Below are 288,358 nucleotides of genomic sequence, written 5' to 3'. Positions count from 1 at the left end.
CCAGGTTTTGCACGCTTCCGTTTTAGTAAATCAACCCCTCTGGAGAGGCCAGGACAGCCATGGAGTCCACTGGATCATCTAATGAATTTTTAAATTTCTGGTTGCGAGGTCTTTCATTTTGGGTGACACTGTCAGAATACAGTGGGGTAGATTCAGGTAGGGAGCGCGTATTTGTGTGCGGGCGTAGCGTATCCTATTTACGCTACGCCTCCGCAACTTTGACAGGCAAGTGCAGTATTCACAAAGCACTTGCTCCGTAAGTTGCGGCGGCGTAGCGTAAATAGGCCGGCGTAAGCACGCCGAATTCAAATGTGGAAGATGTGGGCGTGTTGTATGTAAATGTATTGTGACTCCACGTAAATTACGCTTTTTCCGTCCGTGAAAGTATCCCAGTGCGCATGCTCCAAATGACGCCGCAAAGACTCATTTATTTCGACGTGAACGCAACTTACGCCCAGCCCCATTCACGGACGACTTACGCAAACGACGTAAAACCTGAAAAATTTGACGCGGTCCCGACGTCCATACTTAACATTGGCTGCGCCTCCAATAGCAGGGGTAACTATGCGCCGGAAAAAGCCTAACGTAAGCGACGTAAAAAAATGCGCCGGGTAAACGTACGTTTCTGAATCGGCGTATCTACCTAATTTGCATATCCGACACGTAAATATACGGAAGCGCCACCTAGCGGCCAGAGTAAAATTGCAACTAAAATATGACGGCGTAAGAGACTTATGCCGGTCGTATCTTAGTCAAATCTATGCGTAACTGATTCTAAGAATCAGGCGCATAGATACGACGCCGCACACTCAGAGATACAACGGCGTATCTGGAGATACGCCGTTGTATCTCCTACCTGAATCTGGCCCAGTGTCTCTGTGGGAGCTGGCCTCTTTTGTGTGGATGGAGGAATCTAACTATGTATGGTAAGATTTAAAGAGTGAATCTCCTTAAGAGCCACTTGGTTCGGAACGCGTAGAAAAACTAAATCAATTTGACAAACTGATTTGCTTTGACTGGCTGTCACAGTGGTCACATGATCGGGAGACCCGCAGCTCAGTCTCTGTGCTAAGCGCGCGTGGAGACCCAGTGGACGCAAGGGAGGGGGTGTAGGCATTGCCGTCTTTAATATGGTTTGGGCCCTGGGCAAACTTTTTTTGGGCCTGGCTGGTTCACATGTGTTTTTTTTGGCGGCCCTCATTTGCGCAGACACAGCAGCCCATTCATTTGAATGGCCATGCCATGCCTTTGCTTCCTGCAGAAAAAAAGATGCATGCAGCATTTTAAAAATGCAGTTACTTAAAAATGCAACTTACCTGCAGTTCCTGCACACACAAACGCGCACTGTGTTTTTAAAAGCGTGACCTAAACATCTAAAAATGCAGCAAGTTTGCCGGTGCAGGAACTGCAGATAAGCAGCTCGCTTTCTCACAACAGTCTTGGTCCAAAGGTATATAGACAGGCCAAAGTGGTATATAGACAGGCCAGGGTGGTATATGGACAGGCCAAGATGGTATATGGGCAGGCCAAGATGGTATATGGGCAGGCCAGGGTGGTATATGGGCAGGCCAGGGTGGTATATGGGCAGGCCAGGGTGGTATATGGGCAGGCCAGGGTTGATTTATCTACATTTTGGCTGTTGCCAGCCCTGAACTGTTCCCTGGGTCATTCTGTGCTCCAGAGATGTAGTTCCATCTTTGGATGACAGGTGGCGCCAGAGAGGTCCAGGCGGAGGCGCCCTTTTGCCCAGCAGCCAATCAGAGGAGTGTTTCCCTCGCGGGGCATGCTGAGGGAGGGTATTTCTGTGGCAGACGCCATTTTTCGGGGTTTTTCGCGGGTTCCTGGTTTCCGGGTGCGGCACCCACCTTTGGTGTGCGTGCGCCCCGACGATATGGCCTGCCGTGAGTTCCTGACTCTGGGCCCTTGTGGCCCGGAGCGACTGATGCTGCCGGGGGCCCCAGTGACTTACTGGGTTCCCCATCTCTATTAAGAAGATCGCAGGCGAGTTGTGCTGTTCGGTGGGGAGTCGGTCTAGGGAGAACCCAGAGGCAGGTGATCCATTAGGGCTTAGACCATCCATCGGGGATCTGGGTGACCGGACACTGACAGGTTGTATGCTGCAAACTGTCAGTCGGTAGCCCCAAGCTATCAAGTCTACCTGAGGAGGATTCAGGCAAAAGTGTGTTTACTGGGAGGATTAGCTCTATCATCCACGTTCACAAGTACTGGGCCTGTGGCAGAGGTCTCACTACAATAGTCTAAATCTTACTAGAGCCAAGTCGGTGGCAGGGACTTGTTCCTTCCCAGCAGTTCTGAGTGACGCCCTGGCTGCCGGGCCTGTGGGGGGGACCTGTCCGGGGGCACTTAACCCACTCCGGCTGGAGTGGCGACTAAGCAAGATTAATCATTGGAGGCGGGACTGCTTCTTTCTGTCCATGGCCTGAGTCTGCAGAGTTCTCTCCTTTTCACCGGCCTATCCTATCTACCTCAAGTTGACTGTTGGTCATATTTGACCCAAAATAAAAGCACAGAGGACGTCAGCTGATTGTTTGGACATTCCGTCATTGCTCTCATCATTGTCGTCACCCCTGGACACATCACAGAGGTAGCACAGCTATGCCAATCTGACCGGCGGCTCCTGAGGGGGTGGCGCTGCACGAGCAATAACTTACAAAGCCATCCACAATTTAGCCCCAATTTTGCCCCAGCTACATTACTAGTCTAATTTCAAAATACCAACCCAATCGTTCTCTTTATTCCTCTCAAGACCTCCTACTCTCTATCTTCCTTGTCCTCCACCTTTGCTTGCCTCCAGGACTTTTCCAGAGCCTCTCCAATTCTATGAAACTCCTTACCCCAACCTGTCTGATTATCTCCTACTCAATTAGATTTTAGACAATCCCTGAAAAGCCTGCTCTTCGGAGAACCCTATCCTACCCACACCTAAAAACAGTATTTTCATTTCCCCCATCAGTTCACCCCCCACAGTTATTACCTTTTGTTTCACTGGACCCTCCCTTCTAGATGGTAAACTCTAACAAGCAGGGCTCTCTGATCCCTTCTGTATAGAATTGTATTGTAACTGAACTGTCTACCCTCATGTTGTAAAGCCCTGTGAAAACTGTCGGCACTATATAAATCCTGTATAAAAATAATAATAATAGTAATAAAAATAATAATAATGCTTTTAAAAGCGGAGGTCCCACTTAAGAAATATTAAAAGGCAGCAGCTGACTGTTAATATACGGACACTTACCTGTCCATGGTGCCCGTGATGTCGACAGCCGAGGCCGAGCAATTGTTCGGCTCTCGGCTGCCCCCACTGCCATCCTCGGTGAGGGAATCAGGAAATTAAGCATTGCAGCTTCACTTCCCGGTTCCCTCCTGCACATGCGCTAGTAGCGCTGGGCGTCTTCACTGGTCCCCGCTATGTTCTGGGAGCTGTGTGTCTCCCAGAATTCAGCGGGGGTACAGAGTAGGATGACCACATTTCCAAACTGCCATTCAGGGACACACCCCCTCTCTCACCTTCCCCAAAAAAAGATGAGGGGGCGGGGCGGGGAATGTAGTCTCGGGGTTGGGCCACTTGCCACCAGATGCAGTGCCGCTTGCCACCCATAGCCTGCCACCAGATCCAGTGTGGCTTGCCACCCATAGCCTGCCACCAGATGCAGTGCCGCTTGCCACCCATAGCCTGCCACCAGATGCAGTGCGGCTTGCCACCCATAGCTTGCTACCAGATGCAGTGTGGCTTGCCACCCATAGCCTGCCACCAGATGCAGTGCGGCTTGCCACTCATAGCCTGCCACCAGATGCAGTGCGGCTGTCACTCCCTCTGCATGAGCCCCGTGCATAGAAGGAAAGGAGCGGCGTCACTATCTGGAGAGTGAAGATCACACCAGTCCCTGCTGCTTGCCGCTGGGTGCCGGAGAAGGAGGAGGTTTCGAGTTGGGCGGCGACAGCAGTGTTGCACTAGGCGCAGGCCTTGCTCCCGGTCTCATTGTCTGAGAGTAAATTGTCACTGGTTGTAAGACGCCAGGCAGCGCCGGCCCTAGCAACCAGTTCCGGAAATGTAGTAATTCATTAGTAGTGGGTGGCTGTGTCCTCTATTTCATTCCGGAACATTGTATTGTCCCGGAATGAAGGTGCCCGGGTAGGGTTGCCACCTTTTCCTCAAGCCAAACCCGAACACTTTGGGTGCCCCAAGAAGAGTAGTAATGCGCAGGGCTGTCTTAATGAGAGGGCACACCTGGGCACTGCCCGGGGGCCCCTGCACTTTCCCCAAAGCAGCTGGTCCATGAGCCCACGCATCCCCGAAATTGGGGGCCCCATGATGGCACTTAGAGTAATAGATGGAAAGGGAAGGCAGTCTGCCTCCTACCTACTTAATGTCTGTTTACCTGCACTGTCATCATTGTAGGGGCCCCAGAGCATTACTTTGCCCAGGGGCCCATGATGCTATTAAGACGGCCCTGGTAATGCAGTGCGAAAATAGCCTGCCGCAGCAAAATGTGGGTGTGGCCAAAATGCTTTTACTGACATCACCCTGCCCACCAGTGATGCAAAACCTGCCGCCCGCAGCTCCCGAATGGCAACAGATTTGTGTGTGACTATCTTGGTTACTTGGGGAGCGACAGCCTAGTCTGAATAATGTGTCCGGTTTCAGACCACCTGAAACCCGGACACGTGATTCAAAACCTGGACTGTCTGGGTGATTCCTGGACAGGTGGCAACCCTATGCCCGGGACAGACATGTCAATTGCGGGACAGTCCCGGGACACGTGGGCACCCTAGTACAGAGGTGATCTATGCCAGGAAGTGGGAGCAAATACCTGTATTAGACAGGTATCTGCTCCCCCTCCCCCCCTGAAAGGTGCCAAATGTGAAACCGGAGGGGGGGAGGGTTCCAAAAAGTGGAAGTTCCATTTTTGGGTGGAACTTCACTTTAATTCCCCCCATTGTGGTACAAGCACAAAATTAAACATATTTTTATTTAAGATAGATTTCCTTTAAAATCAAGACCTTTCAATCCTAGAGCAGCAGCAGGGAAATAAATAGCTGGCAGGTATGTAACCTATTCAGGGTAAGGTAACAATGATCTTCTTGTATTTACTTGCCCTTCTTCACAGTGTGACGTTTGCACAGCCTGTAAGTAAAGCTGAACCCTTTGTCATCCTTGTTCCAGTGACACAGTTCATGTGTGGGTGGTTTTCAGGACTAGTAAGCTGAATTAACCCAGTGCGGTCCTCACATTGCAGGCTGAGGCCTCCAGCACTAAGTTTCATGGTTTATGAAGCTAGGGATAGGTTAACGAGGAGTGTGGAGCAGTGAGTCACTTCCTGAACACAGCACACACACCAAGAATGTATGGAGTCATAGCTACACCTCCCCTGGGAGAGCTGTGTCTACAGGGGTCCACCGGGCCCTGCAACTCCTCACAGAACACAATCATAGGTATAATGTAACACAAATACAACCACTTTCACTCAGTCAGACCACAGCAAATTCCCCAAACAGGATTCTGCAAACAAGAACCAGACCGCGCTGTGAGAGATCTGTGTGTGTATTTTTAGAAAACCAAATCTTCAGAGTTTGCGACAATGTCTGTAAATGCTTAAAATGCCACAAAATTCTTAAAGCTGAATTCCAGGAATAGATTTGATTGCATTGATATAGCTTGAACCAATGTAAATATGCACATTTCATATCTGCGGGATCACTGGAAGCTGGAAATCGCTGTAGTAGTTGTTGTTACTACAGCGATTGCTGCTAGACACGTGCACAACGGTTTACTTTCAGTCAATAAGTTAAAGCGGTTGTAAAGGAAACATTTTCATAATAAGCATCCTTTACCTGCAGACATTCCTCTTTTCACTTCCTCATTTTTGCTCAGAAGTTGCTCTATTTCTTCTCTGTTCTGTTCACTTCCTGCTTGTCTGATTTTACTGACCACTGTGAAGGGAGGCTTTACTGCGGTGGTCAGTAACGTGCTCGCCCCCTCCTGGGAACTACATCTGTGTGGCAGGACGCTCTCTATGTGTTAGAGACTTCAAGGAGGTGTGAATTACTGGGTGTGCTGCAATGCATACTGGGAAATGTAGTTCTTACATGAACGAGCGATGCAAACCAGGAAGTGAATGAAAGAACAGAAACTAGAATGCCGGAGGTGATATAGATGAAGGAATGTAATAGGTATTTACTTGTTTTTTTAACAGAATCATTACACTATTCTGTCTGTCTACCTTGCAAACTATTAGGTAGATTCAGGTAGAGTTAGGCCGCCGTATCAGTAGATACGCCAACCTTACTCAGAATCTGCGCCGACCTATGTTTAAGTGTATTCTCAAACAGAGATACGCTTAAACATATCTAAGATACGACGGCTTGCGCCGTCCTATCTTAGGTTGCAATATTTCGGCTGGCCGCTAGGTGGCGCTTCCATTGCGGTCGGCGTAGAATATGTAAATCAGTAGATACGCCTATTCACGAACGTACGCCCGGCCGCCGCAGTACATTTATGCCGTTTACGTAAGAGATAGGCCGCCTAAAGTGAAAGCTGCCCCCTAAGTGGCGTAGACAATGTTAAAGTATGGCCGCCGTTCCCGCTTCAAAATTCGAAAATTTTACGTCGTTTGCGTAAGTCGTCCGTGAATAGGGATTTACGTCGTTTACGCCCACGTCGAAATCAATAGGCCCGTGCGGCGGACTTAGCCGCAATGCACACTGGGAAATGTAGGCGCCCGGCGCATGCGCAGTTAAGAGAAAATGTCAATCACGTCGGGTCAAACCTCATTAGCATAAAACACGCCCCCTCAGACAAATTTGAATTAGGCGCCCTTACGCCCGCCCGCTTTAGGCTACGCCGCCGTAACTTAGCAGGCAAGTACTTTGAGAATCAAGTACTTGCCTCGCTAACTTACGGCGGCGTAGCCTAAACACGCTAAGCTACGCCGCGGCAAAGTTGCGGCAATCTCTCTGAATCTACCTAATTAATTTTAGGCAAAAAAAATTTTTCCTTTACAACTCCTTTAAAGCATGCTATCCAACGTTTGTTGTCGGAGAATCCGACAACAATTGTCTAATTGAGCATACAAATGGAAGGATTATCCGACAACAGCCTGTCATCACACATCCGATCGTGTGTGCGAGGCTTTTTGGAACGATTGGTTATATATTGATTCTACCGAATCGATTTGTATTTTTGGAAGTTCTGACAATTCTTTTGTTATTTCATGAGATTGTCTATATTTGTTTTAATGTGTTAATGCACTACTTCGGGAGATTAGTCATTCGTATATATAACAAAATTATTCATGATCATATATCTGAATTCAGATGAAGCATTAATGCCACCAGGCCCTGAATTTTTCAAGCCTAGGCTACTTTCACACTGAAAGCACCAGGCGTTGGCGGTAAAGCGTCGCTAGTTTTAGCAGCGATTTACCGTTATTTTAGTGTCGCTTTTCTGCCGCTAGTGGGGTGCTTTTAACCCCCTGCTAGTGGCCGAAGAAAGGGTTAAAAGTGCCTGTGTTGCGGAACTGCCGAATCGCATTGCAGGCACTTCAGCAGCGCTGCCCATTCATTTCAACGGGCGGGGCATTTTTGGAGCGGTATATACACCACTCCCAAGCCGCCCCAAAGATGCTTCTTGCAGGACTTTTCAGAACGTCCCGCAAGCGCACCTCCCCAGTGTGAAAGCACTCCGGCTTTCACACTGGGGAGACATGAGAGGCGTTTTTCAGGATTGCATTAGGTCGTGGAACTGACTGACAATTAAAAAATTCGCTTTGAGGACCAGTTCACACCATGCATGCACAGGTGGGCTAGATTCAGGTAGGGGCGCGCATTGTTACGGCGGCGCAGCGTATCGTATTTACGCTACGCCGCCGTAAGTTAGAGAGGCAAGTGCTGTATTCACAAAGCACTTGCCTTCTAAGTTACAGCGGCGTAGCGTAAATGGGGCCGGCGTAAGCGCGCCAAATTCAAATGTGGATGAGGGGGCGTGTTTTATGTTAATTCTTGGCTGACCCGACATGATTGACGTTTTTCCCGAACGGCGCATGCGCCGTCCGTGGAATTTCCCAGTGTGCATTGCTCCAAAGTACGCCGCAAGGACGTCATTGGTTTTGACGTGAACGTAAATTATGTCCAGCCCTATTCGCGAACGACCTACGCAAACGACGTAAAAAATTCAAATTTCGACGTGGGAACGACGTCCATACTTAACATTGAGTGCGCCTCCTAATAGCAGGAGTAACCTTACGCTGAAAAAGACTAACGTAAACGTAAAAATAGCACCGGGCGTACGTAAATTTGTGAATCGGCGTATCTTGCTCATTTGCATATTCTATCCTGAAAACGACGGAAGCGCCACCTAGCGGCCAGCGTAAATATGCACCCTAAGATACGACGGTGTAAGAGACTTACGCCAGTCGGATCTTAGGCTAATGTCGGCGTATCTTGCTTTCTGAATACAGAAAAAAGATATGCCGGCGCAGCTTTGAATTTACGCGGCGTATCTATAGATACGCCGTCGTAATTCATTGCTGAATCTAGCCCAGTGTGTTCTTGTGCGATTCACATACTGTTCTGTGCAGTGGGATTTCAGCCCATTCGTTTTGAATAGGATAAAATCACAACACACCAACAGGAATGCATGCACTATGTTTTAGAAATGCACAGCATTACATTGTACCATGTGATCCGGTGTGGACACTGTGCCTTTGTGATGTCATTAACTTATTGACACATGCTGGGATCCGGCCCTAAATCACAAATTTACTTTATTGAACAAGCAGTGCAGCCAATCTGGCAGCTCTACCAGAATGCGTCACTCCTGCACAATATATATAATCCCAATCGTTTGCCCATTCCCAACAGATTTTGTATGTTGGGCCGCACACATACAATTTTTATAAATAGTCTCAACCTAATAAAAAAATAATCTTATTAGAATATTCACGCTGCGCTCAATAGAAAAAAAGTTGATCGGAATCAATTTGGATCATTTGTTATATACCGTATTTATCGGGGTATACCGCGCCCCGGCGTATAACGCGCACCCCAAGCTCAGCAAGTAAAAAAGGAAAAAAAAGAAATTAAATTTTTGCCCTGCGTCCATCGGCGGCCTTGTCCGGCGTCCGTCTGCGGCCTTGTGGGTGTCCGTCTGCGGCTTCCTTGCGCGGGTCCGTCTGCGGCTTTGGCGGTGTCTGTCTGCGGCCTCCATCCAGGTGTCCGTCTCGTCCAGTGTGTCCATCTGCAGCCTCCATCCAGGTGTCCGTCTTGTCCAGCGTGTCCGTCTGCGACCTCCATCCAGGTGTTCGTCTCGTCCAGCGTGTCCGTCTGCGACCTCCATCCAGGTGTCCGTCTCGTCCAGCGTGTCCGTCTGCGGCCTCCATCCAGGTGTCCGTCTCGTCCAGTGTGTCCGTCTGCAGCCTCCATCCAGGTGTCCGTCTTGTCCAGCGTGTCCGTCTGCGGCCTCCATCCAGGTGTCCGTCTCGTCCAGTGTGTCCGTCTGCGGCCTCCATCCAGGTGTCCGTCTCGTCCAGTGTGTCCGTCTGCAGCCTCCATCCAGGTGTCCGTCTTGTCCAGCGTGTCCGTCTGCGGCCTCCATCCAGGTGTCCGTCTCGTCCAGTGTGTCCGTCTGCGGCCTCCATCCAGGTGTCCGTCTCGTCCAGTGTGTCCGTCTGCAGCCTCCATCCAGGTGTCCGTCTTGTCCAGCATTGTCTTCAAACATTAACAAAAGGCCCAAACTATGTCATTCAAATGAAACAAATTAATACAAATGAATTCATTGTTTTCGTTATAATTTATTTTGAATTAGTTGAAATTCGTTACTACTTTGATTTGGAATCAGCCAAATCACTGAAATTTTGTCTGAATTTTGACTCATAACTAAACAAATCAATCGCACATGTCTAATTGCCGATATGTTCCTGGGTCCGGAGTAGCTGCTCTGCCGCTTACCGACCACTGGGGGTCGCTCCATCAGAAAAGCCATCATTCACAGAACGCCTTGCATTTGTCTAAATTAATTCAAGGCATTCTCAGACTGGATAAGGTAGAGAGTTGAAGTCAAGTTTTGATTATTTCTACATCATACAGGTTTACTTTAAACATTTATCTTATTTAGTAACCCTGGTTTACACCTGAGCAACCCAACCCAATTTTCTCACAGTGCTTCAACACGTAACAGGATTCCCATTGTATCTCATTCTGCCTGTTCACACCTGAGTGTTGTATCCCTGGCAGTGGTGGCCGCTCATGCAGGGTGCAGGGGTGCCACCCCCTAATCCATCTAGCCCCTAATCCACATGCAGGCCACTGGACGCATGAGTTCCAATGGGGTTATTTTTACTTTTAGAAGCACATTAATAGAGCCAGAGACTCTAATTGGCTACAAAAGGGGTGGGCTCTGGGCGCAGAGCACTGCTCCCCGAACCCACCAAGTTGTGTGACATTAGCAAATTAGCAAATTACAAATTAGTATTCGCTAATGTCTTCCTGTTTCTCCTCCCAGGCCAATCAGGAGGTGGGAGTCCTAAGACCAGATTGGCCACAGGTCCTAAGTCCTGATTGGCCGGGAGGAGAAGCGACCACCAGGACTGGGGGGGGGGGGGCCCGCGACCTGGATGGGGTAAGGGCCGGGGCTTGACGGGCGAGCGATGTGGCGATCGAGTGATGGGGGGGAGGAACCGTGGTTGATAGAGCAAGGGGAGGTGATGGGTGCTTTTTTTGGCTGGCTGGCTGGGTAGGCCGCGGGCTGCCCCCCAAGAAAATTGAGCACCAGCTGATCCCTGGTAGCTTGAGGCTTGAAAAAGTACAGTATATGAGCCTCTGTGGAACAGAGTGCCATATTTTTGGTCCCTATAGAATTCAATAGGAATGCTTTATAATTGCCTGAAAATGCACAAAACACCTATATTTTGCCTCTCCCTTTACTATTTATTTTTTTACAGCTTTCCATTGGCTAAAACAAAAATGTTCCAGCCTGAAATCACCTGAATACCACATGCATTAAAAAAGCGCTCCACAAATGCTTAAAGAGACTCAAATGTGAACCTAACCTTAGTGTTCAGGGTTCTAATATAGTCAATTAATCACGAAAAAACAAAAAAATGGAAACAATTAGGGACTTTTTGTTACAACAAGCTGTGAGCAACAGCTTCCAGGGAAAACATTCTTAGCATTTGCTACAAGGTGCATGTGATTCATTCCAAGAGCAGAATATACAAATTATGTTTTGCATGCAAATGGTGGATGGAGGTGAGATAGAAACATTTAGACCCCTTTCACACTGGGGCGCTTTCAGGGCTGGACTGGGACAAAAATTTGGCCCTGGACTTCATCCAGACTGGCCCACTTTGACAGGTCTCTCCCATGGCGGCCGGACATCTCCCGCCCCCTAAGCCCCTTCACTAGTCACTAGCCGTTCTACTTTATTAGAGTAGAACGGCTGGTACTCTTATAGGCAGTACCAGTGGGGAAGCTAGACGTTATTTCACCCGGGGCAAAGAATCAGTTCGGTGCCCCCCCTTATGGGACAAGATTAGGCAGAAGTGAGAAACTCTCAGGCCATAGCTGTTGAGTCAGCTGTCTGTCCCCTCCCCTGTGCTCCTTCTGGTCCCCCCATGCTCCTCTATCGCCCCCTGCTCCTCTGGTCCTCCTCCCCCTGCTTCTCTGTTCCCCCCCAGGTGAGCGCTGCGGGGAGGGAGAGAAGGTGAGAGCTGCGGGGAGGGAGAGACAGAGGAGCGGAGGGGGGCGGCGGTCCGCTGTTACTGAAGCTGGCCCACTGAGCCATCAGCCCACTGGGAAACTCCAGGTAGTCCCAATGGCCAGTCCATCCCTGGGCGTTTTTCATGCGTTTTAGAGCTAAAAATAGCGCCTGTAAAGCGCCTCTCAAGCCACCCCAGTTTGAAAGCCCAAGTGCTTTCACACTGGGGCGGTGCGCTTGCAGGACGGGAAAAGTCCTGCAAGCAGCATCTATGGGGCGATGGGGGAGCAGTGTATACACCACTCCCGCACTGCCCCTGCCCATTAAAATGAATGGGCAGCGTTGCCGAAGCGCCACAAAACAAGTGCTATTAACCCCTTCTTTGGCCCCTAGCGGAGGTTAAAAGTGCCCTCCTAGCGGACGAAAAGCGCTGCTATAACAGCAGAAAATCACCACTAAAACTAGCTGCACTTTACCGCTAACAGACCCGACGCCCCAGTATGAAAGGGGTCTTAAAGTAGTATTAGGCCTCGTTCACACAGGGAGTTTTTGCAGTTTCTCAACCTCGGTCTGCCTGGCTGCCTGTGTGATTAAATCAGACCTATCCTTAGCAATCGGGTTTGCTTTAAGGTAACCTGTGATTAGATGAAGCCTGTAATGAAGGAAATATGTGACCTGTTACATCGTTTTAGCAATTTGTTTTTAGATCCCGATCGCAGTGCAATATATATATATATATATATATATAATATTCCTAATTTACTGACAGGCAGGCAAGTGATTGTGCTAGCTGCAGTATTCTCACGTGGTGTACTGTCTGTGTCCTCTGCAGTGTGCACCTAAAGCTACGTGGTGTGTGTACTGTCTGTGTCCTCTGCACATTGTGCACCTAAAGCTACATAAAGCTGGTGTTTCTCATATTTATTCCTAGAGTCAGGGATCTGCTCATATTAATACTACAGGCAGAGGATATTTCTGCAAGTACTTTCATGTGGTGTACTGTCCGTGTCCTCTGCAGTGTGCACCTAAAGCTATGTGGAGCATGCCACGTTAAAAAAAAAACGTCATCTATGTTGGGCCAAGTAAGTTGGCCCACATCTTTAACATTTTAATTCAGCGCCCTTACGCCGGCAGATTTACGCTACGCCGCCGTAACTTTAGAGGCAAGTGCTTTGTGAATACAGCACTTGCCTCTCCAAGTTGCGGCGGCATAGCGTTACTAGGATACGCTACGCCGGACTAAAATTACGATCCGTTACGTGGATCTGGCCCCTAATCTGCACCTGTGGCTTGAGGATCAGCTTCTCTGATGTTTTACCTCTGGCTTTCAGCCTCCTATGTTGGTCATCCAGATATTGGCCATCCCTGCTGTCCAGTGCTTTTTTGGCCCTCTTTTGGGGTCTTATGCCGCGTACACACGATCATTTTTCAGCATGAAAAAAACATCGTTTTTAAAAAACTTCATTTAAAATGATCGTGTGTGGGCTACACATCGTTTTTCAGGTTCTGAAAAACGACAATTTTTTTTTCGAACATGCTGCATTTTTTAATGTCGTTTTTTCGGGTTGTAAAAAATTATCGTGTGTGGGCTAAAACAACGTAAAAAACCTGTGCATGCTCAGAAGCAAGTTATGAGATGGGAGCGCTCGTTCTGGTAAAACTACCGTTCATAATGGAGTAAGCACATTCATCACGCTGTAACAGACACAAAAGCGCGAATCGTCTTTTACTAACACGGAATCAGCTAAAGCAGTCCAAAGGTGAATGAAACTTCCCCTTTATAGTGTTGTCGTACGTGTTGTACGTCACCGCGCTTTGCTAGATCATTTTTTTTAAACGATGGCGTGTGGGCAACGTCGTTTTAATGATGAAGTTGGGAAAACGTCGGTTTTTAGACATGCTGAAAAATGATCGTGTGCATTACACATTCCATCTTTGCCTTCAACCAGGCTCACATCGCACACTGGCCGTCAGGTGGCTTGCCTACATGCATCTTGCTCCGGCTCGCCATCACTCAGCCAGCTGTCTCCCCCTGATCTGTGCTGTGACAGTCTGGGAATTCCCCTGCATACCGTGGTCCAAGACATCCATGTAAACTTTAGCTAATGCTTAAAAAATAAACTTTTAGAATTCATGGTCCAGCACCTTGGTCACTTGTTTGTAACACTGGGATGGATGACAGCATGGAAACTTTGTTAAGCTTGACAAAGGGGACAGAGCCCCTGAAACATGTTGCAGTCTGCCCACTTTTCTGATCCTGATGCTGTGTTGTCTGGCTCTGAGATGCATGTAGAGTGGCCATAGATGCTGTCGCATCTCTTCTTTTTTTTTAGCGGGTTCGGCTCCACTGTATGGAGGCTTAACATTACATCTGTGTTGCTGTCATCTGTCCACGTGTTACATACTGCATCTCCTCTGCTCTCCGGGCTGTTTACAGCCAATTACATGTAAGTGCACTATGCTTTCATCCAATAAATGATATCACTTCACTGATCCTGCACCTCCGCTGCTTTGCTCTTTTCCATGTTTATGGATGGATTAATCCATCATCTACAAGAGGAGCTGCAGGACATCTGTGCTTCCATTTGGCCATCATCTATAGCAGTGATTCTCAACCTCAGTCCTTAATTACCCCCAACGGGCCATGTTTTCAAGTTTTCCTTTACTTTGCACAGCTGTTTTCAATCAATATCAATGACTTGGTATTGATAAGACCTTTTTTTATCTAAGGGAAGTTCCCAAAACATGCCCCAATGGGGGTACTTGAGGACTGAGGTAGAGAACCACTGACCTATAGGACAATTTGGACTCTATAACCAGAGCTGTCACTCAAAGCACAGCACGTGTTTGTGTGCATTTTGTTTATAAAGATTTTCATGGAACCCTACAGTTCCTCCCAGGGATGGACGGGCCGATGGCTTAGTGGGTCGGCTTCAGTGACAGCGGACTGCCGCCCCCCTCCGCTCCTCTGTCTCTCCCTCCCCACAGCGCTCACCTCCTCTCCCTCCCCGCAGCGCTCACCTGTAGGGAACAGAGAAGCAGGGGGAGGACCAGAGGAGCAGGGGGCGACAGAGGAGCATGGGGGGACCAGAAGGAGCACGGGGGAGGGGACAGACAGCTGACTAGGGGTGCAACGGATCAAAAAACTCACGGTTCGGATCGTTCCTCGGATCAGGAGTCACGGATCGGATCATTTTTCGGATCGGCAAAAAAAAAAAAAATTCTCCCCCACTGGGGGGAACAAAGAAGCAGGGAGAGGACCAGAGGAGCAGGGGGGACAGGGGACAGACAGCTATGGCCTGGGAATTTCTCACTTCTGCCTAATCTTGTCCCATAAGGGGGGGCACCGAACTGATTCTTTGCCCCGGGTGAAATAATGTCTAGCTTCCCCACTGGTACTGCCTATAAGAGTACCAGTACCAGCCATTCTACTCCAATAAAATAGAACGGCTAGTGGCTAGTGAAGGGGGAGAGGGGGCTTGGGTGGCCAGGGGGGTGCGGGAGTTGTCGGCCACCATGGGAGAGACCTGTCAAAGTGGGCCAGTCTGGATGAAGTCCAGGGCCAAATTTCTGTCCCAGTCCAGCCCTGGTTCCTCCAGAGGTTACCAAGGGGTTCTCTGAGAAATGGACATTGCCAGATTGATCTCCCACTTACAAACAATTGCCACCAATGTAAGTGGGGAAGTTTTCCGCTGACATCCAATGTAATATCCACACTGATCACCACTATAAAGGGGATTTTGTTTTCTACCAAACATCAGTGGAAAGCAACATTTCTCCAGTGACCACCAATGTAAGAGGGCACTTCTCTATTGACCACAAGTAAAAGGGGACACTTTTCTATTGAATGACTATTGTAAGGGAGAACTTTAGATTTCAGATTTTTTGTAAAATAATCTGCTCTGGGTGTCAACAATCTTGGTATGCCATATTTAAAACTTTCAAGACACTTATGCCGCATACACACGATCATTTTTCGGTATGAAAAAAAACGTTGTTTTTAAAAAATTTCATTTAAAATGATCGTGTGTGGGCTTCACATCGTTTTTCAGGTTCTGAAATTCGAACATGCTGCATTTTTTATTGTCGTTTTTTGGGTTGTAAAAAATTATCGTGTGTGGGCTAAAACGACATGAAAAACCCACGCATGCTCAGAAGCAAGTTATGAGACGGGAGCGCTCGTTCTAGTAAAACTACTGTTCATAATGGAGTAAGCACATTCATCACGCTGTAACAGACAGAAAAGCGCAAAACGGAATCAGCTAAAGCAGCCCCAAGGGTGGCGTCATCCACATGGAACTTCCCCTTTATAGTGCCGTTGTACGTGTTGTACGTCACCGCGCTTTGCTAGAGCATTTTTAAAAAACTATGGTGTGTGGGCAATGTCGTTTTAATGATGAAGTTGGAAAAACGTCATTTTTTCTACATGCCGAAAAACATAGTTTTTTTTTCATGACAAAAAATGATCGTGTGTACGCGGCATTAGGCCCCTTTCACACTGGGGCAGGACGTGCGGTGGCGGTATAGGGGCGCTAAAATTAGCGGCGCTATACCATCGGAATTGCCGTGGAATTGCGCGGTATTCGGCCGCTAGCTGTGCAGTATTAACCCCCGCTAGCGTCCGAAAAAGGGTTAATGCCAGCTATAAATCAGTGGATATTTTACCTTTGTTGTGGTTTACATCACTTATTTTAAGCGCTTATCATTTATCTCTTTTCATTTATATGTTTTGTGTATTGTGAACACTTTAGATATAGCTGCCTCAGATTCACTGTTATTTATCTAGTTACTTTATCTGTATACTCACAGTAGCGCATTAGATTTCATTACATATAAATCAGTGGGTTTAGTTCCGCTTTAACAGTCTTTTTGAAGTAACTAAACTTAATTTGTAAAAACTACGAGCAGGCAGCTTTTTATTTCAGAAATTACACGTGATGTCTCTTCTGTAATAACACATACTTGCCTGCCTGCAGTCTTCTATTGGATGTACACTGAGCTGTGCATGCACAGCTCATCCTGGCTCACTTTTGCTGTACTGACAGTGGCGGTTGGTGCAACACCCCCCACGCGGTCGGTGGATCAGTCGCACATCCCCCGTCGCTCGATCGTCAGCCCATCCAGCCCCATACTTACCCTATCTAGGTCGCGGGCAGCACTTCCTCCTCTTTAGCATCACCCAGTGTCTCCTCCTCCTTGGCTTCACGGCAGCTTCCCCTGCGTCTTCTGCTCCTTGGCGGCCAATGCGATCACTTATCCTCTTGGCCAATCGGGTCTTAGGACCTGCTTCCTGATTGGCCAGGAGGAGAATCATGAAGACAATAGGGTGGTCTTAGGGCGCTGTGCTCTGCACTAGTGGGACCACATTTCCAAACTACCATTCAGGGACACCCTCCCTTCCCAAAAGTCAGCTTGTGCTGTAACGAATCACAGCACAGTGATTGGACACAAGAGGCGGGATTTATCATTTCTCCAATCACAAGCAGGGGGCGGGATTGTGCTCCCCCAGGCATTTCCGGCTTGGACAAGTACTGTCATGGATGTGGCGACCTTTTTTGGGGGCATCAGATTGGCCCTGGGGGGTGGCTGTGTCAGTTTAATTCCGGGACACTGTATTGTCCTGGAATGAATGTGTGCGGAACAGACCTGCAATCCGGGACACGTGGTCACCCTACTCTGCACCCAAGCCCACCCCTTTTTTAAGCTAACTGGAGCCCCTGGCTTTAATCACGTGCTCCAAAAAAAAAAAAAAAAACCCCATCGGAATCCATGTATCTGGCATCCTGCATGTAGATTAGGGGCCGAATATATGAATTAGGGGGGTGGCGCCCCTGCGTCCCATATGGACGGGCAGCCACAGTACCGAAACTACTGACTCCGCAGAAAACCTGGCACACAAAAGTAGCTTGGGAGAAGTGGCTGGTGAGGGGTGTAACCACTACATCTCTGGAAGCTGGAGGTAAGTGTTTTTGAAAATGTAGTTCCACTTGAAAGGATTTTGGTTGGTGTCCTTGAGCCCTGCACCTTGTCATCCCTGCTTTTGCACTGCTTGTATGAGAATGTGTGCAAGCTGCAGTATTACACCGTTTGGATGTTTTATGTCACGTTCCAGAGGGATCCATTTTTCATAAGTGTCCTGCTGTACTAACAGACAGATCAGCCCACCTTATATGGAGCCAGCTGTGTGCAGAAGCAGCCGCACACTTCCCAGGGTAGGCTAGACGTAAGATAGAAGACTTGAAAAGTGGAATCTGAAGTCACTCATTCATTTGTCTAAAAATCATGTGTAGTTTTAGTAAAGTGATCCTAACAGACAGACAGAGGCAGAGCAGTCCGTCTGTGGGACTGGAGGATAGTCTGTTGTAGGAATGATATTTTTCCATGTCTATAGTACCAAAAAGTTTTCCTCAAAGAAGTGGGACTTTAAATAGATTTGCACTCCATTTACTATGGTTTCCTATGGAACACGTTCTGTAGTGCAAATCTGCTACATGCAAAAAGCACATATAGGTAGATTCAGTAAGAGTTAGGCCGACTTATCAGTAGATAAGCCGGCCTAACTCAGAATCTACGCCGACCTATGTTTAAGTGTATGCTCAAACAGAGATACGCTTAAACATATCTAAGATAGGACGGCTTATCCAATAAAGCAAATTAAATTAATTTAAAAAACTGATTTAGGGTGCGGCGGGAGGGTGGAGGGGTGGGTGAGGGGTGGAGGGGTGGGGAGGGTAGATATAAGGGAAGTAAATTTGGAATTCAGGAGGCTTTTTCTACTTAAAGCGGGAGTTCACCCATTTGTAAAAAAAAAAAAATTCTCCCCTTAGCTTCCTGCTCGTTTTGTCTAGGGGAATCGGCTATTTGTATTAAAATATGAGCAGTACTTACCCGTTTTCGAGCTGCATCTTCTTCCGTCGCTTCCGGGTATGGGTCTTCGGGAGCGGGCGTTCCTTCTTGATTGACAGCCTTCCGACGGTCGCATCCATCGCGTCACTCGTAGCCGAAAGAAGCCGAACGTCGGTGCGGCTCTATACTGCGCCTGCGCACCGACGTTCGGCTTCTTTCAGAAAATCGTGACGCGATGGATGCGACCGTCGGAAGCCTCTCGGAAGCCTGTCAATCAAGAAGGAACGCCCATTCCCGAAGCCCATACCCGGAAGCGACGGAGAAGATGCATCTCGTAAACGGGTAAGTACTGCACATATTTTAAAATAAATAGCCGATTCCCCTAGTAAAAACGAGCAGGAATCTAAGGGGGAAAAGTGCCCTCTAAGGGTGAACCCCCGCTTTAACTACAACGACTCAGGGGTAGGGGGAGGGCTTGGGGTAAAAGGCTTGCTTGTGTATGTATTATGTTAAGTGTTCGCACGCTGGTGCATTAATTTATGTAATTTATACATGCAAACAATAATAAAATGTTATAATTTGTGCTTCAAAACTTAGAAAAAGTTGGGTCATAAAGTATAACGAAGCAGAGGGGAAAACAAACTATAAAGTCGATTAAAGAGAAGGAATTCTTTGTTTTAGAATAGCCATGTTCTGACATCAATCCTATTAAATGTAAAATGTTTTGAACTGAATTATGACATTGTAATAAAATTTAACTAAGATAGGACGGCTTGCGCCGTCCTATCTTAGATTGCAATTTTTCGGATGGCCGCTAGGTGGCGCTTCCATTGCGGTCGGCGTAGATTATGTAAATGAGTTTGTACGCCGATTCACGAACGTACGCCCGGCCGCCGCAGTCGAATTACGCCGTTTCCGTAAGGCCTTAGTAGGCCTAAAGTTATTCCACCTATTAGGTGGAATAACAATGTTAAAGTATGGCCGCCGTTCCCGCCGCGAGGTTCACATTTTTAACGTCGTTTGCGTAAGTCGTCCGCGAATCGGGAGTTACGTAGTTTACGTCCACGTCGAAATCAATAGGCCCGTACGGCGTACTTAGCCGCAATGTGCACTGGGAAATGTAGGCGCCCGGCGGATGCGCAGTAGCCAAAAAACGTCAAAAACGTGCGGTCAAGCCTCATTGCCATTAAACACGCCCCCCTCCAACCCATTTGAATTAGGCGCCCTTACGCCCGCCGCGTTTACACTACACCGCCCTAAGTAAGGAGGCAAGTGCTTTGAGAATCTTGTACTTGCCTCTCTTACTTAAGGCGGCGTAGTGTAAACACGCTAGGCTACGCCGACCTAGTTTTGCGCGCCCCTACCTGAATCTACCCATAAAACTGCATAGGTGTGAATCCAGCCTAAGAACCAGAGCCCAGAAGCTGTCAAGATGACAGACCATCCAAGGATGGTTTTTAATTTTATGTTTTTCACTCATATGTTTTGGTTTTATCCCATGTTTTGTATCAAGCCTTTCATCATGATGCGTCCATTCATGTAATAAAATTCACTATATTTTTTCACACACCTTCTGTCTGTAATCCATTTAAAGTCCCACTTCTTTGAGGAAAACTTTTTGGTACTATACGTATATGGGGATGGGATCAACAGACAGCACTGTCGGCTAACAAAGGCAAATCCTTCCCTTTTTCATATCTATTTAGTGCACCCAAAAATCACCCAACAGACCTTCACCCAAAAATCAAGGAGCGGTGCAGGCGACCTGGCCATTGAGTAGCTGCAGGGATTGGACATCAAGGAGCGGTGTGGGGATTCGGGCATCAGGCAGCTGCAGTGATTGGACATCAAGGAGTGTAGCAGGTGTCTGGGCATTGGGCAGCTGCAGTGATTGGACATCAAGGAGCGGCACAGGGATCTGAGCATTGGGCAGCTGCAGGGATTGGAAATCAAAGAGCGGCGTGGGGATTCGGGCATTGGGCAGCTGCAGGGATTGGACATCAAGGAGCGAAGCAGGGATCTGGGCATCGGGCAACTGCAGGGATTGGACATCAAGGAACGGAGCAGGGATCTGGGCATCGGGCAACTGCAGAGATTGGACATCAAGGAGCGGTGCGGGAAACCTGGCCGTAGGGCAGCTGCAGGGATTGGACATCAAGGAGCGGCGCAGGGATCTGAGCATTGGGCAGCTGCAGGGATTGGAAATCAAGGAGCGGCGTGGGGATTCAGGCATTGGGCAGCTTCAGGGATTGGACATCAAGGAGCGGAGCAGGGATCTGGGCATCGGGCAACTGCAGGGATTGGATGAAGGAGCGGTGCGGTGGACCTGGCGGTAGGGCAGCTGCAGGGATTGGACATCAAGGAGCGGCACAGGGATCAGAGCATTGGGCAGCTGCAGGGATTGGAAATCAAGGAACGGCGTGAGGATTTGGGCATCGAGCAGCTGCAGGGATTGGACATCAAAGAGCGGCATGGGGATCCAGGCAATGGGCAGTTGCAGGAATTGGACATCAAGAAGTGGTGCGGGGGGGATCTGGGCATTAAGCAGCTGCAGGGATTGGACATCAAGGACGGGGATCCGGCATTGCATGGGCGTCTGCTGAAATTTTTTCAGGGGGGGGGGGCCCTTCGGCAGCGGCGATACACATTTAACCCTTTCTTCAAGGGCTAGCAGGGGTTAAAAGCGCCCCGCTAGTGGCCGAATAGCGCAGCTAAAACGATGGTAAGACTTTTTAGCGACGCTTTACCGATAACGCGGCCAGTTGGCAGTGGAAATAGCTCTTGAGATAATTCAGCTTCACTCCATGCCCATATAAATATAGCCTAGAGAATGTACAGACCACCCTTCAGCACAGACCCCCCCCCCATTAGCACAGACCCCTCCATTCAGCACAGATGGACCCCCCCTTCAGCACAGACCCCCCATTCTGCACAGATCACCCCTTCAGCGCAGACCCCCCCTTCAGCACAGACGGACCTCCCCTCCCCCCATCCCATTCAGTATCTCAGATCAGCCGCCTGTGTACACATAAACACTGGAGGGGGAGGCGGCTTCACTCTGCTCGCTGTGTCTGTGTGACATCCGGCCCGGGACCGATCAGACAGCCCGCGGCCACGAGACTCTTCAACACCTTCTCGATTTTCCAGGGGGGGTCAATTGCCCCCCCTTGCCCTATGGAGCGGACGCCCATGCGGCATTGGACATCAAGGCGCAGTGCGGGGATCCAGGCATCGGGCAACTGCAGGGATCGGACATCAAGGAGCATAGGCTGAAATAAATAGGCTGCCGTACGCACAACGCACAGGAACGTGCTCATGCTTGTTTGCATCTGTGTGTATGAAGCCCTTACCCTTGATTTACACTACTGTGTGCAATGTGTGCATTTCCGTGCGTTTTTATGTGTGTGGCATGTAGGGCATTCATTTCAATGACCATCCTATGTGTAAAAAGCGCAGAGAAGAAGTCCCTGACTCCATTCCAAAAAATGCATGGCACCATGAAGTTTGGTGTGTGTGTGAAAATGTGCGCATTAACAATTTATTACACGTTTGGTAAAGAGCACAAATGCAACGCACATATGTGAACCCAGCCTTCACTTGTGCGACTTGAACGTTGTGCGATTTTGCTGCGACTTGAAGCAATGCCTGTGTAAGTAGCGCAGGGACTACTCTGAAGTCGCACAGATATGAACGGTACTCATTGGAAATTATGGGGTACGACTTGTCATGCGACTTTGCAGCCCCAAGTTGCACAAATGTCAAAGGGGACAATGTGTGATAAGAACGAATGTCTCTTGTGGTTTGATTGGCCGCTGATGTGAATGACCCCCAATAAAGGGACAGCCTATCAGAATACAGTGGCCCAGATTCTCAAAGGGCTTACGACGGCGCAACGCAATGTACGCCGCCGTAAGTCCTAATCTGGGCCGTTGTATCTATGCGACTGATTCTTAGAATCAGTTACGCATAGATATCCATTAGATCCGACAGGCGTAAGTCTCTTAAGCCGTCGGATCTTAAATGCAATTTTTTTTTTGCCCGCTAGGTGTCGCCTCCGTCGTTTTCCCCGTCGAGTATGCAAATTAGCAAAATACGCAAATTCCCAAACGTACGCGCGGTCGACGCAGTGAAGTTAGGACGTTTACGTTAAATTTGCGCCGCGTAAAGTTGCTCCTGCTATATGAGGGGCAACCAATGTTAAGTATGGCCGTCGTTCCCGCATCGAAATTTTAAAATTACGTTGTTTGCGTAAGTCGTCCGTGAATGGGGCTGGACGCCATTTACGTTCACGTCGAAACCAATGACTTCCTTGCGACGTCATTTGGAGCAATGCACCCTGGGATATGTTCCGGACGGCGCATGCGCAGTATGTTCGGCGCGGGAACGTGCCTAATTTAAATGCTCTGCGCCCCCTACCCGCCGAATTTGAATTAGGCGGGCTTGCGCGGGGGGATTTACGCTACGCCGCCGCAACTTTACAGGCAAGTTCTTTGTGAATAAAGCACTTGCCTGTTAGGCTGCATTCACACCTTGGCGTACAAAATCGCGGTGTTTTGTCCCGCGAATTGCGGCGACAAATTGCGGCGTTTTGTACCGTGATTTGCGGCGACAAAACGCCGCAATTGTGAATGCAGCTGTACCCCCCTCTATGGAGATGGTTTACATCTCCTATGCCGAACGCCGAAAGCCGCCTGAAAAAAAGGTCCGGGACTTGTTTTCAGGCGGCAGGCGTACGGCGTTCGGCGTGGAGATGTGAACCATCTCCATAGAGGGCAATGTGAAATCATCCCTCCAGCGTCTCAGGGGCGGCTGCGGCGTCGCACTACAGGCGTATATACGCCTAGGTGTGAACAGAGCCTAAAACTTGCGGCGGCGTAACGTAAACCAGACAAGTTACGCCCGCACAGTTTTACGCCCATATACGAGAATGTGGGCCAGTGTGTCTATAAGGACTTAGGACCGCTCGGATACCCCCGGTGACCGCCTCGCATCCCCTCACCAAATAGGGAAGAGTGTGTGCAGAGGCCCGGGCACCTCTCCTCATTAATATTTATGACTCGGCCCCGCCCCCGAGGCGGAGCTCAGGATAGGGCAGGGCCGCCATTTTTTTGCAGGGACGGACTGTACGGAAAGTTTGTGAGGTGAAAGTTCTCCGTTCTGTGATTTCTGTATTCCCGGGACCGAGCACCGAGCACACCACACACCGAGCGACTATGAGCGCCAAGGAGTCGTCCGCCCCGGTGGAGAAGTACAAGCTGGTGGTGGTGGGGGGAGGAGGAGTGGGCAAGAGCGCCCTCACCATCCAATTCATCCAGGTAAGAGACCCCGAGGATGCCAGCTCCACCCCGGGGCCCCTCATCTCCCACCCCGGGGCCCCTCATCTCCACTCCGACAAGTGAGGAGCAGGGAGGGGTCCGTCTACCTCAGGAGATCACTCCGCTCCATTCTTCTCTATGGGAGATTAAAGGGACGGGAGCTGGAAAGAGTCCATAGAGGGAGATCATGTCCCACCCAGACCGGGCACCGCCACACTGCTTTCTATGGGAAGAACAAACCCAACATGAGATCTACATAACAATAATATTTACATTAGACGTGTAATCATGGCAATATACTATGTCTTTATGTGCGGGTACATTATGTATAGTTATATTTCTTATGTATATGTTTAAATATGTTGAGGGGGATTTTTTATTTATTTTTTAATAATAATAATAATAATAATAAAATTCTCAATATATTATTTAAACCTATACATAAGAAGAATAACACTAGAATATATACATATTTTACATGACTAACATAATGATCCCTTACTATAATTGCATAATAAAAAAAAAAATATATATATATATATAATTTTATTATGCATAAATAGAGTGTGTGTGTATATATACACACACTTCACATATTACACAATATAGATAGACTTGAGTGTTTTTTTTTTTTTTTAAATAATAATTCAATTGAATATATATATATATATATATATATATATATATATATATATATATATATATATATATATATATATATATATATATATATATATATATATATATATATATATATATATATATATATTCTCAATTGAATTATTATTATTAAAAAAAAAAAAAAAAACACTCACACAAGTCTATCTATATTGTGTAATATGTGAAGTGTGTGTGTGTATATATATATATATATATATATATATATATATATATATATATATACACTCACACACTCTATTTTATTTATGTAGTTATAATTCTTAGGTAGATGTTTTATGTTGATCAGATACTGTGAGAGAGAGAATTTTTTTTCCCTTTCTCTTTATATTAATACCTGATCAACATAAAACATCTACATAAGAATTATAACTACATAAATAAAATAGTGTGTGTGTGTGTGTACTTCACATATTATAACTACATAATACACAATATAGATAGGTGTGTGTGTGTGGGGGGCTGCTACTAACGATTATTTTCATAATCGATTAGTTGACTGATTTTTTTTTTTTTTTTCAAGAAGTAATTTTCACTGCGTTTTTTGCTTTTTTTTTTATTTATTTTTTGCTTTTTTTATTTATTTATTTTTTTATTTTATTTTTTACATTTTTTTTTCGCCAATTTTGTTGTTGGGCAGATTAAAAACACAAATTGCCGCAAGAAGGCATTAAAAGCACAGTGGTGTGACCCAGGCCTGAGATGTTTAGTAACATAATGGAGTTAATGTATTTATTCACGTGTTTATTTAAGTATTTTTTTCTCTTTTGTATATTCATTGACCTATTACATTTAATAGATAGTTCTCTGAAGCGGAACAAAAAAAAAAACCATAATGGAGTTAAAGTGGGAGTTCACCCGAAATTTTTTTTTTTCTAATTAGATTGATGCTCATTTTGTCAAGAGGAATCAGGTATTTTTTCTTTTTTTAATCAAAGCAGTACTTACCGTTTTAGAGAGCGATCTTCTCCGCCGCTTCCGGGAATGGTCTTCGGGACTGGGCGTTCCTATTTGATCGACAGGCTTCCGACGGTCGCATACATCGCGTCACGAGTAGCCAAAAGAAGCCGAACGTCGGTGCGGCTCTATACGGCGCCTGCGCACCGACGTTCGGCTACTTTCGGAAAATCGTGATGCGCTGTATGCGACCGTCGGAGGCCTGTCAATCAAATGGGAACGCCCAGTCCCGAAGACCATACCCGGAAGCGGCGGAGAAGATCGCTCTTTAAAACGGTAAGTACTGCTTGGATTTAAAAAAAAATACCCGATTCCCCTTGACAAAATGAGCCTCAATCTAATGTTAAAAATTAACTTTTCGGGTGAACCTCCACTTTAAAAAAACTAATATTAGTACAAAAAGAAAATAATTGATACTGTAAGGGGTTAATTTTTTACTGTGGGACAGTGAAAGTAATATTTACAGTAGAGATTTGCTATTGTTGTACTATAAAGGGGTAATTTTTTATTTTTTTTCCTCTATTATGTTACTGGCTGATCAATTCTGAAAATGGTAATCGATTAATTTCATAATCGATTAGTTTCAGCCCTAGTAAAATAACATATTTAAATTATTGTTAAAAAAAGACATATAGTATAAGATATATATTTATGTAATAAGAAACTTTATCAACACTCTCATGGTTCTGATTTCTTGGCTGAATTGGTCGGTTTTTGCGGTTGGAAGTTTGCCGTGTGTATGAATGGTCTGCACTGACATTGGTGTGAGAGATATCTACCTCTATATATCTATATCTCCTATTAGTGTGTACGGTTGGCTAACTTTTTACAGCCTAAGCGAAGAAGAGAGTGCACAGCTGGCCACACACACTGGCAGATTTCTGAATAATAAAAAGTTCTCTGTACATCCAATGACTTGACGAATACCATCAAAGTTATTTTTTTTTGCCTTTTTTTTGGAGTGAATGAATTTTCCCAAATGAAAACTGCATTTACTATTAGAAATGCCAACAATTTTCTATCCCGCACAAGTTTTCTCGTCGATACCGTAGAAAATGACGGTTGATTTGAAACCACTAATTGATTAGAAAATTTAAACAAACTTTCATAAAATGAAAAATTGTGAACCAAGGGCCAAATCCACAGCCCCGCAGCGCAACGTAACTTAAGTGATTTAAGTTACACTGCCGCAAATTTCCTAAGTTAGGTATAGATCCACAACACACTTACCTGGAAATTTGCGGCGGTGTAACTCAAATCCGTCCGGCGCAAGGCGTGCCGAATCTAATGGGGCGAGTCCCATTTAAATTGGGCGCGCTCCCGCGCCGGACGTACTGCGCATGCTCCGTCGGGTAACTTACCCGACGTGCATTGCGCTAACTGACGTCGCTCCGACGTCATTTGCTTAGACGTTAACGTAAATGGTGTCCAACGACGTAGAGTTTAAAATTTTGACGCGGGAACGACGGCCATACTTAATAGGGCTTAGTCAAATAGGACTCAGCCCTATTTTTACGCGGCGTAACTCGACGTAAACGATGTAGATTTAGCGCAACGGGCCCGTCGGAAAGTTTGTGGATCACCGTAAGTGTTCATTTGCATATTCTAGGCCGGCCGCAATGGCCTCGCCACCTAGCGGCCGGCCTAGAATTGCATCCTTAAGATCCGACAGTGTAATTCAATTACACATGTCGGATCTTCTGCCTATCTATGGTAAACTGATTCTGTGGATCAGTTCCAAAGATAGAAACAGGGATAAGACGGCGTATACCTTTTGTGGATTACCCCCCAAATTCTTCTAGTGTATGGTCAGCCTAACAGATTTCCCTCCTTCACACTGGAATGCATGGATGGACGATTCCCCCTGCTGGGCTCTTGTATGCAGGCAGTGATTGGACAGATTTTCACCCAGCTTCATTGATGGGTTTTATTTTTTTGTTTAGTCGAAGGCTGTTGGGCAGTAGGGCTATCTACAAAACAAATTTTGCCTGATTTTACAGGAATCGGGTGAAATTCACACTCTGTATGGATGGCTGAATGCTGATGAGCGTTCTGCTACTGGAGACAAGTCGCCATCGGGGATCCCTTAGTAAAAGGCTGCCTGTGAATGACTTCCTCTGTAACCAGATGCAGTGAGATGTCTCTGGCCCAAGTGCTGATGATGGGAGCGACATCTTGCAGCATCTGTCTACAGAGGGATCGATTTCCATAGGGACAAACAATCGGCCTCTTTAGTGATCCTGACAAGTTTGACAAATATGCAGCAGCGGGATTGCTAGGGGCAGAGTCGCATGTCTGACCAAGAAGGGGGGGGGAAAGTTTGCTACAAATACATCACCGGTCTGACACCAGCCTTAGGAATACTATTGGGTAAATGTCAGATGGGCTACTCTGCCACTGGCAATTTGTCAGGATCACTAAGAGGATGCCTTTCTGTCACTATGGAATCGTTGTCACTGTAGCTGAACCTGTGAGATGTCCCTCTCATCGCTAGCAGTCAGGATTCAGCAGAGTTTAGGCCAGGATAGAGAGCCATATCACTGCATCTAACTACAGAGGGAGCAAATCCATAGGGACAGGCGGTCTGCCTTTTAGGGATCCTGCGACTGGAAATTTGTCTCTAGCAGCAGAATCGCTCATCTGACATCAGGTTTAGATTGCATTCACACCTCTGCTTTATGGTGTGATATTTAAAGCTGAATTCCAGGAACTGAGCCACTTTGTATACAGTGAAGGCACACTATGAGTTAAAGCGGGGGTTCACCCCCATTTTTTTTTTTTTTTTTTTTTTTTTTAATATTACACTCAGGCGAGTTGTTAGAATGACAATCGGCTGTTTTTTTTAAGATTCTTGTTGTGTGTGTATATGTGTGTGTGTGTGTGTGTGTGTGTGTGTGTGTGTGTGTATATATATATATATATATATATATATATATATATATATATATATATATATATATATATATATATATATATATATATATATATATATATATAATATATATATATAGAATATGATTCGGACCGGCGCATACAGCGTGTCACGAGTTGCCGAAAGAAGCCGGACTGGGAGTCCGCTCTATACGGCGCCTGCTCACCGACGTTCGGCTTCTTTCGGCAACTTGTGACGCGCTGTATGTGCCAGTCGGAATCATGTCAATCAATTAGGAACGCTCAGTCCCACAGATTATACCCGGAAGCCGCAGTGTGTGTGAGTCCCAAGAGGTGCATGCCATCTCCTGAACTTATCTCTATTTGTATCTGACGGGTTTATGGCTCGGTAGAGTAACTATGCCCGCCCCTCCCCTCTGCTGCCCATTCAGAGAATCCTTAGAATTTTGTGAACAACAGTCAACAGTCACATCTCCATGATACACATGTGACTTGTGCAATCCATTTTGTTTTTGTTTGGTTTATTCGTTTTCTAATGAATTTTTAATTTTTTGAAATAAAGGAATTCGAATCAGTCTAAAAATGTATCGACCACTCCAAATTCTGTGTGATGGAATAACTGGTTGGTTGTTAAGGAGTGGACCAACTGCCGTGTCCTTAACAACCGTTTACTTGTCAGCTGCCGTTGGGTTTCCCCACTGACAGCTGAAAGAAACAAAAGAATGCTGGAAATGGTATGGATTTTAAGAAAAACCATGCCGAAAAAAAAAAAAAACTGTTGGTGGATCCCCTTCCAAAATTCATACCAGACCCTTATCCAAGAATGCAGCGTGACAGGTCAGGAAAGACCTCCTGAACCATACCAGTCCACAATGACAGTAGGCAGTTTTTCACAATTCCTTTTAAAAATAAAATATTCCCTGGTGTAGATCCATCGCCAATCACGATGTCCGCCTCCAACCCCCTGAAAAACCTCTGGTTCCGACGAAGACACCAGCCATCTGACAGCTCTTAACTAACCCCCGTAACGTCACTGAGTGGCACCGGCCCTTTGTTACGTCTCTAGCCCAGTATGCCCTCAGTCAACGTCACAAGGGGATGATGCCACCAGATGGTCCCGCCCCCTTAATTTTTTAAGAGCTGTCAGACGGCAGAGCTGGGACCGGAGGGTTCTCATGTTTCTTTTTTGGGGTTGGTGACGGGCCTCATAACAATGAATATATATCTATAATAATATACACTTTTTGGTGAAGTTAGGGGTACTATATGTACCTCTACTCGCCCACATGGGGGGGGATTTGGGGACCCCCTTGTTAAAGGGGCTTCCAGATTCTGATAAGTCCCCCACAATTACCGGCCAGGGTTGTTGGAAACAACCTTGTCTACCTGGTATGGATTTTGGGGGGAACCCTAAGCATATATTTTTTTATTTTTTTTTGTATGGAGTTCTTTTTAACCAGCTGACAGCTCATGAGTCATCGGTTGTTAAAGACGCAGTGGTCAGCTTCCAAACCAGCTATTCTTTACACAGATTTTGAATCGGTTTATCGCTTTTCAATCGGTCCAAATTCTAACCCCTCTGAAACAAATTTTTCAGTTCTGCAGTTGCTGTAATTCTGCTCTGATCTCCACACTTCCTGCTTGTCTGGCTCCTTATGAAAAATCTCATGGCAGCTTTTCACTGTGGTCCAAGCTGTGTTTCTAAAACTCCTCAGAACCAATCGGATTCATTTTAAAAACAAAACACTGCCCTGGATTTGGACAGGATGGCCTGGATTTGTCATAAGTTTGGGAGGTGGTGGGTGGGGGCAAAGAGATTCTTTCTGACATGTTAATGAGCGATATGATATCCAAGCATTAAAAAATCCTTTACATACCCTTTAAGCTTTGACAATAAGCCCTGGATCACAGATCATGCGTTGTGACATGTCAAATTGGCGGCAATTGCTGGCAATGGAATCAGCCTAATCAGTGCAATGCTGCATCTACAGCGCTGCACCGATTTCAAAAAGTAGTTTCTGTATTAATTTTTGCCATTTTGGCCCGCTCCCGAAATCGGGAGTGAAACTGAACTTGCACGGCTTCATTTCCACAGCCCAGTGTAAACCTGGGCTAAAACCTGGCAGCTGATTGGTTTCTATGCAGATCTACATCAGATTTTGCACTATAGCTTTAGTAAACCTCCACCCCATGAGAGCTAGTTTATCAAAACTGGAGCAGCCGTGCATGGTAACGAATCTGCTTCTAGGCTCAATGGCCCGGGTTCAGAAAGGAGTTACGTCGGCGTATCTCCAGATACGCCGTCGTAACTCCGAATATTTACGCTGACCGCTAGGGGCGCTTCCGAAGACTTCCGTGTCGAATATGCAAATTGGGTAGATATGCCGATTCAGAAACTTACGCCCAGGGCATTTTTTTTTACGTAAGGCTTTTTCCAGCGTAACGTTAGCCCTGCTATGAGGCGTACGCAATGTTAAGTATGGACGTCGGGCCAGCGTAACATTTTCTGTTGATTACATCGTTTGCGTAAGTCGTTAGCAAATAGGGCTGTATGTAAGTTACGTTCACGTCGAAAGCATTGACTATTTGCGGCGTAATTTGGAGCATGCGCACTGGGATACGTTCACGGACGGCGTATGCGCCGTAAGTCAAAAACGTCATTTACGTGGGGTCAGCCTTGATTGACATACAACACGCCCACTGCATGGATAATTTGTATTACGCGTGCTTACGCCGGACCACATGCGCTACGCCGCCGTAACTTAGGGTGCAGGTTCTTTCTGAATACAGAACCTGCCTCACTAGGTTACGGCGGCATATCGTAACGCTGGGCTTTCTGAATCCGGCCCTATGTGTTCAGTTGAAGCTAAGTCAAAATCTAAGGCGAAGCCTACTCCGACCCCCCCGTTCTAAGACTATTCTGTCTACCTTGTGGAAAAAAAAAGTCTATACTTGCCTTATCGGGTGGGTACCAGTGCCGGCTTCAGTAGTCCACTTTAAAGTGGAGTTCCGGCCACAATTTCACTTTTTATATATAAATACCCCTGTGATACACAAGCTTAATGTATTCTAGTAAAGTTAGTCTGTAAACTAAGGTCCGTTTTGTTAGGTTGTTACAGCATTTAGACACTTTATAAAATAGAAATTGACTGGGGCCATCTTAAGTGTGTGCATCATGAAGCCAGACTGTATGACTTCCTGGATTTCAGCTTTGCAGATCTCGCACATGCTCAGTGCTGCACAAGCAGTGTCAGATCAGGTTTCAGCGCCTGTACTGTCCAAGTCACATGATTCTTTGAGACTGGGGAGTGCACAGACTCCTGGAAAGTTACACCCACTACATTCCCAGGAGTCTGTGCAGTGTAGGTTAGGAAGCATTAAGCACCTAGGTGCAGGAAGTGGGAAGATTAACTATTCTGCCTAGCAACAACACTTTGAAGGCATCTAAAAAAAAATTGTAAAGGACTAATGACATTTTTTTAAAACTACTGATGTAATGTTATATTTATGGGTGGAACTCCACTTTAAGCTTTAAAAATGAAAGCTAGAGGCTGGTTTCTCCGGATTCTGTTGGCTCCAATCTTGGTAAATGCGCCTCCATGAATGTAGATGCTGAAAACGTTTAGCTGTTCATTCATACAGGTAGACGTGAATTGACCATAGACGGCCATTTTGGGTACATATGGGGGATATAAGACTTTTTCTGGAATAGAAAACACTAATGACAGATATCTATGCATTCACAAACTGGGGACGTCATCCCGTCTGGAGTTGTGTTTTAGATGTTTCCACCTTACCTGTTGAAAAATATCCTATGCGACCTGCTTGACGTATGCACCTGTTTTAATTCAATCATTTGGTTGAGTGGTGTGAGGATAGCGACGAGTCTTAGTCATTGGAGACAGATTGATGTTTGCTTGTTCTTGGGGAGACATCTGCCCCTTTCTGTAGCCAACATTGGGGAAGAGATGGACAGAGATTGTTAAACTGGAATTAAACACCTCAATTTAACGGTTTTGAAAAAAACTTTCTATTCCCGGCATGCCGGGATTGTTAACCGTCACATTTGCTTGTGATCTCAACCAAACTGTCAAACCATCCAATGGCTGGTGTCATAACTGATCACATGTGCAGCACCATGGCAGTTGCAAATCAAAGCTAAGATGGCGGCTTCCTTGGCTAAAAAAGGATATGACGGTTGCGTTCCTCTTTAACACATTTCTTGTTTATAAATAGATGAAAAAATCTGCCAACCATCTCCCCTAAAAGGAGTTTGTACTACTGGCACGTGTTTTGTAATGTTTTTAGAAAAATCGAGAACATGGTGTATGAAATTTAAACAGGATCATATCGTGCTGGGTTCACTTGCATTTGTTATTTCCTTTGGCGTGCATCACATTGTGTTGCATTCTTAGAAGTGTAGTGTTTCCTAGTAGTGTAGTGTTTCCTAGTATGTGTGTCTGGACAATTTTTTTTAATTTTTTTTTTATGAGAAGACAGTGTGAATGAGGTAAATGCATCTCCCTGAAAGTGCCTCTAAGCATGCGTTGGCTGCATTTGGCTTCCTTCTGGGTTCGATGCCCGTGTAGACAAGCCCTTTTATGGGTATAATGCTGAAAGATCATTTCCATGTGTTTTGGGTTCCTTTTGAGTTCTCTATTCTCTAAAATAACACTAGCCCAGCTTCATCCTGGCATGTTCACTTTACCTCCGTGTCCTCCGATTCTGTAAATGCAGGGAGCGCGCTCCGCCTTGTTGCCGACGGGGACTTTATGTATACTGTGATTCACTTTCAGTGTAATTTAGTTATTGCTCAAGTCTTCTGCTGCCATAGGGCACATCTGCACATTGTTGATTAATGCTGTTTTCAACATTGTATTGTAACCCTTGCAGGCCTGTTTAATAAAGCAGCGTTCAGAACCATCAATGTACAAAGGGCAGATATCCATAGCAGCCAGTAGGATTTCAAACAGAAGGGCACAGCCTTTTGAAAAATATTGGCACGTTTTTCACTAAAGTCACTAAAGGAAAATTTTTTTTTAGCTGAAATGACTGTTTACAGGGCATAGAGACATAATAGTTAACTGATTCCTTTGAAAAATGATTAAAAATTGATAAAAAAACAATCATATAATGTGCCTGCAGTGTAGTTTCGTTTTTGCTGTTGTTTGCTGGTTCTCTGATGTACAGAGAGCCACTAGAGGGCAGTCAGCCAATAGAGAGCAGTGATACTTTGTCTAAAACTCCTCAGCACCAATCCAGTTTAGTTTTACTCACACCTCCTTGATTAGTGACCACCGTGAGAAATCTCCCAGTACTGTGGTTATCAGGAAACAGGCAACCAGGAAGTGTCCAAAACAGAGAGGATTTACAGCAACATCAAAGCAAAAACGAACAATGAGGACATGAAACCAGGACTGCAGCAAGGTAAAGGAAGCTATTTAGCTAAAAAAAAAAATTCCTTTAGTGTCCCTTTAAAGTTGCAGCTAGTTGATGAAATTTTTTCTTTAAAGCTAAGTTTTTCACTCAAAGGTTGGAACTTCCGCTCATTTGTCTCCTCCACCCCCCCCCCCCCCCTCCCTACTAAGGTGCACCTCTCAGGTCTCTCTGGCAGTTGTCTCGTCATGGTGCGCTTGCTTGCTGGGAGTAGATTGTGGAAGCAGGTGGCTCCCAGTGAAAAACCTGAAGTTGGTTCACGAGGGTAAACGTCCCTGACACACATTATTTATTTTTCGTCGGACAAAGATGTGCAGTACTTGGGGCCGAAACAACTAATCGATTACAATTTTCATAATCGATTAATCGGCCAGTAACATAATGGGGTTAAAAAAACTAAAATTAGCCCTTTATAGTACAAAAATACAAATCGCTACTGTAAATATTACTTTCACTGTCCAAAAGTAAAATTAGTAGCGATTATTTGCTCTTTTTGTACTTATTTTTGTTTTTTTTTAACCCCATTATGTTAGTAAACATCTCAGGCCTGGGTCACACACTACAGTTCAGTTACATGTTTTCCAATTGGACACGTTCACATTCATGATTGTTTTTTCAGCTCCTGCATATTTGGAAAGGGCGAGGACTTTTTAACGCAAAACTGTGCTATTTTGTCTGTTTTTTTGGTTCAATATACTTCAATGGAGAAGCTGCATAAAAGCATGTAATATGTTTTTGCGGCAATTTGTGTTTTGTAATCTGCCCAACAACAAATTGGCCCAAAAAAAATCAATATTTTTTAAAAAATTTTAAGGCTATTATCCGATTAATCGAAACACCAATCGGCCACGAAAATAATCGTTAGTTGCAGCCCTAGTTTTGATCACTGTAAAAATGCCACGACGAACCTAAGGTGACGGCCGCTAATCTTCCTTTCTTTGTAATGAAGGGTGTACATATGTTCATGCACCAATTGTAAAACTGCGTACCCACTATACAAATTTCTTTGGGTTTATGAGAAATCTGCATCAAATGATCTGCTTGGGTGTCCCTGACATCCTTCAAGAGGAGTTTTACAAATTTTTGTGTTTGTTAGAAGTCGGCAACTACAAAAAGTGTAGCTGCTGACCTTTTTTTAATAAACACACTCGACTATTTCAGGATCCAGCGATGTGGTCGCTAGAAGCCTCGTCTCCTCTCCCCGGCATTTCAACTGTGGGCACCCAGCTTGCAGCTTCACAGCCGGCTGCACACGTGCAAGTCGCACTGCGCCTGCTGAATGGTCCGGCAGTCTACTGGGACATGTCCCAGAAGACTTCAGAGAGGAGAACTTCAGCCTAGGTGATCCAAGCAGAAGTGGGAATGGGTGCCTGTCTAAACTTATAAGTAAAAGTATAGCCAAAGATTGTTGGGCTATACTTAGCGAGCTGCTGAGAGCCTGAGATGCCCACTCCGCCCCGTCCACAGCTCAGCACTCCAATAAGAGGTGGAGGAGCAGAGCTCTCTGCTCACGGAGGTCTGAAGCAAGCCTAAACCAAGCGATTGGTGGTGTTCGATCGCTCGGTTCTCAGTGTAGTGGTGCCGGGGGACAGATGCAGCATCCACCAAGGCGCAAGTATGATTCAGGAAAAAGGGAACCCCCCCACCAGCTAAAAAAATAAAAATGGAAGGAGCCAATTGTAATACAGTTGCTGTTTGGGTATTCTAACAGGAGACGGTGGCAGCTGTCAGAATACATTGGCTGCAGAAGATTATCCCATCTGCACTGTATAGCTTGGATGGGGGTATCGGATCCTTTTAGCACAGCCTGCAGATAAATATCCCATGGCGTTGATTTACTTCAACTGGAGAGTGAAAAATCGGTGCAGCTCTGCATAACAGATTCTGGCCCAGATTCACAAAGCACTTGCGCCGACATATCTCCAGATACGCCGCTTAAGTGCAAATATGCGCCGTCGTATCTGTGCGCCGGACCCACATACTAAGATATGCCTAAAAACAGGCTTCATCCCACCGACGTAACTTGCCGGCGTAGAGTGGGCGCATATTTACGCTGGACGGATGTGGCGCTCCCATTGATTTTCTATTCAAATATGCAAATGAGGGAGATACAGCGATTCACAAACGTACATGCGCCCGACGCAAGTGCGCGTAAGTTATACGTACGTCGTAAAGTTATGCCCCATAAAGGAGGTGTAACTAAGCAGCATTCATGTAAAGGGCTGCACCAGGGAGCACAAGCCGGCGAATTTTACGTACTTTACGTTGGACGTGAATAGGGCTGGGCGTAGGTTACGTTCACGCCGTAGGCAGTGATCCGACGTATCTTAGGGAGTAGTTCCGACGTGATTCTGAGCATGTGCACTGGGATGCGTCCACGGGACGGCGCATGTGCCGTTCATTATACGTATCTGTCTGGCGCTCGGCCCATCATTTGCATGGGTCACCCCGACTTCCACCTATGCCGGCTTGCGCCTAGGAAACCCAGCACAGTTTTGGGAGCACTGGCTTTGTGAATTCAGTGCTTGCCTCTCTGCGCTGCGTCGCCGTAGCGTATCTTATTTGCGCTACGGTGGCGTAATGTGCGGCCGCTCTCTGTGAATCCTGTCCTCTGAGTTTTGTTATCAAAACTTAGGCAGGCCATACACGGTTTGAATCTCGGCCCGTTCAGCAGGAAGCAGCTGAGATTTGAACTGTGTATGGGCGGGCCAAAATGTACCAAATTGACTAATCAACTTGGGTACAATCGGCATGCCAGGTTTTATCTGCGATTATCACTAGCAGCTGCTAGCAATATTCACTGTTTTCTCCTAGCGGGGATGGCTTCCTACACCCCCCCTCTCCGGGAGACGATCATGGCTGGGCAGGAAGGATTCTGGCAACAACACTGTGGTGATGGGGAACTTGAGCGAATTACTTTCCAACCCCTGATTGCAGGAAAGACTTTTGCTCTGTGTACGGCGGTTCAAAATTGAACAAGCAGAAGTTAGAAGTGGATTTCCTACCACCATGTACAGCTGCACCAGATTTTGCACTCTCCAGTTTTAGCAAATCCTCCCCAATGTGTGCAGCCGCCTAACACTGTTTCATACTGTGGATTCAGTTAACATTCCAGCCTGTGTTGGAGGATTATGCTGAGACTTCTGTGTTTGTATTGAGGACAGATTCCTGACATGAGTTGTCTACTGTTTGATCTAGTTTGCCCCACCCTGCTCTGATCTATTACCTTAGGGCATTTATTCTGAGTTCTGTCTCTTTTCTAATGCAGGTAAAAGTTTTTTATATACTTTTAGCAATTTTATCCCCCCCCCCCCCCCCCCCCGTAGGTTTATCCAATAGCATTTTGAAGGAATTTACATTTATCTAAACCTACAGCAAAAATGTAATCTATTAGTAATATATTTAGTGTTAAAGTGGGAGTTCACCCGAATTTTTTTTTTTAAGATTAGATTGATGCTCATTTTGTCAAGGGGAATCGGGTAGTTTTTTTTAAAATCCGAGCAGTACGTACCGTTTTAGAGAGCGATCTTCTCCGCCGCTTCCGGGTATGGTCTTCGGGACTGGGCGTTCCTATTTGATTGACAGGCTTTCGACGGTCGCATACATCCGCGTCACGAGTAGCCGAAAGAAGCCGAACGTCGGTGCGGCTCTATACGGCGCCTGCGCACCGACGTTCGGCTACTTTCGGAAAATCGTGACGCGATGTATGCGACCGTCGGAAGCCTGTCAATCAAGTAGGAATGCCCAGTCCCGCAGCCCATACCCGGAAGCGGCGGAGAAGATGCATCTCTAAAACGGTAAGTACTGCTTCGATTGTAAAAAAACACCCGATTCCCCTTGACAAAACGAGCCTAAATCTAATGTTGAAAAAAAAGGTTTTTGGGTGAACCTCCACTTTAAAGTGGTTATAAGGCCTAATGTATTTGTTTTTGCTGCCCCTGAACACTTTTTGTTGTCTTATCAGTACACAAGGTCATTTCCAGGCAGTTGTGTTTTGCAGCATTTTTTGGGAAACGCCAAATGCTTGTAAACGCTGCTTAACGTGGTAAATCGCGTTTTAGCAGCGTTTCGTTTACAGACGTTTTTTCATTTTAACCAAAAATATTTTAAAAACGCTCCTAAACGTAAACACAACTAAATAGATGTTTCTAAACATCGGATTCTATCTGTCGAATTAAATCGTTCACGTGAGGTTAAACAACAAGTTTAAACAACATTCCGTGTACACGAAGCCTAAACGTGTCCATCACTGCTCTGTTCAATGGTTTTGCACAGAGCAGCCCTGGTCATCTTCTTTTGGTAGGTGCCCCCATGCAAAGCTGCAGTGGGACAACACTGGATCTGTTGGACATGTGATTGTGTAAAACCAGGCTGATAATGCATAACAGGTAGGCTTATTAAAAATATCAGGGGGAGTAAGATTATTTGCTGTTATAGTTTCCCTCTTCCTTCCCCACTTTACGGAATCGGACAACTGAGGCCTTACGAAGTCTTTTATGCTAGGTTCACACAATGAATTGCCTTATGCATTCCTGTACATTTTACATGCGATTTTTGCCCATTGATTTGAACTATTTTACCATGCAGTCTGTTGCAGGCAAACGCACTGAGTTTGCGGTATCATTAAAATGGTACTGACCCCCTACTGCAGTTCGCAGGGGCAGTGCATTATGAATGTGGTGTGGGAAACATGCATGGATTGTGTGTTTCCTGCACAACATTCTAGTTATGAACCAAGGGTTTACATTGGCCATGCCTGTGTAACGGAATCGAATAAGCCAGTTTCCTGATATAAGAGGTGCTTTGAAGACAGCCCTGAAGACGTAGATGGGGTCCCACTGTGCCAGTATGGCCAGGGGAAAAGATTTTTACAAAAGGCAATGAATATTCCTGGGGGCTGGAGTTGTCCAATTACAGTTTAAAATGCGACTCCAGGATATCACCTAACCGACCCCCCCCCCCCCCCCCCCCAACTACTGGTATAGAAAAAAGGAATCTCTTCAAATGCCAATTTTTACTTGCCTGAAGCCATGGTGGCGTAACAATCATTCTGTTTTACTTCCTGTGGTCACTCTTCGGGTGTCCACATCTCTCCCTCACAATGTGGATATCTATTGGTAAATGTGACACTTACAGCTGCAGTGTCCTGTCTCATAGGGTCCAGGGGCATGAGAACTCGTAGGGGGTGGGGTTGCCCAAAAAGATGACAAGCAGGGAAAATATTCCTGGTCCTCAGGGCAAGCTATTGGCATTGCTCATAGAGGAAACTTTGATCCATTACACTGCAGGGTGACTTAGAAGAGGTTTTTGCAATCAAGAGGAGTAATGTATTTTATTTTGTATTTACATTTTTTTATCTTTTTTTTTTTTTTTTTTTTTTTTTTTTTTTTACTTGGAATTGGGCTTTAAGTGTAATACAGTAAAACCTTGGATTGCGAGCATAATTTGTTCTGGAAACATGCTTGTAATCCAAAACGTGTGTGTGTGTGTGTGTGTGTGTGTGTAAAAAAAAAAAAAAAAAAAAGTATATATAATTTCCTAATAAGAAATAACAAAAACTCCAGATGGTTTGTTCCACAAACAAAAGGTGTCACTAGGTAATGCATAAAGCCGAATTCGGCAGGAGATACAGGGTATGAAAGAGAGGCGACCCTAAGACCCGGTCTACACTGGGGCGACATAACAGGCGGCTCAGCCGCCTGACGTGTCGCGTCCCATTCAATGCAATGGAACTGTTCTAATTGGAGCGACGCAAGTCGCTCCGACTTGGAAAAAGGTTCCTGTACGACTTCGGGGGCGGCTCGGGGCGACCTGCATTGACTAAGTGTAGCAATACGGTTACATAATGAAGGTTCAACATTTTAACAAATCAATAATCGATAATGTAAATGGGCACATCTAGGTATGCTGTCCTCATAGACCATCTTCCACACTGCCAGCTCTCACCACTGTCATTCCTTCCACGCTGCGCTCCACGACCGCCTTTCAGATCGCTCTACTGCAGAGTTGTCTTCCCGGTCAGGATTGCAGACTGACCGCGGTGAAAGCCAGCAGTGCTGAGGACGGTCTATGTGGACAGCTTTACCCCAGATGCCTGCATACTTGGATGTTTTAATCATCAACCATGTGAGTTGCTAAATGTTGTTGTACCTCCATTAAATGTAATAATATTGCTACACTTAGGGGCGCCTCTCTTCTACTCAGTTTCTGCTTGTATTGCAAGACCTCACTCGTTTATCAAGCTAAAATCTATAAAAAAAAAATATTGTTCGCAGGCAAAGTTACTCGCAATCCAAGATTTTACTGTACCTGGTTTAATAAAAAAAGCATAAACATGTGGCGCTTGCTAGATAATAGATATTAGTAAATAATCAATAATGAACAAATCTGAAGTGCATTTTGTATAAGGCCCCATTCACACCTAGGCGTTTTTACGCCTGAAGCGCACTGCTCACAAACGCCAGAGGGGAGAATTAACATTATTCCCTATGGTGACTGTTCACACCTGAACGCCCAAACGCCTGTCGCGCGAAGCTCCAACAAGTCCCGGACCTTTCGACAGCGGCGTTTGAGCGTTTTTTTTCCCCCATAGAAAGTAATGGGAAACGCGCGGATTGAGCGACAACGGGCGTTTGCTATGGGCGTTTCGTCGCTTTAATCAATAGAACTTGCCGCCCATGCAGAAGATTAAAAAAAATCTACCAACATAGCAACAAGTGATGAAAAGATGATAATTTTTCCTATTGGCTAAAATAAGAAACGCCGAAGTACAAAAACGTTGCACGACGCTGTATGCAAACGCGCAAATAAGCATGAATACGCGCGAAAAAAAACGCCCGAAAAAACGACCGAACGCCCTACGCTCAGGTGTGAATGCAGCCTAAGGAAGCAAATCTTCAACAAACATGCAAAAACACGGTAATGTGCAAAAAAGCAGTTCAGTATGTGCAGGAAAAATAATTTTCAAAGATAAAGTGATAATTAGTGCAAAAATTATAATGTCCAATCAGAAAAAACAGTTTGTCGAAATAAAGTGCATGTGCATTAAGCAATGGAATCCAGTTCATCACAGAAATTCCACCATCTGCGGTGTGATAATGGCTTGCCCCCAGACTCTCACCTCATTCAAAGACAAAGACCCCTACAGGTCAAGCCTCAAAAGCATTCAATTGGCATCCAGGGGTACCCAAGACCAGATAAGGTTGACTCTGAGATAAGTTTCCAAACCCAGTTAAAATTTAAATAAATGTCCTCATTTCTTCTGAGAAATCCTCACTTCCTGTTCTTCTGTCTGTAACTCCACACAGTAATGTGAGGCTTTCTCCCTGGTGTGGAGTGTCGTGCTCGCCCCTCCCTTGGACTCCAGGAGAGTCAGGACACTCTCTAGGTTGCAGATAGAGAAAGGAGCTGTGTTAGTGGGCGTCCTGACTCTCCTGTAGTCCAAGGGAGGGGGCGAACACGACACTCCACACCAGGGAGAAAGCCTTGCATTACTGTGTGGAGTTACAGACAGAAGAACAGGAAGTGAGGATTTCTCAGAAGAAATATGGACATTTAAAAACAAAACCCCTTTTAAAGTGGAGCTTCAGTAATTTTTGTGTTTATTCAAAGTCAGCAGCTCCAAAAACTGGAGCTGCTCACATTTAATAAACGCACACTTGCCTGTCCCAGTGCCGGCATTCCAACTGTGGGCACCCAGCTGTGGCAGCTTGTGGCCTCACGGCTGGGTACAAGTCCTGCTGCACCTCCTGAATGGTCCAAAAATTACCTTCCAAATGTGGCGGGGGAGGAATGCTTAAAGTGGAGTAACGCAAAGAGAATTTTTTTTTAGCCCAAAAATCCCCCCAAATTTTTTTTTTATATACTCACCCGAAATACCTGTTGCTATGCGGAAGTCCGTAATCTGCCTCTTCCGTAAACGCGGTCCATCTTCTTCATCTTTTTCTAGTGAATGGGGCGCACTGCTTTCTGGAAACTGTGTGTAATCCCAGAGAGCAGCCACCCATTCACAAGGCTTCACTGCCTGTTTCCCTTAATGTGAATGGCAGCACGGGATCTGCACTGATCGAGCGATCGGCATCGGAGGGGGCCATCAGCGCGGGCAAGAAGGACAGGTAAGTGTTCTTATTAAAAGTCAGCATACACTACAGTAGCTGCTGACTTTAAAAAAAAAAAAAAACTGCGGGTGGAATCCCGCTTTAAAGCTAAACTTCCCCTTTTGTATGGAGCTCCGCTTTAAATTTTCCAATACCAAGTGACTCCCCCATAGACTCCTTCACTACCACCACCCTTAAAATGTATGCCTCTTACTGAATCCAGAGACCCTTTAATTATGGAGGTCATAAGTGCTCATTCACAATATTAAGCAGATGGTAGCAGGCAAGGGAATCGCTCCAACAGCCTCGGGTTGTTCCACTTCTGGGAATGTTCATGTTATATGTATCCCATCAAAGAAAAGGTCATACATAGCATAACCCCGTAAAATTAGTCAAAATTTATTAACATAATGTACTCACAAAGCCGCAAAAGTAATAGAGCTTATCACAGATCACATGCCTCGCGCATGGTTTTTCAGAATTGGGAAAGCTTCCTAAACATTCTGGGCCAGATTCAGGTACGATTGCGGCGGTCTAACGTATCCCATTTACGTTACACCGCCGCAAGTTTTAAGCCAGGTGCTTGATTCACAAAGCACTTGCCTGTAAACTTGCGGCGGCGTAGCGTAAATGCGTTCGGCGCAAGCCCGCCTAATTCAAATGGGGCGTGTATCATTTAAATTAGACGCGTTCCCGCGCCGAACATACTGCGCATGCTCCGTTTTGAAATTTCCCGCCGTGCTTTGCGCGAAATGACGTCACACCAACGTAATCTTTTGAACGGCGACGTGCGTTGCATCCATTCCTATTCACGGACGACTTGCGCAAAAAAAAAAAAATTTGACGCGGGAACGACGGCCATACTTTAACATTGGCAGTCTAAATATAAGACATGAAATGGCAGCCGTAGCTATCCGCTGGGAAAAGCCGACTAACGACGACGTAAGAGAATGCGACGAACGCGCGTACCTTCGTGGATCGCCGCAAACTGCTAATTGGCATACACGACGCAGAAAACGACTCGAACTCCACCCAGCGGGCGCCGAAGTATTACACCTACGATCCGAAGGCGTACGAAGCCGTACGCCTGTCGGATCGAAGCCTAAAGCCGTTGTATCTTGGTTTGAGAATTCAAACTAAAGATACGACGCGGCAAATTTGAAAATACGCCGGAGTATCAGTAGATACGCCGGCAGATTTCTACTGTGAATCTGGCCCTCTATTTTTGGTGTGTGTGTGTGTGTGTGTGTGTGTGTGTGTGGGTGTGGGTGTGTGTGTGTGTAAAAATAAATAAGAAATAGTCCCCGGGTTACAAACAAGATGGGGTCTGTAGGTTTGTTCTTAAAGCAGAGTTCCACCCTAAAGTGGAACTTCTGCTCATCTGTCTGGCTTTCTGGGGGGCTGCACTGATAATCAAAGTGATATCACACACACTGGCTGTAAGATTCATTCCTATGTTCTTTTCGTGCGGATGCATTGTGTGTGAAATGCGTCCCCTGTAGGCACGTTCTCAGACACATTGGAATTTAAGTGAACATGCTACAAGTTACTGATACTGCATGTGTGCAGAGAGCTACAGATTGTACAGAAGGATAAAGTTGATCGTTTACTGCAAAGAGAAAATAGGAAAATGACAGAGTTAATAAAACGTGGATCATATACTTCTGGAGACAATGAGTAGGTGATAATTTAAACCATCTCACAATGTATGCTGACTCATTCATCTCCAGGCTTATTATGATGTCACTGTCTAATATTTCACGGCCTGCGGTAAGGTAAGATTGTTGGAATGCGGCCAATACATTCCTAACAATGCAGGACTGAACTGTTTTATGGGGGGGGGGGGGGGGTTGTGTGACAAGCTCTAAATATGTTAGAATGTAGCTGCCAGCATTTAACAATTTCCTAAGAAAACACTAAGGTAGCTAAATTATGTTCCGTACAGTAGTGCTGAAGAACCGTGAAATTCTATATATCCGAGAACTTTCTTTGCATGTAAACATTTAAAGGATAACTTCAGGTTCTGCACACATTTTCTATTGTCCAGGTAGCCCCTTGGCTAATGCCATTCGATATGCAGGTATTGAATTTCAAATCTCAGTAAGGGTCCATTCACATGGGCTTTCTGCCCGGCGGGCTCCGTTTTTTCACAGCGTGGGATCGATCTGCTAAGCGGGCAGATGACAGGTCTGTCTCCGCTCACGGTGTCCTCTATGGGGAGATCGGATAAAAACTGACCGCCTGTCCATTTTTTTTTTTTATACAATCTGATCCACCAGATGAATGGAAAATGGGGCTTCCATCCGTCTGGCTTTCACGGACAGGATCGGATAGTAGCAGGTGTCGGTGGACATGTCACATAGGGCTGAATGGAGCATCCCATCAGGTCTGCTTGAAAAACTGACAGGCAGACCTGATCAGAAAGCCTGTGTGAAAGGGGCCTAAGTCAGGGCTCTGATGCTGTTAATTATGCTCAGAGCACCTGGTTGGGGATTGTAAAATGTGCATATTTAGTGCCCTGGTTACACTGGAAGGTAGAAAAATGTTTAAGTAATGCCTGGTTTAAAAACAAACTTGTCTAGTTCAAAATATGGGAGTTGCTTTTGTAGCGCTTTAGACCCCTTTCACACTGGAGTTTTTCAGGCGGTACATTGCTAAAAATAGCGCTGCTATACCGCCTGAAAAACACCTGCACTGCATACTCAATGTGAAAGCCCGAGTCTTCAGGCAGGTAAGCCCTTGGTTGGGATTCAAACTGGTGACCCTAGTGCTGCTACACCATGGGTGCCCAACCTGTGGCTCACCTGCTGTTGTGGAACTACAAGTCGCATCATGCATCATGCATCTGTCTTTGGGAGTCATGCTTGTAAAGGTCAGCGGCTTGCAAAGCCTCATGGGACTTGTAGTTCCGCAACAGCTGGAGGGCCGCAGATTGAGCACCCTTGTGCTACACAGAAGTGCTAACCACTTAGCCATATTTTCTGTGTCTATGTACAGTAGCAAGGAACGCACAAGTCTGTCTCTATATATTTGAGTTAACGTGCATTAAAGTGGCGCTCCACCCAAAAGGAGGAAGCTCTGCTTGTTTGCCCCCCCCCCCCCCTTTTCGCTGCCACATTTGGCACCTTTCCGTGAGGGAGGGGGGAGTGAGTATCTAGTTTTGACAGCAGCAAAGTCACCTAAAAATTTAGCCCCCTCCTCCTTCCCCCGCCGCCGGGCCATTCACAAAGTGCAATGCGCTTTGTATGTGTAGTAGGGAACCGGCTGTGAAGCCGCAAGGCTTTTCTGCCGTATTCCCTTATAAGAAATGGTGGCGGCAGCACCCGAGAGCTGATTGGCTGGTGTGAAGACACTGCTGGATTCCAGGACATTGAAGTGTCCTTATATTAAATGTCAGCAGCTACAATATTTGCTGAAATTTTTCTGAAGGAGCCTGTCCCCCCAGTTTTTTAGTGTGTGTGTTTCCTGACTAGGGGTCGACCGATATTTCGCTTTTTTTAAAGAAATTGGCATCAGCCGATTGAGTGAAAACACGCCAATTGTGAGGGATTAGAAGCAGGGGCGTGCTGGGTGGCCGCCCACCGTCTATTCTAAACGGCTATCGCGGCCGCTTTTTGCTGATTTTTTTTTTTTTTCCCCCAGTGGAGGAAGTCTGGCCGCACTGCATTCTGGGGTTTGTAGTGTGGAGGCAGAGGCTGGAGCGCAGCACGTCGGGGGACAAATGGAGTAGGCGAGGGGCCGGAACTGAGCCGAGCGCTCTGCTGGTGGGCACTGACATTATTAATGACCTTCTTGAGATGTACTGGTGGGCACGGAGGAGCTCTGTACTGGTGGGCACGGAGGAGCTGGCACTGCCTCCTCCCCACCTCTCCACCCTAGATTTGCTGAGATGAAGGGGGAAAAAAATTGGAAAAAATTGGAAAAAAATTGGCCGCAAAAATCGGCAACATATAACGGCCATCGGCTGCCCCTATTTCTAACTATCGGCATCGGCCAGAGAAAAACCCATATCGGTCGACCTCTATTCCTGACACCATACACTTTCCTTGACGCATGCTGGGGCACACTGTGACGTGCTACAATTAATTTTCCCAGTGCATATAAACTGCATATAAACCGGTTCTTTTGGAAATTGTGGATTTCTGTTTCTATCATTTTTAGCTGGAGCCGTGCACCCCAATGTAAGTGGCTTTCCAATGATGCGGACTCTGGATTCAGTTTGCATTCAGTTGGTTGACTTTAGCATTTATTTGTGGTGTAAATGTTTGTGTGTGTGTGTGTGTGTGTGTGTGTGTGTGTTTTTTTTTTCTCCCCTCCTTTACACCGACACCGTAAAACCTCAGTCTACCATCCATAGTAAAAATAAATAACTTGCTGCATCCATTAGAATCTTTTTTTTCCTTATTTATGAAACTCTGACTCATCAATCCGACTTCTTTAAAAGCCGCCTCTTCAAACAAAAGCTTTACCACTCTCAAAGATACCAAGTGACTGTGAGAGTGATTTGTACAAATGAAAGGCATGCTGATGAAATGATTTTCAGAGAAGGAAGTAGTAGAGGAGCGAGTAAAAGGGGATCCCTTTAATCATCTTGGCATAAAGTATGCCGTCTCTTCTATATAAACAATAGAAAGCTTTTTTTTTTTTTCCCTGCTTGACATTTACTATAGGTCAGCTGTGCTTTATTGGCAGAACTGCGGTCAGGACTAACCTCACCAATGAACTTGTGTAATATTGGGTTATGTGTGTTTGTTTGCTTTTTCTTGTGATGTGCATTGTTGCAGAACCAGATACACCAACAATAAATGGTAAGCAAGTATGCACTGTGTTAAAGGATTTGTAAAGGGAAAAATGTTTAAAAAAATAAATAACAAACATGTTCTACTTGCCTCCACTGTGCAGCTCGTTTTTCACAGAGTGGCCCCGATCCTCGTCTTCTGGGGTCCCTCGGCGGCTGACTCTGATCCTCCCGGCAAGAACTCCACACATTCATGCGAGAGAGCTTGCATGGTGTGGAGTCCTTGCGGGCGCGCTCCCATGATACAGCTTACTGTATCACTCGGCCCCACCCCCGGCGCACAGTGTCATTGGTTGTGATTGACAGCAGAGCGAGCCAATGGCTGCGCTGCTTTAATCGACCAATGAATGAGCCGGGAACGCGTTCACGCCACGGGACTTTCGAGGGGTCAGGTAAGTAAATGGGGGAGCTGGGGAGGCCGGTATTCTCTGAAGTTTTCACCTTAATGCATAGAATGCGTTAGGGTGAAAACTCTTACCTTTACAACCCCTTAAGGTGTGTGTGGGACAGGAAGTGAGGGGAAATCTCTCTGGGCTTAGCAATAAAACACAACAAGAGTTCTAACCCTTTCCTATTCTATCCAAAACTGGAAAAAAGTTTTGGCTTGATGCACATTTTAAAGCTGAGTTCCACCTGCGCATTCTGATTGGTCCCTGCTGCCTTCTGAGACCTGTGTGTCTCCCAGAAGATGGGGGGGTGGCGGTGGGTTAGGAGGATTAGCCGGACTGTGTGGTGATCTACGCAATGTGTGGCAATTTTTATTTATTTTTTCCCCGGAAGTGGGAGCAAATACCTGGATTTGACAGGTATCTGCTGCCCCCCTTCTCCCCCCTGAAAGGTGCCAAATGTTTCACCAGAGGGGGGAGGAATCCTAACGGTTCCATTTCTGGGTGAACTCCACTTTAAGGTCTTTGTATCTTATACATGTGGTTTGAAAGGCAGAGTACACTGCTTAGCAGAGACTTGACTTGGCCGAAACCCGCTGTGGGCCGGCTCTTCCTTGCAGCGATCTGTAAAAATAAACCATTGCTGTCTGTTAATAAACAGGAAATGGAGAGAATGTCTTTTTTTTTTTCTTTGGCGCGCATCTCTAAATCCAACCCATGTAAGAAGGGAGACCATACTACAGAGAGACTTGCGTTGGCCGTTGATGTCATGGTATTAGTTCAGCAGCCCTTTGTTGTAAGGGCCAGCTATTAGCCAAATACTAATTAAAACTGCCTGACAGGGGATGTTCTAACCTATACAAATCAAAACATTTGGAACTCGCATGGTGTGGATGGATGTTCTGGTTTTATAGTTTGCTTTTAAAGCAGATCTATCCTCATGTAGACTTGTTGAATTCCATTTTCATCCCTTATCCTAAAATGAAAACAATCAAGAGAGCTCAAAATGGTACTTTATAACATTAGGCATACTTTGGGCATGCCAAGTAAAGTATACCAAGTGTTAACTTCTATGTGGACGGGGAAAGATAGAGAATTTTATTTCCACATCTACAGGTACAGAATACAAAATGAAGCATTTCATGACCTGTGCAACTAGGTATATTGTGTACCTGATTACCTGCCCTTGTGGAAAACAGTATGTGTGACGCACCATCCGGACTTTTTCCACAAAGGTACATTTAACCAGTATCAAAAAAGGAAAAACTAATCCGTGTCCCGAGGCACTACTTTGAGTTCATAAAGACCCCAATGGTACGAAATTTCAAATCGTAGACAAGTTCGTCCCAAATTGGAGGGGCAAATCGTTCCTTAAGGGGATCTCTAGGTTAGAAACTTACTGGATCTACCAGCTCAAAAGTTATAGGCCTCATGGCCTTTACATAGATTGGGACATAAATGCCTTTATTAATCAAGCTTAATTACCGTCTGCCATTTATTCCTTTTTGACATTGATGGTTGTAATCACCTTGACATGGTTGTTAGATTAGGAATTTATCCAATTCAGATTTAGAGTAGGTTTATTGAATTGTCTTTCTCATTAGGATATATACCATGGGGATTATTCTAATACCCCCCCCTTTTCTATAGGGTGGAAGTTGTGCCTATTGGGTAATATTTTATATTATTAGAGGAGTATTTTTATCATCCGTATGACAACAAGAGGTCTACACCTACAACATTTTATCACATGCTCTTTACACCTAATTTTAAATGTTATCTTGTTTCTGTTGTGATATTTGATTATTTACTGACTGTATCCTTGTAAATTGCTGAGATGTATATGTTTTTGTTGATGTGCAGTTTGCATGTGTGGGGCACACTGTCCTTGTTGCGTTTTGGGATCTATGTCTTTAAATTGAGATGCACCACCATGCAATCATACTGTGCAACTCTTCCACATCATGATAATCACTTCACTATGTGGAGCATTACATTGTGATTTTTGTCACGATGCTGGTAGACTTGGTTCCAGGTTTTCAGCTGTTCGACATACCAGGGAACTACGTGCCCCAGCATGCCTTGCTCCCTTCCCTTTTGTGACTCTGGAGGGTCAACGTGGAACGTATGATCTATGTTGGCACGCTGGATGGTAGAGCTCCGGGATTTTTAGCCTGTGCGGCATATCCCGGGACTACGCGTCCCAGCCTGCACTGTGGGAGTCACGTGTTGTGGATTTGAAGTGTTGATTTGCTACTGTGATGGAGGTGGGATCTGCAATGCTGCGTAGCTCAAGCAATGATGACGCATGTAAAAAACATGTTTTTCTTTTCCATTAAGCAAAAGATGAGCGGATTGGTTGAAACGCACATATGACCAACGTAGCACGCCATTAGACTTCTAATATGACGCTATGATCCCGGAAGCGCGATTTGCGGTGGGAAGCGCATGCTGCTTGTACACAAATTTAGTTCTAATCTCTCTCCCTATATAAGTGTGGGGGTAGCAGGCTGGCGTGTACCCCAAGTTGAAGTCTTTTTTAGACGAAATGTGTCGGGTTTACACGCCAGCTCTAACTGCCCACACCGCGCTTTGTGATTGCATATTCGGAATTGTAATTATTTGTTCAGTTGTTGAAATTCCAAAACCATTTGGATTTATACTATGTGGAGGATTTCCCTTTTTTCATGCATTTCATGTCTGGTAAAGTGATCCACCACCATACGGTGAGCTGGGTCCATATTGGAGGGTAAGAGTATTCACTTCTCTCCCCACTGCCCAAAGGTGAAGGCACTCCCGGGTGATATTTCCAGCTACATACCACATTTGCCTATAAAGACTGTTTTGAGTCATCTGTTACCGTAGTGTGTTGACCTTTTGTGAACTGGTGCCCAAAGTATTCACAATATGTCTTTGGAGTGTGAGAGGAAACCAGAGTACCTAGGGGAATCCCACAGGGAGAACATGCAAACTGCCAGCAGGTATTGCCGTGTTTGGGATTCAAACCGACGACCCTAGTGCTGCTAGGCAGAAGTGCTAACCACTTGGTCAATTAGTGCCATGGGTGGCTGTATTAGCACCACCTGGCTCGACAAAACCAAGTCTTGCATTTTTGAGTTTGAAGGAGCCGGTTGGAAATTGTCAAACAATGACTGCATACAGTGTTTGCATTCAGGGCATGTTGCCTTAAATTAGGGTTATACCGATACCGATACTAGTACTAGTATCGGGACCGATACAGAGCATTTGTGCGAGTACTTGTACTCGCACAAATGCTCCCGATGCCTGACCCGATACCTGGTCAGCGGGCGGAGGTTTTGAGCAGAGAGGGCAGGCAGTGTTTGCGAGCGGAGAGGGCGGGTGTATGCTGCTCTCCCCCTCCGTGTGTGTCCCCTTCCGTGATGCTGCTGTCCGCGCTCACTGTTACCCGATGCCTGTGTCCTCCGTGCTGCTGCTCTCCCCCCGAGGGATGTGCTGTCAGCGCACCATGCTGCTTGTCCCGTGTCCCCCCTCTTGCTGCTGTCCCCCTCTGTGCTCTGTTTCCCCTCCATGTCCTCCTCCACTCCCTCTGTCCTCGTCAGGATGGAGAGCGGACGTACCTGTTCTGAATGAACAGAGTCGGTGATCACTGACTGTTCATTCATATAACTGAAACATCATAACCTGTGTTTACGATGCTTCAGTTTATGAATGGAGAGGAGCCTCTGTCTCCTGTCCATTCATTTTAGCTGAGACTGCAGAGAAAGGGACTGGGGAATCTGTATCCCTAGTCCCTTTCTCCGTCTTAAAGGTGAGATGTCAGGTCTGTTAAGACCCCTGATATTTCTCCAAAGACCCCCAACAGGGCTGATTTAAAAAAAAAAAAAAAAATTGCAATAATAAAAAATAATGTAAATAATAATAATAAAAAAAACACACACTGATATTCCCCCCCCCCCTAAAAAAAAAAAGATCACTGTAAAAAATAAAAATTGTAAAAAAAAAAAAAAAAAAAATGCCACTGTCACATGACATTAAACAAAAAAGTATCGGTACTTGTACTCGGTCTCAAAAAAGTGGTATCGGGACAACCCTACCTTAAATGCAAGCATCACTGAGAACAGAGTGCTGTCATTGCATATTTCAGCCTCTCATTGATTTTGACAGTCTATTGATCAAGCTTGGCTCGATGCAAGAATAATCTTAATTTGGGGGGGGGGGGGGCAGCTGGAGATGCTTTAAATTGCTAGTATTTGGCACTACTTTTGGTGATGGCCAAGATCTTCTGGGTGCTGCTTCAGTGGCTCTGCACATTGAACACAGAGGGTTGCTTATTTGGCACCACCGACATTCATGGAGCACCTTGTATTTTTTTTTCTTCAGTACGTAAAAGGCATTCTGACTGGATGAGGTGGTGAGGTGGATATTGTGATGGTCTTTCACCCCCCCCCCTCCATCCTGTATTGATTGAAAAAAAAAAAATCCAAGGCATTCTGTGAATGGCAGCAATGCCAAGAAAGGGACCGCTTGCGTTCAGTGTACAGAGGGGAAGCCACTCGGAGAACCCGTAAGATCACGACTATTGTTTTAAGAAGTGCGGACTACTATAGTTCTTTTCGGCATCCCCAGTGGCCCTACAGATTTGGATACTTGCATTGAGCCAAGCTGGGCCAGTGTAAATGAGCAATAAATATATTTCTGGAGTTTCACTGGTCATGAATACACAGCAAGTTCAGTCAAATTACTGCATTTTTTGCAAAGGCAAAGACATCGGTCTGCTACTGGAAGAGGGAAGACTTTCCTGTCTGCGCTCATCCAGTGATTAGACTGCAAAATGGTACCTTTTTGTAGCAGTCGCAAGGTAAGGGTTGCGGCAACTCTATTGTCTATGGCACTCAAGTCTCATGAAAGCTGCATCAAAGTAGTGCGGAAACCTTTTTCAAATTCACTGAGTAGCATTGATTTGAACAGCTGCATTCGAAATGTCTTTTCAGTTGTAATGCGACTTTGACGCAATTTGCATGCAAAGTTGCAACAACATAGGTGGAGGCAAGGGTGTGATGTGCAAGACTTTTGTGAACGTTGCCAGGAATAGCATAGACTCATGCCGCATACACACGATCATTTTTCAGCATGAAAAAAAGGTTGTTTTTAAAAAAAACGTCATTTTAAAATGATCGTGTGTGGGCTGCACATGGTTTTTCAGGTTGTAAAAAATGATCGTGTGTGGGCTAAAACTACGTAAAAAAACAGCGCATGCTCAGAAGCAAGTTATGAGACAGGAGCGCTCGTTCTGGTAAAACTACCGTTCATAATTGAGTAAGCACATTCATCACGCTGTAACAGAGAGAAAAGCGCGAATCGTCTTTTACTAACACAGAATCGGCTAAAGCAGCCCAAGGGCGAATGGAACTTCCCCTTTAAAGTGCCGTTGTACGTCACCGCGCTTTGCTAGATAATTTTTTAAAAACTATGGTGTGTAGGCAACATCGTTTTAATGATGAAGTTGGGAAAACTTCGTTTTTTTTCTTTCATGCTGAAAAATGATCGTGTGTACGCGGCATCAGGGTTTACATATCCATAGTAGATGATGATGGCTTTGGATGATGACTAAACAAAAGTGTCTCCGTCCTTCTGGGGAGAAAAATGGATGAAGTTGTTAGGGGGAGTGCTGTAATCTATGTGGGAAGTAATAAATACAAGTGTTACTTATGCATTACATATTATATATGCAGGTTTAACATGAAATAAAAAATATATGATGCAAGGTCTATGATAAATAAGCCGCCTGGTGAGGAGGTTTCAAAGTACCAGTCACCTCTCCAATTCAACTTTTTTTTTTTTTTTTTTTATCCAGCTTTTGTGTTCGGAGCATCAGACATGCTTTATAGCTGATAGGCCTTCTCTGTGTGTTTTGAGGGTTTAAGTACTCCTTGCTCTTGTCCAAAGGCTTGCATGCCAGCCAAATATATTGTTTCCTTTTGCTATTTTTGTTGCTGCGCTCCCAGTGCCACAGACACGGAATAAAGGAAGTGGGAGAAATCTTCCTGTAGACGTACACAGTTTTCCCATGTCTGCCTGTAGAGATGAGACTGTCAGATACAGGAAATCTGACATTTCTTGCTGTAGAATACCATTGCTGATTGCAGGAACAAGTCCGATTGGCTGCCAACTGTTGCTGCTATCCAGGAAACACTAGCTGCTAGCTATGAAAGAAATGCAAAAAACATTGTCCGAATGCGAAAGTGGTAAAGTCAATTTAAAGTGGATGTAAACGCAATTCATGAAATTTGAGCTGGGCTTGTATATCTGTTGTTGCAGTGCGAGTTAAATGGTTCTGTGCTATTTTCTGTCCTGTTCAGGTGCGTTTTTTTTTTTTTTAAAGTCAAATTTGCAGTTGAATCACTGAATGGAAACGGCACTGGACTCTGCAAAGAAACCAGCTCTGCATATATGTGAACCCAGCCTTGGTAATTTTCAGTATTCTTATATCTGCAGCTTTCATTGCAGTGTATGTAAACCCCTCAGATCACGCCATCAGTCTCCTTGCTCATCACTAATTTACTAACGGACATATCAGTCTGGATGTCACACAATTTCCACAAACTCAGCCTATCCCAAACTGATCTCCTAATAATTCCTCCCTCACGCTCCCCTTCCTTTGACTTCTATGTCAAGAGCAATGGCACAACCATCCGCAACATTCCTCCCAGGACCTCCTGCTCTTTCTCCCTCATCACCTCCTCCCATACTCTCCTCCGGACTTTTTCAGAGCCTCTCCCATCCTTTGGCATTCCCCACCCCAATCTGTCCAACTATCGCGGCGATCCTTGAAAACCCTTCTCTTCAGAGAACATTTTCCTGCCTCCCCCTAACAACTGTACTTTTATTCATCAACTCCATTTTAGATTGTAGGTTCTAACGAGCAGGGCCCTCTGTGTATCCTTCTGTATTCTATTGTACTTCAACTGTGCTGTTTGCCCTAACGTAAAGTGATACGCAAACTGTTTGGTGCTATATAAATCCTGTATAATAGTAATAAACCCTAGCAGTGAACTTCAGTCTTTTTTTGTTCCCTTTTTGTTCTGCTAAACAGGTATTTTCATAACCAATACATCAGAACAGAGCAGCGTATTGAATACTTTTACGTTCTTCGAAATGCCCTTTTTTATTAAATTTGTGAGATCAAAACCCTACTAGTTTAAATACTTTCAACTGTTAAATATACATGAGTATTTGTGGCTCCCGATCTATGCCTGAGACGAGAGCCTTGAATGGGTCATGTTTACTTGGTGACCTAAGGGAAAGAGTTTTGTCTTGCAGCACAGTAGTAGTAGTAGTAGTTGATTGTGGGTGGTCAACGCTTAACATTCTGCAACTCTAAGAAACTTGAGAAGACTTGGGACAGCATCCAACCGGAAACCCAACTCCCTTATTGGTAAGTCAAGGTCCATTGGCATCCTGCTTCCAGACAGTTTGATTTATGGCCCATACAAATAGCCGGATGTTTGAGTTGTAGACTAGATAAAGTTATTTACTGCCTGGTAACCACATACTACGCCCTTCTCAGGTGTGACTCGGGACCAGCTTGAGGTCACAGAGCCAGCACTTACATGGCACAGCTGGGCCCATGGAGATAAAGGGATGGTGTTCATGGTTCTATTCAACCTTCAAGAGGAAAGCCCTTTTTTTTTTTTTTTTTTTTAGATTTGTGAATAAAGTTAGGACATAACTTTAAATCATTATATTGAGGACACTAATTCTGGTGGCCTGAGGGTCACCAAGGGATTCTCTTAATTTGCAGGGATTTCTCTCACTTCCTTTTTGGCTATGGGACAGGAAGTGAAGGGTAATCTACCAAATGCGTCACAGATGGCAAAAAATTAACCAAAGGGTTATAACCCTTCCTTACTTTATCCAAAATGGGCAAAACTTTTTTTTTTTTCTTGCTCATCGTTCTACTTTAAAGTGGAGGTTCACCCTATAAAACATTTCTAACACTACATCCAGCACCGTGCTGCATATAAAATGACACTGACCTTTATTTATTTTTTGCCGTAGATATCGTTTAGCCGTGGAATTCACCGCGGCTTCCAGGTAGGGAATCCCGCGGGAGTGGGCGTTCCTATTGTCATGCCAATTGATTGACATGCTAAACGACGGCACACACAGTGCGTCACAACTTCCCGAAGGAAAGTCGGCTCGGCTCTATTCGGCGCCTGCACACCGGCGCCGAATAGAGCCGAGCTTCTTTTGGGAAGTCGTGACGCGCTGTGTGCGCCGTCGTTTAGCATGTCAATCAATTGGCATGACAATAGGAACGCCCAATCCCGCGGGATTCCCTACCCGGAAGCCGCGGTGAATTCCACGGCTAAACGATATCTACGGCAAAAATAAAATAAAGGTCAGTGTCATTTTATATGCAGCACGGTGCTGGATGTAGTGTAAGACATTTTTTATAGGGTGAACCTCCACTTTAAGGCTGGGATTACACCTATGTGAATTGATTTGTCGGTTTCCCCGCATCCAATTCACATAGCAGGAGAATGTGACCGGCTCTCTCTGGATCTGGTTCACGTATCTCTGGGGCGGCAGCCAAGTGCACGGCACAGAAACGTGTGTCTAGCTCAGTTTCGGGGGCAAATTCAGGCAAAGATTCGTCCCTGAACCGGAGAATGGGGGGACACAGCGTTCCGGCGTGACCTGCAGCTGTTTTAAGTGTGAGCCGAGCCTAAATATTATTTTTGGAAGGGATTTTGCAAAACGGTCTAATCTACACAGGTGACTTGTCTTCAGCGTTCTTGGGGATTACCTACATTTTTCCATTGCTGATGTGAATCCTAATACATTTTTATAAACTTGCAGACCATTTATCCCAACACACTTTTAAGCCCAGCAATGGAGATTTTCTATCTATCTATCTATCTATCTATCTATCTATCTATCTATCTATCTATCTATCTATCTATCTATCTATCTATCTCTTTTCATGGAATCCCAGACCTTTAGAGCGTGTGCGCCGATAACCTTACCGGCAGCATCCAGTGTGAATATCTCCTAAATGGTGCCCGTATAGGAGATATTACCTGTAGGTAAAAATTGCAAAGCTGACTTTACTACCGCTTTTAAGTTTTTTTTATGGTTTTTGTCATTTCCCTCTTTGGAGATAAGAAAGCAAATGATCCATTATAAAAGAACATTATTTCCTGTTTGTACAGTCAAGTTGATTCTAGTGAACAACAATAATTTTTTATTGTTTTGATCTCACTGTGGTGTCATCATGGATCTGTATCAAAATACTGGTAGAATAGTTTCCTGGGTGTCTGTTATGCAACAAGCATTTAAAAAAAAAAAAAAAATGAATGTGTATCTGTCAAGTTCAACCTAATGGGAACCACAGGAATATGTGCAATTAATTCACTTGCGGTTAGTGAGAAGGGGTAGAACCTGCAACCTATTGATTTTCCTATCCCGTTAAAGAGACCCTGCTGTGGAACCAAACCACATCTCAGATTATTTTTCTTTGTCTTCATAAAAAAAGGACACCGTAACATTTTTCAGTATGAATTTATTTTTTTTTTTTTATAGCGCAGAGAGAGATTAGAAGGCATGTCTGTTTTTATCGCGGTCTGTGCCCCCGTTGGGGAGACTCCCTCTCTGTCTACCCTGTTTGTTGTTCTCATTGAAAGTGAAAGAATATCGCAAATTTTGGATTGTCTCCGGAATAGAAATAGAGGGGAAATCTTCCAATGGGGACACACTAGTTATGTTGGCCTGGGGGTTCCCCAAGGGATTATCTTAATTTGCAGGGATTTCCTCTCGCTTCCTGTTTCAATATAGTACAGGAAATAAAGGTAAATCTCTGCAATGGTTATAACCCCCTTTTTGTGTTCTTCAAAATGAGTGTTTTGCCTATAGTAATACTTAAAGCGGAATTCTGATTAATAATCGGACACTCACCTGTCCCATGGTCCAGCAATGTGGGCGTATTAAGCCCCGCTCCTCTCCACGGCGCTGTCTTTCTTACTGTGGGTGCCTGGCTGTGGCTTCATAGTGAACATGCACTGTGCATGGCAATCTTCTGGGACCTGTGATGTGTCCCAGAAGATTGCAGGGAGGAGGAAGACGTGAACTTCCTTTGGGCGCTGCGGAGTCCCCTTGGGATGAAGTGAGAGCTTGATGCCTCTAAATCTAGGGTATCTGCTCCCCCCCCCCTTTCCCCCCAAAATGACATGCCAAACGCCAGGGTGTCGCCATCACTTGAAGCGAAAGTTCAATTTTTGGTGTGCTTTTTTTTTTCTCTTACATTTGGAAGGCCAGTACATTCTAGCAGCTGTAAAGCTGGTCATACACTAAGGAATTTTGTTTTTCGGGTCAGATTGTTGGATTTTCTAATTTTATTAGTGTAAAATGCAGTGATGGGAAAATTTAAAAGGGCAGAATGGAAAACGTTTAATTCCGAACAGTGAATGCGGCCTTCGTTTGAGGAATTGCATTAATTCAACATTCAAATGTTAAAGCAAAATGTATTTTGCAGTACTTTGGAACGACATTTGGCACTGCATAATGTGCTGTGAGAATTATCTTTCAAATGTTATATGAATGTTCGTTCAGAAATCTACTAGTGTATGGCCAGCTTAAGGCAATCTCATAAATCAATAAACTCTTAAGATTCCCCATGAATTCCTTAGCAGACCGTCCACAGGGTAAGCTGAATATTATGTTGTCACACTATTTATTTAATAGGGCAGCTTTGCTCTGCGCTGATATAGCGTATGGCTATGACTTGTTCTGTTTGGTTGTGTCACGATGTGAACAAAGTCCAAGGTAGTTATTTCTGTCGGCACCTTGTTTGCTGCTGTCTGGCAGCCTGTGGTGTCCCTGAGAGGCCTGCTGTGTTATAGCCGTCTGCCTCCTTCAGCGAATGCTTGTAAATGAGATCTTACATTTAACAAGCGGTGGTCTTCAGACTGGAGCCTGTGTAGGTCTAATGCATTCTGGATGCATCTACTTTCCCATCCCCCCCCCCCCCAAAAAAAAAAGTTCAGGAAGTTATGATTGTAGCAACAAGCTTGGGTGAGATGGTAGTTGGTATCTAGAATAAATAACTTGGTTGGTAATTTGGCTTGCAGCACTGTCATGCAGCCCTGGGGAACAAAACCATCTCCTGCGCTTGGATGTTTAGCTATACACAGGTGGTGTGATCCACTCTTTGGGTTAAAGCGGTGGTTCACCCTAATAAATTTTTTTTTTTTTCTATCATTAAATTAGGCATAGTAGCGCGAGCTACAGTATGCCTGTATTTATTTTTTTAGCTCGGTACTCACTGTGCAATCCTAGCGAGACGATTCCGACTCCCCGCGGGGAATGGGCGTTCCTATCCAGAGGCAGCATGATTGATGGCCGGCTATGGCGCGTCACGCTTCTCCGGAAATAGCCGAAATAGGACTTGGCGCTTCACGGCGCCTGCGCATAGTCTGTGCGCAGGCGCCGTGAAGAGCCGAGACCTACTCCGGCTATCTTCGGGGAGCGTGACGTGACATAGCCGGCCGTCAATCATGCTCCCTCTGGATAGGAACGCCCATTCCCCGCGGGGAGTCGGAATCGTCTCGCTAGGATTGCACAGTGAGTATAGGGCTAAAAAAATAAATACAGGCATACTGTAGCTCGCGCTACTATGCTTAATTTAATGATGGAAAGTTGTCAATAAGGGTGAACCACCGCTTTAAGGCAAAGCCTATAGTCTTGCAGCCCTCCTCAGAACAGTGGGTATTCTTGAAACTGGAAATAAAGGAGAGGAGGAGGGCGCACCGACCTTGTGCATTACCAATGGTAAAATATATTTTATCAAAAGCGATATTTATACTCGCAAACGAGCATGTAAAAAGGCTTGTCAATTAATCGGACTTGGTCCCTTGACACCTGCAGACAGGACTTGATATGGTGGGGAATCAGATGGTTCCCCCAAATGTCTGATGTGTTTCAAGGGCATACCCTTTTCTTCAGAGCCTAAATGGTCAACACTGGGGTCCTAGGTTTGATCACCAAAAGAAGCACTATCTGCATGGCATTTAAATGTTCTTCCAGTGTTTTGGTAGATAAGGACGTGTGTATTAAAGCCCATCTCCGTTCAGAAGAGACGTTTTGCCACGCAGTGGGGCTGTGCATGCACTGCATGGGTCAACTGCTCATTTTGGTGTATGGGGATTGTAGAACAGATATAATTGCCTAATCCTCCTTGCACAAGACTGGTCCCTGTGGCTCCTGCCCCCCACAGTTCTTGTGCAGTGGACTGTTCCTGATGTCGTCAAGCCCATAGACCTGCTCTGAGCGTGAAGACATTAGGAACGGTGTGCTGCTGGATTGTGGGGAAGCACTTGTTGCTGGTGGAGCAGAGGTTCCGGTGAGTATACAGATTTCTCTCCTTTGGACAAAACCAGTAATTGACCCATGCAGTGCGGGCACAACCCCCAAACTTTTAATTTTTTTCATGTGCCTGGAGTTGGGCTTTTAAGAGTATGTTGACCCAGCATTACGTATGTGTCTGTTGCACCATGTTCTTTTGTTAAGTATCCTGGTCTCTTTTTGTATTTCCTTCTTTGTGTGAAATACCTGGTGACCCTGCTTGCCTATTTCAAGCTGGGCATGAGAACACAGCGTGGTCAGTTTTATGGCTATGCTGGTAGAACAGCCTGTCTGTCCTCCAATTGCCTAAACTTCTGCTGACATACCATCCCCCCCCCCCCCACAGATGTGTACTGCTTCCTCCTTGTCTCTTGCTGACCCCCCCCCCCCCCCCATTTTACAGTTTTCACCTCCACCTCTCTGAGCCCCTTTATGCAGATAAGTGTGTGAGATAGAGATAATATATTATCTCTATCTCGCACACTTTGCCTTCCATTTTTTTTTTTTTGTATATTTAATTCGAGAGACAAGTCCCACAGGATCAACACTTTGAAAATACAGAATCAAAACCATATTGCATGAACATAGGTGGTATTGCACCACAGTGACTTCCATTTCTGTTTTAAACTGAACGAGTTCCTTCAGAAGGTGAGGGTTCACAAATTAAGTTTATCAAGTGTTTAACTAGATATTTAATGTCATTTGCCTTAATGATGGGCTTATATGTTGGGCTGTACCTCGTAGTGTCCTAGTTTATCAATTCTCTATGTCCATGCATTGCAACAGCTATCCTGTCCCTATTCCCCACAGGGACAGAGCGGCTTCATTTCCCAGGCTGCATAGAATCCAATGCATGCATTGCCATCTGCCCAGCATTGCATCACAAATATGGGAGTGCTAATGTAAAAAATGACATTGGTGAGCTTTCTGTGTGTCTGCAAATTCTCTAGGCAGTGTCATTTGCAAATATTGACTTCCTAAATGGAGTTGCCCTAATATGTTGGTCTACAACAGGGGTCTCCAAACTTTTCAAGCAAAGGGCCAGTTTATTGTCCTTCAGACTTGAGGTGGGCCAGATTGTGGCCAGCAGGGGCAGAAAATGTCACATGCCTGGCATGAGTGAGAATTAATATGGCCTTAGGGTTGGTGGTCAATAGGAGTAGTGTCCCTATTAGTAAGAGGAATAGTGTCCTATCATTGGTATCGTGGAAGAAAGGGTGCCCCATTGTTGGTGTCAGTGGGAGGAAAATTCCCCAAATGGCCGGATAAAGGCTAGCAAAGGGCCACATCTGGCCCTCGGGCCGCAGTTTGGAGACTCTTGGTCTACAACATACTAATGTACATAACATGCATTAATGTGCATTGCCGTAATGTGCGCCTTGTTGCACACATTCTTGTTAAGTGTGTAGATCATGGGTCTTCAAACTACGGCCCTCCAGTTGTTCAGGAACTACAATTCCCATCATGTCTGTGAATGTCAGAGTTTTACAATGCCTCATGAGATGTGTAGTTCCGCAACAGCTAGAGGGCCGTAATTTGAGGATCCCTGGTTTAGATGCTTGAATGTCCATAAGCTGCCCACGAGTTCACTTTAATGGTATCTAAAGTCAAAACGTTTTTGGTTTGAGTAGTAAAGTATTAGAACCGCCCCCCCCCCCTTCAGTTTATCCTCTTTGATATGGTGACCAGGACTGGAAATTGGGAATGAACAGAAGCGGGAAGTGTTCTCTGCCCTTGGAAATCATCCTTTCCAGAGGTGTTTCCCTCGCTTCCTCTTGTGTCTTCATGAAATAAAGTAAAGAAAAATCTTTCCAGTGGGACACAGATGGCAAACAATCCATCCATCAATGCTCACCTTACTGCTGGAGTTAACCCTGAGTTGTCTCTGGTGTTGGAGCCTGCCATTTTTATGATGTCATTTCCTCCCCACAGTGGCTGCATTTGGTTGCCAACAGTAATGGGCCTGGAGATGGGTCATTCAGGACCAAACATTGTCACATACTGGAAGCTCTGCTCCGGAGCACAGATGGGTTTCTTGCTGGGGAAGCCATGAATTAGCAGTGGAAATGTTTCCAAGTAAAACCTGTTTAGCAATTGTCTGTATTTGATCTCGGGGAATTATTATTCCAACACGACAATTAAAGTGGAGGTTCACCCGGAAATGTTAATTTTTAACATTAGATTCATGCTCATTTTGTCTAGGGGAATCGGGTATTTTTAAAAAAAATGAAGCCGTACTTACCGTTTTAGAGAGCGGTCTTCTCCGCCGCTTCCGGGTATGGTCTGCGGGACTGGGCGTTCCTATTTGATTGACAGGCTTCCGACGGTCGCATCTATCGCGTCACGATTTTCCGAAAGTAGCCGAACGTCTGTGCGCAGGCGCTGTATAGAGCCGCACCGACATTCGGCTTCTTTCGGCTACTTCTGATGCGATGTATGCGACCGTCGGAAGACTGTCAATCAAAGAGGAACGCCCAGTTCCGAAGACCATACCCGGAAGCGGCGGAGAAGATCGCTCTCTAAAACGGTAAGTACTGCTTCGTTTTTAAAAAAACTACCCGATTCCCCTTTACAAAATGAGCATCAATCTAATGTTAAAAAAAAAAAAATTTCGGGTGAACTCCCGCTTTAAGACATTTGAGGGCTTTACATTATAGCTTATTGTTGGTAGACTATAGCAGTGTTGGTTGATTCACACTAAAAAGTTGTATTTTTTTTTTATCTTTGTTTCTCCAGTCATACTTCGTTTCCGATTATGATCCAACCATTGAGGATTCCTACACAAAGATATGCAGCATTGATGGAAAGCAGACGCGATTGGACAGTAAGTAGTTTCCCTGATTCCCATGATGGCAGCAAAAGATAACAATACACATGTAGATATTGTTGCACAGTATTGCCTTTATTCATCGGCGTGCAGACTGTTCTCACAAGTGATAATACAGATTGTGTGTGTGTGTTTTTTTTTTTTTTTTTTTTTCTGTCCTCTTTGACAAAGATGTGCTGGTTTTCTCCAGATCGCCATGTATATGTAAACCTAAACATCTCTTCTTAACCCCCATTTGGCTTGTAAAATATAACAAAATGCTTTCAATGGCAGATTTACAAGTGTAGCACTACCCGCGAAGGAGCTGCTGGTTATAGATTTTCGGTTTGCGCGTTACCTTTTGTAGCGTCGGTGTCAGGGTGGGAAAGTCCATAAGAAATGCAATGTCCAGACGGATGTAAAACCTTCAACAGTCGGGCTTTATTTTTACTGAATGGTAACTTGAAGTAGAGAAAGTAGAAGGAAGGAGAAGAGCAGGGGAAGGTTCAGGCACACGGTACAGAATGTTCAAAATATTCAATCGGTCTCCACTCTCAGCTATTGAGTGGGTATTGCTCACCCGGATAGTCCCCTCTCACATGGCCTAGCAGATGATGCACACAAACTAATGTCCAGACGGTCTCTGCCACAGACCTTTAAATGTATGTGGATGCGTCCAGAAATCCTCTGCCACAGGATTTTAAAGTCGTGAACCTCCAGCCGTGCAGCAAAAGAGCCTCTTAGCCGATACCGGCAGACTGCAGGGCTTTCAGTATAGTGGATACCTCCTTAATTCGGTCACCAGAGACGCTAGCACTTTGCCGGTCTCCTCCAGGGCAGTTCCTCCCTCGGTTTCCTTCATTAAGACGGCATTAAGACAGGATTGTAGGCCCCAGCCAGCATAACTGGGCCTACTAAACAGTGAAGTAACTCCGGGCCAACGTGGCCCCGAAGTCGGGCTCACACGCACACCTCGCGCCAGGAGGGCAACGAGGCGAAGACCCCAGAAAATGGTGTCTGCCCCTTAAGTATCCTTCCCCAGCATGCACAGCGGGGTCACCACTACTGCCGAGAAAGGACACCCAATACACGGTACACCTGTGTTAACAACATAAGGCCAGGATGGCAACACCACCTACAGGCAACAAGGGAACGTACCAAGTGGTACCGCAGCCAGAACAGAGGCAAATTTGTGTTAATCAACAGGTGTGGGCCCAAATACTGGCCCAGACTTCCCCTAGATTTGGGGTGGGTGCTACACAAGTGTAAAAAGGACCTGATGTTCTGGTCAGAAATTCTGAGCTACCCTGTGTCCTGAGCTTTCTAGTCTGTTATCTCAAAATTATTTTGCCCCAAATGTTACATTTCTGATATGAGTTTTTATTCAGCAATGGCTTTATAAAGAAAATGACAAATGCATATCTTGTATGTTGGCGAGATCTATCTATTTATCTATCTATCCATGTTCTCGAAAAAATGCAGTTTAATCCCAATGTTAAGTGAATGTCCAACTGGAAGACCCTTATAGAAAAGGGATTGAAGTAAACCTGGTGTATAAATTCAGTGTCCCTTCAAATAGCGTGAATATCCCATCGCCATATGTATGCGCCTCTTACCGACATGAGTGGATCTCAGATTATAGAGATCTTCAACACCAAACACAATCCAGATAAGCTGGGCTGTCACAGCGGCTCCAGTAATCTCAGGAACCTCTGTATTGATGGATATACCGACATCCAAAGGAAGGGCTCAAATCATGTGTGGGGAGAAGAGGGAAGCCTCTTATTTTGTTTTTTGTGGTTGAACTGGATGGACTTGTGTCTTTTTTCAACCTGACTAACTATGTAACTATGTAACTATGTAGTGCAGTAGGTTTTAACAAGGGATTTATTTAAAACATGCTTGCATCAAAGAACCGAAAAATTGGCAAAAAAGCAACAAGCAGAGCAGCGGTCTACACCAGCCGCTCTAACAGAATAACGTCTCACAATGGGCTCCACCAAACGCATTTCCTGTAATGGGTTTCAGCTAGTAAAGCAGACTCTGAAGAAGTCTACACCTTGACGATACGCGTATAGGGGACGGAGCCCATGTGCTGATGTCACACCGAGGCTGTCCAATTTAATTTGTATCTATGCATCTACAGCTAGCACAGCTTATAGTGACTTACTTGTGAGTATGTTTGACTCGTCGTTTTTTTTTTTTTATGGAAATAAATTTGGTTTTTTAAACGCCAAGCACTAGATCTCGCTATTGTGTTTTTATATACCTGTGCTGATCGTTGCACACCCGGAGAGCTCGTCAACCACTTGGAGGAAGTGTATCAAATTGAGGACTTCCCGCGTCGGCTTTACACCAGTTCCTTGTGATATCCCCAGAGGGGAACTGCTTTATTTGACCCACTGGTAAAACGGGTCAAATTGTGAGGTGAGCAATCTAATACACAGGTGGAGGAGAGCACAGGCACAGTTTATTTGGATCATCTTACACGAATGGTGGATTGTTTTCCGTCACCTGTTTTACTCATCCTTTTGTCACGGACTGGAATCTTTAGTTAATGTCTTAATTGTATTCACATTGTATATTTAGTAGCGCAGCACTAACAACAAAGACATTCACAAATATCACTTATCCGTCGCTTAGGAAAATATTCTAATGTAATAAAGCAGCTGTTATATAAACAAACCTTTCAAAAAGGGAAGCAATCAAAAACGAATAAGTAGTCCTTCAAACTTCAGCAGCGATATGAACATTACATTTTTGAATAAAAGGGTAATGATCTGTGCAGCCAAGTGGGACCAAAGTTCAAAAAAATGCATGTAGCAGTTCATATGAGACACATCAGCTGTTTTAGATGTTCGACCATCACTACACCTAGGAATTGCACTCACCCGATTCCCAATAAACAATAGCCTCTGTATGTGTAAAAAAATAAATAAAATATATATAAATATATATATATATATATATTATAAACACTTTTTTGGTAAGGTGCCTTGGATCACTGCCAAACTAACATCCGTCCGACCCTCAGAAAAAACGATCAGCCAGAAGGGAATCTCACACTTTCGTCCTCTGATTCACCAGGATACAACCAACAGAGTTTTTCATAATATACCTATCGGAGAGCTGTGATTGTATGCGGTGGTTCCCGGGAAGAAGCCAGAGCCGATGACCAATGCAGCAAGCCGTGTAGTACACCTAGATGTGTTAAGTGAATCCGTCTTTAGCATAGACGGATTCACGAAACGCGTCTTGGTGTACTACACGGCTTACTGCATTGGTCATCTGCTCTTGATTACACCCAAAACGATAAAATCCAAACACCATGGTATAATCAGACCAGATGAAGGGTGGTTTCACACTGCCACATGGTGGTTTAGCTGCTGAGAGGGTGTAGTGTAAATAGTTTTTTTGTGTGGGGTACCTGTGGTTTGTAATGGACTTCTATTGGATTGTGTGTTTTTCCTGCGTTTTCTAAAAGCCCAGCAAGGATGCAACATGCAGGACTTCTAATGCGCTTTCAGAAAATGTACTAAAAACTTGCAATCTAATAGTCTTTGGGAAACTTTGCATGAATTGAATTGTGCTGCTTTAGCCCTGGTTCACACTGGGTAAGTTTTGCTTCGATTTGAGATGCGATTTCACATGTGAAATCGCATCTCAAATCGGCGGCAATTGTCAGCAATGACACCGTCCTAATCGGTGCGACGCCGCATCTGCGGCGCTGCACCGATTTCAAAAAGTAGTCCCTGTACTACTTTTTGCGATTTCTGGCCGCGATTTACATTGACATCTGTGCAGAAACCGGCACAGATGTCTCTTAAATCGCGGCCGAAATCGAGACTGCCGGCGGGAGTGAAATCGTGCGAGTTCAGCTGAACTCGCACGGCTTCACTCCCGCAGCCCAGTGTGAACCGGGGCTTAGACCCAACTTTACTGTCTTGGTTGTAATCTCTAAACATGGAAAAGATTTTGCTAAGGCAACAGATTTGTTTGATTTGTATTCCAATCTGTTCCTCGCCCTGGACACATACAAGGGAAACATGCAGTTAATCTCTTTTAAATCTTGATTGAGGAGATACTGTGTATTGTTGGACCTCCCTAGCATAGTTTTTCAGTGATCTACATTTTGAAGGATCTCCTCTTCATAGGGTGGTGTAATCACAAAGTGCTTGAGGGAGAGGCATTCCAGGGAGGAAGATGGTGGGGCCTGTAGGCTCTAGGCTCCTAAAATGGCCCTGGGGGAGTTTTCCTGGAATGTCAGGAATCTGACATAATGATCTCTGCAAATAAGTTCTTCTAAGGAAGCTAGATAAGAAGACATTCCCGACCTGAGGGAATTCTTCCAGGCAGAGCTGTGTTATCTCCAGTGAATAGGAAGGAGAGGCAGTATTTCTCTGCAAGCACCTCGTAAAGAGCTGTTGTGATTTATGGGTTTTGTTTTATCTTTCAAAGGATTATGTTCAAGTTACTGCGAACAATTGTAGTGTCCATCATACTTTTATTTGCACAAACAGTTAACTTTACAGGACAAGCTTTCGGGATGTTCCTTTTTCAGTGCTTGGACCGTGAAGGGAACACACCGAAAAAGTGTGTGCGCTAATGTGCAAGTAAAAGGTATTGTGTACTCCTATTCTTGTTGAAAGCTCACCAATGTGGCTATATTCACCTAAAACAGTGGTTCTCAACCCTGTCCTCAAGTAACCCCCAACAGGCCATGTTTTGGGAATTTCTCTTGCATTAAAATGGCTGTTCAAAATACCAAGCTATTGACTCTGATTTAAAGTACCTGTGCAAGATAAAAGGAAACCTGCAAACATGGTCAGTTGGGGGTACTTGAGGACAGGGTTGAGAACCACTGACCTAAACCATCACATTTACCCCAAACCAACGTGAGAAGTATTACTCCCCATGTTATTACTAGGTTTTTAAGTCCTGCAGGGGCAGCTGCAAAGAGCGATGTTTGTAATGATGTAGGCAAACCCCCAGAACTACATTTCCAAAGAACCCTTTCCCTACATAGTGTGCAGGTAAGCCTTTGGCTGTCGAGTCAACAACTGCTTGGAATGAAATTCATGTATGCATATGGAACAAACAGAGGGGTAGGGGATGGGTGGAGTACAGCAGGGTTCCGCACACACTGCGCAGAAAATACTTTTTGTCAGCCTGTACACGTTAAATCGGTATTTAACGCTGTTGTTGTTGTTATATTTTTAACCAGCCCCTTGCAGGTTTTTGTCATAGTGTGCCATGCTTTACACCTGTCAAAAGGATGCCCTCCGGCATTGTGGGGTCACTAGGATGCTTCCACCTTTTACCCCGTCTTACTTCCATGTTCATTCCATTCGACCACTTGAATAGCTGGAAATGGATAATGTCATTACCACTGGGACCGAAACAACTAATCGATTTATGAAAATAGTTGTCAACCATTTTTCATAATCGGTCAGTTGATTAGTTGACCTGCATGCAGAATGCATTATTTCTTTACATATCAGGAAATACAGTGCAGCACACATACAGCCCAGTACACCATCCATATATCAGTAAGTGCCTGAACTTGTGAATGTGTGAGGAGCAATTCCTCATGGGACATGTAGTCCTAGACAGGAAGTGAGTGTCTCTAAAGGCAGCCTTGTGTTTTTTTTTTTTTTTACTTTACTATCAGGGCACTCTATACTATACTTTGCAGCTTGCTATAGGGGCACTATGAAGGCAGGAGGAACCAGAAGGTCCGGTGGGGGACACCAGAAGAGGAGAATCAGGGCTGCTCTGTGCATAACCATTACACAGAGCAAGAAAATATAACATGTTCGTTTTAAAAAAAATAAAATCACTTTAACCACTTCAGTTCAAGAAGATTTCGCTGCTCAATGACGTCAAACGCTGATAAACGTTCACAAACGCGGCTCACCAGCGTTTTTTTAATTTTTTAATCCATTGAAATAAAAATGAAAGCTAAACGTTAACGCGGAAAAACGCTATTGCAAAAACTTTGAAATACTCACTGCAAAGGTACTGGCGTTTTTTATAACGTTATTTTGATGTCCAGTTTTCATGAGGCCTTAAAGTAAACTTTTAACAGTATTATGCATGCATGTCTAAAATTATTAAAAAGAGATCTCTCCCTCTCCTTCTCCCTCTCCCTTTATAGATGGATATTTAAAGCGGTGGTTCACCCTAAATAACATTCTACTATAAAATACAGCATACTAGCGTGAGCTACAGTATGCCTTTATTTTTATTTTTGGCGCCGTACTCAGTTTAATCCCATAGTGAAGTTTCAGACTCCCCACGGGGAATGGGCATTCCTATGGAGAGGGAAGATGATTGACGGCCGGCTATGGCGTGTCACGATTCCCGAAAATAGCCGGAGTAGGTCTCGGCTCTTCACGGCGCTATGCGGCGCCTGCGTACAGACTAGGCGCAGGCGCCGTGAAGAGCCAAGTCCTATTTCGGAGAAGCGTGACGCGCCATAGCTGGCCGTCAATCATCCCCTCTAGTCTGAAACTTCACTACGGCATTAAACTGTGAGTACGGGGCCAAAAAATAAAATAAAGGCATACTCTAGCTCGCGCTAGTATGCTTGATGGCATGCCAAAAAAAAATTCTTAGGGTGAACCCCCGCTTTAAGAATAAATTGCTCTTAACATATTAACTAAATTATACACCCCACTTTTTTAAGGTTATTTATCAAATTATTTAAAACAATCGGCCAACTAATCGATTATGAAAAGAATCATTAGTTGCAGCCCTAATTACCACACATGCACACGAAATGCACATTCCAGTAGCACAGAGTGGGTGCCTTAAATGTATTCCTGAGCTACGCATGCGCGGCTCGCTGTACATTACCACTGACAGGGAAGCATTTGACAGAAAAGACCATTAGGGTCATAAAAACCCTGCCTGTCGGTGTGTTTTAACCCTTTGTTTTAAACGCGTCTTGTAAACGCAGCAAAACTGACATTTTAAACATGAGTTACTATCTGTCAAGTTAAATCGTTCAGGAGCAGTTGTAAAAACATCCGTGTACATGAAGCCTAACACTAAAATCTCAACATCTAAAGACCTTCACAATTTTAACACTAACCTATCTAGCCCTGTAAAGAAGGAATCGATATACATGCCTTTTTTGAAGCCTGTCTCACCCGATCCCACGCTTCGCTGTGAAGGCGGGCGCAGAGGACACCGCCGACAACGGAAGCCTCATAGTAAGTCTGTTGGTGACGTCCCTCCCCATTCATTTCACAGCAGTTGTCTGCTGTGTCCTCCACCTTTTGAGTGAAGAAAGTTGTTATTTTGGAATTCTTGGCCCTGAAGCGTTTGGCCCTGTTGCTGACAATGACATGGTAGATTATGTTACAATCTTCTCTTTGTTTACAGTCATGTCATGTTCGTCTCTACAGATGGTTGATTGCGGTGCACATGTCTTTACTTAACTTCAGTTTCGATGAGCTTAATTAAAACCAAGAGTTTCAACCTTTTCTCACTCTGAAGCTGGCAGTAAACTTTCAGTAGAAGTCATGGGTGATAAAACATTAACATATATAGTTCTAAATGTCCCTATAAAGTAGATCCCTATCGGAGTCCATTTTCAAAACCTCATACTAGAGAATTGCCCAAATGAAATCCACTGCTCCCCATTGTTCCTTTTTTGGGATATAAATACATTTTTTCCTTTCACATTTGTCCCTCTGTAATGTTTGTTGTATGGGTCTATTTGGTTGTGTTTTTTTACTTTCCGAAAGCATTTGTTATCTATCTTGGACCCCTTACCTTATTTAAACTAACTTTGATCGGCTCCACCTAAATGGAAGAGGATGGAGTGACAGGAACAATACATTTCAACTTGCTGTATGTTTCTCAACCTTTTCACTCTGGAAAAACTCTTGATATTTTCCAGGTCTTGGAGAGCCCTAGCCGAAACTTTTGTCTACAGTTTGCAGTACCTTGGCATGGTCATCAAACTGTAGTATAAATAGAAGAATGAACTGGTATGTCTAGCATGTCTAAAACCCTGGGCAGATTATTGTATACTTTCTCCTGCTCTGTATCCCATTTTTAGTAATCCTTGAATAATAACTGAAAAGAAAAATGGACAGAATAAAAAATGTCCCCTAATATTGGAGGCCAGTGTAGAAGTGCCCCCATTGTTGGTCAGTGTAGGTAGGGGATCAATTTGCTATTACTCACCACTCACAGAACCCTTAGCAACCCAAGAAGGGACCTTGAGGTTCTAAGCAGCCTTGGTTGACAACGACTGATCTATAGCCAGCTCCCTACCCCATTTATACTTGCCTTCCTCCTCACCTATTGCTCCATTGCAGTGCAGTCCTAACCATGTGGGTAGGATAGTGTTTAAGCCTACACAGTGTTGGCAGTCTGCCACCCAGGTCGGAGCACTGCAGCATGGGAGGTGGTCACATTTTGCTCCATGAGCACTACATTTTTGTGATCGCTGCTACGGAAGGAGCAAAGAAGGCTGCAAGTAGGTCGGTTGCCCTCCTTTTTTTACTTTGTTCTGCATGGGAAAAGTAACAACCTCTTGTTCTGTGGAATCATTTCCTTGCTGTTTGTACCAGTGCTCTGACACGCATTGCTTTCTCACTAGAAGTTGTAGTAGTCTTATCTGGGCAGTAATGATGCCTAGTGTTGCTCATGCAGTACATTGGTTATATTTGGGGTGGGTAAACTTGGTGATGAGCATTTTTAGTGAGATTTCGTCTGTCCGACATGCAGTTTAAGGGCTTTCTGGCCCACTTTTATTAAAGGGAAAAGCAAATGAAAGTAAAATTTCAAACGTTGTTTGATGGCCAAAACCCACTCAAGGGTTTTCTCCATCAAACAATGAAAAATGCAGAGTCCTCTAGCTTTCTTGTCTGTAGCACTGCTCCCATTTGTACTGGTCCCTCAGACCAAGCTCCCTCAGCCTCTTTGTAGAAGCACTTGGTTGCACAGGCCCTCTCCTGGCCTCTACATAGAAGATCTCTTGGCACCCGGGATTCTCTTATTCTGGAGATCCACAGAATTCCTCCAGGCCCCTGAATCTGCTAGTTTTCTCCAGCTCTTTCCTGAAGACTTGCTCAGCAGTCTTGCCTCCTGTGGGTAGTCTCTCCAACATGGATGCTTGCCTCTCGAATGGATCCCTCCCCCAATATCTGGAGCACACACCTCTCCAAAAAAAGCCACACCTTTATCTCAACACAAGGGCCCTTACCTATGGCCAGCTACTGGCTTATAAAGAGTGTGCACCTCGACGGGACACCCTGCAAGTATCCAGGAAGGCTTGGACACTACTTTGAGTGGGACGAAGCCTTCCAACTCCAGATCCAGGATTGCGTAACTTGGAAAGCTTTAAACAGTTTTCTCTGCTCACAATAAACACTTGAGCCCCACAAGTCTGCACAAGTGCAAATCCTTTTTTTTTTTTTTTTCCTAAACTCTCATCGTGACGGGGCCTCACTCTGTCACAATGGTCAATACCTGAATTGTAGTCCTTCGTTCCTGTGCACAGAAAAAAAATGCCTTCTAGAATTATAGTAACCTGATTGCTATTTCCAGGCATGCACAGTTTAGCTCTCGGGAATAAAAACATCACCTGCGACAACCATAACATTTGCTATTAAGCAATTTTAGAGAATATAGCAGCAATTTAATCACTACAAGAAAATTGCCCATCTGACCTGACCCTTACCAATGCCACACTGGGCTCAGGCCCACATAGCCCAGAACTACACGCATATAAATGGTGACAAAATGTTTAATTGTTTTACATAAGATTTTTTTTCGTAGTGTGTGTGTGTTTGCTCTCTAGTATTGCCTACTCAAAGCTTGTACGTTACATTATTATTATTTTTTTTCCTAGTTCTGGACACAGCCGGACAAGAGGAGTTTGGAGCGATGAGAGAGCAGTACATGAGGACGGGAGAAGGTTTTCTCCTTATATATGCAATTAATGACAGAGGAAGGTACAGTAATAAAAAGGAATCATTCATCCCTTTTTTTTTTTTTTTCATAATTTTATATAGGAAGTCTGAATTAACATAATCGCATTATGTAAAGGATTTCAACACCTATTCCTCTCCTGTACACACTTACATTCCCAGCTTTAATCATACTAGTAATTAAAGGCACTTATTTGCTCTTGTTTAACATCGGGGTGATCAAAGGGTTAAATTTGTGCCTATATGTGGGGTATGGGTGCGCTAACACTAATAATACATATTTGGATCTATACAATAAGCAAATATATATATATTACTGAAACACCTTTTAGATACTAGAAGATCTAGTAAAAAAGTCTGTGTATACTGAGCTATGTGATGGTAATGATTGCTCAGATTCCTATACCAAACAAATGGTGTAAACTGAGCTCATATGAACCAGTCCAATTTGTGCTTGAAACCATAAAATGAAGAAGAATTCTCATAAGTAGTCCTCAAATATGAAGAGAGTTGTGTGCTTCCAAACAGGTAAAATAATGTTCCACCTTCACCATTTAAGCAGTCACCCGAAGTGAGTAAATGAGATGGCTCCTTACCAGATAAATGTGCCCCTTAATTTGATACCAAAGAAGGGGACATTTAAAGCTTTTGACAGATCACCTGTGCAGTCAAATGCGTCCTGGCAGTGATGATTGTTGCAGTCATGGATAGCCCGATAAATGCATGTAAAATAGAACGGTGCCAAACATAGTGTAATACGTTTATTTGAAGTTAAAAATATAAGCAGAGGGAGCCAAGTGGCCGCCTACCATTTGTGGTGCCTTGAACCCGGCACTGAGGCTTGGTCGCGTTGGAACAAGTGTCGAAACCTGGGCGCAGTGTACCGCTCTCGTCTTTAGAGTGTGTGTTCCACCTCAGCGGTGATGGGAGCCAGCGTTGCAGGAAGTGATGAAAGTTGCGTGCGTGGTTGGGTGCCGCCCCGACGTACGTTTCGTTGTGCCAGGACGCATTTGACTGCACAGGTGATCCTGTCAAAAGCTTTAAATGTCCCCTTCTTTGGTATCAAATTAAGGGGCACATTTATCTGGTAAGGAGCCATCTCATTTACTCACTTCGGGTGACTGCTTAAATGGTGAAGGTGGAACATTATTTTACCTGTTTGGAAGCACACAACTCTCTTCATATTTGAGGACTACTTATGAGAATTCTTCTTCATTTTATGGTTTCAAGCACAAATTGGACTGGTTCATATGAGCTCAGTTTACACCATTTGTTTGGTATAGGAAACTGAGCAATCATTACCATCACATAGCTCAGCATACACAGACTTTTTTACTAGATCTTCTAGTATCTAAAGGTGTTTCAGTAATATATATATATTTGCTTATTGTATAGATCCAAATATGTATTATTAGTGTTAGCGCACCCATCCCCCACATATTTTCACTGTTATAATCTTCTGATTATTTTTGGGTAGCAGCTTTTCTATTTTAGTTTAATTTATTTACTTATTTTTGGCGCGAGATACCACACACACAAATTAAATGTGTGCCTAGCTGGTGCTTGCTAACTGTGTGTGCAACTGTGGATTGCTCTGACTGGATGAAGACAGATTGGCGTTCTGGCTTGGCAGGAACACAAGGTCTCTATTGTCTTCCCTGTCAGAACGGCGATTTGCCTAGTTTACATGGGCAGATCGCCATTCTGTGTCTCTGGGGAACAATTGTGGGTGGCCAGCAGACATCGGGCCTGATGGGCATCCCGCATGCAATAGAGTCAACCTGCCGCAGTAAAAGTGCATTACTGTAGGTGGTTAAGCTGACATACAGGTTATGTTCAGTCAGTAGATCACTGTTATTCATGGTGGGAGATGGGGGGGGGGGGGGGTTCCCTTTCGCCACTTACCGGAGCTGCCACCAGCGGTGATCGGATCCTGTCCCCTACAATTTAACCACTTAAGGACCCAAATTAAAATCATTTTTTCTTGCTAGAAAATTACTTCCTATTATGTTGCAATATTTTCTGTCACACCGTATTAAAGCAGCGGTCTTACAAGCGCGATTTTTGGGGGGAAAAATACACTTTTTTTAATTTAAGACACCAGTAAAGTTAGCCCAATTTTTTTTTTTTACGCCAAGTAAATTAATACCCAACATGTCGCACTTCAAAATTCTGCCCGCTCGTGGAATGGCAACAGACTTTTACCCTTAAATCTCCTATAAGCAACGTTAAAAAAATTCCACAGATTGCATGTTTTGAGTTAGAGGAGGTCTAGGGTTAGAATTATTGCTTTAACGATTGCGGTCATACCTCACGTGTGGTTTGAACACTGCAGGCGCTACTCACGTATGTGTTTGCTTCTGCACGCAAGCTCGTGGGACGGAGTGCGTTGAAATTTTTTGTTTTGTTTACACTGTTCTTTAAAAAATAAATAAAAAATGGTGTCACTTTTCTTCCAATTACAAGGAAAGTAAACATCCCTTGTAATAGGAAAAAAAAAAGCATGACCGGACTTCTTAAATATGAGATCTGGGGTCAAGACCCCAGATCTCCTATTTACACTAAAATGCAATAAAAAAAAAAAGAGGTATGGGCGGAAGTGACGCTATGGAGCCGGGTGGGGGGCCATCTTTGCCTCGATTGGTAGCCAGCCAAGTAGGGGACAGAATCCAATCACCGCTGCCGGAAGCTCCGGTAAGCGGCGGAAGGGGACCCCCCCATTTCCCGCCATAAATAACAGTGATCTCCTGGCAAATCCGCCACTGAGACCTCTTTTATCTGAAAGTGGACCGCCCGCGCAAGAAGTGGATATCGAGGTTATGGCAGCTAGCTGGTGCCATAACGACGATTTTCCAATTCAAAGAGCTGCCGTATAATGAGGGCGGAAAGTGGATAAAGGGCCTATATTAAGGCGTGATAAAGACTAGTGTCTCCTAACGGCACTAAGAACAGCTGGTTGTTGGTGCTGTTCAGTAACACTAGCATTTTTGATTCCTTTTTAATACACTGTATTTATTGGCGTATACACTCTCACTTTTTTACCCTGAAAATAGAGGGTAAACTGTGCCTGTGTGTTATACGTAGGGGGATGTGGAAAGTTGTTTTCCTGAAACTTCCCTCTTAAAGTTAAAGTGCGTGTTATACACCGATTAAATACGGTAGGTCCTCTAGTACATCCCCATCATGATTTTAATGACCTCTACTGCTCAAGTCCTAAAGAAGGGGGAGGCCTTCCTATCCCGAAATGCATTTGATGCTCTTAACCAATAAACTTTTCAAAAGACCTTTATAGTAATGTGAACTTTTGCACTAGGCACTCCTTGGTACACATGAGAGAATTTATGATCCGTATATCATGGAATGTGATGACTCATTTCTGTTGATATGCTCCATTTATATAGAGGGTCTGTTGACATTAGTCATGTTCAATCTGAGGTAGACCAGCAGTGAGTCTCGGCCCATGTACAGCACCACCTATCGGGACGCAAGCAAACGATACAATAAATGCCATTTTCAAACATTAGGTTGTTGTCATTCACATATACTGGATCGCTAATAAAAACATGTAATTTTTTTTTTTAAAGGGGGTTGTAAAGGTACAATTTGTTTTCCTAAATAGCTTCCTTTACCTTAGTGCAGTCCTCCTTCATTTACCTCATCCTTCCATTTTTCTTTTAAATGTCCTTATTTCTTCTGAGAAATCCTCACTTCCTGTTTTTCTGTCTGTAACTCCACACAGTAATGCAAGGCTTTCTCCCTGGTGTGGAGTGTCGTGTTCGCCCCCTCCCTTGGACTACAGGAGAGTCGGGACGCCAACTAACACACAGCTCCTTTCTCTATCTGCAACGTAGAGAGCATCCTGACTCTCCTGTAGTCCAAGGGAGGCACGACACTCCACACCAGGGAGAAAGCCTTGCATTACTGTGTGGGGTTACAGACAGAAGATCAGGAAGTGAGGATTTCTCAGAAGAAATAAGGACATTTAAAAGAAAAATGGAAGGATGAGGTAAGTGAAGGAGGACTGCACTAAGGTAAGGGAAGCTATTTAGGAAAAATAAATTGTACCTTTACAACCCCTTTAAGTTATCTGTGATGTTAAAGGGCAGAAATTGGACTGAAGCAAAGAGGAGGATATCATATTTTGACATATGTCTGGATTGTGGAGGAGACTATGAGAATATTCTGGTACCTAATTTTTGTTGATGTTCCTGGGAGGTAATAAGGCTTGGCGGCTGCATTGTCTGGATGCTTTAAATAGCCGCTTCCTAGAATTTTATGAGCACTAATTGGTCTCGCGGTATAATAATAATAGATGGGGATGAGAATGGCTATTTGCTATTTAGATCTTTTTTTTCTTTAGCATCCTTTCGCTCTGCTCAGGCTGTAATATTATTGTGGAACTAGCAGGATGATGTCATATTGTATCTCTGACCTCACTTCTGTGCAGCTGGAGACTTCTAATGGAAGTGTGGGAACAAGCTAATTAGTTCCTACTTGGTGGTGGAGGGAAGTAATGGGGAGTGCAGCATGTACCTCCCATTGAGTCTTAAGCCTAATGTACAAGGGAAGCTCAGGCAACCTCTTCTGAACGTTTTTCTCGACAGCTTGAAACTGGCGTTTAAAAACTTCTGTTTAGATGCGTTTGGCGGCGTGTAGCCGCATTCGCGTCTAGGAGTGTTTTTAAGATGACATCCTTGGATTAGACCCTGAAATAAAATAGGGCACCTTTTTAAAAATGCGTCTAAACGCCGATACCGCGTCGGAAACATTGGCATTTGAACCCATTTTTTTTGCCTTCAAAGAAAAGCCTCTAAATGCAACTACCTAAAAACTACATTAAACGACCCTGTGTACATGTACACATAATCAAACATTGGATGAGTCCAGGGGCAGCTGAAAAGTGTCCAACTGCCTCTGATCGTCCAGTGGTGTGGTGGCAGTGCTGCAGAAGGTATATGAGACTTCAGATTGCTTACAAGGGAGAGAAGGTCAGTGGCAGGATCAACCAATATTTCTGTCAGAATGTATTGTATATAAAATAGGGATGCACCAATACTGGTATCTTTGACGATACCGAGAATTTTCATGAGTACTCCTAAATATGCTCTCAATACCAAAACCCGAAATCTGTACAACATACAAAATGGCCCAAAATCGCACTGCAAAGAAACGCATGTGCTTTGAACAGGAATAATATGTATAGATCGATGGCGCAAAAACCAGGAGAGCACAGTCAATAATAAAAAAGTACATATATCATATGGTCCATGTCAATAACAAAAATTGGAACATAATAAATGAATAAAATAAGTCAATGGATCAATAATCCAATTAAAGTCCAATAGCACAATAGTGGCAGCAAAATCCGGAGGTAGAAGCAGACTCTGAAAGATATGTTTGAAAAAAGAGAAAATGCGCCAACCTAAGTGCAGTAAGTAGGTATTTAATTCAAGCAATTTGCACAGTAAAAATGGCTACTCACAAAACCAGTATGAATACAGGCATGTAATGGAAGAGACGGCTGGTCCGATGTCACAACTTGTAGTCAGCAATGCAACAGGCTGGTCTCTTATCCTGGTCCCCCGGGTGATGGAAATGAAGGTCCAAGATGTTCGGGAGCCTTTGGGGAACCCCACAGAGAACAGGAGCCGTGGATGCTGTACCAGAAGCGGCGTGCGTTCCAGCGTGGAACGCAGCGTATCGCCGTATAACCGGAAGTGACGTAGGGGCTTCGGACAGCCAATGGGATGACGCGTTTCTCAGCCTCCGCTGGTTCATCAGATCCAACGATGGATTACTTACTGCGCTTTGAACAGGAATGCAGTGCGATTTCTCAGCTTATTAAAATTTTCTAACTCGCAAAGTAAATATCTAGTCAAATCCCATATCTGCAGTGTCCCTGTCCCTCCGATGATGGCAAACCACGGCCGCTGGAGGAGATGTCCGGTGGTCTGCCCCCAAGCTGACCTCACTTTTACTTTCTACCCACAGGAGTCCTGGAATTTCTCCTCCAGCCCTTTATGCAGGTGGGAGTCCAGGCAGGATTTAAAGCTGGTTCTGTACCACTGTCTGCCTAAGCAGGGAATTCAGTAGGGGGCCAATGAAGCCATCGTTGTAGTGTCTCTCTTTCTGGGGTAATCTCCGTAGCGGTATATGAAGAACCAAGAAGTGCAGATCACACAAGGGTCGTGACCGCTACAGGCAGGTTCAGGGTGAGGGAAGAGCTCCCTGCTGAGCTCAGACTGGGAAATGACAGGGTTTGGAGAGTTTTCTGGTACTCTTCATAACAGATGCTACTTTAGACCTTATGCACTCTGGGCATCAGAAATGCCACTTTTAAGGTGCTTAATTTTTTATTTTATGTCTCTAAATGCCCCTCTGTTAGTGTATTTGTCCTTGCGCACGCACACACAGGAGTTTACACGTTTTTAGAGGGGGAAAAAAACCCTAGTACCAGCATGTTTAGGAGAGGAGCATTGCGTTAGTGGTAAAGCACAGCTCATTTTTCCGGGGCTTTACCGCTGTTCAAATTTTTGCCCGCTAGCGATTCCAAAGAAGGGGTTATAAACGATGTGTTGTGGTGCAACCAAAGTGATTTTTTAATCACTTTGGAATGGCTGCCTATTCATTGTCCCAAACCTCCCCAAAGATGCTACTTGCAGGACTTTACGTCTCGCAAGCGCACCGCTCCAGTGTGATGGCACTCAGGCTTTCACATTTGGGCGGAATGGGAGGCAGCTTTTTGGCGCTTTACAGGTGCTTTTTCTAGCACTAAAATGCCTAAAAACTTAAAGGGGAAACAAGTCCTCTGTGCCCTGAAGCTGTGTCATAAATTTAGATGGCACGAGGGGGCTGGGCAACGCCATGAGTTGCAAGATGTCACTCGTAAATGCAGTTATTGCAGGTGCTTGTATAGCGCTGTCAATTTATGCAGCTCTTTAAAAAGTACAGTGGAACCTTGGCTTACGAGCATAATCCGTTCCAGGAGAATGCTTGTAATCCAAAGCACTTGCATATCAAAGCGAGTTTCCCCATAGAAGTCAATGGAAACTAAGATAATTTGTTCCGCATTGACTTCTATGGCATGCAATACCGCATGTGGCCGTAGGTGGTAGTGGGGGGGGGGCACCGGAGAGCCTCGGAATTACTCTGGGACAGCTCGGCTGATCTCGGAAAGGAAACGCCCAGGAACCAAGTGTTTCCGAATGTCTCTGAACCATTTAGTGTCACCGGTGCCCCCGCACCTCTGGTCAAATGTACATTCTCATCAGTTGCTGCCCTCGAGAAGAATACATGAGCCAACTGACCTACCAGCATGTCTTTTGGAGTGTGAAAGGAGACCAGAGTACCCTGAGGAAACCCACGCGGGCTCCAGGAGAACATGCACACTCTGGTGCTGAAAATTAGTATGAAGTGTAACAAGCTATTTAAACTGGACAGTCTCCTGCATAACGGTCCCGATGTCACTTGGTCTTGCTGTCACTTTGTCTTGCTTTCACTTTGTACCAGAGTGGCATGGGGTACTGTAAATCTGCCCATACTGGACCTATGTACAATGTCTGGATTGCCATCAAGTATCTAATGCAAGGTCCCACCTATACAACCCATTTCATTGATATCCAGTTAGCTAGCTCCTTACATTCCATAGTTAAATCTGAAGATGAGTGTACAGTCCTACTGTATAGTGTGCAGCTCTATAATAATGTGCGATCTCGAAAAGATGATGGTACAGCTCCAAAAAACATTTTCTGCTTCTCTTTTCTCTCAGCTTCAATGAGATCAGCAAGTTCCACACGCAGATCCTCCGCGTTAAAGACCGAGATGAGTTTCCAATGATTCTGGTTGGCAATAAAGCAGATTTGGATCTTCAAAGACAGGTAATAAAAGCCATGAGACTCATCATACAGTTAATGGGTACAGAAAGAGGGACACCGATAACCTATTTCTTGTACTTTGATTTAATTCTAGTAATAGGCAGGTGTAAATAAAAATTTGCATGATTTACTGTTTGTATTCGTTCATAGACTGACATTTTAAAATATAGGAACAGATCAATAGTAAAAAAAAAATTTGGGGAGTTTGTTTTTTGCCAGTGGAAATATTAGTCTTACAATGGGCCTGGACTTTGGCTAAGATTATTATTTGTGGTTTTGTGGACTTCATATTAAGGAAGTATTAATGTGTACATCCCCTTACTGACTGGAACTAGTAGCTTATTACTTCTGCTTCCCATAAACAGGTGACCAAAGAGGAAGCCCTGAACTTCGCACGGGAAAACCGAATTCCTTATATGGAAGCCTCAGCCAAGATCCGACTAAACGTAGATGAGTCTTTCCATGAGCTGGTCAGGGCAATCAGGTAATATGGGAGTTGTTGATAACTAAAAGCATTGATTGGACCTATAGGGGGCCAAGAGTCATTATTGAATCCAGATGTGTCTTTTCAATGAGGTGTGTGAACGCAGAGTTCTATCTTAACCACTTTTGGCCCGGAAGATTTTCCCCCTTTAATGACCAGGCCATTTTTTTCACTACGGCACTGCATCGTTTTGTAATTGACAATTGCGTGGTCATGCGACGCTGTACCTGAACAATATTTACGTTCTTTTTTCATCCACAAATAGAGCTTTCTATTGGTGGTATTTTCTCACGTCTGTGGTTTTTATTTTTTGCGCTATAAACAAAAAAAAATAATCCCTTTTTGCTATATTATTCCAAAAAAAATTGAATGAAAATTTCTTCATCGGTTTAGGCCAATATGCATTCTCCTACATATTTTTTTGGGGAAAAAAAATCGCAATAACGTATATTGATTGGTTTGTGCAAAAGTTAGTGTCTACAAAATAGTGGCTGTATTTATGGCATTTTTATTATTTGTTTTACTGGTAGTGATCTGTGTGTGTGTTGTGTTTTTTTTTTTTTTTTTTTTTTTTTTTTTTTTGTTGCGGGATTGCGGCGGACAGATCGGACACGTTTATTTGGACCCAGTGACATTTATACAGCGATCAGTGCTATAAAAATGCACAGATTACTGTATAAATGATACTGACAGGGAAGGAGTTAACAGTAGGGGGCGATAGAGGGTTAAATGTGTACCCTGGGAGTTGTTTCTAACTGGGGGGGGGAGTGTACTGACTGGGAGTACAGAGAGCTCTGTTCCTAATTACTTGGAACAGAGGATCACTCTGTACTTCCCTGACCGAACGGGGCTCTGTTTGTATTGACAGATCCCCATTCTGGCTCTCTGTGGAGCGATCGCAGGAGGCCGCCGCACATGGTGGCCGCCAGCCATGCGCATCAGCTCCCCCGCCTTGCAGCGGGCGCGCTCGCCTGCTATAGCTGTTAAAGGGACCAACTTGCAGCTACGGTGATTTGTGGGAACGAGCCGACCTGCCACAGTATGATGCCGGCTGATCGGCATTTGGTTAAAAAAAAAAAAAAAGTTATTACTGACCTTTATGGAAGAATCTGCAACTAATGGCCATGAGCTTGTTTATAGCCATTTGCTGACAGACTGAACGTATGTGTATAGAATAATAAATAGTCCATGTTGGCAGAGAGTGAAATTAAGCTCCTGTGCATCAGAGCAGTTCGTTCTCCGCTCCTGTAACTCGTTTTTAGCAGACAGAGGGCTGAAGCACATTGTCGGCTGACGTCACTGAGCCGGGGAAAGATTGCAACCATATGGTCAGGATCCACCCACGAGCCTGGACTGGCACCTGGCTCAGCCTTTTGCCAAGTTGTTGGGAGTCTGAGCCAGCTGACGCCACCTGCTCCACGGCCCAACGCACCAGTGAGGGCAGGGGGGTGGGCAGAGTAGAGAGCCACTGACAGGACACGTAGCTCTAAGAACTGAGAAATCGCTGCCTTTGATCGGTTCTCAATCTTAGATCTAGCATCTACCTAGTTAAGTATGATGCTTATAAAAATGAATTCCCAACTGCTTTCTTAAGCTGACCTTTTACATGTATCTCTTTAAATTATATGTCTACAGTCTTATGTGTATTTGAGCTGCGGGCTGACTTTGAATCATGCCAAACTGCTTCAAGTTGCTTTTACACTCGCACTGTATCTATAAGCTTCACTGGTTCCCCATAGAAGTCCAACTAAAACCCATGTCTATTGGCCCTTAATAAATTTGTGTGTGTAATAAAAATATATAACGCACACACGTGTTTTAAAAGGTATGGACTATAAATGTAAAAAATACTTTGACAGTTATCAGATGGTTCCTGCAGACTTCTGCTAAGATCTGCATGGTTTACATACAAATGTATTATAAAATGACCTTTTATTCATTTGTATGCACCACAGCACGTTGCAGTGCAATAAGCTGCATAAAAATGCTTTTGTCTTACTTCTTATTGCACATTAAGACCCCTTTCACACTGAGGAGTTTTTCAGGCGGTACAGCGCTAAAAATAGTGCTGCTATACCGCCTGAAAAACTCCTTCACTGCATACTCAATGTAAAAGCCTGAGGGCTTTCACACTGAGGCGATGCGCTGGCGGGAGAGAAAAAAATCTCCTGTCAGCAGCATCTTTGGAGCGGTGAGAGGAGCGGCGTGTATACCGCTCCTTCACATTTAAAACAATGGGAAACCACGGCAATACTGCCCCCAATGTGCGCCTCTACAGAGGTGCATTGCGGGGGGTATTAACCCTTTATCGGGCACTAGTGGGGGCTAATACCGCACCGATATCGGCCGATTCCCACGGCAATCGCGGCGGTATAGCGCCGCTATTTTTTTGCGGCGCTATACCGCCACTGCGGCTCCCGTTCCAATGTGAAAGGGGCCTAACACACCACATTGGCGTAAACGAAATTTTAATGGGGCATAAAGCAAATTGCCTTGTCTCTGTTGGACAACTCTACCCAACACATATGGTGGGAATGAGCTCTACGACCTGTTGCGTTGCTTTAGTGCGGTTTGTCCCATCAGGGAGATTCCCTTTACTTTGTATCCTAAAGGAAATAAAATCTCTTGAGGGGAAAACTCCTAGGCCCTGTTTACATCTTCGCAAATTCACACACACATAGGTTGGACTTGGACTTGTTTTTTTTTCAACCCCACCTACTATGTAACTAAGTAATTTGGGACTGTGTGGCTGGAATGTCCATGATTCCAAATCGCACTGCAATGCTGGCAAAACGAAGCACGCAAGTTTGGGTGCCATTAATTGTCAATGGCGCCTAAACGCGGTCCGATTAAATCGAGACAGACTGCATCATGCGAAGGTTGTTGCTCAAAGGAAGCCGCTGCTCCTTTTTGGGCAACAAGCTTTGCTGGATGCGGTTTTCTGCGATTGCAGCGCGATTTATAATTGCAAACCTGCACCTCATTTAGGTGCCATTTGAAAATTACACCTGTGCTGCGTTTTGCCAGCATTGCGATTTTTGAATCGCAGGTAGAATCGCAACAATTTTGCCTGCGATCCCAAATCGCTAGATTTGAACTTGACCAAAGAAAGTTCCTACGAGAACAAGCGTCACCATTTTGCCTCGACTTTTGTTTTTATGACAACTCTTGGACTCCCCATCACTATTTTTCCCGGTGACAATGGTCACCTGGACAGATGGGAGGGTGAATCTTCCTAGGGGGAACACAGGCAGCGATAAAAAAACTATTTCTAAATCTGAAAAGTTTTTTGTTTAATCCAAATGTGTTCTCGGTATGCATCTTGCTGTAAAACTTTAAGTTTGAAATGGGATGGGAGAGTTGATGGTTTAGGAAGTAGAATGGGAAGGTGAGCAGGGAGCAAAGAAAGGCCTTCATGTCGTAATCGTAGAGTGCAGAAAAGCAGAACGTGTTCCTGCAATCTCCCTCTCCACCCTCTGGCTGTAGACCACAGTGACCTCACCTCATAGCTATGGTATGCTGCGCTCAGAGCTTGTCAAGATCACTAGATCAGTTTAACCCCCAGAGACACTCCTCCAATATATACTAAGCTAAATTAAAATGAACCGAAAGCCAATTTTATTTTTTACATTTTCGGTGGCGTAGGGAAAGATTTAAAACCACTGTCCCTACTGGAAGATTCCCCCTCTATTCATGTTCTGGTGTCTGCTCCAGACTTTGGATTTACTCTCGTGTTCCTGTCCACAGTGGTGATCAGGACCATTAGAGAGCAGATCTCCCCAATGGGGACACAGAGAGCAGAACAAACCTGAAGGGTTTCATCTCATCACCACCCTATCCAAATCTAATACCTACCTTTCTTTTAGTAGAGGATCCAGGCTAAGCCTTAATTTTTTCTAATCTTAAGCTCTGGTTCACACCAGTGCAACTTGTCATGCGACTTGACAGTTCAAAGTCGCATGACAAGTTGCACCCTATTCACGACAATGGAACTGTTTACATTGCTGCCACTCAGAAAAAGGTTCATGCACTCTTTCAGTGCGACTTGCATCGATATCTGTTAAACAAAGTCACACACACAGAGATATCGGCAAGCTGCCCATGAAATCGTACTGCTCTGAAGTAGCACAACCTCAAAACTGCACTGGTGCATACCAGGGCTAAATCTGCCCCCCCCCCCCCGCCACTCCTATACTAACCATCCTGTAGAAGCAATATTCCTATACTTGCCTATTCTCGAGGTAGTCTGGTCACATGATCTCTAAGCCCGCATGGTTCATGGGAGAGAGGAGAGCAGCAATAACAGCTACAATGCCTGTGTGGTGACGTCGCTCATAGATTTACTATGGGCATTCATTGTCTGCTGTCCCTGAAGTTGGCTCTGGAAGCCGTTCACGTGACCTGGACCGGAGCACCCTGAGATAGGTAAGCATACACATCTCTCCTCTGCCGGGAGTTGGAATGGGGATAGGAGCAGATTTAAGGAAGGCTTTAGTTTAGGTTCACACTAGGGCCGAAACAACTAATCGATTAATCGACTATGAAATTAATCGATTACCATTTTCATAATCGATTAATCGGCCAGTAACATAATGGGGTTAGAAAAAACGAAAATTGTCCCTTTTATAGTACAAAAAGAGCAAATCGCTACTGTAAATATTACTTTCACTGTCCAACAGTAAAAAATTAACCCTTACAGTAGCGATTATTTGCTCTTTTTGTACCAATTTTAGTTTTTTTTTTAACCCCATTATGTTACTAAACCTCTCAGGCCTGGGTTCACACCTCCTGTTTTTTGGTGCTTTTTGCAGAAACGCACTACAGTTCATTTACATGTTTTCCAATGGGACACGTTCACATCCATGATTTTTTTCAGCTGCTGCGTATTTGGAAAGGGAAGGACTTTTTTTAACGCAAAACGTTTGTTCATTATACTTCAATGGAGAAGCTGTAGAAAAGCCCCAAACGCAGGTTGCAAACGCAGTGCTTTTGCCTGCACCAGATCACATTGTACAAAATTACTGTGCAATCCAGTTGTATTGCGGCTCCAAAAAAGGTGCCTGCACGTCATTGGTGCGATTTGATCCACACAGGAATGCGGTGTGGTTCCTATGCAATCATAGTCTGAACCGAGGCTTAAAGAAGTTGTAAACCTGTAAGACAAAGACATAATAAAGCTAGTATTCATCGCTTTCTAGCTCATTATGAAATACTTACCTTGGAACGATGCCGTGCAGTGCTGCCCGCACTCCGCTAAGGGTGACCACATTTCCAATCTACCATTCAGGGACACCCCCCTTCCCAAAAATCAGCTTGTGCTGTAAGGAATCTCAGCACAGTGATTGGACGCAAGAGGCAGGATTTATGATTTCTCCAATCACAAGCAGGGGGCGGGGACTGTGCTCCTCCAAGCATTTCCAGCCAGGACAAATACTGTCAGTGAGTAAAGCGGTGATGTGGCGGCCTTTTTTGGGGGCATCGGATTGGCCTGGGGGGTGGCTGTGTCAGTTTCATTCCGGGACACTGTATGAAGGTGCCCGGGACAGACCTGTAAAATGCGGGACTGTCCTGGGCAATACGGGACACGTGGTCACCCTAACTCCGCTCCAACGGCCGACATCTTTCACCAGAGTTGCTTCTGGGTTCCCCGGGTTTGGCACTGTGATTTGGCTGGAGCCGCGATGACGCAAACATAGTTACAGCTCGGGTACTGAAAAAACACCACCAGCTGCCTGTTTCTTCGGTGTGCATGTGCCGATTATGTCAGCAGCAGCGCATACAGTGAATATCTCCTAAACTGTGCAAGTTTAGGAGATATTTACAGTACCTACAGGTAAGTCTTATAAGCTTACCTGTAGGTACAAGTGGTGTAACAGGGTTTACAACCACTTCAAACTGGCTTCTCTTAATCACTGTGCCAGGGCCAATATAAGCCACTGCCTATTTGTTTTAGAAGGCGCAAGCTCCTCTATCATCCTCTTCCTGGCTTTGTTTACTTACTGACCTGGAATGAGTAAGTACAAGGCACTTCACTGGCTGCATTCTTTTGTTTTGGGACACTAGACTTAAAGTAGGAGTCCACCCTAATGCTAAAATCCCTGCATCTACAGACATCCACGATCAAACACTTGCCTATCTAGCCATGTAAAGAAGAAGAAAATCTGTATACATACCTTTTCTGAAGCCAATCTGACTTGATCCCACACTAATCTGTCAACTGTGGCTTCGCTGTGGAGGCGGGTGCAAAGGACACAGCCGACAATGGAAACCTCATAGTAAGTCTGTGTGGTGTCACTCCCCATTCATTTCACAGCTGTTGTCAGTTGTGTCTTCTGCAAAACTTCTGCTGCTGGAGACCGGACTGGATGGGCTTCACAAAAGTATAGTGACTTCTTTACAGGGCTAGATAGGTTAGCGTTGGATTATAGATGCCTGTACAGGTGCTACTTGGAAAAATTTTAATATTGTGCAAAAGTTCATTTATTTCACTAATGCAACTTAAAAGGTGAAATTAATATGAAACATGAAAAGCAATATAGTTCAAGCCATGATTTGTCATAATTGTGATTTTGACTTACAGCTCATGAAAACACAAATCCACAATCTTAGAATATTGTGAAAAGGTGCAATATTCTAGGCTCAAAGTGTCCCACTCTGATCGGCTAATTAGGCCATAACACCTGCAAAGGGTTCCTGAGCCTTTAAATGGTCTCTTAGTCTGGTTCAGTAGGCATCACAATCATGGGAAAGACTGCTGACCTGACAGTTGTGCAGAAAACCGTCATTGACACCTTCCATAAGGAGGGAAAGCCTCAAAAGGTAACTGCAAAAGAAGTTGGATGTCCCCAAAGTGCTGTGTCAAAGCACATTAATAGAAAGTTATGTGGAAGGGAAAAGCGTGGAAGAAAAAGGTGCACAAGCAGCAGGTATGAACGCAGCCTGGAGAGGATTGTCAGGAAAAGGCCATTTAAAAGTGTTGGACTTTCACAAGGAGTGGACTGAGGCTGGAGTCAGTGCATCAAGAGCCGCCACACACGGATCCTGGACATGGGCTTCAAATGTCGTATTCCTCTTGTCAAGCCACTCCTGAACAACAAACAACGTCAGAAGCGTCTTACCTGGGCTAAAGAAAAAAACAGACCTGGTCTGGTGCTCAGTGGTCCAAAGTCCTCTTTTCTGATGAGAGCAAATTTTGCATCTCATTTGGAAACCAAGGAGCCAGCGTATGGAGGAAGAATGGAGAGGCACACACTGCAAGATGCTTGAAGTCCAGTGTGAAGTTTCCACAGTCTGTGTTGATTTGGGGAGCAATGTCATCTGCTGGTGTTGGTCCACTGTGCTTCATTAAGTCCAGAGTCACCGCAGCCGTCTACCAGGAGATTTTGCAGCACTTTATGCTTCCTTCCACAGACGCGCTCTATGGGAAAGCTGACTTAATTTTCCAGCAGGAATTGGCACCTGCCCCACACTGCCAAAAGCACCAAAACCTGGTTCAATGACCGTGGGATTACTGTGCTTGATTGGCCAGCAAACCCACCTGACCTGAACACCATAGAGAATCTATGGGGCATTGCCAAGAGAAAGATGAGACATGAGACCCAACAATGCAGAAGAGCTGAAGGCCGCTATTGAAGCATCCTGGTCTTCCATAACACCTCAGCAGTGCCACAGGCTGATCGCTTCCATGCCACGCCGCATTGAGGCAGTAATTGCTGCAAAAGGGGCCCAAACCAAGTACTGAGTACATATGCATGCTTCTACTTTTCAGAGGTCCGATATTATTCTATGTACAATCCTTGTTTTATTGATTGCATGTAATATTCCAATTTTCTGATTTGTGGATTTGGGGTTTTCATGAGCTGTAAGCCATAATCATCACAATTATGACAAATCACGGCTTGGACTATCTTGATTTGCATGTAATGAGTCTTGTATATTAGTTTCACATTTTAAGTTGCATTAGTAAAATAAATGAACTTTTGCACGATATTCTAATTTTTTGAGTATCACCTGCAGATGCAGGGATTTTGGTGTTGGGGTGGACTTCTATTTTAAAAGATGTTAATTTTTTTGTGTTCATATACTTTATTTGCTTTTTTTTTTACACATCACTTGTATTTCTATTTCCACACTCTACTATGTGAGATTTGTAGATCTATTTTTAATTGTAAAAAGCAATTAAAGATCTTTCTACTTGATACACACTGGAGGGTTAACCTGAAGTCCTGCAGGGAAAACGAAGGTCTTGTGGTTAAATTGACTTTAATAAGGCCCCATACCAACCATTTACAGATGCCTACTGAAAGTTGTTTATACATTTGTGTAACATATGTACTGTAATTGACTGAACCCCTTGCTGTCACCCTCTTTTGTTGCGTATTCAGCTAGTATTCTGTTTTAATGACTGACTTGTCAACATGTCAGAGAAAAACGGGCAGTGAAATTTCGGTCCATATGTCGAACTGATATCTTTTATATGTTGCCAACCTGTTGATATTTGCTTTTTTGCAGAAAATTTCAAGAATCTGAGAGCCCACCAACCCCAGCTGTTAACCCCAAGAAGAAAGAATCCAAGAGCTGCCCATGTGTGATCCTGTAACCATTTGGCCCATGACCCGCCCCAGATGGCCTCAACAGAGACACAGCAAAAGGATGGGAAAGTTTAAGCCACTTGTGGATAGCACGCAGCGTTTATGCCATCAGCCTGCCCATGATTGGTCCCTGATCCAGGCCAATCCTGCTGAAACCTGGAGACATCACATTACTTTCTCCCACCATGCTGGGCAGCAGCTGTGAAGGCAGCGGGGACAGATGCTTTATTCTACTACAAAGAAATGCAGTTTGCACACACTCCCTTCATCTGTGCCGATGCTTCAATATTTTTTATTTTATTTTTAATGCTGGGAATCTGCATGTAAATGTATATTCTGTATATATATTTTATATATTATGTTTATTTTAGTGTTCCACAAGCTTTATGTACGTGCTGAACTTGCGTACTGGAGAGACTATTGGAGATTCTCCTACATATTATTATCTGAGATCTATCCTAAAGACACACTTTTTTTTTTTTTCATAGCATTTGTTTCCCTTTAGGGCCAGTCCACTCAAACCAGTATTTTAGTTATAGGTGGGTGTTCATGAGCTGGATCACCCATAAGTGTTTTATATTCATGGGAACTCCAGTGCTGTGGTCTCTGCATTGGTGGTTTTAGCGGTGTCCTTCCGGTGCAGCCATGATTGTGGCTGTTTACTTTGAGACCCCCTAAGACAGGTGGGCTGAAAATGCCAGATTCTGACCAGTGTTTTCCGAAAAGCAAAAAAGTCTGTCATTGGGTGGACTGACCCTTTAATTACTTTGTTAGCGGTAATGGTTGACTGTATTATTTTTTTGTATTTTTGCTTCTCACTGCCTCTTTACCTAGCAGTGTCAGTTACACTACAAAATGGCTAAAACTAGATTGTGTTGTCAATTCTTGATCTACATGTTTCTTTGCTGGTGGTGAAATAGACCTACTTAATACATGTTTTATTGGAGGATGGTTGTTTGTTTCCTATTTTCATCTGCCTTGTTTTGGTTCTTGTACGTATAAGATAGAAGAAGTTTAATTCTTGCCAATGTAAAAGGATTAAATGATGGCGTAAAATATAATGTAAGTGGCTATGGGCCACCACACTGAAGCAAAGGACTAAAACTTGAGCCTGTGCCAAAAATGCAAACTATCATTAAATACTTTAGTTGTCAGTAACTGAAAAAGGATCAGCTGCAGGCAGCCTACAACCACGTGTAGTTCCATGCTGTGTCTGTCTGGTGATGGTCATCTTAGAGTAGCAGGGTTGGTTCCTCATATTGGAGCTGCCCCCTGATGACTTATGGGGTTAAGACCCAGAAGTGGTAGCAGAGAAGCACAAACAGGGAGATCTTGCACTACAAGTCCTTGGGTACAGCTTCCTCTTCTGCGAGGAGAACACTGGGCAGTACAGTGATTACCAGTGGTAATTTTTTGGCCAATTGCGGCCAACAGTGCACTTACCCCATCCATGGCAGGCAATCGCAGCGTCTCCTTTCAGCCAGTCGGGAAATGGGTCTCAGGCCCACTTCACGATGGGCGGAGAGAAGATTCATTGTGAGACTAGTGAATATTCATTCACTATTCTCACACACCTATTTTAAAGCCTCTGGTTCTAATCTGTGCTTTAAAAAAAAAAAACACCCAGCCTGCACCGAAATTCAAGATGCCGGATGCATGCGGGGTGTGCATGGCGGTCTCCTTAATGGACAGGCCACCCCTGGTGATATCACTAGATCAGCCTAGACGTCAGCAGAATAGTGCCTTGGATGGACCTCACACTGAAGATTATATATAGTTTTAAGGCTACAGTTGCAGGTAGTCCAGTATTACTTTTTAGAAGAATTCCAAGAAGAAAAGTAAATCTTCAAGGGTTTCTCCCTCTAACATGTCACCTTTTTGTTTTTTGAGTTGTGGTCCACTTTAATCCTCTGTGTTTTGAATATTCTGTGAGCAGTTTAGTTCGCTATTACAAAAAACGTCTGGACTGGCACAAGTATATAAGCTGTATAAAAAGATCTTGCAGCAGGAATAGGGATTTATGTAAACCTATTCAAATTCACCCTGTAATGAAGAAAAGTGTGTAAGCCATAAGATTGGCAGAGCTGGAGTGGTAGAACCTTTAAGTATATGAACAGTTGATATTTTCTCCTGTAATATTAAATAGGAGCTATAAAAAGATGACCAGATTATAGGTCCAAATTGGTTTGAATATCGCATTAACGCTCTAGGATGAAGGTTTGGTACGTGTAGAGGGGCAAGCACAATTTCTATATAACTTTTTAGCTGCTGCTAATTTTGACGTGGTTTACAGTGATGTTTAATGTGCTGTTTATGCATCCATTTTGTCTATAAGATTTAGTTGCGTAGGTTTGTGACATGTTTTTACTTTTGGGGAACACTCCACATATGCAAGAACTTGATGGAATTCCCCAAATCATCCTAGTTTTTGGGTGTTTCATTACATATTTGTATCTTTCTTGGCAGATGACACATTTTTCTGTGTAACACTATAAAAACTTCACATCTGCAGTCCAGGGGAAAGGGAGTTCAGTGAAACACACCTCTAATGCCTTAAAGACATCAGCATTCCTTTATTAACACTCAACAGCATCAGCTTCAATGAGCCTTCAGCAGATTTCTTGAAGCCATCAAAACGGCATTCAACTCCTGTCTCAAATGTTATATACCAGATAATGTGAGTTCTGGCTGTAGATTTTAACCTAAGCTGTAGCACACTACTTAAAGCGTGGTTGAAATATGTGGACATTCCTATTAACATAAGCTTGGTCAGAGAAAAAGTAGCTTGTCCTTGTTAAAGCGGAGCTCCACCCAAGGAAGGGTACCCTGCTCCCACTTCCGGGTAATATTGGTGATCTATAACATTTCCAGCCCTGCTTTCTTCCCACACCTGCTGCCATCTGGGCTACACACAGGTTTCCAGAAGATGGCATGACCACTCAAAGTGTAATGCGACTCGCACATGGGAAACTAGCGGCCTTGCTGCCGGTTTCCCTTATGTACAATGCCTGCACCCAAAGCTGATTGACAAATCGGCTTGGGGTGCTGACATTGTGAGATCCCAGGCCAGGGAATTGTCCTTTTATATTAAAAGTCAGCTACAGTAATTGCTCTTTCTTACACCTTTTACAGTATTTGTAGCAGCTGAATTTTAATTATTTTCTGTTCTTGACTGGAGTGCCACTTTAATGTCGTCCTAGCAGTACAGGTTGCCTGGCTGTCTCTGGCTTTAGTTCTTAATGAGAGAACAAGTGTTAAGACCAGAGCACTTCAAGCTTTGGTATTGAAGTCAATGGATTACCATTGTAGCCACTTATTATGTGGCCCAGCAATGGTAGCCAGCATATCCTCTTATGGCCTGTACACACGATCAGAAAATTGTACGAAAACTATCACTTTTTGAAGTGAAGGTAGAATGATCTGATTGTTAGTACACCGCATTTGAGAGCCGGTCATGACAGTTTATCCGCTGGGACAAGCACAAAAATGTTTCTTGTATGATACAGTACAGTTGAAAACAAAATACAACACACATGCACTACAATACATTACATAATTTCTGAATTTTTATTCTGTTGACTTTGGTAAACTCTTAATTTTCATTGTCTGATAATCGCATCCTGTGTACCAGGCGTTAAGAATGAACTTACTTAAAACATATTTCATGGCAAAATAAAAAATATACTCCGTAAATCTGTGTGCAAATATTTTTTTTTTAAATCAACTAGAAATAGTGTGCTCCTATTTGACATATTACCTTTTGTACTTTAGGATTCAGAACTGTCAGCCCTGCCTCCTTTATTTCTGATGAATTACAAAGAACAAAACTCTTCCCCTTCCTGATCTTTAAGTATGGGCAATGATCAGCCCATAGGAAATTGTGAAACATTAAGAAATGCCTGCATTTACCTGGAGACAATTCTCAAGGCTGAAACCCAGGTTCTGAAATTCTTGCCAGTGGTGGAGCTTGCCACAAAGTGCTACCCTAAATCATTTCTTTTTAGCCAGTTACAATGATGGACAGCTTTATTGAGCAGTAAAAATGCATAGGGTGGCAACTCAACCTTGGCAGGAATGTGCAGTAACACCCCCTCAAGCTCTATGTGGCAGATCTTCCTGACAAGAATTCACATGGTACACTAACACCATTTTGGGTAGGTTCTTGTGTATACCATTATTCCTGTTATGGTGGCATTTTCAGTTGGTTAGCAGCTTTGCTTGCATGGTAATTGCCCCTTTCCATATGAGGCATGATGCTAGAGTTCTAAGTGAATTGGTTCACTGTTCTAAGGGCAAATATAGGCACTCCCTCCATTCTGAATCTGCAGACTCAACTTGTGCCTGTGGGTTTAAGTGTTCTGCAAGCTCAGTCATGAATTTCCGTTGACTAGGGACATCAGAAATGCTTACTTTCCACATCTTGTTTTCCTACCTTCGTTATGCTATCTGTGTTTTTCTGTGGGTGCAAAATATTACAAATTGTTTGTCTATGGAACCCTGGGTCTTCGCCAAGGTGATAGGTAAATTGGATGGTCTGGTCTTTTTAGACTGTTGTATTCTGTTCTCAGCTTGTGAAACCAAGGCAAAAATGGCTTGTATTACAGGAAACTTAAAAGCTTGCGGCAAAGCTGTTTTGCAGAATGCGTGAAACATTATTTTCAAAGTGTGAAGTACTGGCTAAAATTTTATAGACATATAGGTTTCATTAACAAAGCTTATTAACAAGTTTTATACAATTATAGAATTAGTGTGAAACAATGGTCAGATGAGTAATATCTCTGAGCAAATTGTGTATTTTGAGTAATTTTACTAATATGGTATTAAAAGGCTTATGTGAACAATTTTGGTATAAAATATATACTGTAAGAAATATTGTAACCTGATTGGCTGGTCCAGGAAGAGAGGGTGTACCTCAATTTTTAATAAAACCAGCTGAATCCCGGAAATAAATTATAATCTTTCTACATGATACTCGTGTTAGTATCTTGCTGATTGCCCCATCGATCGTAGGACTCCTTGCACCCAGAGCAAAGATAGCAAAACAGAAGTGTGAACGTACAGGTGACCCCTCACCTTACACTCATCCCAGTACTAAATATACTTTGATTATCCAGAGTTAACATGCAGAGCCTGTCCTTCTTCATCCAGTTCTTCACAGTTTTAGATAGACTTCCAAGGTTTAGTGCCATCACTGGATCCAACTCATCGCTTGGCATTCCTAGGCCTGATATTGGGCATGGCCCTGTCTAGCATTCTCCCAGCTGGAACAAACTCTTGGACCTCTGTGGGATCGCTCTGGGACCACAGCGTTTGACTATGTAAGCAATTTGCTCCAGCATAAGGGTTCCTGGTCAGAGGGTGGCCACATCCAAGGCAATACTGTATACCCAGATTTTAATATCGGAGAATTGCAATTTAGTATTCTGGTTGCATGCAACAACCAGACCCCAGCCTTTAAAGGACCTACAGATCCTGACGTGGATTTCAAATCTGATGCTAGAGTCGGGAAAGCCCTTTTACCCCCCAAAAAGTATAATAAGGTTTGCTTGGCTGTCAAGGCATCCTGGACACAGAGGCCTTGGTCCCAGACTGTCTGGGGCAGATCCTCAAAGATCTGCACCGGCGCATCTGAGATACGCTACGCCGCTGTAACTTACCTGGCTTTGGTTTGAATCCAGAAATAATTTGCACCGTAAGTTACGGCGGCGTAGTGTATTTCTCGCGGCGGAATTCAAATATGGTGATTAGGGGGCGTGTTTCATTTAAATGAAGCGCGTCCCCGCGCCGAATGAACTGCGCATGCCCTGTCCGTCAAAACTCCCAGGGTGCATTGCTCCAAATGACGTCGCAAGGACGTCATTGTTTTCGTTGTGAACGTAAATGGCGTCCAGCCCCATTCACGGACGACTTACGCAAACGACGTAACATTTTCAAAATTGGACGCGGGAATGACGGCCATACTTAACATTGAGTACGCCACCAGATAGCAGCTTTAACTATACGCCGGAAAAAGCCGAACGGAAACGACGTAAAAGAATGCGACAGCCGCTCGTACGTTCGTGGATCGTCGGAAAAAGCTAATTTGCATACTCAACGCGGATTACGACGTGAAGGCCACCCAGCGGCCGCCGGAAAATTGCATCTTAGATCCGATGGCCTACGCCTGTCGGATCTAACACAGATGCCGTCGTATCTTGTTTGGTGGATACCAAAACAAAGATACGACGCGCAAAATTTTAAATTACACGGTGTATCAACAGATACGCCGGCGTAATTTCTTTGAGGATCTGCCCCTCTGTGTCTAGGGCTGATCATTTGCAGGTACTTTACTCCATGAGCAAAAAGTAGATGCTGTGAGCCTCCCATTGCCTTCCTTAGATTTTGCCCCTATACCAAAACGCAACCCCATTCTTGTATTTGGTGCCTAAAGCTATACTCCAAATAAACCATTTTTATAGGAGCAGTTTTTTTTTTTTTTTGCAAATACAGGTTTTATAAAAGTTGACAAATGTAAGCACTTATTGGTGTAAGATTTTGATCTCAATCCTTTAACTGCCACATCTGCTAGACAGCTTGATCTGTTAAAGCAGAAAATAACAGACATATAGGCTATCTGAAAATAAAGGAATAAAAAGCATAAGAAAAGTAAAACAAATGCATCCCCCCACATCTAAGAATTGGTAAACCATACAATAAATTTTCGGATTCATTTTGGTTTTAAGTGGCAGCTTGGGCCGCTGCTCTCACATATTATTGGGGCATCAGTTGTAGGCTATCTCTACCCTCTGACACCAAGGCTGGGAGCCAATCTCGTGGCCAGCCCTGAATAGTTTGATATTAAAGACTTGCTTGTTTTTATTACAAACTTGCCTTCTCTGCTTTTATTGTGTTGGTTTTGCAGAGAAAGCAGCCTTGATCCCCCACCTTGCTCCAGGCCCCTACCAAGTGTCTCACACACAGAGATGCAGCTCATCCCCACCCTTTCTCACACCTTATTGGCTCTCTGACTGACTGACCTTTGGAACATGTTTCCTCGTACTCCAGTGCGACCATGCAGGGCTCCTTCCACACAGCTGCATCATTAATTCATGCCATTCTGTGAATGAACAAACTACATGTACCATTGGCCACTGTGGCTGAGTGCTTGCAGTTCTCACAAAACTATGAGGGTACTCTAGTGGTTCATTTATTCTTCCTGCAATTCAGTAACTGCCTGCCCATATCGGAAGTATGGGCAATTTGCTGATAGTCTGCAGGATCCTGGCATTGCACCTGTGATCTGCTGATTGTAGGTGCAATGCTTTACAGGCCCCCATGTAAGAAAATGAATGCATTTTTTTCCTAAACTGCAATAAAAAAAAGGTTAATTACATTCTACTTCTCCTCTTCCACAGACAAAATTAGCAGATTACCCCCTTCCACTGTGAGAGCAGCCAACAGCATTATATTTTACATTTTCCTGGAGTTGCTTTGAAAAAAAAAAAGTAAATCTCCGTGTAAATGAGGCATGTAGACGAATAGGATTTTTTTTGTAATCGCCGTAAAATCCTTTTCTCTGCCGTCCATGGACGGACACAGCTCCTTAAATCTTGACAAGTGGGTTATGTTCCTGTTCACAGGAGAGGACTAGGCAGAAACATGTTTGTTAAAGTAACATGTATTTAATTATCTGAGGTGAACAGCCCCGTGGTCCCTCCGGACATAACCCTTCTCCCTGCAGCCTCAGTTTGTAACAAGCAGTACAAACCTAAGAAGGAGGGGTGGGTGCTGTGTCCGTCCATGGACGACAGAGAAAAGGATTTTACGGTGAGTACCAAAAAAATCCTATATTCTCTTATCGTCCATGGATGGACACAGCTCCTTTAAATCTTGACAAGTGGGACGTTCCCAAGCAGTGTCAAAAAAACGAGGGGGGGGGATTGGATCAGTAAAACACAATTTAACTTCACCCCAAAACAAGCAGAGCTCCTCAATGGAGGAGTTGCAACTTTAAACAGCCACCTGCAAAACCTTCCGGCCAAAGGAAGCATCAGAAGATGCACTCGCATCAACCTTGTAACATTTGGGAAAAAGTGTAAAAACGGACGACCAAGTCGCCGTCTTGCACACCTGAGAGACGCTTGATGATGGGAAGCACCAATTGCCCTGGTCGAATGTGCTGTGACTGGAAAGGGGGGTGCCCGCCCCCTAAGAGCATAGGACTGTCTGCCTGATATACTGAGAAATGGTGGTGGACGAGACCGCCAGGCTCTTTTGTGGACCAGACAGACACAAAAAGTGAGTCAGATCTCCGAAACTGAGCCATAGCAGACAGGTACACCCGCAAAGCCCATACCACGTCTGAAGTATGACGCACAACCCTCCTAGGATGCGCCAGCAGAGGACATAAGGATGGAAGAACAATGTCCTCATTCAGGTGAAAGGCCGAAGACCACCTTCGGAAGAAAGGAAGGTTGCGGGCGCAACACCGCCTTATCCTTATGGAGGATCAAGGCCACCTTCTGAGATATTGTCAAGAGAGGAGACTCTCTGTTTCCAAAGAGAGGTTCCAGAAGAACCGAGAGCACCAGAGTCAAAACCCATGGGGGAAGATGTGGTTCAAGAGGGGGAAGTATATGACGAACACCCTGCACAAAAGGTACCCACCAGAGAATGGGCTGCCAAAATTTGTCCCTTAATGGTGCTTAATGTAAGTTTCTAAACCACTCCATGCTGTAAAAACAGCAGGACCCTGGACACAGAGTAAGTCTGGACTCTACCCCATCTCTTCGCACAAAGAGATGTAGGCCTTTCAGGTGCAATGATAGATCTTCCTGGAAGAAGACCACCGTGCCCTCAGCAAAGTTGAGATGACAGAGTCGGAAGACACCGGTCCCTTTAAGACCTGGCTTTCAATAGCCGTGACTTTAAAGCCAGCGACTGTAAAGCAGGATGACGTATGGGACCTTGAGACAGAAGGTCCTCCTGCATTGGCATCCACCACCAGGCGCACGAGATCGGCGCGCCAAGGCAAATCTGGAGCAATTAGAATCATCGGGATCTCCTCTGCGGAGCAGCAGAGGAAGCAACTTCAATGGGGAAAAGGCATAAAAGTAGCCAATACTGACCCCACAGGGCCACAAACGCATCTGCCCAGGGATCTCTGGACCTGGCCACGAATGTGGACACCTTGCCGTTGAGACGAGAGACCAGGAGATCCACGTCCTGTGTGCCCCACCTCCTGCAAGGGAGTTAAAACACCTGGATGCCATGACCATTCCCCCTGGTCCAGCATCTGGTGACTCAGGTGGTCCGCCTGCCCGTTTTGCACGCCCGGATGCTGCAGCTGAGCTCTGTGTTCCCCCCTGATGGTTGACATAAGCCACCGCCGTGGCATTGTTCAACTGAATCCTGATCGGGCAAACTTGCAACCTTCTCGACCACGAGGAAAGGCATAGCCTGATCGCCCGGAGTTCTGGGACAATGATCGGCAGATGGGATTCTTCTAGAGTCCGCTGACTGGACGATTCCCCCCCCCCCCCCACCCGTGAGGCTGGCGTCCGTCCTAATCACTGTCCACTGGAAGGGAAGAAACGACTTCCCGGACCGAAGAGCCGGGGATCTCCGCCACCAATTGAGAGAGAGAAGGTGGTTAACCTGAATCTGACGATCCAGAGACAAAGGAGATTTGTTCCACTTGGACAATATCTCCTTCTGCAAAAACACGAGTGTGGAACTGGGCATATGGTATCGCCTCGAAGGAGGCAACCCTCAGGCCCAGGACTCGCATGTAAAAACGGAGAAACGACCATTTGCGAGATGCCAACATCTTCACTGCAGACTGAAGAGTCGGCAACTTTTCCAGGGGAAGAAAGACCTTCTATCTATACTAAGAAGTCCAGAATCAACCCTAGGTACGCCAAGCGCTGAGTCGGCACCAGGACCGACTTCTGAATGTTTAACACCCACCTGAAATCTTGGAGGGTCTGGCTGGCTATAGATATATCTTTCCCCTAATTCAGAGCCAGAAGCTGCTCTCAGAAGAAGGTCATCCAAGTAGCCCACAATGGCAATGCCTCACTGTCTCAGCAAGCTAGGATCAGTGAGAGCACACTGGTGAAACGTCTCGGTGCTGACGCTAGACCAAAAGGAAGGGCCACAAACTGATAGTGGTCCTCCCCTATCGTGAAGCGTAGAAACCTCTGGTGACTTGTGCAAATTGGGACATGCAAGTATGCGTCCTTGATGTCCAAGGACGCCAGAAGGTCCCCTGGATGGAGCGCAGTTGCCACCGAACAAATGGATTCCATGCGGAACTGCCTTACTCTCACAAAGGCATTTAGGGCTTTGAGGTCCTTGTTCTGGACCACAAACCGATTCAAATAAAAACCCTGAAACCTCTCATCCTGCGGAACGGGTACAATTACCCCACAACGTGCAAGTCCTGCACTGCCCCTAACAGGGCAGACTGACGAGCCGGAAGGAGAGGGAGACTTGAGGGAAATAATCTGTTCGGTGGAGAGGAAAGAAACTATCTTGTACCCCAAAGACATCACCTCGGAGACCAGGGAGGTACACCGAGCTGCGAAGCCATCCCCCCCCCCCCCCACCCATGAGTCGGGTGGGGGCAAGACTTCATGCATTGGCAGATTTCGGTGCCGGTTTGGTCGACTTAACACACCCAGGGACGTTTTTGTCCCCCAGCAGAGCCTTTGTTGGCCTGGGAGGGTTTACCCGCAAGCCCTGACTGACGAAAAAACCCGCTTCTGAGTGGGAAAAGAAGGACCCGGCTAATGGCAGGGTGCCTTCCCCCTGGTGGACTGAGGGAGGTGGTGCTCTTACCCACAGTGACATCCCTGAAAATGTCATCCAGCGAGGTACCAAAAAACCTCCCACCCTTGAAGGGTAATTCTGCCAGGGATTTTTGTGGATGCTTGGTCAGCAGACCAGCATTTCAGCCAAATCAGGCAGTGCAAAACCACCGCCGAAACAGAAGCTCTGAATATCCAGGGTCAGTGTAGCGTCACAGACATATACAAGGCCCTCGACCAGCCAAATAACTTCAGAAGGGAGTTGGTGCTCCTCCACAGTCTGGTGCAAAACAATTGCCCATTTAGTGAGCGTCTGATACACCAGGGTTGCAACCACAATAGACCGCAATGCAGACCCCGGCATGGTAAACATGGAGCGGGTCAGTGCCTCGGACCTCCTATTAGTATGGTCCTTGAAGGCAGGGGTCCCTTCTATAAGGAGATTGGTCACCTCATGTAACTGGGAGGTCCACTACCAGAGGAGAAGCCCATTTTTTTTCAAGAGGCTCCTCTCAAAGGGGTACCGAACCGCCAGGCGCTGAGGAACTACAAAGGACTACTGCGGCTTATCCCATTCCTTATCAATGAACTTTTCAAAAAAAAAATAACACTTAAGGAAAAACCTTCACAGAGCAGTCGGATTTGTGTGACCCCAAAAAAGACTGAGCCGTCAGAGGATGCCTCAGCTGCACTATCCAGCATAAGGGAGTCCCTTACAGCATTAATAAGCGCACTGACAAGTGCCATGTCCAGTACTGACCCAAGTGAGGAGTCTTCCTCACAATGAAGGTCCTGGTCCACTTCCACAGACAACACAGAACCAGGGACCTGAGCCACATCCAGGTCCTGGTCTGAGTCAGAGCATTTCCATTGGAACTGCAGGAGCACCAGCTGCCATGTTTGGTGAAGAAACAGACACTGACTCCATAACCAGACAGCTCTCAGGGACCCATCCAAGACCTGAATAAAGCCCACCCTCCTTGCTGCGCTGACCGGGGGTTAACCAGGGGACTCACCAACCACAGGAGGAGACTGTCCAGTGCCGCTGCCCGCCCTCAGAACACAGCGTGTGTGTGAGGGAAAAAAGCCGTGGGGGTAAAATCATGAGGAGATCTGAGCGGCGCGCTGCAGAAGCCAGCACCAGAGGCCAAAACCACCTCCAAAATGGCCGCCGATGCCTCAGAGCAGGGCACGGCCACAGTAAAATGGCCGACTGCAATGGTAAGCTACGCCATAGCACGACCACAACAAAATGGCCGCCAATGGATTTCACAATAACAGCAGACTACAAAAAATGGCGCCGGAAACTCCAAAATGGCGGCAAAACGCTGTGATGTAGAGAAGGCCTGAGTCAAACACACCCCCACAGAAATACACAGGCCCAGACACCCCACAGTCCCCTGGTAGGAAAAGGAGCCGCCGCGCCCCCCCACAGGTCCACAGCGGCAACAGAGGGAAACATGACAGAGAGCAGGGAAAGGAGGATAGGAGTACCCCCTCACCCCAGCCATACCAACCCGCTAAGGCGGGAAGGACTGTACTTACCCGTCCATGCGAGGACTCGCTGACGCATTCCTGACAGGCATACAACCGCGTTGGAGTAGCTGTCGGCTCGGTCCACTGTGAGTGAGACAACACCACACAGCCCAGTCATGTGTGGACACCAGAGCAAAAGCTCACTGGCCACCCCAGGAGTTATGGGTATGTCGTGGCAGACCCAGCCTCTTAGCAATGGTGTGCTCACGCTCGCTGGCCGGACTGAGAAGACTACAAGGATCTATATATCCAGCCTGTCTCTCAGCCGACAGTTGATAGAAGATTCTCAATAAAATAAAGAAAATAAAAATAAAAATTTCCTCAGGGCGCTGGGCCCAAAGGGAGCCATACGTCCCTCTCCTTTGCTAGGCAGAAAAAAAAACTGAGGCTGCATGCTGCAGGGAGGAGGGTTATGTCCGGAGGGACCACACCCCGGGCGGAGATATTCAACTCTGTTGAAGTAACATGTATTTAATTATCTAACATGTTTCTGCCTAGTCCTATCCTGTGAACAGGAACATAACCCACTTGTCAAGATTTAAGGAGCTGTGTCCGTCCAAGGACGATGAGAGTTTTTTTTTTGTATTATACCAACACGCTGCTTAAAGAGGAACTGCAGCCTGCTCACATAATTTGTAATAAAAAGATCTTTGCCATTCTGAAGCTTCCCTCCAACCACTTTGCCTATTTTATATATATTGTAATTTTGTACTTGCCAGATACGCTGCAGAAATCTCCCTCCACTGAGTCGGCTACAACCATTTTAACTGTGGGCAGCTGAAGCTGCTTCCTGTTCACTTCCTGGATTCACACAGGACACACACCTCCAGCTTTCATTGGACCTCTTATGACCCCCCCTCCCCTTCCTAGTAAACTCTCGCGAAAGAGAGAGATGTGCATGATGTCATTAGCCTAGGCTTTTTACCAGACAAGAAACAGAAATTGGGCCGTATAAGGTATTTACTGGCAGAAAAAAGTTTTACTATGCAAAGTTAAAACAAAAAGGTCAGAAGATGTAATAGATGGAAAATTGAAAAAAAAATGATAGAAGGTCTGCTTACAGAGTGTCACTGAAACAGAAAATCACTCACTCCAACAGGGACACAAATAACAGAAGAAAAAATAAAAAAAAACCTACTGGAGGTTCTAAATCTTTCCTACAATGCCTAAAAACAAAGAAAACATTTTTTTTTGGCTGCCATTTTACTTTTCTTTAGAATGTCTATGTACCTCTTTGCCCAAAGGCAAATAAAAAAAAAAAGTTGGTAATTAGAAAGTCCACTGCGATGTCACAGAGAAAAAAAAACACAAAGAAAGAAAAACGAGAACAAACTGTATGCAAAGAAAAAGTGTTTTTTTTTTTCTTTTGTGTACACATTATACAATGTGAGTTGTACATATTGAGGGAAAAAACAGACACTAATTAACGATAAAAATATATAATAACATCCATACAGGAACACAAATTCAAATATTGTAACAATACCTTTGAGGCAAGAACAAGTTACACGCAGTACACAGTGTAAAAAAGTTCTAGATTAGGACACATAAAAAGGAGCAAGTGATAGGGGGCGCCAGAGAGCGGTTATGAGTTTTTAGTTCAGAAATACATTTGGTAACATGGACAGAGAAATAGAATTTACATTATTTCCTCTACAATTTTTTTTTTTCGTTTTTTTTTTTTAAACCAAGCTAATGAATTCAAAATAAAACACACCCCTACAGTAGGGGTAATAATTATTCCATGGAAATTTGGCTATTTTTTTTTTTTATTTTTTTTATTTCACTTAAATAATTTATACACCCATATTTTTCTACTTACAAAGTCAGTTTGCTTATTAAAACCAAAATGTTTCAGATACAATGTTGTCACCGTATGGTCATAATCTCCCAGCACTGTCTTGAAGTGGTGGTAATTTTACTTTACACTATGATACAAATGTCATTCATATGATTATTGCAACTAATAGATTAGAGCCCAGCAGAAAAATGCCTCCAGCGGCTGAGGAACTACAGGTCTCAAAACTGGCTTTAAGCTGGGAGGTGTAGTTTCCCCCCCACTCCATTAATGGGGGTCCATATTTTGGCTAATGCCACCCATTCAATTACAATCAACACCCAAAAACAAAGGCACACCAAACCTTTGCCAAGTTGACGCCAACTGAGAAAAAGATGTCAGTTGCCGTATTTAAAAGGGACACTTTAAAAAAATATAATACATGCAATCTGGTCTACATAAAATCACTCATGGATGAATATGAAGAAATTTCAGGAATTTATCAGATGCTCAAGATGAAGCAGGGGATCAAATTTATACAGAGATAGGGACATTGGCAACTTACAAAGAACAGTCTATTGAAAAATATCACCCTCTTCCCCCGTGCCATCTTGGTTATAAATATCCTCTGTACTGTTAAGCTCCTGAAACTTTTTATATATTTATCATTAAAGGTTAAAACACACCTTACACGAACCAGTAGTAAATAAAATGTAATTTGGGCACAGTGGCTCTTTGAAATTGCTGCACATAAAAACGAAGACTATTAACAGAAATGGAAAAGTTCATTAGAGAGCTATTTTATCAGAATGGGAGCAGCACTGTTACAGGTCAAAGCAATCTGTCAGCTTTTATCCTTTAGCTTTCTAGATTATGAAATCGCGTTGCTATAATTTTGTTGTTACAAATCTGTGTCAGGGTCTTAAAATGATCTGTGGCTATGGAAGAACATGAGGTCACGAACGGCCTTGGCTGAGCAACGAGCAAAAATCACGATGTGACCGAAAAAGAAGAATGGTGCCCAATGCTGACTGATTCCAGCTTTCCTTTCCTAAAAAAAAAGTAAAATGTAGAAACCCCAAACCACCAATCATATTTGCTTGTTTAGTAATCTAGTTAATAGTCCTATATTGGATTACCACACTCTGTCAAAGGCTGTACTAGATACGGCGCTTGTGTTGCCTATAGAAGTCAGAGTTCTCTTTCATGGCCCTTTAGTAACCACCCAGGAAAGTTCTGTAATGTTAGACACAGGGGTCAAGTCCTGGGGAAAAAAGTGTGGGAACTCCCACCCAAGATCCACTCCCCCACCAAAAAAAAAGAAAAATGATACGCTCATATGCATAATTACTAAACGGTATGTGTTGCTTTTTTTTTTTCTCGATCCACTGTACCTTAGTAATCCTTTATGTTACTGGCCGCTTCCTGTATATGGATTCATCGGGTAGTGTGCAGGTATTCCGTCACTTCCTCGATCCCGCAATGTCTCCTGGGAGCTTTTGTCATTGTTCCCAGGAGACATTGCGGCATCGAGGAAGTGACGGATTAACTGCACACTACCTGATGAATCCATATACAGGAAGCGGCCAGTAACATAAAGGATTACTAAGGTTCGGCTGCCCCTGACAGTCACTCGAGCTGGGCATCACCGCTTAGAGGGTTCCTGCGTTCCTGCTGTGAAAAAAGTGCAGGAACTCCGTTCCCACGCATTCCCGCAGGACTTGAGCCCTGGTTAGACATCACAAAGACTTGCTCATACAGTACAAGAGGCAACTGTTAAAATTTCCATTGGGACTACCATTGCCAATCCTCTTGTGAAGATGCTAGTTGTCTGGCTAGTACTATGAACACCTTGGGCTAGTAAGGTTTGAGTCACTAACCAGGAACAAGTATGAAGTATTTTTAAAATCAAGAACACAAAGGGCACCTTTAGTTGTATGCTTCTGGAAAATGTTGCACTTGCAGGATGAGTAAAGCCTCGTACACACGATGAGAATATGAGATGAACGATCGTTCCTTTTTTTTTTTTGTGCATGCTAGACTCGTATTGAAAATGAAGGTTACTAAATTTATAAAAATTCTCATACGAAAAAATGAAACTTTGGAAGTGATGTAATGCATTGTATTATTTATTGCCGAGGATGCATGGTCTTGCTTTTTGGATTTTTTTCTGACGAACACTGTACTGATTAAACGAAAATTGTTTTTGTTTCGTACAAAAAAGATTTTTTTATTTTGCTCCTTCAAATAAGTTTGGATGAGCGGTCGTGATCAGCTCTCGAAAACTGTGTACCAACGGTGAGATTATCATACAAATTTATTTGAAATCTGTATTTCCTGTCCAACTTTCTGATCGGGTGTACTAGGCATAAGTGAGACAAAAAAGAGCAGGCAGGAAAGCCTAAAATGGTGTGGAAATTTGCTGAAAAATAAACATCTGGTGCAGATTATCACATGTTGTGTGCACAACCTTAGAAGTATTCCCCACAAGTGAATCACCAGTCTCCACGCAGATCTTAGGAGGTGCCTCTCAATGCTCTGGGAAGGTCCAAAGCCCGTATTTCCCAAGGAACTTTGAAATTGTGAGAGGAGGGATAATCAAAAGCCCCGAGATGAAGCAGACTCAGTCCAAGAAAGTGTAGATATATTCGCCAGCACACCGAGGATCATTTAGAAAAACGTCCAAAAAATGTAATGCATAGAAATGATCACAAAAAAAGCAACGTTTCGAAGTCACACAGGACCTCTTCGTCATCACTTGCCTGACGAAGAGGTCCTGTGTGATATCGAAACTTTGCTTTTTTTGTGATCGTTTCTATGCATTAAATTTTTTGGACGTTTTTCTAAATGATCCTCGGTGTGCTGGCGAATATATCTACATGATCGCTTTTCCAGTTCCCAGCTGATAATCACTTCAGCACCCTCTATTCTCATTGGCCGCTCTCCGGGAAGGTGTGCAATTGGAATATTTTTGAGTCAGTCCAAGAAAGGACATTGATTTTTGATAAAAGTTTTTGGGTTGTACCCCTTCTTTTAAGGTCCAAGCAGTACTGCTTGGACCTTAGAAGAGGGGAGTACACCCTAAATGCTTGTCCTGGAAATTTGAATGTGAAACTTGTAAAAAAGGTATCATGGACAGTACTCAATTGTTTTTTGTTGCAAGTGCACTAATACACCTACAATCACCTTGAGTTTAATAAAACTTTATTGAACATGAATATATTATATTGTTTCCTGACTAACTGTTGCTTCTTCAGACCAATGTTGAGCCAGTGAGCTTGTCTGACCACACCATAGGTCTAAAGAAGGAACTAGCTGGGGGGACATGTTACTTTTATGTTAAAAAATAAATCAACTTTTAAATCAAGAAATCAATTACTATTGGCATGCTTGTTCCAGGTAAGACAGACATATTTTTTATCCAAGGGAGCAACGTGACAGCCAGGAGACTAGCATTTTCAGAATGAGACATAGCAATGGGAGCCTTGGATTTTCTTTAAGAAAACAGTGCATAACCAAACAGTCATTTTGCCCCTAGCGATCCTTTATATTTTTGCCTTTTTCTTTTTTTCGCATACTAAGGATTAATGGCACTTGAACTGTGGTTGTTATGGGCAATACCTGCATTTGTTTTAATAAAAGTCACCCATACACTATAAATAGTTGAATTATGCTGCAACCCATCAGGCACCAGTGTACAGAGTTATATATGTGTTATATATGTTGCAAAAGAGGGAGGTGAGTGCTTTACTGCTAACCTCCATCCCTTCTTTATATGGTCACTATGAAGGGTTGGATTGCAAAAAAAGTTTGCATGACTCAAACTGATGATCTAAATTGCCGAATGGCAGTTGAATGTTTTTCAAGTCCACCTTTTGCAAATAGTAATAAATGTACCCACATGGGTGCAACTTGAAGCATGGTCCCAAAGGTGGACTATGCCTTTAGCAAACTCTTTAATTGCCTATTGTTGGTTTGTCAAAGGTAAAAGGCAAACAGGAGGGAACACACAGCTAGTCTAGGCCTTAAAGCAGGCAGGTTACATAGTTTGTTAGGTTGAAAAAAAAGACACACGTCCATCTAGTTCAACCAATAGACATGCAATGTCTCTTCTGAAATAAAACACACCTACCTGTCTGCTTGCAGTCTTCTGCGGCAAGTAAACTAAGCTGCGCATGCGCTGCTCAGCTTACAGCATCAGCACAGTCCCTGTGTGCCCGGATAATAGACTCTTGCACATTTGCAAGTTACATTATCTTGCGTCGGCCACTGAAGGTGTCCGAAGACTGGAAACCGGGGAAAAGATGCCGACGCTGATCAGGGGGCCAGCAGGAAACTTTGGACTGTTAGAGAGGGGGTAAGTATAGCGACTTTAGTTTTGCTGTAAACCAGATAGATACAAAATACTCTAAGGCTACCCACCCTACCTTCTTCCTTTACACTTATTTGCTACGTATTCTTCATGGTCCTGTGATACATTTTGGAAGTCTTTTAAAAATAAAGTTGAGAAAATCTAAGAATGGGTAATTTTTTTGTAAACGAAAATGTAAATGAAATTAACAGATGATTCAAATGCAAAGAAAGGCAAGTAAAGCAGATAAAACAACTTATCGACAGAAATCATTCATGATAATGCTATAATTTCCTTAATGGTTTAAAATTTTTAATATCAACCAGTCAATTTTTAACGTAGGAACTAAAGTCTAAATAGATTTCATCTTCTCAATTCATACCATACAGTATTCTCTCCAAATGATGACATGGGTTGTGCTGTTTTATTTGATAAAGGAAAAGAGAAATTTGCTAAGAACAGTAAACGGTACCAAAGCAACTGACATTCATGTTTTACTATCCAGAGTACAATTACACTTTGATTGGCTGCAGTGGATTATCATTATTTATACCATTGCGAAAATAAAAACTGGTGTCACTATTTTTAGAAGGAAGTGAAAGACATTGAAGATGACGGGCTAAAGTACACGTGTGCTCATGTCATACATAGCAGCCATTTTGAACATACAAGGCATTAATTCAGCAGCATACCACTCAACTTTTTAAAATCGATGCAATTTTCAAACATACGTGCTCATTTCTCCCCAACACCTGTCTTGGCTTTAAGCCCTGCTTATATTACCTATTACCCCCCCCCCCCCCCGATGACTCGTCAATCCAAATAGGAAAAAATAAGGACAATTGGTCTAATTGGTGGACAACAGAGAGCTTCACACCTGGGGTCTTAGGCCAAGCCATAGGCTAGGTCTCAACGGGCACAGAAGCTGCCAGGGAAACCATTGGGATAGGACAGCATAATAAAAAAGAAAAAGCGTTCAATTCGAGTGCATATTGTCAGATTTTTTAAACTGGCTGGCACTCAGGGGCCAGAAATCCCCTTTTATTCATGGAGACCTAATCTTATTGTCTTAGGGAAGTTACTGGTGAACTGATGGGTATCATTTCCATTACACAGCACTGTCAATACTATTAGCCATAGTGAGACTTAAAGTCTTACCCGTGCTCTATGGCAGCATGAGACAAAATTCTCCTATGACGTCACTCCCCAAAAAAGTTCAGCAATGGAGAAAACAGGACTTGCATGGATTCCCGAGTGTCTACACTGCTAGCAGAAACCAGATACATGGTGGGGATCCTGCTTTAGCCTATCACCAATGGTCATCTATTCTGTATTTAAGTGCTGCCTATAAAAGTTATCCAGACTTGACCACAAAATGGCACCTTGTACAGGTTATGGTTATTATGTGCACTTTAAAAGCTACCCAGCAGTTTCGATCATATATAAAAAAGAAAAGAAAACAAGTGTGTAGTCACCAAAAGAGCAATCCAATATAGTGGTCAATAGACAACATCCCAAAACCATGCAGGCTCCTTGAGGTTTTCTCTAGTTGTCAATGGAACTGACTCCTGGAAAAAAATAATGCTTGCCCCTGGATTGGACAGACTGACTCCTGAATTCCATATAAATTTGTCCACTCATGATTTAGCCTATTGTCACTATTGACCAGTTTATAGGCTTATTTATTAAAAAGGATCGGGTTATGCAGTAATCTACATCAACAAATTCAAAAAACTAGTAGATAGGACTAGTAGAATGAACTAGATTGCCAAAAGGTTCACCTACACAGGAATAGAAAAGCATCCATTTCTAGCAGGTTATTGCATCCTGAAGGGATCACAAGCTGCTTATATGGCTACTGGAACCGGACTACTTTTACAGGCCAAACCCATACGATGTAAAGGAAACCTTGCAGGAGGCAACAGGTAGGCCGTCATCAGTGACCTCCTATTTACTAAGGACTTTTATGATCTGCATACGTGCTCCGTGTCATTGACTCAAAGTACTAAAGCCAGCGAGTCAGAACAGCCAGGTAGCTAGCATTTTCATAGGGAGGTTAGCTATAGTAGTCCCTATCTGTCTGTCAAGAAATACTTATTTTAAAGCAGTATTCTCCTTTCCTGTTATTTGATCTTCTTAAATCCTTTGATAATAAAAAATAGATGTACCAACCTGCACAGTGTATGGGATTTCATGCCATCACTTAGTATAACCCAGAAACCTTGCATTTTAATGTTTTCCTGCTGGCTGGTTAAAGAAAAGCTCAAACTAACCACCGGAGTTTATGATTGCATGCTACAACAGAGCAGTCTCTACTGTTTAAATTACCTTCTAAATCTTTACTTGCTTGATAGAAGGATTACAAAGTTTAATGCATGTCTTTTTTTGTAGCATTTAAGCTGAAATTCCTCTTTAAAATGGAGCTACAGACAAAGTTTGTTAGCATCTGCACCCCCATTACAGAGAACTCCCCCTCCCTTCCTGTAGTATCACTAGGACAGGAAGTGTGGAAAAATCTCTTCGGAGGAATGCATCCATTGTGGTGCATTGGGCCCTTATATTATCAGAGAGTGGAAGGAGTAGAACCTGTTAATTTTTTAATGTGGTTCACTTATTGTGAAAATTTACCCATACTCCCTTTTCCAGACTCGGTAGTCATCCATGCAAGAAGTGAGAGGAAATCTACCCAACAGGAGCACTGATAGAAATAAAAAAAAACTAAGAGATTCGAAATATATATGTATTCTTAAAAAAAATTGAATTCCCGAAAGACATGAGGTATCTTATCCCTTTTGTATTGCAATATACTAAACTGTTAAGTGTCCACATACACTACAGTGATTTTGCCAACAGGGTAAATGGACACCATAAGCAGCATTTCTACAGTCAGAATAGCACTAAATAAAGCCACCCCCCCCCCCTCATTGAGTACAAAGGTCTAGAGATCTCCAAAATACTGCTCAATCAATATTAATAAGCCCAAAATTATTATATACAACAAAAACCAAGAGTATTAAAAGGAGAACTAGGGTAGTCAAATCAATACTTTGCTAAAATATATATACATTCAAGGTAGCTATGTATTAAAAAAAAACCTGCAAACCTTACTCTAAAGTAGCTATAACCAACCCAATTACCAGTCTAAAACAGCACCGAAAATTGTCCCGGAGTGGACTATAGCCAGAAACTTGCAGGGCATTTACTTTATGGCTGCTGAGGCCTTGGGTTGCCCAATCCTGCTCAAAAGTGCCACTAAACTATATACTGCAGTAGATTGTCACCTTATTTGAATGACAAGACCTAGAAGGGAGGGGGAGGGGGAAATCATACCTACAAATTATTCTACAAGCTAAACAAAATATACTTACTGTGAAATAATGATAAAATAAACTGCACATATATAAATGAATACTACAAAAACAAAACAAAAAAAAAAAACTTTTGTACACAGAGAAGCTCTTACTTCTAGTTATTGCAAGAACTGCATTAAAAAAAACTTGGCATGTCATACCAACTCTGTAGGCAAAGAGTACTGAGCAGGCTACAAAAATGTGGACTTTTCAAAAGATCATGTTAATAAAACTTGAAAGATCGGAGAAATCTTACAGCAAGACTCACTATTTTTTCCTTTGGTTGTGGGTATGTGAACAGTTTAATGCCTTGCTGTTGCCCGTGACCATTTTGGGTCTACTGTAGCAGCCAAGGCTCTGTTGTGAGCTATAATTCCTGGTTTGTCTCTCAGTAGCACATATTCAATATATACCTATATCGAGTCCGCTAAAGGGCCAGGGACATGCTGGTTTCATAAACCCCCTTTGTGGAAATCTGACATTCAGAATTTTGAAAATGCCATACATGATATTGTTTTAAGTACTTGATGGAGATTTTTTGGATGGAAAATTTGTTAAAGCTGAAGCCAACTTTCTGCCATACTATTATTAAGACAAAAGGTTTCAATACTTGTGATCCTGCCAATTCCTTCAATATTGTTGAAACCTACCTGTATACAAGGCAAACGTATCTAAAATGTCTTGTTTTTTTTACTGAACTCAAAAAAGGGATTAAAAAAAAAATATATATATGAATTTCCTATGCTCATGCCACCACATCACAATTTTAGGAAGACAGATCCAATATCTGTCCCAGTAAAACATTCTGGCACAAAACAAAGCCACGAGTTACAAACCATTTGCGCAAATAAATACATTTGTATTGTTGACTCTACATTATCAACTTTTTAAAAACAGGACAATAATCAAAAATATAATGGCAACCGTATTAAAGCCATTGACTGTCTAAAACATTGGCTATTACTTATATTTCATTAAAAAACAGCAACAAAACCCTTGAATGGATTCTTTAACAATTTGTCTTCTAATTCTTTAACAATTCCTTTTAAAAAAACATTGAAATGCCAATTTGTTATTTGTAAGACTGCGTTTTGATCAAGTACAAAAGAGTTCAAAAACTGCTTCATGCCGGAAACTTCACGGTTAAGCCTTGTACACTACAATTTTTTTTGGGTACAAACCAAAAAACCTGAAAAACTCAGGTCGGAGCCGCTGTATTAACAATCCGATGTTGGTACAGCAATCTCCCCTGCTGTGCTATTGTGTTCTGACAGTGGGATCCATCCACCCCCCCCCCCCCGGAACACTCCAAGCAGTGCTCTCAGCCATTGGCTGAGAACGCTGATCGGAAGACGGTCGGCAAACCTTTTTCGGGCATCACTCTTAGACATAAGCTGGCTGAAGGACTGGCTTCTGTTGGACTGGCTGCCACACACGTGAATGTCAGCCGGTTTCTATTGAACCAGCCAATGCCACCTGGCATTTGGCCCACGTGTACTAGGCTTTGGTGCAGCATTTCCTAAAATTCCAATTTCATTTTTTTACGGTCATTGAGCCCAAAACAAGCAATAGGAACACCACCATAATAATTGTAGAGTCTAAAATAATTTGTTAATAATAATTAGGATGAGGGAAGATTTTACAGCCAACTCATTTCAGGAGATGAAACTGTTCCCTTTTATCAGGGATTAGAACTTCACTTGCCAACAAAAGCCTGGCAGGACACAAGGAACTTCAGATTTTTTTTACTGTGCTTTGGTAGTCAATTATGCAAAGTGTTTTTTGCAGTACTGGCTGTTAAAGAACAGTAAGAAAACAGAATACTTATCTTCTAGACTCAACTAAACTTAGAGTCCTGCAATTTTTTTGCACACAACATTCTAAGCCCTGATAAAGGTGGATTGTTTCAAACTCCAAAATGCCTTGAATGTAATATCTAGTATTGTGGACTCCACTATTGTTGGTATGGTGCTCCTGTTAAAGTTCTAAACTTCTAGATGTCTCCCAGGGTCCCCTGGTGTATGAGAGTTGCCTAGCCAGAGCCAGCATGCTCCATGAAGCAAGCCCTGTCTTACCGGACTAAAATAGCTAAAGACCCAGTGCCTCACACATCCCTTCCCCTCTGACTGGTGGAAGAAATTATTTTAGGTTTGAGTACAAAGTGGTAGTTATTTAAGAAATAAAATATATTAACTTACAGTTTATGATCCGTTAGAAGCTCTGAACCATATGTGTACCCCTCCTTTCATTTGCAAATATAAAAGGTTAACAAGGGTCAATTAATAAAAAAAAAAAAAAAAAAAAAAAAAAAAGATTCCATATTCTAGGTGAAGAAACACAAATACATTTTTTCTGTTTTGCAGTCAATAAATTGCAGATTTAAACTTTTTGTGTTGCACACCTAGATCTTTTTTAAGGCAGTCCGACATGATTAATTAGCACCTTGTTAAAAAAAAAAAAAAAAATGGGTCCCTTAATGAATGGACCAGTATCTTCAATGAATGTTACATTATGTATTGTAAAGGAAACCCAACAATTCAAGAACCAATTACAGAGCCAGTTTTAAAAAAAAAAGCAAATACAAAAATAGTTTGTCAAAAGTAATTTAGCCTTACTCGGATGCTGGCAACATTAGGTTTTCATAAACAAACTACCTTGGTGACAACAGTTAAAAAGACATAGCTGTATTTAAACTAAGAATTTGAACTTTTTTTTTTTTTTTTCACCCAAACAAAATTTTCCAATGCATTTTCCCAATGATATAACTTAAAACAAAATAACGGTGAAACAAAAATTGTAAATGTGAAAAGGATAGAAGAGGTTGTTGCTTAAGAATACCCATATTTTTTTTCTGTTTTTCTCTCTGTTCTAAGTTTATTTTTTTCTGAGCAAAATACTAATCCGAGTTCAGTTAAACTGAACGCTTCACATCTAGGCAACATCATCATTATCAATTAGATATAGTCAAATACAATATTGTACATAGATTTTTCTCCTATACAATATTTACAGCAAATTTAGAAAAAAAAAGAAAGAAAAAAAATGTAGAAAAAAATACCACACACGCAAACGGTTTATCTCCCCGATAATGTCATCCCTCAAACATACTGGGAAAATAGGATTTTAAATTGTCATCCAAAAACAAAAAAGGGACACAACTGCCATGTAGTAATGATTAAATAAAAGTTAGACCCATGACTTAAAAAAAAAAATCTGTTTCCACTCCTCTAAATTAAAGTAGCAGTATATCTCCATGCCATCAGCAACTACCTTAAAAAAAATGCACACACTTTTAAAATTCTACAATGTTAAAGAAAATATCTGAATTTTTTACTATATTTTATAGTGCTGAAATGACTGGAGAGGACTTTACAAAGTGACAGAGGAGGTAAAATTACTTATTCAGCTCAATGCTAATGGAATTGTTAGCAAATGTTTTGCAGTGCGTGACAACAGCAAAACACTGTTTGTTTCGAACAATACACTTTTTACAGGCTTCCAGTAGCACAGAGGGTGAATTAAGCCACAAAAGAAAGCTTCTTCCCAGATTAAAAGAAAAAAAAAAAATATAAAAAGTTGATAACACCATTTTTATGTTAAGGGATGCAACAGAATATATATATATCGAATTAACCCCACAACATTAAAAATACTGAATGTAAGTACAATTAGATGACTCAAAATAGGGAATAAAATAAGGAACATGTCTCTTGATATTGGATTAACAAAGCTTTATTACTCTGTTGGCAAGGGGCTACAAAGCTTTAGCTCTTCACCCTAGATAAAATGAATCCCCAGACGTCTAATACAACAGAACACAGATATGGTACCATTTTGTCGATTTTTCCAATTTAATGAACATCTTTGGAGAGAATAGCTGTAGAGCATTTTATTTTATTTTTTACTACCCTGTTCATAATTCCTGAAATGTAAAACTGCACAAATTCTATTCTTTCTGTGTGCACTGCCAATGGCTGTCAAGTATTTAGGTCAAGCAAAACACGCATGTTTTCCTCACAGGCATCCTTACTCATAACTTTCTGTCCAAAAAAAAATAAAAATTTGTGGGGTGACAAAAAATGTAACTTTATAATAAAATTAAATGATGCTAGCAGCCAGGTTAAAATACATTAAAAACATTTTTAAAAAAGGAAAAAAAACTATAGGGTTGTGAAGTAAGGTTTAAATCATTTTGTGCATGACCAATCTAAAATTGGCAGTGAACAGTGAGGATCTCTTTGTGACCATTTCGTTTTTTTTTTTTTGTGGCGAGTTACCTTTACAGAAAAAGATTTGTTAATCCAAAATCGAAATGCCCGCCACCCCAAACAACAGGGAATCTGGCTCTTTCACACGCACAACACATACACGCATGCTTCCCAATAAATAACAAGGGACAGAATGTTGGGGCTGCTTGCTCCTGTCAGAATATGTCAGTCACTGGAAGCAGATCTGAACAGAAGACAGAGCCAGAAATCCTCTGTACAGTATGATGGGGACGGCACAAGGAGCAAATGATTAAAAAAAAAATATTAAAATTAAAACGATGCACAGTTAGCAAATCCTCCTCCAGCTAAAGAAGGACAAAGAACAAAAGAAGAAGACAGAAGTCTAGAGAAAGAGAGAACCACCTTAATTCAAACAGGTGTCGCTGTTCTGAAGACCAAGGCCTAAAGTCAAGTTGAGGCCTGCAGAACTTACTTCATCCATTCCCCTTTATAGCTCGTTGCCTTGGCAACAGAAGTTAAGTCCAGGACAGAATGCATTTCCTCCTCTGCATGGCATGTCTCTCTCTCTCGTTACTAGAGTCACTTGTTTTTGATTTTGTGATTTGATTCCCCCTTAACAGGTTTCTGTTTGTCAACTTTTATAGCAGTCATGTGTCCAGTCACGCGCACTTGTTCTGTGCTTGCGTGATTAGGTCAATGAAGGAGTCGAGGAGTTTTTCAAGCCAAGGCTGGTTCCTCATGCACTGCTGAACAACCTCTTCTTGCCCCAAATCATCATTCTGCTCTTCTATTGCGTTGGTCTGTATAAAGGGAAGACAATTGTTATCAGATAAACTCCCACTCACTGATGCCTGCAATTTATGAAAATACTGTATTTGCTGGCGTATAAGACTACCTTTTACACTTAAAAAAACTGGCCAAAAAGCAGGGGTCGTCTTATACGCCGGGTCAGCTGCTCGGATGCCTGCTGGATGTGCGGTAATACTGAATGTAGCTTCGGCTACATACAGTATATACCGCTAAGCCAATCCCGGTGAGCAATGTATTCAAATGAATACAGAGCCTGCTCGGATTGGGGTAACAACCTCTGCCAATCCGAGTGCCTACATACAGTAGCCTGCTCGGATTGGCTTTGAGAGTCAGAGAGGCGTGGGCTGTTGATGTTACAGCCTCTGCCAATCCATGCAGGCTTTGTATTCATTAATAGAATATATCGCTCACCGTGATTGGCTCCATCTCCAGTAAGAATGAAGAAGATTATGGCTCCAGAAGAAAGAAATATGAAGCATTGGAATGGGGGTTGTCTTATATGGTGAGTACAGGCAAAAAAATCTTAAAAAGTCATAAAATTAGGGGGTCGTCTTATACGCCTGGTCGCCTTATACGCCGGCAAATACGGTATTTATTCTCAACAGTCAAGATTTGAAAACAACACATAATCCACATAATCCAAACATATGCACAACATATACAAGATTTTTTTATATATATATATATATATATATATATATATACACACACACATTTTATATTTATATATATTTATATATATATATATATATATATATATATATATATATATATATATATACATATATATATATACATACACACACACACACACATATATCTACACACACACACACATTATATATATCTATATCTATATATATACACACACACACACACACACACACACACACACACACATATATATATATATATATATATATATATATATATATATATATATATATATATATGACCTATAAAGCTATTTGGATATAAAAAAAATCCATAAGATGAATATAACTGGTCTGCAATAGAAAATAAATATAAACTTGAAATCACAGAAAGGTAAAAGTTATAAAAAAAACAAATATGTATACAGGTTTGGACCTCCTCACATAATATTAACCACTTGCTGCCCATAAAACGGGTACAGCGTGGGCTCAAATTTGCCATAAGGGCATACATGGACGTCCTGTTCGCGTGCCTCCCGCGCGCTTTGTGATCGCTGCGCCAGTGAGATTTGGCTGATCATAGATCGGGTAAAGGGCCAATCACAGCAGGCTCTTTACCATGTGATCATTTGTCAGCCAATGACAGCTGATCGCGGAAATAAACAGATGCCGGTTATCGTGTTTTTTTTTCATTACACGCTATAAGCCGTGGCTTCTTTCTGTTAGAGGGACATTGGCCCCCTTAGCACTCGCATGAAAAATGACCTGTTTGCAAAAATGTTATCACAAAATATGAAAAATGATTTTGTTTTTATTTCAACATTTTCTGTCTTTTTTTGTTTGTTTAGCAAAACATAAAAGACCAAGTGGTGATTAAATACTACCAAAAAAAAGCTCTATTTGTGTGAAAAAAAAATAACATTTCATATGGTTACAACATTGCATGACCGATCAATTGTCAAAAAATGTTAGTGCTGAAAATTGGCCTGGGCAGGAAGAGGGTATAAGTGCCCAGCAAGCAAGTGGTTAAATTTTTTTTTTACTAGCTGAAATGAATTAATCTTTGAATGAATCCGCCGCGGAGACCACCGTTATCGTTTACAGGACCGGCCACGTTAAAGATGGATATCTCGGTTGATGACATATATGTACGTGAGCCGCTCCTTAAGTGGTTAATTTGTTACCATAACATTTTTACTATATACTTTCATGTTTTTTGTTAATAATCAGTATTTTATCGATTTTACTTTATTTTTATTGAGTTATTACTTCTTATGTATAGCATTCTGTAGAGAAAAAAAGCATGACAAATGTCATACACTCTACCAGTGGAGACCAAAAGTGGCCTTGAGGACACATAATGCACAGGCATGTTCCACTGTCACCATCAGGAAACCTGCAAATGCCAAGCAGCAGTAGCTGAAGCACATGCTTGTAGACAGGAAGTGGCTGCAATTGGGTTGCAAGAGATCATCTGAACAAAGATGCAAAAAAGGGAAAACAACTGGACACAATGCAAACTAAATGTCACTTACTTAGGGTGTACATTTACTTTAATAGGTGTCATGTTTAAGAAGTGCACTTGGTCTTTTTATGCAATACCATTTTAACACACTAAAATATCAAAATTCCAAGTATTAGTGACTTTTGGTATGAAATGAAAATTAAATACCCCCCCCCCCCAAAGTTTATTTTCCGTTAATAAAATAATTTCTTAAATTTTTTTTAAGTATCAGAGTCATGTAAGCTGGGTGGGTTCAAAGACGAATCACCTACTTACCTCTTGCTTGCAACGTAGGAAGGTGTGATACTTGTAGTGATGCAAGGAATGGTACAAGGAGTAATAAAGTGACTTCTCAGCATCCACCTTGAATTCCTAGAGGAAAAACAGAACCAAAAACCATTAAAGCGATGGAGGGGTAAATAAGTAAAGATGAAACAGAACTTTTTTGGTCCAATTTTTGATTGGTACAGGGGTCTCAAATCGGTAGCAGACTACCATTTCTTACAGCTAATGCCGCGTATACACGACCGTTTTTCATGACAAGAAAAATTAAAATTTTTTTAATTGGTCGTGTAGGCTCCAGGGCATTTTTCTCGACGAGAAAAATGGCCATTAAAAATGTAGAACCTGCTCTATTTTTTCTCGTTGTTTTTCACGTCGTTTTTCTCTTCGTGAAAAAAAAAATGGTTGTGTGTACGCTTTAACGAGGGGGAAAAAAACGTGCATGCTCAGAAGCAAGTAATGAGACGGGGAAATTGGCATAAGCAGCCCAAAGGGTGGTGCCATTTGAATGGAACTTCCCCTTTATAGTGCCTTCGTACGTGTTGTACGTCACTGCGCTTGGCTAAAGCATTTTTATTCACGATCGTGTGTATGCAGGGCAGGCTTGAGAGGAAAACTTAGTTTTTTTTCCATGACATGAATAACGGTCGTGTGTACGCAGCAGTAGAAGTAATCTTGAAAAATGTGCTATTCTCTCTCTTACAGCCATTTCCATGCTGGGATTAGAGTCGCTGGCTTCTTGGAATTATATCTGGCAAGTTATGCCTCGTACACACGATAGGACTTTCCAACAGGAATTGTGTGATGACAGGTTGTTGCCGGATAATCCGATCGTTTGTATGCTCCATCGGACAATTGTTGTCGGATTTTCCGACAACAAATGTGGGATAGCATGTTTTAAAACTTTCCGACAACAAATGTGTGAGGTTGGATTATCCAAATGAGTGTACACAAGACCGTAAAAAAAAAATCCAAAGTACAAACACGCATGCTCCGAACCAATACTAACCATAAGACAACATTAGCAGAAGTTTCCCAAGGGGTGGCGCTAAAGAGCTGAAAAAACACATCTAGTGTGTCACTACGTTCGTGTATGTTTGGCCAACAATTCTTTGCCAACGTCCTTCGCACAAAATTCCACAGCTTTGTCCGATGGAAATTCGATTGTGTGTACGAGGCTTTAAAGTGGCTAGGGGACCATTCTGAAACATGCACCAGGAATGTCCAACTCCGGGACAAACTTTAAAAATGTTGGTGGGACTATTTCTTAACTGGTCTGGAGGGGCCATGTCTTTGGTTTGATCGGCCGAATACGTCTGCCATGCCAATAACTTATTAGGAAAACTGAAATGGATGGATGCATGGCATGAAATAAGAGTACTTTCCCACAATCACCAGAGCTGTCCATATTTCTCCCTACCTGTGGTTTGGCTACATTCTTTTTTAGCTTGTTGAGTGTTTTCCGATTGTAAGGCTCTCCGCCAGGTTTCATCCTCACAGTAGATGCCCCAGATTCAGTAATTAGCTGTGGAAATGTGTGAAGCGCCTCCTACAAGTAATGAAAAAGTAAGAATGAAAATATAGTACTCAGAAAAAGAAATCCAATAAATGCAGTTATGTATCCATTTAAAAACCATTGATATCCACAGATACCTACCTACTGTTTCCAGCCATCCAACTCAAGAGTCATATAAGAGCAACTGAAATATGAATGAGCATCTTTAAGTGTTCTCTACATATGCTGAGAGCATTGCCTACCTATCTGTCCTGGGAACATCTTGAGAGGCAGCACATTTTTTTCCCCCTCCAACCTTGCCCCTTCACTAGTCATTCAGACTGCTCGGCTATTAATTATCCCCCCCCCCCAAAACTATCCGTCATGATAGTTCAGGGTGTACATAACCCATACATACCTTTTGTTTTTCTGCTGAAATTTAAACCAGATTTGACTGGGAAAGTTTCCCTCATTTCCCACTATGACAAATACAATATTTTTTTATATTACAGTTAATCATTTATACAGAGTCTTACTCAAGTGGTAACCTGATAATGTATGTTCAAACCTGTTGATCTTCTCTCAAAAACTGATAACTTAACAACTGGAAATTGTCACGCTCTATATATGTGCTGATGGTTGTGTGAAAAAATTAGGAATAAAAAAAGAAATTATGATGTACTCAACTGGTATAAGTTCTGATATATATCTTGATATCAGCTTCCTGTATCCCCTGTAAAGTGCACATGTGCTGACAGTAAACATACTGACAGGAGGAGACAGCTGAAGGATGATCTCATTCATCTTCTGCTGCTTCACTGTCCAATCAGCAACCCTGGGGGGTGGGTAGTTCTGATCCAACATTCTTTCTTGACCAAGATATATTGATGCCGCAATGGCATCTGAACATCTGACTGTGCTGTCCAGCCAGAAAAGTCTGAATCACAAACCAGGCTGTGCACAATTACAAATGCTTTGCAAGGTTGAACCATTCCCTGTAGGTACTTGCCTGGAGTTAGGCTAAAAACCAAAGACAACATATAAAATCTGTAGACAAATTTAACAGACAAAATAGCTTCCACTATGCCAAGTGAGGAAGACATGACAGCCATAACAAGCCTCAGTATAACCACAGTCAAGGCTGTGATTCATAGTTGACGAGCAAAAACAGTCCTGACATTCCAAGACAACAGCGTAAGCTTTACTTTAGGTGAAGCTCACAGATGTCTGCCTGCTGTGGGTTTTTTCTGCGCTGGAGGAACCCATGTCATTAGTAAAGTACAGCCAAGTTTTTTTGTCCACACCTGATCATCCGAGGAGGTCAAGAAATTCAAATTGTATCGGTTTACAAAATACGTGGACACCGAGTGTCGGTTCACACTACAGCGACATGAAAGTCGACACGATTTTGCGAGGCAACTTTGAGGGGTCTCCAGGACAGGCAACTTTGCCAGTGGCCAATCAAACAATAATCAGCTCTGTGGAAGGGAGGGGTTTGCCCGAGAAAACTATTTTAACTGCTTCAGTTAAGACACTGATCTGACTTTGGAGGCAACTTCCATTGAAACCAATGGGTACAAGTCGCCTTGAAGTAGTACAGGAACCTTTTTTGAAGTCGGAGCGACTTCAGTAGTGTGCATTAAGACGGCTCTCATTCACTTTAATGTAATTTCTCATGTGGTGCGACTTGGGACGACACAAGTCGGATCCCAAGTCGCAGTAGTGTAAACGGGCACAAAAAATGACTACATGTTCCCAAAGTAAAAAGAGTTGTGGTTTTCAAAAATGTTAATCTGCTTCTGTGATCAATATGCCCATTCCCGCTATTAAAAAGGTAAAAATTTTGTCACTGATAATACTGACCCAGTGTAAATGAGCTTTGTTCACAGCCATCAATGACTTTAGGAAGTGTAAAGACAAGCCATGTCATAGGGGACATCTAGAAATGTTTGTTGCCTAAACACTACCCTGAAAATGTACACTTTAGGGGTTGATTTACGAAAACCCAAAGTGCAATATCTAGGACAGTTCTGCATAGAAGCTAATCAGCTTCCAGGCTTTTTCTTGTCAAAGGTTAACCACTTACCGCAAAATCATGTACCTGTATGTCATTTTGCTTCAAGTGGTTGTACCAGGGTGATGCCTGTACCCGCTCGATTGTTATCCCGCCACCACTCTGCCTGGGCTCTCCCATCCTATCAGGAGACTCAAGCGACCAGCCAGCACATCCGCCAACTGGCCGGAGACAAAAACAAAGCCAGCATCACTTCCGGCTTAAAGTGATTGTAAAAGGATAGTTTTCTTGTTAAAAATTAAAAAAAATTGGCACTGATCCTCCTTTTATCATGTTCCCTGGTGGCGCTCTTGGCTCCTCCTCATCAAGTGCCCCCATGGAGAGTGAATTTCCATGGGGGCACTCATGCGGACATGCTCCCAAGTCCTGCTGCTGCGTCCATGGACATAGACAGCAGGACTCAAACTTTTTGCGATTCGCAACTGCGTCGCTTTAACCGACAATTGTCGTGCGACGTGGCTCCCAAACAAAATTGGGTTTTCTTTTTTTTCCCCCACAAACAGAGCTTTCTTTTGGTGGTATTTGATCACCTCTGCATTTTTTATTTTTTGCGCTCTAAACAAAAATAGAGCAACAATTTTGAAAAAAAATCTATATTTTTTACTTTTTGCTGTAATAAATATCCCCCAAAAAATATATATATAAAAAAAATGTTTTCCTCAGTTTAGGCCGATACGTATTCTTCTACTTATTTTTGTAAAAAAAAATCTCAATAAGCGTTTATTAATTGGTTTGCGCAAAAGTTATAGCGTTTACAAAATAGGGGATAGTTTTATGGCATTTTTATAGTAATGGCGGCGATCAGCGTTTTTTTTCCGTGACTGCGACATTATGGCAGACACGTCGTACACTTTTAACAAATTTTTGGGACCATTGTCATTTTCACAGCGAAAAGTGCTATAAAAATGCACCGATTACTGTGAAAATGACAATGGCAGTGAAGGGGTTAACCACTAGGGGGCCCTAAGGGGTTAAGTGTGCCCTAAGGGAGTGATTCTTACTGTAGGGGGGCGTGGCTGGACATGTGACGTCACTGATCGTCGTTCCCTATAACAGGGAACAGACGATCAGTGACACTGCCACAGAGAAGAACGGGGAAGGTGTGTTTACACTTACCTTTCCCCGTTCTTCAGCTCCTTTGACCTGATCGCGGGACACCGGGGCCCGCGGGCGTGGTCACGGACCTTCGGACCGGGTCGCGAAGGCGCGTCGGCGGTTGGACACTTAAAGGGCAACGTACCTGTACGTGCCTGTGCCCAGCCGTGCCATTCTGCAGACGTATATCGGCGTTAGGCGGTCCTTAAGTGGTTAATAATGCGTTTAAAAGACCGCTGCGCAAATATAGTGTGACATAAAATATTGCAACGACCACCATTTTATTCTCTGTGGTCTCTGCTTAAAACAATTATTTATAAAATGTTTGGGAGTTATAAGCAATTTGCTAGCAAAAAACAATGAATTTAACTTGTAGGCAACAAGTGTCAGCAAAAGGCCTGGTCCTTGAGTGGTTAACTGAACAAGTCGACATTAGAAGCTGATTGGCTACCATGCACAACTGCACCAAATATTGCACTCTCTCTAGTTTTAGTAATTGAACCCCACTGTTAAATACCTCCTGAAAAATATGCTCCGTTATATATTTTTGTTAAATCAAAAAAGTTCATTGTTTTACAGTTTTGACAAAAAGAGTGAAAAGAACTAATTTTTAGATCACAGTATCCAAGACCATATGGAAATGAACCAAGCATACATAATTAATGGATATATATGGTAAAAAAAGAGAAAATCCAAGAGAGATAATAATTCACAAAGACATACATAAAGCCTGTTCATATGTAGACACAGTGCCGATCCTGACCTCCCTGGGGCCCTAAGCAAAATGACATGACACGTTAACGTTGAGAAGCGCGGGGGGGGGGGGGGGGGTGCTGCCGACAGTGATGGGGGGTGTTCTGCTGTCGGAAATGACATCTTACATTAAAGTGAGAAGCGGGGGTGCTGACTTCATACCTCTTCTCCCATGCAGCCAGATAGTTGAGAAGCGGGGTAAGGGGCCGAAAATTACTTCTCATCAGGCGGGGCCTCTAGTAATTTGGGGGGCCCTCCGCAGGTTTGGGGGGCCCTAAGCGGCTTGCATAGTGAGCCTATAGGGCGGATCGGCCCTGTGTAGACATCATATGTAAGCATTTTACTCCAGTAGTATAGCAACGATCAGTCAATAAGAGGTGTTAAAGGAAATCTAAAATCTAGCCATCTATCCTTTATCAATTGCTGTTTACTGGGACTTGCCCTAGAGGTGTAGTTTATCTTTTCAAATTAAATAAATCTGTCTAGCTCTATCCTCCAGGTCTCTAATGTAGGGGAGATATTTGATACCCATTTAAAGTCTGTCATCCTGGAGAACTGGGAATAAAGCTCTCAAAAGGAGCCAGGGAAGTATGGGTATCCAGAATGAGGAATCAAAAAATCCTAGAACACATTATTCAACCTTACCAACTATGTACCTGTGTATTAAGACACCAGTCCATCATCCATATTGCTGGATGAGAAGCATGATCAGAGTGAAAATCTGATCGATTATTGAAAAAGAATAACATTATCCCTTTGGGCATCTCCAAATCGGGTGTATATGGGATTACTGGTTGGCTCCACATTTTGAACAATTAGCATCCACTCTTATGCCGCGTACACACACTCATTTTTCGTGTTGTAAAAAAAATGACATTTTTTTTTTATGTCATTAAAAATGATCGAGTGTGGGCTTCAGAGCATTTTTCAGGGTCTGAAAAACGGCCCAAAGAAAATTCGAACATGCTCTATTTTTTTCACCTTTTTAACGTTGTCGTATTTCGGGTTGTAAAAAATGGTTGTGTGTGGGCTTTAACGACGTGAAAAATCCGCGCATGCTCAGAAGCAAGTTATGAGACGGGAGCGCTCCTTCTGGTAAAACTACCGTTCGTAATGGAGTAAGCACATTCATCACGCTGTAACAGACTGAAAAGCGCGAATCTTCTTTTACTAACACAAAATCAGCTAAAGCAGCTCAAAGGGTGGTGCCACCTGAATGGAACTTCCCCTTTATAGTGCCGTCGCACGTGTTGTACATCGCCGCGCTTTGCTAGAGCATTTTTTTTCTTCACGATCGTCTGTAGGAAAGGCCGTTTTAATGATCAAGTTGAAAAAAACGTTTTTTCTAGAGCCTGAAAAACTTAATTCTTTTACAAACCGAAAAATTATCGTGTGTACGCGGCATTAACCCTATTTTATGTAAAAATTCTGGTGGTGTATAGACCCTATGTAGAAAAAAAATAGCCGAGCCAAGCTAGGGGACGTAATACTCGGCATACTCTCTTCAGTTCTTGTAGTATACTAACCCAGTCCTCATCCAAAATTTCAGAAGAACATAATCAATGGGAAGTTTCAGACTTTCAAGTGTAGTTAGATGAAGGAAACTTCAAACAATCTCAATTGCTCTGGCAAGGCGGCTCCAACACAGCAAGGCTTTACTCGATGGGCACCAAACAGTAGCTCAAACCGTAGGACAGAAATGAGGCCCAGACCAAAGACAGACATGCCTGTTTTTCTGCTTTTTGTTGCATCCATGATGAAGAGGGAGTGTGTTACAACCGAAATGCTTTGGCTGTTTTAATATGTATTTTTGTTTTTAAACAAAAATTAAAACTATCTGATCTCTTTCATCCAATTTTGGCCTGATGATCGGCGATAAGTCACTAATGGAAAAAATGATCATCGGCAGGAAGACCACAAGCAATACTAGTGATTAGTTCATTGCCTTCTGCCTGCTTTTTTGGCACGGAATCCAAAGTTTGGTTCCCCTTTAAAGGGAGCACTCGCTATAGAAACTCATCTATTTAGAAAGGATTTTTGGGTTACTAACGGTGCTTACATGAGTTCTTTCATTTTTGATTGGTGTGTTTATTACTGGGTTAAACCAAGTAACATGTTTTTGAATGAGATGTATAGGGCAAGTAGAGGTCTTACCTGAACAGATGAACTCAGTGAAAACTTCTTCAAGACTTTCTTCTTGTGTTCATTTAGAATGCCATCGATTTTTCGCATGGGTGGGAGGTAAAGTTCATCTGTGGAGGAAGCAGCAAAAAAAAACACCTGTCAGCTGATGACCTTGGGAAGCAAACAGCCTGACATTGTTCACGGAGTCAGCAATACAATGAGACATGTCCGTGTCAGCCGAGAAAGCAATATTGATTGCACTGCTTACATGAACTCCACCATGCCACTGACACTACCAGACTTAATGAAGTGCAATTTTGATTTTCCAAATCAAGAACAATCATTTTCCATATTAATTCACCATTGTTTAGCATATACAAACTGGACCTTAAAGGCACACTTCAGTAATGCATTAAATTTTTTCATTCAAACTGACGTAAAGGGATAATCTCTAGGGGGGTCGACCGATTATCGGCGGACGATATTCACTTTTTTTGAAGAATCTGTATCAGTAACAAACTTACTGATATTGTTTCAAGTGGTTGTAACGGAGTGTTGCCTGCAGCAGCAGCAGGCATCACCCCGGTACCATTCTTTAGAGCGGACGGTCAGCTTACTTGTAATAACAACCCATGTGGCTCAGCAGCCGCTTGGCCATTATCACAAGTAGCGGGAGGGGATATCCACACCCCCTCCCGCCACTCAGCTCGGGTCTCCCGTCCCATTAGGAGGCCCGAGCGAGCAGCGAGCACATCCGTCAGCTGCCCAGTGACGCGACCAAAGCCGATTGCTTTATTCGCATCTCGGATCTAGTAACCTGGAAGCGATGACATGACATGACTAACGGATTACTCTCATCCCAAAGGCGCCAGTTTAAAAAGTATTCAAAAATGCCAATCTTGGAGTTTTGAATACTTTTAAAGTGCAGTGGAGGGGTTTGGGGTCTTATAGACCACAGATCCCTCCATAAAGAGTACCTGTCACGGCCTATTACTGTGACAAGAGATGTTTACATTCCTTGTGACAGCAACAAAAGTGATACAATTTTGATTTATTTTAAAAGGACAGTGTAAAAATAAAAAAACTTTAAATCTACAGAATATTGGCACCTGACTTCAGCCTTAAAAGGTAGCTGAAAAATCGGTATTGGCCCTGAGAAAACGATATTAGTTGACTGTCACAACACTGTCATGGTAAAATCTCTAGGTGCCAAATCTTCATCTGAATGGCGGAGAAATTTAAACAAAAAAAAATGCTTTTTTCCAATTGTTCAAACATAGCCCTCTCTCCTAGCCATTAAAGGAGTTGTAAAGGAATTTTTTTTTTTGCTGAAATGACTGTTTACAGGGTATAGAGACATAATAGTTGACGGATTCCTTTTAAAATTGATTAAAAATCAATCATATAATGTACCTCTAGTTTCGTTTTTGCATGTTATCCTGCCTCTGTGCATGTACAGAGCCATAAAGCAGTGATGGTTTGGAAAATTAAACTAGAATCTCCCAGTACTGTGGTCATCAGGAAACTGACAACCAGGAAGTGTCCAGAACAGAGAAGAATTACAGCAACATCAGAGCAAAAACGAACAATGAGGACATGAAACCAGGACTGCAGTAAGGTAAAGGAAGCTATTAAGCTAAAAAAAAAATCCTTTAGTGACCCTTTAACAGACATTTATTGGAGCATTAGAGGGAGTATGTGTCACATAGGCAAGAATTCTGTATGTTAAAATCTGATAAATCAGCAGATACGAGCTGCATGAAACACAGTTTTTAAAAAAACGTACACTGCGGGATTTTAAAGGTACCATTTACAGACTAGAATTTTTTTTTTTAAGGATAAAATCATTACATTTTATTTACCAACAATATAAAACAACAACATTTTACAAATACAGTAGGGGTCTCTTTTGAACATTTTAGCTTCTAGTAAATACTTCGACAGGTCGCAACATGTGTGGCTTTGTCGAGAAGATTTGTTTGACTACAAGAAGCCAACACCATTTGGAAGATCTTCATTTGGTTCAGAATATACAACAGTAGTAATTTCTCCAAGAAAGGCAAACAAAAAAATAGTAAATACGAGATTTGCATTATTATTCCTAGGTGCAAATTCAGGAGGTGAAAAGTGGACTATAATGAAATCCACAGTCAAGCAATGTAAGATGGGCATTCAAAAGCTCCGGCTTTGGTGTGTTTCGCAACATGTGGCTTCATCAGCCCAGAGCCACGAGATGCCCATGTTACATTACTTGATAGTGGATTTCATTATAGTCCAGTTTGGCCTACTAGCCAATGCTTTTAATGTACAAAGCACCTGTGCAATACTATTGCACAGAGCAGGTACATAATATGTTTATTATTTTGACAAAAACACTATGCCTTTACAACCACTTTAACATATTCTCTTGTGAGGAAATTTGAGCTTAAGCTATTTGACTCTATAGACAGTATCTTTCAGACAGGCATTAGACAAAGAACAACATATGATAATGTTCCTAAAGCTGGCAGGATGCAAAGCTATGCAATACTTATATGCAATGCCTATCTATCCTTAACTTCTGGAATGTCCCTTGTGCCTAAATACTGAGAGTTTGGTCACATGGTCTCAGCTAAAGGGGCTTAGAATTTCAGGAAGAGCCAACCAGATGTGACTCGGCTTGAATACTGATCCCAGCCCTCAAAATTTCCACTCGCCTGCTAGCATTTGGCGAGTGGATTTAAGCTGGGGGCGAGTGATGACAGGGCTGCATGACCAATCTCCCTCCAATCTGTGCCTACACTTAGAGTCCCGATGAGATTGGCGGCCGAAGAGGAAAGGTGCATGCTCGGGAAAAGTAGTCTGTTGAGCCGCTTTACAATTCTCATTAAGCCATGGGACCCAACAGTATGACCTCTCTGAGCCTGCCCCCTCCCCGGGCCCAGACCAATGTAGCTGGAGAGCAGAAAGTAATGAGTGAGGTGGAGGATTGCAAAAAATACCATTCAGGTGCAGCGCTCACTGAAAGTTGCCCTGTCATGAGAGCGGCAGCCTTCTAGTTTGTGCAGTTTTCTTCTCCTTGTGCTCTATGTAAGTTTAGCCTGAGCACTGTGAACAGACTGGTCTTAATGTGTGCTGTGCGCTGTCAGTGTGCGCTGTGCTATGGTGTCAATGGCTGTGCAGTTGTGTGGATCTCAGCGCTGGATTGTACTCCCTCCCGCTGTGCTGCAGCTCCTCTCCTCTCTGCCAGCCTGAATAAAAGGGGGAAGTGGGGACATGCAAGCGTGAAGCCGCACACACAGGCTCCTGATGAGATGAATGGAAGAGAGAGAGAGGATGGATGGGAGTTGCAGAGGAGACAGCAAGAGAATGGGGAAGAAAAACAGTTCTAGTGCCCTGTCCCTCTGGTCTGCCCCCAGTGCCCTGTCCCTCTGGTCTGCCCCCAGTGCCCTGTCCCATTTTGTTAAAGTTGTTGTTGGTAATATTTAATTTTGTAACTTGATTCTGCATAAAACATTGTCATTCCATGAGATAATCTACGAGGGCGTGTTTACGGGTGCAATTAGGCGCAGGGCAGTGTATGAATTAGGTGGGGCAACTGGTGGCGAGTAACTCTTGGGGCCTGGCTAGTAGCTCAGGACTTGAAATTTTGAGCCCTGCTGATCCTATCACATGACATGGCATAAAGGGTTGCTTTTTTCCAAGACAGGTAAGAAATGAATCTGCTTCTTTAATCAAGTCAGGGTTGGAAGATCAGAACAATAGTCTCAAGGAGGGATTATATAAATATATTGGCTACATGAAAAACTCCCTAAAGTTTTCTATATCCACATGCACATAAATACTGTCATTTGCAAAAGAAGTTATGCTGCCTGTCTCCAGGCAGAAGAATCAAGAAAACATATTAGGAAAGCTCATTACTCACCACTAGTATCTTCCAATGCCTGAATCATATCTGGGTCTAATGCAGTGCTAACCAGCATTTCTATATAACTGCGGTACATCTCCTTCATTGCTCTTGTGTTCAGCACTCGGCCTACAGGAACACGTTCTGAAAAGACAAAAGAACATTATAAAGCGGATATCTCTGTAAAGATCCATGTTTTACCATCTCCAAGTTTAGCAAGTATAATTGTTTTGTTTTATCTTGTTAGCATAAAAATGGATCTGTGAGTTATAGTATCAAAGAAAAAGAGGTCTTCCGCTTTCAGACAGAAAATGGAAGCCTTTATACGATGAAGGCAAAATAAATTATGTTGATGCTCACTATCCTGCTATGTGAATGAGGGAAAGGGAAGTGGAAAGACCAGAAAATATAAGGGATAGACCACCAAGCTATAGAAACATTTTTCAATAGCCTTCGGAGGCTTGGTTGTGGTTCAGTATTTAATGAAAGACCATAAGGATGCATTACCCCAAAATTACCATAAGGTGGTGCCATATGCTTTCAGAAAGCAACATATGGCCAACTTATTGTATTGAAGAAACAGACCTATGTCACACACTGCATATTCGTGTGCTTTGCTAACAATAAAATCCCTAACTGAAAAAAAAAAGAAAAGAAAAAAACCCTATGGAGTCTCCCCCTCTCTATCAGGGATTCATTGCTCTGCCGTTGCTTCCCTGTTAACAATTGAGGCCAGTGTTGTTGTCGCAGCATTTGGGGCAGTGACTAAAAGACTTCCAAGAGAGAGAATAGAAGAGGAATTTTGAGTCAAAATCATGTGGCCCTTTGGGTCAAGCTCCCTTTAGGGCCCATTTACACCAGCAGCGTTATGATGTAGTGCCACAATATGCAGGATCGGCTCTTATTTTCTTGCTACAGTGGTTCCTCCATGATTCTTGGTGTACACTATTGCCTTACTGGTGTCCTACTTAATCTGGAATGAATGGCCCTCCAACAGGTTGCTCCAACAATTAAGACACAGCCAAATTGTCCAAAGCTCCATAATGTTTATCAGGAGACAACATTTATCTGAAGACCTCTTTCTACAGCCAAACTCCTGAGCCACCAAGCCAAATATGTCCTGGTCCTTGGCATTAAGCAAATTAGCCCAAAGACAGAATGGACATGTCCCATGACAACAGAATGTTGCGTTGCAGATGCCAGGAGTGAAATTGGGTGAAGGGAATTGCCTCAAAAGGAGGTTGACATCCGTCCCAGCCATGACTCCCATGCAGAAGCAGAATCAGATGACTTTCAGGACAGCATTTAAAATGGAGACCACAGAGACCAGTTTTCTTCTGTGGAAGGGAAATGATGAACTAAGATGTGTCCATGACCAGACGCAGATACTGGAAGCGATGAAACGGTTCCACTATAATTTCTTAAGCTTCAGAATCCACCTAAAATTTCTGTAACGTTTGCACAGTTAGATATTCCTTATGTGCCCACCTGTTCTCTCATCAGGAGGTCAGTTGAAGTATCCCACACTGGGGAGGTTACAAGAGTGCAAAGGGGCCAACACTGGAGCCAGCCCATTGGTGAACACCCATGGTGTAGAGGACAGACTAAAAGGCAGTCACAAAGTGTAGTAAAGGATACACCGTAAAGCATAGAATGGGCTGATGCACTGGACAGATGGATACATGCAATCAGCATCTTTCAGACTCAAATGTAAACATTTTAAGCCTTAAAATCCAACATGGTGAGAATACCCCTTTTTGATTTAGAGTGCATTCACACCTAGGCGTTTTTACGCCTGTAGCGCTACGCCGCTGCCGCCAGAGGGCTGAAAACAGATGTCCCTCTATGGAGATGGTTCACATCTCCACGCCGAACACCTGTCGCGTGAAAAAAGGTCCCGGACCTTTTTTTCAGGCGTCTTCGAGTGTTCGGCTAGGAGATGGGAATCATCTCCATAGAGGGGGTCATCTTGGGGCACATCTAGGCGGACAATACCGGCGTTTTGTCGCCGCAAATCGTGGTACAAAACGCTGCTATTTTTACCGCGATTTGCGGCGACAAAACGCCGCGATTTCGTCCGCCTAGATGTGAATGCAGCCTTAGGGACAGTGAACAGGCCATAGCAAAACCCCTGGAACTGCTATGCCACACGGACTGAGGAAATAGCACCTTGATCTAGAAAAACCAACAGGCAGACACAGGAATATTAGAAGTAAGGAAATGAGGAGGGAACAAATTCGACATTGTATCCCTTGGACACTACCTCCTGCATTCAGGCATCTGGAATGCAAGCTGTCCAAGTATCAGTAAAAGTCAACAGATGTGCTCTGGTCTGGAAGGTGGGGCTGTATGTTCATGAGAAAGAACACTTTGCGGGTGGATGAGTAACCAAGCTTGGGCGGGTCTTGACGTTAAAGTCAAGTGGGGAAACAAATTAGGTAGTTTCCTAACAGTCAGAGGTAAGTCACAATCGGATCCGTAGGTTAGTAGCATTCATGATTTCAAGAGATGGTTCGAGGAGACATTGGGGTTAATTTAGTAAAGGTAAATACCAACAGGCCTTATGTACACAATTATATGAATTTTGCACAGTATGTAGTTTTATAATTTATTTCTATAAATCTTTTGTATCATAGTAGCGGGTTAAGCATGTTCTCTGTGAAGACCATGTTTGATGCTACATGTATTAATAGCCATGCGAAAAGGACATACTCTGCAACATAACTGTGTTTGCAGATACAGTACAGACCAAAAGTTTGGACACACCTTCTCATTCAAAGAGTTTTGAATTTTTTTCAGGACTATGAAAATTGTAGATTCACACTGAAGGCATCAAAACTATGAATTAACACATGTGGAAATTATACATAACAAAAAAGTGTGAAACAACTGAAAATATATTTCATATTCTAGGTTCTTCAAAGTAGCCACCTTTTGCAGCAGACACATCTCTAGAACTGTTAAGAGGAGACTGTGTGAATCAGGCCTTCATGGTAGAATATCTGCTAGGAAACCACTGCTAAAGAAAGGCAACACGCAGAAGAGACTTGTTTTGGGCTAAAGAACACAAGGAATGGACATTAGACCAGTGGAAATCCCCCGTGTCTTTGTGCGACGCAGAAAAGGTGAACGGATGGACTCTACATGCCTAGTTCCCACTGTGAAGCATGGAGGAGGAGGTGTGATGGTGTGGGGGTGCTTTGCTGGTGACACTGTTGGGGATTTATTCAAAATTGAAGGCATACTGAACCAGCATGGCTACCACAGCATCTTGCAGCGGCATGCTATTCCATCCATCAGGACAATGACCCCAAACACACCTCCAGGCTGTGTAACGGCTATTTGACCAAGAAGGAGAGTGATGGGGGGCTACCTCTTGAAGCTCATCAAGCGAATGCCAAGAGTGTGCCAAGCAGTAATCAAAGCAAAAGGTCTGTACTGTATGTGGCTGGAATGTGTTTTAAAAATCCCACGTTCCGGCAACCTGGAGACACGGGAGTGCTGCCTGTGTTTCCGGTGCCACTCTCCTGCAGTTACCTATAAATAGCGTGGTGTGTGACGTCTGGGTATTGCCTCCTATCCCTGTTGATGCCTTGTATGGAGAAACGCAGCGTCGGGCGGAGCAATAATACCTGACGTCACCACGCCCCAGCTGACTGGCCTGAGCCGCAGCAGGATGTTTGCCTGCTTTTAAACTGTTCTGCCGAAAAGTTTTTCTGATGTCAGTAACCCATTTCTTCGAATAAAGGGACTTTGTTGGTTTTAAACTATACTGTACCATGAAGATTTTTTTGTTTCCTCTTTGATATCCCTGCTTATTACGCTATTCCATTGGGAGTGGATACTGTCTATGATAAGATCAGTTGCAGCCCCTGGATGTTTGGTGAAAATTGGATATGCTAACGGACCAGTGACTAGCTGCCTTGGATTTCCTCGAGTGACCCCTGGTTTTGCTGAGCTCTTATGATCTCCATAACAGAGATCCATCTGATCTGGTAAGCGGCCCCTCTGACTAATAATGTGTTTATTCGGCTTGGCTGAAATATTGGATGAAGATTTGTTGTTTCCTTGATTACAACCAGCTACCATCAGCTGTCTTTGATTTGGACACCATTTTTGTTTTTTTTGGCATCAGTCATATTGAATTATTATATATTTCCTTATTTTGCACTTGAATTTTACATAACACATTTTCACTTTGTTTGCTTTTTCTTTTTGGTTGCGCATTTGGTACCTATTTTTTTAAATTTGTTTATAGCTGTCTATTCCAGCTAGCTTGTATTTTGCAGCACCAGTCAATTCTGATTGATTTCTTTTTTTTCTGTATGCTTTTTTGTGTATTTGCACATACTAGCACAGTTTGCACTTATCAGCCTTTTTTCACAAGTGGGGGAAGGGCGGATTGTCCACGCTTCACAGTAAAGGTAAATAGCCTGTGTACTGCAAGTGAACTCGCAATGCAGTTGCACTATATCTGAGGGGAGCATGTAAGGAAAATAAAGAGCTGCATTTTTGTTTGCACATGAATGGATTATAGAAATCAGCAGAGCTTCCCCTCAGATCTAGAGCAACTGCACCTGCAGTGCACTTCTAGTGCACAGTATATTTGCCTTTAGTAAATCACACTCTCTGTCCCTGGAAGACCTTGCAGATCAAACACTTTTTTTAAAACACAAAAGTTTTGCAATTACTTTATTCAAAGTGCCCTAAACATATGCACTGACATGAGGCACATGCAAGATAAGATAGGAGACAACTATAATGGCTAAAACTTGAAGTAGAACTATAGGCAAAACCTTTTTGTTTTCCCCATTTGGATAGAGTAAACAAGGGTTATAACCCCTGTTGGTTTATTTTTTTGCCGTCTTGGGGAGATTTCCCTTCATTGCCTGTCCCATGGCCAAACCAGGAAAGGATGTGAAATCCTTGCAAATTGATGGAATCCCTTGGGGAAACCCAGGCCATCAGAATTAGTGTCCCCATTGGAAAATTTCCTCTCTATTTCTTTTCTGGGGAAAACCCCAAATTTTTTGTTTCACTTTCAATGCAAATGGCAAACAGGACAAATGAGAGGATGAATCTTCCTAATAGGGGCAGAGGGAACAATAAAAACCGACAGGTGTTATAATCACTCTCCACTCGATCCAAAACGAAAAAAATGTTGCCTTTAGTTTTACTTTAATACAACAGACATCTACTCCACACAGTCAAATAGGCAAGATATCAACTTTTTTTAAAGGATTTTTTTGACAATAATGGTTTGACAAAGTAAAGTCACAGCCAAGATAAGGTGTAGAGCAAGACCCGCCAACAAGAACAGAGCTCGAAAAAGAGATTCCAACCATTTGACAGTAGGGACCTTAAAGTATAACTAAAGGCAAAACTTTTTGTTATGGTGAGGCAGGGCAGGATCCAGAGTGTGAACAGACTACTTCTGAACAAAATACTCACAAAACAGATGCATTGCTAGCAAGTGCTTGGGAGGGTGGGCAAAGAACTTTTCAGGGTTGTTCTAATCTTCACAAAGGAAACATTGGAAGAGTGGGTGCAAAGGGAAAGTCTTTGCCACCTTAGGATGACCCAGGACTGGAAACCGTACTGGTAGAATCAACAGGCTGATTCTGCATCAGTAAGAGCTGAAACGGTCTCCTGTAATTCAGGAGTGATGCCGCGTACACACGATAATTTTTTGGGTTGTAAAAAACGACTGTTCTTTTTAATGTCATTAAAACCGATCGTGTGTTGGCTTCAGAGCATTTTTCGGGTTCTGAAAAATGGGCAATTTTTTTTTCGAACATGCTCTATTTTTTCACAACGTTTTAAACGTTGTCGTTTTTCGGGTTGTAAAAAATGGTCGTGTGTGTGCTTTAACGGCGAGAAAAATCCGTGCATGCTCAGAAGCAAGTTATGAGACGGGAGCGCTCGTTCTGGTAAAACTACCGTTCGTAATGGAGTAAGCACATTCATCACGCTGTAACAGACAGAAAAGCGCAAATCGTCTTTTAGTAACACAAAATCAGCTAAAGCAGCCCAAAGGGTGGCGCCATCCGAATGGAATTTCCCCTTTATAGTGCCGTCGTACGTGTTGTACGTCACCGCACTTTGCTAGAGCATTTTTTTTCACGATCGTGTGTAGGCAAGGCCGTTTTAATGATCAAGTTGAAAAAAAATAAAACGTTTTTGCTAGAGCCTGAAAAACTTTGTTTTTTACAACCCGAAAAATGATTGTGTGTACGCGGCATTAGAAGAGAAGAAGAAAATACTTGAATGATTCACAATCAGACAACCTTTGCAGCCCATGGTTTAGAAGCTGGTAAGGTAAGGGGTAAATCAGATACAGAATCTGAAAATAACTGGATAATTTAGGTCAAAAAAGGGCAGAGGTCCTCCAAAGAGGACTATAGCACATCTGTAAGGGTACTGCAAGTAGCTCCAGAACTGTAAATAGAAAGTGCGTTTGGGGTACCCTATACAGTGGGACTACAAAGGATAAAAGTATTGTGTATGGGCCACTGTTCCCACCAGGTAAGAATTAAGACAAGCCTTAACACTCAGACAATTCATTCAAAAATTGATTTCCATTTGAATTCATAATTGCCTTACTTCACTAGAAGAGGCCAGCAAAAATGACACCCAACAACACTACACACACAGTGAGAAAGTTTGTAAAACAAAAAGATGTACACATCAGCTTCTTACCTTCTTCACTCTGCTGGTCAGGGGAGGAGTCTGAATCAGAAGATGATAACACCTCTTTAAGCCATTTTTTCCTTTTCTTCGGTGGTGGTTCAGCCTTCACCTTTGTGGGCTTCTGCTTGGGTTTTGGTGCTACTTTAGGAGCAGGTGGATCCACTTTATCTACTTTTTCAGCCCTTGTGTGTTTTTCAATTTTCTCCTTCACTGGCTTCTCATGCCTATCAACTCTGTCATTTCTCGTCACTTTTTCCACCTTTGGTGATTTTTCTATCCTTTCCAACTTGGGCATCTTTTCAGGTCTCTCGGATTTATCTGTCTTTGAAAGTCTATCTGTCCTGGAAGTCTTGGATGCTCTCTCAGCTCTGGTAGATTTCTCTGGCTTTTCCACCTTTGTATGTCTTTCTTTTTCTGCCCTCGGTGATCTATCCATTCTCTCAGTCCTACTTGGTTTTTCTGACCGTTCCACCTTCCCAGCCCTATCTGCACGGTCTCCTCTTGCAGGCTTGTCCAACTTTGGAGTTTTCTCAACTCTCTCCTTCCTCCCCGCCTTTTCTTCTGTAGCCTCTTTCTCAAGTTTCTTCACAGCCTCCACTTTTGGGGTGTGCTCCAACGATTCTGGCTTTGGCTGCCTCTTCATTGTATCATTCTGTTCAATTCTACTGGGTGTCTCCATTTTTTCAAGTTTCCTCACCCCTTCTTCTTTGTCTGGTTCTTCCAAGACTTCCTCTTTACTTGGCTTTTCAGGTGGTAAACTGGTCTTCCCAACGACTTCAGCCTTTTGAGCCTTTCTAGGATTTTCTAACTTCTCTGACTTAACGGCAAGTTCTGACTTTTCTGGTTTTAAAGCTGGAGGATTTTTCTCCAGTTTTCCATTTTTATTTCGTTTTACTGTTTGCTTTACAACACATTCTTTTTCTTGCCTTGATCTCGAAGTACTTTTTCCTTGTTTTAAAATGCGGTCTAACTTTTCTTGTTTAGCAGCAGTGGAGCTCTTTTCAGGCTTTACAACACGTTCCAACTTTTCTTGTCTGGCTGCTTGACTAACCTTTTCTGACTTCACAGCAAGGTCTAAGTGTTCATCTTTTCCAGCAGCAGAAACGTTATCTTCCTTCAGAGTAAGCTCTTGCTTTTCAGGTCCTGCCACATGGTCACTTTCTTCATTTTCCAAGGCGACATCTGACTTTTCCAATTTTTCCACTGGTTCGATTTTTTCAGGTTTGATCACGGATTCATTTGTTTCTGGTTTTGGCATCAGCTCATTTTTTTCTGCGTTGATCACTGGCTCAACTGTCTCAGGTTTAACTTCAAGTCCAGTCTTGTCTTTCTTCCCCAAATACGCAAGAACGTCCCTCTCCTCAACCAGATCTTCCTTGTCATTTAGCAGCACTGAATCAGTCTCTACAATTGTCTCATATTTTTCCAACGTTTCGCTATCTTCTATGGCTGGTTCCTTTACTGCATTGGTTGCGATATTTTGTGGTTCTGGTTCTTCATTAGTAGTACACGTTTCAGGTTGCTGAATGCTTTCATTTTTCTCACTGTTTGTCTCTTCTTCTTCTTCTTCTTCTACATTATCGGGTCTCTCAGTGCTCTCCATCTGTTCTAACTTCTCTATTGCCTCTGGTTTTTCAGTTCTCGGAGTGGTATCCACTCGTACTAGACGATCCAGTTTCTCACACTTGTCTGGTTTAGTAACTGCCACGGGACTTTTAGCACCAGGGGCTTTTGTTTGACTTTGTCTCCTGTGGAAAAAAAAGAACAATAGTGGTACACTTGGGATAGATTCAAGAAATAATGCTGTCAAATTTCAAGGTGGGAATTTAAATTAAAACTATAATTGGTTTTATTATTTTTTATAGTTTTAACGTTTATAAACTCATTTTAAATTGTTGAATACATTTTTTTTCATAGTTTAATTTTTTTTCTGTTTTTATGTCAGAGTATACCTATGACAATTTGCAATATCAAACAAAATACTCCTCAGCAAAAAAGTTGACCTCAGCTCTCATGCCCATCCACTATGACCAAGTTCTGGTACAATTGGTTTTGTCCTGCATATAAAATATATGCTATTTAATAAATTAAGAAAAAAGTTTTCTACAATTCGGTTGTGGGAGGTATCCTTCATATTCCTAGTTTGCAAAGACTGTTGGACTTTCTAAAAGGAAAGTCTAACACTACCTGCATAGCAACTTTGAAGTAAAACGATTGGGGCTAGATGCACTTTAGCATTTAACCATTTCACTATTGCATATGCAGTAGCAAGCAAACTCCTGTCTGGCACAGTGTCTGGGAGTTTGGTTAGCTTTTTACAGTGCATTGGTGGCTTTGTAGTGATTGTAGTGTAGTGTAGTGATTCAGCTGGCTGTCACCCAATCACATCTACATCTGACCTCCCTAGGATAGTATGAATGAAGCACTGAGAACTTTATACAACACATGGGCCCGGATTCAGATAGGAGATACGACGGCGTATCTCCTGATACGCCGTCGTATCTCTGAGTGCAGGCCGTTGTATCTATGCGCCTGATTCAGAGAATCAGTTACGCATAGATTTCCCTAAGATCCGACCGGCGTAAGTGTCTTACACCGTCGTATCTTAGGCTGCATATTTACGCTGGCCGCTAGGTGGCGCTTCCGTATAGTTACACAAGGAATATGCTAATTAGGTATTTACGCCGATTCAGAAACGTACATCCTGCCGGGGCATTTTTTTACGTTGTTTACGTTAGGCTTTTTTCGGCGTAAAGTTACCCCTGCTATATGAGGCGTAGCTAATGTTAAAGCAGAGTTCCGGCCACAATTTCACTTTTTAAATATAAATACCCCTGTAATACACAAGCTTAATGTATTCTAGTAAAGTTAGTCTGTAAACTAAGGCCCAATTTGTTAGGTTGTTACAGCATTTAGACACTTTATAAAATAGAAATTGACTGGGGCCATCTTAAGTGTGGGCATCATGAAGCCAGACTGTATGACTTCCTGGATTTCAGCCTTGCAGATCTCGCACATGCTCAGTGCTGCACAAGCAGTGTCAGATCAGGTTTCAGCACCTGTGCTGTCCAAGTCACATGATTCTTCGAGACTGGGTAGTGCACAGACTCCTGGAAAGTTACACCCACTACATTCCCAGGAGTCTGTGCGGTGTAGGTTAGGAAGCATTAAGCACCTAGGTGCAGGAAGTGGGAAGATTAACTATTCTGCCTAGCAACAACACTTTGAAGGCATCTAAAAAAAAAAAAAAATTCGTAAAGGACTAATAACATTTTTTTAAAACTACTGATGTAATGTTATATTTATGGGTGGAACTCCACTTTAAGTATGGACGTCGTTCCCGCGTCGAGTTTTGAAAATTTTACGTTGTTTGCGTAAGTCGTTTGCGAATAGGGCTGGATGTCATTTACGTTCACGTCGAATCCAATACGTCCTTGCGGCGTATTTTGGAGCAATGCACACTGGGATATTTCACGGACAGCGCATACGCCGTTCAAATAAAACGCGCCCACAACATCCCCATTTGAATTTGGCGGGCTTACGCCGCCACACATACGTTATGCCGCCGTAACTAAGGGCGCAAGTTCTTTCTGCATACGGAACTTGCGCCCAAAGTTACAGCGGCGTAACGTATCCAAGATACGTTACGCCCGCAGATAGATAGAGCATTCTATCTGAATCCGGGCCACAAACTTTATTTGTGAATTTGTACAAGCACTTGGTTGCAGCATGCAGCACTGCAAATCGTGAATTAATGAATTGTTGAAGCATTGAAGCACTTTCTAAGCACATGAACTTATTTTGTGATTGGATGTAGAAGTATTCCTTCAGCACTTAGCAATTTTCAATGTGATTCAAGCAATGTAAGATGTGTCGGTTTGCACCACATTGGGATGAGAAGGCTTTGCATGGCCAACAATCACTGTCACTGCTGATTCACAAGCCTGTAGGCTGTCAAGTCAAGTCAGCACCTGGCCACACCTAGTCCTGCCTACTTCTTTCTGGATTGACAGCGCTGTCTCTGCATCTGAAACCCTCCCAGTGTGAGCTGCAGTGTCTAAGAGGGGGAGAAAATGAGACACAAATTTGGCTCAGTCAGGAATGTAAAAGAAGTTTATGAGGGCCTGTGCTTGGGAATTGACCAGCTAGTTTTTCTAGCAAGTAAGAACTTAAATACTTTGCATATTTAAAATGGAAGGCACTACCAAATTCAGGGTCTTCCATTTCTGACCTTCCTATAAAAATAATGGCTGCCTAGATCTCATATTTAAGAGGACCTGTCATGCTTTTTTCTATTACAAGGGATGTTTTAAAAAAAATTAAAACAGTTATAAAATTAAATCAATAAAAGAAGTAAAATAAATACGATTTTTTTTTTTTTAAAGTGCCCCGTCCCGACGAGCTCACGCACAGAAGCAAACGCATACGTGAGCAGCGCCCGCATATGAAAATGGTGTTCAAACCACACATGAGGTATCGATGCGATCGTCAGCGCAAGAGCAATAATTCTAGCCCTAGACCTCCTCTAACTCAAAACATGCAACCTATTTTAAACGTCGCCTATGGAGGTTTTTAAGGGTAAAAGTTTGACTCCATTCCACGAGCGGGCGCAATTTTGAGGCGTGACATGTTGGGTATCAATTTACTCGGCGTAACATTATCTTTCACAATATAAAAAAAATTGGTATAACTTTACTGTTGTCGTATTTTTTATTTAAAAAAAGTGCGCTTGTAAGACCGCTGCGCAAATACGGTGTAACAAAAAGTATTACAATGACCGCCATTTTATTCTCGAGGGTGTCAGAAAAAAAAATTATAATGTTTGGGGGTAATTTTCTAGCAAAAAAAAATGTTTTTAACTTGTAAACATAGAGTCTGTAAAACAGGCTCGGTCTTGAATTGGTTAAGAATCACTGATGCAGGACAAGCATGTATATTAGAGCCAATGTGAAGACAGAACTCCTGATCTTGTTTTAGGTCATTACCTCAATTAACTAAAACCACTGGATCAGCTTTACTGCCAAGCACCTAGCATTTTCAGAAGGTCATAGCAATGGCAGTCTCGTTAGTCTCTCAGTACAGGTTTCCTTTAAAAAATTTCTAGCAGGTCATTGACACCGGCATTGAGACAGACTGTCCGAAGTGACTTCCCCATGGTAGCATGTAAAACAAGGGGTTCAATTTACAGCATAGCTCTAGCTGTTAAGGTTGTTTCTGTCTTACAGCCTCTTCTCCACACAGTCTCAAATGGCATAGTCAACCAAACAGAAACCTAAATCTTGCCCTGCTACATTCTAAAAACAATTGGGTGGATTTCTACGTTCATAACTGGTCAACCGTTTGGCAGATGATTTTATTTTATTTTTTAATTTCTTGTATATTATAACACTGCCAACACTTGATTTAATGTCAGCACATGCGTCACTCTCCAAGGTCAGCAGCACAGTGGTCTCTAATCCTAGCAGTGTAACTCATAAAAAACAAGCACTGGACACTGCTTTGTTCTGGTCCTTGACACAAACGATTGGAAGTTCATTTGGATATGAACTCTAAATGCAATCTTCAATGGCCACAGGTCAGAGGACAAACAAGCTAGATTGTTTATTACTGAACAAATTTATAAAAAGTAGCTACATATCATTGTTTTAGGGCCTTACTTCTTCCACTATAAAATTCAGAGGTTTGTAGATAGCGGCCATTCCCAAACCTCATATGCTTACATGGTCACTGTACTAATGACACTGGCTGGGAAGGGGTTAACATTTAGGGGCAAGCAAGGGCTTAACTGTGTGTCCAACAATGTTTAGTTATTGTAGTGTGTGCATACACTACATCAGTGTGCCGTTTTTTACACCCTGCCTCGCACGGAGAAAAAAAAAAGGCACATTACTGCTGTCTGTAGAGAGCCCTGTGTTGTTTACCAACACAGGACTCTCTTCTGTCATTTGCTTAGGTGATCAGCGGATCTCGGACATAAATCAACAGCCAGGACCCATTGATCAGTTTTGTGATGTAGCAAATGACAGCACAGTCGGGGGCGATGGGGGCATGAGCCCCCTACCCGGACATGCAAATAATATATATTTACGTAATTTTGCACAGCTGAGCCGCTCTGTAGCAGTAAAGCTACAGGAGGTGGTCTGCAAGTGGTTAAATATAATTAAATATAATAAGTGGTCCTTTATCAAGTCTGACCTATATATTTATATATATATATATATATTTTTTTTTTTTTGCTTGAGCATAGATCTGTGGTTCTTAACCTCCTCCAAGAGGATGGCGAACTGTCAGAGGCCCTCGTTTATGGCACTGCAGGCATACAAACAGTCCTCGCTGTGCACCACAAGGGCCTCTGACAGTTCACCATCCTCTTGGGATATCTACATTGATGTGCCGGCTACACCTTTCCCCAGACCAGCTGAGAAGTGGAGGAACCGTGATCTGGCTTCTCATCCTGCTTCTGGGACGTTTCATCGGATCTTCACTCATTTGAGCTGCCATTTGTTACTATTATTTTTTTTTTATTTCTACACTTGGGAGGCGCCTCTCTTCCTTGTTAGGCCATGATTTCGGGCTATGGTTTTTCTGGAGTTTGTGTGCTGTTAAATGGAAGGGATAGTCTCAAGCATTTTTCATTGTCTTACATAGTTACATAGTAGGTAAGGTTGAACAAAGACAATAGTCCACCCAGTTGTTCAACCTGTGTAGGTGTATGTGTCTCAGTGTCTATAATGCTTTCCCATATCCCTGTATGTAGTGTTCTTTTAGATGCTTCTCAAAGAGTTGTACTCCCCGCTGCCACCACCAATTGTGGAAGAGAGTTCCACCACATTCTTATTGACCTGACAGTAAAAACCCCCTGCATAGTTTAAGATCCTAGACTGTAAGCATTTGCAATGAAACCAAATTTGGCATTTAGAGAAATACAGAGACCCTAACAGAAGTGCCGTACCTCATGGTCTGAAGAGGACGATGCCATGGTTTTCTGGAACAAACTCTTACATAGTCCTTTTTGTTGACATTCTCAAGAAACTTGACATATAGACGCTGGTACCGGTTTTTGGCATCACCAAAGTATCCCAAATACTAAACAGAGAAAATAATGGTTTGCCATTAATAAATATTCTGCTTCACTGCACATATTTCCAAAATAGTACCATCCTTTTTTATACTATGGAACAGATTATGAAATGAGATAGCGGACCTGTTGACATTACAATCTGCATACATAAATACACACACACACATACTCACTATATATATATATATATATATATATATATATATATATATATATATATATATATATATATATATATAAAAATGAGGGGACAGCAAATGTACACCGTTATACAAGCTGTACACTCACTACTTTACATTGTAGCAAAGTGTAATTTCTTCAGTGTTGTCACATGAACAGATATAATAAAATATTTACAAAAATGCAAGGGGCGTACTCAATTTTGCGAGATACGGTGTGTGTATATATATATATATATATATATACACACACACACACACACATACATATATATATATATACATACATACATACACACACACATACACACGCCTTATTACATTTATATATATATATATATATATATATATATATATATATATATATATATATATATATATATATATATATATATATATATATATATATATATATATATATATACACATACATACACACACACACACACATACAAACATGCTCTTATAACGTAAAACATGTAAAAACATATGTGATAAATGATCACTTCATTTAATGTGATAAGTATTCAATGGTAAACCATAAACTAAAACTAAAGTCCATCCAATGTGTCCTTTATACTGTAAATGATATAACCATGAATAAATGTCTACAAAAAAAGGAGAACACTTGATTTACAGCGGTTGTAAACTATAACCTGTAAACAACATGCAAGTTAATGCTATAATGTGCTAGTAGGCATCACTTACCAGCACATTATGAAAAAAGTATCTGTAAGACCGATGCCTGGTCTTCCTTCCGGGTTCATGCAGTTTCAATCGCCGAGCCACAATGTCGTCACTTCCGCTCATCCGTGTGATAGTCACAGTTGAGGCACAGCACTCTCAAGTGTGCCATTCATTCAGAGCACAGTGCCCATGCATCGGTGACGTCACCCGCTGCTACACATATGAATATCTCCTAAACGGTTCACATTTAGGAGATATTGACCGTACCTATAGATAAGCCTTATTATTGGCTTACCTGTAGGTACAAGTTATAAATTGAAGTTTACTACCACTAACTTTTAGACTAGGTCTGCTTTAAAACAACTTTTTATCACACCCTATTGAATACAAGAGAGGTTTTATTCTATTGCTTAGGTTACATCTTTGTTTCAAAATATAAACCCTGCAGAGTTACTTACATTGCTGGTGGCACAAAACTGGCGCTGGCCGTCTTTGATCTCTGGGGTGAATTTTTGCAGTAGCGCTTTTTGAACCCGCCAGATTGGAGGGGGCTCGCGGCCTGTCTGCAAAGCAAGCTGTGGGGACAAGAAAAAAAAGTTGAAAATCATGGCTTCCTCACTAAGTCTACATACAAAGTAAATTGGATCATGCTTTGCTGGGGTTTTTTCACCTTCCTCGGGATCAAGTGTGTGTATAGGATTGTGTATATGGGATTGTATGATTTTTTTTTTTTTTAGTTGAACTAGATGGACTTGTGTCTTTTTTCAACCTGACTAACTGTGTCTCAATGTAAAGTAATTAGTGGGTTGTCAGATATAAATGTTATATTGTCGAATACTCTTCCTATGCATTATGTCCTGTGAATGGCTACCATAAAAGTCAATATTGTGCAAAAATGTATGCTTTCAAATATCCTAAAATGTTATTCTCTTGTAATGATAAATTTACAAAGTGCCCTATTTCCTGTCGTATGGTCTATTCATTGTAACTGGTGGATTTTGAGGCACTATCACCAGCAGAGTCTTGAGACATGACTCTACAATGAGCAGAATTACTATGGCTTTACTCGCTGCCAAAAATCCAACCCTGCTCCACAGTGTCCACCCATCTGCATTCACCCAAATGGAGAAATCATGCAGATAGCAGGGTAAGGCCATGGTATCGTGGGACTGGAAATACAGTAGTTTATTCTACATGTAGCCTTGAGCATGGTGATAATAGAGAACCCTGGAGATTTTACCATTCCTAATGTCCTGAATGACAACCAGTGTGCAATGTGAGATAACCCCTTACAGGAAAGGCTTGACACTTGTACCAGAAGGACAAAAGCGTTTATAGCGGATATAAACACACCATAAGGTTTTATACAGCCAGCCCACTCCGTAAGCATGTTTTGGCTATCTTTACATCTATAAAATGCAACTACTGTGGTCCTAAAGTGATTGTAAAGGCACAAGGTTTTTTATCTTAAAGTGGAAGTCCATGTAAAAACTAAATACACTGCATCTAAAGCCACCACAGACTTAACACTAACCTCTCTATCCCTGTAAAGAAAAAATAAGTATACATAACTTTTTGGAAGCCAATCTGACCCGCTCCAACCGCATCATACGCTGAGCTGTCAGCCGCAGCTTCACTGTAGAGGCGGGTACAGAGAAGACGGACAACAATGGAAGCCCCATAGTAACTCTACGGCTGACGTCACTTCCCTTTAATTTCACAGCCATTGTCGGCCGTGTCCTCTGCAGAGCTTCCACCGATGGGGATTGGGTCAGAGTAGGACAGATCGGCTTCAAAAAGGTATTACAGGGATAGAGAGGTTAGTGTTAGATCCATGGTGGCTATAGATGCAGGGATTTTAGTTTTTGCATGGACGTCCACTTTAATGCATTAAGATAAAAAGCCTTCTGTGTGCAGCAGCCCCCCTCAGCCCCTGTAACACTTACCTGAGGTCCCTCTCTGTCCAGTGAGTTCCACGAATCCAGGATTCTCCTTCCTGATTGGCTGAGACACAGCAGCGGCACCATTGGCTCCCGCTGCTGTCAATCAAAGTCAGCTAGCCAATCAGGGGAGAGAGGGGTGGGGCCGGGTCTGGGCTTTGTGCCTGAATGGACACAGGGAGCTGTGACTCAGCTTAGGTGCCGCCATAGCAAACTCCATGTTCACCCCATTTCCTTCTGGAGCCACGGACTCTGGCTCTGTGACTGGATGAAGAAGAGTGACATCACTCCCACCCATGCACGTGGGAGCTGGCAGTTACGGCACTAGTGATGAAACGGCATGGAGGGCCGTTTCTTTACAGTGCATGCGCCGATTACGTCAAGTTAATATTTCCTAAATACTGCACATTTAGGAGATATTTACTGTACCTATAGGTAAGCCGTATTATAGGCTTACCTATAGGTACAACTTGAAATGGAGGTTTACAACCTCTTTAAGAACATGCAAGCTGTTTTTCCCCTTAATCGTTTGAACAGATATGAAAAATGCTCTCATTGTACCACCTAATTTAATGCAATTCATTAGAGAACATAACAAACGTTTTTAGAAGTTTAGAAGCAGTTGAGGTTAGAAGAATTTTTTTAAAGCACAAATTTGTGTTAAGGACAGCAGTTTAGGGGTATTTAAAGCTCCAAATGCTTGTAACAGCATGTAAACGCGGTAAGTCGCGTTTATAAGCGGTTTCGATGGGGAAGCATTTCTGACCATAAGCAATGGTAAAAAACAGACTTCCCAAAATCCTTGTATATTGTAAGGTAGAGGGAGAGAGGAAACGACACAGTTTTTTTCCTGCATTGTAGGCATTTGGGAGAATGTACCGATCTATAAAAACTGTTATCTGTCAAAAACACTTCTAAATGTAAACGCACGTAAGCGTGGCACAATGGAAGTTTTTAAACTTTGGTTACTAGCTGTCAAGCTCTAGCATTCAGAAGAGGTTTTCAAACGTCCTGTGTACAAGAGGTCTTACAATCTGGATATGGTACTCCATACTGTATCACCCCATTATAATTAATGCAGTTTAATACCAAATAATCTATGGAGTTAGTAATCTAATAATTAAAGTGGACCTACAGTATGGAGAAATTACACCCTACATCCATCATCAACACTCTGATCATTCTATCTACTTAAAAAGTTTAAACAGTAAGTGCAGGCATCTCTACATGTCTGCAGTTTACTCATGTCACCAGCTTTTTAACTTTTACAAATCAATAGGTTTTTTAAGGCATAAATTCACATTTCGGAACATGCAACAACTATATTCAGGGTGTAACATGTAACATACAAACCAGCCCCGCACAAGCTTTTGTGACACACCTTTGCGGCTGTTGGCTTGTAGTTTTTAATGAATTACCACAGCACCCCAAGGTACGAGCAAGCCGATACACTAAAGGCCCATACACACGATCAGATTTTCCGACGAAAATTGTGTGATGACCGACTGTTGTCGGAAAATCTGACCGTTTGTATGCTCCATCGGACAATTGTCGGATTTTCCGCCAACAAATGTTGAATAGCATGCTTTAAAATTTTCCAACAACAAATGTGCGTTGTTGGATTATCCGATCGTGTGTACAGAAGTCCTTTGGACAAAACTCCAAAGTACAAACACGCATGTTCAGAAGCAATGCTCATCAAAACACAACATTATTAGAAGTTGCCCAAAGGGTGACACTGAAGAGCTGAAAAATCACGTAATTCCGTGGCTGACAATTCTTTGCAGTTTGTATGCAAGACAAGTTCATGGCCAACGCCCTTCGGACAAAAGTCCTATGCTTTGTCCATGGAAAATCTGATTGTGTGTACCAGACTTAACAGATCTGCAGGAGATCTGCATGGCACCAATGATCTGCTGATCGCTGATGCAATGTTTTACAGACTCCTGCAACAAACAATAATAAATGCACATTTTATTACCTGCAAAAAATGCGCATTTATTTTATTTTTTTAAAGTGAACTTATCCTTTAAAGCAAAACAAAGGCATTTTTGACAAAATTGCATACCTTTAAAGCTTGGATGTCTTCCACTCGAATGACAAACTCATCTCTCTCCCGGAAGATACCCTCCCCGCTGCTCTCAACATCTTCATCGTCGGTCTCCCCGCAAATAGCAGCGGTCTCCTGCTTTTTGGCCAGATGTAGGGGTCTGGAATCTTCTGGTTCCTCCTGTTCAGGGGATGACTGGGAAGGGGGCTCTTCTGGTGGAGGAGGAGCAGGAGCCTCTTGAGGAGATGGTGGGGAGACTGCCACTGGTGGCTCCGGCTGTGATGAAGGCTCAGAAGGCACAGGGCTGGACACCTTCTCCTCAACTATGGCGGGTGCTTAAGATAAAAAGAAAATCTATTGAGAAGCCAGCATCCTTTGTGGTAAATTAATTATATATTCACTAGAAGGTAATGGATGCAGGAACATATAGCCTACCCCGTATGAAGGGTTAACAAATGTAATATTAACTTACAAACACTAAAGCTATCTGTATGGATAAACTTCTTGTACTTCAAATTTACAGCCCTTTGAAAAACAAGGAAGGGTACTTAAAGCGGAGGTTCACCCTAAAAACATGTATTTAACATTCCATTCAGCATAATTCCAACATTTACACTATGCCGTTTCTTTTTTTTGCTGTACATACCGTCTTATTGTTATTTTCCACCCGGCTTCCGGGTTCTCACTCTCGCAGGAGTAGGCGTTCCTATGCAGAGGCTAGATAATTGACGCCTTGTGAAAAACTTCCGCCCCGGCGCATAAGGTGCGTCACCAGTTTTCCCGAAAGTAGCCGAACTGCTAGTCAGCTCTATACGGTGCCTGCGCCTGCCAAGTAGAGCTGACTGCGCAGGCGCCGTATAGAGCCGGCTACTTTTGGAAAACTGGTGACGTGCCTTATGCGCCGGGGGGAAGTTTTTCACAAGGCGTCAATCATCTAGCCTCTGCATAGGAATGCTTACTCCCGCGGGAGTTAGAACCCGGAAGGCGGGTGGAAAATAACAATAAGACGGTATGTACAGCAAAAAAAAAAAAAAAAAACGGCATAGTGTAAATGTTGAAATTATGCTGAATGGAATGTTAAATACATGTTTTTAGGGTGAACCACCGCTTTAATGTACCCAGAATTATCCAATTATGAATCAGCTCTAATTTAAGGGAATATTGCTTTTACTACACAATCCAAGCTTTCTTTCTAGACAAAATCAATTCCTCTGTGGGGAATGAAACTTAATGCTTTGTGAAGTGTTCCTTTTTTTATATACAAAAATGTATATAATAAAAGTAAAAAACATCTGTAATTTATTAAAATGCATAATTAAACAAAAAGCATTATATTATAAAGAAAGAAAATTCTAAACGAAGCATATTATTATTAGAAAATCTTCAAACATATCAAGAGCACAGTCTGTCGTTATGTAAACCTCTCCACAGCAGGACTGTGACTGAGAGAAGCCGACAGAATTAAACGCTAATCTGGATTGAACAGTGATGTCAATCTGAAAGCAAAACTCTTGCCGATAGAGGAAAAGAGCAGGATGATGACCTCATCAGTGTGCTGCTGCTTTCACTACTAAATCAAAGAACAGATCAAGTCCTTAACCAAGGTTTATTGCTTTAACCACAAAATAAAGAAAATAGTGGGATAAGGCACCCAGCTACACTGCCTATGGGAGTGAGTGAATATCAAGAATAGCTAAACAGAATTACAAATTATTTGGCACCAAAACAGCTCACATGGTAGTGGAAAAGTGCTTAGCTTCTTGCATACAACTCTGTTTTAGGGAATGTACTAACCTGCACTTTCTGGCTCCTTGCGGTCAGTGGGATCATACAGGGCAGATATAGCTGAAGAGATGCTTTTCTGCAAATCCTGGTTTTTGCTGACAGAGTCCTCCTCATCTGAAGAAAAGGAAGGCAATGTCTCCAAATTTCTTTTCAGTTCATCATCCAGCCTTTTGCAGGGGCTGGTACAACTCATAACTAGGCTATCATTCTCCGTAGAGTCCAAGCTTCCAGAAAGCATCTGGGACGCCATCCCAAAAGAAGCCTGTGAGGCCTGCTGGGCAGACGGTGGCCGATTCTTCGATGGGCTGGTGTTGGCTGTAGGTAATTGCTGCCTTTTGCCTGACTTCAGGAAGTCTAAAAAAGAGGCCATGAAGCCTGACTTTATTTCTGGTTGCTTTTCCTCTACTTCTTTGATCTTCTGTTTGATCTTCTCCCGAGTCTGGCTGTTGTCCAAAGTGTTCTCCTGGGGAGGAGGGAGCATCTCTGCTTGATCCATCTGCAAAGCGTCATTCCCTTTTGGCACTTGCAGCTTGATCTGACCAAGGAGATAAAATGTACACATTGAGCGTTCTAGATCCTTGGAAACTATGCCCAGCTTGTACTTAAAATTATATATAAACAACACAAAACTATTTCGTGATCTAATTTTTAAGATACCTATTTTTTACCTAATGGGTTTAAAGTGGGTTTTCCAGAAAAATAGAAAACACCTATCTAAATCAGGTCCCTCTCTGTAACAGGTTTGATACAGGTTAACATAACTCCCTTACTCTCCATGTTCTCCTGGAGTTTGGCCATTAAATTAGAGTGGTTCCCAAAGATAAGCATTATAGTTTAAGGTCCTGCCAAATTTAATCAGGATGTCGTGCTGCAGTTCCAAAAAATACCTGATATTTGCATTAAGAATGGAGTCCTCTGTGATGAGCAAATCCCAGGGGCCAGAAAGCTAATGGGCAGGAAAAATTACCTAGTTCATGATCATTGGCTTTTTAAAATGTACTTTTGACTCAAGTAAACTTTTTTTTTTTATTTGCCCATCCATAAAAACCACTTATAAAAAGGACCTAAAACAAACTTTAATTTTTTTTTCTGGAACTCCACTTTAACTACTCTTCTTTCACCCTTCTGTTTTGTGAAATAACATTACAGGTACCTTTAGTGGTTTCAGTGGCTCCATTGGCATGCTCGCTCTTCCCTCATCTGTCAGTCTCCTTCCTCTCCCCCTACCTCTTCCTCTGGGCCTTCTAATACCATCATGCCCCAGCACATGTGGTTCTACGAGAGGCCTGATCCTTGGTCTTCCCCTGGGTCTTGGAGGACCTTCTCTTTTCGGTTTAGTGGGTTTCCGGCCTCGTCTCTTTGGACCATCCATGTTATTTGGTGGACAAAAGTCAATATCTCCCATAGGACTAATGTTAGGACGAGAACGGCAGCTAGAAATAAGATCTGGGAGAAGATCAGGTAGTCTACGGCTATTTAATCTAATATCTGCAGGTACATCCTCCTTGTCTTCATCATCTTCAAACTCGTACTCTTGGGCATAGTTTTTCTTGGGAGGCTGGAAAGACGGTTCCCTTTTCTTCAGCAGGTGGAACGATGATGTCTTGAGTAGTTTTTTAGGTTTGGAAGAGCAAAAGATGGGTGATGTCAGGCCAGGTTTCACTTCTGAAGACTGCTGGCTATGACCAGACTGAATTAGACCTAACTGTTCTGTGTTGACAGTTGATGGTAGCTCATGTTTGACAGATACAGAATCAAGCCCCAAGTGAACATTCTGTTGATTGTCATTACTTTCGGAGGTGCAGTAACCTGAATAGCCTTGGCTAGACTGCATCATCTCATAACTGTTTTTCATGGCCTCATTCCTGTCCATACTCTGAGAACCATCATCAGCACAACTTGCTTTAGGAAACTCATCATTACCACAAGGCTGTTGACAGAACATATCTTCCATTCCTGGAAAAAAGCTTCTCTCTTCATCTTGCAAAAGAGAGTCAGGAAAGCAAATAGATGTCAAAGGAACAAACCTCTGCTTTGAACCTTGAGGACTTGGACTATCAAACTGATCCTTGGGCTCCATCTGAGCTTGCGGCACCTGTTGAGAGGACTCTCCATCTAATCGCAGGGGATCTCCTCCATCAGACATGAGGTGCGACTGATTTTGCCCAGGTCCAGCCTGGCCCAAATGTGTCTCCAAGTTCAAGTCAGGTTCCAGAAAGTCCTGGATTTCTTGGGGCCGTGATAATGCTTGCATGCCATCGTTCTGGGAATGCACCTCCATGCCTTCGGATTGGAGTGATGCCTGCATTCTTTCTGGCTGCATCTCTGCTTGCATGCGCTCTGACTGTTGTTGAAGTTGTGCCTGTAGCTGAGGAGATTGCTGGTCTGTTTGCAATGGGTGGGAATCCATCATCTGTGCCTCTATTGACTGAGAACGAGAGTGTACCTCCATAGACTGTGAGCGTACATGAGCTTGCATTTGCTGGGACTGTAAGTGGGCCTCCAGAGCCTGAGACTGCAGTTGCATCTGTAGCTGAGGAGATTGTGCTTCAGCTTGGATCCTTTGTGGTTCCATAAGGTGAACATCCATGGGAGTCTGTACTTTTCTCTGGTGTGCCTGCATCTGACTCTGGGTATGGGTGAGAACTGACTGCAAGAGCTGTGGTTGCTGAGTGGGTGGCTGGTGGGTAAGAGAAAGTGGCATATCCGGGGAGGTATCCATCATCATTGGAGTGCCTTGCTGGCTTTGAAGCATGCTGTGAGTCTCCATCGACTGACTTTCAGCAACCATTCTGTGAGCCTGCGAGGCATGCTCAGGAGTCTTTTGCAGGTTTGAATGAGTGGAGTACAAGTCTTTACTTGAGTTGTCCATGTGTGGTAGATGATCTACTGACTTTTTCATGTCCTGAGAGTATGAATCCATGGGACCAGTCTGATGACTATAATGCACAACAGACGTTCCCAAAGACTCTGGAGTCGACCTTGAGTTGGCATATTCTTTATGGCGATCAGCTTTTTTCTTGTCTTTTAAGCTCTGAAGAGATAACTCTAACCCTTGGTTGTCCAAGTTGGAATTAGTCCTTATAACACTTTGCAGGTGATACCTCTCCTCGGTTTTGCTCATTTCATAGGCCATTGATTTACTAGACCTTTCCTCACACTCAGCTAGGCTTTCAGAGGAGACTCGAGGTGGACTTTGTGACTGTAATAGGTGCTGAATAAGAAAGTCTTCGTCGTCTGTCCTTTCGGTGGAAAGAAGATCAGAATCAGATTTTGGTTTGCTGTAGGAAGGTGTTCTATCCAAGGTGGACTGCGAATTTTGATAGCTTTGTGAATGGGAAGCCTGCATGTAAGATGGTGAAAGTACTGAAGTCAAATACTTCTGAGACTGACCAGGAGAAGCTACACTCTGAGAGCGACTTGATGTGGGAGACTGGAGAGGTCGGATTATTTGAGAGGGACTTGAATCTGACATATTTTGGCCATGGCTAGAATAACCAATAGATTGACCGTGACTGGACATAGCTGGCGAATGGCCAGTGCTGTAACTTAGGGAAGGACTAGCAGTTGGTAAGCCTTGTGAATGAGCAGGAACATAACTAGGTGCTTGGCTGGCAGAAACATGAGAATCATTTTGTACACTGTAATTTGAAATCTGGCCTACTGATGACAACCCCTGCAAATGCTCTGGTGAGTAGGTTTGATTCTGGCTCACGCAAGTCTGCAACCCTTGAGACTGACTAGTCGTAAAGTTTTGGGATTTGCTTCCGCTGGTCAAATCTTGGGCTTGGCTAGATGTAAAGCCCTGTGACTGAGTAACAGCTGAAAGGTTCTGTGACTGAGAATAGCTTTGTGACTGGGACATGGATAAAAGATTCTGTGGCTGTCCAGGGGAGTAAGCCTGAGACTGGCTAGCAATAACAGAGCTGGGCTTTGGAGTGGAGGAGGAGTAGTTGTGTGTCTGTCCAGTGGTGGAAATGCTTTGGCACTTTGGAGTGGCAGTGGATCGAGGAGTCTGCCTAGATGCTGAGTAGCTTTTGGACTTGTTGGAAGAGGAAGATGTTGAATAACCTGGTGACTGTATTATTGGTCTGTAGCTTTGAGACTGTTCCTGGCGTGCTTGTGAGTTTTTCTGCGAACCCTCGCTGCTGACAGGTGACTGGTCCCCTAATGGGCTGCATGACAAGCTAGAGCGGTGCTGCATTTGCTGGTAACTGCCACCACAGCTAAGATAGTGCTGCAGGGAGTGGGCAGCAGCTGCGGCTGAGGGAAGCTGGGACTGTGCACTGGAGGGCCGCTGGTAGTGCTTAATAACGCTATCTTGTCTAGGCATTGCTCTTTCAATTGAAGAGGCTGGGGAGCTTGAGAATACAGAGGCATTGTAGAGCTGGGATGTTTGTTCTGAAGGTCCGAGAGAAGAGGACAGGAGGTTGAACTGGGAAGGAAGGTGGCGTGAAGCTGATTCTTGGGCACTACGATAGGCAGAACTCTGAGATGATAATCCAGTGCCCAATACCGTGCTGCCAAGCCGATCAAAACTAAGGGAAGATGGAACAGAGGACTGTGATGACTTTATATGTAGAAGTGGATCATGAGGAGAGAGGAGTCCATTAGAAGTAGGGCTGAAGGTGGCGTCTTGAAGAGATAATGAGGATGTTACAGGGAAGCTTCTACCACTAAATGATGCCGGGTGTTGGTAAGCCGAAAGGGCAGAGGATGATGGAAATGTACCGGCGCCAGATATAAAGAGTTCTGCGGGAGCAGGGGTATGCATGGCTAGAAAAAAAAATAGAAAAAGAAATCAAATTAATATGGTAGAAAAGTAACAAATGCATTAGAGTATAGCCTCTAAAATCTATGACTGCAAGGGAAATGCAACTACTAACTTGCAGCAAATAACAAGCTAATAAATATATGCTAATTGCTCAAACTTTACTCCCCCACACCTGCAAAGAACATGACATTTTCTACAAGGCATTTATACTTCATATATAAAGAGTCCCATGGTGACGTCAATCGTATGACGCAAGGCATTGGGTGGGAAAAAAGCGCATGTCACCACGCTCCTTAGCCGCTAAATATTATGTCCATGGCCATTGCTGCAGAGTTTATATGACAACACGCTTGTTTTTATCATTGATCATAAGAGTGCATATTTTATACTCAATAAACCACAGTATCACGCTATGATTCGTTATATATTAATGCATATGCACCAGGTATGGGGTTGTGATTTAAAGCACGCCAGGACCCCCAGCACCTCTATTGATTCACCTGAGAAAGATTTTCCCCCAGTGCACTGTTGGCTTTTCCATTAATTTTGAAGCCACCGTATTCTGGTAAGCTGGCATCTTTTGCATTGGAAGTGTTTTACACAGAGGATCTGGGGAAGCTGGCTCTATTATGCACATACCGGTAATTATCTGTTCTACCCTCACCTGTTGGATTTTGATCTGTCGGGACACTGGAATTTATCACATTTACCTTTCACCATGTTTATCACATTTTTGAGATTATGCTATATATGTTCATTGAGTGATAGTGCTGCACTATATGAATATTAATTGTTATTGCTTGTTTATCTATTGACCTGTGCTAGGTCTTTATTATTCACTATTTTTCATAATTTATTTACTTTTTAAGCACATTTAGCATGGATATTCCTTTTTGTGTTATTTATATAAAAAGAGTATAGGCAGCTTTCCATAAAAAATACCAATTATCCAGCGTTTGATCAAATAGTTTAAAATGTTGAAAATAAAATTTCAGTTTAACGTGTTCATGTACATGGCTTTAAAAAGTAAAACAATTAACCATAAGCCCATGTACAGCCAACACAAAACATGCATTTGCTTGTCCCTGTGCACACGAGTCCCTCAAAGCCAACTAAACTTCAACTACATTTTTTTAGTTTTGCTTAGGCTGCTTTCACATTGGGCAGCGGAGGTGCGGTGACGGTATAGCCGTGCTATTTTTAGCGCCGATATACCGTCGTATTTACCGCGATATTCGGGCACTAGCGGTGAAGTTTTAACCCCCGCTAGCGGCTGAAAAAGGGTTAATACCGCCCGCAATGCGCCTCTGCAGAGGCGCACTGCGGGCGGTATTACCGCGGTTTCCCATTGATTGGTATAGGAGCGGTATAGGAGCGGTAAACACCCCGCTCCTATACCGCTGCGAAGATGCAGCTAGCAGGACTTTTGGAGCGGTCCTGCTACTGCACCGCTTCAGTGTGAAAGCCTTCGGGCTTTCACATTGAAGCCTGTAGGGCAAGATTTATTCATGCGGTATAGCAGCGCTATTTTTACTGCTGTACCGCATGAATAACGCCTCAATGTGAAAGGGGCCTTAGGCCCCTTTCAGACTGGGGCGGGAGCCGCGGTGGTGGTATAACGCCGCTAAAAATAGCGGCGCTATACCGCCGGGATTGCCGCGGTAATCAGCCGCAAGCGGTGTGGTATTAACCCCCGCTAGCGGCCGATAAAGGGTTAATACCACCCGCAATGCACCTCTATAGAGGCGCATTGCGGGCGGTATTGCCGCGGTTTCCCATTGTTTTCAATTGGAAGGAGCGGTGAAGGAGCGGTATACATGCCGCTCCTCTCACCGCTCCAAAGATGCTGCTGACAAGAGATTTTTTTGTCTCCCGCCAGCGCATCGCCTCAGTGTGAAAGCCCTAAGGCTTTCAAATTGAGTCTGCAGTGAAGGAGTTTTTTAGGCGGGATAGCAGCGCTATTTTTAGCGCTGTACTGCCTGAAAAACTCCTCAATGTGAAAGGGGTCTTAGAGTGGGATAGGATTAGGTTTTGATTGCCATCTGTGTCCCTATTGTGGAGACAGCCTTTCATGTCCCATTACAGTGACAGCGTGCCAATGGTAAAGAAGTGATGGAAAATCCCTGTAACCATCAAGGACGCAGCTGGCAAGAAAACCATTTTTTTTTGTTTTATGAAAAAAAAGAGAAGAGTTAGAACCTCAGTCAAGTTTACATTGTCTGTGCCTTCCTGCCCCAGTGAAAACTCCTCCCTTTGTCTTTTTTAATGGTGTCACTGGGATAGAAAGTGAGGAGAGGATTTCCACAATATGGACATAAATAAAACCCTGACTGAGATTCTCACCCTTCCACTGTATTGAAAATGAAGGTTTGGGTTAGAAATCAGCTTAAAATGTACTCTAATAAGCGCAGAAACATCCCAGTAGGTATTGTTTATTAATAAAATTATTCATATATTAGTTTAGGTAGCTACTACTATATAACATAAGTTGGTTGAAAACTGTTGACTTTCCTGATAAAAAACAAAAAAAAAGACTAAAAATTATTTTTGAACTTTTAATGATGGTTCCATTAATTCAGAAATAGCACACATTCCTTCCAATTTAAAATAGCTGAAAATGATGGTAGGGTCAGAAATTAAAATACTCAACCACTCTAATAATTTTCATCTTTAAAATGGAAGTAACAAACATTACCAGTGTAAAGCCTTGTACACACGATCGGATTTTCAACGGGGACAGCTTCAGACGTTTGTCCGAAGGTGTTGGCCAGGAACTTGTCTTGCATAGAAACGCCACACAATTGTCAGCCAACAAACACGAACGTAGTTACATAATACGTGGTTTTTCAGCTCTTTAGCGACACCTTTTGGGCACCTTTTGCTAATGTCGTGTTTGGTGAGCATTGCTTCCAAGCATGTGTGTTTGTACTTTTGAATTTTGTCCGGCAGACTTCTGCACACGGAAATTCCGACAACAGACTGTTGTCCACCAAAATTTTTAAAGCCTGCCATCCAACATTTGTCTGTGAAAAATCTGACACATTCGTCCGATTTTCTGCCAACAGCCTGTCATCACACAATTTCTGTCGGAAAATCAGATCGTGTGTACAAGGCTTAAAGCTTACTATACGTTAAAGTCCTTGGTTTAGAGCAGGCACGTCCTGCCACTCTGACAACCCTTCCCTATGTCTTTTGTGGTGGCGTCACTGGGATTGAAATCAGGGGGATCTCCGCAATATGGACATAAATAAAACCCTGACCAAGAATTTCACCCTACCACCATATTAAAAATACTATTTTGGTTAGAAAAAGTTGGTTGAAAATTGTGGACTCTCACTGTCACAGGCTTACTAGCTAGTATAGACCTTTGTTTAGAGCAGGTACATCCTTAGGTCTACTTTTTAAAAACATTTTAACAATTTTAATCAAATTTAGGACTGCAATTGTAGACCATACCTGTCTGCCATGACGGTGTGCGGAACTGAGAGAGAAGGGAGGAGGCAGAGGGTCCAGGTTGGGGACCTCGAGATTCGAGGGCAGAGATTAGATTCATCACAGATGCGTCTTGACTGGCACTGCTGGCATGATGGAGGCCAGTCTCAAACAACCCCGACAATCCTAAATAAAAGGAAAAGGTTGAACTTAATAAAATTGTATTATTTCATGACATCTGAACGGGGGTTTTTTGGAAAATAAACCATAAAGAAAAAAAAAATACAAAATACATAAATTATCTTTTTGGACACTCTGCATCTGAAATGTGCATTCCAAAGAATGCTGCATAGTGCTGTTTAGCCTATCTTGTACTTTAAGGCCTTAGGCATACAGGGTGTTTCACCCATTTGTGTCAAATCCCAGCATTTTCGGGCACCCAGGAGGCACAGCTATAACATCCCGCCTTGCTGCCAGTAGCCTGTCAAAGCTTTACCACATTAAATTTACTAAGGAAAATGATGCAACAGCACTTGAAAACTGCAGTCTACTTGCCTTTAGTAAATCAACCCCAGTGAATACTCACAAGGTGCACCTTGTGCCACTGAGCTCTACAGCAGTGAAAAGAAGCTGCCAGCTGAAGATCCTGTAGAATCTGACACTTCCAGTAGTGTCATAATCCAGGCCCCCCCCACTGCTCTCAATGGTTCAATCTGCTTCTCCCTACATTACTACAGTGTCCTGTAGCAATGCAAAGAATGGCAGAAGAAACCATAGTGTGCAGCAGGGGACCATGAAATTGATACTCTCAAAAGTTTTGGATTCTGCAGAACCTCCAACCGCTGTTTTTTCTTCAAAAATACAGAGATCTACGACATGAGCAACAGAACAATATTATATTCAAGTCTTTGCAGAGAGCCCTTTATTGTATTGTTTTATTTATTTTTTACAAAGTTGCTTTAAAGTGGTTGTAAAGGCTGAAGTTGTTTTTACCATCATACATACTATGCAGTTCTTGATCCAGCGATGTGCACAAGACCAGAGGCTCTCCAGGGTCTCTCTCTCCTGATTGGCTAAGACGCAGCAGCATGAGCAATTGGGACGGGGCTGAGCCTTGCTTATGGATGCAGAGAGCTGGCTCGGTAGCAAGCACGCATGAGTGCCTCCACAGCAAGCAGCTTGCTATGGGGCACTTGGCAAGGGGGATGGGCCCCGAGTGCCGACGGGGACCCAAGAAGAGCAGGATTGGGTCTGTTCCGTGCAAACACATTACACAGAGCAGGCATGACAGGTTTGTTATTTTATAAAAAATGTTTCCTTTACAATTATTTTAGGTTTTAAGTTACACTTAGCCAGTATGTGAGGGCACAGACTATTTATACATATGTTTTCCTACAACAAAGTAAAAATTTAAGACATTCAATTCATTACACCATACGGTGTTGTCAGGTAACCTGATAAAGTGTTAACAGATCCCAGATGGAACACAGTGAGGAGCATAGAGATAAATTCACTGCAAACTTCAGAAAAACGCTGGGCTGTGATGAAATGCACCATTCCTTATACTCAAATCTCTGTCAAGCATGAAAAGGCTGCCTAATATACAGCACCAAAGCAATCTTTCCTAAACATATCAATGCAACACTTCCTCATAGGCAAGATTAGCTGCATTCAAATCACCTGTCGGCTTCTAAAATATTTGGGAGTCCCGACAAAGGAGATATACCCCTAGGGTCCAATCTCAGCACATCCTCCAAAACACTGCCATATACAGAATTTCACAAAAGTGAGAACACCCCTCACATTTTTGGAAATATTTTATTATATCTTTTCATGTGAGAACGCTGAAGAAATGACACTTTGCTACAAAGTAAAGTAAAGTAAAGTAGTGAGTGTACAGCTTGTACAACAGTGTAAATTTTCTGTCCTCTCAAAATAACTCAACATACAATAATTATTGTCTAAATCATTGGCAACAAAAGTGAGTACACCCCTAAGTAAAAAATTTCAAATTGAGCCCAAAGTGGGTGTGGATGTTGGGTGGATGTTAGAGATCTTGCGCTCCTCGACATTCCATTGGAGGATGCCCCACAGATGCTCAATAGGGTTTAGGTCTGGAGACATGCTTGGCCAGTCCATCACCTTTACCCTCAGCTTCTTTAGAAAAGTGGTCGTCTTGGAGGTGTGTTTGGGGTTGTCAGTCTCTGAAGGGAGGGGATCATACTCTGCTTCAGTATGTCACAGTACATGTTGGCAGTCATGGTTCCCTCAATGAACTCTGTCGGCAGCACTCATGCAGCCCCAGACCATGACTCTCCCACCACCGTGCTTGGTTGTAGGCAAAAGTCTTAGTACTCCTCACCTGGTTGCCACCACACACACTTGACACTATCTGAACCAAATACATTTATCTTGGTCTCATCAGACCACAGCCTTGGTCCGCTTGTCTTCAGAAAACTGTTTGCTGGCTTTCCTGTGCATCATCTTTAGAAGAGGCTTCCATATGGGATAACAGCCATGCAGACCAAGAATATGTGCGTATGGTTTGGGCACTGAAAGGCTGACACCTTAATGCAGGGGTGCCCAACCAGTGGCTCGGGTGCCACATGTGGCCCGAGTCGGCAAGCCCAGATTGCGGGTTGCCTACCAGCCATCACAGAGCATCAGTTTTGTGAATGAAGCCAACGGTAGCACAAGCAAGCGGCTGCGCAGCAGAGCCGCATAAGCTAATGCTTCCTGTATAGCACTGGCTCCTGTCATAGGCCAAATCCCAAATGGACTTTGCCTGGGGCCACAATAGCTGGCGATACCTGAATGGTATCCCATGGCCTAGCTGTTGTCCATACTCCCTCCTATCATGTGCAGCAGCCGCTCACAGACAGAGGAGTCAGAACGGCAGGATCACATAACCAGACCAGAGAGGATTAAAAATGGATAAGTACCCACATCTTTTTTATACAGGTTAGGTAGAATTTGTAGGGGGAAGGAACATTTTTAAGAATAAATAGTATTAGGCTCTCATATTAAAACTTTATTACTACGCTCCATATTTCAAGACCATAGTGTCTCTCCTAGTTGGCCATGTTGTTAGGCAGCACACCTGGGCAAATTTCTATCTTCTGTGCAATGGCCGATTGTGGATTGTGTATATACTGTATACAAATGGTTCTTCGAAAAGTTTTGGCAGTTTTCTTAATTATATTAAGAATAAAAAAGTGGGGAAACCTTTTGAAGCCCCCTTGTCTATACACACACCTACATACCGATTGTGATTTAGTTCGGCCTGAAATCATTACAGATATGGTTTTAAAGTATAAATGTATTTAAACTCAGGAACACAATCCATGCAGTGCCTGAATTCATCTCTTTTTTCCCCCTTCATTATTCCCACATGATGATCCTGCAAGCAACGCTAAAGTCTGGCCCGTACCCTCCTACTGGTCAGTGAGGCTTGCCATAAATGTAAAAGGAAATTATGGAGCTGCCGAGTTGCTTTGATGCATGCTATGCATGTGGGCACATCTAGGTGTCTAAACTGAAAATATGAACTTACTTTTCAAGAGATTAGATGTTTCCTCCAAGACTTCCAAAAGATTTAAAATGTATGTAAAGCCAAAACTATTTATTTTTTTATCATATACAGTATATTTTGTTGGTTGAACTAGATGGACTTGTGTCCTTTTTCAACCAGACTAATTATATAAAATAGTAAAATAGGAGTGGGGGGTGAAAGAAGTCCAGTTTTCTAACTTCAGAGTCTCGTAGGAACCAACAGTCCAATAATAACCTCAATGAACTTAGGTCGTGTCCAGTTGAGATGTGTAGGCGGAGTAGTACACAAACTCATGCCTATAGAATCCTTTTTTTTTTTTTTTTAAAGTAAGTGTGGCCATCGATGTCACGATCAAGTCCTATACCCAATAACCTTTTCCCAGCCAAACCGTAATCCAGATAATAGGAATACAGCGTCTTGCTGCACCCACCAGGACTGGGACAATGAAGCTTTTGTCTTTTCTAGGTTTGTACGATGGTGTACCTGGAAGAAAGCAGGTCCTGTGGGATCTCATAATCAGTAAATCTCTGAATAATTTGGTGTACCCCAGTCCAAAGAGGTATGAAGCTTACTACACATCCAAAAGATATAGAGCTAGTTTCCCACCACCTCCCCACACCTCCAACATGTCTCTGTACGGTGCAGGAACATTTTATGTATTCTGCTGGAAGTGTAGTACCATCTTGGCTCCTCCTCTTCCGCATTTGTCCCTATAGCAAGTCACTTGCTATGGGGCCAGACGTTCTGCACGCTCCCAGCCAGGCTGTGTGTGTCCATGGACACACACAGTTCCAGCTTGGCCCCGAACCCCTGCTCACTGGATTTTACTGACAGCAGCAGGAGTCAATGGCTCCCACTGTTCTCAGCTAAGCCTGTAAGACCAGGAAGAGAGGAATAGAAAACCAGCAGCTGGGCACAGTGCTGGATCAAATCCAGCACTGGCTTATTGCAAGATTACAGAGGAAGGGCTATGGGCGGCGTTTCCCTTATATGCAAATTAATCACTTCACATAAAGCAGGGCTCTGGGAGGGTGGGATCTGAGGGCAGTGATTCTCCCAGTTTACACTGGTCGACATATTCAACTGGGCAGGACTGAAGTCTAATTGTGAGCCATTCAATCCTGCCCAGCAGCAGAACAGGCTGTGTATAAAAGGGTTGCCTTCTGTAGGCGTGCCTGGGCGGGACTAAAGGCTAATTAAGATGTATTCAATCCCACCATCAAAACTGTGAAGGAAGTTACATCATTTGCAGAGTCTAAAAAACTACAAAGGGGAGAGTTACAGAAAAAAACTACAATGTGGAGTGTTACAGACTCTAGCTGCTGCAGGAAGTGGCTGTGGAAGGGACAGAGTGTCACATGACACAAAACCACAACTAAACCCAGAATATCAGGGCATCTGCAGACAACAGAGCAACATGGCACAGAGAAATCTCCTAGGCTATCTGAGCGGAAGTTCTCCTCTCCCTCCCTGCAGTCATCTGGGATACGTCACAGGTCCCAGAAGATTGCCGGTCCGTTCAGCAGGCACAGCGTGACACGTGTATGCGCAGTGCACACCCAGCTTTGAAGCTGTCCCAGCTGAGTGCCCACAGTTGAAATCCAATTGAAGTAACCAATGCATGATGGATAATGTCTCCATTTACACAAATTACTTTTTGCTGGACTTTTCCAGCAAGTTTTGAAACAAACAGATACTGTACATGTTTAAAGGTTTGAGTACCAATGATGATCACATTTTGACAGTGCAGTTATTGATGGGAACACAGTTCTATCATATTTTAGCTAAAAATAAGTTACATTTTAAGAACACAAAAAGGTCCAAACAGTGTGGATAATCTTACCTGCTGGATGGTGGTTGGTGGCATAGCCCTGCAGAGGGTGAGGTGTTCCATATGCCTGTCTGTGCAAAATGTCTGTTTCTGGGTGGGAGCCTCTTGAGCTTCCATAGACCAAGCTAGAAATAAAACACAGAAGTCGACTATGAATATCTTTGCACTTATGGTAGTATTCTAAATAGTAACGTAAAATATGTTCTATTCCTCCATACTATAAAACAGAAGGCAAAGTAGTCATACACAGGTAACAATTTAGCACTGAATTGTAGACAGCAGGCCAACGTTTCTATAGCTCATAATCAGACAACAGGATTCAACAACATATTATTAGGCAATAAATCGGCAGAAATGGGCAATAATGGACTAAAAATTGTCCTTAAAAAATTCAAATAATGTTTGTGTATGCTTCCTTTGTTGTTGTACATGGATTTTTTTTTTTTGCTTTTCTTTCCCAACGAAAAAGCACATTTGAAATTTTCTGACCGTCCTGCTGACATTGACTTGCAATTCTGTCCTGCAAGTGCAATGTTGTCCTGTATGTTTCTGTCCAGGACTACAACACTTAATGACACACAGTGCTTCTAATGCACACAAAGCACTAAAGAAAAGAATCATGGGCCCGGATTCAGAAAGCAGTTACGACGGCGTATCTCCAAATACGCCGTCGTAACTCTGAGTGCGGGCCGTCGAAAACGGCGCCCGATTCATAGAATCAGATACGCCTCAATGTTGCCTAGATACGAGCGGCGTAAGTCTCCTACGCCTACTTATCTTAGGGTGCAATATTTACGCTGACCGCTAGGGGCACTTCCCTAGACTTCCGCGTTGAATATGCAAATTAGGTAGGTACGCCGATTCAGAAACGTACGTCCGCCCGGCGCAATTTTTTACGTCATTTACGTTAGGCTTTTTCCGGCGTAAAGTTACCCCTGCTATATGAGGCGTATCCTATGTTAAGTATGGACGTCGGGCCAGCGTCGAATTTTCCGTCAAATACGTCGTTTGCGAATAGGGCTGGGCGTAATTTACGTTCACGTCGAAAGCATTGGCTTTTTGCGGGTTAATTTGGAGCATGCGCACTGGGATACGTTCACGGACGGCGCATGCGCCGTTAGCCAAAAACGTAATTTACGTGGGGTCAGCCATCCTTACCATACAACACGCCCACTGCGTGGAGAATTGCAAGTTCTTTCTGAATACGGAACTTGCGCCCTAAGTTATGGCGGCGTAACGTATCTGAGATACGTTACGCCGATAGATACACAATTGTATCTGAATCCGGGCCATGGACTTGTAGTTCCAAAGGCTGCCTTGTACATTGATGTGCGGAGTCTCAAAAGATGTTTGAAGTGGTCCACAGGTTTGAGGAGCAAAACTTATTTTTTTCTTCAATTAACAAAAATAAAAAATATATATGTTATGAACACACACCAAAATCTTTATAAAATGCTTTTACAGCTTACATCACTAAATGATCATTCCCATGAGAGAACTGTCCATATTGGATTTTCATGGCTGACCTCCAATACCTCCTCTTATGAAAAAAAAAAAGCTTATTCTGCTAATGCCCTACTACCATATACACAGACATGTAAATTAAAAATAAAGTAAAAATAAGAATATAAAATTGTTAATTTATACCAATATAAATTATAAGGATTAGCGAATATCATCTAAAGTCTTCGGATAGCTCTTCGGGGTTGCAAAGGTAAAAGTTTTTTCACCTTAAAGCGGTTCTCCACCCTAAAGTGGAGTCCCGCTGATCGGAACCCTCCCCCCCTCCGGTGTCACATTTGACACCTTTCAGGGGGGAGGGGGGTGCAGATACCTGTCTAAAGACAGGTATTTGCACCCACTTCCGGCCCGGCATTCACGGGCAAAAGACGGGCATTCCGTCATATGCCGTCGCCCCCCCCGTTGTGTGCTGGGAACACTCGGCTCCCAGCACACAGCGGGAGCCAATCGGTGGGCACGGCGCGACTCGCGCATGCGCCGTAGGGAACCGGGCAGTGAAGCCGCAGCGCTTCACTTCCTGGTTCCCTCAGCGTGGATGGCGGGGGGAGCAGCAGAGTGACGAGCGATCGATCATCATCTGCTGCGATCGGCGCTGGACTCCAGGACAGGTAAGTGTCCTAATATTAAAAGTCAGCAGCTGCAGTATTTGTAGCTGCTGGCTTTTAATATATTTTTCCCGTGGCACATCCGCTTTAATGCATTCTATTGCTTTAAGGTGAAAAAACATCTGCAGATTAGCACCAGATCATACCATAGATCAGCACTATGGCAGTAGTTTAGAAAGGATGAGAGTGGCTTTACATCCACTTTAATGCTTCCTGCCTTCTGGATAATAATCACCTTGCTTTTCCCCCTCATCTATATTGTCGGCCATGAGCTAGAAAAAACAGCCCTGGGTAAGCTCTGAGCTGGATTTCAAACTTTACAGAGGTTGACTGTCTGCACACCCTCCTGTGACAGTACACGACCAACTACCAAGCACAAGGTAATAAGGTGCAAGTCACATTTTCCTTCATACCCAGAAGTACCAGAAACTTTCTTCACTCACTTTACGGCTAAACGGAGGGGTGGGGAGTGTAAAAGTTACGTTTCCTAAGAAGATCAGGATTTAAAGTCAACCTGTTGCTTTGTTCCGCCAGCCAAGCACAACTCCAGAAACTTGACATTTATGCCATGCCAGTTCTCCAAGCCCTTTCATTAACATTGTTCTGTTAAGCAACCCCTTGTTATTGCCAAAAAGGCATAGGACTTTTGAAATGTAAGCACAAAAGGTAAAACCGGTGATCATGTCGGTAAATGTTGTTGCCTACTATAAGGCCCCGTACACACGACCGAGAAACTCGATGGGCAAAACACATCGTTTTGCTCGTCGAGTTCCTTGTTCGGCTGTCAGAAAACTCGTCGAGCCAAATTTTTCCATTGCCAAACGAGGAAATAGAGAACATGCTCTCTATTTGGCTCGACGAGTTTCCCGACGGGTTTCTCGGCGAAAAGTGTACACACGACCGGTTTTCTCGGCAGAATATGTCTCCCATCGAGTTTCTTGCTTGTCGTGTGTACGGGGCCTAAGGGTTGGACAAATGCCAACATCCTGGAAGTTTAAAGACTTTCAGTTAGGCTGCATTCACACCTGAGCGTAGCGCTTTGCAGTGTTTTCTACCGCGATTTGCCGCGACAAAACGCATCGTATTTTACCGCGATTTTGTACAGGTCTAGGGTCACCAATGTAAAACGCCCAAATACGCTCAATTCGAGCGACAAAAAAGGGTCCAGAACTTGTTTAGGCTTCAGGCGTTCGGCGTCAGGCGTTTTGTAGTGGAGATGTGAACCATCTCCATAGAGAATAATGTATTTTTTCCCCTCTAGCGTTTTGGGGCGTCGCGCTTCAGGCGACAAAACCCTCAGGTGTGAATGGGCACTAAGTGTCCAAGCCTTCTGTTGATGTCTATGGATACATATGTTCCTTGGCACCATGAAAATTACCTGCGGACTCCCACAATGGCCTAACAAGCATTTGAATTCTATAACAATTTGCCTACCCATGACCGCCAACTACCACACAAGGCGGGTAATCAGCTTTAACACTAAGAACATGTATGCATGGCAGGTTAAAAAGCTATAGCGCGTGTATAGCGATATTTACATAGTTGGTCAAGTTGAAAAAAGACCATCCAGGTCAACCAAATAAATAAAAAATAATATCATACAATCCCATATACCCAATCCTATACCCACAGTTGAGACAGGGGAAGGTGAAAACCCCCAGCTAGTATGATCTAATTTGCTACAGCAGGGGAAACCAATTATTTTCTACATGATCTGTTATACTTAGTGCACATACTGAGGATATTTGTGAGAATACAAGAACACTGTGTCACCACCTCTTAGAACATTTGTGACAATAGTTAGAAGACAAACAATGAATCTCTATAGCCCAAAGGCATTACACGGCACCTGTGCAAACAAAATGGCACACAAGGATGAGCTACATGAATTTCTTGAATGAGCTGAAAAGAATTTCCTGCAGAAAATCAAGACAGTAGTTGGTTCAGGAAACAATATTAAAGTGGAATGCAAGACTTGATGACATTTTGAGTTTTGCCTAGAAGGCCTGCAAAAGTGAGACTCTCAAAGCTCTGACCTATTAACTATCACTTCTTAGGAGTCTTTTCTTGAGGAATAACTGTACATTTATATAGGTTAACCTTTACATAAACCCCCTAGACCCCTTTCACAGGGGTGATCCACATCAGGTTCGCCTTTCAGTTTTTTTTTAAAGCGGACCTGATCGGACCCCCCAGTCTCTTCTAAGGCCCCGTACACACGGTCGGTTTGGTCCGATGAGAATGAACCGAAGTTATAGGCTATCGGTCTGTTTTCCTTCGGTACAAAATTTTAAAACATGCTTCAAAACCGAACCGATGGACCGCTGCCCCATTGGACCAAACCGATGGTTAGTTCAGAAAAGCATCAGTTCAAAACCTGCGCATGCTCAGAATCAAGTCGACGCATGCTTGGAAGCATTGAACTTCGTTTTTTTCAGCACGTCGTGCGTTTTACGTCACCACGTTCTGACCCGATCGGATTTTGAACTCACATCAGACCACTTCAGCGGTGAACTGATGAAAACGGTCCGTCGAACCATTCTCATCGGTATTGTCCGACCGTGTGTACGGGGCCTAAGGTGCGGTAGATGTCCCCCGACACCCGGCTGCCATCCGATCTGATCCGAATCGGCAAAAACAGACAGATGAGGGACCTATTCCCCATCCATCCGGCAGATCTGATTAGATGGTATTGGATGAAAAACGGACAAGCAGTTAGTTTCCATCCAATTGCCCCATAGACGAGAGCGGGCTGTGCCCGTATCCGCTTTTCATAGCGGAGCAGACGCAGTCCTGTCATCCGTCTGCTCAGTGGGGATCAGCGGAGAGATGATCTGCTGAGCAAGCAGATCCCGCTTCACAGAGGCTTCACCCATGTACCCATGGGCCTACATTTGTCCCAATTTTGGACAGTCTTTCCCAGCAATGAATCGGGATTCTGCTGCACATGCACAGTTCAGCTGAGAGACTATGTTGTGGCTCTTAGCAGAAAATATAGATATACGGAGTGGAGACAGGTAACCAAGATTCAGGAGGGATTATGGGGGGGGGGGGGCATTTTAAGGGATAATTGTACTAATAGCCATTTTTTTTCACTCATAATTACCTTTTCAGAATATACGCCACAAACTACCGGTCACAAAGTATTAGTTGGGCCATTTATGCCATGATGCTCTTATTTAGAGATTTAAGCCTAATACACTTCGGTCAGCACTCTCAGCCATTGGCTATGAGCACTGATCGGGAGCCGGTTGGCAGACCTTTTTCGGTAATGCCCCTTCGACAGAAGCTGGTCAAGCGGCTAACTTCTGTCGGACCGGCTGCAGGACACATGGGCCCAATGTTGGCTGGTTTCTATTGAAATGGCCGATGTTGCCTGACATTTGGCCCGTGTGTACTAGGCTTAGTGCTCCATTGACAGAATTATTTAGATTAACTTAATAGATTCTTAGTTAACATCCATTTACCCCCTTACATAACCCTGGAGCAGCCATTATCAGTCAGGGTTCCTCCTAAGATTACTTTAAAACACAGAAAACAAATTCTCCTGTGCACAAGAGGATAATCCAGGAGTCAATTGCCCATAAGGATGATACCAACAACGATGCCACTGGCCTTGCCTCCCTTCATGGATGGGGATATCCTAGTGGCAAAAAGAAAAGAAAACAAATGCGCACCAGCCTAGTGTATTACCGTTAAAAGATTTTAATATAATTAAAATATATATACAGGGCCTACTCACAAGTGTAGTAGAAAGAATCGCAGTAAAGCTTAATCGACATAAGCTGCAAAGACATGACCTTGAACGATACTCCGATCAATCGTGGAGGAAGTGAAGGGGGTCGCCACCATCTGACACGTTTCGAAGCTCTAAGCCTCTTCACCAGAGCCCAGCTCCCTCAGTTGAGGTTAAGGTTCTTCTGTCATAAAAAGGCTGAGAAAGGCTCTTCTAGAGGAATTCTCTTTGGCATTTCCTTTGTCTCTCCCTTAACACTAGTCAAGAACATATCAACCAGACTTTGGGGGTTATTTACTAAAACTGGAGTGTGCAAAATCTGGTGCAGCTTTGCAGAGAAACCAATCATCTTCCAGGTTTTATTGTCAAAGCTTAATTGAACAAGCTAAGGTTAGAAGCTGATTGGCTAGCATGCACAGCTGCACCAGATTCTGAGTGCACCGGTTTTAGTAAATCTCCCCATGAGTGCAGCTTTATTGAGTTGGTCGATTCCTACCTGCATTGTGCAACAAGCCTTTAGGGTTATAAAAGGTGGTGAGAGGTGGCAACATATCACCTCTTCACTACCTATCACAGGCAAGGGCCGTTGCAAGTGAGAACGAGCCCTGTGTCCATTCTACCAGCTTTGACCCTATGGAGGCTATACGGGAAGTAGAGTTGTAGCTTAACATGGGTCTTAACTTGCCTTGGATTCAATTACAGCCACCAGATATGGTTTTTACATACTCTGTTTAATTACTATCCAACAAAGAAGGTATAAATGCTAACTGGTTAACATTTTTTTTTGCTAAAGCCCCGTGAACCATACAAAAAAAAGCATCTCAGTGCGATTGATCTCCTCCAACCCCCTCCAAATCAACATGCACTTGCTCCAGCATTGGCTGCACATCATTGCTCCAGACTGGCTTGCTGATGGGGAGAACGGTAAGCCATGCCGGTGTCTTGTCGAGCAGGTTCCCCTATCGGATAGGGTCCAGCCTCATCTGCGCAGGCGCTGTCGGAGGCCACGGAAATCTCTGAGCCTGAAAACCTGTTCGTCAGCTGTACACGCGCTCGCTCCCGATGATACACGCTGTGCTGTAAGGGGAGGAGACTAATGTCATATTGACCAGTGCTTTGATACTTGGTTATACACGCTGCTCTATACAGCAAGGGGCGGATATGAAATTGAGCAGTGATTTTTTGGGGGATGGTTTTCTCAATAAAATACATGTCTCACATTCGCCCCTTGCTGTATAGAGCGGCATGTATAACCAAGCTAAAAAGCACTGCTCAATATCACATCCGCCCCTTGCTGTATAGAGCGGCGTGTACTGTAGAACGCTGTGTATTACCAAGCATCGACGGCATGTATAAACAAGCATCGGGAGGGTCTACAGCTGACGAACAGCTGTTCAGGCTCGCTGATTTCCATTTCCTCGCATTGCGCCTGCGCATTCAAGGGGGAACCATATCGATAGGAGGAACCATATTGTTAGAACACCGGCTTTTCTGTATGGATACCTCTACTCTCCACCAGAGATGCACGTGACAATAGAGGTGCACGTGACAATGCAACTGGGAGACAGTTGTCAACTCATGAAAGGAAGTGCCTGAACAAGGACCATCATGGCAGAATCACCAAGTGCTCTTTTAAGGAAAGCTGCAGATTTAAAAACATTGAAAAACAACTTTTGAATTTCAGTGACTGGATCTACATTTACTTAAACTGTAGGGCCCCATACACACGAGAGGATTTATCCGCAGATACGGTCCAGCGGACCGTTTCCACGGATAAATCCTCTCAAAGATATCCGCTGATTTCGATGGGATGGAGTGTACACACCATCCCATTGAAATCCGCGCGGAAATCCTCTGCCGATGACGTGTCGCCGCGATTATGACGCGGCGACGGGCGCGACGCTGTCATATAAGGAATTCCACGCATGCGTCAAATCATTACGACGCGTGCGGGGAATCCCTTTGGACGAATGGATCCGGTAAGTCTGTACAGACGAGCGGATCCATCCGTTGGAATGGATTCCAGCAGATGGATATGTTGTGCAGCACAACAAATATTCGATCTGCTGGAATCCATCCCAGAGGAGATTTCTCCGCGGAAACAGATCCGCTGGCGTGTACACACCATAGGATCTATCCGCAGAAACCCATTTGCTGGGATTTATCTGCGGATAGATTCTATCGTGTGTACGGGGCCTAGGAGTATCTGGGGAATGCCCAAAAGACATTATTATTGAATCAAAGCAAAAACCACAAAGCAAGTCGAGAGGGCAAATAATTCCAAACGATTGCAGAGAACAACGCAGACGGGCTGTTAAGTTACTTATAAGCATGAGTACTATTGATTTTTATATAGTTTAATCAATTGTTAATTTCCCAGTGCACCAAAAATGTGTAGATATTATTAACATCTTCAGCAAATGTATTGGTGTGTTCCCCTAAATATAAAGAAAAAAAACACAGGAGATTTTAATCTATGCATACTCATTCTGTGTTCTTCCATAGAACGGGCTGCTTTTCCAATAAATGTATAACCAACTGACAATCAGCGCAAATCCATTCATAATAAAGTTCTGGCGACTGTTAGGCAGACTGAACGAAAATATTTTTTTTTTTACGGATTCCTCCATCCACGCATTGTAATTCATTCCTGAAAGGTATGCTATTTTGGTGCCATTTAGTTTTTTTTGGTTCATTATACCTAAATGAAGAAGCTGCAGAAAAGCATGTAGTGTGTTTTTGTGGCAATTTGTGTTTTGTAATCTACCCAACAACAAAATTGTCCCAAAGAAATAAAAAAATGCAATTTTTTATTTTTTTAAGGCTATTATCCGATTAATCGAAACAATAATCAGCCAACTAATCGATTATGAAAATAATCGTTCGTTGCAGCCCTACATAGGCATGGTCCACGGTTGTCACTATCAGAAATGCCATGCAGCATGTCTGGAGTGCATGTAGACAGGAAGTTGCTGCAAAAAGGTTGCATGACTGAGGTTATAAATAAGCATGATTAAAAAAAAGATGAAAAAACATGATGATAATTTTTTTAAAAAAAAGTACCGTATATACTCGAGTATAAGCCGACCCCAATATAAGCCGAGGCACCTAATTTTACCACAAAAACTGGGAAAACTTATTGACTCGAGTACAAGCTTAGGATGTCCATCTGCATGCCTCACTGTGCCCATGCCTCACTGTGCCCATGCCTAGACTTACGTTTAACATGGGAGTATATATAGAAGGGGTTCCCAGATTTGAAAAGAAAGAAAAAAATAAATTATATATATATATATATATATATATATATATATATATATATATATATATATATATATATATCGCTGCTCCCCGGCCATAGGTCCCCCAGACAGAAAACTTTGCAGAGACTTATAGAGGAGAACTGGGGCTATATGTGTGCAAGTTTCGGGTCCAGGGGACACACGGCTGGTACCGGGTCCCCAAAATTACCAGAGAAATTACTGTTTAACATGGGAGTCTATGGAAGGGGTGCTCCCCGGCTTTAGGTTCCCTGGACAACAAAGTTTGCAGACTTATAGAGGAGAACTGGGGCTACATGTGTGCAAGTTTCGGGTCCAGGGGACACACGGCGGGTACTGGGTCCCCAAAATGACCAGAGAAATTACCGTTTAACATGGGAGTCTATGGAAGGGGTGCTCCCCGGCTGTAGGTTCAACAAACTTTGCAGACTTATAGAGGAGAACTGGGGCTACATGTGTGCCAAGTTTGGGGTCCAGGGGACCTTTGGTTAGCTGGTACCGGGTCCCCAAATTCCAGGAGATCAGTCGAAAAAAGGTGACTCGAGTATAAGCCGAGGGGGGCATTTTCTGCACCAAGAAATGTGCTGAAAAACTTGGCTTATACTCGAGTATATATGGTAATTAATAAACAAAACAAAAAAAAACACACACAGTAATTTTGCAAACATGGGCTTTGCATATGCCCTAGGTCTTATTGACACCAGAGGCCATATTATAGCTCAGGAGGTGGTGCTGATGTTTTGCTAATATGGCGCTAAGGTATGAACTGAACTCAGAGGACCAAGGCAAATGGCCTTGACTATGCTTTGAGCAAGGCTGCCCAGTGCAAACCAACGCATTTGGTGTGAATAGGCCCCTTATGGTGTCAATGGGCCCCTTAAATCAGCTATTCTTTTACTATTCTACACATACAGAAGCTATAGACTGCGTCCGCAGAGCGCGCATGTCATGTTTGTACGCAGGTAGGAGTCTAGACAAGAGCGCGTCGGAAATTCTAGCAGAGAAACAGATTTCTGACTCAGCCGCATACAAGAAAACACGAGGTTACGTATTAAATATATACGTGAGGCAGCTGTTAATTCACAGAAGCTTCACCCGCAGCACCGCGGCGGCTATTTTTAGACAGACGTTTTTAGTGTAATAATGAGGGATTATGGAGTTGTATTCCTCCCCATATGCTTGCCATCATCATTATTTTTCCCCTTTTCTCTACGTACGCTCAGCAGGCCGCGCTGCGCGGAAAACACAATGTTTACATAATCAGTGTATGTGGAGACAGGGCTGAGGCTGGCCTTTCACACACAATCACAATTCTCCTGCTATGTGTCAGCGTGGGGATGAGGGAGACATCACACACTCTGCACTAGACAATTATTACAGCAGCGTGACAACAAGCAGCGACGGACAGAAATAGCAACAGAAAGGGCTTCTGGGTAAAGACCGCCATGAAAAGAAGGCAGAGGAAGAAGACGATTGCAGCTGATCGATTTATGGCCTTGCAGCTGCAGGGGAACTACAAGTGCCAGCTTGCAAGTGACTGAGAGGCTGTGATGAGGCTTGTAGCTTTAACAATGATTCCATTTTTTAACTGTATTCAGAATAATGAAAGCAAGTCTTAACAAACATGTCGTACTTACCTGCTCTGTGCAATGTGTTTACCCCATCCTCCTCTTCTCGGGTCCCCCGCCGGTGCTCTGGACTCCCCCCCTTCTCTGTGTGATACCAAAGGAAGTCAATTCTTATAATAGCACACATGCGGGCTCGATCCAGAGCCACACTGCCTGTGTGTCTACAGTGCAGCTTGACCCCGCCCTTTGGATTTGATTGATAGCAGCAAGAGCCAATGACTTCCTCTGCTCTCACCGAGTCCAGTGAGGGGGGAGAGAGTTGCTGCTCTCAGGCACAGCGCTGGATTGAGATCAGGCTCAGGTAACTATTTAAAAAGGGGGCTGGGGGGGTAGCTGCACACAAAAGGTTTCTTACCTTAAAGGGGTTGTAAAGGTACATTTTTTTTTTCCCTAAATAGCTTCCTTTACCTTAGTGTAGTCCTCCTTCACTTACCTCATCCTTCAACTTTGCTTTTAACCACTTAAGGACCGCCTCCTGCACATATACGTCGGCAGAATGGCACGGCTGGGCATAAGCACGTACCTGTACGTCCTCTTTAAGTGCCCAGCCGTGGGTCGGGGGCGCGCGTCTGCGGCCCGGTCCGAAGCTCCGCGGCCGTTCTTCACTGTGGCGCTGTCATTGATCGTGTGTTCCCCGATATAGGGAAGCACGATCAATGACGTCACACGTCCAGCCCCGCCCCCTACAGTTAGAAACACATATGAGGTCACACTTAACCCCTTCAGCGCCCCCTAGTGGTTAACTCCCAAACTGCAATTGCCATTTTCACAGTAAACAATGCATTTTTATAGCATTTTTTGCTGTGAAAATGACAATGGTCCCAAAAATGTGTCAAAATTGTCCGATGTGTCCGCCATAATGTTGCAGTCAAGACATTAAGATCGCCGCCATTAGTAGTATAAAAAAAAATTAATAAAAATGCAATAAAACTATCCCCTATTTTGTAAACACTATAAATTTTGCGCAAACCAACCGATAAACGCTTATTGCGATTTTTTTTTTTACCAAAAAGCTGCTTGCTTTGGGGGCACTGAACAGGAGGGGAGAGGCCAGGAGCGCTGAAGAGGGACCCGAGAAGAGGAGGATCCAGGCTGCTCTGTGCAAAAACCACTGGAACATAGTAGGCAAGTATGACATGTTGGTTATTTTTATGGGGGGAAAAAAGCATGCAGGGAATCCAGAAAGTTGTGGAAAGAGATGGCTAGCAGATAAGCAGCACACACAACATGAAAGCTTTTTCTAGGCAACTTATAATGGATTGTCAAACAACTATTGCTTATATTATTATTACAATGCTGATGTTATAAAATAAAAAAATGTACTACTCCCAAAGAGAAAAACTATGTATAAAAACGACATACAACAGTACGGAAACAGATACAGGGGGTCCCCGACTTACGAACGGGACGCTGCGGGGACCATCTGCCGTTCAGCGCATGTGCGGCCAGACGGAGCCTCGGAAAACAGTGAAAAATGTCCGTAATTGACCGTGCATGCGCAGAACGGCATTCGACGGAACATCGGAAATGTCCGTAATTGCCGTTCTGCGCATGCGTGGCCAGACTTACGAACATTTCCGAATTAGAAACAACAGGAAAGTCCCCAACTCGTTCGTAAGTCGGGGACCCCCTGTAATTAGGCAGCTCTGGGCACCAAATATCCAGCACCACCAACGCAGACTGGATTACAGAAATTACCTCAACTGCCGATGAGCAAATGTAACAAAAAAATTACAAATAAAGCCGGCAACGTCATAGGAAAAACACATAGGCCCGGATTCACAGACAGCGGCGCACATTTATGCCGCCGTAGCGTATCTCCTTTACGCTACGCCGACGCAGCGCAGAGAGGCAAGCATGGAATTCACAAAGCACTTCCTCCCAAAACTGCTCTGGGTTTCCTAGGCGCAAGCCGGCGTAGGTGGAAGTGGGCATAAGCCATGCTAATGAGGCGTGACCCCATGCAAATGATGGGCCTGAGTGCCAGACAGATACGTATAACGAACGGCGCATGCGCTGTCCCGTGGGCGCATCTCAGTGCGCATGCTCACAATCACGTCGGAACAACTGCCTAAGATACGCCGGATCACTGCCTACGGCGTGAACGTAACCTACGCCTAATCATATTCACATCCAACGTAAACTATGTAAAATACGTCGGCTTGTGTTACCTGGTGCAGCCCTTTGCATGGATGCTGCCGAGTTACACCTCCTTTATGGGGCATAACTTTACGCCGTACGTACAACTTACGCGCACCAGTCGTAGCCTGCGTCGGGCGCAAGTACGATCGTGAATCGGCGTATCTCCCTGATTTGCATATTTGAATAGAAAATGAATGGGAGCGCCACATGCGTCCAGCGTAAATATGCGCCCACTCTACCCCGGTGTAGGCAAGTTACGTCGGTGGAATGAAGCCTGTTTTTAGGCGTATCTTAGTTTTGTGGGCACGGCGCACAGATACGACGGAGCATATTTGCACTTACGTGGCGTATCTCGAGATACGTCGGCGCAAGTGCTTTGTGAATCCGGGCCAGTGTATATTGACCACGTTACAAAATGCTACCGTCTCCCTTTCTTAGCAATGGACCAACGCCAAACCCCTGCAAAAGTCCTGTGTGTGTAAATCGCACAAGGACAAGAAATGGGGACAGCAGGGACACCAGGACAGAAAGCAATGACAATCTCCCGAACAAGGCCACACATGCCAATAAAAACCACACTTGATATGATAAAAAAACCAACAAGAATTGCACAGATTAGGGCTTTAAAGTGGCGCTCCTGTGATGAAAAATATGTATCCTTGTAGTGAGGAGGGGGACCCTGTGCAATGACCTTCTTGAGAAGAAAAATAAGGAAGCACATCAGAAACGGCAAGAATGTTCCACCGCAGCTAAACGCACGCACAAAAAATGCTTTCAACAGCGGCAGGACAGCCGTCCGTGTGAAAAAAGCCTTAGAACTGGAACCAAAAATATAATCTATATCACTTCTCGACTTAAAGCGGATCTCCACTCTAAAGTGGAGTCCCGCTGATCGGCACCCTCCCCCCCTCCGGTGTCACATTTGACACCTTTCAGGGGGGAGGGGGGTGCAGATACCTGTCTACAGACAGGTATCTGCACCCACTTCCGGCCCTACGATACGGGCAAAGGACGGGTTTTTTCCTTACCTTCCGTCCGTCCCCCGTTGTATGCTGGGAACACTCGGCTCCCAGCACATAGCGGGAGCCAATCGGCGGGCGCAGCGCGACTCGCGCATGCGCCGTAGGGAACCGGGCAGTGAAGCCGGAGCGCTTCACTTCCTGGTTCCCTCACCGTGGATGGAGGGGGGAGCAGCAGGGTGACGAGCGATCGGCTCGTCATCTGCTGCGATCACCGCTGGACTCCAGGACAGGTAAGTGTCCTTATATTAAAAGTCAGCAGCTGCAGTATTTGTAGCTGCTGGCTTTTAATATATTTTTTTAGTGGCACATCCGCTTTAAAGTGGAGGTTCACCCAAAAAATCTTTTTTTAACGTTAGATTGAGGCCAATTACGGGAAGCAGAATCGGGTGTTTTTTTTTTAAATCAATGCAGTACTTACCGTTTTAGAGATAGATGTTCTCCCGCCACTTCCGGGTATGGGCTGCGGGACTGGGCGTTCCTATTTGATTGACAGCCTTCCGACCGTCGCATACAGCGCGTCACGAGTTTCCGAAAGTAGCCGGACTTCGGTGCGCAGGCGCCGTATAGAGCCGCACCGACGTTCGGCAACTCGTGACGCGTTGTATGCGATCGTCGGAAGGCTGTCAATCAAATAGGAACGCCCAGTCCCGAAGACCATACCCGAAAGCGGCGGAGAACATCCATCTCTAAAACGGTAAGTACTGCATTGATTTTTAAAAAAACACCCGATTCTGCTTCCCGTAATTAGCCTCAATCTAATGTTAAAAAAAACATTTCGGGTGAACCCCCGCTTTAATTTCAGAATATAAATCTATTGTTACTATAGGATTCAAAGTAACTGGCAGTTCTACAATCTGCAGAATAACAACCTCCATCAATTAAGCAGTCCCATCACCGCCAACACAAAAATAATCATGTAGCTGTATTACAAAAACAATTATAAACTGCATACAAAATAAATACATCTAAGTCAACTGTACCACTAAGCCACAATGTAACAAAATAAATACATTCTGTCCAGTACATGTGTGCCACATTACCCTGGCAAGGTGACAATGTCTCTTTAATTAGTGTCAAGTAATTATGTATGCACTGGTACACCAACAAAAAAAAAAAAACACCTTAACCACTTCAGCCCCAGAAGAATTTACCCCCTTCCTGACCAAAGCACTTTTTGCGATTCGGCACTGCGTCGCTTTAACTGACAATTGCGCGGTCGTGCGACATTGCACCTAAACAAAATTGACATCCCTTTTTCCCCACGAATGGAGCTTTCTTTTGGTGGTATTTGATCACCTCGCAGTTTTTATTTTTTGAGCTATAAACAAAAAAAGCGACAATTAAAAAAAAAAAAAATATATATATATTTTTTTTTTTTACTTTTTGCTAGAATAAATATCCCCCAAAAATATATAAAAAAAATACGAAATTCTTTCTCAGTATGTATTCCACATATTTTTGATAAAAAAATAAAAAAAATAAAAATCGCAATAAGCGTATATTGATTGGTTTTCGCAAAAGTTATAGCCTCTACAAAATAGGGGATAGTTTTACGGCAATTTTAATATAGATTTTTTTTCATTAATGGCGGAGATCAGTGATTTTTATCGTGACTGACACTATTTTGGGACCATTGTCATTTATACAGCGATCAGCGCTATAAAAATGCACTGATTAATGTGTAAATGTCACTGGCAGAGAAGGGGTTAAACACTAGGGGGTGATGAAGGGGTTAAGCGTGTCCTAGGGAGTGATTCTAACTGTAGGGGGGATGGGCTACAAGTGACACGACACTGATCACTGTTCCCGATGACAGGGAGCAGTAGATCAGTGTCCTGTCACTAGGCAGAACAGGGAAATGCCTCATTTACATACCCCCCCCCCCCCGTTCGGCAGCTCTGTGACACGATCGTGGGCACCCAGCGGACAGAGTCCACGGGCACAGTCACGGAGCTCGTGCCCGCACAGCAGTAAATTCAAAGCAGCATACAGGTATGTTGCTTTGCGCAGCCATGCCATTTTGCCGACGTATATCGGCGTAAGCCGGGGTCGGCAAGTGATTAACTACATCTTGAGACTTTTTAATTAGAGTGGAGATGAATTTTATGATAGCCCTAAACAAAAGGATTTTATCTACCATAAAAATCAATACATTTACAAATAAATGACAAAAAAAAAAGTTATTTTTTATTTTTTAGAATTTTGGCATGGACCTGGCACAGACAGAGCACATGTTCACTTTACCTATCTCTCATGCGCACACAGGAGTATCACTCAAGTTATACTACACTTTATACCAAGTCTGTCATTTACATTTGTGAAGCAAAAACCACAAGGACCGCAAAAAAAAAAAATCTATTACTATAAAGACTTTATTTAATACCCAAATAGACGCTGACCTTCCCAGAACAGATAAGCACGTAAAAAGCTTATTTGGCACAAGATCTCTATTAGTCAGAACTTGTTTACCCCATAAATGTCTGCCAAATTTTCTTCCTATCAGAATTCAGATGAAAAAAAAAAATAAGATAAAAAATTGTTTAATTAGGCTTTCTGTATTTTTACAACAAAAAATATAAAAATAAAAGTTAGCCCAACCCAAACTGATATTTCAGGGTAGATGTCATCATGAACCATTCACCTGCACTTTCTAACTCTTGAAGATTACATTTTCCACCCTTGGGGGAGTTTGTTTATTCCATGGAATGCAGCAATAGAAATTAAGCTTAACCACTTGCCATGGACGAAAGACGTCCACAGTGCGGCTCTCAAGTGCCGGGTGGACGTCCCTGGACGTCCTGTTGTTTACATTCCCTGTGCGCGCCGCGGGGAAACACTGTGGCCCAGATTCTCGTAGAATCGCCTATCTTTAGGCGGGCGTAGCGCATCTGAGATACACTACGCCGCCGTAACTTAGAGCGGCATGTCGCGTATTCTCAAAGAACTTGCGCTTTAAGTTACGCCGGCGTAGTGTAACTGGGCCGGCGTAAGCCCGCCTAATTCAAATGTGGAAGTGGTGGGCGTGTTTTATGGAAATTAATCGTGACCCCACGTAATTGACGCTTTTTTCGAACGGCACATGCGCGCGCATGCTCAGTATCACGTCGAATTTTCAAATTAAATTGCGCCCGCTCAATGCCTAGTCGACGTGAACGTAACTTACGTCCAAACCCCATTCACAGAAGATTTACGCAAACGATGTAAAACGTGAAAAATTTCACGCTGTTCTGACGTCCATACCTAACATTGGTACGCCTCATAGAGCAGGGGTAACTTTACGCCCAAAAAAGCCGAACGTAAACGACGTAAAAAAAAAGCGCCGGCCGCACGTACGTTTTGAGAATCGGCATATCTAGCTCATTACCATGTTCAACGCGTAAATCGATGGAAGCACCACCTAGCGGCCAGTGTAAATATGCAACTTAGATACGACGACGTAAGAGACTTACGCCGGTCGGATCTAAGACAAATCTATGCGTAACTGATTCTAAGAATCAGGCGCATAGATACGACGCCTCAAACTCAGAGTTACGACGGCGTATCTGGAGATACGCCGGCGTAACTCCTACGAGAATCTGGGCCTGTGCATCGCTGGGGAGCCGATGCGTGTGCCTGGCGGCTGCGATGTCCGCCAGATACCCGCGATTGGCGGTGACACAGCAGGGACGTGGAGCTTTGTGTGTAAACACAGAGCTCCACATCCTGTCAGGGAGAAAGGAGACTGATCTGTGTCCCTTGTACATAGGGACACAGCATCGGTCACCTCCCCCAGTCAGTCCCCTCCCCCCACACAGTTAGAACACACCCAGGATACACATTTAACCCCTTCCTCACCCCCTAGTGTTAACCCCTTCACTGCCAGTCACATTTATACAGTAGTTAGTGCATTTTTATAGCACTGATCGCTGTATAAATATGAATGGTCCCAAAATTGTGTCAAAAGTGTCCGATACGTCCGCCGCAATATCGCAGGCCTGTAAAAAAAAAAAAAAAAAAAAAATCGCAGATCGCCGCCATTACTAGTAAAAAAAAAAAAAAATCATAAATCTATCCCCTTATTTTGTAGGCGCTATAACTTTTGCGCAAACCAATCAATATACGCTTATTGCGATTTTGTTTAACAAAAATATGTAGAAGAATACGTATCGGCCTAAACCGAGGGAAATTTTTTTTTTTTTAAATTAGATATTATTATAACAAAAAGTAAAAAATAGTGTTTTTTTCAAAATTTTCTGTCTTTTTTTGTTTATAGCGCAAAAAATAAAAATCGCAGAGATGATCAAAAACCACCAAAAGAAAGCTCTATTTATGGGAAAAAAAGGATAAAAATGTAATTTGGGTACAGCATTGTTTGACGGCGCAATTGTCATTCAAAATGCGTCAGTGCTGAAAGCTGAAAAATGGTCTGGGCACGAAGGGGGTTTAAGTGCCCAGTAATGAAGTGGTTAAAGAGGTTGTAAACCTCGAGAAAAAAAACAAAAAACCTGCAAGATAAAAGGCATAATGAGCTAGTATGTATGTACTTACCTCAGAACGATGCCCTGAATCTGAGTCGGCACTCCAAGTACAGAGCCGACATCTTCCACCGGAGTTACTTCCGGGCTTGCGGCTCCGGCGTTCTGATTGGCCAGAGCCGCGATGATGTCACGGCACGGCTACTGAAGAAACACCACCAGCGGCCCGTTTCTTCAGTGCGCATGCGCCAATGACGTCGGCAGCAGTGCATAACTGTTCAGGTTTAGGAGATATTCAGGGTACCTACAGGTAAGCCTCGTTATAGGCTTACCTGTAGGCAAAAGTGGTGTAACTGAATTTACAACCACTTTAAGGCTGCATTCACACCTAGGCGACAAGTAACGCCGCGTACGTGGCGTATTTTGTCGCGATTTCGTTTACTTTTTTTTTTACAAAGAATTAAACATTGCTGTCTATGGCCGAACGCCAATGCCGCCTGAAAAAAAGGGTCCGGGACTTGTTTTCAGGTGTACGGCGTTTGGCGTGAGATGTGAACCATCTCATAGACAGCAATGGAAATTCGCCCCTCCAACGTATCGAGCGTCGGGCGTTTTGTCGCCAAGGTGTGAATGGAGCCTTTAGAATATGTGAACCCAACAGTTCATATTCCTGATGTGTGCCTGCTGTACCATGTACTTGTATGAAAAAGTATCCTGTTCTCTTTGTATTGCTTCCTCTGTGTGAAATCCCTGGTGTTCCTGCCAGTCCCTATGCTTTACTATCAAAAACTGACCACACTCGGCGTGAGGGCACAACATGGTCAGTTCTCTAGCTGTGCAGAGACACTCAGCCTGCTCTCCTCCAATGATCAGACTTGTGCCGACACATCCCCTCCACGGCCATTCACTGGGAAGACCCGTGTACTGCTGCTTCTCCTCCTCCCCCAGCTGCCTGAGCTCCCTATGCAGCTGAGAACAGAGGGTATGTGATCACCTATGAAAAAAGGGGAAAAAAATTGGGATTTATAATGTTTTTTTATATCTACGCACAAAATGTTTAAACTGAATGGGTTGTTTTACAATGTAAGGGTTTACATGTGCTCTAATGTTGGGTCTGTGCGGAGCCAGGTACTCAGCAGTGAGTTTGGAGGAATATAAGAAGCTACAGTGTGATTTGGATGACCAACGTCCTCACCCAACTACAATATCTCAATGATCAAAAAGGAGCGTTTTCCTGCTTGTACTGGGAGCGAAAGACGAAATCTTAAAATAGCTCGCAGAGGACTACGTTTTCACTCTAGATATTATTTGCTTTGCAAATAAACTCATTTTCTTTGACTCTTCCGATTTGTGTACAGAAGAAAGTACACAATTCTGGCAGTACAAAATTCACACTTCAAGGGTAATTAAACGGAAACTTTACTTTGTAATGGAAAAGCTTCTAATAATATCCGTACACAAACACGGGTAAAATCTCACAAGTTCTATCAAACATAAGGAATCCAGCAATGTACCTACATACTATTTTGTTCATACTACTAAACAAAATTGGAGTAAATATATAAATAAAGTGGAACTTAGGGCCAGATTCACAACCAGCGGGCGCAACTTAACTTTTCCGATTTAAGTTACACCGCCGCAAATTTTCTGCCTAAGTGCCCGATCCACAAAGCACTTACCTGGAAATTTGCAGCGGTGTAACTTAAATCCGTCCGGCGCAAGGTGGGCCCAATCGAATGGGGCGAGTCCCATTTAAATTAGGCGCGCTCTCGCGCCGGACGTACTGCGCATGCTCCGTCGGGTAAATTACCCGACGTGCATTGCGCTAACTGACGTCGCACCGACGTCATTTGCTTAGACGTTAACGTAAATGGCGTCCAGCGCCATTCACGGACGTCTTACGCAAACGACGTTGATGTTTAAATTTCGACGCGGGAACGACGGCCATACTTGACATGGCTTAAGACAACTAGGGCTAAGCCCTAGTTTTACGCGGCGTAACTCGACGGAAACGACGTAGAGTTAGATCGACGGGCCGTTCGGGGATCGCCGTAAGTCTTCATTTGCATATTCTACGCCGGCCGCAATGGCCTCGCCACCTTGTGGCCGGCCTAGAATTGCATCCTTAAGATCCGACAGTGTAATTCAATTACACCTGTCGGATCTTAGGGCTAGCTATGCGTAACTGATTATATGAATCAGTCGCATAGTTAGAAACAGAGATACGACGGCGTATCTCGTTTGTGAATCTGGCCCAAAGTGTCCAAATTAGGTGTGTATATTGCACGCCATGGGAATCTCCGCCACCGTGCAGTCACACCAGAAGGCTTACCGAAAATATATGACCCTCAGATTATAGAGTGGTCATACAATGCATGGCATGATCACAGCTGGTAACTGGCAGGATTCGCCTTCAGCATTCCCAACTGGAAGCAAAGAGGATGAAAATATGCACCAATACCAAGATTCCACCTTCGGCATTATCCAACAATTACCGTATATACTCGAGTATAAGCCGAGTTTTTCAGCACATTTTTTGGTGCAGAAAATGCCCCCCTCAGCTTATACTTGAGTCACCTTTTTGTGCCTGATCTTTCGTATTTTGGCGAATCCGTTGTATGCAGTTAGCCATAAAATGGCTCTATAATTGTATTCTAGAATATCATACTATACACCAGAGCTTCTAAATTAGTTTGATGAGGAATAAAGCAATGATTTGCATAGCTCCACCCACTGTCCTAAAATGAGGAATAATCCTCTTATTTTTGGGATGTGTGATGGAATGAGACGTGTTCTAAGAAGGATTTACTCTGCTATTCACTGATTAGAGCGAGCACTTTTTTCATTTTAGTCTCTTCTCGCCGTAACTTGTATACTTACACTCAGTGCCGATCCCGGCCTCCCTGGGAACCTAAGCAAAATGACAAAGTTGAGAAGCGAGGGGGGGGGGGGGGGGGTTCTGCTGTGTTCTTACATTAAAGTAAGAAGCGGGGGGTGCTGACTTCTTACCTCTTCTCCCATGTAGCCAGCGAGTTGAGAAGCGGTATGAGGGGCCGAAATTTACTTCTCACCAGGCGGGGCCTCTAGTAATTTGGGGGGGCCCTCCGCAGCTTTGTGGGGCCCTAAGCCCCACAGATACACACACAGATCCACGGTCCTGAGCAGTTACTGGGCAATCGCGGGTGACCGGTGGCCCTCGGGCACGCGCATCGGGTCCCCTGTGACGCGGCACGCGCCCCCTAGTGGCTTTTAAAGGCGTGACATCATATGACGTCCACCCAGAACAATAGGGTCTGCCTCCCGCCGTCATTTGACGGCGGGCGGTGGAGAAGTGGTTAATAAACTGCTCCCTGGATGGGGCTTTACCCTTTACGCACACACGAGTGGTGGGGCAAAATTGCAGTGCGATTTGCGCCCAATCATTTTGTATTGATGAAAATCGCACTGCAAAGTATCGGTTTTGGGAGTACCAATCATCATGCTTGGTATTGGCACCAACCGTAATTACACGTTTTTAGAAAAAAAAAAGGAGTAGCGGATGGGGATGACAAAAATAGGACCCTCAACTACAAGTGAAAATGAGGCCTAAAAACAAAAAAAAAAAAAAAGAATTCCAAATATGGATATTTTATACATAGCTACATTGATCCAGCTTAAACCAATGTAACTATGCATATACCATACCTAGCTCATGTCCCCGGAAGCTGGAAATCACTGAAGTAAACACAGCTACTTCTGTGATCCCCATTAGCTTCTGGGTTCCTTGCTGACCAGCGGGCCTGGAGCATTGTGAACACTGTGGGTAATTTTCTGAATGAATGCAAAGCATTCTCTGATTGGCCGAGGTGGAGAGGCAGGGTGGTGACATCACAATGCTCTTCTGTTCTCTCCGGTGCTCTGGGTTGAGTGCAGGTTCTCGCTGTCCTCATGTACAATGCCATGACTGCTACGTGATGACGTCAGAGTGTGACCAGCGGACCGCCAAAATAAAGACAAACGTCCAGGGACCCTGCATGGGTTCTCAACCTGTGGTCCTCCAGGTGTTGCTGAACTACACGTCCCATCATGCCTCAGCCTTTGGGAGTCATGCTTTAACTGTCAGCCTTGCAATGCCTCATGGGACTTGTAGTTCCTCCAACAGCTGGACGGCCATAGATTAAAGCACCCATGGAGGGGGAACCAGCTGTAGAAAGGCACAAGTATTAGGCCCCATGCACACGGGACGCTGGTAAATTCGAGTTCAGAGGCATTTGGGCATTTTTTTCAACTGCCCCTGAACACATTTAATGTTATCCTATGTGTCCATGCACACATTCCCTTTTTTTTTTTTGCGTTTTAAAGCAGTTGGGTTTTAGCTCGTTTTTTCAGAAGCAAAATTTTGGGTTCAGGCGCAAAAGTTTTTGCGTTGTAAAGCTTTGGGAGGATCTATAATGTCTTTGTTCTAAACGCTGATAGCCGTAAACGCGGTAAAACGCCGCTAAACGCGGAAAAACGCAGCGAAATTCGTGGCAAAAACGGGCGTTTTAAACGCCGGTTTTTGCCTTTGAAAACTTGAGTTTACATGTATTTGCATTTGCTTCTCGTGTGCATGGGGCCTTACAGCTTCTTTCCATGCACTTAACCCTTGAAGTGTCAGAAGGCCCACTACTGGGGTAAAAGTACTGCTGCCGAGAGTTGACCTTTAAAGGAATCCTGTCCTTCGAGTAACACACATAAAAATGATAGTCGCCTGACTGGGCCTCTGTCTGCACCTGCTTCAAGGTTGGTGACTCAGACAACAAGGCCATGACAGGAATAATACTGTCACTTTCAAGGCTTCTTCGGCCAAAAATGACGGCCAACTTGGCAGGAGTAGATGTAACGCTAATATAAATGTTTCTTTTGTGCAGTCTTGGAACTTTTCACACACAAGCCTGTGATGGTTATTAGTATATTGTTGGCCTCAGGTACCTTTTTAGTGTTTAGATTTAGAGGTCCCTACATGGCAGCCAGCTGTACTGGAAGACCTAGGAGTAGTTTGGCCACTGGATGGCGCCATGCTGTTACTAAGGAAAGATGGGGCTTGATCCAAAACGATGCAGAAAGACTTCATATACAAGACAGCTCTGCTGTTGGAATAAAACACGTCTCTGTGTAACCATTTATGTCACTGGTTTTCATTGAAGGCACATCAAACACCATTACATTCACTCTCTGGTTCATTATACAACAGATGTCTAATAAACAGATCCAGTCATGCAAAATAAAAATAAACCATCACAGAAGTGCAATTCTACTGATCCTGACAGGCAGTCACATCTGGGTGACCAGCACAAAATGGAGGCACATAAAATGGCGTCGGTTGGGTTAAGCAATGGTAGCGATCCCTGAGATATTATAATTATATATATAGGTCTTTACCTGACCATTAATTAAGGCCTGAACATCACATGTGTTTTTACGGACGTGTAAAATAAAACTACATTTTTAGTCTTCAATATATTGATCATAAATATATGTAAATGTCAACAACTTTGCCCATTCAGGTTATCTGCATAGAAGAACCATTCCCCGCTAGGGATCCCGTCTCTACACTCCCCCATCGTCCCCTTGTCTCGATGGAGCCATGTGAAAATATCTGCTACTTACAGACACAAGTAAATATAAATCTTTCCAATATTAAAGTGACTGAAAGCTTATTATTAAATTAAGGTAATAAACCTCCCCTTCTGAGGTCCCCCACCCCATCGCAGTGCACCACCCATTGAAGCGGCTTCCAAAACACAATGTTTGCTCAGCCCCACCCCGCTCTCCGTCCAAAGGATTTGATTGACAGCAGCCAATGGCTCCCACTGCTGACTGAGTAGAGAGAGAGGAGAGAGCCGCTGCAGATGGGCACAGCACAAGATCAAGATTGGGCTCAGGTAAGTATAGAGGGGCTGAGGGCGTGATACAAATGCAGGTAATACATTAAGGCCCCTTTCACACTGGGGCGTTTTTCGAGCGTTATTCGAGCATAGCCTCATCTGCAATCCCAATGTGCTGGTAATGCACCGCTAAGACCCTAAAGTTTTAGAGCGTTTTTGCAGTGCCTCAGTGTGAAAGGGTAAGGCGTTTTTACAGCGCTTTCAATTCATTTCAATGGAGAGGGGCGTTTTTGGAGCATTTTTTTCAGCGCCCAAAAGCTGCTCCAAAGATGCTGCTTGCAGGACTCAGTGTGAAAGGGTCCATTGAGATGCATGGAGAGCGTTTTATGAGCGTTTTAATAGCGCTATTTTTAAACGCTAAAACGCTGTAAAAACGCTTCAGTGTGAAGGGGGTCTAATGCCCCGTACACACCATCACTTTATGTGATGAAAAAAAACGACATTTTCTGTGAAGTAAAAAATTACGTTTTTGAAACTTCAATTTTCAAAGACCAAGTTGCCTACACACCATCGTTTTTCTCACAATGTTCTAGCAAAGCGAGGTTACGTTCTCACCACTTTTTCCATTGAAGCTTGCTTCATAACTAGCTTCTGGGCATGCGCGGGTGAAAAAATGTCGTTTTAAACAACGTTTTTTACTACACACGGTCAATTTCTGTGAAGTAAAAGTTGACGTTTTGAAAAACGACACATAAAATTGAAGTATGCTTCAATTTTTTTTGGTCGTTTTTTAGAAGACATAAAACGACGTTTTCCCCCACACACGGTCAATTAAAGTGACTTTTTAAAAACGTCATTTTTTTTCATCACATAAAGTGATGGTGTGTACGCGGCATAAAGGTAAAAAATGTCCAGCCTTTAGAACCAATGGCGTGAAAGTTATTTTTAACTCAATACCTCCATTATGCTACTATACCAAAAAAAATTATTTCATGGAAATTATATAGAAAGTAGTTGAGGCAACCACGGGTCTTGTTTCAAAGGATCATGCAGACCATCTTGGCCCAAGAGTACCTCAACTACCTTATCGTTCAGTAACTTCCAGTGGAAAATATATATAATACATGGTTTTCAGAAAAGTATTGGGATGCCTGCCTTTACACCCACATGAACAATAAAGTTCATAAAAAAAAAAAACCTGCAAAACAAAGGCATAATAAACTAGTATGCCTCAAAGTGGTGTAACAGGGTTTACAACCATTTTAATGGCATCCCAGTCTTGGTCTGTAGGGTTCAATATTGAGTTGGCCCACCCTTTGCAGCTATAACAGCTTCAACTCTTCTGGGAAGGCTGTCCACAAGATTTAGGAGTGTCTATTGGAATGTTTGACCATTCTATCAGACGCGCATTTGTGAGGTCAGGCACTGATGTGGACGAGAAGGCCTGGCTCGCAGTCTCTGCTCCAATTCATCCCAAAAGGTGTCCTTTAGGGTTGAGGTCAGGACTCATCCCAAAGGTGTTCTATAGGGTTGAGGTCTCATCCCAAAGGTGTCCTGAAGGGTCGCTCATACTTCTCTTTATGGTTCTTGTTTTGTGTACTGGTCCAAATCATTTGGTGGAGGAGGGATTATAGTGTGAGGTTGTCTTTCAGGGGTTGGGCTTGGCCCCTTAGTTATAGTGAAGGGAACTCTTATGGCCTCATTCACACTACGGGCCGTTCGGGTCCGTCTGTCACAGACCTGAACGGCCGCTCCATGCATTCCTATGGAGCGTCGGATGTCAGCGGAGACATGTCCGCTGACATCTGACCCGATCCGATGAAAACAGACGTATGGGGGCCACGTCCCCATCCGTCCATGCGGATCGGATCTGGTAAGATCTGATGAAAACGGACATGCTGTCCGTTTTCATCAGATCGCTCCATAGGACACAGCGGTGCCCAACAAGCCCCACCCCGCTCAGTGAGCAGAGAGGAGCTTGTCATCCGTCGGCTCAGCGGAGATCTGCGGACTGATCTCCCGCTGAGCCGACGGGAGCAGGCGGACTCTGTAGCGACAGAGTCCGCCAAGTGTGAATAAGGCCTAAGGCATCAGAATACTAAGACATTTTGTACAATTTCATGCTCCCAACGTTGAGGGAACAGTTGTGGGATGGCCCCTTCCTGTTCCAACATGACTGAGTTGAAGCTGTTATAGCTGCAAAGGGTGGGCCAACTCAATATTGAGCCCTACAGACTAAAAATGGGATGCCATTAAAGTTCATGTGTGTGTGAAGGCATGCGTCACGTTTGACACTATATATATATATATATATATATATATATATATATATATATATATATATATACACACACACACACACACACACATATATACACACACACACATATATATATATACATACATACAGTCCAACAATTGAACCACCATGGCTGAGATCACACTATTGTTTTGCACTAACACGTGGTATCGCACCATGCAAGTGTGAACCCCGCCAGTGTCATTCTAAAGTAAAAAATACCATTTATTAAATACTGTTGCAATAAGTTACCATCTCATTAAAGCTAGGGGCTCCTACAAATCAAATGCTTTGGTTTTTATAGCAAACCTAGATTCCAAGTCCCATCACATTTTAATATTTACTATAATCTCTGTATTATCCACTTACATTTATCTCTAACCTCCAAGTCTCACCATTTCCACCTAGCTTAGGGCCTGATGTAAGATGTACTGTATGGAGCTGCACACAGATAATCAACAGTCTAAAGAAAAAACAGCTTCAGTTGATCTCCAGGGGCCACGCCCCGACGCGTTTCACCATTCCATGGGCTTAGCCATAAAGCTTAGGGCCCTGGGCATGCGGTCCTTTTCTTTATGATGTCTGGCCCTCATAAATGTGTATTGGGAACATTGATTGGGGTAATAGCACACAAGTCTAGCAGCCTCATGTAACATGTTCCTAGTTTCATATTGTCTTCTGCAGCATATCCCAAGACACAATTATAGCATGTCTCTCTGACCTTCATTTTCTCTTATCGATCTGTGGTTTCTGACTGTCCTCTCAAACATTACATAATGTGTGGCCCTTTGATGATGTCAGGGGTCACATCTGATGGCCCCTTAGCTTATAAGTTGACAAGTTTAGGGCTGTTTCACACCATATACATAGGGCTGCACCATGCAGCCTTGCCCAACCCAGTTCCAATGCACAGACAAAACTATTTCCTTGGAGTTCGGTTCACACACTGTGTTAGAGTGGTGTATGCTGAGAGGAATTATCACAGGCAACGGTGTATCCCTAATGTATGCATTGTGTGCATGGTATATGGGCTCTGAGGTTCAGGGGCCCACTATGCACTCACTGGATCACATTAAATGGACAGTTCACATTTAAAGCTGTCTATGTAGATAAGGGAGGTCTTAAAAAACAAACTATGCAGCTCTGACTAAAGTTGAATAAAACCCTTGCTATAGGTGTAGGCCATTCACATACCTCCCAAAGCCTGACTGGAATACTCCCAGGACGTCGCTAAGTGAGGCCTAGTCGTTACTGCTCACCTCCATCATCACAGGAGTGAGCTCTTACATGCTGAGCTCAGAGCTACTGCATCAGGGGAGAGAAAGACTATGTGAGGGGGTTTGAATCAGAGAAAGAGCTCACTCCTGTGATGGAGGAGGAGAGCAGTGATGACTAGGCCTCAGTTAGCAACGTCCTGAGAGTATTCCAGTCAGGCTTTGAGAGGTATGTAAATGGCCTACAGGCTCTACACCTATAGCAAGGGTATTTTTCAAACTTTAGTCAGAGCTGCACAGTTTTTTTTAATCTACAAACATCCCTTTGCTTCATAGGCATGTTTTTTTATAAAGGTGAACTATCCTTTTAAAAATCAGGGTTGCCAGTCCGCAGGGGGCGGGGCCAGCCTCAGCCACCAACACTTTCCAATTACCTCAAGCTAGCAAACACAGGGAGGGAACGGTGTGAATTATTAGCTGTTCAGCCTCCCACCAGTTCGCCTGCCAGAGACACACAACCCCTAATTGGGGCAGGAAAGATGGCAGCCTGACTGTGTGAACCATGGAGGGAGTGTGCAGATCTTCAGGTAAAGAAAAAGCCGAGTCTGTGAGGAAGGAGGTAAGGGGGGAAGAGAGTGCCAGGGAAAAGTTCTGCACAACAAATAATATGCAGCAAAACAATGAGGTGACTGACGCCACATGTGAGGAAATGTCTTCATTAATATTGTGGTGACACAGCCACCTCATCTATTTTACTACCTGTGTGTATTCATGGCGGGGTCACCTGCCAGAGAATGTATTATAGGAGGAGCACTGATGTTCCTGTATGAGGTATGTGAGGTATTTTCTTTACAGTGGACCCTCCTAGCCTAAAATAAGACTTACCTGAGGGGTACCGTAAAAATCTCCTAAATGTGCACTGTTTAGGAGATATTTACTATAGTAGCAGCCAGGAATGTTACCGGCGCATGCGCACTGTGCTTTCAATGGATGACGTGCCGTCCATTAAGAGAGCCGTGCTGCAGCCGTGACTAACGCACGCACGTGACGTTATCGTGGCTCAGCCATTCAAACAGCCAAAGTCTGTGAACCCAAAAAGGAAGAGCGCATGCAGATGGAAGCCCGGTCAGCAGTGACAGCAACACTGCTGGAGGGCTTTGTTCCAAGGCAAGTCTTCCATAATGTGCTAGTATGCATTGCATACTAGCACATTATGCTATTTTCCTGCAGGGGATTGTTTTTTTGCGGTTTACTACCGCTTTAAGACCTTTTTCACACTGAGGGTGTATTGCAGGCGCTATAGCGTTAAAAATAGCGCCTGCAATCCGCCCTAAAAGTGCTGCTCTATTGTCTACAGTGTGAAAGCCCGAGGGGCTCTCACACTGGAGCGTTGTGCTAGCAGGACAGTAAAAAAAGTCCTGCTAGCCGCATCTTTGGAGCGGTGTGTATACCGCTGCTGCCCATTGAAATCAATGGGACAGCGCGGCTATACCGCCCGCAGTGCGCTACTTCAGCAGCGCATTGCGGGCGGTTTTAACCCTTTCTCGGCCGCTAGCGGGGGTTAAATGCACCCCGTTAGCGGCCCAAATGCGCCGCAAATCCGCCGCGGCAGAGGTAAAAATAGCGGCATTTTACCGCCGACGCTATGGACGGCTAAGTGGGAAAGGGGTCTAAGTTTAAATGTGCAGCTGCGGGGGGGGGGGAGAGTAAAAATGCACAGTTGAGCTGCATTTTTAGCACCCCTGAACCCCCCTTAAGGTGCAAATGGGCCATTTGTACATTTGAAATGGCAATGCATGGAGGCGTTTACATGCCACATTAGCAATGCTTCCATTCAAACAAAAGCTATCCAACAGGTTGCAAATCGGCAGGTGGAAAGCCCACCTAAAGCGACCCCCCTCGAGCAACCAAGGAAGGGTCACAAATGCCCGGCAAATGTTTATCAGCAAAAATGGGGTTAAACAGGCAGTGAGGAGGCCTCACATTGCTTTTCACAGGCTATTGGCAGGCTGGGAGGAGGCAATCTGAATATGCATTGTTCTTCTTCATCTCCCCATCCCTCCATCTTACCCCTTCCCCTCTCCCCTACCTGGCCCACTCTTCCTACTCCCACTCTCTTTCACCCCTCATACTGACTGCTGCACTCTTTATGCTCCATTGTATGTTACATATGACCCCTGAACCCTACATTGTATTGTACATTACATAGTCCTGACCAAAGTGTTCATTGTCTCAACAGTTACTGGTTTTACCGAAGGTCTTCTTCAAGGTAGGCTCACACATAAGGATACATTTTTGCATGCAGAAAATGAAATGCAAGGCCTTCTTTACATGTGCAGGTTGTTTACTACCTCTTTAAAAGGTGATCCGCAGTGGATTGCTACCCAGGAGCATTTGACAGGAGTCTCAAGGGGGTATTTTGCATTCTAAACACCTACTTATACTAGTAAAAGCCCACAGCAACGAGGCTCAACTGCTTGTTTTTACAGCTCCTAAGCCAGTCATGTAAACAAGACCTAATGAAAACATTTAAAGGGGAGGTTCACCCTAAAAACCACTTTCTCCAATTACACTGGCCCCCCACATTACAATACGATTATGCCTGTTATGGGGTTTTTTTATGCTGTACATACCTTCGTACAGCCAATTCACCCGTGGCTTCGGGGTTGCGAGTCCCGCGGGAGTGGGCGTTCCTCACATGCTGGTGATTGACGTTTTGACAAAAAAAACAGCTCCCTCCCATCGCGTAAGCTGCGTCACGACTGGCGAAAGGAGCCAAACGGCGAGTCGGCGCTTTACTGCGCATCGGCGTTCGGCTCCTTTCGCCAATCGTGACGTGGCTTACGCGACGGGGGGGGAGCCGTTTTTTGGTCAAAACGTCAATCACCAGTATGTGAGGAACGCCCACTCCCGCGGGACTCGCAACCCCGAAGCCACGGGTGAATTAGCTGTACGAAGGTATGTACAGCATCAAAAAAAAACATAACAGGCATAATCGTATTGTAATGTGGGGGGCCAGTGTAATTAGAGAAAGTGGTTTTTAGGGTGAACCTCCCCTTTAACTTTAAAAAAAATTATCCACTGTCCTAAGGTTTATGTATGTCTGTAAAACTTTGAATTGTAGCACAGTAATTAGGAGTACTTTGTAGGTACAAAGACTGGGATATTTGGGCGCAGTGCATGTAGCAAATGAATGACCGATCAGTGTGCCGGCTGCTGCCGGTACCATGTGATCGTTGTGACAAATCACAGAAAATCACCTGACAATTGCACCCAATGAATGGCTTTCGTTCATGCCATCCACTGTTGATCTCTGTGATTGATCACATGGTACAGAGAGGACTAATCACAGCCCATCTGTACCATGTGATAGCTGTGGCCAATCGCATCTAAACCATAATAGTAAAAAAAACTCAATCCATTTAAAAAATAGTTGCTTACTACACTGGTTATGTTTTTTTTTTTTTTATTATTTCTTAATTTTTCAAAAAATCATGACAAAAAAAACTTGCCTTTTACTAAAATTCTTTAGGCTGCATTCACACCTGAGCGTAGCGTTCTTGGTCATTTTTACGTGCGTATTCATGTGTATTTGCGCGTTTGCATACAGCGTCGTCCGACGTTTTTGTACTTCGATGTTTTTTATTTTAGCCAATAGGAAAAATGATCATCTTTTCATCACTTGTTGCTATGTTTGTAGATTTTTTTTATCTTCTGCCCGGGTGAAATGTTCCATTGATTAAAGCGACAAAACTCCCGTAGAAAACGCTCGTTGTCGCGCTAGACACTTGAATCGAGCGTTTCCATTACTTTCTATGGGAAATACAAAACGCTCAAAAACGCCCAAACCGCGTGACAAAAAAGGGTCCGGAACTTGTTTGAGCTTCAGGCGTTCAGCGTTTTGGAGTGGAGATGTGAACCATCTCCATAGAGAATAATGTATTTTTTCCCCTCTAGTGTTTTGGAGCGTCGCGCTTCAGGCGACAAAACGCTCATGTGTGAATGGGGCCTTAGACTACCCACCTTCCAAAAAAGGGTAATTTAGAGGGATATATACACACACACACCCACCCACCCACAAGATATTATATGACCTTAGACCTGAGGCTGTTCCTGCTTATGGCACATTAAAAATGGCAATTGCTTGGCTGGCATGCGGACCTTCTTGCTGAAAACACTGGAATCTATTCATAAAAAATAAGAAATTTGTCCAGCAAATCCAATGTGTTGGTGCGAATTTGGTCCAAATTATTTTTTTTTAAGCTGGTTTCTCTTCTGACCTGTTCCTTTATTACAGGCAGAAGTAAAAGACCACATTGTCAAAATAAGAAATGGCTACACCTCACATGGGCTCCACGTAAAGTTTATTGGAATATCAAAATATCCAAAATGACACCAGAGAATACCAGCAGTGGTAAAACCGTTCTACTTTGTTCTCTGATGTCATTTGGGATATTTTGATATTCCAATCAACTTTACTTGGAGCCCGAGTGAAGTGCAGCCATTTCTGATTTTGGCGATTTACCACAGAGGCGACCCAGGGCTAGCACTCAGGTGTGTGTTCCAGTGGGCGTATTGGTTACACCTGGCGCAGTGAGTTCTTTTCACTTAGTAAAAAGATCACACCATGGCCACTAGAGCAGAGGAAATACAAACGGCTTTGTAACAAGAGATTCAATGTAACAATTCTAGAGAGAGCTAGAGGGAATTAGCAAATAAATATAACCACTGGTCCTTCTACATCACACAATGCAAAGCCTACACCTCTGTATAGCAACTTCTTGTGCAAGGCTATTTAGTCCATCAAATAACTGCCAAATAAGGGCACACTCACACTTGGCGATCCATACCCCACCCGAGATTGCTTGACCCCCCCAAAGTCCAGTTAGGTTGACTAGTATGATTACTTCATATCGAGGCCCTGCCCACTTGAAGAGGTGGGCTCAGGCATGGTTCAGTTGGTCGGTATGCATCCTCATGGGTCATGAAGCACCCACTGAACATGGAAGCAGGGATCACTGTGGTTTGCTTGGAAAGAAGTGATGACATAATTGTACTGAGGCCTGGCACAATATGAGCACAGACCATTGAGGGAATGAATGGGTACAATCATACATGGGCAAAGTACAAGCCAAACATGCCCAGTGTGAATACAACCTAAGGCAGGGGTTGACAAATTTTCTTGGAATCTAGGAGCCAGCTAAAAAAGTTAGGAGCCAGAAAACGCGCCCCGTCCCGACGAGCTTGCGCGCAGAAGCGAACACATACGTGAGCAGCGCCCGCATATGTAAACGGTGTTCAAACCACACATGTGAGGTATCGCTGCGATTGGTAGAGCGAGAGCAATAATTCTAGCCCTAGACCTCCTCTGTAACTCAAAACATGCAACCTGTAGATTTTTCTAAACGTTGCCTATGGAGATTTTAAAGGGTAAAAGTTTGTCGCCATTCCACGAGCGGGCGCAATTTTGAAGCGTGACATGTTGGGTATGAATTTACTCGGCGTAACATTATCTTTCATAATATTAAAAAAAATGGGGAGAACTTTACTGTTGTCTTATTTTTTAATTTAAAAAAGTGTAATTTTTTTCCCAAAAAAGTGTGCTTGTAAGACCGCTGCGCAAATACGGCGTGACAGAAAGTATTGCAACGATCGCCATTTTATTCTCTAGGGTGTTAGGATAAAAAATATATATAATGTTTGGGGGTTCTAATTAGAGGGAAGAAGATGGCAGTGAAAATAGTGAAAAATTACATTAGAATTGCTGTTTAACTTGTAATGCTTAACTTGTAATACCAACGGCTCACCACCAGATGGCGCTTGCCCCCCTTCCAAGCCAAGTCGCCAGGACCCTATTTCTAGTCGCCATGGCAACCTGGCGACCGGGACTTGTCGAGCCCTGGCTCCGTACCATACTCTGGCACTGTTCAGCACACTGGGCTCTGGCCTAGTTGAGGAGGATCTCAGTTCAGCCGACAATGTGATTGCTCCGTACCATGCTCTGGCACTGTTCAGCACACTGGGCTCTGGCCTAGTTGAGGAGGATCTCAGTTCAGCCGACAATGTGATTGCTCCGTACCATACTCTGGCAGTGTTCAGCACACTGGGCTCTGGCCTAGTTGAGGAGGATCTCAGTTCAGCCGACAATGTGATTGCTCCGTACCATACTCTGGCAGTGTTCAGCACACTGGGCTCTGGCCTAGTTGAGGAGGATCTCAGTTCAGTTGGTGTCAGACACAGTATACATCTGTGTGATCCATAACCATGTCAGAGCACGGAACTCTCGGCATTCAGGCTGCACTCACACCTGTGCATTTGCCATGTGTTTCAGAAACGTGCTGCATTTAAGGTACTGCACTTGCCGTGTCTTTAGTCAAGGGCACCCCAAGCGCTGGTAGCAGATGCAAAAGCCCCAACATAACACGCACAGAAAAAAACAAAAAACTGATACTCCGCAACCACGTTCATGCCAGGTTGTGCATTATAAAACAAAATGCATTATACCCGTGTAAGATATGGCTATCTGCCTCTGATATACTACTTACTCAGACAGAGAAAAAAAAAATTCTATAATAACCCCAAGATAACAGAAGGCTAATAACACTAATGAGATGTTTGTAGCACAACGATTATATAATAATACAAATAAATGAAAAAAACAAAACAAAAAAAGATAATCGTGCGTGCACAGATATCCTCCTGCTGTTTTATAAGCCACAGCTGTTACGCTGCAAATTGACACATGTAAATGTTCCAGCAAAGGCCAATAAAAATGACATTATTGTTAGCGTGGTTTTTGGCTGTTCCTTATTGCTGTGTTAAGTTTTTATTTACAGTTCACTCTGTCTCTAGAGAGGATTTAGGCTGTACTTCCTCTAACCTGGTATTATATTTAGAAATGTGTGTCGTTATTCCGGCCTACTGATGGATTTACTCTACAAATTCATTCAGATGGATTTTCATATCCCAGACTCACCTACTACAACTATTTGTATATAATACGGGAGCCAATGGCTGCTGCTCTTGTGCACGTCGCTGGATCAGATTGGGATAAGGTAAGAATAAGGAGGGGCTGGAGGGATCCTGCTGCAGGGAACGTTTTTAACTGTAATCCATAGAAACTTTGAGGCTTTAGAACCACTTTCACAGCAGCACCCTTGGGTGACTCTCGCGTTTCAGCAACAGAGGCATATACCCACCAAATCCTACTTATAACAGAACTAAACTCATCAACTTAACCACTTGCTTACTGGGCACTTAAACCCCCCTCCTGCCCAGGACAATTTTCAGCTTTCAGCGCTGTCACACTTTGAATGGAAATTGCGTGGTCATGCAACACTGTACCCAAATGAACATTTTTCCCCCACAAATAGAGCTTTCTTTTGGTGGTATTTAATCACCTCTGCAGTTTTTCTTTTTTGTTCCCAAAAAATAAAGGACAGACTTTAAAAAAAAAAAATCGCCAAATTCAAAAAGGTAAACAAACACCTTACATACAGTATACTGTAATCTTATAGATTATAGTACTGTATGTAAAAAAATACCCCCCCCCCCCCTTGTCCCTAGTGGTCTGCCCAGTGCCCTAAGTGTTCTTTTATATAATAAAAACTGTTCTTTCTGCCTGCAAACTGTAGATTGTCCATAGCAACCAAAAGTGTCCCTTTATGTCAAAAATGGTTTTAGAGCAGCTAGAAAACAGCGATAAAAAAATTATAATCACTTGCAGAATTGTGCGATAGCGATTTGTGGGGAAATTCGTCATAAAAAAAAGTAATGACAGCGACAATTCTGCAACTGAGCAAATTTCAGTGATTACATTTTTATTAAAATTCTATTATTATTTGTTATAATTATTTATAATTATTTATTATATTATAATTTATCATTTTGTTTTTTAAAAAAAATTCATACCTGGGATGCCTACTAGACTCTTGTTTGGTCAGATTTAAGTGAGTTATTCCTAAGAATTACAGGCCTACAATGTAAAACACCAAATTTCCTTGCAAATAATGGTACCGCTTTTAGCACCTTTTTTCTGAAATAAACTAGTACAATATTAAACCCTCTGCGTTTTTTAGCTTAACAGTCTATTGTTTCTACAGCAGTTCCATAGACACCCGACAAAAAAGCTTAAAGTGGTTGTTAAGCCACTCTAACCTGTATGCACCATAAGCGCTGTCTCCTATTGCAGTGCAACCCCCCCCCCCCCCCCCCCCGTTTGAGTGAGTTATTTGAAATTATGCTGAAAATACCACATTTTAGAGTGGCAATCTACAATCACCAATCACATAACCGGCCGGCTCTCTCCTTTCTGATGGATGCAGCGGGAGGGGCTGAGATTCCCCCGCTGATGTCAGCCAGGAGTGGAAAAGGAGGAGGGGAGGGGAGAGCCAGCCGGTCATGTGATCGCAGATCGCAACTCTAAAATTCGGTATTTACAGCATTTTTTATTTTTTAAATCACACACAGAGGGGGACACTGCAATAGGAGACATCACTGACGGTGCATAAATGTTACAGTTAATCAAGCAGCAGGAGCGGAGGGGGCAGGCACTGTCACTAGCTGACAGGCAGGAAGGACGGAGGAGAGCTGCGGATGACAGAGGCAGGCAAACCGACCACGTGTCAGGGTTTAGCAGCCATGATATATCGTGGTCAGTTTACAAAGGGGAGGGCAGAAACAGGTTTTTTAGGTGATACACAGCACAAGCACTGTGCTGTATAAAATGCTTTAAAAAGGCACAGGATACCAATTTTTTTTTGTTGACAAAAGTGCTTTCATTTAACCACTTAAGGACCGTGCACGACGATATACGTCGACAGAATGGCACAGGTACAGGTACGTCCCCTTTAAGATCCCAGCCGTGGGTCGTTTGCGACCCGGTCCTGAGCTCCGTAAACGCGCCCGCGGGACCCGATCGCCGCCGGTGTCCCACGATCGGGTCACAGAGCTGAAGAACGGGGAGAGGTAAGTGTAAACAAACCTCTCCTCGTGCTTGCTAGCGAGACTGTCACTGATCGTCTGTTCCCAGTCATAGGGAACGATGATCAGTGATGTCAGACTCCAAGCCACGCCCCCACACAGTAAGAATCACACATTAGGTCACACTTAACCCCTTCAGCGCCCCCTAAAGGTTAACCCCTTCACTGCCAGTGTCATTTTCACAGTAATTGGTAAATTTTTATAGCACTGATCGCTGTAAAAATTACAATGGTCCCAAAATAGTGTCAAAAGCGTCCGATGTGTCCGCCATAATGTCGCAGTCACAATAAAAATCACCACCATTACTAGTAAAAAAATAATAAAAATGCCATAAAACTATCCCCTATTTTGTAGACGCTATAACTTTTGCGCAAACCAATCAAATGCTTCTTGCGATTTTTTAACAAAAATATGTAGAATACATATCGGCCTAAACTGAGGGAAAAAAAATGTTTTGAGATTAATTTACTTTGGCAAAAAGTAAAAAATATAGATTTTTTCAAAAAAAAAAAAAAACGCAGAGGTGATTAAATACCACCAAAAGAAAGCTCCATTTGTGTGTGGGGGGGGGGGGGGGCGACGCCAATTTTGTTTGGGAGCCACGTCGCACGTCCGCGCAATTGTCAGTTAAAGCGGCGCAGTGCCGAATCGCAAAAAGGGGCCTGGTCCTTTAGCAACAAAATGGTCCGGGGCTTAAGTGGTTAAGCTAAATTGAGCAGTCTACCACAGACCTATTAAATGTATTTCCAAACAATGCCAGCAAATTCAATAATTAGGAAAAACACACATTGTATCATCTGGGAGAAGACATTTCCCAGAGTGGAAGATACAAACCAGAGAATATCTCTAGTGAGAACTGAGCCTAAAGCTTCAGTGCTGACCACTAGGCCACCATCAGCATTAAATACACAATGTTTTCCTTGGCTGTGCACAAATTATTATGTATATATATTAAAATGCAAACAAGCAGAAGGCCGGACACAGCAACATATGGACACAGCACTACAGCCCAGGGCTCAGCAGGCCTTGAACTGAAGGAAGCGGCTCACACTGCTGCCTCGCATTTAAATATTCTGTTTATGTCGGTGTCTACTTAACCCAGAGACCAGGAAGATTTTTCCATTGCATAAAGTACAGATGAGGCCACGAGTGGCTCTTAAGGACAAGGCTGGCTGCTTGGGTTTCCTTAACACACAATTAATTAAGCACACCAGTCCCAGCAATTCCTGGGAGGTATATTTATCTAGGTGAGCTGGCAAATGACAACATAAAGCATATTGATTACAGAAAAAAATGGTATTCATAACATGTAAGTTCTATTTCCATTGTTTAAAGGATAAGCAGTGTGTATTTCAGGTCATATTTTTGGTTATTTTAGTTTAAAGCAATCTTTCAGATGACTTGACATTTCTATGCATTAGATATAGAGATGTGTAGGTGAACCACTAGAGGGAGCTCTGTATTCACCTCTGCCCTATTCAGCCCCCTGCCCAACAAGTTCCAAATAAAGATATCTGCCCCACAAGTCAATTCGTTTTTTTTTTTTTGTAATCGGGTAATTTTTGAGTGCATTGTTTTTGAAGCGGGGGTTCACCCAAAAAAAATGTTTAACATTAAATTCAGTCGAGTTGTTAGAATGACAATCGGCTGTTTTTTTTAATCTCCTTGCCGTACATACCATATTATATATATATATTCACCGCGGATTCCGGGTATAATCTGCGGGACTAGGCGTTCCTAATTGATTGACATGCTTCTGACCGGCGCATACAGCACGTCACGAGTTGCCGAAAGAAGCCAGACTGCGGGGATCCTGTGCCTCCGTGCACTCCCACCTCCCCTGCCGCGGCCGGTAATTGAGGCCGCAAAGCCGCGGCCTCAATTACCGGCCGCTGCGGGCGCCAGGTCACAATTTCTTGTCGCAATTGCGACCTGGCGCCCGGATATTGTCGACCCCTGATAGAGATATATATATATATATATATATATCTCTATATATACACACACACACATACATACACACACACACACACTGGAGATCTGTTACCATCTGTTACCATCCAATACAGCCCCTTCACAAATCAATTCTAGGGTATGCCAGCAGCCTCAAAACAAGGGCATCCCAGTTGGTGCAAAAAAAGTGGTCCAATAGCCCATGTTCAGTGACCATGCCACTGCTTCAGTGTCTCCCTACTCTGTGGGCTATGAGAGAAGATCACTGCACCAGTGATACCCATCAGTATACTGTAAATATTGGGGTAGTTTGTTTAATTAGTCTTACAATTTTAAAGGGGAGTCTTTTGCACTTGGACTAATATTGTCATGTAGACAATATCACATTCAATTCAATATACAAGTATATTAAAGTAATATTGAATTCAATTAGAATATATCTCTCAATAAAACAGGATTTGTGCATTCCATTTTTTTTTTTTTGCTCATAATTACTACAAAATCATTCTGCTACCTTCTGTGGGTTAAGCCTCCTTTCCCGCCTGAGGCGCTACACATGCCAAAGGTGCCCATCAGCACAAAAAAAAAAAATTACTTCCCCCATCTCCCAGGAGGGTCTTTGGTTTACATAGAGTAACGTTCTCCCCCCTCCATCATCCAGAACTTCTGTCCTTCCCTCTTTAAATTATCCAGGGATCAAATTCCATTCCTTGTCAATGGGGTTTTGTCTTGTTCACTTTGCTCCAGTTCAGGCCTATGGCCAGGATTTCCATGGCTGAGAGGCTGCGATGGGGGGAGTGCAGAGGGTTCTGGGGCAGAGGAGGTATGGGGTCACGATCACACTGACGCTATTCAGGACAACAGATATGAAGATGTATTGGGGAAATGATGGGGGTTGTACGTTTCCCTTTGCACCACAAAAAAAAAAAAAAAAAAAAAACACAGATACATCTTGTATACAAATGAAAACAGCATTTACAGCTGAAATTATGTTCTTAGGTTTGGACAGTGTAGGGAATGCAAAGCTCCCAACTGTCCTTTATTTGGAGGGATTGGCTCTCACTATGAACCAATTCCTTTTGTTCCCATGTCCTTCTCATTTGTCCCTCTGATTTAATGCATAAACCTTTGTAAAAACAAAAATATGTTTAAACTTCCACAAACTGTTTACTTCTCTCAACCCTTCATTTAAACCAAGATCAGGGGTCTCTAAATCTTCCAACGGGTCAGTTTACTGTCCTTTAGACGTAGACTGTAGAAAAGTAGAAAATGCCCCAGTGTCAGTGGGGGGGGGGGGGATACAATTACAGGAGGAGCAATAGTTCCCCTTCGTTGGGTGTCAGTGCAAGGTATAGCGCCCCTTCATTGGGTGTCAGTGCAAGGTATAGTGCCCCTTCATTGTGTGTCAGGGCACGGTATAGTGCCCCTTCATTGGGTGTCAGGGCACGGTATAGTGCCCCTTCATTGGGTGTCAGGGCACGGTATAGTGCCCCTTCATTGGGTGTCAGGGCACGGTATAGTGCCCCTTCATTGGGTGTCAGGGCACGGTATAGTGCCCCTTCATTGGGTGTCAGTGCACGGTATAGTGCCCCTTCATTGGGTGTCAGTGCAAGGTATAGTGCCCCTTCATTGGGTGTCAGTGCAAGGTATAGTGCCCCTTCATTGGGTGTCAGTGCAAGGCATAGTGCGCCCCTTCATTGGGTGTCAGTGCAAGGCATAGTGCCCCCTCATTGGGTGTCAGTGCAAGGTATAGTGCCCCTTCGTTGGGTGTCCGTGCAAGGTATAGTGCCCCTTCATTGGGTGTCAGTGCAAGGTATATTGCCCCTTCGTTGGGTGTCAGTGCAAGGTATAGTGGCCCTTCGTTGGGTGTCAGTGCAAGGTATAGTGCCCCTTCGTTGGGTGTCAGTGCAAGGCATAGTGCCCCTTCGCTGGGTGTCAGTGCAAGGCATAGTGCCCCTTCGTTGGGTGTCAGTGGGAGGAATAGTGATTCATTGTTGGTATCGGTGGGAGAATTAGTGTCCAAAGGCCAGATAATAGCAAGCAAAAAGCCACTTCTGAGGCTCAAAATTATTATAAAATTATCTTGAAAAGCCAGTATATAGGAAAAGGGAGTGGTAAAAAAAATAAATAAAAAGAAAACTTGTTTAACTAATCATTTAGTATAATAACCTATTGTGTAACAAATATATGTAGCAGTTGGTCAAGTGGGCCTTTATTGTCCAGCTGCTACATATATGTACAATGTATATGTAAAAGCGCTGTGTAAATTGACAGCGCTATACAAGTACCTAAATAATAATAATAATATTATATATATATATGGGACTCTACTGTTGAGTAAATTCCCAGCACACTGGCCAAGCCTTCACCAACAGCTCCTGGTTACCATTTATGATTCAAAGCTGGTGGAAGTGGCTCCCGACCATTTGACCACCATGGCAGCCAATCATGGTGGTCACATGATTGGGAAATCTGCCTCTTGGCACTAGGATCCAGTTACTGTGCCACTGTGAGACTTTAGACTTTCCTCCAAAAATGGTCACTTGTACCGCACATATAAGCTGCTGCCTCGATTCATCTCTGTACGACCATTTGAGGCCGCCATAAATACGGCTTTCCAATAGGAACAAATAGGAGTGCATCATACATGTACAGTACAAGGTGGCCATTTTTGGAGGAATGGCTGTGTAGCTGCACAGTGAAGTTTACTGAACCGGGGTTGAAGGTTGGTATAAGACGTAGTAGGCAGCAACTAAGTTAAAAAAAAATAATAATAAAAAAAAAAAAATAATAATACAACCCCAGTGGTGCTTTAAAGAAGATGTACACAAAGGGCTGGCATATCTATTGATACGCCGCATAACTTCTAGTTTGCTCCGGCGTATCTTTGTTTTGTATCCAAAAAACAAAATACGCCTGAAGCTGTGCTAGATCCGACTGGCGTACGTCTTAGTACACCGTCGGATTCAAGTTGCATATTTACGCTGGCCGCTAGGTGGCGCTTCCGTCAAATTCCGCGTCGAGTATGCAAATTAGCTAGATACGCAAATCCACAAACGTACGTCCGGCCGGCGCTTTTTTTACTTCGTTTCCGTAAGGCTTTTTTCGGCGTATAGTTACCCCTGCTATATGAGGCGTACTCAATGTTAAGTATGGCCATCGTTCCCGCCTCAAATTTTGAATTTTTTACGTCGTTAACGTAAGTCGTAGGGCTTTGCGTAGAATGACGTTCACGTCGTAAGCATTGGCTTGTTGAGGGTTATTTTTTTCGAGCATGCGCACTGGGATACCCCCACGGACGGCGCATGCGCCGTTAAAAAAAAACGTCATTTGCGTCAGGTCAAGACGTATTTACATAAAACACGCCCCCATCACATTCATTTGAATTGCGTGCACTTACGCCGCCAAAGTTACACTACGCCGCCGTAACTTACGGCGCAAATTCTTTCAGGATACAGAAAATACGCTGTAAGTTACGGCGGCGTAGTGTATCAGACATACGCTACGCCGGACGGAAAGATGCGCCAAGGTACGTGGATCTGGCCCAAAATGTGTGTGGAAATGGCCCATTGTACTCTCCCAACAGAAACACGTGCGACAGGGTGACAACAAAGAAACAATTGAAATAAAGAGTTGTCACCTTATACTGGGAATAGCCTGAACACAGCGGGATCAACAGATATTATTTTAACAAAAGCTACAGATATAAAAATAATGAACTTTTATAATAAATAAAGCTTATATGAGATTTTTGTGATTGGGTTTACATATACTTTATTTTTCATAAGTGAAAAGGACCAACTTTAGTATATACAATATACACATCTTATCCTTCATAACACTCAGTAGCAAAATTATTCAAATTAAAAAAAGTGCAGAATTAAAGAACGCAGTTTATCTGTAAAGCGCTGCACAAACTGTTGGCACTAAATAAATCAATTATAATAATAATAATAATAATAATACTGTACTGTATCTGGTATATTTCGGTGGCAGAGTGGCCATTCACAGGTCCTCAATTTTTGGATTTTTCTTCAAATGTGATTTATTTATTTTTGCATTACATCGGGGTTGAGTAATGTTGTCTGTTTAGGTACAACCGGACCTTTGCAGAATTCGTTTTTTTTTTTTAATCTCTTCTACTTTGTAACAATGATCCACAGTTAAGATTGTATTTAAGGGCTTCTAACCTCCACCCCCCATTGCTTTGTGTTAATCCCCCCTTGAATTCTCCAGCAGCTTAAAAGAATATTCTGTATCAACCCTGTCCCAGCGACTTTTGTAGAGTCCAGAGCAATTACCTGACAAATGCCCTATTGTCATAAGGAGATGAGATCTCTACATTCCTCAGGAATGTCTGTGGAGGGGCGCAACACATTCCAACACACAACCACACTGCCTTGAACAGGTAAACTGAATGTAGAATCTCCAGACAGGATTAGAAGGAAAATATAAACACATTTTTAGTAATTTTAAAGTAATTATAACATTTACCTGGAAGCAAAATTTTAAACACATTTTTACTGGCAGACTGCTCCATATTTTGATTATTATATGTCATATTGAGAGTTGTAAAAGGCTGCCTCTAGTGGTCATGTGTATATTACAGAAACTGATCAGCATCCCTCCTGAGAGCGGAGCTTCAAGCAGATATAAACTGACACAATTAGTCTAGGAGCCAGCTAAAAAAGTTAGGAGCCAGAAAACGCGCTCCCGTCCCGCCAAGCTCACGCGCAGAAGCGAACACCCCTGGACCTCTTTACATTGCACAGCACCTCTAGACCCCTTTACATTACACAGCACCCTGCAACTCTGGATCCCTTTACATTACACAGCACCCTGCAACTCTGGATCCCTTTACATTACACAGCACCCTGCAACTCTGGATCCCTTTACATTACACAGCACCCTGCAACTCTGGATCCCTTTACATTACACAGCACCCTGCAACTCTGGATCCCTTTACATTACACAGCACCCTGCAACTCTGGATCCCTTTACATTACACAGCACCCTGCAACTCTGGATCCCTTTACATTACACAGCGCTTGTACCTATGGACCACTTTACATTACACTGCACCTCTTCTTTGTATGTTATTCCAGCACATCTGTGTCTGTAAGCAGAACAGGAGCTTAACAAAACCCTCTGTTGTAGTTGGGGATTTCTGCATGGAAATAATAATAGGAAAAAGTTTCAAGAGCACTCCAGGCAAGACGTGCAATTCCATAATACATTTGCAATGTGAATGGTTTTTTAGCCGTTTTCTGTTTTACTGAATGCCTCTTCTCAATAAACCCGCGGCACTGTCTTCAGTCGCGGGAGGGGCGCCGCCGGCCTGACACCCCCCCAGTGGGTGTCACCCGGGGGCGGCCCGCCCCCGCTCGCTCCAGTCCCCTAGGAAGCATAGGCCGCGGCCTCAATTAGCGGCCATCGCAGTGTGTGGGGGGGGGGCATCCGACACGCACAGGATACCCCAGCTCTGCTGCCCCGGGCGCCAGGTCGATAATTCTAGGCGCAACGGCGACCTGGCGCCCGGAATTTGTCGAACCCTGCATTATTAGATCATTCAACACCTGTTTAAAAGGCATTGGGGTTGATTTACTAAAGGCAAACAGACTGTGTACTTTGAAAGTGCAGTTGCTCCAGAGCTTAGTAGAGGAGGGGGAAGCTCTGCTGACTTCCATCATCCAATCACGTGCAAGCAAAAATGCATTATTTTTCCTTGCATGTGATTGGGTATACGTTGCAAAAGTGAAGCTTCCCCTATTTTCCTAAGCTCTGAATTGCATAGAAGCAGATTAATTCTAGCATCGCCAGTTTGCATCTCTGCCTTCTGTTTGGGAGTTACAGGATGCCGCACATGCACACAACGTGCCTGTACTCTCATGGTCGGACTACTGCTGAAATGGTTCTAGTGTAAAAATGCTTAAGTGTTATGCTTGGATTTGTTTTTGTAAGGCCAGCATGAACCCTGTGTACAGTTATTTCCTGTAATTCATTTGTACTGGTGGCTGTATGCAACTCCTGTGGCTCTCAGATGCCGAAATACACCCACATTTTACATTGTATGGCCTTGTGTGCCTGCATGCATGAGCTCCTATGTCTATGGGTACCCACAGACTTGCATTAGAGGGCAAGAATTCTATACATTCTAGAGTAAAGAGATGTGTGACCCACGCTGACCAATTAGGTGTCCCCATTTTCCCTGGAAGGGTATACTTGACTGGAGACCCCTGCCTTACAGTAATCAAACTATGGCCCACGGGCCATATCCGGCTTGGGTAAAGATTCAACCCTGGCTGGATGGCAGTGGATGCATCCATGATCCTCCCGGTCCTCAGCACAGATTTCCCCCACTCCCTCTGCTGGGACTGCCAGTGAAGGTGCGTTCTCAAGGTGTGACCCTAAGGGAGAAGAGGTCCATCACCTGAGGATGTTAGCACAAAACTGAGGACTCATGGAGTTATAGGGGGACCACCAGGCGGCGTGTCTTCAAAATCTTTGCCAGTGTCCAATCACCTGAAGGTACAAACCTATAACCCAGGGTTTATGAATCCTCAGCCTGTGTCCTGTACCCTACTATTAAAATACACAAATTGTATATATTGCAGTTTACCAGTCCTGTGGTGGCTCCATTCATTTTATGGGGGGGAGTTCCAGGCTTCCCCCCCCTTTATTTTTACCTGTTGATCCTGAAAATCGAGCCTCAATGTATATATTAGAAGTTGGATTCTTAGAGCAGCTTATCATTAGATGATTGTATGGATGAGAAAATGGAGGGCATTGTGTGTAATGGTTAGTTTACATGCACACAAGCAGTACTGTGACACTTTAACAGGTTGAATAGGCTGCACTCTCTTCTTTCAGAACAGGCAATCAATAAAACAGAAAACGGCTAAAAACCATTCACATTGCAAATGTATTACGGAATTGCACGTCTTGCCTGGAGTGCTCTTGTAACTTTTTCCTATTATTTTCATGCAGAAATCCCCAACTACAACAGAGGGTTTTGTTAAGCTCCTGTTCTGCTTACAGACACAGATGTGCTGGAATAACATACACCCAACATTCCTGATTTAATCCAGATGTCATTCTTTAGCAGACCACACCCCTAGGCTATTCAGATACACCCCCAATGGAAAAAAAAAGATACAGGTCTGTTCATAGGAGAAAAAAAAAAACAGAAAGAAAAATGTGAATTCTTCAGCGTCACTTCCCGTCCTGCTGATATTAGGATTGCATTTTAGGATTTGCAAGCAGCAGCACAATTATCTAAGACTGTGTATCTTCAATCTTTTATCAATCTTGAAATCTTTAGAAAGTATGCAAAATCTCAATCTCATCCCAGTCTAAAATGGGGTCCCTGGGACATAATCCCCCCTTTCACATCAGAGTCCCCAGTCCCTACCCCCACCACCCCCTTTCACATCAGAGCCCTTAGTCTTTGCCCCTCTTCTCATCAGATTCCTCAGTCCTCCCCTCTCCTCCTTTCACATCAGAGTCCCCAGTCCTGACCACCCCCATTCACATCAGAGTCTTCCATCTTCCTCCCAGTTGTTTCACATCAGAATCCTCAGTCCTCCCCTCCATTCCTATAAAAGTCCTCAGTCTCCTCCCCCCTAAATTCACATAAAGGTTCTCAGTCTTACCCCCTCATTTTTCCCATTTCACATCAGAGCCACTACTTTCCTCTTTGCCCCTTTCACAGTAGACTGCTCCCTCCGTCCCTTTCTTTTTGTCATTCAAGTTTAAGTTTATTTTCAGAAAAAAAAAAATCAGTACAATGTAATGAACATCAATGAAAATTATTACAGTATGGCATACAGTCAAAAACAACATGGTACATTTAGTTCATTTCCTGCCCTTCCATTCCACATTGAAACAAAGTACCATTAAAACGTAAAAGAAATTGTGAATAACAAAAAAGAATAAATATATTGAAGAAAACAAAATCCAACCCAATTGTCCTCCCCAACCTCCAGAGATACTATAATCCGTATAATCCAATCCAGACCCATGAAATTTTAATAAATATAATAGATTGTTTGTTTAGATCTATAAGGAAAATAGATGGCTAGGATAAACTCCACCCCCCCCCCCGACACCCCTAATGGGATCACTCTATGCTCCCCCCCGTCCCTTTCAATCAGAGTCTTTAGTCTAACCCCCCTCTTGCCTTTTCACATCAGAGTCCTCACTTCCCCTTCCATTATTCACAGTAGAGTCCCCCCCCCCCCACCCCTCCATTTCAAATCAGAGTCCTCAGTTCTCCCACCATCCTTTCAAATCTGAGTCCTCAGGACAACATGGAAAAATAGACACAGTGCAGCACCCCTGACATCCCCAGATGACACACCACGGTGCCGCAGCACCCAGGCTGAAAAACACTGGTAGAAGATCATTTCTCCCAAGTGTTCCTTTTTTTTATTCCAATCCTTCCACCTCTCATTCTTCTCCTCCCCTCTCTTTGTATAATGAATAGATCGGTATAAAAAAAAAAACACAATTCTACTTATCAAAATTGCTCTGAAATTTGTGACTGAAATGTGGCTTTAAGGCTTCATTTGCATTGGCAGCTGTGAAAAGGTGGGAAAAATAGGCAGTTGAGACATATTTACATCACCCCCCTGACCACCTGCTATAACCCAACATGGCCACCGGAGGGGGTAGTACACATGCTGCGGGCAAATTTATACCACACGTCAACCGGCAAATATGACCCATTCAAGTGAAAAAAAAACGTGCCACAAATGCATCAAATACACACAGTTGTGGCGTGGTGCAGTGGGCTTTCCATGATCAAAGCAGGCATCCAAGAGGTGACATGTCCTTTAACTGCCCTCTTGTGCATGGGTGGGGTCATGCATTACTACACTTCGTACTTTTTTTTTTACATTTCATTAAAGTGTCAAAAAAATTACGCATTGCTTCAGGCAGTGATATGTGGCAAGGAGATATGAATACAGACATGTATGGCAAGAACATGGCACATAGCCACATATAAAGTATATTGTAGCTCAGTGTTAAAACCATGCTGCCACATCAGTGGGTACGGCCAATGTTATGGGGCTAAAAATGATGGACAGAACATGGGAGTAGGGAAGAAGTGTATCCATGACCTTTATTTCCTTTGAGTAACACACTTCCTGCCCCAGAGTGACAACGTCAAGTCATTATACCATATGGAGGAGCAGCACTGTCACACCAGGAAGGCAAAAAACAAATGCAGCCACCACATCATAGGACAAGCAAGATGCAATATATTACTTTTGTTCTTTGGTTTATATACAGGCATGCCCCACTTTTAAATACACAATGGGGTTTATTTCCTTAAAGTGGAGGTTCACCCTATAAAAAATTTCTAACAATACATCCAGCCCAGTCCTGCATATAAAATGACACTGACCTTTTTTTTTCTATGCCGTAGATAGCGTTTAGCCGTGGAATTCACCGCGGCTTCCGGGTAGGGAATCCCGCGGGAGTGGGCGTTCCTATTGCCATGCCAATTAATTGACATGCTAAACGACGGCGCACACAGCGCGTCACGACTTCCCGAAGGAAGCTCAGGTCTCTATTCGGCGCCGGTGACGAATAGAGCCGAGCCGACCCGAGCTTCCTCCGGGAAGTCGTGACGCGCTGTGTGCACCGTCGTTTAGCATGTCAATTAATTGGCATGACAATAGGAACGCCCACTCGCGCGGGATTCCCTACACGGAAGCCGCGGTGAATTCCACGGCTAAACGCCATCTACGGCAAAAAAAAAAAAAAAGGTCAGTGTCATTTTATATGCAGGACTGGGCTGGATGTATTGTTAGAAATTTTTTATAGGGTGAACCTCCACTTTAAGCTGTAAAGCGCAAAATCAGGGTCACTTCTGCATAAAAACCAATGAGCTTCCAGGTTTTATTACCAAAGCTTAATTGAACAAGCCGGGGGTTAGAAGCTCTTTGGTTTCTATGCAGAAGTGAGCCTGATTTTGCGCTTTCCAGCTTTAGTAAAAAAAAACATTGTGTACTTAAAAGTGGGGTATGCCTGTATACTTCAAAGCCTAACTCCGGGCATCTTGTTTCTCCTTTACAAATGTTCTACTGAATTAATTTTTAACATTTCCAAGCGGTAACATCATACACAAAGAGATATCCAAAACAAATAGAGGGCGAAAGAGGAAGGCAGAGAAGAATGGTGACACAGAGAGGTGAAACAGAACAGGTTCCTGGGTGTCAGTAACAAATGCATTTAGAAAAGAACAGTGCTTGGTTGGAGTCTCAAGAATGTTACAAGAATATCACCCCCTGGGGATTTCTGAACAGCGTTCGCCTCTGCGTCACGGTTTGAAGGTAGCCCAAGCATTGTAGAGGTCATAAGAGAAATGGTTGGGGCCCCTAAAAACCATAGAAAATGAATTGACAAGGGGGAATGGATAAAGACAGAAGGAAAGGTGCGGAGAACTGAAGGGAGGGCGCAGGAAAGGAGAAGGGTAGAGGGGGGTACATAGGGTCTTAGCTCTGAGCAAAATATACAGACCATGGTGGGTGAAGTACTACACCTTTCATAATTAAAAGAAGAACTCCATTTATGGATCTTTTATATGCAGTTACATTAGTGTAGCTTGGAACAATGTAACTATGCATATACCATATCTGGTCTCTGGAGGCTGGGAATAACTGCAGCTGCCTTGCTGCATTGTAAACATAAGAGGGTTGGCCACCCGGCATGGGAGCTTCCTGTAATAAAGACCGGCCACTGCTGCTCTCTCCTTGTGCAGGGTGACTGGTCTTGTCTCTGCCCCTTCCTGTAGTTTTCTGCAGGCAGCCTGTAAAGTGTGTGGTCTGCTTGATCCCCCCAACAGCTCTACTCTGCACAGGTTAGTGACAGTGCAGTGATAATATCACTACTACCTTTACAAGGAAATACTTTTTATCCTGTGTAGCTATTGGAAAAATATATAGATTTTTTTTTGCCCAAAGTTCAGTTTTAAAGCCCAATTGGTAAATACGTTCAGGTTGCATGAAAATAGGTGATCAAAGTCTTAGGTCTTATCTTAAGTCTCAAAAAAAAAAAAAAAAACCCTATTGGAATCCATGCGTCCAGTGCCCTGCATGTAAATTAGGGACCAGGTGCATGTATATGCCGATTACTTATACAATTAGAAAAAAAATAAAAATCGACACCGCCTATCATTTCACTTTAAAATTCACATCTTTAAAATCTGCTTAACCCTCCATGAAGGCCTCCCGCACTTCCACAAGCACATTTATCCTGAAGGCGCAGGGCTGTAACGCATTGCAAGCCAATCATGCGGCTCGGTCTCCAGAGTCAGAGATTCGCTGTCAGTGTCTACCGACTGCACAGACTCCACAGGCCTCTGACACGCCGGAAGATCTTCTGGGGCTCTTGCTGTGTGTAGTGCTTGACAAGCGGAGGAGATACAAAAGCTCAGCATTTGGCCGCCTCAGCGCAATATATATCCTCAGACTAACACACAGCATGTATTATTTCACTACAGAGAAACATTACCTTCTGCAGGCGAGGCCATTTTAAATATTCCAATGTTGCGTGAAGGAAATCAGTGAGGTAAAGGCAAAAAGTTCCAAATAGGAGTGTGGTCCACTTTAAGAAAGGACAGATAGTAAGCACCTTCCACCCGAACTCCTCTAGAGACACCACGTGGGACACAATAAGCCCCCTCTGGGGTACACACTCACCAGAAAGTAAATAATACAGGGCGATGTATGTGTAACTCCAAACTGATAATCAGCCTTCAAGCAGGGTAATCAAACACATCTGTGTAGGAGCTCCAAATTAAACCAGGAAAAAAGACAAAGAAAGTGCCATAGCATAATTCCGTTTTTAATGGATCAAAAATAGTAGCCCACAAATGCAAAAACCCCTTCAACCATTGAACGTACAATAAAAGTATTTTAAAAGCGCATAATCACCAAATCCTGGATGGTAGGTAAAGCGTCGCACTGGTCCTGGTTCAGTCTCACAGAGACTATCAACTTCCGGTTCCAGCCGGAACAAATTCTATTTTATGCATATCTCATACCTGAGAGCAGCTGCAGAAGTTGGTATTCACTGTAGTAATTGATGCCACTACAGTGATCTTCCGAGTCCTACTTATACCGGCCACAGGAAGTGACGCTCTCAGAACTGCCGCCCTTCACCTATTTTTTCAATGAAAACAAGGCATTCTATGATTGGATGTGGTGGAGATCGCAATGTCAGTACTCCTCCTCTCCACTCTCATCCAATCAGAATGCCTTAAAAATCCAAGTTCTATAAATGGCGGTGGTGCCCAGCAACCAACCCCCTAGCTAGTATGCAGTGGGGCAGCCACTTGAACATTAACAGGAAAATCACGGAGATCACTATAGGAGGCGATTGCTCAGGTGTGGAATATGCATACTTACTTTAGTCCAAGCTAATATAATTAAGTTCAGATTAAAAGCGGAATTTCACTCCAAATCGACAATTGCTTTCCCCTGGCTTCTCCTCCCTTACTATTTATTGAATATTAATGTTATTTGTTGAAACCAAAAGAGGGTTTTCGTGCTGCACGTGTGCAGATGTGCCGTAGAGCTTCTGGTCCCGGCAGAGCCCTCTGACACATCTGCAAGTCACAAAGCTCGGTGGTTTGCCCATGCACAGAAAATCCACTGTGCATGCGCAGATGTGCAGCCCTTTGGCATTACATCTGGCCATGCATAGGGATTCACTGCAATCTGTTCTTGAAGGGGGTGCAAAGTCCTAATTCACAAGACTGTATCTGGCAATAAATGCCATACCAGGCATTATCTTTAGAAAAGCCACTTAAAATAGAAGTCGCATGACTGAAAACAGGAATAATTTTGGTAAACAGCACATGTGTTATAGCTTAGTAAATTGAGACCATAGAGATTTGGGTACACCCGGGAATACTAATACAGAACATAACCAGCAGTTTAGGAACTGGTAGCACTGCAATTATGTATTTATTAGGGGTACTTCTATAGCGCTGTCAATTTATACAGCACTTTACAATCACTTTAAGTGCAGAGACTGATATGAATGTACAATATATATGTAAAGTCAGAAGGTTGTTTAATCTTAATGCCGTTATCTGTTATCAGTTCGGTATTGTCTAAATGCTACAGCAGCATGGGAGTGGGTAGATTTCTAAAAACAAAAAACATGCATGTTCTTAAAGCGGAGTTCCACCCAAAAGTGGAACTTCCGCTCATCGGATTCCTCTGCCCCTCCAGTGGCACAATTGGCACCTTTCAGGGGGGTGGGTCTTTGACAGGTATCCCTTCCCACTTCCGGGAGTCCAGGCCGCAGCCCGTGACGTCAGCACTGGGCTACCTCCTCCTCCCCCGGCCCAGTAGGAGAGAGAAGCGGGCCTCGTGCATGCGCAGTAGGATTCCCGGCGTGAAGCCGAAAAGCTACACTGCCAGGTATCCTCACACGCAATGGCGGCGGCAGCACCCGACAGCTGATGCAAACATCAGCTGCGGTGCTGACATCGCTGCACTCCACGACAGGTAAGAGTCCATTTATTAAAAGCCAGCAGCTGCAGTATGTGTAGCTGCTGGTTTTAAAAAAAAAAAATGGGGGGCGGAACACCGCTTTAAACATTTTACTTTATAGAGCTCTGTGGGAAACATATTATCCAGTTTTCATTTCCTTAACAGATCTGTATTGTGCAGCACCATATGTCAATTATTTTAGTATAAACCACAAATTCTCAAAAACACGATAGGAAGCTTTGTAGCGTTCCAGAGATATAAAATATCTGGATTTATACACTTCAAGGTGAATATTCGCAATTCCAACACAAAATCACAGAGATGTGGCATTGCCAAAAAAAAAATGCTGTATTTTTTCACAGTAAGACACGCTACGCTGCATTGCAGCATGCCGCGGTGCATAAAGATGAATGTGGAATTCCTGTGTTCAGGGCGTCCCAAAACGCACACGCGAGTCCAGCTGCTGCATATTTCAGTCTGTCATAGATTTTGACAGGCTGCCAACAGTTGTACCTGCGCCTCCCTTGCGCTCAAAAATACTGGTATTTTACGCTGTACAGGACAGGCCAACCCACCTGTGTGCATGTTTTTTTTGTTTTTTTTTAAAGGCAGACCTACCTGGCAATCGATTTCCTTCGCCAAAGCTTCTGCACTGCTGTCGTCATCGGGCCTCCCTAGTCTTCGTAAAATGGGTTCTGAACTTTCAGCTGCTTGGTTGGCTGAGCTGTGAAAAAGTCGTTCCTGTACATCCCTATGAGAGTCGCATCGTCACGGCACAAATCAGTGCCATAAATGTACACTGAGCTGCACATGCACGCAGCCCTGTACAATAACGCTGACAGGCAGGGAGAGGGGTTTATCACAGAAGAGGCCAATAGGGTCTTCTCTGTCATAAAAATCCTATATTTTTCTTTTTTACAGATGAATTCAAGTTTAAAGCAGAGCTCCACCCAAAGGGGAAGTTCTGCTTGTTCGTGCTCTCCCCCTTCCCCTGCCACATTTGGCACTTTTTGGGGGGGGACGGGGGTGGGAGAGGGTACCTAGTAAGATTAGTGCACTTTGACCTACGGCATGTCTGGCCTCTCCTCCTCCTCCACCCCCCCCCCCCCCCGATGCCTTTGGAGACCTGTGTGTGTCCCAGAAGACGACAGGACCATTAGGAAAGTGCAGCACGACTTGTGAATGCGCAGTAGGAAATTGGCTGTGAAGGCTCAAGGCTTTACTGTCGGTTCCCCTTACGTGCAATGGACGAATCGGCTTGGGGTGCCGACATCGCGGGATACCTAGACAGGTAAGTGTCCTTATATTAAAAGTTAGCAGCTACAGTATGTGTAGCTGCTGACTTCTATTTATTTTTTTACAGGCTGAAATTCCATTTAAATAAATAGTAACCAAAATTTGTTTTTATTTTAAAGCAGCATTAAAACCCAAAACCACAAATGTGTTATATTGTGACCCGGGGAGCCCCAAGCAATTCCCTAAAAGTGATATTTATAAAAAAAAAAAAAAAAAAACTAACCCTTTAATAACAAGCATGTTATACTTGGCAGAAAAAGAAGAAATCTTCTGGACAGCCGCACTCCAAATAATGATTGCCTTTATTGTAAAATCCAACACAGCACTACAAGTCACAGCGCACTGGACAGCTGACGCGTTTCACACTACACTCATGCCGCGTACACACGATCATTTTTCAGCATGAAAAAAATTTTGTTTTTAAAAAACGTCATTTAAAATGATGGTGTGTGGGCTGCACATCGTTTTTCAGGTTCTGAAAAACGACAACATTTTTATTCGAACATGCTGCATTTTTTAACGTCGTTTTAAACTATGCAATTTTTCGGGTTGTAAAAAATGATCGCGTGTGGGCTAAAACGACATAAAAAAACGTGCATGCTCAGAAGCAAGTTATGAGACGGGAGCGCTCGTTCTGGTAAAACTACCGTTCATAATGGAGTAAGCACATTCATCACGCTGTAACAGACAGAAAAGCGCAAATCGTCTTTTACTAACACGGAATCAGCTAAAGCAGCCCAAAGGCAAATGGGAACTTCCCCTTTATAGTGCCGTCGTACGTGTTGTACGTCACCGCGCTTTGCTAGATCTTTTTTTTAAAAACGATGGTGTGTGGGCAACATTGCTTTAATGATAAAGTTGGGAAAACTTCGTTTTTTAGACATGCTGAAAAACAATGTTTTCTTTCATGCTGAAAAATGATCGCGTGTACGCGGCATTAGTGTTTAATCATAGTGTGAAAAAGTGCTGTGTTGGATTTTACAATAAAGGAAATCATTATTTGGAGTGCGGCTGTCCAGAAGATTTCTTCTTGGTTTTCTGCCTTGTTACGCGCATTGCCTGCACCCGTGGTTTCTGTGAGAAGGATCATTTCTAAAGACGACCACACCTGAGCGGCTTTCTTCTTTGTTCAAGCATGGTATACTTACCTGCTCTGTGCAGTGGTTTAGCAAAGAGCAGCCCCAATCCTCCTCTTCTCCGGTCTCCCGCCAGCACTCCTGGCTCCTCCCTCCTGCCAAATGCCCCCACAGCAAGCAGCATACTATGGGGGCACTTTTGAGTCACTGCTCCATATGCCCATTTACACACATCTCCTCATTGGCTGTGATTGACAGTAGTGGGACTCAATGCTGTTTCAGCCAATGAGGAGGGAGAGCGGAGGCTTTTGTGCACATCGCTGGATTGAGATGGGGCTCAGATAAGTTTTAGGTGGGAAGCTGCTGCACACAGGTTGTTTTTTTTTTTACCTTCATGCATGAAGGTACAAAAAGAAAAAAAAAAAAACCTTGAACCTTTACAACCACTGATTTGCAAGGATTTCCTCTCACTTCCTGCTCTGTCTATTGGACAGGAAAGTAAAGCTAAATTCTCCCCAACGGAACACAGATGGCAAAAAAACTGACAGGTGTTATAACCCGCCCTTGCACCATTCCATAATGACAAGTTTTTTTGCCTGTAGTTCTACTTTAAAATGTATTAAACAGTTTTAAATAAAATACTAAATTGGAATCAAACTTCAGCTCACACTTTATAATCAGTTACAGTCTTTTCCTTTGGGGTGAAGGTTTTTACATTAATAAATAAAAGTTGATCATTTTAACCACTTGCCAACCTCCTCATGTAAATATACGTCAGCAGAATGGCACGGACAGGCACATGCACGTACCTGTACGTCCTCTGCTTGACGTGGGTCGGGGGTCCGATCGATCCGGGACGACGGCGCGGCTATTCGTTTATAGCCCCCCCGTCGCGATCGCTCCCCGGAGCTGAAGAACGGGGAGAGCCATATGTAAACACGGCTTCCCCGTGCTTCACTATGGCGGCGCATCGATCGAGTGATCCCTTTTATTAGGGAGACTCGATCGATGACGTCAGTCCTACAGCCACACCCCCCTACAGTTGTAAACACACACACAGTGAACCCTAAATGTTACAGCGCCCCCTGTGGTTAACTCCCAAACTGCAACTGTCATTTTCACAATAAACAATGCAATTTAAATGCATTCTTTGCTGTGAAAATTACAATGGTCCCAAAAATGTGTCAAAATTGTCCGAAGTGTCCGCCATAATGTCGCAGTCACAAAAAAAAAAAAAACGCTGATCGCCGCCATTAGTAGTAAAAAAAAATAAAAAAATGCAATAAAACTATCCCCTATATTGTAAACGCTATAAATTTTGTGCAAACCAACCGACAAACGATTATTGCGATTTTTTTTTTACCAAAAATAGGTAGAAGAATACGTATCGGCCTAAACTGAGGGGGAAAAAAATGTTATATATGTTTTTGGGGGATATTTATTATAGCAAAAAGTAAAAAATATTGCATTTTTTTCAAAATTGTCGCTCTATTTTTGTTTATAGCGCAAAAAATAAAAACCGCAGAGGTGATCAAATACCACCAAAAGAAAGCTCTATTTGTGGGGGAAAAAGGACGCCAATTTTGTTTGGGAGCCACGTCGCACGACCGCGCAATTGTCTGTTAAAGCGACGCAGTCCCAAACTGTCAAAACCCCTTGGGTCTTTAGGCAGCATATTGGTCCGGGGCTTAAGTGGTTAATCACCCCTGCCAATGTTGAATGATTTGTCATTGTGCTGAAGAACTTGTGCTTTTGAAAAAAAAAAAAAAAAACAGACTTGCTGGCTGGATCACATGATGAAACTAAAAGAAAAAAAGCCTAAAAAAATAAAACTAATTAGGCCATCACATCTAACAATTGGTAAGCTGCAATATAACAAATGTTTTCTTTATTTGAAGCTGAACCCCAGACAGATATTAAACTCAAAAGTAAAATGATTTCGAACAGCTCCAAGGTTCTCCGTTTTGATGTGACCGTACCCCCCTCCTCCATCAGAGCCTCACTCCTCCAGCGTCAGCAGATCAGAAGGTGAGCTCTGGCTGGGGCGGGAGAGAGCAGCCAGCGCACATAAGCGCTCCGCTAGTCAATAAACTGACAACAGATGGAATGTCACTTCTGTACAGTGCCAGTTGGCATCACGGCTCTGAAGAAAAAGCTTTCACCTTTGTGCTTGGCCCAGCGGTGCCCGATGGGGAGCCAACAAAAGAAATAAAGGATCTTAAAAATAAGTCAAAATACCATTCTCCGCCTGCACAGACCATAAAGGGGATCGCAATCCCGTTCTGTAATTCTGGAGATATTAATCAAAGCTCAATGTAAAATGTCTAGTAGGGGGGTGGCTGCTCTTTAGCATTTCAGAGGCTGCCAAACTAAATTTCCCATGATGCAACGCCTTTGTAGATGAACGGATGCCAAAACAGCTGGGTTGCTGTAAGATGACAACGCCTGATATACCGAGAAAAGACGACAAGGAATATTTAACGCTTTTTCCTCTAGTATTAAAGATGAGCTCCGCTTTAATGAAAGCCGAGGGATTGAGGAAAGCCAAGACCACCCAATATTGACATTTAAAGGTGAACTCCGGGATAATCAAATATTGCTTAAGTACCAGAGGCATGTGTATTCTTCTTTAATCTTGGTGTGCCGTGTGCATTTCTTCCAGATCCAGTGTGAAACGTTGCCTCTACATCAACGGAAACACATATCCCCATAACCTAGGATGGCAAGTCTCTCCCCTGCCTCTCCGTTCGCCTCCACCTCTCTTCTCCAAGCTAACAGGCTGACTAGAGACTGCACTGTCCACTGTTAAACTGCTTGTAAACCCTTACATATACCCATTGAAGTGACAACAAATCCTCCTGCACAGGTTGTACCGGTTTATCTGCAGCCCTATGTGGTTAGGGTGCAAAGTGGTTTGCCGGGGGCAAAAAATATATTTTGAGGCCTAGGAAGATGAAACCATTATACTGTGAGAGTTAAAACAATTTACAAACAGGCTTGTTGGGAAGGCACAGCTGACCTGTGCTCCCCTTACAGACTGTAACGATGATCACGGTCCTGGAATGATGCCGACAGCTTCTGCAGCGAGGAGCAAACAGGAGACCTACTACGAGGAGATAGCATAGTCCCTGTACTTCCCCTACTCCTCAGGAACCTTCCCCTGTAGCAGAGAACTGTCCCTGACAGACAAGGAACCTGTCCCTAAACACACTACATACTACACGCAAGTGCCTGGGAGATGGAGGCTTAAATAGACCCTGCCTGGCCCAAGACGGCAGCCAACGTCACATGGGGGACCAGCGTCCAATCAGACAGCTGTCTCCCTGTGATCGCAGAAAGTCATAGTGGAATCGAGCACCTCATGACTTCCTTCCCCTTCTGCATTGCCGCTTTGGGCGAGTGCCATGTACAGTGCCATGTACAGTGGGGCACCTGCACTACACCCTTCTTCTCTACAGCCTTATAAAATACACAGGGCAATGACTTTCTCAGCACCAGAAGGCAGGGATCTGATGTCACACACTGTACGGCACTGAGTGAAGAGCTGAGTGTAATCTGAGACCTTGAGTGGAGGGAAAGCACCCCCCACCCTCCTTAAAGCGGTTCTCCACCCTAAAGTGAAGTCCCGCTGATCGGAACCCTCCCCCCCTCCGGTGTCACATTTGACACCTTTCAGGGGGGCGCAGATACCTGTCTAAAGACAGGTATTTGCACCCACTTCCGGCCCGGCATTCGGGCAAAAGACGGGCATTCCGTCACATCCCGTCGCCCCCCCCCCCCCCCCCCCGTTGTGTGCTGGGAACACTCGGCTCCCAGCACACAGCGGGAGCCAATCGGCGGGCGCGGCGCGACTCGCGCATGCGTGGTAGGGAACCGGGCAGTGAAGCCGCAGCGCTTCACTTCCTGGTTCCCTCAGCGTGGATGGCGGGGGGAGCAGCAAGGTGACGAGCGATCGCTCGTGCTCTGCTGCGGACGGCGCTGGACTCCAGGACAGGTAAGTGTCCTAATATTAAAAGTCAGCAGCTGCAGTATTTGTAGCTGCTGGCTTTTAATTTTTTTTTGGGGTGGAACATCCGCTTTAAATACAGGGAAATGTATACAGCTGAGGCTCTCAATCACCTGTGTGCTGGAGGGGGGGGGGGGGGGGGGACAGGGCCCTATCCTGAGATTGTGTGGTGCCAGGATAACCTGTCAGAAGTGAATAACACAGATAGCAGAGGGAAGAGCAAGGAAACAGAAATCACTAGGTGTTTTGGATTGAGGGAAGCAGCGCTGACAGAGCAGAAGCCAGTAGCATTAAAAGTTGTAAACGGCAAAAACTGGGGTAAAAATTAACAGCCAGCTGACTTGGGAATATTTATTTTTCAGTGCTCAGTGTGTTAAACGCTGATGGATTAATATTACCTTAGTCATCTTGTCTGCATGCATAAACCCGTTGTGCACACCTCTAGCCTCGGATTTGAAGACAAGGTATACGGGTACGCATGGAGGCCAGGCTGTAAGAAAGTTTTAGGTTCAACAGAAAAAAAGGCAGCGCCTTCAAATTACAGATATGTTCAATATCCTGAAACCCGCGACCCCGGTTCTCCTGAAGTCCCTAGCCATACAACACTAGGAGCAGGTTTGGGCAGTGTATGTGTGCAGAGCATGTCTTACTATTAAAACGTCTGTTTAAATAAACCTTCTAACAGGACTGAGAGTGAGAAATACCAGGACCCCTCTTCAATTAAAAGGCCAGCATAGCCAAGAAGTATACAGAGGTTATGTGGAAAGAAGGAAAAAACACAGCGAGGCTCCACCATGATTAGACAGATGGTGAACACATGTCGGAGAAAATCAGGAGTTCTACTGATCTTTGCCTGCTACCCATCCCAACTCAATGCATGGTATGGTCAGGAAAGTCATTTTTCAGTGCCAAGCAGACTTAATCCCCAAACCCACAGTGAGGAGAACATTGCGTACTCCATGCAGGACAAAGCTTCCACTTTCACTGAAAACTTATTTTGCATATATATTGTAGCTGCTACACCATCTTACTTGATAACAGGCAGTACAAGAAGTCCATACTTACCTTCTGTACACTCTCCTAGCACCATGACCCCCCCCTGCTACAGACCCCAAAACCTCTAAAATTGTTCTGGGCTATCCATGCATCCCCCCATTCCTCCGTAAAAGGACCATCCAGACTGCCAAGTGGTCGCTGAGGCACCAAACACTGACCTATGGGAAGCAGCAGGGAGTGTCCTGTGGTTCTGAATTTTGACCAGCTCTGGTGGTGGACTAAGATCGCAGGAGAGCATACAGGCCCGAAAAAACTCTCAGCCTGCCAATCGGTCACTGAGGCATCAAACACTGACCTATGGAAGGAAAATGGGGCGTGTCATCTGATCTTGAACTTTGACCAGCTCTGGTGGTGGACTAAGATTGCGAGAGAGCATAGAGGTCCCAAAGGACCATCCAGACTGCCAATTGGTCATTGATGCACCAAACACTGGACTTATGGGAGGGAGTGTCATGTGATCCTAACTTAATTAGCTCTGGTGGTGGCGGCCTATGGTTGCAGGAGAGCATCATTTTAAACTCCTGACCAGGCCTTATTTTGCATAAGCCAAAGTACAAGTCCACTTTAACATTATTAAAATGTGGTTAATGCCATTTATAAAATGGTCTTTAAATGTTAACCCACAGCTAGTTACGAATTCCTATCCACGGCAAAAGTACTCTGGGTTGAGAACCCCAAAAACATCATTCTTTGTTCATGTGATTGCCTTATTAGGTTTCCCATAAGTATACACAGTGCCACCATCAGGGCTGCTGATGAGGCACTACAGCCAGCCCTCCTGTACTAGGCCCAGGCCCCATCAGTTTAAAAAGGGGGCCAAGGCACCTGCTGAGCAAGAGGGCCAGCTGTACCAACTTACTGCATACACTGATCCTCTTCTGCCTTTCCCTTCAGTGCTGCCGGCTTCTCTTCAGCTCCCTCCCTCCAGCTGTGCTGCAGGTTGATCAGTTCTAGAATCTGCGCCCCCATCCCTCTTCACACCCCCCCCCCCCCTCTGCACAGCTTGGCCGGCTTTCCTACTCTCCTGCCAGCAGCTGCTGTGGGCACACAAGAAGATGTTTTAGGATGAAGAGAGGAGGGGGGCCAGGAAACATGTCATTTTATGTGATTTTAGTGTATTTTTAGCAAAAACATAATTAGATATTTTCTGTGGGTGAAGGAGCGGGCCCTGTCAGGTGGGCAGTATGGGGTCCCGTAATTTCTAACAGCAACTAAATTAAACTGGAACTAAAGTAGTAAATTTAAAAAACTTCATCAGGCAGGCAATGTCTCTTTTGCAATAAAATAACCCTGCCTGCCTGCTCAGATTTCTTTAGAATGTACAACAAGCTGCGCATGCGTAGACCGGCATTGGTCCTGTGTGCTGGGATGACTGAACTCCTGATGGCATCCTGTGCTGGCCAATGAAGACGACATGTTTTCCGACACCTGGAAGAAGGTGGGCAGAGGCTACTATGGCCAGCAAGGGACCTCAGAATGTTGGTGGAGCGGCAAGTATTGCGGACTTTCATTTTAAAGCAGATCTTCACTCCGAAACTGAAGTTTGCACTAATGCAACCCTCTGAATAAAAATTACGTGTACTACTGCCACAACCTCCTGGGATACCTACGTCAGATATCTCAGGATGATGGTGGACCTGGCAGCACATTATGAGATGGCTGGCTGCAAGAACCCAGAGACAGCCTGATCCCGATGACCCGACGTACAGCACTAAGCGGCGGATTACTGCAGGACAATGCTGGATTGGCTGGGTGGGCGACTATGCTATTTGAAGACAACCCAGCATGACAGGCTAGAGGGGGTTAAAAAGAAAAACAAACAAACAGAGGGAGCAATGTTTTCATCTGATCCCTTAATAATAATAATAAAAATGATGTCACAAATTTCTACTAGGAGTTTATAAATATAAAATGAATACGAATACCATTATATAGCAATCATATAGCAATACAACTCTCACTGATGGAACACCTGAGGCCCCGTACACACGACCGGTTTTCTCGGCAGAATTCAGCAAGAAACTCGATGGGAGACGTATTCTGCCGAGAAAACCGGTCGTGTGTACACTTTTCGCCGAGGAAACCGACGAGGATCTCGTCGGGCCAAAAAGAGAGCATGTTCTCTATTTCCTCGTTGGGCAATGGGAAAATTTGGCTCGCCGAGATCCTCGGCGGCTTCATAAGGAACTCAACGAGCGCCTGTCGAGTTTCTCGGACGTGTGTACGGGGCCTCAGTGGTTCATCTGAAAGTTGTTATAGTAGATTGTAATCAAAAACAAACATTTTGTAGGAAACACTTCTTCACCTAAAAATAAACACGTCAAACAAGACTACAAATATAAACACGGTGAATGAAATAAATGCGGATGTAACTTGGTCCAAAAGGTGGCGTTCGCCTTTACAAAGAGGCGGAGATGTGGATTGGTGGAGTCTCCCCCCCCCCCTCCCCCAATACATACACATGTTCCACAACGGTTTTTAAAACACCCAAATGGGTCAACTATATGGGTTATGCTTAGAAACATTTCCACCAAAAATTCATCTGAATGGTATCCGAAAATTTAGAAAAAAAACAAAATTGCTTTAGGATCAGGTGTCTCAAACTGGCGGCCCTCCAGCTGTTTGCGAAACTACAAGTCCCATCGTGCCTCTGCATTTGGGAGTCAAGCTTGTAACAGTCAGCCTAGCAATGACTCATGGGACTTGTAGTTTCACAACAGCTGGAGGGCTGCCAGTTTGAGACCCCTGCTTTAGATTACCATACACATACAGGATTTATATAGCCTAACAGTGGGCACAGAAATATCAGTTGAAGGTAGAAAGCTCCTAAAACCACAACAAGTGATTCCCATGTGTTTTATGTGTGATAACCACTTCCTCATTACAGTTACACCCAGGGAATAGGTGCAGGTACTCACTCCACCCTTCCAAAACACCCCTTTTTTCTGCCCCCCAACCCACCTCTGAGCACCGTTCCTTGGTTCCACCCCCTACCCACCTCCCAGTAATGCCTCTTTGAGAATACAGAACCAAGTATCATTTTGTGGTGCTAATTTGCTATGGAATGTGTAAATGATAACAAAAAAAGCAATTAAATAAATGATACCATGCAGCCAGCTACAATAGATTGTCCCCAGAAACAATAAAACTGGCCAGCAATAATAGATCCCACCAGCAACAATAGATCTCCATGCAGCCAGCATCGGTAGATCCCTCCCAGCAACAATTGACCCCCAGCAACATAAGACTCCCCCAACAGCAACAGATCTCCCACAAGCTACAAAAGTCTCCCCCCCCCTCAATAATAGATCCCTAGCAGCCAGCATCACAGACCCTCCAGCCCCCCCCCCCCTTGTCATTTCATACATTCAGTGGTAGAACTGCGTTCCCACGGAAAAAATGCCCTGGTCACACAGTTTTATTTTTTTATAACATAAAAGAACAGATACAGTGCTTTAAAATACAAAGTAAGTACTTGCACCTTACTAAGAAACACAGTACTCACTTAGACCTGTGGATTGAGCTTTCTTTTAATTATTATTATTATTATTATTATTATTATTATTATTAATGAATACCATCAGATTTTTTGGCACCGTCAATAAAAAAAGGCTGCCAATGTACTAATTTTCACGTTTCCTCTCTTAAAATAAGCGTCTGAATCTTTAATATCGTACACAGGAATACGTCGCTGTTTGTAGGGTTTAGAACTCTATGGTAATCTTGTGGGAGGTCATATTCCAATGTACACAGGATTGGTCTGCACAGTCATTGCTGCTTGCAGAATTCTCAGTTCTGCCAGATGACTGCAGACTGTCTGCCTGCCTTTCCTATCACTATTCTGCATACATCCAGAGCAGGCGGAGGGGGGAGGGGTTTGCTCACTTTGGCCTGGATACACAGCCAATCAAAGATTACAGCTGGTATTCCAAACTGCAATGCATTTCTCCTTCTGACTTTTTGAGCTTGAGGCCTAATTGAGCAGACAGGGACCACCTAAGGATGTGACCCATACATGGCTAAGGAACATGGCTGCCCCCTCCTAGGTGAAGTCCTCATCCGATTTACTGACACAGTTCAGCCCAGAAGAATTCAGTCCAACCACCAGCATAGCCAGATTTCATACTGGGCACTCAGCCCTTGAGCAGTAATGGATGTCAATGTGACTCTTCCCCTGACTTGGCACTGCAAAGCTTGCTCAATAAAGTAGTATAAAGAGTGAAAACAACCCACAAATGTAATATATTGCAGCTTTCCAATCATTAGATGTGGTATCTGCATTCGTTTTCTTTTTTTAGGCTTTTCCCCCCCCCCTCCGTTTTCACCAGGTGATCTGGCCAGTAAAACACGTCCTGTATTAGACCCCTTTCAGACGGACGGCAGTTTTGCCGCAATTAAAAGCTTGTACATTTTTAGTGAAATTCAAGGCTCTGGGCACTGCGATTAGCTGCATTTGTACATTGCGATTACATGCGGTTACATGCGGCCGCGTTTAGCTGCGGTAGTCATTTCCATAGCAACCCTTTTTATTTTATTATGATGTGCTTCCTGTTTTTTTTTTTCTCACGCTGCTATCCGCAGTTGACACAAAAGACTGCGATTACCTGCGGTTAAGTGCATATAGCTGCGCTAAATCGCACCTGGACGCATTCAATTCTATTTTTTCTATTCGCACCAAACCGCATGCAACGAAATCGCAGCTAAACGTTGTGTGTGAACGGGGCCATAGGAAAGCATTGTGTGCTTTCAACTGCGGTAGAAAACTAGAAAATCCGCAGCTAAAAGCACCATTCTATCCGTCCGTGTGAAAGGGGCCTTAGAGTGCCCTCACGCTGAATGAAGGAGTAACAGACACTTTTGGACAGCAGTATTGTCAGTCTGGGGGTGGGGGGAGTGTTAGATGTACTAGCAGAATTAGATACACTAACAAATCGAAGCCACACACGATCGGTTTTGACTGATAAAAACGGTCCATCAGACCATTCTCATCGGTTTAACCTATCGTGTGTACGCGGCATTAGTGGCTGAATCACCAGAAAAAAGAAAAGAAATACAGCCATCACATCTATGAATTGCTAAACTGCAATATAATAAAAGGTTGTTTTTTGAGTTTATTACTGCTGGCAGTTACAGACTGTACATCTACTGCAACAGTGCGGGCCGGCTGTGCAGAATCATGTCTATATACACACACATGCACGAGATTCTGCTCTTCCGGGTAGGAGGTGCAGGCACACTACTTGTGTTTCGATTTGTCACAGCACAAGCCAATCAGTGGGTACCTGCCAATGGATATCCGCGGGCACCCGCTGATCAGCGAGGCGAGAAACAGAACAGAGCTCTGCCTATGTAATGGGATGTGCTGGATGTTGTTTACCTGCAATAAAATCCAGCACATCCCTTAGTGAAAGCAGCTCACAGTAAACACAAAGCACCGGTTAGGCACACAATTAACCCTTTGATTGCCCCAAAATGTTTAACCCCTTCTCATTAGTACAGACAGTGCATATTTTTAGCACCGATCGCTGTATTAACGTCACTGGTTCCCCTGAAAAGTGTCAAAGTGTTAGATTGTCCCACGAAATATAACAGTCCCGCGATAAGTCGCTGATCGCTGCCATTACTAGTGTAAAAAAAGTAAATAACAATTCCAGTATATATGCTATAGTTTGTAGACGCATAACTTTTATACAAAACAATCAATATAAGCTTACTGGGATGTTTTAGCAGAAAGTAAAAAATATTGGGGTTTTTTTTGTTTTGTTTTTTCCAAATAAATCTGTCTTTTTTGTTCAGAGCGCATAAAAAATAAAAAACCCAGGAGGTGATGAAATACCACCAAAAGAAAGCTCTATTTGTGGGGGAAAAGGACATACATTTCAGTTGGGTACAGTGTTGCATGACTGCACAATGGTCAGTTAAAGTAACACAGTGCCCTATTGCAAAAAATGGCCTGGTCATGAAGGGGGGGGGGGGGGGGTCATTCTTCCGGAGGTCAAATTGTTACAAATGGTTAAAGGTTGTTTACGTCATGTACATTAGGCTTCATGCCTCAACACAAGGACTCAGAAAACAATGGTCTTTGTTTTCGGTTTTCTATGTGCAAGGTTCACATCATACATGGGTGGTGTGCTGCATAAACACATAAAAATAGTGCAGAAACTACTTTTAAAATAGGTGCAACTCTGACAGAATTGCACCAATTTGACCGCTTCTAATGGGGACAATGGGGTGAGACTTTGTCATGCGATTTACAACTGTCAAAATGCATGAAAAGTCACACCGACTAAATTGCGCAACTAGGCCCGTCAGTAGATTCCTACAACAAGGATCAGCACTGGAGTCATAGGTGATGCTGTGACCCGATATAGCTTGGTGTGCCACTCAGGCTCTCTGGAAAGGGGGTGTAAACGCTGAGCTTCCCTCACTAGGAGTGCTGGCACAAGAGGGAGCTTGTTCCAGCTCCTACAATCACTTAGGCGCTTTTCAGGCGTTTTAGCAATAAAAATAGCACCTGTAAAGCACCTCTCAAGCCACCTCAGTGTGAAAGCCCGAGTGCTTGCAGGACGAGATAAAAGTCCTGCAAGCAGTATCTTTGGGGTGGTGCGGAAGCGGTGTATACACCGTTCCCAAAACACCCTGCCCATTGAAATCAATGGGCAGCGCTGCCAAAGCGCCTGCAAACGCTTCAGCAGCGGCACTTTTAACCCCTTGTTAACCACTTCTTTGTGGTTAAAAGCGTCCCGTTACCGCCCGCACAGCACCAGTAAAGCGGCAGCGATTTACCGCAAGACGGTCTTCAGTGTGAAAGTGGCCTGAAGGTAAAGAAAGGACTTCCTGTAGACGCACATCAATGCTATTCCTAAAATGAGCGTGTAAGTGGCAACCTCAGTCTGGATTCCAGCCAGGCCACACCCCCAACATGTTTTAATCTGTCCCTTGGAGCTTAGTCATGGGGCGGAGTGAAACTTGTTGGGGGCGTGGCCTGGCTAAAGCCTGGTTGCCACTTATACACTCATCTTAGGGACATCATCGATGTGCGGCTACAGGGAGTCCTTTCTTTACCTTCAGGGATGCTGTGGCCACTTAGCATGTACAAAGCAGTGCCTGGCTGCTAGGAGCCACAGCTAAACAAATGGGTGTGGGGGCCCCACTGCTAGGGTACATTTTGTCCCATTCCCAAAGCTCCATCTGTCTGTGCTGCTTACGGTTCTCCTTGCTGGAGAGAAAGTTGTACCTGAAGACTTGTAGTACAAAGATCTCCCCTGCTTAGCTTCATTCAATCTGTGAATCTACACTTTCTGTACCTCTCCTGCTGCTTCTTGAATATCACTCCGCCATTCATCAGATCACCAATTATCAGAAGGACAGATCTGATATCAGAAACCAAAACCCTGCTTCTCTACCAAGATGCCTCTGCACAGAGATACAGTATGGCACAAGGCATGGTAAGGCAGTAAATGGCAAAAGATTGGCTGCAGGCAACCTACAGGTAAATTGGTGGTGATTAGTCCTTTGTAATTCACTTGACTTTTTTGGCCACAGCTTTCACTGTACAGGTCCTTTTTAAAGTAAATTGGCAGTTCAATTGGAAAAATAGTCAAACAATGTTCCAGTTGTTTTCAGTGTGGTTTAACGGTGAGTGAAATATCAGTTCTATCATTTTACCCGAGAAATGTCTACTTTATATAAATCGCAGCAAAAAAAAAAAAAAAGACTGAATTAAAAAAATATATATGTATGTGTGCAGCTATGATTACAGAATACCAATGATCTGACCATTATTAGACATGGCATTGAAATGCCACTCCTGAAGAACCTCTGACCTTTAGCAAATGTTTTGTTACAAGAATTAACCTCAACATCGGCCTTTTTGTCATCATCTCTCACATCCTCTACCATTTATCGGATAGAAAACTCAAGCATGCGTGAAAAACATTATGTCATCAGGAACGCTGGCACAAAATGGAGGGGGTGTGGCCTCTCCTCGCTTCTGAGGGTAATGCAGGCACAGGCATGGTCATCTGTGGGTTTGCAGCTGTTGTGGACTACAAGCCTCAACATCCCCTGCCAGACTCTGTCTGCCATGGCATGCCAAGACTTGTAGTCCCACAGCAGCTAGAGAGATGAAAGAAGAAAATAAATGAATACACACTAAATACAAACTAAATGTCCTAAAATATTTGTCATTTTTTTATTCTTACCTCCCTAGCTTTAGATCTATTGTACAACTAGATAGAAAGACGTACACATTCCATACTCAGTAGCATTGCTCTGGGCAGCATGGTGGCTAAGTGGTTAGAACATCCACCACCTAGCAGCAATAGGTTTAGTGGTTTATAACCCAACTACGGCACTACTTGCACAAAATTTGCCTTCTTCCCTGTGCCTGCCTGGGTTTTCTCCGGGTACTCCGGTTTCCTCCCACACTCCAAAGACATGCTGGTAGGTTAATTGGCTCATGTCTAAATTTTCCCTAGAATGTATGAATGTGGAGTTAGAGACCTTGGATTGTAAGCTCCTTGAGGGCAGTGACTGATTTGAATGTATACTATATGTAAAGCGCTGAGTAAAATTGACGGCACTATGGAAGTACCTGAAATAAATAAAATAATAAATAAATGGCAGCAAAGGTTTTGCAAACGCTGGTTCAGCCCTCATAGTGTAGACATTGGCTCTGTACTATTTTGATGATGAGCCCATCTGATGACCCTAATGATGTACCTACCCTTCCACCTTTTCACCACACCAATCCCAACAGTGCCGATTTACCATAGGCATTAAAAAATACAAGTCTTAGTTCTACTTCTCCTCCCAACCTATAAATATCTGTTGTATAACTAAATAGAAAGACGTACACATTCTATATAGGATTGCATTATCATAGGTCTTAAGTGGCAATTAACATAAATGCGGATAGGAAATGGCGCCAGGTATCATCGTTGAGCCCTCTGGAGATGTAATGGGATAATCAATAAAACATCAAAGAAGGAGGGTGCTCATCTGATGACCTCAGTGACATACCTACCCTCCACCTTTTCACCACACCAATCACCACAGGGAGTGAAATATCAAGTCCTATTAGATCTACTTCACCTCGCTACCTATATATCTATTGTACAACTAGCTAGAAATATATAGTACATTCTGTATACAAATTGCATTAACATGTTGTGTAAATTCTGGTGCAAAAACATAATGTTTTTCTTATGTTTCTACCGCACACAGCAAATGTAGCTCTGCATTAGCAAATTATTACTCCAATAATTATTACATCCTGCTTCTGCATCTGCGCTTACTTGCTATGTGTCACTTTAGAAATAATCTCCACTGTGAAAGCAGGAGCTGTACTTATGAGCAATAAGTATTTTGAACCCAACTCCGGGAAAACAAATAGCTCTTCCTTGCAGCAGGAATTGCGCCTGCACTGCAAGTGTTAAAGAGGAACCTCACCCTAAAAATGAAAGTAAGCTTTATGTTCTCCTCTCCTGTTAAAAAAGAAAAAATGTGTTAGAGGGAAGGATCCTCCAACACATTTGACAATTTTTTTTGGAAGGGAGAGTGGGTATATTCCCCCCCCCCCCCCCCCCCCATAACCTTCTGGGACACAGCACAGGTACCAGGAAGCTGCGTGACCATTCACACAGTGCAGCGTGGCTTGCACATGCCCAGTAATAAGCCAGCTGTGAAGCCACAAGGTGTCACAGTCAGCTTCCCACAGTTTACATGCTGATGTTAAAAGAACTGCTATAACTGCTGGTTTCTGCTGAAGGGATGGGAAAAGCACTTATTGACCTGGAGCGAATTTAACCGTATCCCTGTGGAGATCTGAGTTTACCTGCACAGGTATTCTGTGAGTCCCACACAGCCGCTGCTTCCAATGTGACATCTGTGTGGGTGCGGGTGCATGGCAGATTCTGTGCCCGCAGTGTCCCAACTGGCAGCAATGCGACTGTCTGCACAGAAAACACCTGTGCATCCCCATGCAGGTAAACAGGGCCCTCCACAAGGTTATATATATTATATATTAGGGGTGCACCGATTGGAAATTTTGGTACCGAAACTGAAAATAAAGGATGGACTGGGTCGAAAACAGAAACTGAAAAAATAAAATATTTTTTTTTTAATATACAACTGTATATTTGACATTTTATCCAATATCACAAGTTAAAATTAATATGAATTTATTGTTGACCATTATTGGCACCTTTAATGCAAGAAAGGTCAAGAAAATGCAGTCTCTGACCATTTCTTGTATGATGTCTGCTGTCTCTGACCATCTCTTCTATGTCTGCAATCTCTTACTTAAACACAATGCTAATAGTAGTAGCAACATTTTCATTCACACTGATTCAATGTCCCGGCATTGGATCAGTGTGCCGTCAATCCCTCCTGTATTGATTTGTATTGTGACTGTACTGTCTTCCCTGATGTAAAGCGCTGTGCAAACTGTTGCCGTTATATAAATCCTGTATAATAATAACAACAACAATAATAATCACAGGAGGCGGGACATTGTTACTACGGCCGGACAATTCAGCTCCCTGACACAGGGAGGTCACCGCTCTGCAAGGAGAGGAGAAGGGGGGGCGGACAGGACCTTGAGCCAGGACAATAGGCAGCACCCGGCGGGGTGGCCAACACTACTGCGCATGCACGATTTTATACGCCATTATCGGCCATATTTTCCTTTCGGCAATGTGCCAAAAACACAATTTTCAGCGGATATGTTTCGGCAGCCGTAATTTTGGTGCATCCCTAATGTATATATATGAACAAGCTTCCTGAAATCCAGGGCACAGCTGTGGGCTCTGCATCCGTCTTAATGGCATCAGAGATTTTTACACTGACATGCAGGGGAGAAGAGGCTCTAGCACTGCAGAGGTATCAGGCAAGTAAAATTGCTCATTACCCCTAAACAAACCAGTTTGACACGTCTGGGAATTTTGTTTTAATTAGCAGGTCTGGACGAAATTTAGAGGGCTTTCAAAAATAAATGAAATAAAAAAATGCCAAGAATAAATTTTTCGCCACATGATTTTCACGAACGTTCGAAAAGAAAATCTAACTATGTATGGCCAGCTTAATCTCTATCTAAGGGACCCAAAATAAACAAGACAAAATATACATACAAGGCAAACAGACACTACAATATTGATACAATATTGATTGGTACATCTAGAGAATAAGTAATATCGCCTTTAACGTATTCATCAAGTGACAATTGAGCGTCCCCTCAATGTAGCACAGACTGATCGTCTACCTTGAAAAAAAAAACAACATGTACCAGCTTTCCGATTGGACTCTACCCGGAGCAGCAAAGCAATGAGTCACTCTGCTATCTCCTCCCCGGTTGGCACAAGTGTCCAGCAGCAGAGTCTGATTGGTTCCTACAAACAGCCTTCCCTCTTCTAATGTGATTGGTGCTATGCAGAGGATAAGAGATGGCATAAAAGTCTTGGATTTTGACCTTTCCACTTATGAGAGAGTCGGAGGAAATCATGCAACCCCCCCCCATGTACGCCAACAGCGTGGCTGGAGGAATCTTGGCTGTATTCAGACAGCAATGGCTGAAATTTATTTTCAGATTGATCTGTTCCAATAGGAATAATCAATCTATGGTCGGCAAGCTATTTGATCGCACACACACGGAAATTAAAGGGGTTGTAAAGGTAAAAAAAAAAATCCCTTAAATAGCTTCCTTTACCTCAGTGCAGTCCTACTTCACTTGCCTCATCCTTCCATTTTGCTTTTAAATCTCCTTATTTCTTCTGAGAAATCCTCACTTCCTGTTCTTCTGTCTGTAACTAAACACAGTAATGCGACACTTTCTCCCTGGTGTGGAGAAAGCCTCTTGAGGGGGGGGGGGGCGAGCAGGAGTGTCAGGACGCCCACTAACACACAGCTCCTTTATCTGCAAAGTAGAGAGTGTCCTGACCTTCCTGCTCACCCCCTCCCCCCTCAAGAGGCTTTCTCCACACTAGGGAGAAAGCCTTGCATTACTGTGTGGAGTTACAGACAGAAGAACAGGAAGTGAGGATTTCTCAGAAGAAATAAGGACATTTAAAAGCAAAATGAAATGATGAGGTAAGTGAAGGAGGACTGCACTAAGGTAAAAGGAAGCTATTTAGGGAAAAAATGTTTTTACCTTTACAACCCCCAGGTAGTGGTCGTTGCAGCACCCACTTCCACTTACCTAACAGTTATTTCCAGGAAATTTCTCTAAACACATCTGCTGTTCAGGCATACGTCAATGCCCATGCGGGTGCTTTTCGCTACCCCTAGCATTTTCTCTCAGAAGAGTGTTTAGGCAGGCATTGCGCACTGTATGGCACATGTACGGCCAGCCATGTGTATGAAACCATAGCAGGTCACCATTCAGGTAATAATGTTTACCGGGCTCAGTCAATTTGTAAATGGTGGTACTTGCAGAGCCTTTCATGGCTCAATTCAGCAGGAAGTATCCAAAATTCAAGCAGCCTATAAAGACCTTTACATCAAGACAGATTCAGATGCTTACACTAGTTGCATTAAAAAATAAATAAAAGGAAGATATTTACAATGAATACATAATTGTATTGAGTTTAGCTTCAAAGCAAACTCGAATCCTAACTCCAGTGTGTGTTAGCAGTCCCCTGACGCAGGCCTCTGGCCTTTTTGCTGAGATCACTTCCTGATACTAAAGCCATGCTGTTTAAACAGAGTGTGACGTCCTCTTCCTTCAGCGATCAGGAAGAGCTCTCTCACTACGCAGCAAAGCAAATCTCCAGCCTGAGGATCTATAACCTGTCTTTCGCATGGCATTAGTCCTAATTAGTCTGTGTGTCAGAGCTGCTGATGTTCTTCCTCGCACTAGAATAATTAATCCAGAAAATGAAGGCTGTGGAAACACTTGCATTAGTCTTGCATTTGTCATTTCCTCAAACAATAATAATCACTTAAAGGGTTATTTCACCTTTTAAATAAAATACACTATTCAGGAGCCCAAAATTGTTGAAGAAGAAAAAAAAAACCCTATGCAGCTTAAATTGTGCTTAGTTAAATAGCTATACCTGTAGACCTTGTGCCCATCCTGAAGCCTGGCCCAAAAACTCCTACAGGTAGGTGTGCCCTGTCCAGCTGCTACGATGCTTTAATGTTTAACCATTGGACGCTCACATGAGCAAGCATTCCCTTTGCTTATACCCTGTGCATGCGCAGTGCACTGCCTCGTAGCATCACTGAGCTCGCTGCTGAGAAAAAAAAGGGGAGAGAGAGCACACGCTCTATAGATCTCCTTAACCCAAGATCCCTCCAGTCTGGTAGGCGGCAGTAATATCACACTATTTTGGCTGAAAATAAGATCCAGGCTTCTTCTAGATATTCCATTGAATATTACAGTGATTATTGGATTAATCCCTAGAAGTGTCCTGCTAACAATTTACTCACTTTATGTTTGGGACTTTGTTTTTTGTTTTTGTTGTTTTACACAGTGGTTATTTACCACATAGTTACTTTGGTAACATCATGTTCACTGGTTTATTTGTGCATTTATATGCACAAACATACATAGTTACTTTGGAAACATTTTGTTCACCGTTTTATTTTTTGCATTGTATATGCACAAACATATTGAGTTAGTCAATCTCACGTAATCATTTGTTTTGGTTGTGCGCTTGTTTATTATTTGTAAGCACTGCATATGTGCATAAGCAAGGAGAATGTTTGCTCCTTTCATGGGTTTGAGCACCCAACTATGTAGCTGCGTGTATACATCTTAGATAGTACCGTACATTTCGATTTTTATTATCCAGGCGTATGTGGTGATTCCGGGGCCTACGCGGGCGGCGTGGAGGGTGTGGACAGCTGCTAGGCGACTATTTGAAACCGAATCAGTGGTCCCCCACACATCCACTGTGGGGTAACCCCGGCTTTACCGCACTTTCGTACCATCCTGGACCCTCAGGTGTGGGGCCGATTTGGTATCACAACTTTGAATCGAGTTGCCCCCCCCCCCCCGGGGCGAGTTATTACCCTTCCCGAAATTAATGCTCGCGTACCACATGCCCCACTGGATGCAGTTTAGATACCTACAACTTAAACATGCGGCGAGGGCCCAGTTCCCTCAGCAGCCTATCCTCCAGGCTGACCCCATAGAGGAGCTTCTGGCACCAGGAGATCTTGCCAAGCCTCCCTCTACCTTGTACGGTGCACTTTTGAGTAAGGATTCCCCCAAGATGGAGAGATTGTGGGATGCTTGGCATAGGAACATCCCCTCATTGGACAGGGAGGGCTGGAAAGACTGCCTGGATTACGGCCCTAAGTTGGTCATTGCATCCAGGTAAAGCTTGTTCAGGTTAAATTCCTCCACAGAATATAATACACTCCCCAAAAACTCCATCACATATTCCTGGCCAGAGACCCCATGTGCCCCAAGTGTAAAACTCAAGTTGATACTTTTCTCCACATGTTTTGGGACTGTCCCGTCATAGCGTCTTATTGGTCAGAGGTGTTTAGTGAACTCAATACGAGGCTGCAGCTGTCCCTCCAGGTGTTGCCTGAACTGGCCCTGTTAGGGGTTCACGAGGATGCACAGCGTTCTCACCATTTGAAATTGCAGATTTCCTACCTTTTATTTTAAGCCAAGAAGGAGATACTTTTGAAATGGATTGTCCCCTCCCCCCATCCCTTTCCTCCTGGGAAGCACAGATCGAGGCTGCTTTGCCTATGTATAGACTCACATACATTAATTGCGGTTGCCCGTGGAAATATGTAAAGGTGTGGGCTCCCTGGCTCTCCTCCTAATGGCCCTGAGCCTTGACTCCTGTAACCGCTGGGGAGGGTGTGTGGGGTTTGATTGTTGGTGGATTTGCCCTATTTGCCGTCTTTCCTGAGCGCTGTGTTGTGGTTTGATGTACTGCCTGATCCAAGCTGTCTTTTGTATGTAGATGTGTCCTTGTATGTACTGTTTTGTACCATGTAAACGGGTATACTGTAATCTATGATTTTCTATGACAATAAAGCACCTTTTGTTTGTTTAAAAAAAATAAAAAAATTATTACAAAGGTTAAAGGGTTAGTTCAACTTTACAAAAACTGCCTATGCAAGAAAAGGGTGCCTGTAGTTTAAAGCAAACTGTGCAGCCTGGAAGAAGTGGTATGCTTGATCAGGCAAGATATTCAGAAAATAAGGGAGAGAACCACTGCAGCGGAAAGCAGTATAAGCGACATAGAAGAGAAGCTTTCCCCAGCTAATCAGAGATACCCAGTCCACCTCACTTCTGGCCAGGGCCGTGGATAGGAGGGCGGAAGATTTTGAGAATCGCCTCAGGCGCAATAATGTGCCTATAGTGGGGTTACCAGAAAAGGTGGAGGGACGTGAACCCACGTAGTTTGTGGAACAGTGGATGGCTGATGCGGTTGAGAGGGCTCACAGAGTACCAACTAGGTCTCTCCCCCCCGGGCAATCCTCCCCGCCCCATGGCTGGCCTGACTGTTTAACTACTGAAGGCTCGGACTGGCTGGATGCCAATGCGGGCGCGCTGCGCCAGGCTCAGAGACCTCCTGAGGTTGAAGATTGAAACACCTGATGAATACTAGTTGTGCTGCCTTGCTTCTTCCTCGGCTGAGGAGGCTGCCGGAAACATACAATGATTTTCTACACAAAATGCGAGTTCGGAAACGTATCTACTGCTGCCAATGCTTCTAATGAAGATGACCGGTGACTATGTTGCCACATTAGATGGCCCTATTGATGATTCAAGGGACCGGTTGTCCCAGGCAAGTTGGGAATGCCTGTTGGCTCCCCAGAGTTTGGAACTACAAAAGATTTATATGCAGATGGGTGCCCAGCCTAAACAGGCAGTTAGCCCACAACAGATGAGATCTGCATATAAATTTGACGCACCGTTGTGCGATCCAAGTTGCTACTATACGACAGTTTGTTCCAGAACGGATACTTCTTACCAGATGTGTAAGGACTCTTTACTACCCGGCTGACTGAGCTATGCCTATCGACATCCCAGTTTGCCAATGCAACCTCTACCACATGGCGGGAGGAGGGTGGTTGTTTTCCCCATGTTGGATATAGGACGCTCTAAAACGCACTATGGTGTCATCTCTGATGAGAAAGCGTTTGCCGGCCATTTGTGCCGTACAGGAGACACATCTCACAGCTGACTCTGAGTCATGTTTAAATTACCGGTGGGTGGGCAGGGGGTATCGCTCCACTTACACTTCATATTCCAGGGATGTAAGTGTGCGGATACATAGCTCCATAGATTACGAGGAGCTTAGTTCTGAGATTAACGCTGATGGAAGATATGTGTTTCTTTTATGCAGGCTATTTGCTTTCAAATGTATTCTTGCTTTTGTGTATGTACCCCCCCCCCCCCCCATATAATAATCAGGTACTGAGAGCTTTGGTGGAGTTCCAGGTGCGGTTCCTGGAAGTGCCATTGTACGTCTTCAACTGTTACACGGACCCTCTGCTGGACAAACATCCACCGGGGGGAGGGGGGGGGAGCCGCACTGCCCTGAGGAATTTATGCAGGAGGTGGGGTGGAAAGACCAATGGAGGGCTAGGAACCCAGGTGTGAAGCAATTCTCCTGTTTTTTTAAGAGTTATTCCTCTTTATCTAGGATCGATCTACCTATGTCTATGCTCGTATGCGGCTGAGCGATACATCTCGGAGATGGCGTATGCTCCAAGAAGTGTGTCGGATCACTCTTAGCTGGTTGCCTCCTTGGAGGTGCATCCCCCTTCTGCGGTGGCCAAGTATGGAGATCTTCAGGAGAAGATCATGTTATATGCCGACGACACCATGTTGCTCCTGGATGATACTTCTGCTTCACTGTCGGAGGCCATGAATGTTGTCCGGCGATTTGGAGAATACTCTGGTTTAGTTATTAATTGGACCAAGTCCTCTCTCCTATTACTTGACCGTGAGCCTTACTTGTCCCCAGTGACCATGCAGGACATCCCTGTCTCCAAGTCGTTTCGGTATCTTGGTATCCAGGTTACTGCATGTTTGTTGGAAAAAGCAAACTGTGCAGTTTTGATTAAAGTTAAATAATGCCTTTGCTTTGTTGTAGACCTTTTACATACCTACTGAAGCCTGGCCAAAAAAAACTCCCAAAATTGGCATCATCCCTTCCTGGCTTGTTGCTAGGACCTTGCTTAGGCACTGCCAACCGATTCAAACCCCCTTACATGTGCTCTTTCTCCCGTGTTGCAGTAACATTGAGTTCAGCATTGCTACAAAGGAGGAGATGGACCACACGAGTGGAGGTTTGAGAGTTCACTCCTGTGAGGGGTGTGCAAGAACAGCTGGGAGCATCTGCAATGTCCTAGCAATAGGATGGGATGATGCCATCTCTGTTTTTTTGGCCAAGCTTTAGAAGGTACGTAGATGACCTTTACCTGGAAGATAACAGCAGCACTGAGATGCAAGAAAGAATAACAGGTGAAAACAGTATTTTATGAAAACAAATTCACTATATGTAGCATGGACTAGAGTAATATTCAACATCCCCAGTGGCCCTCCAGATATCAGTGCTCACATTGGGTCAAGCTGGACCAACGTAGGTTTGCAAAGAAAGGTAATTGGCAAAGGTTATCCACTGAGGGTCTGACAGTCTAGAACTAATTTAATTGACCTATGCACTAATGAGTAGACTGCGTTTGCATTTGACTACATCTGTTGTGGAACACTTAAGGGGTAATTAAGGCCCCATAGATGGCTCAAATTTGAGAGCACAAGTCGCACCCCATTAATTGCAATAGAATGGTTTTAATAGGAGCGATTTGAGTTACTCCGACTTGGAAAAAAAAGGTTCCTGCACTTTTGGTGCAACTTTGACATGTCTTGCATTGAGACTTAAGTTAAAGAAGTCGTATGCAAGTAGTGTCGAAGTCGTGGCAGTGTGAACTGGGCCTAAAGCTGGCTACACATTATACAATGTTCTTGTTTAATTTCCTTTAGATTTACTTTCAACTATTTAGTTCAAGGGCCTGCCTAATTGCATACAAATTGAAAGTGTTTAGGTTTGACCTCATATTATAATTTGTACAAGAAAATTGTATAATGTGTAGCCAGCTTAAGGCTGGTCATATTGTTGCAGGAAAGACATTTGGTTGATTTCTCCATCAACACAGTCCGTGGGGCCATTGTGTACTCCTGGCGGTGGAAGTCATCCACACTGGAAGAACACAGTGATTATTGCTAGTGGCTATATCCAGCAGCTAGCAATGATCGCATGTATGTATGCATGTTTAAAATCCGGCAGGCTGGTTGTACCAAAGTTGATCGATCATTCAGTCTGCCCATATAAGATTCAAATCTCGGATAGTTCCTGCTGAACTGGCTGAGATTCTAACTGTCTATGGCCAGCTTATTTCTGCTCATTCAGCCAAATTGCTATCCCTGCAAGCACCACAATTTAAAGATTAGGGCTGCAACTAACGATTATTTTCATAATCGATTAGTTGACCGATTATTGCTTTGATTAATCGATTAATCGGATAATAGCCTTAAAAAAAAAAAAAAAGAAATAGCATTTAAAAAAAATTTGGGCCAATTTGTTGTTGGGCAGATTACAAAACACAAATTGCCGAAAAAACGCATTAGATGCTTTTCTGCAGCTTCTCCATTGAAGTATATTGAACCAAAAAAAACAAAATAGCGCCATTTTGCGTTAAGTCATTGGCCTTTCCAAATAGAGAAGCAGCTGAAAAAAAATCATGGATGTGTCCCATAGGAAAACATGTAAATGAACTGTAGTGTGTTTCTGCAAAAAGCACCAAAAAACAGAGGTGTGAACCCGGCCTGAGATGTTTAGTAACATAATGGGGCTTAAAAAAAAAAAAATAAGTAAAAAAAGAGCAAATAAATCGCTACTGTAAGGGGTTCATTCTTTTACTGTGGGACAGTGGAAGTAATAATTACAGTAGCGATTTGCTTTTTTGTACTATAAAGGGCTAATTTTAGTTTTTTTAACCCCATTATGTTACTGGCCGATTAATCGATTATGAAAATTGTAATCGATTTTATAATTGATTAGTTGTCGATTAATCGATTAGTTGTTTTGGCCCTATTAAAGATTAACAGAGCTGGGTGGAAAATCATCAGTTGAGCAGTGACTGCATCCCATCAGATGCAATCACTTGTTCGGAACTGCCAGGGTATTCAGGCAGCCGCAGCTGCTGTCAGCAGTAGAGACTCTTCTATTCATGCTATCCTATGTGGATGGGGGAATCTATTGATTTTCTGAATAAAAGAAAATCAGGCCGTGTATGGCGGCCTTTTTAGCAACACATGCATTAGTGAATGGACCGCGTTTGCATTTGACTACATCTGTTATGGAAAACTTAAGTGGTAATTAACTTTCCGTATGAATGGAAGAGCAGTATATACTAATGCATTTAACTCCTGCTAAATAAATGCACCTAAATAGAACACAGGTATGTTAAGAGTGTGTTAAAAATGGTAATGTGTTCTACCCCTGCATCATAATAGAGAATCTCTCTAAAGTAAGAGTGAAGCTGGTAAATAGTCCCCCCCTCCACCCCACCATTCCAATCTTCTTAATTCATTAGCCATGTGGTAATCTCAGACCTCATTCACACCCGAGCATAGGGTTGCTTCTTCTGAGCTACAAACTATATTTGGCTTCAACAGACTTCAACGGGAGAGGCTGGAAGAACATGCAAAAATGCTTATTAGATATTTTTTCCCCCCTTCAGTAACTAGCTTTCCATTAGCTAAAAATTATTTTAAAAAAAGCTCTCAAGCCTCAGATGCCTGCAAAAATGCCTATACAAGCGCTCAAATGTGTGCATACACCCTTTAACCATGACACAATGAGAGAAGAGTCTTCTCTCTTACTGCCCCTAGAGGGCCACCTGAGACAAAGTTCTCACCTTGCTTCACTGTAAACATTGCCTCTCTTGTAGGCTTTAGGCTGCTCATAGTTGACTGTTGGGTGAAATATTGGTCAGCATTGGGATCACACTCTTACATTCGATCACCATCCAGTAAATAGTATAGTGTGTAGGTAGCTTTACCAAAAGTCTCCTGATCCCAAACACAGTTTAATAGAACACAGAGAAGCACAACAGTTGGTCACTCTACGCAAAAGCGGTACTTTAGCTATAGGTCCCGCAATTTTGGTTGCATCAGCCCCTGGCTTTTCATATCTCTTGGATGCTCCAACAGCGAGAGCGCCCTACAAATATTCCTCACTGTTCCTCTCCACCTGAGTGTTTTGGGTGTTCCTGAATACCTGTGCGTGTTCCAGCATCTCCTGTTGCATTCTTCATAATATAAATTATGACAAATCTAACAAGGAGAGAAGGACCAACTCATAATGACCACACACCTGAAAATCTGTCTATTCGGGTGTGAGTGCAACCTTAGTGCACATTGGCAATGGACGCAGGTTTCGGGGGTAACTTACTCGCCCTTTGACCACAAGTCTTAAGTATTAGGGATACATCCCTGTTCTGCCCAGCTAATAATTTACGAGCTTTAGGCCCCTTCCACACGGGGACGGATCCGTCAGCCGCACCCGCCAGCTCAGCAGGAGATCTCTCCATTGATCTCCGCTGAGCTGGCGGATGACAGGTCCCTCTCTGCTCACTGAGCGGGGAGATGCTTGTCGAGCATGTCCGTTTTCATCAGATCTCACCCGATCCGATCCGCCAGGACGTATAGCGACATAACGCCATACGCCTGATTTTAGCGGATCGGATCCGATATCAGTGGACATGTCACCGCTGACATCCGATGCTCCATAGACAAGCATGGAGTGCCCCTTCAGGTCCGCCGAATAAACTGACAGGCGGACCGAAAGGGGCCTTACCTTTCAACTGAGGTATACCATTGTGGCTTTGATTTCTATGAAACTGAAATCTTCCCCCTCTGTCTCCCCTTGGACCCAGAGTATTGCTGTTGTCTTATATAAGACATCCGTCCATTTTTGCACATCCCCCTTAGCCGCCATGGTGCAACTTCCATGGTGATTAGACTCCGGCTAGGCTTGGGTCCCAGATATTCTCCTGTTAAAGCGGTAGAATTCCGTGAAACAAAGAATGATATCCATGGGAATCCCCCAGATCCTGATCCTCCCTTGCAGGGGAAATGAATGTTGGTGATATACATGAATTGTTATTTGTTACCATGCACATTTTGGGATGCATTTGGATATCCTGTTTTTAGAATTCTGTCAGACTCAATGGGGTTGATTTACGAAACCTGAAGTAGTTCAAAATATGGTGTATCTGTGCATAGTAGCCAATCAGCTTCTAACTTCAGCTTGTTCAATTAAGTTTTGACAAAAAAAAAAAAAAAAAAAAAAAAGGACTGAAAGCTGATTGGTTTCTCCAACTGCACAAGATTTTGCACTCTCCAGTTTTAGAAAATCAACTCCATTCTGACTTTAAGCCCACCGGACAAAATATCAACTATCCTTTCCAAAACGTGAGGCTTTTATATGCACGGTGTAGGGTTGCCATCTTCTAAAAGGAATAGTGTGGCAATTGCTTATCGGTCTTGGAGATTTTGAAATGTGTTTGTAAATTCTAGGAGGCATCAACAAGGCCTTCAAATTGTTTCATAAATGTATTGTCATTAGCTTTCAACCTAATGCCTGAACGTGGATGGTAATTTCAATTAAACTTAATTGTTCATGCTCCTAATAGCCATAATATCGCTCTGGTATGGGTCTTGACCTAGGCCTGGTTATATAACTTCATTACACTTGTGTAATAAGGCCCACTATTACAGGGTTTGACAAATTTGCTTGGAATCTAGGAGCCAGAAAACGCACCCGTCCCGACGAGCTTGCACGCAGAAGCGAACACATACGTGAGTAGCGCCTGCATATGTAAACGGTATTCAAACCGCACATGTGAGGTATCGCCGCGATTGTTAGAGCGAGAGCAATAATTCTAGCTCTAGACCTCCTCTGTAACTCAAAACATGCAACCTGTAGAATTTTTTTAAACGTCGCCTATGGAGATTTTAAAGGGTAAAAGTTTGTCGGGATTCCACGAGCGGACGCAATTTTGAAGCATGACATGTTGGGTATCAATTTACTCGGCGTAACATTATCTTTCACAATATAAAAAAAAAATTGGGACAACAATTCTTGTCGCAATTGTGACCTGGCGCCCGGATTTTGTCGAGCCCTGCACTATTAGTTTGTCCACCTACATCAGCAAAGAATCAACAAAAGTATTTTCACATGTTTAAGGGAGAGTGGAAGTACTTTAATGGGTGGGTATGGAATGGATAGGAGGAGGTCAGGGGTAGGTCAAAGAATTTCTAATTGAATGTAAAATATGTATGGATCTTGAGTGAAAATTGATAACTAGACCCATAAGTGAGTAACAGACGTCCTGTAGTTGGATTGTTCTGTGAAGAAAATTTGACACAAGGCCTAACCCACCATTGTTCACTAGCTTTTCATGAGCTGCATAACCGATAGCGACGAGCATGGGAAAGTGTGTCAGAAAGTCTCCTCCCCGGGTGACTTAAAGGTTGAGTTCAAATCCGTACAAGAGATAAAATGATTATCATCTAAATCCTGTAATAACTGAATAGAATATAAGAGTCCGGGGCGAACATTTATAATTTATCTTAGAAGTCACGCATAGAAAAATCTTAATACATAAAGCTAAATCATTTAAGAGGAATAATTATAATAAATTCTGAGATTCTGACACAAACAATAGGACGTGACCATGCAATGAGCCAAATGATTCCTTCAGAACTGCAGCATTTATAGTCAGTGGTCACGCAAAGAATTGTGGACCCGGTTCAAAATCTGATGTAATTTATACTGTAAAGTGCTGCGTAAACTGTTGGCGCTATATAAATTCTGTATAATAATAATTATAGAAAGGGAAATTTTCAAAATGCATCAAATAGATATTTTGAACAGTGAGAGGAGTTCTGCAACACCACCACAAAAATAAAAACACTTTTAATTGGCTAAATGGGTGAAGACTGGAGCCCCATGCAACTTTTTATTGCGGTCGGTGTGCCTGTTGCATATTTTCTTTTACTTCCGGTCTGGTAAATAAAAGGTAACCATGACAGGAAGTGAGCAAAAATCTTTCCAATGCAGCCCCAGATATTAGTAAAAAAAAAAAAAAAAAAAAAAAAAACGAAGGTAGATGTGAGGTGCTGGATTTGATCGCATTATTCTACCTATCACGGGGTATATCTATGCTTGATGGCTTAACCATGGCAGCGATTTTGACCGGTGTGAAGCGGGGCTTAATTTTGCAGAAGCAGACAAAAATGATCGAAATAAAAATGATCATTACTCCATTTGATCAGAATGCTGAAATAATAATTTCATCAAACGACCTCATCGATAGTCGATACACACATGGAGTACAAAAACCAACACTCCACTCAATATCCAATTGGACTACATAACTGTTGTGCCCAATCTGCAGGTAGAATATGTGCCAATCCTAAAGTTGGCCATACATGTATAGATTTTAACAGATTCTTCCATCCAAGCTACACAGCACAGACAGAAAAAAATCTCCTGTTGGGACCATTTTATTGCAACAGCTGTCAAAATACCTGAACAGCGCCTGCATCGGACTAGAACAGGGGTGCCCAACCAGTGGCTCGGGGGCCACATGTGGCCCGCAACCTCCTGCTCTGGGATGGCAGATTGACAAGCCCAGATTGCAGGTTGCCGTCTTGCCATCCCAGAGAATCGGTGTAAAAGCAGCCTCAGGCCCCTTTCACACAATCGGTCTGACCCAATTGGACCCTCCATTCACCTCTATGGATCGGCAGATGTAAAGAGACTTGTGTCCATTGTACACCCGCCTCTCTCCAATATGATCTGCTAAAAAAAAACAGAAGTGGATCAGTCCCCTTCCATCTGATCGTATCAGAGGGCTCATAGAGAAGAATGGGCCGTGTCTGTGCTCACTCTACATATGCAAAGTGGGCACAGACCTGTCATCCGCCTGCTCCGCTCATTGTGGCCCACGACTGGCTACCAAGTCGCTTAAGTGGCCCGCGCTATTCAAAAGGTTGGGCACCCCTGGACTAGAAGCTGTCACTGTTCGGCTGACAATTTACTTCCTGGTCCTTTGATTTTGCAATGGAGGGATATCAGATGGGAGGCAGCAAACAGGACCACCCACAAATCAAATCTAAAAAAATCTGCCAAATTTTGCACAATGTATGGTCAAGCATAAGAATCCAGGTTCCACAGATATCCATTTTATTTATGAGCGAAAACGCAAACATGGAGCGCACAGCAAGCAGTTATATCTCTTTGGTTTAAATGTACAATAAAAATCTGATTTGGCATCAGATCTACATTATCTTCCGATACGGCAATCCCAGTTTTCGGCCCCTAGATGAAAAAAAAACCCTGGTCACACACTTATTATTTTTAACCAGATACGGTAAAGGGCAGATTTTTTTTTCAACAGCAGACCTTCTTGAAGCCTCACCTAACGAATAGATCTTGACAGTAATTAGTTCTGATTGATCTGTAGAGTGGAGAGTGGGCAGTGACGCGTTAGTGAAACGGGATCTGGTTGGGGAGGGGGCACAGATCAGGATAGATACAGGCACCTGTTCTACGGGCCTGCCAGAAAACATTGCAAATCCTCCTGCTACCAGATCGACGGGAAACTGGATGGTGTTGGATCACGATGCCAGGTCTCAGGCCAGCGGACGCTGGGATACTGGCTCTGCACCCTGGTTGCACACCTGCTCCCTTAATGAGCCTCATGTATCAAACTGTCAGTGCTATGAATTGTCTTTATTAAAATACAACTTTACTACAACCAGTTGGCTTTAAATTGAAACTACACCCTCCTATCCGTTACAGCAGGGGTAGGCAACCTGGGGCCCTCCAGCTGTTGCAGAACTACAAGTCCCATCATGCTTCTGGGAGTAATTGTTAACTGTCAGCCTTGCAATGCCTCATGGGAAATGTTGTTCCACAACAGCTGTAGGGCCCCACGTTGCCTACCCCTGCTTGACAGTCAAGAAAGCTGCCATCTTAGCCTCTGTTTGATCTACAGTTACCATGGTGCTGCAGATATGATCAGTAATGACACCAGCCACTTAATGACTTGATAGTTTGTTTAAGATCACAAGCAACTGTGAGGCCGCGTACACACGGTCGGACAAATCCGATGAGAATGGTCCGACGGGCCATTTCCATCGATTCACCGCTGAAGTGGCCTGATGGTCTGATGTACGTACACACCATCATTCCAAAAACCGATCGGGTCAGAACGCGGTGACGTCAAACACACGACGTGCTGAATAAAACGAAGTTCAATGCTTCCAAGCATGCGTCGACTTGATTCTGAGCATGCGCGGGTTTTGAACCAATGCTTTCTGTACTAACCATCGGTTTGGCAGCGGGCCATCGGGTTGATTTTAAAGCATGTTTTAAAATTGTCGACCGAAGGACAACAGACCGATGGGCTATACACATGGTCGGTTTGGACCGATAAAACTGAACCTCGGTCCATACTCATCGGATTTGTCCGACCGTGTGTACGCGGCCCCACAGTTAGCATTCACAACATGACTTGAATGTGAGGCCCTGTTCATATCTGGCGGTTCCAAATGACGGTTTTGCCATGTTTGTTGCAGACATTGCGGCAAACCGCATCGGGGGAGCTTATGGTCCAAAAGAAGCATCTGCTCCTTTTGGGATGACAAGCTTTGCACACTGAGGTGTGACCCCAATTGCCACGCAATTATTTCTTAATGGCACCTCAATCGTGGGCCACTGCATAAGTGGAAAATGCACCATACTCGTTTTAGCATTTTTAATGGCACCCAAACACACATAGTGCATTTTGCCATGATCACAGTGCGTTTTCTGCCCACCATCCCAAATCGCCAGATGTGAACAGGGCCATGCTGTTTTGAGAAACAATGGGTTTAGTTCTGCTTTAGGCCTCATTTACACTCACAGTTTTACCGCCCTCCAACTGCTCCCTCTTTAGGAAGGCAGTGGCTGGGGGTGTACACATGCTGCAGCAGAAATTATACACTCTGTTGTGTTCATTGACCCATGGAATAGGGGCTGGCATTTATTGGGTTAAAACAGACGGTTGAGGCGGCAATACAAGACCTTCCTCAACGCCTGAAAAATGCTTTCTGAGGAGTGATTTGAATGCAGATCACTCTCCAGAAAGCAAAGCAAGTGTAAACAAGGCCTTAAAATGGAATTAAACCTTAGATTAAAAAATTGAAGTAAAAATACAGACAGGCAATTTTTTGTGACAGAAGAGACGCTATTGGTCCAATCTATCATAAACCCCTCTCCCTGCCTGTCAGAGTTTGTTACACTGAGCTGCGAAGCTCAGCGTACATATACACTACGGCTCTGTGCCGGAACAATGTGACTTCTGTGTGCATACTTTGGAGGGACGTCATAGAAGCCTAACCAGTGAAGTGGGTGAACCTGGAAGGAAGACCAGAAGAAGATGGAAGGTGAGAGCGCTGGCACTGCTGCAGTGTTGGATGGCAATCACAGGTACCAGGTAACTCTACCATAATGTGATTGGGATAATGCAGTGCTTTCTAGCACATTATGGAATAAAGTTCCTGGATGCCAATTTTTTATTTTATTTTTTTATTATGCAAAGGATTAATTCCACTTTAAAATGCGCAGATTTGAACTGCCATTGATACAAATAATTCTGAAAAATGAAACGGGATTCAAGCACTGTGTATGACAATCATGGTCTTTGTCAATGGACTTTCTGGCTTCAAATGGGTTTTGCATTTCCATACAAATCTAAAGGATCATATGCATCTCTTGGAGCAGGTCAAAAAAGGTCAACTGCAGCTCAATTGCACCGGTCAGTGAATTGTAAATGATCCCAGAAGCATCTTAAACAGCCCCCCAAGCTGGCCATAGGTAAAGAGCATTTCGAACGGCACCTGAAGAATAGGCAAAATTTGGATTCTGGGTGGCTCTGTTGTCATCCTCCAATTCAACATCCTTTGATCTAAAAATCGGAGGCAGTCACTATTCTGGTATTCTCACAGCCAGCAGGAGTGTTTTGTCCATCTACACCGTTTAGCCTGGATAGGGGAAAAAAAATCAAGTGATTCCTCTTATTTAGCACGTGGTGATCAGTGGATTTTCCACTTCATCTCTTCACTCTATAGGGAAAGCCGTCACATATCTGTTAAAGTGGAGAAGGCCAAGACCTCAGTCTTGGCCTTCTCCACTTTAAACAGATATGTAACGGCTTTCCGTTATCTACAACTGTTTTTCTATTGTGGGGTTTGGCTCAAATGTTAACATTGTACAGTTTTTACGTTAATAAATATATTTTTTTACGTTAATTTTCTGTTGTGTTATCAGTGCCTAGTTAAGTCCACGTCAACACTCCCATGGCTGGTGATCATTTATGGGTTGGGCGGCACTAGCAGCCCTCACCCTATGCCCATCCGGTCCCAATTTTGCATCATTTATTATGGATGATGGCACTTTTTTGTTCTAAACTCTATTAGTTTCAACTGAGGCCATACTCAAAAATGTTGTTCTTCACTCTATAGATAATTAGCCACACATCATCTTCAATAAGTCAGCAGTTTCATAGACTTGTATGGTGAGAAGGAGTGGTAAAAAACAACTACCGTATTTTAAAGGGTTAAAACAAGTGCGGCATATTGCAGATCGCTTTTCAGAGGGGCAGCAATGGCTGCCTGGAAAGTAAACAAACCCTTAGAGCAGTCATAGAAGTTCCTGGCTCGGATCGTATTCACCTGTTACAATACGGAAGTGTGAAAATAACAAACACTGAAAACAAACATCGGCACGTCAACCGAACGCTTAGCAATTAATCAGGTGCTAACTTCCAATTTCTAAACTGTGCTAGGAAATAAAAAATATAAAAGTTATACAATCTGATTGTATAATTTCTTTTAGATCTACCATCAACTACGTAATACAAAAGCCTGCCTGACTGAACACTAAATATATGGATAGGTTTGTCCTTATATTACAGTTTTAGTAGCTCTAAAGAGGATCGTAAAATTAGTATTTTGTGGAATTATCAACAGCTGTTGTGTGAGGGAGCACCTAATAAATCCATTCGACGCCTATCCAATTAGGTAGGCCTTTGCACCAAATCTTTGGTAAATCGTGTTACAATCTGACTGTACAATTGCCTATTGATCCACCAGCAACTATGATGTACAAGGGTCTGATTGATTGCATACAAACTGATTGGATAGTTAAGGAGGATCTCCAATCATTTGTCACAGAGCTGCTGAGCTAAAACCATATAGACTTGGGGTGCTGCTCCATACAGTCGGCCTGCGATACTCCGATGACTTGCATTGATTGTACGTGCTAGCGTTAGGAGATTATATATATATATATATATATATATATATATAGTGGATGTATATATATGTGTGTGTACATATATATACATACGGAAAGAGGGAGGACTCCAAAGGAACAGTCCAGGTGTAAAGAAGAGTAAAAGCAGCTTCAGTCTGACTTCTCCAAAGCACACACTACCAACGTGTTTCACCTCGCCCACAGGGCTTTATCATAGAAGTCCCCAGCGGTGCCAAACTGCGTTCTACTCACCCCTCCTAAGAGAGCAGCCCTAAAGTGGTAGCAGGTACCTGCCAGAAATAGGTACCCACTCCCAAAAAATAAATAAATTATATATCTTTCCATTATTGGCACAAAAGGAAAGGAGGAGGAGGAGCTGAAGATCCCCTTTTAAGAAGGTTCTCACAGTTTTGAGAAATCCAAAAGGCCTGCATGCTGCAGTTTTAAAAACCGCACCAAAAACGCAGGAACAATCGTGATAAAAATACACCGCAATTTTGCTTTTTGGTGCGTTTTTGAATCGCGTCCATTTTTCACATGTGCATGCAACCCAAAAATGCAGCAGTAACGCACCGCAAATGCATATGAAATACAGAAAGAGCACGATAAAAAGGCATGTGCGTTTTTACTGTGATTTTGCAACCGAGCTGTCTAAAAGTACCACAAAAGGTGATTACATAATCTGTGTAAAGACCGTGGCCAGCTGTTCCTATATCTCTTAGCACAGGTCTCTTCCAGACAATTCTAGGTGAAGACAATGCCCTCTTTATATGGCTGAAACATCCTCTTAGCAGTTGCCGAGTAGGGTGGGACAACCTAAAAATGTGTACTGTATATGCAAGACAATAATAGCACTATGGTATGACAAGCATGTAAAATGTCAGGTGACATCAAAGGAAAAGTTAAAGTAGTTGTAAATCCTTAATTTAGTAAACAGGCCAAAGTCACTCAATGGGGCTCTATGTAGGATGCAATGTGAATAAGCAGAAGCCAGAACACCAGGTAGTTTAGGTATAATAACTAAAAGTTAAGCAAGACTATCATTATTAAGATTATACCATCGTTATCAGGAACTTTGGAAAAATGAAATTTTCATTTTTGGCTGGAGTGTTACTTTAAAAATACCCCCTGCCCTCTTTATTTCCCCCTCTTCTTTTCTCTGACAGCACCAACTTACCCGACAGGCACAGTGTGGCCCCTCATCCCAACCAACAGTGGTTTTACAGCCCCCTCAAACGCCGACCTAAAACCTAACAAAGCCATAGGGGGTTGTACATATGCCTCTCTGCATTGCTGAATGCAAAGCTTGTTGAGGTGGCACCACTTGTCAAACTCGCCTATTCAAGTCAACAGGATCACGCAACAACCGAGAGGCAAACGCTTGGCTTTGTGCTTTGCCGTTCAAGAAAAAAAATCATAAAAAAGCAAGCAGTCAGGAAGCTGCAGGATTGCCTCCTGATTGCATGGAAGGCCTAGCATAACCGTCCTCCAAAAAGAGTGCTGTAGTGTGGACCTAGCCATAATCAGCCCACCCCAACCAGGGTTCCTTTGGAGGTTGCAAGGTGTTTTTTGAGCAATGAAGAACCCATTTCCCACTTACACTGACCACCGAGCATAGGCGTGCGCACAGGGTGTGCCAGGTGTGCCTAGGCACACCCTAATCATCCTGTGCAGCACAGATTCCCCCTACTGCCCTCCCCTTCCACCACGCTTCCGACTTCCCTCTTCTCCTCTCCCGTCAGCTGTTGCTGCGGAGATGTTTTAGGATGAGTGGGGGAAGGGGCCGGTAAATATGTCATTTACCAGCCCCTTCCCTTTCTGAATGAACTTCGTGAGTGATCGGTAATGCGTGTTTGAGCTTTGGGGTGCACACCCTAATGCAATAGGCTGCGCACACCTATGCCACCGAGGTAAGAGTTTTGGTAAAGATCAAGTTGGCTGCCCTCACTGCAATTAGGTCACATTGCCATTCACCCTACAAAGATAATTTCTTTTAGATATTATTGCTCAAGCTCTGAAAAAGTGACCATTGTAAGTATGTATGTGGAATCCAATACTACTCCGATTACCACTAGCTTTCGGGACTCATGTCGAGAGACTGCCCTTCCGATTACTGACACCAAAGGTCAACTGCTCAGCACAGCAAGTTCCAGCTACCACGAGTATCCCGTAGGTATGACACAACAAATATGTGATTGTATGCAACAAGTCACGCAAACAAAAACAAAAAGCCTGGCCACATTTCACATTCAAGTCTGAATGGGAGTCAGAAATGCCTGGTTGGTTAACATTAAAAGAAGTATATTCAGACAAGAATATTACTCACAATATGTGATCACTAAAAATTGTGGTCACCTCACTTATACCATACATGACCGCCGAGAAGACAAATTGTTCTAGAAGAGCACCCAAGCTGCACAGATCGCCTGTATACAAACCTCAGGTTGAATAAACAGATTTTACATATTATAACAATAATGAGAAAATAACTGTACTGGCTGCTAGCTTTTCAACAACCACAAACCTTCCTTTCCATTATCACTACAGCACATGACCACATACAGCCAAAAGTATGGTTTTCTTGCCTCTGTAACCAGCTTTGTCAGGAACCTGACATTGTCAGGAAGACAAGGTCACATTATACATACTGCTCGTCATAAGCGTCACTAGTAGGTGCAGCCAAAACACATACACTGGTGTGTGAGCCTGGACTTCAGGGAGCACTAAAAAGACTAAATATTAGGATCCATTCACCCCACAACACCTATAAAAATGCAAGAAATCACATGCCCAATGACATTGGTTTCTTAGGCTTCGTTCACACTATGGATTGTATGTCCGTTTTATAATATCTGTATTACACCTATTAACGGACGTTTAATAACGGATACATACGGATAAATATTTTACCATTCTTCCTTTATTGAAAACGGATAATGTTTATCCGTATACATCCGTTATATCATTCCTTTCTAACGTCCGTTAATAAAAACCATTTCACCCTTTCTTGAAGTCCAGCTCCAGAAGTCTTTACTGAGCATGCTCAGTAAAATTAACGTCCGTTAACATAACGGACATTTACGGAGACATTTACTAACGTCCATGCGCCATAGACTTCAATGTTAAAATATAACGGACGTTAATATATCCGTTACTTGCAACGGACAAAAAATAGTGCAAGACCCGTCACATATTCAGTTATAACTAACGTCCGTACGTTATAACAGACTATTACGGATCTTTACGGAACATAAAAAAATCCCATAGACTTTAATGATATTTTATAAAGGACGTATAACTTCCGTTTTTTAACATTATCTGACGGATTTTAATACGGATTATTAAAACGGATTTATTTTGTAGTGTGAAAAGGGCCTTAGTGCGTTCTGTTGCATTTTACCGTGTATTGAACTTTTTTATTTTCTGTACAGGTTACATCAAGGGTCAAAATTGTAACTTTGTTTTTATTATTATGATAGAAGCAGTGGGCCAGATTCACAAAGAGTTACGCCGGCGTATCAGTGGATACGCCGACGTAACTCCGAATCGAAGCCCGTCGTATGTTTAAGTGTATGCTCAAACTGAGATACACTTAAACATGCCTAAGATACGACAGCCTGCGCCGTCGTATCTTAGGGTGCATTAATTACGCTGGCCGCTAGGTGGCGCTTCCATTGAGGCTGGCTTAAAATATGCAAATGAGTCGTTACGCCGATTCACGAACGTACGCTTGCCCGCCGCAGTAAAGATACACAGTTTCCGAGATACGCTGCGTAAAGATAAACATGCCCCCTAGGTGGCGTATCCAATGTTAAGTATGGCCGTTGTTCCCGCATCGAAAATTTGGTTTTGAAGTGGATGTAAATGGCATCCAGCCCCATTCACGGACGAGTTAACGTAAAATTTTCAAAGACGTCCTTGTGACGTCATCTAAAGCAATGCACGCCAGATATTTTAGGGCGGGGGCGCGCTTCATTTAAATGAAACACGCCCCCTACCCGCCGAATTTGAATTCCGCCGGGTGATTTACAGGCAATAAACTTGCGGCGGCGTAACGTAAATCAAATACGTTACGCCTGCCCACAAATACGCCCATCTACGTGAATCTGGCCCATTGTGTTTATGTGCATTTTCATGCATGGCAGACATGCTGAATTTTTATGCAGCTCACCTGTAGGGTGTTATCGGGGCACACAATATTTTTTGATGTGTCCTTGCGTTAAGCCTGCGTTGATCATTCACTGCAAATCAAAACAGCTCAACAGACTTGGTGTAGTATTCTGGTGTGAACTGGCCCTCAATGTATTTAATAACTATGTAAGTAGCTAAATTTGACCTGGAATCAGCACCTTCAGGCAATGTGAGAAGAAACAGTACAAGGAACCAACCAATTCATGTGCTGAAAAGAAACATGTTGATAGGAGGAGAGAGCAAAGTGGCAGAGAGGTGAGGTCATCACTGTGCCGAATCTTCTTTCACTGTACAGTCACAGGCAAGGGAAGGTCCAGTTTGACATGGGCTTACAGAAAATTGCTGGCCATTAGACTGAGAACATCTGGTAAAAAGAAGTACTGCATAGGAAATCTCTGGACTGAAAATGAATATTGTAGCACACATGGGCAATTTATTTTTGTCTTGCTATTTTTGTCTGAGGTTCTCCAGTAAGCGGAATCCGCTTGCTCAGCAGGGGACTTTCCGCTGAGCGGGCGGATGACAGGTCCATGTAGAGGGGTGAACATGATGGCAAGAACAGCAACATGCAAGTTCGTGGAGAACATCCATTACCTTATTGGCTTGTCCTCCCATCTACCTCCTGTATCGCAGGCTAGGGTGGGCAGGGAGAGAGGAAAAGGGATCACCCCAGTCTGGCAGGTCTCAAACCAAAATTCATGCTAAAACTAGGCAGGTGATCTTGTACAAACCTGATGGACTTCCCTTTTTTGTACTCCAACCGGCCTAGGGCTGGGTTAGTCCTTGCCCCGCAATGACCCAAGCCACAGCTTTAGCAAGTGCAAAAAAAAGCAGGAGTTCAGGAGTCGGATTTGAGATGAGTTTGGAGGATGTCCAAGCTCATCTCTACTCCATAGTAGCTTAGCGTACCATCAGAATTCTAGATGATTCAACACAAAGTGCACACTATGAGCATTGACATACGCTTTGACGCATTTCCAAAAAAAAAACTAACACAGACCAGGTTCACACTTCTGCGCGTATCGCAGCAACCACAACTACCTGCAGTGAAAACGTACTTCTCTGCAAAAACGCACAGGGCTGCCATTCATATAAAGAGACCATGTGATTTCTCTACAGCCGCATTTTTAAAAAGGTGCAGGTACCTTTTTTCTTGCGAAAAAACGCAGGCATGGCAGCCCATTCATTTGCCTGTGCAAACACTGCCCACAAATATGCATAGGTGTGAACCTAGCGTAAAATAATACCAATGTTCTTTATTAAGTGTTTATATTTCTTACTACCGTTTCCAATTTATTTCTGGTGTATGCAATAGCATTGTACACCATGTAAAAATCGGATAATTTTTCCACTGTCCCGTTGTGTCTTTTTGGCCTATAATATAGCTATATCAGACTTTTTCAATCTTTCCAACACAGAGGAACCCTTGAAATAACTTTTGGGTCTCAGGGAAACCCCTTCTATAGGGACTATATCTACAACTCATAAAATATTAATGCGATGATCAGTGAGAAGAATTCTCCTTACACTTGTGGTCATTATGAAGAATTTCCCCCCTTACCAATGGCTAATAAGATCAATGGTGTCAGTGGGTACTTATCTGAGAGGCAGAAATTGCTCAAGGAACACTTTGTAACCTCTGGAGGAACCCTAGCTGAGAAACCCTGATCTATATGGTCAACATAAAAGGTTCCATATACTGTATTGCAATGCATTGGTGGGGCAGAAAAGCACCCAAGACTCGTGTTCTTTAGGTAGCACTGCGTCCATCAACTCAGTAATGAAAATTTAGACTACTATGGCCCACACATCACATTCACCGTTTGACCTGCAATGCCATAACTCATGAATGGCTTACCACCACCATCATTTTACATGGTTTACGCAAGTCTGGGTCAATCTACAACATTGATGCTTCTTCTGGAGGACATTTCTCAGGACCTTTATTAGACTGCGTGAATGAGGCTGAAGTGGTAGACAAGCAATTACTGTACAGAGGAACACCAAAGACAACCTACAGGAAGGAGCAAGAATGGCAATGGCATCTGACTGGCAATACATAGACTTCAAGAAAGAAGAAAAGGGAACATGCCGGTGTTCTGGAAAAAGTCCCCGGCATGCCTCTGTGACATTAGGCTCTTTCAACATGGTTTTATTCAAAGAGCAGAATAAAGTGATGGATCGGGGTTCTTATAGAATCACCTAGACCCCTGGTGCCCAACCTGCAGCCCTTTGGCCTAGGAGGGTAGAGATTTGTGTCACTTATTGGAACCATATTCTTTACACCGTTGTGTAGTAGGTAAATAGTTGAGTTTCTGTCCTGTCCATCCCTTTATTGTTGTTTGCCCCTCTGAACATTTATAGGGGAACTTACCGAGAGAAATATAAAATGTGGCACCAGTAATTTTAAGCAGGCTCATGTAATGTGCCTCCAGTCTGACAACTCCTATAGCCATCTGCAATCTCTGAGAATCTCTTGTAGCATTTCTGCCATCCCAAACTGCTTTCTGCAGCATTAAATGTACTGGTAGTAATTTTAAGGGGTCGGACTTTAAGCCCCCTAGATCAAGTAAGATCACCATAGCTCATCAATACTGAGGCAATATTGACCAGGTAAGCTGGACAAATCCCAGTAGTCAGCCAGCACCCCTAAAATTGCATCTGGCACCTATCTTTTCAGAGGTTTTTTTTCCCAAGTTGTTGTCAATGGAGCTAGCTCTTACAAAAAAAAAACCTGCTGGCTCCTGGATTGGACAAACCTGCTCCTGAAATCCAAATGAGTTTTTGTCCACTCCCGAGATAAGCCATGCCTCTCCACTTCCCCAGCAAATTCTTTTGTGCTGCTTGACTGCACATGTCCAGGAAGAAATGGCAACCCTCATTTCATTGCAGACATCAGCACATGCTGTTACTTTACTAGAACGTTCAAATAGAAAAGCAAAGATGGAGGATGTTGTGCATTATAACCAGATTTACCAGATTTTTAACTAAGGGAATCTAACCGGAAGACACGGGTAATGCCTCCACTTACTGAAATGTTTCCTATACTTTAAATATAATAAATGTATATTTTACAGATCTCCACGCAGTACGTGTAAGGTCACAGTTTGTTGGGTTTCCTGAACAGCAGCTCAGTTGTACAGGCATTCGCAACCGTCGTCATATAATAATGACTCATAATGTCGTCTCTTGTGTGCAACATTTGGTTGGTTTTCAACAAACAAACTTTTCAGCCTCGTTGAAGCCTTGGGCTGGAGCTGCATTGGAGTTTTTCTATTGTGCAATTCATTTTTTTTTTTTTTTTCTGGGAGTTCTTGATTATTGTGAGAAATGCTATGGAAGTGCCTGATCTTGGAAAGACAATAGTGGACCTTCAACTGTTCAATAACTCCTGGTTCCTCTCTCCTCTCTATTCCTACAATTGGGTAATGTTTACTAATTCCTTGAAAGGTTCATGCGGCACATCTGCGCACACAGAAGATTCCTGGACAGACACTGCGGGTATTAATGTCACAGATACCAGGGGTGTGTTATGTTTGCATGCCTTGGAATACCCCATTTATGGGCAGATGTGTGGCAGGTCTCCCCTGGCCCCCAAAGACCTGACAGAGGTCTGTGCAGGAGTGAAAATTTTAAACATAGTGGCACAGGAGAGGAGTGGTGGGACAAAAACGTTGCGGGACTGAATCTTTATATAAATGAGGCTTGTGCTGGCCATACATAGTAGCAAGGCTTTATTCAGAAGAGGTAGGCCCTCGCTCTATATAGCTACTGGCACATTTAGCTTATTTGAGATTGAATCTGAAAATTTTATATTTATATATATATATATATATATATATATATATATATATATATATATATATACACACACACATACACATACACACATACATATACATATATATATATATATATATATATATATATATATATATATATATATATATATATATATATATATATATATATATATATATATATATATATATACATATATACATATACACACACACACACATACACACACACACTGTAAATCTTAGGGAGCTTTAGCCCTGGTTTACACCTATATTCCAGGTGCATTTAGCGTTCTTCAATACATGTTTTTGATCCATTGAAGTCTATGAAGCCAAAAACACAACCTGCTGGGGAAAAAAAAGTCCATGGCCCTTTCCATAAAATGCACAAATGTGAACGTTACGTGACCCCTAAGAAACCATGTTAAATAGACTGTAGCGGGTTTCTGCAAAACTGAAAAACGCACTTAAAAAAAAATACATAGGTGCAAAAAAGGCTTTAACAGTAATCTGCTTTTGATGCCCTCCCATTAACTTTCAATGGAGGGCTCTTTTAAAAAAAACTGCACCAAAGATGCAGCAAGCAGGACTTTTCAAATCGCAGTGCCCCCTGTAGTGTAAAGAGTTCCACAGGATTTAAAGGGATCCGTTTTTCTTCTGCTTTTAAACCCCAAAAAGCACATCCAAACGGATCAGTATAAAAAAAGCCCTAATTGTGTATAATCTATTAAAGGGTAATCTTGGGCTGCCCATTGACATTAGACTGTTGTCAGATATGCACATACGATCCAACCACCCTCGGTGTAGCTAACCTTCCCATCGCTGCAAAACGCTTAATGAACTTGCAAGGTCGGCTCTCCTGACCTATCAAGTCTATGTCAATTCCGAGGTAGTGCAATATGTGTAAGCAGCACTGGCAGTAACTACCACTGGTGCTGCTTATGTAAAAGGTAGCCTTTTGCTGCTGCTCGCCTATGCAATGAGACCAGCTCACACCATAAGAGCATGTGCACCCATGAACTGACTATTTGAAATAAAAAAAAAATCCACTGCACCAATCCACTGTACCAATCCATAACGTTCTGTACACATGGGCATTACTGGAATCAGAGAAATACAGAGGCTGCCATTGTGGACCTTCTTCTGAAAATGCTAATTGCCTGACCGTCTCTGCCTTCTATTCTTTCAGAGAGAAAAAAAACTCAAAAACCTGCAAGTCAGAGCTTGGCTCAGCATGATGGTCAGGAAACCAACTCTTTTGAAAAGAAGGGAGGTCAACAATGGCAACCTTTATACCTCCAAAGTTGCACTCAGCCAAAGGGCTCAATGGCACACCCATGCTTAGCAAAGTGTCCTTCAGGAATGTTGCCCAGAGCATTTAGGCCTCTATTCAACAAGCCTCTCAATAGGAGGTGACTGTACGTTAACGGAACGCAGCCCAAACCACGGACAAGTAGTACATATTCCATGTGAACCCAGACAAACTGCACTTAGCCAATGCCACATCTGTGCCGTCTTCAAGTGTGACAGAAGTCCGGGTGGTGGATTGGAAAGACCATCACACCCTTGCTTCCTCTGCTATCTACCAGCTCACTGGATCGGACTCAAACTTCCTCTTTATATATTTTGACTCCACCCAACCCCAAAAAGCACAATCATAGCCATAAGGCCCCTTTCACACCTGCAGACCGTATGTCCACTTTTTTATCCATCCGTTTATGGATGAAAAAGGGACATACATGTATCCCTATGGGATGAACATCCGCTGATACCCGATCTCATCCGGGTCCGCTATGCTCCGATTCTGCAGACGGAGGAAATCCTATTTTTCCATCCGTCTGCGGATCGGGTGAATGCGGACAGACAGTCCGTGAGATCTCCGTTCTCCCCTATAGGGAGATCGGATGCAAACAGGACGGTCCCTGCACAGTGTGCGGGGACCGCCCTGTAATCTGCCGGCTCAGCGGGGGATCAATGGAGCGATCCCTGCTAAGGCAAGCGGAGGTTCGCGGGGCGGATCATCACGGATCCGTCCCATGTGAAAGGGCCCTAAATCAGAAGGTCCGTACGATTTTCAACTTAGGCCTCTTCCACACCAGGCGAGCTTCGTCGCTACGGAGTCCGCCACCTCAAAGGGAGATCTCGCCGCTGAGCCGGCAGATGACAAGTCCCTCTCTGCTCACTGAGCAGGGAGGGGCTTATGCAGCGCTGCTGATTTCTATGGAGAGATCTGATGAAAACGGACAGCATATCCGGTTTCATCAGATCTCACCCAATCCCATATGAACGGATGGGGACGTATCGCCATCCGTCTGATTTTGGCGGATCGGGTCAGATATCAGCGGACATGTCACCACTGACATCCGACGCTCCATAGGCATGCATGGAGCAGCCATTGAGGTCCACCTGTCAGTTTTGGCGGCGGACCTGAGCGGTCCGACCGTACAAAAGGGGCCTGCGGCCACTTTCACATGTACGGATCCGTACATGTGTATCCGCTTGCTCAGCGGGGATCGCTCCGTTGATCCCCGCTGAGCTGGCAGATGACAGTCAGATCTCCGCTCTCCCCTATGGGGGGGGGGGGGGGAAATCGGATGAACAAGGGCCGTATGTCCGTGTTCATTCGCTCTGCAGACGGATGGAAAAATAGGATTTTTCTCAGTCTGCACAATCAGAACATTGCGGACACCGATGAGATCGGATGTCAGCGGATCTTCATCCACTGACACTCACTTACATTAATTCCTATATGTGTGAAAGGGGCCTTAGTCTACACCCTGGGACTTAACTGGCTCATCACTAGTTATCTTCCAAAAAAAAAAAAGAACTACTGCTCTACATCCTGTCCACTGACCTTCACTAGTAAGTCAGCATAACATGGAGGGCTCATTCTGATGTGTTGCGGATTATTCTATGTTGTAGAAAGGCAGACAATTCATTTTAAATAGGCAGCCCACATTCTAACATGGATTATAATGCAAGTGCAGCATTTCTTGCACCACAACACAGACATGGTTCATATCAGTGTGCTGTGGTACCATTTAAAGAGAAATGCACTATGTCAGTGATGGTGAACCTTGGCACCCCAGATGTTTTGGAACTTAATTTCCCATGATGCTCAACTACACTGCTGAGTAGATGAGCATCATGGGAAATGTAGTTCCAAAACATCCTGGGTGCCAAGGTTCGCCATCACTGCACTAGGTGCTGCGCTTTACAACAGCTGGCCGTAAAGCGCAACAAATGTGAATCTGGCCTGAAGGACCAACAATGCAGTGCAGGAAGGGGTGAGATGGGTTTTTTTTAAGTGCAGGAAAAATGATCTAAGCAAACTGCCTTTACACAGTTAAGCCACATGCGTCTACTTGCATTTAGAGTTTTTATTAGACTATGTATATGAAAAAAAATTATATTTCCTTTAAAAACGCAGGTAAATGTAAATGACACCATTAAAAATCATCTTATCCATTAAGAAATGTCATAAAATGCACATTTGTCCATGCCATGATACATGGGGCCTAACTTGTAGAAAAAAGAAAAAAAGGGGGGGTGGGGGGATACAAACGTGATTCTGAAGAAAGCTACGCATACATGTCTTCATTTCACACGAGCCATCAGATCACTGAATTGCAACACGCTGAGCAGATGGAAAAAAATTAAAAAAATACATAATCCCAGTAATAGGAAGCTTGAATTGTATGAAATTCTCAGCTTTTCCTGTAGACGTAAAGCCTGACCCCACCCCCTCCTGTCTCCCAAGCCTCCCTATTATTGCCTAACATGATGAACAACCTCTCTGACCAATAGGAAGGCTCAGACGGTGGGAAGAGGCAAGGCCGGGCTTACATTTGCAGTAAAAAATTTAGGATTTCCATACATGTATTTTCAGCTGTTATGTCTGGATCTACCGATCGGTTACGCGAGGCTTTAAAATGATGGTAACCTCCAAGATAGATATATATATACACATATACATACACACATTTTATATATATATATATATATATATATATATATATATATATATATATATATATATATATATACACATACACACATATACATATACACACACACACACACATATACATATACATACATACTTTTTCCCCTTCCCATAGTGTGCATTGGTTAAGATAGTACGCATTCGCTTTAATAGATGTAAAGCACAGTGACCCAAAGCATGTATAATATGTTATATTAGAAATAATAAATATTATCAGTAATTGTGTTATTGTTTATTACAGTTGTATGTTACCAATTAACAATAAACAGTAAAGGATTACTGAAATAATATCAAATAAAAAAAATATATATATATATATATATATATATATATATATATATATATATATATATATATATATATATATATATATATATTTTTTAGAAACAGGTTCTTGATAATGTTGAAGACAAAATAAAAAATACAAATAACCAGTCATCCTTGGTCTGCCAGCTTACAAGCAAGATAAACCTCATAAAAAAAAAAAAAAAAGTAATAGCAGTGCGACAAAAGAAAATAAAATAAATAATAAAATAATAAAAACAAATAAATAAATAAATACAAAATTACCAACCATTTGGGGGTCTGCCAGGGTATAGGCATGATAAACCACATAATAAAAAAATATGTAACAATAACAGTGGGACAAAAAAGAACAAAGACAAAATAAATAGAAATAATGTCATAGTACAGACATTATAAATCTTATAAAAATATGTAGAAACTATGGGGGAGGGGGGGGAACCCCAACAAGAACTGTACAGTTGCCATACACAGACAGCCAATTACCAGAGGTGTGATATTACTGAATTATCAACTGCGAGACATCTTCCTTATTTGTGAACCGGGAAAAAAAAAAAAATTATTTTCCCTAACGCCACTACTTATGCTGTCATTTCCTATTTCGCATGTAACCACGCCATAGCTGTACAGGACAATCAGGAAATTCAGGAGCCCCCCCATGCTTTGACGCTTGAGTGTTTCACATGCAGATTAGGCCTCACCATGTAAAAAATAAAAATAAAAAATCAGTTGGCAGCTACCTAATGAGGAAGAAGGGAATTTGAGACTAAGCCCTGATGCATCGTATTTCCTGTTTGGGATTTTTTTTTTTTTCATTTTATTTAAAATAAAATAGCAGCAGACAGGCTCATGCGTCCATTGTCAGAATCTCAGGATACTAATTGCCTCCACTGCAATCCCTTCTCTCCTGTCTTCCATCTTTTCTCCTCCCCCCCTGCAGATCAGCTTGCAAAAAAAAAAAAAAGGGATGGAGCATTAGGGCCAGCTTCCCTCTCCTAACCCAATTCCGCAGTCTGGTAGGAAACTATGGGGCATGTGAGCTTTTCCTGCAATTAATACTAACTTAGAAGGGGGAGGGAGCATGACCACTTAAACCCCACCCCCCTCAACACCTGGCCTTTGCACTGAATATGCAAAAATAAACAAACCTTGCATTCAGCATAAAAATGCATGGCTGCCCCACATCACTGTCACATAATTAATTACCCCCTCCCCCCCCCCTAATCAATAAAAGCACCACCAGCATTTCCAACAAAAATGCAAAGCTGCCCACAGACAATGGGGGCTAATTAGGATCACTCTCCCCCTGCAAGCTGTAGTCATCTAAGGCCACTCTATTCTATTTTTTCTATTTATTTCCATAATTGAACCCCCCCCCCTTTTTTTTGTGTGTGTTTCTACTATCCCATCCCCCTTCTCTGCTCTTCCCCAGCAAGCAGAAAGAATGAAGCAAAATGGAAGGAAATCCCTTTTGCTTGCAACGTGCTCCCTGCTGCAGACTGCAGGCCTGTTTCAGACAGGGCTGGCTTCATTCTTTTTTTTACCCCTCCCTCCCTCTCTCTCTCTTTTGCAACCATCAAGGAATTTGATGCGGGAGGGCGCCTCTTGTTTGCACTTGGAATGTCTGGGGGTGGGGGGGTGCAATCAGTGTGCACCCTAATAAATATAAAAAGTCATAAAGCAGAGATCGTACAAGCTGATCTAGCAGCACCCATGGCTGTAGGGTCCCCTCCCCCCCTTTCTCTTTGGTAAACCCAGGGCCAAGAAAAATCTGTGCAGTTTGCAATCCAATGCAATATCAAGGCAAGCACAAAGATGACCCGATGTGACCACCAGCAGCAACCCGACCACCCCCCACACCGTGCAATTTAATCTGCAACAATGAAATGCCCCTTCTTTGTATCATTAGATTATTTTCTGATCGCTCTTACCTTGCTTTGGCCGTCCTGTCGTAACTCCATCCTGAACCAGCCCCCAAAGGATCTCCAAATCCAGCCGTCGGATAATTCCTATCCATTAATTTCTTTGTCGGATTTTTGTTTGATTAATTTTTGTTTTTTTTTCTTCTTCTTTTTTTTTTTTTTTTCTTTCGCCCTCCTGCTCAGAGAATTGCCTCTTGCTTCCTTTCTCTGTTCTCTTCTCTCTGCGATCCAACCAATCAAATAAAGAAGCAAGGAATCAAATAATGTGTTTGTTTCGGGGCGCCTCCCGTGCAGCCCCCGCAGGAGAACAGGCGAGCCCCCTGGAAGGCTCAGTGAGCAGCCCCTGTGTCTCTGGATGGCAGACGGGTTTTGTTTTTTTTCTCATGGTGCAGCCATTTTTGCAGTCTCTCTATGTGTCTATTTCAGCTTCCCAGCATACATTTCAGTGAACTGTACAAAGGGGGAGGGGAGGAAGGCAGGAGGGAGAGAGAGAGAGGAGAAAGGCAGACAGAGAGGGTAAAGCCTCCCCTCCTGCCACCACGCAGAGCCAGGGGGGAGGAGGAAGAGGAGGAGGAGGAAGGGGGCTGAGACAGGCTAAAATTACACTACATCTCAGCCACCACATTCAACCTCACTGTGAGAAGAGACACTGAAAACCAACACACACACACACACATACACAGAGGTGCCATCTCTGCTAACACTAGATACACATCAACATCATGGTCAGCAGTCATTCCTATAAACACAACTATGCAGCCTTGCTCCATTCACTGAATGCAAGACACACATCTGGAGCAAAGACATGCAAGCTTGCTACTTTTATTGATTGCAAGCTATAGACATGTATATTAGGCTTGCTGCTTTCATTGATTGCAAGCTATAGACTTTTATTAAATGCAAGCTGTCAGAATGTAGGTGATAAATGCAACATTTGCTCCATTCACTGAATGCAAGACACAGATAAGGAACAAAGAGGTGCAGGCTCGGCTACTCTTATTTATTGCAAGCTGTAAACATGTACAGTGCCTTGTAAAAGTATTCACCCCCCCTTGGCTTTTTATCTATTTTGCTACATTAGAGCCCTTATGCTGGCCATACACTATACGAAAATTTGTCCGACATTCGGTCGTTAAAGCGGAGTTCCGGCCACAATTTCACTTTTTAAATATAAATACCCCTGTAATACACAAGCTTAATGTATTCTAGTAAAGTTAGTCCGTAAACTAAGGTCCGTTTTGTTAGGTTATTACAGCATTTAGACACTTTATAAAATAGAAATTGACTGGGGCCATCTTAAGTGTGGGCATCATGAAGCCAGACTGTATGACTTCCTGGATTTCAGCCTTGCAGATTTCGCACATGCTCAGTGCTGCACAAGCAGTGTCAGATCAGGTTTCAGCACCTGTGCTGTCCAAGTCACATGATTCTTCGAGACTGGGGAGTGCACAGACTCCTGGAAAGTTACACCCACTACATTCCCAGGAGTCTGTGCGGTGTAGGTTAGGAAGCTTAAGCACCTAGGTGCAGGAAGTGGGAAGATTAACTATTCTGCCTAGCAACAACACTTTGAAGGCATCTAAAAAAAAAAAAAAAAAAAATTCTTAAAGGACTAATGACATTTTTTTAAAACTACTGATGTAATGTTATATTTATGGGTGGAACTCCACTTTAAGAAAGATCTTTCGTTTTTCAGAAAAAGTTAATGGGCACAAAATCGATAATCGTTTGGACGTTTTTGAGCCAAAAAAACGAAGGACAAGTTTGAAAATTTTCTGCCGAATGAACGATAAATCGGAAGGTTAATGTGTTTCCCATCCAAACTTTCTGCACTAGGTATATGTAAAAAAAAAAAATTTTTTTTTTTATGTCCACTGAACGATTTATCGGTCATTTCATGATGGCACTATCGTTTGCGCTCACAAACGAACTTTCTTTTTTCGAAAGTTCGTTCGGACGATTTTTCGTGGAGTGTATGGCCAGCATTAGTTCAATGTTTTTTTAATCTGAATTATATGTGATAGATCAGAACACAATAGTCTAAAGGCGGCCATACACGGTTCGAATTTCGAAAGAATTTTCTTTCGAAAATCGTATCAAAGAATTTTAGTACGAATTTCACACCGTTAGTGGGCTGCAGCAACAGCCGATTTTCGCGTGGCAAACAAGTTTGAGGAATCCGACATGTTGGAAATTTTTTGAAAAACAAACGATTTTCTGATCAATGATGGGAGAATCGTTCGAGAAATGTAATAGAAAAAAAATGCGCATGTGCAAGAAAAGAATATTCCCCCGTGTAAAAAGAATATTCCCGGCAACATGAAGGTTTGGTCGGCTGAATTTTGAAAATCAATGGTGGCATCATCGGATCACATAAAAAAAACTCTGATTTTGAAAAGAAAATTCGTTCGAAATTCGGCTTTAGTTGGTGAAGTAAAATTAGACTATTTCTCTTCCGTTCATGGACGGACACAGCAGCCTTTGACCTTAAGGTTATATCCGCTTCCTTCAGGAGAGTTTAGACAGAAAAAAAGCACTCTAAGTGTTAACAACACTTTCCTTAGTGCAGCTCCTCCCAGGGGGCATGGCCCCCCGGGTATAACCCACACCCTGCTCTAGCAGCCTCAGTTTTTCTCTGCCTAACGACAGGAGAGGACAGGCACTCTGGAGTCCTGTACTCTGGAGATTTTTTTCTTGCGATTTTTTTTCGCTTTTTATTGACAGACAGCAGCGCAGCCGGCTTCTCAGCACGCCTCAGACTCCTCTCAGCTCGCGCTGCACCGGGCGGGGTGGTGAGTTCCCTGGGGGCCCCCATACTCTGTGTAACGGCGGGGAGGTGACCGTGGGTGGTTTCTGCTTTGCAGTGGGGTGACACAGCGGTGGGGCACTATGGAGCCTGAGCCAGGTACTTCTTCCCCACACATGCCTGAGTTAACCCTTGATGCCCCTCCCCCTGCCACATCTGTTGAGGCAATGTCGGCTGCCCTGGAGGTTTTTTCTCACCAGGTTTGAAGCAACTGGTGCCCGGATGGGGGGTAAAAAGCGCCCCCTCCCTGAGCTTGCTTCTGGGGATGCCTCTGACACAGAACCATGCCCGGCTATTGCCCCTGCCTTTGGTTCTGTGGTGTCAGAGGATGCGGGCTTGACCCACGCGGACAGTGAGGATGACTCTGTTTCAGGGTCAACTACTGACAAGGAATTTGTTGGAGCTCTTATTTCTGCGGTGCGTGAAACTCAAAGAGAGGTTTTGGCGGAGGCACCAGATGTGCCGGTCCCTGTGTGTTCCTTGTGTTCCTTATTTGGACAATTTATTGTACAAGGAATGGGATACGCCACAGAAAGTTTTTGCTTTGAGGAGGACTTTGTGAAAGACTGGGTCTCTCCTCCTTCTGTGGACTTTCCTGTGTCCGGATTGAGCAAAGCCACCACGTTACGTGGAAGGGGCTCCTGCCTTTAAGGACCCTGCTGATAGGAGAGTGGAGGCTGTGGCCCGCTCCCTATTCACAGTTGTGGGTTCGGAGGTGAGGCCGGTTTTGGCTGGGACTCTAGTGTCACAGACACTGACTGAAAGGGCGAAGCTCCTGCTGCAGGAGCTGGAGGCACAAGATGCTTCCGAGACCTGTAAGGACCTGGCTGAACGGTTGGTTCAGGGTCTGATGTTCGTCTGTGAGTCGGTTCTGCATACGCTCCCCTTGCTTTCCAGGGCCTCCGCCTATGCGGTGGTATTGCGCCGCCTTGTGTGGCTGAAATGCTGGTCTGCGGACCAATCCTCAAAAAAGGCCTGGGTGCATTTACCCTTTAAGGGTGAGCGGCTTTTTGGGTCATCCCTGGATGACATCATTAAGGATGCCACGGATGGTAAGAGCTTGCTGCTTCCTCAGTCTGGGAAGGGCAAGGAGCCTCGCCGTAAGCAAGGGCCCTCCTTTTCTACCCCCAAGCGTTTTTTTCGTGCGCCCAGCACGGCGCGTAAAAATCCGCAAGCGCTGAGGCCCCGCTGTGGGGCAGAGGCGTGCCTGGTACCGCAAGCCTGCAGACAAACCTGCTTCCGTGTGTAGGTCTGCCCCCGCCCGTGTCTCGGGTGGGGGGCCGACTTCGCAAATTCACGGCTCGGTAGAGGTTTCTTCTTTCCGACCATTGGGTTTGCGACGTAGTTTCCTCGAGGTACAAGATAGTTTCTCTCTTGTCCACCAAATGGATTCTTTCCTTCCAACCTCCAGCTTCCTCCAGAACGCCGGCTGGCTCTGGCGGGGGCTGTCCAGGATCTTCTGGTCAGGGGAGTGATTGTGCCAGTTGCCTCACAGGAACAGTTTCAGGGGTTTTACTCCAATCTTTTGTGGTCCCCAAGAAGGAAGGGGTCCGTCCAATCTTGGACCTCAAGGCCCTCAATTGTTTTGTCAAGGTACAAAAATTCAGGATGGAGTCGATTCGCTCAGTGATAGCGGCACTCCATCAGGGGGACTTCATGGCGTCCTTGGATATCATGGACGCGTACCTGCATGTTCCCATTTGCACAAAGCACCAGAGATTCTGCGCTTTGCAGTTGGGGAGGACCACTTTCAATTTGTGGCCCTCTCGTTCGGCCTGGCATCGGCACCACAGGTTTTTACCAAGGTGCTCGCCCCGATACTGGCCCTGCTAAGGCAGCGAAGAATCGCTATTGTGGGATATCTGGACGACCTTCTCCTGAGAGCTTCCTCAGGCTCAGGGTTAGAAGAGGACGTGTCTATCGCTTGTCAGACTCTCCAAAAGTTCGGCTGGCTTCTGAATATCCAGAAGTCAGTGTTAGTTCCGTCCCAGAGACTGGAATGCCTGGGGCTAGTCCTGGATTGTGCGGAAGCACAGGTTTTCCTCCCGACGGAGGAACTAAAGTCCCTGCGATCTGCTGTGCAGCAGTTGTCGGCCCAGAAGTGGTCGTCTCTTCGATTCTGCATGAGAGTTCTGGGTCTGTTGGTGGCTTCTTTCGAGGCGGTCCCACATGCCCAATTCCACACCAGGGAGCTACGGAGGGAAATACTGTCTCGTTAGGACAAGCTCCCGTCATCTCTGGATTCCCAGATTCAGTTGACCCATCTGGTCAAGTCTTCCCTGGTGTGGTGGCTGACATCTCCGGTGCTTCGGATCGGGAAGTCATTTCTACCGTACCGCTGGACAGGGGTCATGACGGATTCCAGCCTCTCCAGTTGGGGTTAATATTCTGGAGCTCCGAGCGATCAAGCTGTGCCCAGCCAGGTGGTCCCTGGATCTGCGGCGATGGAGGTCGCGCACATCGTTCGGTAGGCCGAAAGGTCCGTTCCGGTTCTGTCGGCCGTGTACATTCCGGGGGTTTCAGAATTGGCAGGTTGACTACCTGAGTCGCCAAAAGCTGGACCAAGGAGAATGGTCACTCCACCCAGAGGTGTTTCACTGCCTGTGCCAAAAGTGTGGCATTCCAGACGTGGACCTTCTAGCGTCCCGTCTCTATCGGAAGGTGCCACGGTTCGTGGTCGAAGGACCCGTGGGCGGATGCGTCAGACGCATTGGTGGCGCCTTGGGGTCACTATCGCCTAACTTACGCCTTCCCTCCTCTTAAGCTTCTGCCTTGCCTGCCGCGCAGAGTGGAAGTCGTAGGGATTCCAACAATCCTGTTTGCTCCAGGCTGGACGCACCGCTCCTGGTAGCGAAACTGGTGGCAGACGCCCCTGAGAGAAGATCTTCTGTCGCAGGGTCCGATCTTCCATCCTGTTTTACAGTCGCTGGCTTTAACGGCGTGGCTGTTGTGAGCCAGGTGTTGTAGGACCGGGGCCTGTCAGGCTCGGTGGTTTCTACCATGCTGTGTGCACGGAAGTCTACTTTACGTAGGATTTCCCATCGTACGTGGAAGACCTGCGTCTCTATGTGTGAAGAGATGAAGTGGCACCCCCGTACGTACGGGGTGTCCTGAATTCTGCTGTTTTTACAGCGGGGAGTGGATCAGGCTCTCGCCTTGAGTGCGGTTATGAGTCAGATTTCAGCTCTGGCTGTTTACTTTTAGCGACCATTTCCAGCGCACCCCTTGGTGCGCTCGTTGGTGCAGGGGGTCCGGCATGTGGCCCCTCCTGTGCGCCCTCCACTGCTCCCATGGGACTTGGATTTGGTCCTCTCGGTGCTTCAAGATGCTCCCTTTTGAGGACGTTCGGAAGATCCCTTTGTTGACTCTGTCACAAAAGGTGTTTTTTTCTGGTTGCTATTACATAGATCAGACGAGTGTCTGAACTGGCGGCCTTGACCCGCAAGGCTCCCTACTTAGTCATCCATGAGGATGAGGTGGTGCTGCGACCGCAGCCTTATTTTCTCCCAAAGGTCGTTTCAGCCTTTCACATTAATGTGGACATTGTTCTTCCATCCTTATGTCCTCAGCCAAAGAACCTGAAGGAGACCACTTTACATTCCCTGGATGTGGTTCAGGCTCTTCGTGTGTGTTTATCTGCTACGGCTCCATTCTGGAAGTCGGACTCACTGTTTGTGTCAGTGTCGGGTCCTGAAAAGAGTCTGGCAGAATCGTCGGCCACCATTTCTAGGTGGATCCGTCAGGTTGTGCTTCAGGCCTATGCCCTTAAGGGGCGGGCGCCTCCCTTTCAGGTTACGGCGCGTTCGACCAGGGCGAACAGTGCCTCTTGGGCTTTCCGACATCAAGCCTCTGTGTTACAGGTGTGTAAGGCGGCGACCTGGTCGTCGATCCACGCATTTCAAAGTTTTACAAGGTGGATGTGAGTGCATCTTCTGATGCCTCCTTCGGCCGCAAGGTGTTACAGGCGGCAGTTTAAGGTTGGAGTTCCTCCGTTGAGTAACTCCGGTTTTTGTTTGGGGTGTAAGCTTGATTGCTGCGTTGTTTTTCCCACCCCTCGAAATTTTTGACACTGCTTGGGGACGTCCCTAAGGTCAAAGGCTGCTGTGTCCGTCCATGAACTCAGAGAAATGGATTTTACGGTGAGTACAAAAATCCTATTTTTTCAGAAATAAAAAACTGATAATTGGCATGTGCGTATGTATTCACCCCCTTTGTTATCAAGTCCAAAAAAAGCTCTGGTGCAACCAATTACCTTCAGAAGTCACATAATTAGTGAAATTATGTTCACCTGTGTGCAATCCAATGGCCCGTACACAGGATCCGACTATCGGACGCTACACTACTTTCGAGAACCGATCACGACAGCTCATCCGATATTATTCGATTGGACAAGCAAGAACATTTTCTTCGTACGTTACCAGATCACTTATGATTTTTTTTATTTTCTCATACGAGAATTTTCGTGACTTTAGTAAGCTATTAAATATCTACTTGCGACTATTAGGCGATCTATCATACGATATTCGGTTTGTGTGTGCGGGCCATAAGTGTCACATGATCTGTCATTACATATACACACCTTTTTGAAAGGCCCCAGAGGCTGCAACACCTAAGCAAGAGGCACCACTAACCAAACACTGCCATAAAGACCAAGGAACTCTCCACATAAGTAAGGGACAATGTTGTTGAGAAGTACAAGTCAGGGTTAAGTCATAAAAAAACAATCCAAATCTTTGATGATCCCTAGGAGCCCCATCACATCTATCATACCCAAATGGAAAGAACTTGGCACAACAGCAAACCTGCCAAGAGACGGCAGCACACCAAAACTCACGGACCGGGCAAGGAGGGCATTAATCAGAGAGGCAGCACAGAGACCTAAGGTAACCCTGGAGGAGCTGCAGAGTTCCACAGCAGAGACAGAGATCATTTTGTTCCGGCGGCGATCCTGCGCACCATAACAACGATCATAGCAGCGCCCCTCCCGCCCCTTGATCGTTCTTATAGGCGGCGAGAGGGGACATCCTCCCTCCCGCCGCCATCCGGTGCTTCTCCAGGCTCTCCCGTGCCCGGAGAGATGATCGCTGTGTGCCGGATGGGAGGCATAGAGATGACTGGTAACCAGATGGTCACCAGTCATCTCTATGACTGTCGGAGGCCCGGGCACGATGTGATGACGTCACGCCCGGGTACCCGTAAGTAAACAAACCGCAATTGCGGCTAGTAAGAATGATATCTGAATTTTTTTTCACAATCTCATTCTTTCCAGCCTGGAGGAGAGATGTGGGGTATTATTGACCCCACATCTCTCCTTAAAGAGGACCTGTCACACACTATTCCTATTACAAGGGATGTTTACATTCCTTGTAATAGGAATAAAAACAATCGTGTAAAAAATAAATAAATAAGTAAAAAAAAAAAATTAAAACCGCCCCGGTAGCTCACGCTCAGAAGCGAACGCACACGTAAGTCCCGCCCACGTATGTAAACGTTGTTCAAACACTTTTGACACATTTTTGGGACCATTCACATTTATACAGCGATCAGTGCTATAAAAATGCACCGATTACTGTATAAATGTGACTAGCAGGGAAGGGGTTAACACTAGGGGGCGAGGAAGGGGTTAAATGTGTTCCCTACTAGTGATTCTAACTGTGGGGAAAGGGGATTGACTAGGGGAGGTGACCGATCTGTGTCCCTATGTACAAGGGACACAACATCGGTCTCCTCTCCCTGACAGGACGTGGATCTGTGTGTTTACACACACAGATCCACGTCCTTGTCTGTGTAACGGGCGATCGCGGGTACATGGCGGCACGCGCATCGGCACCGCAGTGATGCGGCGAGCGCGCACGCACCACTGGTGGTGCTCGCGCACACCCCCCCAGTGGCCGGAGGAGCCAAGGACGTCCTCCCGGCATTTGAGAGCCACCTTGTGGCTGTCTTTTGTGGAGTTCGATGTAAAATTCTATTCGAATTTCAGCCCGAATTTACGAAATCCGGACAAATTTTATTTCATTATTTGGAGCATTCGGTAAAATTTGTTTATATTGTAATTGCGGTATTCAGATACATCTGAATCGCCGAATAACAAAAAAAATCTAAATATTAATTTGGAACGAAACAAACCGCACATGTCTACAGTAGACTTTTATTGAATGAAAGCTGTCAATATTTGTAGGTAATAAATGCAACATTTGCTCCATTCACTTAATGCAAGACACAAATATGAAGCAAATACATGCAAGCTTGCTATTTTTATTGATTGCAAGCTATAGACATGTATATTAGGCTGTCTGCTTTCATTGATTGCAAGCTATAGACTTTTATTAAATGCAAGCTGTCAAAATTTAGGTAATAAATGCAAATTTGCTTAATTTACTGAATACAAGACACAGATAAAGAGCATAGAGGCGCAGGCTTGCTACTCCTTTTTATTGCAAGCTATAGACATGCATATCAGGCTTGCTGCTTTCATTGATTGCAAGCTATAGACATGTATATCAGGCTTGCTGGTTTCATTGATTGCAAGTTATAGACTAGACATGTGCATGACAACATTTTTTTGGTTTAGTTAATCTATAAACAGAAATTGCCACTCCAGGCAGGTCTTGTTGGGTGCAATCTTCTCACGAACTGAGGGTGTTAGCAATGCACATGGCAAATAAGAACAAAAGATGATCAGGACAGCCGCACTCCAATCCAACGTAACTTTAATGTAAAAAACTGGAAACAGGCACTACAAATCACAGCAACGGAACCTAGGACCACTGACGCGTTTCACACTAACTTCAGTCTTTACTCACAGCTATGAGTAAACACTGAAGTTAGTGTGAAACGCGTCAGCTGTCCTAGGCTGTGATTTGTAGTGCCTATTTCCAGTTTTTTACATTAAAGTTACGTTGGATTGGAGTGCGGCTGTCCTGATCATCTTTTGTTCTTGTTTAAGTTATTTTGATTTGTTAAAATTGGTTTATTCATTTAATTCATATTCGGAATTCGTTTTATGTCTTTTTCAAATTTACCAATTTTTTTCATAGTTGCATAGTACATAGTTACATAATAGGTGAGGTTGAAAAAAGACACAAGTCCATTAACTCCAACCTGTGTGTGTGCTTTTATGTCAGTATTACATTGTACATCCCTGTATGTTGTGGTTGTTTAATTGTTTTTTTTTTAATTATCAATGCTCCCCGCTGAAACCACTGCCTGTGGAAGAGAATTCCACATCCTTACCGCTCTTACAGTAAAGAACCCTCTATGCAGTTTAAGGTTAAACCACTTTGCTTCCTATTTTAGTGAATGGCTGCGTGTCTTTTTAAATTCCTTTCTGCGGAAAAGTTGTATCCCTATTGTGGGGTCACCAGTACGGTATTTGTACATTGAAATCATATCCCCTCTCAAGCATCTCTTCTCCATAGAGAATAAGTTCAGTGCTTGTAACCTTTCCTTATAACTATTATCCTCCAAACACACAAAAGAAAAATCTTCATCAAATGATTACAATGACTCCTTAACCACTTCAGCCCCGGAAGGTTTTACCCACTGATGAGCAGGCCATTTTTTGCGATACGGCACTGTGTCGCTTTAACTGACAATTGCGCGGTTGTGCAACGCTGTACCCAAACAAAATGATGTTCTTTTTTTCCACAAATAGAGCTTTCTTTTGGTGGTATTTGATCACCTCTGCTGCTTTTATTTTTTGCACTATAAACAAAAAAAGACAATTTAGAAAAAAATATATATTTTTTACATTCTGCTATAATACATATCCAAAAAAAGAAAAATCCCAATAAGCTTATATTGTATGGTTTGCGCAGAAGTTATAGCGTTTACAAACTACAGGATTGATTTATGGATTCTTCTTTTTTTTTTTACTGGTAATGGCGGTGCGATTTTTAGCGAGACTGCAACATTGCGACAGACATTGCGGGTTACAACAATACAGTGATCCGTGCTGTATAAATTACACTGGCAGGAAAGGGGTTAACACCAGGGGGCGATCAAAGGTTTAAATGTGTTCCTTGGGAGATGCTTTCTGACTGTGGGTGGAGGGGATTTACTGAAGGAAAAGAGAGGTCATGATTCAGCTTAGCTGAAGCATGATCTCGCTCTCATTTCCTCCCTAAAAGAACAGCGGTGTGCTTTGTTTACATCGCCACACCACTGCTCCGGTTCTCTTTTGAACGATCGGTGGGTCGTGTTAGCCACGGGCCCGCTGTATCCAATCACAACGAGAGCGGTGCGCGTGCACCCCCTTAACCGCATGCACAAAATCATGTACAGGTACGTGATTTTGCGTAGCTGGGTCGCCCTGCCACAGTAAATGTACGTGAGGCGGTCCGGAAGCTGCTAAATCACCCTTGGCTTATTATTTTCCAATTTTCAGCAATATGTGTAGAATTAGAATTCGAGTTTGATGTAAAATTCAATTTGAATTTTAGTCCGAATTTGCGATATTCGGCCAAATTTTATTTCGTTATTCATGAGCTTTTGGTAAAATTTGTTTATATTGTAGTTTGTGTATTTCGATTATATCTGAATCTCTGAATAACAAAACATTTGTCCAAATATTAATTCAGAACGAAACGAACCACACATGTCTGTTATAGACTTTTATTGAATCCAAGCTGTCAATATTGGGTAAATGCAACATTTGCTCCATTCACTGAATGCAAGACACAGATAAGGAGCAAAGAGACCCAGGCTTGATACTTTTATTGATTTCAAGCTTTAAGAACAGGGAAAAAAGTATTTGATCCCCTGCTGATTTTGTACATTTGCCCACTGACAAAGAAATCAGTCTATAATTTTAATGGTAGGTTTATTTTAACAGTGAGAGACAGAATAACAATAAAAATATCCAGAAAAACGCATTTCAAAAAAGTTATAAATTGATTTGCGTTTAAGTGAAATAAGTATTTGATCCCCTATCAATCAGCAATATTTCTGGCTCCCAGGTGTCTGCTTAAAGAGAGTGCTCCTAATCTCCGCTTGTTACCTGTATAAAAGACACCTGTCCACAGAAGCAATTAATCAATCAGATTCCAATCTCTCCACCGTGGCCAAAACCAAAGAGCTGTCCAAGAATGTCAGGAACAAGATTGTAGACCTGCAAGACAATCGCCAAGCAGCTTGGTGAGAGGGAGACAGCAGTTGGTGCGTTTATTCGCAAATGGAAGAAACAGAAAATAACTGTCAATCCCCCTCGGTCTGGGGCTCCATGGAAGATCTCACCTCGTGGAGTTTCAATGAACTTAAGAGCGGTGAGGAATCAGCCTAGAACTACATGGGAGAATCTTGTCAATGATCTCAAGGCAGCTGGGACCATAGTCACCAAGAAATTAATTGGTAACACACTACGCCTTTAAGGACTGAAATCCTGCAGCGCCCACAAAGTCCCCCTGCTCAAGAAAGCACATGTACAGGCCCAAAACAAAAAAAGAGGTGGCGGCACTACCAGCACAAAAAATACAACTTTATAGGAAATCCATTAAAATCAAGAACACAATATGCACACACACATATCCTGTGGAATTCAGAAAACGTGTTTTACACAGCTGTGCTTAGTCATTGCACACTTTGTGTCACATCTACAGCCCGTCTGAAGTTTGATAATGAACATCTGAATGATTCAGAGGAGAATTGGGTGAAAGTGTTGTGGTCAGATGAGACCAAAATCAAGCTCTTTGGCATCAACTCAACTCACCGTGTTTGGGGGAGGAGGAATGCTGCCTATGACCCCATGAAAACCATCCCCACCAAACATGGAGGTGAAAACCTTTTGGTTTGGGGGTGTTTTTCGGCTAAGGGTACAGGACAACTTTACCACATCAAAGGAACGATGGACGGAGCCATATACCATCAAATCTTGGGTGAAAACCTCCTTCCTTCAGCCAGGGCATCGAAAATGGGTCATGGATGGGTATTCCAGCATGATAATGACCCAAAACACACGGCCAAGGCAAAAAAGGAGTGGCTCAAGAAGAAGCACATTAAGGTCCTGGAGTGGCCTAGCCAGTCTCCAGACCTTAATCCCATAGAAAATATGTGGAAGGGGCTGAAGGGTCGAGTTACCAAATGTCAGCCTCGAAACCTTAATGACTTGAAGAGGATCTGCAAAGAGGAGTAGGACAAAATCCCTCCTGAGATATGTGAAAATTTGGCCAACTACAAGAAACGTCTGACCTCTGTTTGCCAACAAGTGTTTTGCCACCAAGTACTAAGTCATGTTTTGTTAAGGGGTCAAATACTTATTTCACTCATTAAAATGCAAATCAATTTATAACTTTTTTGAATCTTTTTCTCGATTGTTTCCATCTCACTGTTAAAATAAACATACCATTAAAATGATAGACTGATCATTTCTTTGTCAGTGGGCAAACATACAAACATACAAAATCAGCAGGGGATCAAATACTTTTTCCCTCGCTCTATGTACAGTTGTGCTCATAAGTTTACATACCCTGGCAGAATTTATGATTTCTTGGCCATTTTTCAGAGAATATGAATGATAACACAAAAACTTTTCTTTAACTCATGGTTAGTGTTTGGCTGAAGCCATTTATTATCAATCAACTGTGTTTACTCTTTTTAAATTATAATGACAACAGAAACTTCCCAAATGACCCTGATCAAAACCCTAGTGATTTTGGCCTGATTACATGCACACAAGTTGACACAAAGGGGTTTGAATGGCTATTAAAGGTAACCATCCTCACCTGTGATCTGTTTGCTTGTAATTAGTTTGTGTGTGTGTGTGTGTGTGTGTGTGTGTATATATATTAAAGGTCAATGAGTTTCTGGACTCATGACAGATCCTTGCATCTTTCATCCAGTGCTGCACTAACATTTCTGGATTCTGAGTCATGAGGAAAGAAAAAAAATTGTCAAAGGTTCTGCAGGAAAAGGTAGTTGAACTGTATAAAACAGGAAAGGGATATAAAAAGATATCCAAGTAATTGAGAATGCCAATAGGCAGTGTTCAAATTCTAATGAAAAAGTGGAAAATTAGGTTCTGTTGAAACCAAACCACGGTCAGGTAGACCAACTGAAAGTTTCAGGCACTGCTGCCAGGAAAATTGTTTGGGATGCAAAGAAAACCCCACAAATCAGGTGAAATACAGGACTCTCTGAAAACATGTAGTGTGGCTGTTTCAAGATGCACAATAAGCAGGCACTTGAAGAAAGATGGGCTGCATGGTTGAGTCGCCAGAAGAAAGCCATTACTATGCAAATGCCACAAAGTATCCCACTTACAATACGCCAAACAGCACAGAGACAAGCCTCAAATCTTCTGGCACAAAGTCATTTGGAGTGGTGGAATCAAAATGTAGCTTTTTGGCCACAACCATAAACGTTACATTTTGAGAGAAGTCAACAAGGCCTATAATGAAAGGTACACTATTCCTACTGTGAAACACGGAGGTGGATCACTGATGTTTTGGGCATGTGTGAGCTACAAAGGCACAGGAAATTTGGTCAAAATTGATGGCAAGATGAAGCAGTATGTTATCAAAAAATACTGGAGAACATTTACATTTGTAGCAGAATCTCTTACCTCTTCCAGTCTAATGTAAACCTTCAAGGCCAAAGATAACTGACACCCTTTAAAGTGGTTGTAAACACACTTTGCAAAAAAATAAAAAAATATAACACCTGCAAGACAAAGGCATAATGAGCTAGTATGCATAGCATGTTAGCTCTTATGTAATACTCACCTGGGATCGAAGTCCCTGCTGCGGTGCCTGACACAGCATCGGCCGGCGACATGTTGTCCCAGGAATACTTCCAGGTATTGCAGCTTCGAAACTGTGATTGGCTGGAGCCACGATGACGTTGCTCATGTGCGCAGGACCCGCCGGTAACGGCACAGTCACTGAAAGAAACGACACGTACGTGCCATTTCTTCTGTCTCATGTGTTCATTAGAGGCCTGACCCTCTTTCTGGCTGCTTTTATTCCTCCCTGTATGGCTCCACCCCAGGCCATCCCAGGAAGCCTATATTAACCACTGCACTGCTAGTCTGCTTTGCGGTTCAACCTTTGTTTGTAGCTTGTTCCTGTCTGCAGTGTGTTACGTTTACCTTCCTGTGTACCATCCTTGGCTCGTCTCTGACTTCTCCTGTTTGCCTGTTTCCCTGACCCTTGGCCTGTTCCTTGTTTACCCTTGTCTGCCAGTTGCCCCGACCTCGGCTTACCCATCACTATCGCTTGTCCTGGTTGCTGCTTCCCCTCTCTCCCTGCAGAGCGTGACCTAGGCGACCCCAGGGGTTGTGACCTGGATCCAGCTGCGGCGAAGGCCATCCTCACCACCAGAGGCTCTGGTGAACACAAAGCTGGGTCTTAGACTCCACGCCCTGGGGAATCTTTGCCTCACACTTCCTCTCTGTTTGCAGCAGTCGGCCATAGGGTTCACTAATAGGTGGCACTTTGGATAACTTTAAGCTTTACCCCTGCTGACCGCCTCGGTCCCTGGCTTGGCACCCAAGGCTTCTCTGCAAGCGTCACTTCCGGTGGTTGGGTTCCTGACTTGATCACTGCCTGAAGTTTCTTGATTCTCCACCATGCCCGTTCATTGAGAATACTGCTCCGGTACTTGCTTCAGTTACTCACCATGGTCCCTGGTAAAGGAGATTGGCCCCTTTGTGGTGACAACTTCTCTTCTACCTCTGACCACTGACATGTTCTCAGGCCGGCAGAACTGGCACTTATGGCTGGACTGCAAGCCGCAGTCCCAACCCTGTGCTGCCCTTTTACTTCAGGATAGGCCCTCACACAGCGTGGCAGCCTGATACCCCTTGGATAGGCCCAATCGCCGGCCTAGCAGCCCAGGACAAACAACACATGTCCACCCAGATGGCGGTCTGGGTGGCACATAAGAACATGGCTCACCTAACCTTCCACAGATATAGAGGCTCTCCCAGCAGGCCAAGGAATTCAACAAAATCTCTGCCCATTGGCCATTCCAACATGACATGATCCAAAACACAAGACCAAGTCGACCTGTCATTGGCTGCAGCAGAATAAAGTGAAGGTTTTGAGTGGTGTGCTCAGTCTCCTGACCTCAATATCATTGAGCCACTCTGGGAAGATCTCAAACTTACAGTTAATGCGAGACAGCCCAAGAATTTACAGGAACTGGAGGCTTTTTGCCAAGAGGAATGGACAGCTTCACCATCTGAGAAGATAAAAAACCTCAAGATAAAGAGCCTCATCCACAAGTACCACAAAAGACTTCAAGCTGTCATTGATGTTAAAGGGGGCAATACACTGTATTAAGAACTGGGGTAAACTTTTGATCAGGGTCATTTACAGTTGTGTTCAAAATTATTCAACCCCCCAATGCTGTAAAGGGTTTTAGGGAATTTAGTGTACATTTGTAATTGTATTCAGAATGAAATCCTACAAGGACTTCTTAAAGAACCATATGCAACTAAAATGACATCAATTGGTTTTGTAATACAGTAGTAAATGTTTATTTTGTGAATTCTTCATTTACACAATTATTCAACCCCTTAAAGACTACCACTCTGAAGAACAGAGGTTCATTGAAGTGTATTCAATCAGGTATTGAAAACACCTGTGGATGTCAGGGAGCAGCAATAAAGCCTAATAAGCATTAATTAGGCAGCTTTAAAATGACTGTGATACTCAGCTCCTTCTAGACATTTACTGGTGTGGTTACAAACATGGTGAAGTCAAGAGAATGGTCCAGGAAGACAAGAGAAGAGGTGATTACTCTTCACAGGAAGGGCAATGGCTATAAGAAGATTGCAAAGATGTTAAACATACCAAGAGACACCATAGGAAGCATCATTCGCAAATTCAAGGCAAAGGGCACTGTTGAAACGCTACCTGGTCGTGGCAGAAAGAAGATGCTGACTTCGACTGCTGTGCGCTACCTGAAGTGTAGAGTGGAGAAAAGTTCCGGTGTGACTGCTGAGGAACTGAGAAAAGATTTATCAGATGTGGGTACTGAAGTTTCTGCTCAGACAATATGGCGCACACTGCGTAATGAAGGCCCCCATGCCAGAACTCCCAGGCGCACCCCCTTGCTGTCTCCAAAGAATAAGAAGAGTAGACTGCAGTATGCCAAAAGTCATGTGGACAAACCACAGAAGTTTTGGGATTGTGTTCTGTGGACTGATGAAACTGTTTGGGCCCATGGATCAACGCTATGTTTGGAGGAGGAAGATCAAGGCCTATGATGAAAAGAACACCTTGCCTACTGTGAAGCATGGCGGGGGTTCAATCATGCTTTGGGGCTGTTTTGCTTCTGCAGGTACAGGGAAGCTTTAGCGTGTGCAAGGTACCATGAATTCTCTTCAGTACCAGGAGATATTGGATGACAATGTGATGCAGTCCGTCACAAACCTGAGGCTTGGGAGACGTTGGACCTTTCAACAGGACAATGATCCCAAGCATACCTCCAAGTCCACTAGAACATGGTTGCAGATTAAAGGCTGGAACATTTTGGAGTGGCTATCGCAGTCACCAGACTTAAATCCGATTGAGAACCTCTGGTGGGACTTAAAGAAAGCAGTTGCAGTGCGCAAGCTTAAGAATGTGACTGAACTGGAGGCTTTTGCCCATGACGAATGGGCGAAGATACCCGTAGATCGCTGCAAGACACTTGTGTCAAGCTATGCTTCACGTTTAAAAGCTGTTATAACTGTAAAAGGATGTTGTACTAAGTACTAAGATTGAATGTCACTTGGGGGTTGAATAAAACTGATAATGATGTGAGCACAGAAAAGACATTTGTGGTTATTTCATTATAAATGTTATGTTATATTTGTCTGACCTACACGTGCCTCTTTGATTTAATTGTAAGCAGGATGACTGAATGATCAAAATCAATGTCAAACTGGCCAAAACAATCAATTTCAGTGGGGGTTGAATAATTTTGAATACAACTGAATGTAGTTTCTGTTGCAGTTATGATTTAAAAAGAGTAAACACAGTTGATTGATAATAAATGGCTTCAGCCAAACACTAACCATGAGTGAAAGAAAAGTTTGTGTTATCATTCAAATTCTCTGAAAATTGGCCAAGAAATCATCAATTCTGCCAGGGTATGTAAACTTATGAGCACAGCTGTATATCAGGCTTGCTGCTTTCATTGATTGTAAGGCATAGACTTTTGTTGAATACAAGCTGTCAACAATTAGGTCAGCCTTTTTTTAATCGGAGTGCCTTGAGGTTTCTTCAGGGGTGCCTTGGCAAAATGGCCAAAAATTGTATACAAACCGGCATGTGGATGAAGGCTGCCTTTTTATTACACTAAGGCCCCGTACACACGGGAGGATTTATCCGCGGATACGGTCCAGCGGACCGTTTCCACGGATAAATCCTCTCAAGGATTTGCGCGGATTTTGATGCGATGGAGTGTACTCACCATCGAATCGAAATCCGCGCCGAAATCCTCTGGCGATGACATGTCGCGCCGTCGCCGTGATGATGACGCTGCGACGTGCGCGACGCAGTCATATAAGGAATTCCACGCATGCGTCGAATCATTACGACGCATGCGGGGGATCCCTTTGGACGGATTGATCCGGTGAGTCTGTACAGACCAGCGGATCAATCCGTTGGGATGGATTCCAGCGGATAGATTTGAAGACATGTCTTCACATATTTATCTGCTGGAAATCCATCGCATGGGAGAAAAATCCGCGGAAACAGATCCGCTGGATTGTACACACCATAGAATCTATCCGCTGAAACCCATTCGCTGGGATTTTTCAGCGGATGGATTCTATCGTGTGTATGGGGCCTTAGTCACAGGTTTTTATTGTTCACTATTACAACCTTCTAGCTGCCGGTATCCTAACAACCAATGGCATTATCAGTTGATAAGATGGACATCAGTCACCACCTTGTTTAACCACTTAAGACCCGGGCCAAAATGCAGCTAAAGGACCTTGCCCCTTTTTGCGATTCGGCACTGCGTCGCTTTAACTGACAATTGCGCGGTCATGCGACGTGGCTCCCAAACAAATATGGCGTCCTTTTTTTACCACAAATAGAGCTTTCTTTTGGTGGTATTTGATCACCTCTGCGGTTTTTAATTATTTGCGCTATAAACAAAAATAGATGTTTGCATCAGAGGATAAGATTATCTACGAAACAATACCAGAAAAGTCTCTTACCCCACATGTTAACGGCAGCTAAAAGCCTGATAGCCAGTCATTGGCAAGAAAGGGAAAGTCCTCCCATTAAAGAATGGTGCAATAAAATGAATTATATTCAAAACTTAGAATTTCTAAGGTTAAGTGACTCAGATAGTTTAGAGGAATTTGAAAAGATATGGTCTAAATGGATGGAGTTCAAAAATTCCATGACATTCGCGGAGCTTATGGGTGCATAGGGTATAATACTTGATAAAATATTTTCGGACTTAAAAGGACGGATTCTATATAAGAGAGCCTCAAAATAAGAGAGGGAAAAAAAAAAAAAGTCAGAAAGGCAACTGGAGTCCCAGGGGATGGGGTGGGGGGGAGGTGGAAAATGGGGGTATAAGAGTGACAAGAAATAAAGGTGAAATGTTTAAAGATATGATAAAATACACACGATAGAAGTAAAAAAAAACATAAAAAAAAAAATCACCAAGAAACCAGGAAGGAGATATGGCGGGCAAATGAAAGGCGGGTAAAACTCGCGACCTTCCTTTGCAATTGGTTATGTCTGAGGTGGAAAAAAAAATAAAATAAACAAAAATAGAGCGACAATTTTGAAAAAAATTCAATATTTTTTTTACTTTTTGCTATAATAAATATCCCCCAAAAATATATATTAAAAAAATGTTTTACTCAGTTTAGGCCGATATGTATTCTTCTACCTATTTTTGGTAAAAAAAAAATCGCAATAAGCGTTTATCGGTTGGTTTGCGCAAAATTTATAGCGTTTACAAAATGGGGATAGTTTTATTGCATTTTTATAAAAAAAATTTTTTACTACTAATGGCGGCGATCAGCAATTTTTTTCGTGACTGCGACATTATGGCGGACACTTTGACACATTTTTGGGACCATTGTCATTTTCACAGCAAAAAATGCATTTAAAATGCATTGTTTATTGTGAAAATGACAGTTGCCGTTTGGGAGTTAACCGCAAGGGGGCGCTGATGGGGTTATGTGTTCCCTGAAGTGTGTTTACAACTGTAGGGGGGTGTGGCTGTAGGTGTGACGTCATCGATTGTGTCCCCCTATAAAAAGGGATGACATGATCGATGCAGCCGCCACAGTGAAGAACGGGGAAGCCGTGTTTACACACGGCTCTCCCCGTTCTTCAGCTCCGGGGACCGATTGCGGGTCTCCAGCGGCGATCGGGTCCGCTGGTCCCGCTGTCCCGGAGCTTCGGACCCGGTCGCGGGAGCGCGCCTGCAACCCACGGCTGGGTACTAGTACAGGACGTACCTGTACGTACATGTGCCCAGCCGTGCCATTCTGCCGACGTATATGTGCAGGAGGCGGTCCTTAAGTGGTTAAACCTCCTTTGCCCCTCTCCATCAGAGTTGGGGTCACATTAGCGATGGAGAAAAACCGTACCAGTTTGTAAAAGTGTATTTGCTTTCTGAAGAATTTATCACCTCTAATGTTGGGTGTTCTACTTAAACTTGTGGATGTTGCTGCATTATGTTGTTAGAATAGTTTTTACATTTTAGACTGGGGTCTCGAGATTGTCCATAATTTTTTTATTTTTATTTTTAAAGGGGGGTAAATCTTATTGTAATTTTCCACAGTATTTTACAGTATCATGTTACAGTGCATATTGTCATACAGCATAACTCAATTGCATTTCCGAACAAACTCATTATATATGTACATGATGTCAAGCAAATATGTCCAATTTTATACCACAAACAACAAAATCATTTGCAAGAATTTAAGCCATTCCTATGTCTCTCCTGTTGTCTATCTTTAGTTTACAAGAATACATCCTAGTGTACCAGCAGTCTTCCATATTTATTTCTGGTGATAACATATCTTTTCTCCATCTATCACACCACTACTAGGGTGACAACGTGTCCCAGATTGCCCGGGACAGTCCCGCATTTTGCAGGTCTGTGTCGGGGCACCTTCATTCCAGGACAATACAGTGTCCCGGAATGAAACTGACACCGCCACCCCCCAAGCCAAACTAATGCCCCCAAAAAAGGCTGTAAAGAAACCTGCGCTAGGATGTCAAAAGTCTGAGGCTGCTGCCTTCCTAAAAAGACTATCCCCTCGGGGACAGGATAAATATGTATGAATGAGTAGGAATGGTGGCGCTGCCTAAGTGTATGCCTGTGTCTGTGTGGGCCTGATGATGGTCCACCCAGACCAGGGTCAACTGTGGAGTAGCCCAGTATTCCCCGTTGGACTAAATGGGTACTACGCTGGTAATAGTTCCAAAGCTCCACAGGAACTAGAGAGCAACCACTCTGAGGCTGTCAGCTACACTTAAAGTGCTCTATGGATAAATCCTAACGCTAGACGCCAACAGAGGTGTAAAGAGGGTGTGTTACTAGACAATGAGACGCCTTAAGTACCAGGGTACACCTGAGTTTGAACGGGAGGTGCTGTCTCTGTGTAGCAACAATACCAGATGTGAAGTTCCAAAGTATAAGCGAATGCTTATATGGGGAACTTTAATGTGAGACAGGTATCATGTATGAATATATGTAGCTGAAGGGTGTGTCAGGTTGTGAATAGGTATATACCAGAGACCATCAATATTATAGACATCACATTAAATATCAGCAAGATGTGAAAAAATTGCACAAATCCCAGTATCACCAAACCAGCCTGTAGTCAGGCCGGGCAAGTATGCTCAGTATTGTCCGTGACCCTAGGATGTGAAGGAAGAAACTGATGGTGTATAACAACCTATAGGTGTCACATATATAGTCCATACATGTCCATTAAATCATTAAGCATGGGAAATACAGGAATCCTGGTAATACAATTGGAGTCCGATAGCAGAGTATAGATGTGGTAAAGGGGTGCTCCTACGACACACTGCTGCGTGATCCCGGTGCTCCCCTCAGGGTTCCCCACTCACCAGATAGAGGTCCCCTCTTGGGGTGGCGTGCATGTATTGTGGGGTCCTATGTCCGTTGCTCCGCTCCTATCCTTCCTCCAAAGAGAGATGTCAGGCTCCCGATATTCCCAGGACTCTGCTTCCTTGTTTCCTCAAAAGAAAAAATCCAAGAGCTCCAATGGTGTGATAAAGTATGAGACCACGTGGTGTAACTAAAATAGTGGTATTTATTAGTTGATAAAAATAAAATGAATATATATATTTTTATCTGCTGTGGGGCTGGCTGCTGCAGCAATGTAATAATACCAATAACCACGCTACTCCAATGATGGAGTGTGCAGATGAGGGTAAAAAATCATATTTAAAAATCCATAGTAAAATGACAGATGTAAAAAATAAAAATAAAAA

General features: G+C 43.7%; 2 protein-coding genes across 2 annotated transcripts; one reads left to right on the top strand and one right to left on the bottom strand.

Moving 5' to 3' along the window:
* Positions 1-23,640: 23,640 nt before the first annotated feature.
* Positions 23,641-92,899, top strand: RRAS (RAS related). The gene is made up of 6 exons (XM_040327500.1): positions 23,641-23,874; positions 62,238-62,325; positions 72,179-72,281; positions 80,026-80,134; positions 80,497-80,615; positions 89,127-92,899. The coding sequence occupies exons 1-6, from the start codon at positions 23,773-23,775 to the stop codon at positions 89,212-89,214; spliced, it is 609 nt and encodes a 202-aa protein (XP_040183434.1). The 5' UTR covers positions 23,641-23,772; the 3' UTR covers positions 89,215-92,899.
* Positions 92,900-107,955: 15,056 nt separating this feature from the next.
* PRR12 (proline rich 12) lies at positions 107,956-266,659 on the bottom strand. The gene is made up of 14 exons (XM_040327499.1): positions 266,129-266,659; positions 163,930-164,042; positions 158,558-158,719; positions 151,481-155,103; positions 150,337-150,862; positions 148,561-148,877; positions 145,011-145,127; positions 143,558-143,691; positions 136,615-138,353; positions 129,934-130,059; positions 126,060-126,157; positions 119,909-120,037; positions 118,483-118,578; positions 107,956-116,039 (listed from the first exon to the last, which is right to left on the bottom strand). The coding sequence occupies exons 1-14, from the start codon at positions 266,212-266,214 to the stop codon at positions 115,899-115,901; spliced, it is 7,407 nt and encodes a 2,468-aa protein (XP_040183433.1). The 5' UTR covers positions 266,215-266,659; the 3' UTR covers positions 107,956-115,898.
* Positions 266,660-288,358: the final 21,699 nt, after the last annotated feature.

The sequence above is a fragment of the Rana temporaria genome, chromosome 10 (assembly GCF_905171775.1).
Source record: "Rana temporaria chromosome 10, aRanTem1.1, whole genome shotgun sequence".
In the NCBI taxonomy this organism is placed as follows: domain Eukaryota; kingdom Metazoa; phylum Chordata; class Amphibia; order Anura; family Ranidae; genus Rana; species Rana temporaria.
Note: the sequence above shows the minus strand (reverse complement) of the source record. Positions and strands in the feature narration are given on the sequence as shown.

What these genes read in the sequence shown, in the direction of transcription:
- RRAS (XM_040327500.1), top strand. Translation starts at nt 23,773, where the DNA reads ATGAGCGCCAAGGAGTCGTCCGCCCCGGTGGAGAAGTACAAGCTGGTG. An exon ending in AAAGCAGACGCGATTGGACA is followed by an intron (nt 62,326 to 72,178) that starts GTAAGTAGTTTC and finishes TTTTTTTCCTAG; the next exon opens with TTCTGGACACAGCCGGACAA. An exon ending in GCAATTAATGACAGAGGAAG is followed by an intron (nt 72,282 to 80,025) that starts GTACAGTAATAA and finishes CTTTTCTCTCAG; the next exon opens with CTTCAATGAGATCAGCAAGT.
- PRR12 (XM_040327499.1), bottom strand. Translation starts at nt 266,214, where the DNA reads ATGGATAGGAATTATCCGACGGCTGGATTTGGAGATCCTTTGGGGGCT. An exon ending in GACAGGACGGCCAAAGCAAG is followed by an intron (nt 164,043 to 266,128) that starts GTAAGAGCGATC and finishes TTTTATTTCTAG; the next exon opens with CTTGGTCTATGGAAGCTCAA. An exon ending in AGCCACTGAAACCACTAAAG is followed by an intron (nt 150,863 to 151,480) that starts GTACCTGTAATG and finishes CTCCTTGGTCAG; the next exon opens with ATCAAGCTGCAAGTGCCAAA.